Source organism: Arabidopsis thaliana, chromosome 3, assembly GCF_000001735.4.
Source record: "Arabidopsis thaliana chromosome 3, partial sequence".
Lineage (NCBI taxonomy): Eukaryota > Viridiplantae > Streptophyta > Magnoliopsida > Brassicales > Brassicaceae > Arabidopsis > Arabidopsis thaliana.
Window position 1 is genome coordinate 11,886,520 of NC_003074.8, and position 255,464 is coordinate 12,141,983.

Below are 255,464 nucleotides of genomic sequence, written 5' to 3' on the forward strand. Positions count from 1 at the left end.
GGGTATCTAAATACTAAAATTACAAATATTTATCATGATATTAGAAAAATTGTTAAGAATGCCCTTTTAACACTACTCCTTTATAATTATACCCTTTCGTGTTGGCCTTTTTCATTTACACTCTTTTAATTTTTAATGACCATTTTATCCTTATTATGATAATATTTTAGGTTAACAAAATAAAATATTGTTTTTTCTCGCCTAAAATATTTCGAAAATAGATTTCTCGCCAAAATTTTCCTGCCAAATATTATACAGTATCTCAACTTAAAATTATTTTGACAAAAGCACAATTATTTATTTTGCAGTCATCATTTATTTATCCAAAATAAAATTGTATGGAAAAAGATTTGTGTTTTGAATTTTGTTACATTAATTGTTAAATTTTTGACCCATCATATAAGACTTAATTTAAGGAGCATTGGAGCATTGGAGCAAGCAAGAAGTCAAGAACATCAAAAAAGATCTACAACCAAACTGGGAAACAATATGAATATATATATATATATATATATATATTATAAAAAAAGAAGTTTATATATATATAAGAGAAGAAGTTAGATATCTATGGAAAATGAAAAGCGAGAAATCTGCAGATGCTTATGGAACATAATTTCTTCTGATATCAACCATTTTCTTGCTTTTCATTGCACGTAAGTCATTATTTGGTTCATAAATTTCAAATACAAAAACCAATTTTTGTGATGGTGGGTGATCTTTGAATGTATTGGTTGTGTTTTTTGAATGTATTGGTTGTGTTTTTTGTCTTATATATTTGGTTCACAGGACAAGCAAGTTTGTATCAAATGCTCATATGTTTAGATTTAAATATATCATGTGCCGACTGCAAAAAAACAGTGCGACGAGACAAGTTATGGAGGAATGTGTTTAAATGGAGGCAGAACTTGTTGTTGCAAAAAAAGTCCTCCGCCATCATATTATAATTTTAGGCCCCCTTCTTCATAATCATATTGAATGTGTTCCTATTTGGCAATATCATTTTGGATTTGCTCAAACATATCAAATTTATACTTTGAAAAGAAAAGAATCAGCAAAATAAAGTTATTTCATATTTTTTTCTTTATTTACCAATCTCACAATCATAACGTCAATTATATAGAAATTTTCTTAACATGAGTCAAACTAAGACTAACGCTAAATTTTACAGTCTAATTATAATTTTTAGTAATGTTTTCTAAGCCAAATAATATGTATTAAGTTTACTAATAGTTTAACATAATAACATTTAATCAGCATATATGAGTAGCTTATCGATTAGAATGTGATTTCTAACAAAGTCACGTATAACCAAGATACACTTAAACGGATAGTGTATGATTAACAAAACTAATGTAATCACAAACGATAGTGCATAATTAAATTTCATGAGAGCCACATATTAGCCAAGATATAAAGACAATATACCATGGGTAAGCCACGAAGGCACGAAAACACACTTTAAGTGTGTTATTAATTTAATCAAAGAAAATATAATGTTAGTGATAATATTTATATGACCAAAGATTTCTACATCTTGTCACGGCTCCCCATTTCTTGTCATATGTTTGATAAGTAAAACCAAATCGAATTGTTGGTATAATTAATGGTTCCATGTTGGCAAAGGAAAAACTAAAATCACATAAAACAAAATCGATCAAAAATAATAGTGTTTTTCATATAATGAAATTAGTTATAGTTTTTTTAACCAGAATATGGTGAAACAGCTCCAATTCCAGTGGAACATCTCTTCCATATTTCATTAGTTTTGGAAAACCTTTTAGAAGTAAAACGTTTGAGTTGATAGATTTGAAAAATTAATTTCATATATTCCATGTGACATTCCTTTCCAGCTTTCACTATCCCCAAACAACAATCCCTTGAAGCACTTTTGTTCTGAATAATTTCAGCCAACACTTCTTCTATACATTTGTCTGGGTCTGGGATGTCCATCTTTATACTACAATTCAGTAGATATTCTTTTTGTTTCTTTGAATATTTACGACCAACATTTTCGTTATAATCTTCCGCTGTCGGTGACCTTGCAATCATCGCATCAAACTCGTCGTCTAAAATGAGGACTTGCTTGTCATTATCGCCTTCTTTGGCCAAAGTTGGATGAGAAAACGATAGCAAAATCATGATCGAAGAAAATATCATGAACATGGTTTTATTCTCCATCTTAAAATATTTTGAGCTTTTATTCTTAATTATTATTTTTTGTTTCTATTATACCAGTGAAGATTTCTGCATGTATTTATAGTATCAAATCTTTATTAACGTTATTATTTAGTAATTTTATATTAGTAAAAATAACTTTTCTTTATTTAACTCTCACAAACAATATCTTATTAGTTATCAACATAATTGACATCTTTTGACGTTTTACACCGTTTCTAAATATTGTATATTTAATGCATTTTAGTTTATGACAATATGAATTAAGTTGAATGAAAAATCCTAAGCGTTTCATAGATAGAAAACTGGGTTTTAAGTCCTTGTATGTGTGCATTTTAAGTTTCATTGTAGTAAATTTACTGTTTGTAGTCGAATGAAATTAGCAAAGAAATTGAAAAAAAAAGTATAAACATAACGAAATAAGTTATTTCAAACAAAACCTGCACCTTAGTTAACTATTTGTTTATATGAAAATATATGGGTGTATTAACTATTTAATACTAACTAAAACAAGGGGTTAATTTGGCCCAAAAAAAAATAAAACAAAAACATCTGAAGTGTACCAAACTGATACACTAATACTAAAATAAGATTTACTTATAGAGCAAATTTATACTTTTATGAATTAAAAAATCAAAAATCGAAACTGAACCGAACTGTACCAATTTTAGTGTATCTAAAGTCTAACCTAAACAAACCAAAAGTTAATAAAATATTCTAACTTTAGTTTTTATATACTGTATTTATACAATAAATATATTCATGTTGTATAAATGTAATATAAACTATGAAATAACGTTACAAGGGTTTTTAAAAGATTTTTAAGGGCTTTACAAGAGTTTTAACGGATTTACAAGGGTTTTTAAAAGCTTTTTGAAGGATTTACAAGGGTTTTAAAACCCTTTTAAAACTCTTGTAAATCTTTTTAAATTCTTTTGTAAAGGTTCATAAGTTTTTTAAAATGGTTTGAAAGTTATTAAATGGTTTACAAGGGTTTCAAAGGATTTATAAGGGTTTTTAAAAGATTGAAAAGGGTTTTAAAACCCTTTAAAAACTCTTGGAAATCTTTTTAAAACCTTCTGTATGGGTTCACAAGAGTTTCAAAATTGTTCAAAATTTATTAAAAGGTTTACATGAGTTTTAAAGAAATTTACAAGGGTATTTAAAAGATTTATAAAGGTTTTATAAGGGTTTTAAAAACCTTTAAAAACTCTTGAAATCTTTTTAAAACCTTTGTACGGTTCACAAGAGTTTTAAAATGGTTCAAAAAGAGTTACAAATTTTTTAAAATATTCGCAAATTGTAAATCATTTTAAAACCTTTTATGGTGGTTATAAAAGATTTATAAAAGTTTTTAAAGGGGTTTTAAAGTATTTACATATGTATTTAAAGACTTTATAAAGATTTTAATAGGTTTTAAAATGATTTACAAGACTTTTTAACATCTTTACAAAGCTTTTAAGAAACTTTACAAGGTTTTTAAAGAGTTTTTAAAGGGTTCTTAAAAACTTTACAAGGATTTTTAATTGCATTATTTTGGCAGGAAAAAAAAAATTTGGTGAGGGAAAAACATTTTTGGCGGGAAAAAAAATGTTTTGGCAGAAAATTTTTTTTGGCGGAAAAATTTCAGTTTCTAATTACATGTTCTCATTATCAAAAGGTAATTTGATCTTTTTGTTCAAGAGAAGAGGTATGTTTAAAAATGGACAAAAGAAAAGGGTATTGGTGCAAAAAGATAGTAGAAAAAGATATTTTTGCAAATCACCCATGATATTATTAATTTAGCAACGAAAAATATTTATCAACGACATTACCGATCTATAAAAGTTTATGATATTAATAGTGTAGATAAACTCTATAAAATATATACATATATAAAAATATATATATATTTATATTATGAGAACCATTTGAATGTAAACTTTAAAATTGACTCAAATTATATGTCTTTCTAACTCATGGATGACCTTTAACATAAACAGTTGGAAGACAAGAAGGAACTCCGTCGGTTAAAGAATGAGACTGGTTGAACTTGGCAATTCGTCCGGAGAGATTGCTAACCTTCTAACTGATTTTAACCATTCGCATTGTGAGAAGGAAGGACTCAGGCCCCCAGGGATACGCCTCAAAAGTCTCCAAATCCTTGACAATTTCAACAACTTGCATGGAAGCTTTAACGGGTTGGGAACTGCGGATCAATATCCCTTCCACGATGACGATAACAGCGAGACAAAGCCTTCTCCAGTTTTCCTTCTTCTCTTCTTTTGGGTTCATCTTTTCTTTCTTCAACCATTCAATAATGTCTTTGATGAGAACGATAGGGTGATCCTTACCGATAAGCATATTCCAGTAAAGATGTCTTCGTTTGATGGGTTGCTCCGACTTTAATATATTTGCCGGTGGGGGTATGGCCGACAATTCAAACCAGTCAGAATAGTTAACTCTCTTAATGAAAATCGGAATGGCTGATCGGCAAAAATAAACCAAAGTTTGTATTTTTTTCCTGTGTAGAGCCCTCTACACAACATCTGATGGACTAATTTACCAGAAAAAGAACATTTGCGGACAGAAAGCTGAAACAGCGGACCAAAGCATGAGACGCTGAGATAATTTAACTCTCTTGTCCCATCTAGGATTTTGACGAGATCAAGAAGATACTCAGGCTTTGAGTAGGCATTAATACGACCACATGGCGGATAGCAATCAATGGCGTAGAGCCTTTTGGGAAGTCTATCCATGTTTACTTCAAGGATAACCAGTCTTCCTAGAGGTCAAAGAGCGTCTCGGCGGATGATCTGGCGGAGACGAAAGTATCGTCATCATCTTCGAACGATACCGTCCGCCTGAAACTGCCAAGAGGGGACTTTTGTTTTGATTTACTCGTGGAGGACCTCATCTGTAGCGGGGAGAAACAAAGAAGAAACCGAATTTGTTAATCCAACAAATCAAAAGAATCACACAGAACGACAAAAAACCTAATAATAATTAGGGATGAAACGATTAAATCAGGACAGATGAGCACTACTAATTAATTATGTTCTACAAACTGACTTTGGATGAACAAAATTGGGGGATAGAATCGATAGAGCGTTATGTGCAGAGAATCAAAAAATGTTTACAAGTTATAAAATCCGATGAAAGGAGATAACGAAGAAAGAGAAAGAGAAAGTGAGAGAGAGAGACGAAAATCTATGAGGGGAGATAACGATGTGTTCTTTACCCGCACGATTCCTAGGGAAGAGAGATAAAAAGAAAATGAAATAGTTCAGGTAGGCGCAAAAACTGCTACAAACCGTGAGGGTAATATGGAAAATTCAAGTAGGCAATGTGGTATGGGTTGGAAGGAGTTTTGAAATGTTGTAGATTTTAAAAGAAATTGGGGAAATGTGGTAGATTTTGTAGTTTTCTCAAAAAAATATTAATACAAACTTTTATCAAAACCAAATGAATATGATAATACTTACAACTAGCATAATGTGCGGTTCACAACATAACTATTGTGTCATAAATAACAATATACACATTGGTATGTAGATTATAATTTATACTCTACAATATCTTTCATTAAAAGTTTATTCCAATACATTTTTTAAAATATAAAACCCTGCACGTATGTGCGGGTCATAATCTAGTATTATATGCTAAATTTGTTACCGTGTTTTACTACTCTCCTTAATATATAATCAAAATTCCAAATACGTAACACCAATCCATATGGAATGTGAAATCATCTTAACTCTTCCCCAAATGTACGTGTAACAAAAATAAAAAAAATTAACTCTCAATAATTATAGGGTTTAAAAACAATACAAGACCATAAAATTCATAATGATTGAATAACGGATCGGATTAATGTGATCTTTGCCAATTAAAAACTCTATTTTAATGTGATTAAAGTCATATTTCCCAAAACTGTCAATTTCGAATTCTATCAATTCCCTCAGTCTCGCCTCTTCCTTTAAACTCGCGTGTATCAATTTTAATGTGCTCGAATCCTATTATAAACCAATTGTGTTGTCTACAATCCAAATCATTTCCTTCTCTTAAAAACCCTAGAGTAGGTAATGTCCCCAAATACTTTGAAAACAAACGAGAATCCCCTCTCATATTCCACACTTGATGTTGTAGATGGCAAAATTGACTCTCAAACTTTTGTTGTTCGCTTAACCCAATCGTGGAAAGTACGTGATTTCAAACGTAATAATCTTCTTCTCAGCGTTGATTTTCTTCTAATAGATGAAAATGTGTAGTAAACTAAAACCCTACCACAATTATATTTTCATTTTCTGTTTACATCTAAATTTATTATTTCCTTAATATCTATTAATATAGGCTAATGTTATACAAGAATCTATCCAACCATGTCTTCTTCATAATTTTAAGCCTAAACTTATAGAGGTTAACATTTTCTCAATCCATGATTACGATGTGAAAAAACAACTTAACTCCTACCGTCTAACTAACCACGACTACAAGATATTTGATATAGGTCAAATTGCCTTAAGATCACTCTCTCAAATAAGAGATCGATTGTAGCACTTAAGGGTCGAATTCCACAAAGCTCTCTGGATCACACAATAGACCAAGATTTTGAATTAAGCTAAGTAAGATAATAATGAAAATAAAAAGAAACAAAAGGAAGCAATAGCAAATTTGAGGTGGTAAGATAAGAAAGTAAAAACGTCAGGCTTGCGGTATTCTCAGGAAACTATTGGTTAGTAGATCTAATAATAGCTAGGTTGTTATCGAACCATTCTTAAACTCAAACTCTAATTATGGAATAACCGGTGGTGTTCCGCGAAACTCCCTATGCCTATAGCTAAGAATAACCGGAGAAGCCGAGAGATCTTTAACCTAAACATGAATTCTAAACGAGTTCAATTGTTCACCTTAGTAGAAAGGCCAATTCTTATTACACACCTATAAACCAGGCTCATCAAATAATAGATCCAACTACAGATACCTATGGTGGGTATATCTATTGTCTGGATTCAAGTTCTAGGTGATCAATCTAGATCTAGCATTAAGAACAATTAAAGATGAAGAATTTTACAGATAACCTAGCAAAGGGGCGATCTACTAAACCATATGAATCCCTAATGAGAAACCCTAAACCTAACAAGTTGATTATTCAGACATGATCAAAGAAACACAAATCATAATCTAAACAAGAAATGAATAACAGCAAGAGAAAGAGTAAAGAAGATCTTCTCCAACGGGAGTCTCCACATGGTTTTGCTCCCAAAGTACAAAAGAGATGAGGAGATTAGCCTCTCCAAGCTTAGGTCTAAACAATGAGCTTTAAAACTATATATATGACCTAAAAACGTGATGGACCTTCTTTAGAAATAAGAGAAAGTTTTGGACCGAATTTGGAAACTTCAAAACATCAATAAGTTGCGTCTTCGATTTGTCGTCAGGTATTGGTGTCGCTCGAAAAGACTCTAGAAATAACAAAAGGACTCTAAAACCTATACCTAAATCATAGCTAAAAGCAATAAAAATAGGGTTATATCAATATTTTTCAGTGATCATACTTCAATGAATCATGTTGACAATATCCACTACGAAATACCACATGAATATTTTTGATAGTTTCTCCGATTGTTTTATATTTTTGGTTTCTTTTTGCAAGATATCATGTATTCGCAGTTCCGATAAGTTGGATGTGTCCACAATTCCTCCTAAGACTACAAACAATGTTATTCTTACGTGCATTTTTGAAAGGTGATTTATTCTTTTGTTTTGCAAATTTTGTGACTGCTTTAGTTAGTCTAGATGGTGAAGACTCATAATTTACATTAATAACTACGTATATTTTTTTGTTCCGTTAGTGGTGAGACAACTTACATATCTGTATGGGACAAACTTGCATGTAAATTTTGTAATGATCTCGATCAACTACAAGGTGAGCCTCTTATCGTTATTCTCACTGGTGTTAATCCAAAAACCGTTTGTGGTCATTTCTAAACAAATAAATTATAGTTGTAACATTCTCTTTGGTTAAACCATTATGTATTATGCTCATTGATTTTTCTGTTTAAGTTTGGATTTTGTGTTTTAAATTTACCTTCTCAATTGAAGGCGAACTATATCTCAATACTACTGCATCCACACGGTTTTTCTGGAACATGGAAAATGATGTCACCAAAGATTTTTCCGTAAAATGCAATAAGATCAACGTATTAGTCTCCAAATGTAATTTGTTATCATTTATTAGAATAATTGTAATTAACCAATCTGAAATTTAATTGTAGCACCAATTTCCAGAAACTTTTGGTGCCTTCATGTTAAGACCAAATCACTGAGTTAGTTTCCACTAACATTCATACTATCGCCCAAATACTAGCTTATGTCAATGATCAAAGTGGGAAGGTAGTTTGTTAACAATGTTTTCTACTCTTTGCATATTTTGTTGAATATATATATGTAATTCATATCTTGAAAGGAAAAAAAACTATGGGCAAAAATCATAGACGTAATATTACGTAGAGATATTTACCCTTTACCACACTTTTTCAAGTTCTGTTTCATTCACACATGCTTAAGTTTTCACATCTTTTTTTTATGTGTGTTAAGTCATTTATACCCTCTAAAACCAATCTTCCTCTTTTTTCTTTCCTACCATAGCAAAATAAATGAGATATCTCTCTCTCCCTCTCTCTCTCTCCCTCTCTTTCTCTCCCTCCCTCCCTCCCTCCCTCTCTCTCTCTCTCTCTCTCTCTCTCTCTCTCTCTCTCTCTCTCTCTCTCTCTCTCTCTCTCTCCTTCCATGATTTGTACCAACCTTCCTCTCTCCATCTCTCCATCTCTCCATAGCTTATTGGATCAACAAACTGATGGGAGAAGCTTCTTAAACCATTCGATCTAGATTCTCTCAAGAATTCATTTTATAAGATCACTCATTTTCAGATGTGTAAGCTATTTCAATGGAGCTGTTCTCATAAAATCTTGATTCTCTCATCTCTAACCAAAGTCTCGTTTAAAACACAACTCTAATTGAAACAAAGCGTGTGGCTTTGCATACTATGGATTTGCATAGGAACATGTCGCACAAATTATGTTCACTAATAATCATACCATCCATGGATTCGAACAAATGGATGACTTAAAGAACCACCAGCTTGAAAAAAACATAAATAAAAGTAGGTTTTGGGTAATTGTATGTGCTTGGTGAAGATCATATGTATTATCGGCTAATTGAAAATCATCAAGACTTATTGCAGGCTTACGGAACCATCACAATCGGCTGCACCATAATAGAATTAAGGTTCTCTAAACCCTTTCAGATCATCCACTTAGATTTGGCCATAAACAGTTGTCCATTTTACCAAAAGCACTTGTTCATCATAGTACTTACGAAAGTTACCAAAACACATGAAAAAATTATGTCTAGAAACAACAAGATCATGCTACGTGTAACACCCGTCCCGCCATATAGACTAAGACGGCATGTTATTCATCTGATCTTGCCAAAACGTTTTCTTTAAACTTCACACACGAACAAAATATTGCACATAACTCCTCACGCTTACTAACCTGAGGAAAAAAAAGGAAAAAAAAAGGGTGAGTAAAGAAAACTCAGTGAGGGGAATCAACTCTGCCCACTGAAACATAGAACACTTTCTAAAGCTATACAACCATCTTCATAACATATAAACTTAGACACACGCAATCAACCTAACATGCTTTAACTTCTAATACCACATTTATAATAATCATCTTATATATATATATATATTATATAAACATACACATCGTTAGGTCCAGTCATCCCCGTAGAACCTCATAAGTGGAGGCTGGCCCTCGTGGCTTAAACACTCCCATGCATTCCGGGCTCGTTAGCCGTTCTTGACCAGTTGTTAATCCGTCGGTCCATCACTGTCCACATCACTAGGGAGACCACGGCCCATAGCTCGATTCTCCCCAGTCTTTCATACAAACATACATAATCATCATATATACATACTTATACTTAACATTCTCATACATAATATATCATAGTCAGACATCATCACCATAAATATCAATCAATAATCATCAAATCATATCATCACATAATCTTATCCTACGCAATCAGATCTAAGCCTACATATCATGCGTCAAGAAGCATAACAAAAGACAATGATAATATGTTTCGCAAATCCCACCCTCACCTTAGTCTAGTTGAAGATGAAGAACATCTCTATTCTCCTTTCTCTCCTTTTAGACCAACTTAGTATAAGAGCTTTAACTGCATACTCTTGAGCTCCACCTTGCTTCTCCATCAACCAAAACCTTACTCCATGAGTCCTAAAGGCTTCTGCAAAGCTTCAGCTCCAACCGAACCCGTTTCCCATTCAAACAATAAAAACTTGTCATGGTTTACTCCATACAAAACTGTCTCAGTAACATACTCATAAGTCGAGAAATAACCGTTAGAAACGTAATCCCACCGTTAAATATGTAGCCAATAGTATCATGAATAAGTACACGAAGTTTCATCCCGATCGGACCTCACATGAATCTCCCACGTTCTTCTGAAGATGCTGCATCAGAACTGATATCTAAATTTCTGCAACTTGAGATGATTCTGGGCAAACTTCTAAGGTCAATTCCGGATGGAGCTCCGATGGACAATATGTCAGCTACTATGAGTTCCTTGAATCAAGATCTTTCCATAGAAATCTTAATCGTGATCTAATTCCTTCTGGTCCACCGGGAAAACGCATCATAAAACCAGTAGTCACACATTGTTCTTGATTTATACTTAAAATAGATTTGGACAACTTCTGCAGTTACTTGCCCAGAAAGAAATACTCATATCTTCTCGAATATAATACCGATTGAAACTCTGTCAGTTGGTATGGCTTCATGGCAACGTGATATGTTTAGAGATGTCTTATTTAACAACTGATTCTCTATGGTGCAACGGGAATGATCCTTACAAAACCCTATCTTGGAACTGTTCTTCCTCCTTCCTCTTTTCCTTCTTCTTTGATGCTATTGCTCTGTGCAAAGCTCCAATCTGCTCATATCATCCTCCTCTAAGCTTTACTCACAATCATAATCCAACTTGTGCTCTCCTAACACTTGACCGTGATGATCTCTTCTCCTCCGTGACGACTCCTTGGCCTCCATCTCCGTGATCTTCTTCTTCCTCTTACCTCCTCTTTCTTTATCACTCTCGCTCTTTTTCCATGATTACGATATGATCTTCTCCTCTCTTGTGGCTGTGCCCAACTCATCTTCTCCTTTACAGATGATCGATCACCATAACGTCAAACAACATGTCATCTCACCAACTCTGCAACGATGGCTCACAAACTCGTCACCAATGACCGACAAAGCTTTTGTTATGTTATTGTTGCTGCTTTTAGGGTTTCAGTTCAGGCTTCACTTTGACGGCTCTTCCAAGAAGGAGATATATACATATGTATATATATGCTCACAACATAAAAACACAACAACCCTTAACATTTTATTCTTGGGTTCAATTAGGCTTTAATGGGCTTTATCATTATTTCGAAAACAATTAGGCCCTATAATGTGGGAGTGGGGTGTTACATTACGCGTGGGTTTATTTGATATATTTTGGTGAAAATTATATTTGAGTGATTGTTATTAAATATTATCTTATCTTACTTTTTTAATTTCTATTAAAGAATTTTTTCTTTTCAAATACGCAATTTTAAAATTATAAAAATAATAGTGCTTGAGAATCAAATTTGATTAAAAGAATCACGAATCAATCTTGTTATTAATCTTATCGAGAACCAATTTTTCTTTATACTAGTTTTTGTCATCTAACTCATTATGTCTGTAGGAACGAAGTGAAAAATTCAGGAAACTGAGGAAGGGTCAAATTCCTCACACAACAAGTCGAAAAGGAATGACTCGATTAGCTGATGAGATGATATGTATTTATATATTGATTTGTATTAATTTTGATAGTTGTATTTATATATTGATTTGTAAAGTGTTGAGGTACTTTCTTATGATTAATCATCAGTTTTACATGAGTATTTATACATCCACCATTACTTTAGAAACTAGAAACTTTTATATTTTTTATTTTACCGATTTGTAGAATTTCTCTTTCTTGTTGTAGAAAGTTTCTTGACTTTAGTTTTATTTTTCCTCATCTTTTAATAGGTTTTTCCTTATCGTTTAAACTAAAGCTAAGATTAACATATTTTCAGGTTTTTGAATTTTTCTATAAAACATCTTTGAATGATTTCAATATATGATTTGACATTTAATTGTTTTAGGAACTTAACATATATTCGATTGTTTAAAATAAGAAACCTGGTTTTTATTTTCCTTTTTTTTTAATTTTAAAATATAAAGTAATTACTATTTTCAAAAATGTTAATTAATTAGATGTTAATTATGTTAATTATTGATGTGCCAGCTCTCGATTGGTCGCTCTAAATCCCACGTGGACGCCTTTAGAAGTAAATAGCTTCAACTTTTATATAGTATAGATTTAGATAGAATAAGCAAATTAAACAATCATTACCTTATCTTTTATAACTCTCAACCTAATTCCCACCCCTAATTTCAATGAATAAGATTTCACTAAGAACACAAAAAAAGAGCGAGCGCACGGAAAAGGCAAATACCCCTAATCATCTAAATTTTACATTGTTTCCAAGTGATTTTTAACTTGATAAAAATAAAATCACCAAGAACATGTCACAAGATATGCAATTCAATGTATAAAATTCATTAAAGATTAAAATGAACTCAAACATAAACGCATGGTCAAAGGATATTACTTGCATCAAGTTCACTAAACACACTTAGTAACAATGAGATAGTCAACATACTTCTCATCATCCATATATAAAATCTTTGACGGACACCTTACGTATCATGTTCTTCTCTTTTATTTGAATCAAATCAGATCAGAATTCTTGAATTAACACATCTGCATTTTTGGTTTTTCAAGCTTTGCATTCACCTTCTCTCACCTTGTTCTTCTTCTTCTTACCCTAATTTCAAAATCCATAAATATCCACCAAAATTGGCGGATGTAAAGTCTCCCGAAAAACTTTATCTTTTATTCATTCATGTGGTTAGAGTTTAGCGGATATGTTTGGATGATCAGTAGTTATAAATATTGGAATAGTATTTTTGTTCAAGTACCTTTTAATATCCATTTATTGATAAACAAATGTTAAATCACAAATGAATAATATGTAATATAATTATTTACTTCAAATATATCAACAATGGATATTAAAATGTAAAAAAAATTATCTTAATTTATTACATACAAATATAGACAATAAATGTTATTTTAAGTAGCGGAAAAAAATGAGAATGAGAGAAAGAAAAATGAGGTGGAAAGAGAAAAAAAAATGAAAAAAAAGATGTGAATTTGTTTGTCAACGTTTTCCTTTAAACATAATGATATGTCTATAATTTGCATGTTTTGTGTGTTCATTCATCATCGTTTTGAGTCTAGTTTCATATCTTTCATCACTATTTTATATCATTTCTCATCATTCTTGCATACTTTGCATGATTAGGATAGCTTTGCATACATATTGTATTTTTGAGTTGTTTTCAGGTGATTTGGGCTGTTGGCGAGGAAATTGGAAGAAGCGAGCCAGAACCAGAAGACATACTCGACCCCCAGGTCGAGTACATCCAACACCATACTCGACCCCCTGGTCGAGTGACATTGGAGCCATTCTTCCAATCTACTCGACCCCGTGGTCGAGTAACCATAGCTCAGGCCACTCGATGACACCACTCGACCCCATGGTCGAGTATCACTACACCACACCACTTGACCATCACTCGGCCATTCACTCTACCACATCACTCAACCCCCTGGTCGAGTATCATCACTCAACACCAACACCATCACTCGACCAAACACTCGATCACATCTTCAAAGTCTACTCAAATTCGCACTTAACAAGACAAGCTGAGCACAAGGACGAGAAGAGGAGAAGAAGAAGTGTTTGGAAGCGGTCTGGAGCTTCATCCGATCACGAAGCCCATCTCGGCCCATTATCACTCTATGGGCCGGTCGATTAGGTTCCCGGCCCATCAACTATCATTTTATTTTGTTTTGTATAAATAGGTGTCTGAGGGTTTTGTCCTAAGACATCCAGTCGACATTGAGTTTTTGCTTCAGTTTTATTTTCTGATTTACTCTGGCTGCGCCGCTTTGCTTCTGTAACCTGTAATTCGATATTTTTCCAAGTTATTCAGATTCAGCATTTGATTTCATCTGTCATCTTGTTTCTCTACTCTTTATCTCTTTACTTATGCAATATTATCATTTACCTGCGTTTATGTCTTTGAGCATGTTGTTTGAGTAGTGACATAGAGTTCTTAAGGATGGGATAGAATGGTTGTGGAATCCTTAGTCTGTAGAATGGTTAAGTTTTAGAATTGATTGAAATCCCTTCAGGACTAGTTGTGTTTACTGCTTATTTCTTTCTGATCAACTGGAATTCGATCCAAAGCATTCCCGCACCCAGAAGGTATTCGATGGAATGCTTGATCCACTAGTTCTTGAGATATGCATCTCTATCCCAAGGGATTGGCCGTTTAGAGCGTGTATTGACTTTATTAGTCGGTTCTTATTGCCTGTATAGTTAGATTCCGTTAATGGGAATTAGTCTAGGCTTGCTTTGCTTGAAGATTTCTATCACGGGAGTGAATAGATCTGTTGTTGAACCTTTTGTCTAGAGATAGCTTGATTGCGCTTGTTAACCATCCGAATAGGCTAGGATACCACTCCATTTGATTACCCCATCCTTAGGAATTTCTCGTCTAACTGATTTCTCAGTTTTATCGCTATCGCTTAATCGTTCTCATTGCATGTTTTTTAGTTTTTGCAATTACTCGACCAACTTACTCGACCACACCTAGTGTCTGGCAACAGACTGTGCAGTCGAGTACAGTTGTCTCATTTCCTGTCTGTTACTCGACTAGCATACTCGACCACACCGAAGGGCTGGCAACAGACTGTGCAGTCGAGTATAGCTGTTTCATTTCCTACCTGTTACTCGATCACATCCTGCTTCTGTCATCAACCAGTTGTGGTCGAGTGATTTTAGTAATTCTGTTAAAATTTTTGTTTTCTGCATGTTTGCTTATGACTGTTAGAAACCTCAAAACCGTTATTGCTTGGCTTGACTTAGTGACTTCTGATCACATCTCATCTGTTTGCATCACACCTTATTGGATTGACACCTAAAATACTACAACGACAAGATAGTGTTTTAGGATAATTGACTAAAAACATACTATCACAAAATATCTTGTTGAAGGATATTTTGTTATTGATTTGAATTGAACCGTTAAAAAAAATTATAAAAAAAAATATAAAATGTGTCTCTTTTGATATGAAACTAGAAAAAAGTGTGCCATTATGTATCTCACCCTATAAATAGAGGCAAGTTCTTTATATCTTTTGCTTCCTGCTTTAGAAAAATGAAAAAGCTGCTTAAACAATACCTTGTGGAACTTGTGGATCTGTATCTATTGGGCGTCTACGGTATTTACCTTATTACCTAATTCCAGTTTTAGGTGTCTCTATCTTGATGTTTCTCTTAACGCTTTGTATTTATCTTCTACTACCCATAATATTTTACAGATATCTTATTGAAGTTATCGTCGATGATGGTTGCCAACTTTTCATATTTATTATTTTTGATGAAGCACGAAAAATATTGTTGAAAGCCACTGCATCTAACTTGGCTTCTAGAAATGTAAGACTATTAAATTACCATAACTATATCTTATTTTTCATACTCCAACCTTTTGTTTTTAAATAGAATGTAGGTGAAAACGACCCCTATGGAGAGATTGTACCCTAGGAGATCCACAATATAATTAGAAGAGATTTCATTTTCTACATCAAAGTATCATGCACTGCTAAACACCAAAGTTTCTCCGTCTCTAAAATGGTGACACATTCCCCCTGGTCACCAAAAGGGTATGTCACAATCCCTATATTCATATATATTTATCTACTTCTGAACTTTATTTTCTACCACTTACAGTCATAATATTTTTGTAAATACCAAATTGTTACCGATCAATTACCAGTTTTCCATGTGTACTAACGACCCAACAATTCCGTTCAGCCGTTTGGCCGGAATTTGGTCGGAAAGTCACCAAAAAATATTATGTCAAAAAAGTTCCAACAATCTTAACTGTTTTCAAGTATATTATCACCAATTGTGGTTTCAAAGCTCTCTCCCTAGGTTAATTGAACAAAAAAAAACGTAGAACAACGCAAAACAAAACTTATATACGTCACAAGTATGTTATCAGATGAAACACTTTCCACGAATAGATCTTCTTCACTTAAGGACACGAAATAGATGGGTATTTTAGGTTTCATTCCAAAAATGTTGAAGAAGTATCGGATAGTGCAATTACAAGATACAAGGACTTCTGTAAAGAAAAGTCTGCGTGGCAACCAAATGAAATAAGCAAGGATACCAAGGGAGGACCAACCGGACAGAATAATTTACACTGATCTCAAGAAGAGCTCGATCTCCTCCTACCAATATTTTAGAATATTCATGGGATATTACCGACTCGATCGATGCCGATTCATCTCTATCTCATTTAAGCCGACCTAAAGATTCTAATATAATGACTTAATGAGAGCCTCGCCCAGGCCAGAAGTTCAACACACCTCTTGCATCTCCCTTTTCTTCTTATAAAAGTTAATCTCACATACGAGAGAGCAATAAGCCTTTAGAATTGCACTAGGTACTTTTTATGCTTTTTCATTTGGTTCTTCTATACACTCTTCTTAATCATGTTAACTCAATTATTCATTCACTTATTCAATTCTTATTCATCACTATGACCCATGGTTCGAAGGAGTTCTAATGAACTGAATTATGATTACTATGATTTTCTATATTTTTTTCTCTCTTTTTTTAAAGATTACTAGGATTTGGCTTTTCAATAAGCAAATTACTGCATGAACTAAACTGATCACTTGGTACATCAAAATTGGTAACAGGTTTCCTAAGTACAACGTATCCCAGTAGGGCTCATTACACAAAAAACATGTACTTCCCCTTTCACGTATTGGGCAGCAAGCTCCATTAGGTTTAGGCTTAAAAACTAGAGCTTTGGGGGAATTTTAACATGTGGGCTTAAGCCTAATGAGATAGGGTTTGGGTTCGGTCGTCTCAAGATGGAATAATATTGTCTTGTCTCACTTGTTGTTTTAGTGGAAAACTTGGTGTTGTCATACTATAAAGAAGAAAAAGACATCCAAGCAGATTGAAACTCCAATGACACTCACTACCCTTAGATCAATAATTAATGATTTTTATTAGATGAAGTGCTTCTATGCCATTTATCAATACGAACGAATAAACTAAACATAATCTGCTAAAGGTTCTATCCAAGAAACTAAGTATCGACCCACAATTGGTATGCACTTGCATTGATTTTTTTCTGCCAGGAATTTTCACTTTGAATGATGGTTGTTTTCCATTAATATTTACTCTTGAGACCATTTATATTTAAAAGTCTATAATACCAAAACAGGGATGCCAAATATGGTATATATATAATACTTTTTCTTGCTACACAAATAAGGTTTTCCAAAACTTCGAAAATAATCAAGGGTTTCAACACTGGGAAAACTCTAGTGTTCCAAAACTGTAAATTCTGCGTTAAATTTTTGAAACAATCATAGATTTTAATAAGAAGAATATATAAGATTGGTTTCTTAACTTATACCCGTAGTCGTTATTCGATCCAGAGGTTGATGCATTGGTTTATGTTTTATATAAACCACTGTTAGTTTGCCAATGGTTTCAATAGTTTCTTTTTGTTGTCGTCCTACCCCACTTAGATATAATAACCAAAAGAGGATGCAATTTATAATTATTGTGATGGATGCTCAAAAGGAAAAAAAGTTGAAAAAGGGTTGATGGTGCAAATTGGAGCATGCAAGAATGGTGCCCAATTATATGCATAGCATCTTCCCTAATCCTCAACTATGTATTTTTCAATTGAGTATACGAATATTTTATGCTTTAATGTTTTAATTAATATTATATTGTTTTTTTTAAAAAATATATGTTATTAAAGAAGTTCTCAAATCACATTTGTTTGGGAAGTCTGTCAGTTGGGCTTTTGCCTAATTGGTTTACCTGATAGTCAGAAATGCAGGCGGCCTGACTACCCCCTGGCATTAGTCGGAAAGCATTTCAAACTCCGGACAGACAGTGTGGTGGTCCTTCAGGGAGAAGTCCACTCTAAAGTACTTCGGTGCGTTTCTACCGAAACTGACCGGATCAGTCGATAATGTTTATCAAAAGAAAAAAAAAAAAAAGAAGTTTTGCTTTTGTATGAAAAAATGGAAAAAAAAAAAAGGAAAAAAGAAGTTCTGTTTCTTTGAACTTTTTTTTATCCAATGATCTTAAAATACAATAGTTAACCCATAATAAATTATGCAAATAGCTAGCTCGAGTATATATTTTCGCACATATTTGGCTAGGGTTTACACAAGTTAATCTATATATATATATATATATATATATTTATATACATACTGATAATTGTTGCTATTGGCCAACATTAATAGAGACGGCAGTGCTAATTATTACTTCAAATATATTTGTTGGATCCTTATATCTAAATCGAACCCTTAATTATATCACAAATATTGAGAATAGTAGTAAACATTACATATTTTGTGGTGTGGACGGTTCCTTACCCTTAGAAATAAACAACTTGTATGTATATGTATAGAAATTAGAGAGCGTTGGGAATTAAAAAAAAAAAGGCATGTCCCTAAATCTCATCAAAGGGTCAAGTGCAAACACACAAACTTGTCCTAGGAATTGCGACATCGTGTAAGAGTTCCCCTTTGGCCTACATTTGTGGTACCACATCTACTTGATTCTTCAAATATATATATCTATACCCACTAGATGTTCCCAAGGAGCAAGTCATCCATCATCCTAGTAACCCATGTCTTATAATCCCATTAATGAAAAAAGTGTATATCGTAATTTTCTGATAGATCTTTTTTTACTTTTCTTTGTCTGGCTAAAATTATATTATCTTTTAAATTTTTTCATACAAAAATCTATTATCTTTTTTAATATTTTATAATCGCGACCGCGAAATCGGATGGTCCCCAACCTTTGAAAGCTCAGCGTGAGATTTGAATATTAGGGTTTAGTACAATTTGGAAGCCTAATTTAAGCATAATGGTCCCCATAATCTTCATTATATAAGTTGGTAATAGTACACTAAATATATGAATTTAAAATAAAAACAAAGTGACTAACTATTAATATATGTTAGTGCAGCGGACCACATTTGAATGTGAACCCATGAAAGGTCTATAGCGATCATGTTTTTATTACTAATCTAGTACTAAATCGCATTAACCCAAATTAAGTTACTTTTTAATTTGCATTGGACCACCACTTTAGGAACGTATATACATACAACTAAATGTACATTTTGCATAATACATGTAAACGTATATATATAATCTCATGCATTAGTATACATTATATATACGCCTCTAAATGTACATTTTGCTATCTCAGTTACCAATTCACCACCCTATAGTTTGACCTTCTATGCGAAACTCAATCCTCGTAGATGTCTTATGCCCAAATTTATTTTAACAATGTTAAATAGCGTCTAGATTTATGAAGAAAAAAAAAACTTTTTAATCAACCAAATATCTTTTATCAAACGTAGACAAAAACTCATTTAGAGTAGAGGATGTTGACTCTTTGTTCCTAAGCTCATTTTCTTATGGAAATATATAGTTTTGTCTTTAAAAATTTTATCAAACGTTATTCACGATCAAGAAAAAAATATAGGGTGAAGACAGTAAACATTTTTGTCGTAAATCTCTATATATATATCCTCAGTTTATATATATGATCAAGAATAGCATGTGTTTATTTATACTCATGTTCATTTTTGCCTCAACAATAATTTGTTCTTTCTAAATAAAACTGAAATTAAAGATCAAATTTGTTTGTTTGATTTTTGTTCTTTTTGTTTTGTTGCTAGAGTTAGAGGTAGACCCCTAGCTCATTTTGAATTCTCATGAAGATGCAAATCCATCGGTACCAATCTCGAATCATATTCATAAAATTAGGTCTTCATAAATTATGAAGTTCAAATCAGAAACTCAAGATATCAAATGACATTGGCTGGTTTTCTAACTTATGGATGCTAATTTTTGGCTCTGCAAAACCTCATATGATGCAATGGACGGTCAAGTTTTAAGAAACTAATATGAAATTGGGATTTTGTTTTCTTTTATGAATTAAGGTTCAATTTGAGATATATATGATTGTTATAGTTTGAAGAAGTTGAAAGTTTTTTAATCTGTTTTAAAGAATATCACTTGGAGAGTGGAAGATATTCTTAAACTAACACTAACGTAAGATATAATTTGTTCAATAGAAAAAAGTGGTTATCCAAGCTACACAAACTTTTTAGACTTATTTCTCTCATTCTTCTAGAGATTTTTAATGAAATTTGTATATACTTGAAATGCATATAAAATAAATAAGAAAACAATATCTACTTAATGTCCTGTTCAAGAATTATTAAGAAATTTCACTACGTTGTTAAGTCCATTTTACTCCACCTTCTCCACTGGAGTTAGACTCTACTAAGTCGCGTTATCCTGCAGAGTAAAGATTGACTATGCATTGGACCTTGTCGATGTGAAAATGTTAAAAAGATAATTATTATGAAATCTCTACTATAACATATTTGGTTTCCTCAATTTTAAAATACCTATTTTTTTCTCAGTTTACCATTAACCAATCTATTCCGTGATATTTAATGTTTAAACCCTTCTTCAATTCTATTTAACCTACATTCTAAACAAGGTGTCCTCATTTTCAAAATCCTAAACTCATCTTCATCTATATTTCTATTTTCTGCCAAAATCATACCACAAAAAACATATACGAAAAATGACCACGGAAATTGTCTTTTATTGTTTATTTCCAAAGTCAACCAAGTTGACTGTTCTTTATATAATGATTTTTTTTTAAAAAATTATATATTGAGCTAAGAAAATATTAAGTGTAATTTTCAAAAAGAGAAAATATATTTATTATAAAAATCTATAGTGGTGGATCAAAATTCTGGTTTAAATTATTGTATCAATTTTGAGGTTCAAATTTTAGGATGGAAGAGAAACGTAGAATGCACTTAAAGTTCTGTCGATTTTTGTTAGTACATAATCCCTCATATAACCATACATATACTTATTGCAATAACCATACGTTAAGAATAGGGACCAACTTCATCGGTGCTTCTGTTAGACATTTCAAGAATGATATATCACATTCATGTATCTCCGTATATGTATTAAGACCAATGACTAAACTCAGCCATTGTAGATATAGTTCAGGTAAAACTGTCAATTGTGGATCAGTATGTTGAAAATTGTTAACTATGGTTCGCTTGTAACAGAATATAAATATAATAATAATATATAATACTAATAGTAATATATATAATAATAATAAAAAGCAAGCACTAATTATTTTATAGAAACACTTTAAAAAGTATTAAAATCTCATTTAAAACAACTCTCCAAGTTGGTAGTCCATTGATCTACAAGACAGCTCCACCTGAACCACATCCACAATGTAAAATTTAACCGTACACATAAACCATGATCATAAGATGCAACATGGTAAAATCTCTGGTGAAGTTTTCGTAATCGATGATGAATATATATATATATATATATATATATATATATATATATATATATATATATATATATATATATATACAATATATTTTTATTTTCAATCTATTTAGTAAGTACATATTTGTTATGAAAGTACAAAAATAACATTGTAATAGGTCAAGCTCTTTGTGGTGGTTTACATTGTAATAGGTCAAGCTCTTTATTATTATTTTACTATATGTATCTTCTTATCCATTCTTATATTTTATATCATATATGGTCAAAAGAACCAATCGTATCACAGCAGCATTTGTTAATAGAACTTTGATCTTGGTAATTACAGGTTCTATATTGAAATCGCAGGAGCCAAACCAGCAACTTGGGTTAATTATTAACTTCATTCACCAATAATAATAATTGATCGTCAAGACTATTTCGGACACAAAGACATAAATACTTGTTTTCTGCTCTCCCTTTCCCTAAATGTATCATTTGATACTTTCTCTTTTTCCCTCCATATGCCTTTTGTGTGTATAAATATATGTATATGAATAAGTTCACAAAAATAGAAAATTAAATCAAATCTTCGCGTAATTTCTCATCAAACTCCACTTTTCTTCTTTTTAAGAGAATCTAGGGTTTCTTCTACTACTTCTTCTTTCTTCTTTAGGTGGTCAAATTTCCAAGTTCTTCTTTTAGCTCTCTCTTTTGTTTCCAAGAAACCTGAGAAGAATTTTTGTAGATATGGGAAGAGGAAGGGTTCAGCTACGGCGGATCGAGAATAAGATAAGGAGACAAGTGACATTTTCAAAGCGAAGGACCGGTTTGGTAAAGAAAGCTCAAGAGATCTCAGTGTTATGTGATGCTGAAGTTGCTTTGATTGTTTTCTCCCCCAAAGGCAAACTCTTTGAGTACTCTGCTGGTTCCAGGTTTGAATCTTTCCTAAGCTAATTAATTTACCAACTTATTTTAAGATCGCATATTTATCTACATAAATATTAGCCTATATTTCATGTTTGACATATTGGGAAAAGTGGTATATATAGGTTTCACATAGAGGAGATTGATTTGAAATTGGCTGAGATTGTTTAATTAATTAAATCAGTTTATAGCCAATTTTGTTTAGTTCTTCCATCTCTAACTTAGAGAAGATCATAAAAAATGAATGATTGTACAATACTATATATTAAATCAAAAGAAGTGATTAATAGAGATGATCGCATCAAAAAATAATTGTGAGACATAACAGTTCCACAGATTATATATTATCCAAAAAATATGATGGAAGAATGTGCTAATTGGGCAAACATGATTACGAAATAATATACGTATTAATATAATTTGATTCTTGAGGACATATGTATATATGTTGAACATATCATGAATAAAGAGAGATCTTTCATTTCATTGTTGTGTAAGTTTGTTCTTCAACGTTCTGGAGATAATTAAAACATGATCTACATAAGTTTAAAGAGATATTTAATACAAAGTGTACAAAAAAACTTTAGAATTAACACCTGCAGGCTTAGGATCAAACAAGTAGATCTAATGCTCAAAGTTAGCTTACTTTGGCACTCATAGGAGACTTCATTTTATTTATTTCAAGGAAAAATATAATAAATTCAAGGAAAACGAATTTTAAAAAGGGTTCTTGAATCAAAATAATTTTAATGTTCTTCTTTTGGAATAAATCTGCTATTTACATTTTACTTAAAAATAAAATTGAATGTTGACTAAAATAAAAATAAAATGTTGACTATAATACAAAATAATTTTGGTGGTTTTAACTAACTGAACATATTCTGGTAATAACAAAACATTATTTATCAGAGAATTTAATATAAAAGAAATGAACTGTAAATAATAGCAATTTAATTTTTGAAAAATAAATCCAATTTTAAGATGACGATTTTTTTTTTTTTAGTAATTGTCAAAACAGAACAGTAAAATACTAGGAGACATAATTTGTGATGACACCGTCTAAATTATCTCCAAGGTTCATGTAATATCTAATGCGGTATCATTGGATCAAAATGAACGACACACCAAAAGAAAAACAATTATCTCAATATACACAAACATACTAAAGAGGGACAAGAAATCTACTATAAATAGAAGAGTCAGCTTTCGATCATGATTGTAGTAACTAATAATAGTAAACATGAAACTTTGATTTGATTATGTTAAAATAAAAATTTAAGATATACAGCTAAAATCTTGTTGGAAATTGGAAGCATGACAAGCCTTTGTATAGAGCTTTGTGCATTGCTTTGTCTTTTGGTTGGCGGAACCTAGGACTAACCTCGATCGTCACATGAAAATATACAAACCCATGAAGCTACTTTTCTAGCTTGTAGGCTTAACTAGAATGTTCAAAAATGAATTTGCTTGCAAACATATTTTAACAAAATTTGAGTAGACTTGGTGTATCGATTGCTATAGTCTAATCAATACATTCAATTAATGTATCAAATTGTTTGCAAATGTAGATTAAAGTTCTCGATATAGAGCTTAAATTAATTTAGAAATGTTTCAACTAAAGTACAAAAATGATTATTCAATATCTTCAATGTATTTGTTGAGTGATGATAGTATATACATCGAGTGTTGATTGTTGTTTGATATACTATTTTTTTAGCATGGAGAGAATTCTTGATCGATATGAGAGGTCTGCCTACGCCGGTCAAGATATTCCTACACCAAATTTGGATTCACAGGTTCTTAAGCACATTTAAGACATATGAGTATATATATATGAATCATTGTTTATGGTATGTTTATGGTAAACTTAACTATCGTGTATCGATCTTTTTATCATTTGTAGGGAGAGTGCTCAACAGAATGTTCAAAGCTCTTGAGGATGATTGATGTCCTGCAAAGAAGCCTGAGGTAAGGACTTATTACTTACGTATCATCCAAACATAAAATACATACCTAAGATATCTAAATATGTACAAGATAAGAAATTGCATCTTTATCAAATTATAAGGCACTTAAGAGGAGAAGAGGTGGATGGTCTAAGTATCAGAGACCTTCAAGGTGTGGAGATGCAACTTGATACTGCCCTCAAGAAAACTCGCTCTAGAAAGGTTATTTATATGTATACAAAAACATTGTAGTATATTTTCTATACATGCATGGATCATTTGTATATACAAATGTGTATATCTAATAATGTGCAGTTTGTGTATGCATAAATATACACAGATATATAGATAAACTACACCTAATCATGTAGTAATTATTGTTTTGGTTTGGGAGCACAGAACCAGCTCATGGTAGAGTCCATAGCACAGCTTCAGAAAAAGGTAATACACTAATTAAGAGACTATCGTTGTTATGGTTGTGCCTAGGCCTGGACGTTTGAGTTTACGGGTCCGGTTTTAGTTTGGTTCTATTTTTTGGTTTTTGAGTTTAGGATCCATTCAAGTAATTGTTTTGGATATTGTTTCCACCTAACTTTTGGTATTTCGAGTATTTTTGGTTATTCGGTCTAAAAATAACTAATTATTTTAGGTGTATAAAATGTATTTCGATTCGCTGAATATTTCAGTCTGGTTCCCGTTCTTTCAGTTATGAAGTTATAATCCATTCGGATATTTACGAATTTTGGTTCGTTTTTCTATTAAGTTCCTCTCGGTTTGGTTAGAGTTTGGTTATTTTGCCTAGGACTACTTTTGCCATGCAAACTCATGTATCTGCCTGTCTTTTTTTTCTTTTCGGGTTTGTACAAAACATTATACTTATAGTAGATCTTCACAATTAGTAGTCTTTGATTTTGAGAAATAAACACAAATACATATACTAGATCTTGAATACTTGACTCGATATGAGTTAAACTAATAAATATGTGTCTTTTCTTTTGATGGCATAGGAGAAGGAACTAAAAGAACTGAAGAAACAGCTAACAAAGAAGGTGAAAGTGATGTTAGAATCTTTGACTATATATATAACCAGTTTCTTATAAAATGTAGAATTCACTTAACTTTTAAGAGAGATTAGTCTAGGCGCTAGTTTGAACTCTCTCAATCAAGTGTCGATTTTAAATTTATATTTGAATGTTAAGCAATCGGTGACTGGTAAATAGTAACTATAACAAGTATTGAATTTGGCAGGCTGGTGAAAGGGAAGACTTTCAAACGCAAAACCTCAGCCATGACTTAGCCTCCTTGGCAACACCGCCATTTGAATCACCCCATGAGCTTCGCCGGACAATATCTCCTCCTCCTCCTCCTTTATCTTCGGGGTACTTTAAAGTTTGATTTCACATAGCTACAAAGATAGTAAAAATATAAATGATAATTTGTTAGTGTTGATCAATGATAGTAAGGTAACATATTATAGTTTGTATCAATATTTATTTATCGTGTATATGAGATGAATTAATAAACTGCTTATAGGGATACATCACAAAGGGATGGAGTTGGAGAAGTAGCTGCCGGAACCCTAATTCGAAGGACGAATGCAACGTTGCCTCATTGGATGCCCCAGCTCACCGGAGAATAGAGGTCCGAAACAATCTTGGTTTTTTAATTTTCTGTACTTAATATATAGTACCGGAATAACTTCTTGAGTTAAGTAGAACCAATCCGAATAAAAGAAAATATCTTCTGGCTTGGCATTCTAGGAACAGGCTTAAGAGGCCCTCAAGTTTCAAACTTTGAACGAATTTAGAAACATTGTATGTCTAATGTGATTTTGTATATTGTATCTACGATTTTCACTTTACTGTTTGTGAAAAATGTAATTTCAGTGTAATGAAAAAGAAGAAAAGAACTATAAACTATATTTTTTATGACATATTAATTTCTATAGAAGGTAGGAGAAAACGTTTAATCTATTTTAGAAGCGTTTTGTAAACAGATTTTGCTAAAACAAAATACTTGACAATGTTTGGTAATTTTCTAAAAGTAATTACGATATTTTTTTCAAATAGTCTTGACTATTAAATATGCCATTCAAGAGTCGTCCTCACACTAAGCCGTGTGAACCAATTTACGACTCTGCCTCGCCACGCGATTCCTCCACGCCTTAGCATCGCCGGAGAAAGAAATATTGATTCTCTGCATTGAATTTCATTTTTTCCGGGAGATAGAAACATTTGTCATATGAAAAAGTGTGACTTAAAAACTATAGATTAAAGTATTTCATATACATAAGACGATGTCTTGGTTTAATTTAGACCTTTATGTTGCCATTTGTCCATTGTTATCTTTTATTTATCGATATATTATAGTTTGTCTTGAATAAATCAAACTTCGATATATTTCATTTTGTGTTTTTCCATTTGTCTAATTTATTTTTCTTTTATATATAAAAACTTTTCTTTTGGCCATGTAGCAAATATTGTTTTTTTGTTTATAGTGAATCTCATCACAATAAATAGCCATTTGTGAAAAGAAATCATATCTTCGTCTATGGTTTAAAATTTAAATGATAAACTTCAACAAATGGCCTTGATGTTGTAACTTTTGATACAATGTAATCTAATCAAAATAAATAGGCATTATGAAAAGAAGTCACCTTGTTTTGTCTTTGCTTCGCAATTTGAATACTGTAGATTATTTCTTGGTGATTCAATTAATTATTAATGATTCATCAATCTTCTTATTACAATATGGACTTTACTTCAAAGAAGATCATGACACGCGTTAACTTTTAAACAAGCATTATGTTGAATTTCGGTTGATATATATTAGGTTTTGATTTAATATATTGTTCAAACTACATACGAATATTTAACAAAAGAAAATGTCAAAAGAGTAACACACTATGTATATTCTCTAAATCTACTAAAGAAAAAGGCTTTTTCCCAAAAACAAAATAGAAAGAAAGTAAAAGACTCTTTCCCAAAAGCAAGTGATGATGATTTGGCCGTAGTAAAATTTACCTCTATAAAAGGATTACTTCTCAATGTATTAGAGAGAACCTAATATTTAAAACAACAACAACATTACAACACATTAGTAAAAAAAAAAGAAAAAAAAATCGATGGAGACAATGAAGGTAGAAACAATTGCTAAGGAAATCATAAAACCATCTTCCACAACTCCAAATGATCTCCAAACTCTCCAACTCTCTATTTATGATCACATCCTCCCTCCTGTTTACACAGTCGCCTTTCTCTTCTACACAAAAGATGATTTGATCTCTCCTGAACAAAGTTCTCACAAACTCAAGACTTCTCTTGCCGAAACCTTGACAAAATTCTACCCTCTTGCAGGCAGAATCAAAGGCGTCACCATCGATTGTAACGACGAAGGAGCTGTTTTTGTTGACGCTCGTGTCAATAACTATCCTCTCTCTGATTTCCTGAGATCTCCGGATTTTAAAACCCTCCAACAGTTACTTCCTCTGGACGTCATCGATGATCCTTACGAGGCAGCTACTACATGGCCTTTGCTACTCGTGAAGGCGACTTACTTTCCATGTGGTGGCATGGCCATAGGATTATGCATCACTCACAAAATCGCGGACGCAACCTCCATCTCAACTTTCATTCAGTCTTGGGCTGCTATGGCTCGAGGAGAGGCTGGCGACATAGTGGCTGATCCCGTGTTTGCGGCAGCAAATTTCTACCCACCAGCAAATGAGTTATTTAAGTTTCCGGTTGACGAAAATGCCAACAAGATAAGCCAAATAACGAAGAGATTCGTGTTCAGTGCGTCTAAGTTGGAAGAGCTCAGGACCAAAGCAGCTAGTGAAGACTTTGTAGGCCGGCCTAAGCGGGTGGAAAGTGTCACTGCGCTTCTTTGGAAAGCCTTTGTTGCAGCTGCATCCTCAAATACAAATGCTTGTGATATGAAGGTATTGATCCAGCCCTCTAACTTGCGCCCCAAGATACCTTCTCTTTTGGCAGAAAGCCTGATCGGAAACATAATGTTCTCTTCTGTGGTCTTGGGTATTAGTCAACAAGAGGAAATTAAAATTGAAAAGGCAGTTCGAGACTTACGAAAACAGGGAGATGACTTGCAAAATGTAATCAAAGAAGAGGGTGGGTCGTCTTCTGCGATGATTGGTTCTAAACTAGCAAACCTAATGCTCACTAATTATTCGAAGTTGAGCTATGAGACTCATGAACCCTACACCGTGAGTAGCTGGTGCAAACTACCCCTTTATGAGGCCAGTTTCGGATGGGGATCACCGGTTTGGATTGCCGGTAATGTTGCTCCCATGTTAGAAAACGTAACTATGTTGATTGATTCCAAGGATGGACAAGGAATTGAAGCGTTTGTCACATTGCCCGAAGAGAACATGTTGTCTTTAGAGCAGAACACAGAACTCCTAGCCTTTGCTTCCGTGAATCCTAGTGTCTTGGTCTAATTAGGTTCTTATTTTATGTTAGTAATGATCAGGAACAAATCTAGAAAATTTGTTCACTGAGGGCTAAAATATAACAAAAAAAAATATCAAACATCAAATATCAAATAAGACATACACATTTCATATGAAAACCCTAAAACTTCTTATAAATACCGTATGCTCGATAATTATTTTAAACCTTTTTATTACTACTTCATTTGTAATAGATTAAACAACTATTTTATAATATAGCAAACAAGACAATCACTTATAAATTGATCTCCAATTCGATTGCGTGCAACTGTCTTCACCAGTTTCTAAGCCGCGAAACATCTCTAAAGTTTTTTTTTATGTTGTAGCAAATGGTAAAATTAACACTAACTTTAACAGCCTGTAAACCAAAAGGAAATGCAAGATGGTTTTGAGTTTGACCATCAAATGGGAAAGATCTCCAAGATTTCAGATTCTTAAATCGTTCATCTCTGCGGACATTATTAATGTATATTAAGTTGTTGCTCAAGCGACAAATCTCCCCATAGCTGAAGTTATCTACACAAAACTTAACCAACTTCACCAATTTCTCATTGTCAACCTTTTGGAATGAATCAAGAGGACTTAAATAAGCAATACGTTTAAGTAGATCTGTGGTTACCTTAATAAATCTATCATTGAAGTCTTGAACCATAGAATAGTGCAAAAAATAGTTGACTTTATACTGATGCATGTTGGTTATATTGGCTATATTTCTTTGTTTATTTGGATAAACAAAGACATCTTCCATGACAAGCATTTCAATATTATGTTTCTAGCAAAAATATGAAGTTTTATTCGTAAGTGAATCTCATCCATCATCCCTAAGCTCCTTTAGTAGATTATATCAATGACGTGACATTCAAAATGTCTTGATCTTTCGAGTGTATAGAAATCAACAAATTCTCAGTTAATCCCAAAATAAGTAGCACCAAATACATATAGAAAACATAATAAAAAATGTTTGAGGGTACTTGAGAAGACTATAATACGCTTGACGTGTTTTTGAGTCTTCATTGTCTTCGTTTTGGATATATTTAAGCTCTTCAGTGATAGAAGAAAATAAATTTTGACTATAATACAGTGAACAATTGGTTTTGATCTTTGTCTGGAAAGGAGCTTCGGTTCACCCTAGTTGGAAGTGGCGAAACGAGAGCTCTATATATCATAACTAAGAATTTTCACCAATTAGATTTTTTTTTTTGGAAATTCAGCTTAAGGAAATATCATTTGCAATAAATTGATGTCATGTTGTGACCATGGTTTTTCACTGTACTTATGAAGGTGATGATCATTTTACTCACTCGTCTGGAAATGACTAAAACATATTCATCATTATTTGGATAGACTTCGGTTAAATTATTTATTCAACAGAAACATATATTGGAACTCAACATATATAGAGTATAATTTTTGTATAGTATTCATAATTTCATACAAAGTTCTTTTCTCACTTTATTTATTCAATAAAAAAGACAACCATATTACCACTGCTTCTTACAACTTTAAATATAACCACTCTATTACCCATCCGAATCATGTTCTTGGGTGTCTTTTGAGATTTGAACGTCACATCCACGAGGAAACATGAGCATATAGCTTCGAGTTACTGTGACCTCTGCTTTCATTGACCACCTACAAATAATATATATAGAAGTAACGACTTAGACTATATAGTAACAAATAAATTGAATCATGAGTCATTAGGTGATAAAAAACAAACCTATATCTACACAAATGGTGGATAAAAATGGCCATCAACAACTTAGCAAAGTAAGCCCCAACACAAAGTCTAGGACCAGCCCCAAAGGGAATGTAATTCGTGGAGACGATCGCGTCCAAGTCGTTTCCCTGTTAATAAATTTAGATATATATTAGAACTTTCAGAATTTGATTAGTGATATAGGGAGATAATAACTTAAGGATGAGTATAAAATTTTAAATCACCTTCCAACGCCATGGATTAAATTCTAAAGGATCCTCATACTTTGTTGGATCAAAATGGGCACTAGGATAGCCCATGAAGTTCCAACCCGCTGGAATTGTATAATCACCGACTTTAGTGTCATGATCAGGTTTTCTAAGAATTACAGGCACTGTGGTTGAGATCCTAAGAGACTCATTGATCACCTGAAATAAAATACCGTATTTGTGTGAGCTACTACACTATATGTGACAAGGTTTCTTGTGATTTTAACTAAAACCACTTGAAAATAGAAAATGTTAGATATTCTAATATCCAATATATATACTAGATTTTTGTAGTACAGTAATACGGTACTTCAAATTAATACTCAATAAATTAATAATTTCTATAAATTAATAAATTCTTCTAGTCCCGAGTTGGGATTAGTGTAAAAAATAACACAAATCGATAAATTAATAAGATAATTACTTTTTTGAAAATTCAATGTAAACATATATTCCATTAATATTATAAATTAATAATTATTTAAATTTATCAATATATATATATATATATATATTATATGTAAATATGTTTAATGCCTTGTGACTTTAGTATTGTTTTTTCTCTTAAATTTGTATTAATTCTTAGTAGAGTTAATTTCTAATATTTTTACTACATCAAAGTTTTTTTAATTTTGTGTTATTTTCTTAACTTAATAATTCGTTTTCTATTTGTACTTAGTTTTAGAAATATAATGATTATAAAGAAAAACTGCTTTTTAGTTAAAACTTTTTAAAATTTTTACAAAATTTGTCTAAACTCTCTATAAATTAATAATTATAAATTATAAAACTTCTATAAATTCATATAATTTATCAATCCCGACGTTATTAATTTATAGAGATTTTACTGTATCATGTTAATACATAATTTTGGCACATACTTACCATATTGGTGAACGTCATGGATTTATAGTCTTCCCATGTTAAGCCGGCCTCCTCAGACTTATTTTCAAATATCATTGCATGCTCTCTCTGAAGCTCTTGCATGACTTTAGGATTTTCACTTATGAACTTCACGGTAGCCGCAAGAATCCTTGGTGTTGTTTCATTAGCAATCACAAAGAAGGTATATATGTACTCAATCACATTCTTCATGCTCATTGTTTCCTTTTCTCCTTCTTTTTCTCCAAATATAATCTTAGAGAACTCTCCAAACTCCTCTCCGGCTTCTCTCTTCTTCAACACTTCCTCCTTTAGCAACGTCTTCATCCTTTTTCTCGCCTACCACGAAAACATCACCATCACGACATCCATTCGTTTGCATGAAAGCTTGTTCATATATAGTGCTAGTATAGTAAGATTACTGAAGACTTACCTTCATCATATTATAGACACCTATCCCAGGTAAGTTGAAAGGTAACCGAAACCAGCCACTCGGAAAATATCTCCAACAAAGTGCGAGTTTTTTCGCCGCCTCTGGTTCCATCTCGCCCATAACTTTCTTTGCAAGGCATTCAATTAGAATCTGCAACGTTTAATGATACAAATACTTTTGAGATGATATAAGATACCTTAAATTAGAGATAGTTTAGACAACGTGACATATTTTACTTTGCTTGTTGTTTCCTTGACGTCAAGGGAGCCATCCCTAGCTCCTTCCTCCATGTGTGTGCGAGTCAAGAGATCAATGTTTTCCATTATCCTCAACTTCAAACTTTGTGAACCCAACATCTGGACAGTCAAGTTCCGGACATGTTTATGTGACTCTGTGCTCTGTAAAAACAAGTTGTTGTCTTCTCCAAATAGCCGTGCTATGCTCTTTGTGATACCAGGAGTACGATTTGTCTTTGCCATCTCCATATTCAATTCATTATCCATTGAGATTATAACTTTGCCTCCGAATAAGCTTGTCCGAAAAAACCGGTCCATGTCTATATTTATTTACCAACCAATAAAAAAGACAACTTAACCTAAGTAAGTAGTGATTAAGATATATATCTCTAAACATGCATAAAAAAAAAAAAAAAAAAATGAGGACTCTCTTCTTGATGAATGTTGAAAACTGAAGAGCGTCATGAGGCTTCATGAACTCAATAGTTTCTCCAATGATCGGATAACCCATTGACCCTGGAGGAAGTTTTCCATTACACTTTGGATTGCTCCATTGATAAATCAAATGAAATAGCTTCACCACTATCAATGAAACTATCACTATCCATAGCTTATAAACATCTACCATATTAATTTCTCTCTTTCAACTATTTTGTATGTGTTTGTTTTATGGTTTATCGTTGCATGATTATATGAGGGAGGAACTCTCTTTTTATACTTGCAGCTGTAATATAATGTACCTTTTTCTGAAACGTGACAATGAACTTTTGTTATATAGTCCTCATTTACAAATTCACGATTTTCTTCATAAAGAAAAGTGACAATATTCAACATTCTTAGTAGCACCACTTTTATTTACATTTATTGTTTTTAGATTTTTTTTAAAGATGTCTTCCCTCGGCTAACCAATCTTGAATGTTGAATCAAATCGTGGAAACATAATTTTTTTTGCTCTTTTTCTGAAACGTGACAATGAACTTTTGTTATCTAATCCTCATTTACAGATTCAAGATTTTCTTCATAAAGAAAAGTTAAAGCAAGTTCTTCGCCGGCCATAACTAGTGTGCTCTTCTTGGTTTACATTAAAATATGCATGCTGCCAATGGGTTTTGAATCTTAGGTAAGATTGACGAGTGGATTCTCCATAATGCGAATTAGTTTGCTCACAAACGGTTCAGGGTCAGCTCTATTGAACAACTGTTGATCTCGATGGTTTGCCATCAAATAAGCATAAAGTAGGCATGTTGTTGATGAATCTCGAAGCCAACATGAAATTGACAAGTGGATTGTGATAAGGATTGTTACAATTCTCCTTTTACACCGTTTATAAAGAGATTGAGCCACCGGCACATCACCAATTCATAACTCTCTCTCTCACTCTAGTGACACGTCACCGACCATTAGTTTCTTCACGCCTAACCAATGAGAAACTATTATTTTACACGAGTCATTATTCACACAATGCATAAAGCCTAATCAAATGAGAAACTATTATTATACACGAGTCATTATTCACACGTGCCAACATTAGCTTCTTCAAGCTTCTTCTTTCACACCTGTGGCTTCCTCTGCTCTATTCTTTCTTGTATACACATATAGTGGCTTATCAGATTGACTGGTGGTTCCATTACCTTGTTCTTGGTACATTATGAATGAGTCTTCACGTTCGTTTGGTAGATTATATTCCATTGAATTTTTTTACATTGGATGGTTTGGGGTTTTGATTATCTCATTCATTGCTGCTCCTCCGCTAGATATTGATGGTATTCATAAACCAGTTTCTTGATCTCTTCTTTAAGGAAGCAAATTATCTACAAATATAAGCTTGATACTAATTTGTTACTCAAATAACATGAAGAGTATTCGGCTGAGCTAAGACATTCATCTACTCTTATTACCTCTACTACAATTTACTAAGCATTAGTAGAAAAAAAAAAAGTTGAGTCATCCAATTGGCCACTGAGATCATGTTACAAAAATATATAGTACCATAGAATTATGTTCTTAAAAATCACTAAACTGTTGTAAAATTGATCATCAAAAAAAAAAAGACATATTCTAATACACAACCTAATAAGTAATAACCAGGCTATAAACTATTTTTGAGAAAAGGTTAGATCTATCTGCGACTTGCTCATTGTTGCATCTTCAACCACAAGCCTTATCTTTCGCTGCCTTCAAGTTCTTCTTGATCTTCAAGCTGACCTTCTTCCTTATTGTTAGCTTCGGAATTTACAGTCTCATTGTTACCATTATTATTCCCTCCACTTTCCTTGTGACCAAAGAACAATCCTGAAGAAGACAAGTCCTCTTCATCAAGATCCTCTTCTTTCTCTGCGTTCTTATACTCCTTTAATCTTTCGCTTACAGCACCATCCACCCATTGCGGACAACGGTGTGTCACCCCAAGATTTGTGGCATTTGAAACCGGATGGGTTCGCGTAATGCAAGAACATTCGGGTACAGGATGGGAAAGAAAACTAAATGCTTTTGATCTTTTGGAAGATTCCATTAGACCCTCGAGTATGCTTCTCTTTAGTAGCTTCCTAACTGATGTTATCCAAGTGTGATTCGCCTCGTACATATGGTCTCGAATCTCTTCCAAAAGCATTGCAATTTGTTTCCTACAAGTATGAGAAATTTCAAGATTACATAATCTGTTAATATCTTCTAAATAGAATGATGCATTCATTATATTACCTGTCTGGTCTAAATGTTTTAGCAGAAGCAGACTGATAAAGCCGGTGTCCCATGACCAAACTAGCGAAACTCGGATGTCCTTTCCCATCGCGATCAAAACCCGAGATAAACACATCTGCTTCCACGCTAACAACGTAATCTATCGCTTCCCACAACAACTTATGGGCATTAGTTCTCAACTCAATAACCGTGCTTTCGGGCTCGTTGTCACTCTCGGCTACCCAACCCCACCAACCTTCGATGTTGTAGTACTTTGGTCTAGCTGGTGGAGGTGGAAGCGGTTGAGGTCTTTGTCTTGTGCTTTTCAATGAATCATGTTTCGTTTCTACCTCGATCGAAGGAGGTGTCATTTTCTTGATATCATTATGCTTTGCCTCACGCCCATACATTTTAGCAAGCTCCCAGCTAGTACTTAGAGAAGTACGGTCAACGACATTCTCAAACATACCATGTAAAGGAATTAACGTTCTCTGCCCACCAAAAACCTCTCCCCCAGCGACATATATGATTGTATCCCATGAGTATCCATAAGCTCGTAAAAGAATACCAACCTGAGAGACAACCAAGGCATTTAATGCGGGTTTTCGTTACTTTACCGAGCGAAAACCCGTAAATATTTATACTATTTCTTACTTCTTCTGGCATAAGAGGACATAACCCCGCGAGGCGTTGCTCGGCTGAGTCTACAGAGAGCTTCCCTTTGACAATACCACGTTTTATCATCCAAGCTCGTTTATGTTGAATCAGCTCGGTATGAACATCCTTTGAGTAGCTCCAAAATGCAATAAACAAGTAAATCGTAATACACTAAGAAATCATTTCTTTCCAAAACTAGACAATACTATAAACTTTAAAGTACCTGGAACAGTTCAGCACAACCATGATAGGCCAAAGCTTCTCTTGTCATCCCTGGATCATAAGCTATGAAAGGTCGTCCTAACGGTCTCAGCCTGTACCATAAACACATGAAGAGTCACAAGACCGTAAAGAAAGAAAACAAACGATAAACACGGGCGGGTCTTAAAGAAACTAGCCTTTGTAATACTTTAGTGGAAAGTTCTTGAACCTCTTTCCTAAATTGTAAACCGTGGAAAGCAACTCTACACCGTAACCTCTGATATTCTTCAAGATCACTAGGAAGTATAGCCTACATGAAGAAAATCAATCAGTATATACTAAAGAGAAACGAATGTTACGAATACACGAAATTTATCGTTTACTTGTAAGCATCCACCGTGCGGGACAACTAGTTCAACGACCGAGTGTTTAATAAGAACAGGTAGAACATGATGTAAGTAGTAATAAGGTGAAGATCCGTAAGAGACTTTAAAAGAAGGAATCTGTTTCTTTCTTCTAGCCCATTTGAGATTCTTGGGAAGAGTTTTAACAACTCTAACATCATTTGCAATTGTAGCCATGAAGTGTTCTTCATTGTACAAATACGCAAAGCTCTTGAACTGTGAACTGTAAGTAAACAACAACATCAGGAATCTAATCTAACATAGAGACTATAAAAGTTTCAGTGTTAAGTCCAAACCTAATCCCTTTGCTACTAGTTGTTGATTGTATCTCAGGAATCACCAAAGTGGCGTTAAGAAGCCGAGACACAGCTACAACATCAGGAATCTAAACAAATGACCATAGTTAAAACTTATAACAAGAGTCACACAACATTCAATATACGATGTAATTTTTCGTTCTTACCGAGTTTCTAATCTCATGGAAACCACCTTGTATTCTAACAAAAACAAAACCATTTGTCCTTGCAGGAGGATCTGTTACACAATTCAAAAACAGAACATCAATCTAAATTCAACTTAAGACAATACAATCTAAAAGATTCAGTAACAGATCCGACAATGTAGGAAAAAAAACATGAACTGTCCTAACCTGAATGAAAACCTCTAGGATTAGCATCAGGAAGTAATGTCTCTACATGTCTTGTTGGTCCCCAAAGTCTTCTATACAATGGTGTCTGTAACATAAACCAATTGATAAACTTTTTAGAGTCATCATAAGTAAAACTTTTTGTTTAAGGAAAGAAGAAACGATTCTATATTGGCCCACTTGATGAAATAAAATAAAATTTCAAGATCCACTAAACAAAAGAGAAAGGTGAGATTTTTACATGACGGGCAAATCTGGGATTGTCGAAGATAGGTCTCCAAGAGAAGATAGTGACAGGGATAGAGTAATCGGAGATTGAGTCATCTGTGAATCCAGCGAGAAGAAAATGGACAAGAAGAGAGAAAGCAGAGAGAACAAGACCAAGAAGACCAATCCATTTCATACGCGACTTCAAGAAGACTTTACCTTCTCCCTTCATCTCTACTTCAAGATGTGAAAGTGAAGTGAAGTGAAGTGGTTCTTTTGCTAATGGAGGACATAACAGAGACTAAAGTGAGAGTAGAAGAAAAGTTGAATCGGAAGAGAGAGAGAGAGAGAAGAGACACGTGTGAGAACATGTCTGGAGAAGTAGATCGGTGTTGATCGGACAATGGGTTGTTTGGTCCCTCTCTCTGAAAATCTGCTTTCATTGAATTTACTTTTTTTTTTTTTTTTCTATGTTTCTCTGACGCGCTTATTCTACGAGTGATTTACAGTTGTTACCTCTAGGATAACTTTTTTTTTTGTTTCCCATTGTAATAATATTGAGAAAAATAAAATATATGTCTGTTTCAAATTTGAGAAAGGACCTATAATGACTTTTAAAAGATCAAAAATAACTCAAATTGTAATTTTATTATATAATTTTTTAAACTACAATAATTCAAAAGCGATGCAAAAAAGTTTATATGATTGAGTTTTTTCATTTATTTATAGTAGTATTATCTTCGATTTTAAAAAAAAAAAGACGAAATAAAAACTCTCTAAATCCAATTCGAAACCAATAAATCAAACTCTTTCTCGTTTCATGTTCTTTTTTTCGGTAGTAATTTCCGACAGCAAGAGAAAAACAAAATCTTCAAATGGGCCGATTTCCGGTGAAGAAGTGTTTCTAGTAAGGTAGTTAATCTAATTTATTGTCTATTTTTCTTAAATCTAAATGGTCTTATTAAGTTTGTGAAGCAAAAGAGATCCTAAGGATGTCTCACAGGAAGGTTGGTCCAAATTCAAGGCGGAGCAAAGATTCGATGGAGGACAAAGAGTTAGCAGCACGAAACGACAACTTTTGTGTGGAGGTAAGAGTTTGAAACAATTTCACAAATATGTTAATGTCGAATTTAAAATGAAGTGTTTTGCTTTTTCCTAATTGTTTTTTTTTCAATTTCCGATCGATATGAAGTGTAATCGTTGGATTGTGAAGGCATTTCTGGAAGGAAAGAGAAGTTAGAAGTTAGAAAAATTTTAATTTTAATTTGGCGTGGTTGGTTTGTTTAGATACGGTTATCAATTCATAGAAGGTTTTAAGACAAAATTTTTGAAGTTTTAGTAGACTTATATGGGAATTTAATTGTATGTAAACATAGTTTAGGCATCATTAGGTGTTGAATAGAGAGATATATGTGAATATTTATCCGAGAAATGAAAAAAAAAAGCTCATGTCTGTGATATAGTTTTAGAGCCGTTAGAGAAGTTGAGACAAAATGTCTTGACATAAACAATTGATAGAGTAAAATTTATATAGGAATGATTTAACTATATAGGAATGAGTTGTAGCTTTTTAAGAATGATATATAGGAATAAGTTGTAGCTTAGCATTAGCAGAGTGATTTAACTAACATAATGTGTTTATTTGATTCATGTGCAAACATGTGATTAGGTAGTGAAAAGAGGAGGTACCCTCCTACACTCTATTTGGAAGGAAAATCACCTTTAGAGAGGAGGAGCATGCACCATAACTACACTCTTCATAATTTTGGAACTTTGAAAGATAATAATGGAGATGATATCTACAATGATATCTGTGATAATTCACAAGTTGGAATGATATAAAAGTTAGATGACAGTGGATATGTTTGGCGTGGGCTATAAGGTTGTGCATCATCTATTAAATCACTTAACCATTATAATCAGGTTTGATAATGCATGATTATACGTATAGCAGTCATGGCCAGTCCTAAAGCATTTTTTACGTCTTTCCAAAATATACTAAAAGTAAATGTATAATATTAGTTAATCTACAAAACATGAAAGGAAAAAAAACACTATAACAATTATCTGAACGTGAAACAAAACAAACACTATAAAACATGAAAGGAAAAAAAATTGTTAAGAAAAAAGGCAATTTGCAGCAAAAAGAAGAAGGAAAGGGGTAAACTGTAGTTGCGGTCGTTTGAACACAGGACCAAGGAATTTTCAAAAGTCAACAAAACCATCTTAGCTACCAAAATCTATTAAACATAGTACTCATATATTCGTAATATAAGCGGTGGCCTAAAGCACATGCTTTAGATGCTTATGGACTGGCCGGGTTGCAAGGTTCTTATCAAGTATAATCATACATTATCAAATCTGATTATAATGCTTGTCTAGTCTAGGGATTTACAATGAGAGGTGGGATCAATACTATTAGGCATAGTTAGTTGATGTGACGAAAGTTAAATGATTATATTATTGTGATTTAAGTTATAGAACGGTTCACTTATAATCTTAATTAACTGTCAGAACTATTATTAATATATTTTTTGAGACCTTCCCTAAACCTGACGCTTTAATCCATCTGTTTTACAACTGATTTTACTTGCTTTGCTGTTATTTAATTTTCTTGATATTCTGTTAATCTTAATTCGAAATTGTTAGTCTATTGTGAGATCTGAGAAATTTGTGTAATTCGATTTTAAAGTGTTACAACGATCTCTTATTTGAGAAAGTGGTCTTTAGGTTAATATGACCCATATCAATATACTAATTGATAAAATTTTAAATCAAATAAATAATAATAATTACTTGTTATCAATCTACAACAATTAGAATGAGTTTTTTTAATAATGTGGATGGTGTATGCTCTATTATTAGAGATCCATTTATTCTAAAAAATATAAACGTTTCATATTTTGTCTACAATTTACGTAATAAAATATCGATTTTGGGAAGATATATGTGGCTATGGTATTGATCATGTTGATGCCAACCTTTACAAGTTAGTCATTTGCATTTTACTCAGTAAAACTTTCAATGGCATAAGAGTTGTGTAACACCCCGAATTTGAACAAAATGAAGAATCAAATTTGGGTTGACTTGATCAAAATAAACTGTTTAATTTCAGGGTTTTTATGATCATTTCAAAAGCTTGACGCATAATCTGTAAATAGAGAAAAGTTCATGGACTAAAGTACAAAACCATAGAAATATGGTGCTGCTCGATTTCATCCTTTCCTATTTCGTAGGGATTATTTTTGTCATAACTTATATATATATATGTGTTTCGATGCCCCGGAGATTTAGGAGCCGATGCTCTCAACAAATTGAAGTTCTTAGTGAGTTTTCGAGACCTTTCTTCATCATCTCAGATTGTAGTATTTTTGAGCAATTTGTGACCGAATTTTGTTGTGACTTAGGTTGATCGTGCTTCTCCATACTACTGTTTTAGTTCTGGGTAGTGTTCAGCTTTGGTAGAAGAGTTTGGTAAGACTCATCTTCTTCCTTCTTCAATTTTTCTTCATGGAAGTGAGTTTCAAACTCTTTAATGGTGGATTTCTTTTCAGAAAGAATTAGAGCTTGATTCATACCTTGTTAGAAATCTCTATTCAATAAAATCTAACGTCGCTGAGATCTCATCAACTGGAAGTTAGAATTGAACGAAATCTAATTGGTAGATATTTCAATTTTGTTGATTCATAGTCAAATCGGGATTTAACTACATCGGTTCGTAGAGTTATGAAACCGGTTTTGGAATGGCCATTCTATGTATAATACCCATTACAAATAGAATTTTTAATTGGTTGAGTTTTGATTTTAAATCGATAGTAATTCGACCAGTTCAGTTAGACCGGTTTTGTAATTTCTGATACATTAATATGATTGCAATTGAATTTATATTTCGTATGGTATATAGTACATATCCACATATACATTTTTGGTAAAGGTTTTGTCTAAAAATCTCTATACTAAATACTATTAACATTCACGCCCCTACAGATTTTATCTCAACCAAATATTCTATTTCTAAGAATTTACAAATAATTAATTTGCATTAAATACTTGAATTAACTTTTTTCGCTATTACGAATACAGTAACATTCAATATTGAGTCTTTCCTCTATTACATACTCTATTCGTTACACAAACATTACAATATTGAGTCTTTCCTCTATTACACACTCTATTCATTACAATTATAGACCAATTACACCTGGATATCTTTTATATATTTTTTTTAGAAACTAATCATAAATTATTTTGACTCGCATTGCTAAATCATAGTCTAATATACCAGTTAGAAGATTCAAGTCTCCTTTTATGCGTTTCTTCTTCTCATCGTTATCCATTTTTGATAATGCAATTAAAGACAATTTTCATAATCAATGATCTGCATTCATGTCAATTAAATTTCTCAATTCAACAATATGGTAAATATCAATCTACATATACTACTTTCCCTTTACGAAAGACTTGTAATAATGCAAAATCACATTTATAATAGCCAAGATATTTTTCTCTTAAAGTTATGATCCATTGAATCTTTTTTTCGTGTGTAGCTCACGAAATTTTTACCTATTATCTCTATAACTACTATTTTCACTACCAGCATTTCTCATCATCACATACTGTTATCCATCACATATTGTTATCTTTTACTAATTCATTACAAAAAAACTCAGTTCAGAAGAATGGCTTCCACTTTCGCATATCGTAAAGATGTGAGACCCTACAAGACTTCCTGGAGAGTCCAAGTGAAGATCATTCACGTGTGGAAACAGTACACCGTGAGTATTCGTGAAACATTGGAGTTGGTCATCTTTGATGAGCAAATAAGAAAAAAGTAAACTTACCATTTTAATTCTTTGCAATCGTAAATTATTATGTCTTGCTAATGCGTCAAATCATTTTTAAAAATGTTGGTAGGAGAAGAAAATACACGCATCTATGTAAAAAGAGTTGGTGTCTAAGTTTGTCAACCAACTTATTGTTGATGAATGGATCTTCATTGAGACGTTTGTTCTCAATTATGAAGGTGGCCAGTTTCGTGCAACCAACCATCTGTATAAGAAGAGTTTCCAAACTGGAACTCAGGTTATGGGTTGTGAATCTAAATCTGATTCTAATTTCTTGACATTGGCAAGCTACAAAAGAATTCATAGTGGAGAGTTGAATCCTCACATCTTCGTTGGTAAGGGCTATATCTCTGTTTCGTAGCTTTTAATTGTCATGTTATTCCAAATGATTGACTATCACTTGCTCTTTTGTGTAACAAATGTTATAAATCAGATTGTTATGATTGGTGACATGGAAGATCTCGAGGCTAATAATAAGCCAACCAAGAAGATTGAATTTGAAATATGAGATGAAATGTAAGTTTCGTATTCTATGTTTTTTTGTTGTGTTTGTATTGGTACTCATTTCTTTTTCATTTACTATAAACAGGGATGAGAGATTGATTGTTACTTTGTCGGGTTTGTTCGTTAAACAAGTTTTTAGGTCTTCTCAGAAATCTGATGGCAAGATTGTGGTCTGCCTCTTACGGTTTGCCAAAAAAGGCTTTTAATGGTACGGAGATGTCCAAATTTGTTGTAAAAATGTATGTAAATTCATGCCTAGTTTTTAGTGTTTTTCAAATATCAGGTGTTCGAAGTTTATCTAATTTTTTTGACGCTTAATTCATATCTACTACACATGCTAAACAAATGATGCTTTTTTATATAAACATTTTTGGAATTATTTTCCAACCAATATGCTATTTCGATTTCTTATTTTTTTCTAATGAAACCAAATATAACAAATTCAATTTAATTTCCACATAAATAACAAGTACCCTATTTTTTTTACTATCCAAAATCATAACAACTATAATATATATTACACAATACACATTCATTAGATAATACAAGTTTTAAATCTTTACTACCTCTACAAAAAAACTCAAAGCACAAACAAAAAAATACCAAATTTTAATAATAAACTTACATACAACAAATATCAGAATATAAAACATAAACTACCCAAGCTTTAATAGATAAAAATTATGTGTCATGAATATATTATTCATATTTATCCAAAAATAAAATAAAATATATTATTCATATACAAATAATAATTCTTATAAAAAACTATCTAGAACTCCTCAATCAACATATCCACCCGCGGTATACCGCATGTCAAAATCTAGTTTTTATGATCTACGGTTGAATTTATGTGAATTAATTGGTAATTTGGAGCGTGTGTAAAATTGCCCTTAATTACTCATTCTTTTTTTCAGGTGAATTTTAGTTCCCTTGTTAGTTATTATACATTTGTATAATATTTTAAGAGTATGATAAAAAAGAAAGAATTATTTGTATATTCTGAAAATTGATTTGTTTGATTTCTTAATTAATTTGGTTATGATTATGATAATAAGATATATTATTTTGTTAAGACCGATGTACATTTGTATAATATATAGGAATCAAATAAAGAGAAAAATTGAATTATTTGAATATGTGAATTCCGAAAATTGATTATTTGTTTTAATGTGATTATTCTGAATATGATTCTGATGATGAAATATATTATTCTGTCAAGACCGGTATCATCATACGATTCTGATTTAGCTAGCTCTATTGAGCAATCTGTGACGGCCGGCATAGCCAACATATATATTATGTATTCTGTTAGTGATATTGAGGTTGGTTAATGTCGTGGACCGTACTTCCTTATCACCTCGTTAGGGACAAGCATCCCTATCTGGTCTATTATGTATATATTCTGTTAGTAAATGGTTTGGGTCAACCAATGTTGGGGTTGTACCATTTTGACGTTGCATTGCTGGATACCTGGTCGATCTTTCTATTCTGATATTATTATTCTATTAAGCTAATATTTTTCTATTCTGATGATTTGATCATATATTTCAATAGTATAAGTTCTGATGTGTTTTATTTTATCTATAATTAATTGAACTGAAATTTATGTCTAGTAAAACCAACACGTGAACATTATTCTATGTGGGATCAGACCGTGTTGGTACTAGTTGTAGTTGGAGTTGTAGTCTCACTTGGCAATTTTTCGCTCACATAAGTTGTGATTCTGTTTGACGAGGAGAAAGGTGCAGTTGAGGTTTAGAGTTTGTTTTTCGGTTGTAGAGAGAGACTTGGTAGATTTTCTAAATTTTAATTTATTTTGTTTTTTAAATTTTGGAGTTTATATGAGATTTCAAGTTCATACATTATAAAAGTTCTAGTATTTTTATTATATTAGTTTTAGTAATGATTCAAAGATGCTTTTGAAATTTTGGGGCGTTACAGGAATTGTAACACCCTGCTTTCAAGAATATGGTGGTGCATGCGGAGAGGTTTCAAAGAATGATTTGGACACTTATGTTATCAAAGTGCACTTATCATTTTGGTCAAACATCTTGGGATGGGTGACCTTCCGAGAAGTGATTGTTGGAACCATGTAAGTGAGGACAAAACATGAAAAAAGAACATGTGGTGATTTGTAGGGTCGGTTAAAAGTCTTTAAAGCCTCCTCGACATGGTGTACCGACCGTCGGACAGGGGTGGGCCCATGGGCCCAGAAAAGAAGTTGGGGCCCACTGATAGGGGCGACCGATGCGTTACAAGTGGTTTAGAGTCGAACCTAGATGAGTGTGGAGTCAAGAAAGATCACACCATCGGTGGTGATGGTCTTGGTGCGCAACGAGGACGTTACGAGCAGTTAGTGGGGGTGAATTGTAACACCATGGTTTCAAGAATATGGTGATGCATGTAGAGAGATTTAAAATAATTGATTTGGACACCTATGTCACCTAAGTGCACTTATCTTTTTGGTCAAATGTCCTGAGAGAACTACACAGTTAAGCGTGCTTGAGCTCAAAATGTCTCAGGATGTGTGACCTTCCGGAAAGTGATTGTCGGACCATGTGATTGAGGACAAAACATGGAGAAAGATAATGTGGTGATTTGTAGGATCGGTAACAAGTCTTTAAAATCTCCCTGACGTAGCGTACTGACCGTCGGACAGGTGGGCCCATAGGCCCGAGAGAGGACATGGAGTCGACTAATGGGGGCGGTCGGAGTGTTACAAGTTTTATGTATTTATATATTTTAGTTCTATCTGTTAGGACTCATATCAGATTTATCGGGGCTTTGTGGGCCTTGTCTTAGGGTTATTGTTAAGCCCATTTTTCTTTCTATTTCCTTGTATTTAAGTTGCTTGTTTCTCTGTAAACAATCAATCGAAAGATCAATTAAAAATCAACAATCATCTTCTTCCTCAATTTCTTCTGATTCCTCATCTCTTTCTTCTACTTGTCATCTCTTTTCTGTTAGTTCTTCGATAAGTCCATTTCGTGCTTATCAAATTGGTGCTTTCGTTGAGAGGTATGGCAAACACACCGAAGCAATCTGAACTCGAGGCGAGGGTTGGGGCCGACACGCCGTTGGCGCATGAGACGGCGGGGCAGACGGAGGCTCGCCGTGAGCAGGAGATAACGGCTCTAAGAGAGAACATACTAAGCATGAACGCCATGGTGCAGCAGATGTATAGTTGCATGTTCGGAGATTGTAGTGTGACTCCACCCATGTGTTTCTCTAGTTCGGTAGCTGTGGCGAACCAACAAATGACGGGAAGGCCTCAGCGAGCTCAGATCCGACGAGAACGGACCGGGTTCTCACCTTTGCAAACCCTAAACCGATAGAGTTTTTACTACCTCCTCCACCACTAGCTGAAGAAAAGACGCTAGAGCTTCAACAAACACAAGAATCAAACGTCGATGTTCTTTTGCCGAAGGAAAACTCAAAAATATCTCTCAGGAATTTCGTCGAACAAGTGGTGGGTGCTCGGTCTCAAAGACTTTCACGTGAATATGGGATTTATAAAGGCTTGAGTGCAACTCAAAAACTCAGACTAAGACGGAGTCATGTTAGCGAAGTTACCACAAGGCTTGAAAAAAGAAAAATGAAGAAAAACCATCGTTCTCAATCTTTACATCTAGCCTTTCGAGTGCGTTCTCCGAGAAATCAATTGTATCTTGGTGAGGATAGATTCAATTCGATGGCAGTAAATCTGGCGAAGGAAAAGCAACACACAGGGAGTCGCAGAGCTCGTTTCAAGCAACATTTTCACCAATTTTAGAAACGAAGAGAGAAGGATAGGTATCGAGTGGTGATAGCCTCATTCAGATCGAAGCATAACAAATGGGTGGTTTCAAAGAAAGTGGAGAAAACAGCTCTCATTCGTTCACGTTCCCACCTCTAAATCAATTGTCAGTGAGTGCTGATAGTGTGCTGTCTCACGCTGATACAAAATTCACCGTTGATGAAGAATCCTTTGAGTGTTCTCTGGCCAAGCAAGTGTGGAAGCCTGGTGAAGTAATTGGTGAATAGGAACATGAAAACGGTTTAGAAAAGTGTTACAAGCTTGTTAACGTTTCGGTAATTACACAGAGGGTTGGTGAAATGAGTTTACAACAAGGTGCAGGATATTTTATTACTTCGATTAAGACACAAAACACCAGGTTGTTTAGGAGTTGATAGAATGTATATGACTGGAAAACGACCCTTTGTTGTTTCTCTCTTTACGCGAGTGTGGGATCCTGGAGAAATCTTATGTGAATCAGTTCAACTTTGGTGGTTAAATCATTACTTTGGTGAAAATAAGAAGCAGAACAAGAAATTATGAAATAGAAATAGCTAAGGTAGTTGGATTTTTATCCCTAGAGCGTCTATGTCATGGTGAAAAAGTTCAGGCTCTAGCATTCCAAGATGGAACTCTACACTTCAGCTTTGGACTTGTTAATCACGTTTGGGAACCTGGGGAAAATTTAGATGTTGTCCTGAGGAATCCGATAAATTGTTGTGAAGATTATCTCTTTGAAAAATATGTCACAGGAGTGTTGCAGACTGTTTATCAAGGCAAAAGGAGACCAATAGGAAGCTGGATTACGGAGCTTGGTGTGATGAGGCTGCTGCAAAGGGTTCCTCTCATGCGTTTTCAGGAAATAATTAGTATGTTCAAAGAGTTTGGTTTTCCAGTTCAGGGTCAACTTCGTTATTTTGTTAAGGGTCTAACTCTGGCACTGCAAACTGGTGTCGATGTGAAATTTGTGTTAGATTCTGTTAACTGTAATCATGTGTGGAAGCCTGTAGGGATCTTGGTAAATGGTACTTATATGAGTCATAAATTGCGGGTTGTTGATGAATTTCTGGAGAGACAAATCCTTTCAAGTGTCATGGACTTACTTGTTGGATCAGAATTATGTGTATATGCTTATTTGGTAAAGGCTAGTTCGGAGGGAAGCAACATGAATCTTAGAACAACAAAGATGAATCGACAGCTAGAATTATCCACACATGGTCCTGCTGTGGAAGGTGTTAGAAGGTTTAAAGCTTTATTGTTGAGAATTTTGGTTAAACGACCTCGTGGCGTGAGGCCCAAACAAGATTGGTGGAGATTTTTGCAGAAGTTAATCATACTGAACCATGTACCAGATGATGAGGCTAGGACTCGAAAACAAGAATACAAAGTTTCGGCATTTCCACACCAGATTGAACGTTTTCTACCAATTCACCTTGAGGACAAGGTGTATTTTTCAAGGGCGAGTAGTAATAGGTGTGGATGGTTGGTCTTTGATCGAGGAAAGAAAAATAGAATCTTAGGATATGTTATGAGTATAGTTATATGAGACATGAATAAAACCCAGACCCATAAAAAGTCTCACACCCAGGTGTAACCCTTAAAAATATAAAAACTCAGACACGAGAGTACGAGGAACAAATATGAATGTAATTGTGAGAAAAATAAGAATGTACGTTGAAGTTTCCTTCTTATACAACTCGTCTTCCGCATAAGAGATCCCCCTCTTTAATTAATACCAAATAACTTTTGATTCCCACCGGCCATGATGCTCACACCAAATTGTGACATAACGAGTCACATCCTTAATCTGAAGATCCCTTAAACAACTCTGTAATATCCATTTACCAGATCTCCACCCCCACATAATCGAGATTGCGTACATAAATCAGGGGATCCGAGATATCCTTAACCAAGCACCACAAACAATCCGGAAATCAAATCACTTTGATTCCCCAAATATATCCATCCAATAGACCCGACACAATAAAACCGCTGGAGAACAGATCTTCCTCCCTATTAAACAAATCTGATTCGGTTCCCCCCAAAAGGTATCCACATCTAGACCATAGAGAAAACCCTTTAACAAATCCTCAAATAGTAGATCCGCAATGATCCACATAAAGAGAATCAGGAGATCATACCGAATCGAGAAATATAATGAGTCATCTATCCAGATCCACCATAACTTACCAAATCGATATATCTGTGGAACCTTTACTTCAAACCAAAGAAATTAAAATTCAAACTTCCTGATTACTGTACCATTGCAAATCCCATAGGGAGATCCACCGCTTGATCCCTCTCACTACACAAAGAAACAACCAGAAGAAGCCGATAGCAAGACCATGTTCGATCGAATCTCCTCGTCTCATGACCCGATTTCAAAACCCTACTGTCGCCATTCGAGTCGCCTTCATCTTTTGGTATAAATATTGAAGATGTTTATCTTATTTTTTTGGCAAAATTCAATACAAGAAAACGGGTCTTTTGTTAGGGAACTGCGACGAAAGCCACTTCCTCGCAAAACGCGCGTCGCAAATTGAAATCGGTAGTTATTCCCTCGCAACTTTTGCGACGGAAATAATGTCTCGCAAAACACTTGCAATTTGCGAGGGACAATAAACGTTGCAAAGATGTTGCAAATTAGTTGTCTCGCTAATTCCTTGCAAAAGTTGCGATGGATTTGCGATTCATTTATCTGTAGCAATTTGCGATGGACTTGCGAGTCTACGTTTAGGTTCTAGCAAATCCATAACAAACTTTACGATGGATTTGCTATTTAGTTGCGACACTCTTAGTAATTTTATAAACGTGATTACTGTAGTATTTAGCTTAATGAATCAAATCTTAATGATTTTTTTAATTTAATCTAATCCTAATTTTATATTTGAAAACAGATAAGAAAACGTAATTGAAAGCTTAAACTCATAATTTAGATTGAAAGTAGGAAGATTCAGAAACAGAAACTTAGAAACAAAAAAAATAAACTTAGAAATTTAAAAACAGAAACTCATAATTTGGAATTGTCTATATTTGTGATGAGTGAACTAACAACAGAAACCTAGAAAGTGTTAGATGGAGTGGATCAAGTGTTTGCCTCAGCTCCAACTTCTTCAACTCCGATAGCCACATGTGCGATCCCAGAAGATGTAGCAATTGTGGCATTTGGCACCTCAGATCTCTGATTGGCGCTGACCGGTTAGTCCTAGAGGGTCCGACTCAAAAGAGGACAGCGAAGTCTAGATCTTTCTCGGCAAGGTAGTCGAAGTACACATCAAAGCTAGTGATCTTCTCCGCTTGGTTTGCAATAAGAACTTCAGCGGCAGCCAGCTTTTGAGATAGTACAACCGGATCTTCTCTAGGTAGAGCTGGACTAGTGTGAGCTGATGAGGCTTCTAGCTGCAATGAACCAGCCCCATATATCCTCCCTTTCTTCTTTGGAGCCACCTATAATAAACTCAAAACCAGAAACAAATGCCAAGTCACTATTACTTAATGGAAACACAACATACACAAACAAGCTTGAATCACTATTACATAATGCAACCATGATAAGCGATCTGTCACAATGCCACAATGCCAAGTCAAATGCAACGACAACAGACAAAGTCAGACAAAACATCGAACACAATGCAAAGTCACAATGCCACAATGCCAAGTCACTATTACTTATGTAATCACAACACACAATATCAAATCAAGACAAAACATTTAACACAATGTCAAGTCACTATTACTTATTGGAACCACAACACAGAAAAACAAATCAAGACAAAACACGATGCCACAATGCCAAGTCACTATTACTTAATGGAACCACAACAAACAAAAACAATCGATCCAAAACACTTAACACAATGCCAAGTCACTATTACTACCTGGAACCACAACACACGAAAACAATCGATCCAAAACACTCAACACAATGCCAAGTCACAATTGGGAAACTATATAGAAGAGAGAGAGAGAGAGAGAGAGAGAGAGAGAGAGAGAGAGAGAGAGAGAGAATTTACTGCATCATAAATCTTGTTCTTCGCCTTAACAGATAAACCCATGAAGCTGTGCTCTCTGTCGTGTCCCTTCATGACAGCTGAGACTCCTACTCTTGAATCCTAGGTGATAGTTCCTTGTAGATCTTATAATACTCGTCTCTCTTAACCTTGAGACGGCGTACTTTCATCTTTTCCATTCATTTATTCAACTTTTTCAAATCAAGTCTTGAAATAATATATCATAATTTCGGGAAACTTTCTTTTATTAAGAATCAAAAAAAAATTGTCTTAAAATAGTAGCATAAATAAACTAAAATCGGTGGATAAAAATGTATAAAGAAATCGTGTTTAGAAATATAAGAAATAACGATAAATCAAATAAAACCCCAAAGTCCCCGAAATAACAACAAGACAGCTACTCAATGATAACACTGTATTTTACTCATTTTAGGTGTATGTTTATCATCATTTAGCTGTGCATTTGCTCATTGTATCAGATCATTTTGCACCATTTTAGCTTATTTTGCATACTTAGGCATCTAGGATCATCTTGCATTCGCATTTCATGTTTTGGTGTGTTTTCAGGTGCAGAAGGATCTAAAAAGGACTCTACTCGACCTCTTTACTCGATCCAGGATGCTCAGAGGAGGCTGCAGTTTACTCGACCCTTTTATTCGATCAAGGCAACCTTAGATGAAGCAGAAGATTGATCTACTCGCCCCTCCTACTCGATCCTCTACTCGACCCATTTACTCGACCAAGGGTGACCAACTCTACAAGACTTGTTGAGCTATCAAAGCGTCTTGGGATCCTCCTCATTCCCTACTCAACCAGACATCTGAGCATACAGATAGCAGAGGAAGAAGCATCTACTCGACCAATTGATCACTCGGAGCATAAACACAAAGGCGCAGACTTTGCAGCACCCTCTTTACTCGATCCCCAAGATCAAGTATTCGCCGAAACCGCCTCAAGTCTCTTGTCTTCTAGTGAATCTAGGGTTTCAACATTTTACTATAAATAGATAACTTTGGGGTTTGTCCAAAGGATCTAGTTTTTATCCTTTAGTTTTTCTTTGTGTTTATGAATCTTAAAACCTTAATTACTCTTAATCTATTTCGTTTTTGCATTTGATTGTTTAAATAAAGTTGTTTAGCTTGTTCAGATCTACATTTTGGTATGATTTCAGTAATTTTTGGGTTTGTGTTCTTGAGAATGTTGCTTGAGTAGTGATTAGGGTTCTTGAGGATGGACTAGATTAGGGTAATCTCTAAGTTAGTTAGGTGGTTAGTGTTTAGGTTTGAACCTTTCTGGATTCGCTTGGCCCCTATGCGATTTTCGCTGGCTAATGTGGAGATTCGATCATAGACGTCCGGCGTCCAAAAGACGTTCAAATGGATGTCTGATCTACGAATTCCAGAGATTTGTAGACTCGACCAAGACATTGGCTTGACTGCTTATTGGCTTTTGTAAATTGTTTCTTAAAACCTGCTCTGCTATGTTTCATCAACGACAATTGAGATTAGGAAGTTGTAGAGTTATGGGGGTCTCTGTCACGACAATGGATTGACCCGGTTTTTGAATCTATCGTCAAGGGTACCTACCTTTCACCTATTAGCCATCTGATGAACCCTAGAGTTTCCCTTATCAATGAATCCATCCTTAGGACTTCTATTAGACCTATTTGTATCCCTTGTTGATTGCACTTTTATTTACCTGTTATTTGTATCCCCTATTGATTGCATTTTAGTTCTGCTTGTTGGTTCTACTCGACCCAATGATCGAGTAGGGCTTTTAAGTTCTCATTTTTACTTGTTTGAATCCTGTCCTAGGATTGTTACTAGAAACCCACCATCATTATAATCTGGCTTGACTTAGTTGCTTCTGTACACGTCTTGATTGCTAGCAATAACAGTGGACTAGATTGACACCCCCTATAGCTGCATCGACATGTTAGTGTTTGTAGGAGAACTGAACTGAATCACACATTCAACATAAGTAGGCTTAAAAAACATGCTTATCACTCAACATTCTCTTCCTCACCTGAGGGAAAAGAAAAGGGGGTGAGTAATTAATTACTAAGTGAAGACAGTTAAAACTGTCCACCGAATCACAATTACACGATTATACTTTCACACAATATCCATTTCATAAGCATAGACTCAAACAACAAGCATATAGCTTAAACTTTCGTAGTAAGCAATAACAGACAAGCTTCCGTCTTGCTCACCGCAAGATCTTTTACTTTTTTCTGAGTTTTTAACATATGTTAACTTATGGCTCCTCAAGCCAATTTATGGAAAACCAAGGCCCGTAGCTCGATCCTTCCTCTCATTGCTCGTCAGCGATTAATGACCTGTAATGAACACGTCGGTTCCATTACATTCCAACCTCTTCAATCTTATCCTTTCTTTTCATATTATTATTATTTTTTATTTACTTTTTTCTATTTTTATTTTAAAATACGTCCTTAAAGACGTCAAGCAAATCAATACGCATATCACGCTAACAACCTAACGCATAATATCACACAACACATATTATAATATTTTATCAATTAATTTCTAACATTTAACAATCAGCACCCAATTTCTAATCCTATACAAATGAACTTCAAAAGTACAAAAGTAGAAAAGTGATACTATGTTTCCACATATCCCGCTCACACCTTAGCAACTCGGTTGGATAACACGGTTTAGGACTAGCAACAACGGAACCGGCTCAATAACGATCTCAATCTTCCTCAATAAGCTTTCTCGTCGGCTTCACGTGACGGGATGAACAGCGAAGTGGAGGATTCGGTAACACAGATCTCTCCGGTGAAGACGATTCACACGACGACACAAGATGGACACGAACACTATCACCAGTGGCTTGAGGGTGGTAGAATTGAGGTCTAGGGTTTCTGTTGAAAGTCTCGGAACTTGCTCCTGCTTCTTATAATCACATGGGAACATTAGGTTTTTACTTGGGTTTGAATAGTTAGTGGGCTGGACTTGGGCTTCATGGTCTAATTGTAAAATAGGGGTGTTACAGATCTCCTTGGATTTTCCATCAATGAAACCACCATCATGTTTTCTATGTGTCTAATCTAAGAGCACAAGAAAATGTGGAGTAGTTTCTCCGGTCATCTCACACTACAACAGAAACAAATCAGGTTAGTTGTTTGTGTAACAAAGTTGACTAAGTAAGCGTGTAAAATAACTTACACGTTTTTAGGCACGGGCTTTGTAAGAGGTCTGGCAAGACCTGTGTTTATGAATCCCAAGGCCATCCGGATCATGATATCTTGAATTCCTACTGTTGATACTCTTCAGTTTTGACTTAGGATCTCGCCAAAAACTAACAAGACCGGCCCACACTTCAGGATCCAACCATCGAGGCATCGCCAAATCACCCTTTTCTCTCCACTTTCCCTTCCACCGAGAAACTTGATCAGACATCCTCTCCTTCAGCTTTGCATCAAACTCAATCCTAACTCTCTTGTTTATTGCTTTGTCCCAATTATACACTTGCTACAAAACAGACACAAGTGATAACAAAAATTAGTTGGACTAACAGCAACTAAAAAGCTTCACACAACAAAACACAATTTGAAGGATTTACATCAAAGGTTTCAAACCAGCGATCAACCACTGGTTCAGGTGTCATTGACCAATTAGCATGAGGCTCCTTGAAATCTCTTTCAAAGATGCTCCGGACAGTGGATACAACTGAAGTGTCCTCGTCAAATCGAGAACAAGCCTGAGAAGAAGAAAGCGGCGGAGAGGTAGAACGGCGATGGAGAAGAAGAACGGTACCAGAGACGAAAATGAAATCGAGTGAGAATTAGGGTTTGTTTGGGAGGCGGCTGGGTTTGAGCTTCGCTCAAACTCGATCGCGATGTATATGTAGAAATAAAACGCCTCGCAAATCCCTCACAAATTTGCTTGGGCTTTGCGAGGAACCGACAAACCAACCAATCAAATCGCTCTAGCTTTGCAAGGGACTTGCGAGGGATCCGTAGCAAGTCCCTCGCAATATTTTAGGGTTACACGGTGTCTCGATTAAGGTTTTCAGCTTACACTGCGAGGGAGTTGCGAGGTCGCAGTGTAGTAAATCCCTCGCAAAATGTTAGGGATTTGCGTGGAACTGGTTTAAAAATAAAAACAAATTAGAAAAATTATGATAATAATAACTGAAAAATACAAAATTATAGTTATGAACCTTAAAATTAGATAATTATAACTTTAAAATTATTAAAATCATTTTCTGAATTTATTCGTTTATTATATTATATTTCGTAAAAACATCGAAAGTAGACAACATATAGTAACATTTATTCTGATTCATTTTCTGAATCATTACAATCATTTTTGGACTCAACGTCTTCATCGGATTCGCCGAATTCGTGTGATTGTTCTTCTTCTTTGGAACAGTTATGAGTGATGTCTTCGAATTCTCTGTTATGTAGGTCAATGTGGATAATATCTTCTTTTGTTATGTCTGGTATGGAAATATCTCTGACACTTTTTTGTTGCATCACAACATCATCAACTAGGCCAACTATACGACTTCTGGGATTAACTTTAATAACCGATAACCAAACTTCACGCCTAGGCCTCACACGCGGGTAAGATAGAAAGCTTACTTGCCCTGCTTGTGATGCTAGCATAAATGGTTCAAACTTTGAATAAGTCTTGTTTGAATTGACATCAACCATGCTTAAGTTATTTACCCGTACCCCTCGACCAATCACAGGATTAAACCAATCACACTTGAAAAGAACGCATTTCAAATTCAAAAGTCCCGAATATTCGACTTTTAGAATTTGTTGCCGAATCCCATAAAACTCAGTTTCACCTTCGACATGGATTCCATAATTTGCAGTTGCTCTTCGACTTCCATATGGATACGTATGAAAGGTATAGCCGCGAGTGAAGTACATAGGTGCGGTTGTGATCTTAGATCTTGGTTATTGAACGATCTCATGCAACCAAAGTGGTAAAGGTTTATTTCTACATCCGTTAGTAACCTACATAAATTAAATGTTAATTAAGTTTATCATTTCATCTTGTAGTAATTAAGATATCAAATTTTCCAAATATTATTTACATAGTATTTTAACCATCCAGCAAAATCACGATCTTTGTAAGTTTTATACTTTTTTCTTATAATCCAGGACATGCTTAACGGATTTGTGAATCAAATAACCTACAAATTAAAACGTTGATGCTTAGCTTCTTTAATTAGTATCACACTAATTATTAAATATTAAAAATTATGAATAAAATTTGTGTGGCTTTATACCTTTCAAATTTTTTAATGTAATCAACATTTCGGAGTATATAATTGTGAGCTAGTCGAGAAAGCGCATGGTCGTCCCACCAAACTTCTTTCAACTTTTCTGCGAGTCTACCTATTTGGGCAAAGGTATCTAGAATATTAAGAAAGTTATATGTAGGTGCAATGCCTCCATCATCATATCGTCGAGGACGAGTCTTTTTGGTTCTAACGCTTGGACTAAAGTAATACGATGTGAAGTGGGATGTTTCCTCGGTTAAACTTCCTGCGACTATCGACCCCTCAACTCTAGCAAGATTTTTTGCCTTTCCTTTAAGAGATTTCATGAATCGCTCAAAATGATACATCCATCAGAAATGCACTGGCCCACCAAGAGCAGCTTCATGTGGAAGATGAATCGGCAAATGTTCCATCACGTCAAAAAGGCAGGAGGGAATCATTTCTCCAAGTTACAGAGCAACACTGGGATATTCTTGTCTAATTGTTCTATGACATCAGTTGTCAATGTTCTTGTACATAGGTCCCTGAAAAATACTCCAATGTCTATCATGTATCGAATTAATGTAAGTTAATAGTCGTCGATTAATGATTGATTTAAAGAATATAGATAATTATTACCTGCAATTGCTTCATGAATATTTGCCGGTAGCAACTCTAGTAACACAAATGGCAGTAATCGTTGCATGAATACATGACAATCATGACTCTTCATACCAGAAAACTTTTGGGCTTACTCTACGCATCTTGAAAATTTTGACATATATCCATCTGGGAACTTCACTTCAGCAACAACCCACTCGGACAACACCTTCTTTTCATTAGGAGACAAGCGAAATTTCGAAACCGGTAATTTTCCATCTCGTGTAACATGCAACTCAGGTCTGCTGCATATTTCAGCCAAGTCCTACCTTGATTTCAAACTATCTTTTGTTTTGCCCAGCACATTCAAAAGCGTATTCATGAAATTATCGAAAACGTTTTTCTTGATGTGCATCACGTCAAGGTTATGCCACAAGAGGAGATCCTTCCAGTATGGGAGTTGCCAAAAGATACTTTGTTTGTACCAATTGTGAGTGCTTCCATATTCATCAGGCATATTCACCAGGGTGTGTCAGTTACCCCCACGTTTACTGGTTTTCTGAGCATCATAATAATCGATTTGTTCAAACAAATCATTTATAGAAACAATTTATGGCGGAAGAAGACGGACTACTTTACTCTTCCTAAAATATTTCTTGTTCCTCTGATACGGATGATGTAGGGGAAGAAACCGACGATGACAATCAAACCAACATGGTTTTCTACCTTTTTTAGCTGAAACGCATCGGTACGACCCATACAGTAGGGACAAGATAATCTTTCATGCGTTGTCCATGCCAATAACATTCCATATGCCGGGAAGTCACTAATCGACCACATTAGCACTGCCCGCATATTGAAATTTTGTTTGCTCGAGTAATCAAATGTATGAACATCTTCATACCACAACTTCTTGAGTTCATGAATCAGCGGCAAGAAGACATCAAGCGCTCGTTTCGGATGCTTTGGCCCAGGCACTAAAATACTTAAGAACAAAATTTTGCTTTGCATACACATATCTGGAGGAAGATTGTATGGCGTCAAGATAACAGGCCAAAGAGAATATTGTCGTCTAGACAAACCAAATGGACTAAATCCATCTGTGCATAAGCCAAGATACACATTTCTACACTAGTTAGCAAAGTCAGAATATACCGTTTGGAAGTGTTTCCATGCCTTTGCATATGATGGGTGCGTTATTTCTCAGTCTGCAGTTGTATGTTGAGCATGCCATCTCATTTTCGCCGCAGTTCTTTCCGATTGATATAAGCGTTTCAATCTATCAATTATTGGCAAGTACCACATCTGTTTATATGGCACTCGCGTCCTTCTACTAGTAGTCTAATATTTCGGCTTCCCGCAAAACGGACATTCCTGCAGATTTTCATCATCTCCCCATAGAATCATGCAATAGTCATCAATTATTTATGATGGTAATCCAAGACTCGAAACCAACTTCTGTATTTCATAATAACTCTCTACCGATATATTATCTGGTGGCAAATATTCCTTAATTAATTCAGCCCATGAATCCATGCAATTTTCACTTAAGTTATTATCAACTTTAATAGTCATCATCCTAGATGCCAAAGATAACTTAAAATGCCCTTGTCTACATCCCTCGTAGATTGGTTGATTTGCAGCATCTAACATATCGTAAAAGTGTTGTGCATCTACGTTGAGTTCTTCACTAATATTTTCAGGAAATGCAGCAATAGTTTTATGAAATGCATTCGTAACCATATCATGAAATCTATTTTCCTGGTTATGCCCATAAACAATTTTATCAGGTACTTGCTGACCATAATTCGCATCATTATTAAAATTACTAGGTTGCTCGACATCATAATTTGTATTACTAGTTCCTGTGCTATCTCTACAATCCTCTTCATGACGTAACCATACATAGTAGTTTTGCATAAATCCTCTATTATAAAGATGCTTCTTCACTACATTAAATTCCAAATATTTCCCATTGAGACACTTACGACATGGACAGAATATTGTACCGTTCTCACGAGCAAATTTTTTTTGTTTGTAAGTAAATGTTGTGATTTGACTTATGATTCTTACATATTACGTTGGTTATTTATAGATGCCAAAAAAAAACTATTGCAAGGGAATTGCAAGGCAGCTTGCGAGGGATTTGCTAGAAACTGATCTTTATTTGCGAGGGAAGCCCACCTACCAACCAGATCAGTAAGATTATTTAAAACGTGCTCACCTAACCCGTATAGACTCGCAATTCTGTCGCAAATATTGTTACAGAATAACAATGCGTCGCAAGTGCATCGCAATATGCGAGGAATTTGCATTACCTGCAACTCCCTCGCAAATTTGCGACGCTTTTGCGAGGAATCCTGCTTTCCATGCAATTTCTTCGCAATATTCTCGCAACTTTGTGAGGGAGTTTTCCGTTGCAAAATTTGTGACAGAGTAGCGAGGTTGTCCTCTTCCCTCGCAAACTTCTCGCAAGTCTGTAGCAATGTGCGAGGGAAATTTTCGCAAATCGCCTGTTTTCTTGTAGTGTTAGGTCTGTTTTCTTGTAATGCTTAATTAAGCATTGGTATTAGGTCAAAACACATGTTTTACAAAGATTAAGATTTAAATAAATTTAGAGCTTACAAACTCAAATATAAAGGCATCTAGAGATGCAAAAAAGTTAAAGATAGGATGAACCGACAATGGATCCATGAAATTTCGGAGACAAGAGTTGGAACACAAGTTGCCACAAGCGAAGAAATGGTAAGTCGGGATCATATCCACGTACTCTTCGAGGATTGAGGAATTAGTAACATTCAAAAGAACTGGTGACGTTGAAAATACTTCCAAAACCTTCGGATTTGAACATTGAATTTGGTTGCAATCAATGAAGTGGTAATCAAATATTCCTTGAACGGATATCAACACAAGCCTAGAAAGGAGGCCAATCTTTGTGTGGTATAGACTCAGTAAAAGAAAAGAAATATACAGATTAATATTTGGCCTATTTGATGAAAAGTATGGGCCGTCACTTTTGAAGTTGGGCCAAGAAATGAACCAAAATGGATCTAAATTGGAAAGGCACAATAGCACAAACCCTAGTTTCTCTTTGTTGGCTCGGAAAATGATGTTTAGGCTGTGGCGGCTGGGTGGCGGTGATCTAATGATCAAAATTGATTGGGGTATCATTAGAGGTTGTGGCATCATAGCAATCAAGCTCGACGAGATGCGGTTCCTCTTGGGAAGAGTGACTAAGGGATTAGTGATAGAGGATGCATGATGGATTATGTTAATCCTTTCGTTGTCATTTTAACCACTAATTCAAGCAAAGCTGAATTTTGGTGAGGTCGTTGGTTCGAAGCAACTAGCCTTCATGGATCTAGGTGCATGTGAGAGATTAAACTCAGATTGAAGTGTTAAACCGGGTTTGGAGTTGAGTGATTTTGCCAATCTTAAGGTGGAGCAAGATTCATCGGTATCCAGTTGAAAGGGGGACCGACTGAGAAGAGACTATAAAAAGTTTCAAGAGTATATCTCTAACCACCATTATTAAAAGAAGATTATAAACAGTAAAACAAAGACGAGAGAGTGAAAGAAGATTTGCTAATGTCTCCGACGGTATCGGAAAAAATATTGTGGAGTCTTTTTTGATATTGATGTCCAATTTTTTATTTTATTTTTTATATATATTGTGAATTAGATTTTACATTATACGTGTGAAAATATTGCAGATGTTTATTGTAATTACCTTTCCTCTGAATATGAAAAAAATAAATTGAGATCAAAGTCGAGTTACTTATATATTAATTAAGGTGTAATATAAATTATTATTAAATCACGATAATATATTTTGTGAATGAAGGTTAACAAAAGAAAATTAGAAAATCGAATGTTTAATATTAGATCAAGGTATGAACTATCTCAACATCCCTTCAAAATGGACTTTAGAAAGAAAAAAATATTAAATTAATATTGAATCGATTAAAGGTCATAAATTTAGTGCATGTAGATCGCAATAAACCCATATGAATATTTTTATATGGCAAGGTTAAATGTATGGATACAGTCACAAATAGATGACGATTACTAGGTGTCATGTGTACAGTGGTAAGCCCAAAGAATAACCTAGATTATGACATTTTGATTGTAAATAATAAATAATGTCTAGAGATTAACTAAATAATTGATGTATCGTTGATTTCTTTTTGGGAAATTTTAAATATCTCCATTCGATTTGGTTACCGTGAAAGTTTAGCACAATTGTTTTATTAATTTTAGTTGTGTTGAACATATCTAGTGTCTCTCCCAACCTTAATTCAATTTCGATACTAAATGGGAAAAATAATTCGGAATGGAGAGACATCTTGATCATAGCACTCCCTTTGATGGCCATGATGTTGTGTTCATGGAAGATTGTTTTACAATAACAGATTTGAGTATTGCCCTTGATCACAGTAAACTCAAATGATGGGATGCCTGAAATCGTACATACTTTATGTTGATGTAACATTGTCTTTAGGGTTTTTATGTCCGGTGAGGTGGTTATGAAAAAAAAAAATCAATATTTTGTAGAAGAGTTTTGCCAAGAATGAAAAACTTAAAACAATGGCACATGAGTATTTGAAAATATCTAATGTTGAATCTAGGTTAAAGATACTATGACTTCCTAGGTCTAGTAATGTATTAGTGTGTCTTGTTCTCATATCACTTTTTGGACTATTTCCTCAATTTAAAGTAAGCAATAATTATCATAAGGAGAAATTAGAGTATAAATGAGTTGATAGGGAAACACACTAGATATCACCAACCACAAGAAGGACCATATAAAAATGCATGTGCCAATTATCACACTTGCCATACCGGTAAAGGTATGACTCTAATTTTGGTTTGTTTTAAGGAAAATTTAGTTTTTGTACTATAGGACATTTGGTGAGTTGATTCGCGTACAACAGCTCATATTATTGTGGCAATTCAAGACTACCTCCATTACCAAAAACCTTATGACGTTGAAATACTTATTTATGTAGGAGATGGTCATGGGGTTAGAGTGTAAGCAAACAAAATATTTATAATTTTGGTAAAGATCGCAAATTTTATAGATTTGAAAGGTGTTTATGTTGTTTTGTGTATTGGACGTAACTTAATATCGGTATCCATGTTTGATAAGCTTAGATACTTTTGTTCCTTTAGAAACAATAAGGTTACCATTTCAGTTCGTTAGATAATTGGCAGGGGACATTTGGCTTGTCCATATAATCTGTATTTGTAGACTTTGTTGCTTTCTACCATAAAATAATACATATTAATACACTTGAAATAAAATGAAAGTTTACCAATGAGACTTATATTGTGTTATTATATAGACGTTTGTATCGTGTCTCTCAAAAGAGAACTAATAGTCACATTAGCGAGTCACTCTAATTATTCTATAAAATTGAATCCACAATCTACATCAAAACCACTATTCAAATAGATCGGCAATACAAATCTTGACAACTATTTTCATCATCAAAATAATGAGCTTGTTGAATTTTACTGGTGCCATAAACAATAAATTGTATCATCGTCAAAACTCATACAGTTCAACCATTTTTTCAAATTGTATTGGTTGAAATCAACTTTTATCAAAATGGTTTTTATTTTGTTGACTGATTTTAATTTGAGCTCAAAAGAGTTCTTCTTGGAAAATGTTATTTACATATGTGATATGATGTGGTTTGGCACAAACTTTTCGTGAAAAACTATCTGTTTTACTGTTTACACTACGAGAGATTAAAAGTAAAGAAAAACTTGTGAATTCTTGCCACTCTATAATTCCTCCAAATACACTAAGAAAGCCGGTCATTCGGTTGGAGAAGATACCATATTAACCATGTCTGAACAATCTGTTAAGAAAACTACATCTTGGTTGTCAGCACCAATCATACACTTCATCGCCCAAAGAAGAGTTTCCACTTTTGCATCTTCAAAATGGATTTAGATTTGCTGAAATTTTATGAAGTTAGTTAATAGTTTTATTATTGGTATTATGCTACGAGTAAAATTTACTAATTATAGTTATACTCTTAATATTCACCGCAAGTGTACAGGATAACACAGTACGTTTTAGGGATCGAATTCATAAAGACCAAAGAAACACTCAAAATATATACTTGCAACTACTGAAACTAAGCTATGACAGAAGGGTTACAAGAATTCAAGTAATTTTATAGAAATAAAATAAATAATATAATAATGGTCAATAGGTGATTTGGCCTAATTCATATAGGGTTTAAAAAAAATTAATGACGGAGAATAGTTAGAGATCATAACAAAGAAATACACTTAGATTTAGCATAGAATCGATCTCTTTGGGGATTCCAACTGTTCGATAGAAGTACAGATCGATCAGTGGAGTGCAATACTGATCGGTAAAACTTTATGAAGATACTACTTACACATGACGTAGGTGATGTGCTATTTATTTTGCCTCAAGGTTTTACCTTAGAGACCATACATTAACTGCAAATGCACATTAATTACTAGTCGTATTTAAGGATCTATCCCACAAAGAGACATAGCTATATATATTGAATTTCAAAGAAGAAGATTTAGCTAAGACAAAACTAAACTTGGGGGTTTTGGTTTTGGTTTTGGGTTTCCTAATGACTAAGCAATGAAATAAGTAATGCAAGAATCTAAACGTCATTTGTAAGCTATCGATTAAAGGCGTTGCAAGTTCTAGAGTTTCTCAGGGTATCATAGTTCTTGACTAACTAATGTTAGGATCTCTTATCTAATGTTTTTGATCTAGTTCCTAGCTATGAATCACAAATAAACGATTAACCCTAGGGTATAGACTTAATCGGAAATATCCATATATTGTGTTACTTAACTTAATGTAAGCAACAACACATAGATTAAAGCATTAGGATCGGGTTCGCTAAGTTCTCTAAGCTCCAAAACTTAAGTTGCGCATGTTACGACATTAAGATTCGGTAACACTAGGTCTGAGGTTAAGTTTACCCAGTTAGAGCTCCTACCCTCTTGGATCAGTGTTTGGTTATCAGTCCAAACAACTTGTACTAAGTAAACGATGTCTCACAAGAATTTAAGTATGAGGAAAATTAAGATCTTACAATCTAACAAGAATTGAACAATGAATACCCTTAAATCAGCCCATAAACCCCAACAAAGAGAACTACTCTCTTATTATGCAAGTAAACGACATAGATATCATAAAGTATATCATCATAAACAAAACAACAACAATAAAAAAAGGTTCAAAGGAAACTTCTCTAGATGTCACAAAAGATAACTTTTCTCCCCAAAAGCGGTACAAGAAAGAATATAAGAGAAGAGAAAAGAAAGCAATGAAGAACAAGAGAGATCTATAAAAGACGACTTCTATAAGATTGGAGGTGGAAGACGAAGAGCTTGAAGGCTATAGGCGTCAAGCTTGCTGTGAAGAGAGGCGAGAAAAGAAGCTCTAAGAGGTTGTAGGGTTTTCATCTTAAGTTCCAGTATTTATAGGTACATGTGATCATTGTAGAAGAAGGATCAAAAGTTTTCAAGGAAATCTACCAAAGGTTTTGAAATATTAAAGCATAAACAATAAAGAAAGAATATGAAGAAGGGAAGCACACCTTAAAGCTATAAAATCGTAAAGGTAAAGTGTGCCTTGCGGCTAAAGAATCAAACATGTATCTATCAGGATTAGGACGAAACCCTAGAAATAAGAAAAGACGGTTTAACAAAGGTCCAATCGATCTGTGGCCGGCATCTTTCTTAACCGGTCGGTTCAGTGTTTTCACCAATCGAGCCTCCTAATCGGTTATTTCTTCTTTTGACTTTTTTGACTATTTCTTCCTTCAAAAGTCCACTTACGGTCCAAAGGCTCAAAATTTTAAAAAACACTTGAATACATCGAAACAACTTGTTTCCAAATAAAAGACTCGATAAAACATACAAACAAAACCTATAAAATGAGTTATCACTTAACATATTATGAGATGCATATGTTACCATTTCATAAATTATATTCGCAATTGTTTAATTTTCAAAATTGGAAACTAAATACTTTTAAATATCAAAAACTTGTAATATTTCTTTTTGTAAATAATATATTTTCCCATGAAATTTTTTTATCTTATCACATATTATATTTTTCTAACTATGTACAAATAATTATTTATTTATAGATTTTATTTGTTTTTATGAAGTTTTTGTAGTCGGGGAGCCGACATGCCAACTGATGGAAAATTTTGCATTCCGACAAAGCTTATTAGTTAGCCTGCTTATAAACGGTGGTATTGATATTTTATGTCCACACATAACCCATGGTGGACAAGGTAGAGCTCGACCCGCGGGGTTTGGTCCGTTTTGAGACATATTTTAAACAAATAACATATAATTTATGTTAATCAAAATAAAGAACATCTATTTCAGTTTTCATACTATAAATACATTTTTTATTTACTTTATTTTCATCGTATTTTAAAAATATAAAATTTAATTCCAATCGTCGGCCAATTATCATGATGGACCTAACGGGGTAGGTCCGATCAAAAGTGTTTTTCCCATGGTTCTCTCAAGCCAGCCTATTGTGATTCAGAAAAATAATGTTCATCGTGGACCAATCCAAATATATGTGGACCGGCTTAGATAGACGCGGACCAGCTTAGATGGATGCGGGCCGGTTCATTTGTTATTTAGGATTTTGTCATTCTACCTTGTAGTTAGGTATAGTGCATTTTGTTTTTCAGTTAAAAGTTATTTAGTGCACATGTTGTATTTTTGATATGATGATATCAATGAATAGTACAAAATATGAGTAAGTTTCATTTCAACTTGATCTAGAGTGTCAATGGCGGCTTTGAGATTTTAGTTATTTCTCGATTCTATTTTTCCCAAAAAACAATATTTAGATTTATCTTAAATAATTTATTCATCTTTTTTATTTTGTGAAACTTTTTTTTGTAGTGGATATTTGGTCAAAAAAGGATTTATGAAACGATGGTTATATATCACATTTTAAAATTCGTACAAAAAAAGAAAGAACTTAAGAATATGAATATGAAAACATTTAAAAGATTAAAAAATGGATATTTTTACGTGGACACAAATCCAACCCCTAAAAGTGCAAAAAAAGTGTATATACTCTTCTTAGTTCTTAACTATTAAACTAAAACAAACATTTTCACATGTTTTAAATATGTGATACTATATAAGGGGAAAGCTGATGACTAACCTGTTTTCACCAATCAATATGCTTCACTTTCTCAGATGTTATAGTGAAAGCTTGGATAATGGGATATGGAAAGGTGGCTGTTCGGACCCTCCATTGCATCTTGATTGGAAAGTAAACGAATTTGCTCTGATATAAGGGTTTGGCTCAGAAGATTTGAAGCCGTCGATTTTGGGTGGGTTCTATAAGATACGCCAATGAAGTCATTGAAACAATATATGATTTTTGATTCTTTGTTTATACCAGTTTGCTTAAATGAGTGTGTCCATTATGACTTTCTACTTTCATCTAATTAATAAAGACAATTTCAAGTTAAAAAAAAATAAAAGGTTATATAACAAAAGCACCGTTTCATATTTGTAGAACCGATTCGCCTTTACCGAGAAATAATGCATACATTGACTTGAATAGTAATCATGTTTTGGTGAAATACTATCGTTAGTATTCAACTAGGTGTCATAACCGGTAGACTTAACGCTTGAAAAAATATTGTTTTTTTTTCCAACATTCATCTTCGGATTGCGACTAGACTAGCCATCGGAAAGGAACTACTTTAGAATACTTTTTGGCGCCGAAAACTCCTTTCACTGAACGTGACAACAACAGTTCGGGATGATGATGTTGGGACTATGTTTGATTAAGGTAACATTGATAAAAACAAGAGATGCATGAAGACAAATATAAAATTTTATGCGTCTCAAAAGTATATATTTTCTAGAAAATTCAAACAATCTGTAAAATACTTGGGTTAAGGAATGTGGTGTAGAGGGTGACATAAGCATTTGGTAAGGGTTCCGGAAATAGATTACATTACGAAATTATAAAAACTTAAAACTATATTTTGCGGGAATTGGTTAACTAGAATGTTTTGAAAGACTAGAAAGATTTCTAGAGAGGAGCGGAAAAATTTAACTTATATTCGTCATCGTTTGATAAATTTCTATTAATTTATAGAACTATTCTATTAAACTAAAAATAATGGATTTTGTGCAAAAAAAACCTCTTAAGTCGTTTATTTTTGCAAGTTTATGTTTCACGTCCAAAAAATACAAATTAGTTCTATTAAGAGGTCCACTAAACTAATAAACTAGTCTTCATTATTGAACCTCTTAATTTATTAAACTAAATATATATACATATGTATAATTTTTATTTTTTTTATTATATTTTTTTTTTTGCTTTTGGGTCCGATTGGATTAGTTTGGAAAGATCGTATCTTGATTTTAAGGCGGATGGTACCGGATTCCGATGTGTAACACACTAGAACCGCGTAAAAAAAATTGTTATGATGTTTTCCACATATGACATATGTGAGTTTTGGTGAATGTTACCAAGCAAATACAAGATAGGTTGTGTATTGATACATTAAAATAGTTTGATTGACCATGACCATGGGTTACTTAAAACTAAACCCTGAAATATATTGGCTAACAAAGGGGAAAACACACAAATTTCGACCTAAATATATATAATCCAACGATGGTGAGAATGAGAAAGTATGCTTACGACGGTTTAAAGAACCAAATAACCCGTTATTTACGCTACTTCTCTATTTTTAAGAGGAGATAACAAAACTCAATTACAAAAAAAAAAATAACAAGAAAAACTTGAGAAGTATAACTAGTTGTTTATATCCATCGGACATAACCGCAAAGGATGCGACCAGTTGTGAGGAGAAAAGTGCTTTACTCCCTGCCATCGGACGTCTCACTCAAGACCATTTACGTCAACTTGCCCAAAAGACAATTACTTTCCAATACCACTCAGCAAAAAATTCACAAGCAAATTTTTCTGATAAGAAAAGTCTTTGTTTGGTTTAGTTTATTTATAAACAAAGAGTAACCGTTGACGTTGAGTATTTATCACCCAATTAATCTTTCTATATTGAACTAGTCGTGGAGTAGTTCACTCACCTAATTTTTTCTTTTATCATCCACTTTTAGTTAAAAAGTAAAAAAGCCATTAATGTGAAACATTGTTTATACATAACTGATGTGATACAGTTTAAAATGAATTTTTGTATCAAATTATCTGTTTTTACATTTGCGTATCGAAAAATTTAAAATAAAGAGAAATTTGTGAACTCATCCTTATCGCTCTGAAATTTTTCCAAATATTTTGAAAATGCTTGTCATTTAGTTGAAAAACACATAATCTTCACCACATATGAAAAATCTGTAAAAATAATTACTAATCATACATTTCACTCACCTAATTTTTTAATAAAAATATAATAAAATACAATTTTGACTAGCAAAATAAAAATGGTTTGATAATAACACGTTCGCAAAATTTGATCCATGACCTAAAAAAGAGTTTGTTGTTATAGTTTCCACAAAAAAATTGGGATACTATTCATTTTACATGGCAAGAAACGTAAAGGAACCGAATCATAATAAACAAATGAAAGATACTTAGAGCTAAGCATTAAGCATCCCATTTTGCGACAGGATTTGACGCATTATGCTTACCTCCATTTTAAAATTTGATATCTCTTGTCAAATCTTTATTTATATATATTATACATGATATGTATAAATATTTCACGAAGAAACAAAGTATAGATGCTTCTTATTGTCTGATCAGATCTCTACTTTTTATTGAGAATCTTGTATCAAATATGGTTCTTTTTGAGCCAAACACGCCAACTTTCAATAATCTTCACTTTGCTGACTACTACTTCATGTTGATTAACATACTTATTCCAAATTACGGCTCTAAAGAAAGTGAAACTAATTAAAACGTGCGTGTTGATACTTGATAGTATATATACTTCTTACGCATCGCCTGATTAGATATTTGTTTTTATTAGGATTCCATGAGAGCTATATTGCATGGTTAATTGGATAAATGGTCAGAGAGACGATTAGGATTAAAGTAAATGACAAGGACATTTTTGATTATTTCTCGATTATCATGGTGGGTGTAATTTAACATGCTGTTTAATTGAACGAAGATACTGTACTAATATTTTACACGCCCTAAGTAAGACTCACTTTATCCCATTTTATATAGATTTTTTTAAGAAATAATAAACATTTTATCATGATAAAAATTCAACCAATAGAAAAAATACGGCAGAATTCAAATAGTCATAAAATATCAAATTAATAGTTATGCATAGAAACTATAAAAAAAAAAAACCTTATAACAAACCATCAATATATTGCGACAAAGGCAGTTATAAGTAATCTCAAGGTAATATAACATGCTTATACATCCATATTACAAAACTCATGGATAAATTATAATGGGTTTTCTGCAAAAGAACCTTTCAAGTCAATCTCGTTTGCAAGTTTACCCTCCAAATCCGAGTTATGCAAGTCAACCCCATCATCTCTAAAGTCATCCGCAATACAGCCTTCATGTATATCGATAACGTGGCACTCAATAACTCTGTTTAAAAACATAAGGGTTTTATGGAAAAAAAACTCTCAATATAAATTTGTTTTGCAAAATAAACCTTCATGTCAAATAAATACAGATCAAACTACAATCTAAAAATCTCATGAAATATACCCCTTTTGTGTATCGATGACATGACAGTCGATACCCATTCAGAGCATGTGCAATAGGTATAGATTTTATGAGTCGTTTATTTAAGATTTTCTGCTATCACAATTCCATTAATAATAATTTTATATTTTTATCTATTCACTATTCTCGATCCTGGTTTATCTAAACATAGTAAATAATTTTTCTTATTTTTTATTCATGATAAATCAATTACTTATTTAATTTAACGTTCTATAATTTATATTTCTTTTAATAATTTATTCAATTAATACTTAAATAATAAAGGGTGTGCTGGTAAATTTCAATATAAAAAGAGTAAGCATAGTTTTTTCAAATTTGCATAAATCATTTGAACTCGTTATTTTCTTAATTATATAAATGGTATGTCTTTCACTTTGTACGGAGTATCCCAATGTGGGGTACATAAATATTAAGAGAAAAAAAGAGATCAAGCTTACTAGTTTAAGCGTTAATAATTATACTGACTGACCAATCTACTTGTTCATGTAGCTCTAATGTTATTAATTAATATATAGTCTTAGATTGATCTAATTAATGTCTGTGTATGATGTCACTTTGTGATGATGGAAGTCATGAGAGCTTCCATTACTTAACTCTCTCTCTCTCTCTCTATCTATTTTTACGGTCATGTATAGTGTAATCAACAATAACAAGAAAAAGCCAAGTTCAAAGCACTATACTATTAGTTAAAGACAAATGCGATAATGATACGATTCTGAGCATTACTTGAGTCACAATATATAGTCACACCCTCATCAAATTCTTTCTATCTTACCAACTTCTGAAAAAAAAGAAAAAAACCAAAAGACAAGTAAATACATATATAAATATACACTCACACACACACACATATATTGATATACTTATAATCATAAATCATGGTAAAGTTTGATACAAAACTATGGAAGGCTGTGCTTATGATGTCCATGATCAACATTGGTTTAAGTGTTGTAAACGTTATGTTCAAGAAGATGATTGATGAAGGACTTAACCGTATGGTCGCGACCACTTACCGACTTGCTGTAGGAACTCTGTTCTTGATACCATTCGCGATTTTCTTGGAAAGGTTTGTGTTTGTTTTTGCTAAACTGCAAATATCATATAGATGAAAAGGTTTGTGTTTGTATATGTATATCTAGTTACTTGTCTTCTTCGTTTTGAAAGTTTAAGTTATACTTGAATTTTTGGTTTAAATTATAAGTGGATGTCTTGTTTATACAAGTTTCTAGTTGAATGTTGTTTTCAAACTCTTTTCTCCTGTGAATATGTTATTATATATTCGTATTCCATATGAAAGATTTTGTAAGGAAAATAATTTGTTCTTTTTTTGTTTCTCTCTTTTTGTAGACATAACAGGCCAAAACTCACGGGTAGGATCTTGTGTTCACTCTTCTTTAGCGCTCTTCTGGGGTATGTTCATTTTATTAGACTGTTCACTTATAATAAATGTTTACAAATAAGTTTTGAGTTGTTTATTTTGATCTTGATCGTTCATATATTTGCAGGACAAGTTTGGTGCAATACTTCTTTCTTATTGGACTAGAGTATACATCTTCAACTTTTTCCTTAGCGTTTAGCAACATGGTTCCTTCGGTTACATTTGCCTTGGCTCTCGTCTTTAGGTATTGAAAAATCGATCAAACACATTTGGATTCTTCATATATATGCTCTAGTATTATCAAAATTATTTATAAACTATACGATTAGGCAAGAGACGCTGAACATCAAGAGCAACGTAGGAAGAGCCAAACTGCTAGGCACAATGATATGTATTTGTGGAGCTTTAGTGCTTACGCTTTATAAAGGAACCGCTTTAAGTCGAGAACACAGTACTCATATGGAAACACATACAAGAACTGATTCCACCGGTGCAATGACACAAAAGTGGGCAATGGGTTCGATCATGCTGGTTATATCGATCATAATATGGTCATCTTGGTTCATTGTTCAAGCTAAAATAAGCCGAGTTTATCCGTGCCAATACACGAGTACCACGATCCTCTCTTTCTTTGGCGTGATTCAATCTGCTTTGTTGAGTTTGATCTCGGAGAGGAGCACATCTATGTGGGTCGTTAAAGACAAGTTCCAAGTTTTAGCTTTACTTTATTCGGTGAGTAATCCAATATACTATTTAATCAACCTACAAGATCTATATGTCAACATATATAAAATTTTATTTTAGTTGTAATTTGTAAACAAAGAAAAAAAGAAACAAAAAACTATTTATGTTTGCATTTGACATGGATATTTTCTTTCTTGTCCCCCAATGACTTGAGTTCAACTTTTTTCATGTCCCATATCTATCTTTTTTGCTATCTTTTCTTCTTCGATAAATTTAGTTTCCGAATCCACCACTGGTGTAGGGTATCGTTGGATCGGGATTGTGCTACGTGGGAATGTCGTGGTGTCTCCGCCAAAGAGGTGCGGTGTTCACGTCGAGCTTCATACCTTTGATTCAAGTCTTTGCTGCCATTTTCAGCTTCTCTTTCCTTCATGAGCAAATATACTGTGGAAGGTAACCTAATGTTTCTTTCTACTTATTTATATCATTTACTATGTTTAAAATATCTAACAACTTCAACTAAAACAAATAAATAAACAATTGATGAACAACGTATTACAAACAAACAATTTTAAATTAGATCAAACTCATCATAATACAATAATATTGCACAATACATATTCAAATATCTATTGACTAGTAAGTACAAGAGAGTAGAGAATATGCCTATATTAAAGACCCTTTCATCTGCATTCAAATGTGTAATTGGAATTTTACGCTTTACACCAAATTGATGCATGCATTGCAATAGACAATTTTAAAAATTGTTAGCTTTATAGAATATCATTGAGACCCATAATAGACCTTTAATCTGTGTGTTATATAACTGAATTTGAACCGGATTAAATATGGGATTAGAAATGATTACATAGGAGAAAGCTAATTAGTAGATGGGTTTCTTTCACGTAAAGCTAATTAAATGGTTCTTTTTGACTTTTATTGCTAATAATATCTAACAAATGAACTATATATGTGGCATGACAAAAAGTGTGATAGGATCAATGGTCATTATCGTGGGACTTTATATACTTTTATGGGGAAAAAGCAAGGATAAGTCTGCATCAGTGACCAAACAAGAACCATTAGATCTTGATATTGAAGGTTGTGGGACAGCACCAAAGGAACTCAATAGTACTGCCCATCAAGTGTCTGCAAAATAATAACTTCAAGATATATCTAACTGTTTCCCATATCGTCAATGAATGATTTCTAACTTGAACTTAATAAAAGTTCATAATAAAGCATATGTTACACTAAATATGGTATTCAGAAATAAAATTATGAAGTCAAGATTTGTAGTTCCTGAAAAGGAAACTATAGTTAGGTTTAATAAGAACGACCAAAGATTACTATAACTGCCCGTCTAGCTCAGTTGGTAGAGCGCAAGGCTCTTAACCTTGTGGTCGTGGGTTCGAGCCCCACGGTGGGCGCTTGTTTACTTTTTGTTTATGTTGTTTCTCCTTAAAAATCAGTGTTAGGCACAATCAAAAGTATTTGTATCCTTAAATTTTCTTTTATTCCAATTCTTTTCTTGCAATGACTTGAATGATCAATTAGTGAAAATCCTTGTGTATTTCTTCTCTCCTTTAAAATTAGATGAATTCCCACGCTACGCATGAGTTTGTTTTGAAAATTGTTTAGATAAAAATATGTTAATTGTTTTTGTCGCTAATTTCTGTTTATTTTTTGTTTGTTATTTTATAATTAGTAAAATTAGACTCATCTTATGTACTTGCATTTTTTATTGTTAGGTTCATTTTTGACTCTAAATATCAATTTCTATATGTTTTCATGTATAATCTGATTATTTTTATATCCAAGATTCTAAAATTTGTTTATTATCATGAATATACACAACAAGAATATAAGATGTTTTTATTTCAAGAGTTTTCATATGAAAAAAAAAAAGCAAAAATTAAAGAGTTATTTTAGTAACACTTTTTAGATATAAGACAAATGAATTTGTTTTGAATTTCGTGGTATGTTTAACGTCTCAAAAGTCTATTACGTACTTGAAAATGTTGAATGTCAATGTTACAAACTTACCATAAAATACAAAAATAAAATGACAGAATTTCATATGATAAGATATGAACTATAACGTAATAATAATAAAAAATCAAGGTAAAATAATTAAACTAATATTAGGTAGCAAACAACTAAACTACAACACAAATAACTATTTAGTCATTATAGAGTGATGACCATTGACCATTAATTTTTTTTAAAAAGTATGAAATAATAAAGTAAAATAAAAGTAGTAATTGATTTATTTAAATAAATAATTTTATAAATTTTTTATTTTGAATAAAATCATTTAAGAAATGAATTAATGGAAGATTTAACACAATATGAGACTTTTGATTTTCTCTCAATTAATTTTGCTGATTTTTAATTTAATCAATGTTAAATGACACATGTCATTTTCTTGTGTGATGATGTGTCACTCATATGGAGAAAGTTGGCCAACTTTCATATATATGATTCTCCCTATAAGAACTTCGATATCAAAAAGCCTAAATTAAAGAACAAAACTAACTTCAAAACATTGTCACGACTAAGGATGTTACAAACCCAAGAAACTAAAGAGAGCTCTCATCAATACTAGCTAGAAGCTACTATTACTCTATTAGACAACACAAGAATATACATAGAAACAAAACTGGGACCAACATAATTCATTACCTAACTATCAAAATTTATCATCATGCTCAAAATCTTGTTTCACCAATCCGCGACAATTTAAAACTTGTCTGGAGCTCGATTATTGACCGGAGGCTTGCGTCGAGGCTTACTATAGATCGGATAATCATCACGCAACAACCGAGCCAGTTTCTCCATATCATTGGTTGAAGTAGATGGTTCAAGTGTCGGTAGGCTGGTAAGGTCATTGACGATGATCATCATCTTCTTACAAAATGTATTCTGTATATAAATTTTTATATATAAGAAACTTTTTGAACTAGATATATAGATAAGATAACAAAGAGACTAAGAGACTAAATCTATATAAGTCTTGAAGAAGGATTACAAGACAAACCTTAGTGGTGTCATGATCTGCCAATATATTGGTCTGCTTATGCTCTCCTGCAGTAAAGCCAAAACATATCTAGAATGAAGACATGTTCACTACTTTTACCAAACATTTTAGAATCTAAAATAAAGTTCTTTTTTTATAAAGGAGAAAGAAAGTGTTCTTTGTACAAACAACTAAAGATGATTACCGAAGCTTAAGCATAAAACTAATCAGACGAACTAAAAATAATATTCTACAAAATATTACAAATTATATATTGTTGTTGTCGTGATTATAAATTATGTCTAGGAGGATGACGTGCTGGTCCACGATAATCATCATAGAAAGCTACAAATGGACCAGATGATTTTTTCTTCTTGGGTTTCCTTTTAAATGAAGAACTCTTACTTCTTTTATGAAACCCTAATTTACGTTCCACTATCAAATGTTTTGATGCACCTGAAATCTTGAAGCTCCAACTATCATTGTTCATCGCGGTAACTTGTTCCTTCTCGGCTCTCGTTGTTCTCCCAAACCTTACTTTCCTCGGTGCATCGAATAGTTCCTGTCATGGTGTAAAAATTTATAAAATGTATTGGTTTCAGTAAAAAGATATCAAAGTTTGAGAAGGATCTATTGAAAATAAATGTATTACTTTTGGATGCAGCGTCGATGAATCTTGATCTCCTTGATAGTCAAGACTCTTGTGACCAGCCTCTCCACCTATGAATTCAACATCAATAAAATTAGTAGTAAACTTTGTTATTAAGCTAATCTTCAGAGAAAAGAAAGAAAAAATAAAGTAAGGTATGGAAGTAAAGGAAAAATTAGGGATCTTTATGTAAAGGCACCTTCATGAGCATAGACTAGGATATGTTCCTCTTCTAGGGATTGAATAATCAAAAGGAAAGCTATGACTATGATTGTGAATCGCATCATGATTATCACAGACAGATTCTTCCAAGTTTTCTTTCTCTCTCTCTCTCTTTAATTTTGAAGAAGATTTACATACATATGAGGGTAAAGAAGCTCAATAAAATATGTTCGTTACAATTTTATATTTCTTTCTGTGGTCTCATCGATAGGTTAAGAGTAAAGACCCGAGTCAAAAGGGCACGGCTTCTGTCGTCTAGTAATAACAAAAAGAATATTATTACTTCTAGGTGCATCTTTATTATCAATGCATGTAATAATATAATATTGGCTGGCCCCTTGATTATATAAAGGAAAATAAAATGGCCTCCACACACAACAAAGTAATTATCTGATCTTTTCACATTTTTCTTGAGGGATTTTTTGTTTTGTTTAATATTTAAAATTTTAAGTTCAGAAGTTTTATATCTTTTAAAGTTGGGATTTATACCAAGTTAAATTTATACCAAGTTAAATTCATCTTCCATAAATTAAATTCATCTCCCACAAAATTTGTAGATAGCTAGATAAAAAGAAATGTGTAGTTGGAGGAGCATAACACAAACATTTTTACCTTCGACGTAAGGCAATAGAGAGCAAAATATGAGATTCATTACCTCATAAGTGATTTGTTAAACTATAGTTTATTGTGAAAGTCTTTTATCCAAGTGGTAAAAAGTTTAAAGATTTTTACACTAGGTTTGGACTTTCTTTAAAATAACGCATTTATATACAGATTATTGGTGTAATACTAATCATACGTTTTAGAATATTGCACGCAGAACCGTTCGTCTTGGTCACGAATAGTTTTTTTTTCTTTTTTTTATGAATACAGGAGATTTTGGGTCGAAGCTGGGTCGAAACCCGTAATTATTTCAGACCTGAAACCATAACATATAATATTAGTTTCGTCCCAAGCGTCATTTAAACCGGCGATCTCTAAAATTCACCTAGAATATTTATCAATTGAGCTAACGACACTTGCTCGTCTTGAATGTTACATATACGAGTGTCTATCCTTAATTATTATGGCACCACACAATTTTCAAAAAGGAGATCCAAGTGTTATGAAAATAGCTAGGTGCCTATCATGAAATTCTTTTGTAGAGTCGTTCATTATAATCACATACTAGGTCAGTACCTGTGCTACACACGGTATCTTTAATTTAATCAATTATCAAATCTTAGTTCTGTGTATTCCACAGAAACTCTATTATATTTTCATTATCTTTAAACATGTAGTTGTTTATCATGTATTATTGGTACCAACTAAATATATTTACTCTGGTCAAACCATATTTTGTTTAGTATATATAGTTTCCTCGGTTTGTAGCATGGAAAATATATGTCTATAGTTGGTATGTACGTTTGGGTACGTAATTGTATATTTTGTATATGTAGTTGTACACATAGAAAATTTGTATATTTTCGTGTATGTCATTAACATGTAAGTGAATTATAAAATTTGACAAATAATAATTGGAAAATGTCTTTTTTCGTACTTAAAACTAATAACTAAAAAAAAAAAAAAAAAAAAAGAATAGATTACATAATTCTCCATTGGTATTAAAAAAGCTTGCATTAAGTAAATGGGAAAATGAAATGCTTTTAATATATTCAATTTCTTCAAAAAAATTTTAACTAAGAATCACTTAACGTAGTCATGCTTTAATTAGTTTATCAGTTTCACTTCTGTATATATTACGAATTTAATATATTCGGTTTATCTATAAATAATTATTTGTATAATTTATAAATTTTAAAAGTTTCTCAATTTATTATTGGTATCATTTAAACATGGATACTATTGAATTTATTACAGAATTGATGTATCCCTTTGAATACATAATTGTATATTTAGTATATGTAGTTGTATACATGGTGTGTCGGGGTTTAGTGTATTTTATTAATATATATATTAATTATCAAATTTGATAAATTAATAAGACAAAAATAAATTTTATCAAAATCAGAATTATAGAAGAAAAAATTAAAAGAATTATTAATAAAAACTTATATTAAAATTCAATTAATTTAATTAACAATACCAATATATTAAAATCTAAACTACAGTCAAAAATATTTACACAATCTCAATATATTAGTGAAAGAGAATCTATCGATCAGATTTAAGAAAAAATATTGTATACCTTATAATTTTGTTGTTCATTGGAAGATAGTAGTCAAATTATAAATCATCATCGTGTTTATGCAAATTAACAGGAAAAAGACCGTAATCCCTATCAAAAAATTCAATCAGAATTACTCATCTTATAAATATATAGAGAGGTAAAAAAAGCTTAACTTATTACTTCGCATAAAAGATAAATAATTAGAAAGCAAGACATACTTTAACAAAATCATGTGAGCGTCTACATTTTAATCTTCCACATTACCTGCATAAATATTTTTAAAAAAATATATGAGAAAAACCTATTTCCCCACGGGAACTATCGATATCACGCCAGATAGAGCCCGTTCTTTCATCTCGGTCTATTTATCCATAATATGGAAGTTAAATGCCTATATCCCCACCAAGTCGAAGTTCTACAGCTTAATGTCCCCGAGACTGGGTTTTGTCGGTTTGGTGAGTTAACCCTATACCAAACCAATTATTGGTCGTAAGTAAACCGAAAATATATCCAATTCCTTTTAAAGACCCGACCCAATATTCATCCCCAAATAATCAAAAGCCATTCTCAATCGATAATTCCCACTCTAAGAACCCTAAAACATCGAAATCTTAATTCCCTTAGTTCGATTTGAAAACCCAAATTCAATTTCGATGAGCAATCTATCTACTAGTTCGACGGGATCTACAGGTCCTCGTGGAAGAGGAAGAGTCGTCGGAGTGCCTAAAAGATGTTGGTGCGGAGAAGGAATCGTGGCTTTAACTTCCAAATCCGATTCGAATCCTTACCGGAGATACTTGCGTTGTGGTTTTGCTGCAGCAAACAAGGTAATTTCATATATATTCATCAATGCTTAAGCTGAATTAGAATTTTGGATTTATGATTTTTCTTGTTCATTGATAGCTAAGGAATGATGAACACACATTCAAGTGGGTTGATGATGCTTTGATCAATGATTTAGACAAGTTGAATGCAAAGATTGAGGAAGTTGAACAACAAGTGAAAGAGCTTAGAACACAGAGTTTGGAGTTTTAGAAAATGGTGATTGAGAAAGTCCAAATGAAGATTGAGAATGAGTTATTTGAGAAAGTGGACGATGCTTTGGCTGAATCAAAAGAAGGCAATAAGAAGATGATGATAGTCGTAGTGATAGGATGTATGATCATGATTGGATTGAGCAAATTAGTCGGATGAACAAATTAGTTTGGAGTTTTATGTCTCTGCTTTGTGTTTGTACTACGTTTGTGTCCACTACGTTTATGAACAAAGTAGTGTTGGATTGTGTTCTTGTTTGTTGTATTTGGTTATGATTAAGAATCGTTTATGAACAAAGTAGTGTTGGATTGTGGAATACAGCTATGCTTATTTATCATCTCAAACATCTCACACTCGCCATTTGGAATACAACTATGCTTATTTATAAACTTCCTAATCCTCCACATTGAATCTGAAGGCAGAATCGCAGCATATACTTGCCAAAAACACTTTACTCCATCTTCCTTACCATCACAACCCACACATTTGAATCCAATTTTATCAGAATCGTACCTATACTGCTTCAGATTGCACCCAGTTCGGAGAGCGTAATCGACGACGGCTTCTTTGAAAGCAACACCACTGAAAAATGTTTGCTTCTCGTACAAATGGCCATCGCCACGCTGGAGATGTGTTTGAAATCTTGCTTCGTCTTCGTCGTTTTCTTCACGGTCGCTCTCCGGATAAACATCATGGTGGATTTGAGGTTCGTCGGTCCATTCATTCAGCATTTCTTCCATGTGAAATTCATCTCTATCTTCGGCTTCAGGATCGACATCACCAACATTCGTAGGGTCATGCATCATCATCGCCATCTCCACGACCTTGAGCAGCAGATCGAAAAGCTTCTGGGTTTCTCACTTTTCTAGGGTTCGTCGGGATTTTAGATTTTTAGGGTTTTTGATTTGGGGGTAAAGGGTTAATGAATTGTTTTCGGATACTTAATTGGGTTGTATTCGGTTTAGTCTGGGTAAAATTAGGTTTGCTTAGGTTTAAACGGTTACTTTATTGGTTAAGTATACAGTAAACCGATTAATACCAGCGTCGTGGGGTTATTGATTTCGAACTTTTGATCTCGGGGACATTAAGCTGTAGAACTTCGATTTGGTGGGGATATAGGCATTTAACTTCCATATTATGGATAAATAGACCGAGGTGAAAGAACAGGCTCTATCTGGCGTGATATCGATAGTTCCCGTGGGGAAATAGACCGTTTTTCCAGAAAAACATGAAAAGAATAGAGAAAAACAGAGAGTGTAAGAGGACACCTCGATATATTGCTTTCTCCATGGTCTCATCGATCCACAACCTCAGTTTTCTTCTGGTAGAATAAAAAAAAAAGCGGAAGAGTAAAAGAAAATAGGAACTGATGAGTGAGTTCTTGAAATGAGACGTACAGTATTTATAAGGTATAAATTTTTAGGTAAAAAATATGCATAAAATATTAAATCGTGAAAGTCAAGTTTAATGATTATGATGAATCCCATAATTATAGGAGAATGTTTAGCAATTATCTTATAAGTTGTTATTTAATTAGGAAAATTGTTCGGAAACTTTATGTTAATTCAAAAATGAATATCCAACTAAATATTTGATTACCTATAATTATGGAGAAGTGATATTCAAATTTAAGAAAGGAATATACGCATTGAATATTTTAAATTAATATGATTCAGTTGCTGAAAAAGGAATTCACTTAATATAACTAACAAAAATTAATATAAACCAAAAATGTAATTAATCTTATTTTTAAATGTTTAAACATATTTTTTCTATTTTAAATATCAAACATAAAAAATAATTTAGTTAAAATTATTTTTCCAGTTATTTAAATAAATTTAGAATATTTAACACAATTTCGAATTCAAACATATTAATTCGATATTTATAATGTTATATCTATAAATAAAGCAGATTTGATTAGAAAATGTTTTTAAAAAATTAATTGGATTAGTAATATATGGGTATAATTAGTTTTCCAATTTTAAACCCACATAATTATGAATAGTATTGAATAAGAGAATATATTAATTGGAAATAAATAAAAATTATCTCTCCAAAAATTTTGCTGTAGGATTTATTGAAAAAAAATCAATGGCTACAATTAATTCAATCGAATGGCCAAGATTATAACGTATGACCCAAAAGTTTAAATCCGGGTCAAAAGGATCCGCGTATTTTTTAAGTGAAGGCAAGAGATCGAACGGACACAAACAATTCAATCGAATGACAAAAATTATAACGTAAATTAAATGATTCTCAGTAAAAGGTAATTTTTTCCATGACATTAACATTTTAAACATATGATTTTAAAATAAAAAAAATTTTAACTGAGAATCAGTTAACGTATATCTCAAATAATAGTATAGATATTGCATGTAGATATATATGATAGATTGATCATCATGCATAATAGGATTTAAAAAATTATATCCTAAATATCCATGATGATAACGTAGCAACGACCAAAACAAAAATAATATTTTTATTAGAAATAAGTTAATGTAAGAAAAAAAGTTAAAGTGAACTGTATAAGACAACACATATTTCAAGGCGGAACTTGATTTAAGTTAAATAAATAACGAGATACAAGCTAAATATTTAACGTTTGATCAATAATATGGACAAAATGATATGAAATTATTATTTTGAAACATTAGCAAAAATTTATGAATACTGTAATTAGAAAAATTATTATTTTCCAAAATTATGATATTATTTATGAAATTTTGTTGATAGAACATATGCATCTTACTATATTATTTCGGAAGTACATTTTAAATATAACTTTAATTTTTGTAATTAATTACATGGTAATGCCATTAGAAAAAATTAATCAAAAACAAAATTCTTTGATAACGTCATTAAGGTTAACAAAATCATTTAACGACAATATTCATCTCTTAATTATAAGGCTTATTGGACCTATAGACGGGTCATAAAAGATTTCCTAAACTGAAGCAAAATATACTGAATATTCAAATATCTATCTGTTACCAAATTATAAACAAATAAGTTCGTAAAATAATTTAATATTTTACATACAAAATCAATTAAATCTTAATCACATAAAAATTAGCACAAAAAAATATTCAACAATTAAAAAATTATCAAATCTCGGTGTTATATAAATTTTGATACTATATTCGAATAAAGTGTAATATACCTTTTCAATTTGTATTCTTTAACTAATTTATGCTAACTAATATATTTGCTAATCGTATACCTATCAAAACCGACTATCGTTTCTTATCTCTATAGTATTTTTGCAAGACTTTTTTGGTGGATTTGGGTAAAAGTGCATTCGGGTCATATGGTACATTCTCCTATTAAATAAATATGGTGCACTCCTATGTTATTAGCTAAAATGTTTAGATTATCATTTAGAGTCATGTCATAAATAAAATTAATATTAATAAAATAAATGGTAAAACAATTACAGAACGGGTTTTATTTTGGAATTGGGTTATATGGTGGATGTATTTGAATCAATATCTATAAAATTTTAAAATATTATTAATATGTTGTTTTAATAGGGGTTAAAACTTCAGTCTTTTAACAATTGTCTCATGGATTCGTGGTATAGCGTTACTTAATAATAATTATAAACTGTGAAATATAAATATTTTATAAAAATAAAATTTGCAAGTTTAAATATATATTACTTTTAGAAAATAAATCGTCCTGCGGTATATCGCGGGTTAAAATCTAGTTAGTTTTATGTTTTATTACTAGATGATGATGACAAAAAGAAAATGTGAAAAAGGCACAAGAAGTGCATCAAATGAAGTGCATGGGTTGGGAACATGAACATGTAAATTTGTCTTTGCATGGATTTACGAAAAAGTTACGAAGACTTTACTAAACAAATCAAATCATTAGTTAACTAAAATAAACTTAGGATTCCTAAATATATTTATCGTTGGAAACTTGAACTAACCGCGTGTTGCCCGAGCTGGTCCCTCTCTGCCTAACCTATTACTAATATATTTCTTTTAACCGAGTCACCAGAACCAATCCCTAAAATATTTGATGCCACATATCAGATAGAACATGAGAGTGATTTTTTTCAAGAATAATATCGATTAAGTTTGAAACTTTGTGTTCACTCTTCACCACAAGCATATGGTGGTCATCGTGTACTTGAGTATTTGTTGGATATGGGCTGCCGATAATGACAAAGCCTGGCCTAAATTGTTTTGTTTAGCAAAGGGAAAATGGGTCCAGCTAGCCCATCTGCTCGGCTAGGCCCAATTAGACTTCCAACTGAAGAAAGATACAAAACAAAATCTGTAATCTGCAACCGTTAGGTCTTGTTTCCGACTACTAAAAACAGATTCAAAACTTACGAGTGTGGTAACAAAATTCTGGTGGAGGTGGAGTACAAATGGTCAATCGAGAGAAATGCATTTGTTGGCTTGAACTATTTTTATAATCTGAATCAAGACATAACAAAAGGTTAACTTATTTTATTCAATGGCAGATTATGATTTACACCCTCTTTTTGTAATTTATGATAATCTGCTACCTAATAAATCTTATAATAATTTATTATTGATGATAAAATTTCTATATCGGTTTGAGTTTTAAAAAAAATTAAGATTTAATACAATGTTATAATTATAAACCAAATTATATATCGATTTGTGTTTATAAAAAAAGAATAGGGCTCCGTTTGTTTCTCCATCCAGATGGATCATCTAGATGCAGATGAAAAATGATGTTTGTTTTTGACAAATTAATAGATCATTTGGATGTTCCATCTGAATGACTTTGTAAATTTAAGCTAATTTGTGAAACTCATTTGGATGGACTTGGTAGAACCATTCGGATGGAGATGATCTAGTCCAAAAAACAAATGACAAATATACCTTCTTTTAATAATGTTAATTTTCAATAGATTTCTTATTTAATATTTTTTTTAAATTACCTATTGTACCAAAAACTCTAAAAATTGTGAAATCACTGACTATTATTTTACGTCATTCGTTTTTCCCGCCAAAACCGCAAAATCATATTTTCTCGCCAACACCGCAAAATCATATTTTCCTGTCAAAACGTTAAAATTATATTTTCCTACAAAACCGCAAAATCATAATTTACCGCCAAAACCGTAAAATCATATTTTCCCGCCAAAACCGTAAAATTGTATTTTCCCATCAAAACCGTAAAATTATATTTTCCCACAAAACCGCAAAATCATATTTTCTCGTCAAAACCGTAAAATTGTATTTTCCCGCCAAAACTGCAAAATCATATTTTCCCGCCAAAACCCTAAAATCGTATTTTCCCGCCAAAACCGTAAAATCATGTTTTCCCGCCAAAACGTTAAAATCATATTTTCTTACCAAAACCGTATTATCATATTTTCCCGCCAAAACCCTAAAATCGTATTTTCCCGCCAAAACCGTAAAATCGTATTTTCCCGCCAAAACCACAAAATCATGTTTTCCAGCCAAAACGTTAAAATCATATTTTCCTACCAAAACCGTATTATCATATTTTCCCGCCAAAACCGTAAAATCATATTTTCCCGCAAAAACCACAAAATCATATTTTCTCGCCAAAACCGTAAAATCATATTTTCCACCAAAACTGCAAAATCACATTTCCCGCCAAAACTGTAAAATCATTTGTTCATTAAAATTATATTTGGTAATGATGTTAAATAATTGTCATTCGTTAAAATTATAGCATGGGTATTTTAGTCATTTTTATTAGAATGAGAATGTTGATGAATTACAAAATGATCAAACAAAGAAATATTTATTTAAATACATCATTTATGTAAAATACTAAATAATCAAACAAACATCATTCAAATGCATCATCCAAATAGATCATGTAAATGGATTATTTGGATGAAAATGCCAAATGATCAAACAAACAGGGCCTAGATAAAAAAATATTTGGACAACTTGAGAGACATGGTTTAAATTTTACAATTAAACAACTCTCAATGCTCATCCTTGGACATCCTAATAACCAACCTAAAACCAAATCATTTGTGTCTATTAATAACTTTATCATAAACAATATGCAACGAGGAACAATGAAAACAACTAGAACAATCTTCATATTTAGAGATGAACCGACTTATTCAAACAATTGTAATTAACTTAATCTATACTTAAAATTTTGAAACAATCTGAGAGGATCATCTAAAATACTTGAGATGAACCGACTTATTCATCACTCACTAAGCCTGAATTTAATTTTTAAACTTTTTTTGGTGTGAAGCATGAATTTAATTATGGACCAAAGTAGTTGTTTAACCAAAACAAGACAACATTATGAAATCAACAAGATGTCAAGATCCAAGACAAGAAGTCACACAATACACAATTATAAACAAATCAATAAAACCAACCATTCATACTAATTATTTTACCACATATATAAATTGATATACAGAAAATGGATCATCTCGGCCCATGTGCAAGCCTAGGGCCATTATGGCTAAGTTTATAGTCTAAATAGTGTATTGGACGGTTTCAAGCAATTATTTTTAATGACAGGTGTAAGCACTTATTTTTAATAAAATGGTTTTAATTGATTTTTATATTTAAATAAAGGGTTCAATTAATAAATTAAAGAGGAAATACATTTTTTTAAAACTATTAATCTAACTACATTTTTAACCACTCTTAAAAATCATTTTCAGATCATTATTGGTTATATATTAAGTTTCGTTGGGACGAACACAAAAAGACAATTAATAAAAGAAGACATAAACATTATCTAAAGATGTGTCTTATCATTTCTGTTAGTTGAACAAATAAAAAATAACAAAGACCAAAGAGATTTTTATTTTTGAATTTGTTGGTATTCTCCTTCTTGCAAAGATCTAAAATAGCACAGCTCCTCGAGTAACACGTGTCATAATTTCACGACTTCATCGTATCTATTCTCATCTAAATTTATGGAAACATCACTTTCACACTTCCACAACAAGCCACACATTCCAAATAACCAAACCAAGCTACTAATTATTCTTCCAATAAGAAAATATTTACATCTAAATCCTTAATTTATAAGAGCATTTAACCTAAATAAACTATTTTGTAACTATTAATATATATGCACCCTACCAAAAAAATCTAATATCTATGCATATTTCTATTTATAGAACAGTTAAATAAAAAAATGTTTAGGGCTTGTTCTATGCAAACTGAAAGTCTTTTTTTATGTTATGATAAGTTCCCGTTTCTTCTTTCTTTTTTGGGTAATATTAGAAAGTAACCATAGAATTGAAAAGAATGTAGTAACTAACCATTGTCAGTTTATATGTGAGTAAATAACCTTATGACGGCATAAGAAAATACAAAAATATCCTTGCAAGTTGAACCAAAAGCAAGAGTATGAAAATAGCATGATATTTATAAAAAAGGTGACATTTTATAATGTGTTATAAGAATAAATAATATGTTATATGAAAAAGTAGCATGTTGACAGAGAAAGATTTCCAGTTATAACGTGTAATTCGAAAAAGTAGCATGGTACAAAAGAAAATAACATACAATTTAAAAAGAAAACATAACGACGATGATTCCAAGAAAGAATCAAAATCGAACAAAATAAATAGCACGATATTTATCAAAAAAGTGACATTTTATAATGTGCTATTAGAATAAATAATTTGTTATATGGAAAAATAGCATGTTGTTTGAGAGAGATTTTCAATTATAACGTGTAATTCGAGAAAGTAGCATGGTAAAAAAGAAAATAACATACAATTTAAAAAGAAAACATAACGACGGAGATTCCAAGAAAGAATCAAAATCGAACAAAATAAAATGAGAAATCTTCTGCAAATTGAGGGAAAGATGATCCGTCAATATAAATAACGTTTAGCAGCCTAAATTTATCGAAAAAGAGACTTGGTGGTTGTGATGGTGGAAGATGTGGTGGTTGTGGTGGTGGAAGAAAGAGAGATGAGTGGTGGTTTGTTCGGATTCATCAAAAGTTTTTCGCCATATAATCATCTAAGTGTTCTGTGTGATTTTGTAAAATAGCATGTAATACATATAAAATTCGACAATGGGTATAAAAGTAATTGCAAATGATGAAAGAGAGTGTATTCTGACACCATAGTTACTTTGTTAATTCTTTTACAATTCATAGTCATTTTGTGCATATTCTCTTCTTTTTTTTAGGTAAGAATATGACTTTCTATTTCAATTCAAAAGTTCTTGTTATCCAACAAAATAGTTACCATGGATTTGTATTTATACTATACTCTAATGTTATTGAAATAAGATTTAGAACATCTTTAAATCGTAATACAGTGACAATGATTATGTCATTTAAATTAACAAAATTTGATCTATACCAAAAAGTTTGATAACACAAGATAACTTGATTGTTTAGATTCAAACTCAAGCATCAAATGTCCTTAAAGTAGAACTTAGGAAAAATGATTAGCAACTGCATAAAAAGACTCCATCATATAATCAAACTTTAAAAATATCTTATTAGCTATACACAATATTGTCATTATATAAGCACATCTCTAAACAAACATAAATCATATTGTAAACACCATAACCATTATACTTACCATTTTTTTTGTGTCAAAATCCATTATACTTACTATGTATCTACAGAAAAAGACGCCATCACATATGGAAACTTGAAAAATATCTTATTAGCTATACAAAATATTGTCATCGTATATGCACATTTCTAAACAAATATAAGTTATGTTACAAAACACCATAATCATTATATTTACTTCTTTTTTTTTTCTCGAAACCTATTAAACTTACTATTTATGTGTAATGGTTGCCAAAATTCAGAATTAACCGAGATTGACTAGTGCTGATAAAAAACTATATTATTTATTTTTAAACACATAATTAAATACATTTCTCCAACACAAATATTTTATATACTATTGAAAATGTTTTAACCAAATAAAAATAATATTTACTCTCTTTTAAATATTCAAAACTCTAGCTATTTTAACATATCATTTTGTAAGAAAATTATATGAAACTCAAAAATCACAATAACTCAGTGAATAAAATTAAATTAAAAGAGCTACTCACTTATGACTATGAAGAGTCATGCTCATGAACAAAAGAATTAAAAAAAGAAAACACGTGCTAATGCTTCTCCTCCTCCTCCTCCACATCGCCGGGTTTTCCTCTTCCTCCCCCGTGAAAACTGCATTTATATCAATTCTTCAGATTCCCCAAACCCTAAATTCTCTCTCTCTCCCAATTTTTCTCCGTCGTTTTCCCCCAAATTTCCTCTCTTTTTTATGTCTTCAAACTTCAAATCCAATCTTCTTCTCTCTCCAGCTCATTGACTCAACCAAATCTAGATCAAAGTTTGAATTTTTAAAACCTTTCTTTTTTTTGTTGCTTCCTTCCAAAAAAAAAAACGTTTCTTTTTTTTTTCTTCTTCTTCTTCCTTCTGCATCTGAAAGTTTGTATTTTTCCTGGGTTTTTACCTTTCTTGGTTTGAATAGACAAAAGGGTTTTCAAAATTCTGTAGATTTCATTGTTACAAAAAATGGGAGCGGTGACGTCATCAATGGCGGCGAAGTTTGCGTTTTTCCCGCCAAATCCGCCGTCGTACGGCGTAGAAGTGGTGGAAGGAAAGCTGAGGCTGATTGGTGTAGAGAACGTGAAGGAGAATGTTGAAGTATTGAAGCTGAAGACGAAGAGAGGTAATCAGGTGGTTGCGGCGTATATTAAGAATCCTACAGCTTCACTTACGCTTCTTTATTCTCATGGTAACGCCGCGGATCTTGGTCAGATGTTCGAGCTTTTCTCCGAGCTTAGCCTCCATCTTCGTGTTAACTTAATTGGGTAATTAGTTTGTTAACTCTTCTTGCTTGGAGTTTGATTGATTTTAAGACAAGATTTGAAAGTTGTTTTTCATGGATTAGGACAAGTTGGTTTTGTTTTGTCGGAAATGTTCTAAAAAGTAGAAAGTAAAACATTTGATTGTCTAGAATCAAACTGTTGGATCTGTTGTGGTTTTGGTGAACTTGTAGAGCTTAAAGAACCAAATATTGGAGCTGAATTGCCTCAAAAACCGACACTTCTAGGAATCGAGATTCTATATATTTTGTCTTTGGTGCATAGCGTTGGATTGATATAAGTGAGATCCATTGGATTGATCTCAGCAAGATTTGGTAGATAATGGATCTGTTGTGGTTTTTTTGAATTTTGATGAACTTGTGGAGCTTAAAGAACCGATATTGGAGCTGAATCGCCTCGAAAACCGACACAAATATGAATTGACATATTCGATATGTATCGCCTTTAGTCAGTAGCATAGGATTGATATAAAGTGAGATCCATTGGATTGATTTCTGCAATTTTTGGTAGATAAAATTTCGAGCAATCTTGAAGCTGTTCTCATTAGGGCAAGTTTTTGTTTTATCGGTTAGTGTCGGCTCATCTTGAGGTTGTAGATAGTTAGAAACAAAGGAGAATCATGTGAATGGATCTTGGTTTTTAGATCAGACATAAGTGAGATCCATTGTATGAATATTGATTTGTTTATGTGACTGTGTTGTGTAATGATTCAGGTATGATTATTCGGGTTATGGGAGATCTTCAGGGAAGGTATGATCCATTGTTTTTGATTTTTAGTCAATCAAATTTCTCAAGAATGATGTTTTTTTTTCCAACAGCCTAGTGAGCAGAACACGTATAGCGATATAGAAGCAGTGTATAGATGCTTGGAAGAGAAGTATGGTGTGAAGGAACAAGATGTTATCTTATATGGACAATCTGTAGGAAGCGGCCCGACTTTAGAATTGGCTTCTCGGTTACCTAACCTACGAGCCGTGGTTCTTCATAGCGCTATTGCTTCCGGACTTAGAGTCATGTACCCTGTTAAACGAACTTACTGGTTCGACATTTACAAGGTTCTTGTACAAACTTTTCTTTTTTCCACATTCCCTACTTTACTTATGTGCTAAATTTTAATTGTTGTGATTGCAGAATGTCGAGAAGATATCGTTTGTCAAATGTCCGGTTTTAGTAATACACGTGAGTATTATCTCACGTTTATTCGGTTTTTAATGTCGTTTAGTTATTGATCCGAGGATATCGAATGTTTGTGCAGGGAACATCAGATGATGTTGTTAATTGGTCTCATGGGAAGCAATTATTTGAGCTATGTAAAGAAAAATATGAACCGCTTTGGATCAAAGGAGGGAACCATTGTGATTTAGAGTTATATCCGCAATACATAAAGCATCTAAGAAAATTTGTATCGGCGATTGAAAAGTCGCCGATACTTAGAAATGGACCGGTGCCACTAACAGAGAAGGCAAGGAGTAGTACGGATATTAGAGAACCTGCAAGACCAAGCACAGATCAGAGAGATAAATCAAGAACAAGCACGGATCAAAGAGAGATGCCGAAGCTGAGTACAGATATAGCGAGAGCAAGCGTTGATAAGAGGGAGAGAACGAGAAGAAGCGTTGATGGGACTGAGAAACCGAGTAATTCCGCGGAACAGCAACTAGTACAACCAGAGAAAGGAAGGAATAGCATTGACAGGTACATTTCTCAGAGTTTCTATGATGTGTTGATGATCATGTTGTTGATGATCATGTATGATAACAGGTTTGGGGAGATGATAAGATCAGTAGGATTTTGCAACATAGATTGTTTCAAGCCTACAGCAACAGCTAAGTGAGGTAAAAGAGAAGAAACATAAACACACTCACAGACAATACACATGGATCCAAGACATCTAACTTTAGTTGTTTGATTTTGGTTTGTTATCTCTTTCTCCACTTACTTCCTCTTATGCTATGGAATTTAACAAGTCACACATCAATGTTTGATTCAAAAGCTTGGTTTGGTTATTTTAAACTATGAATGATACAACAGATTAGAATATGTTTACGCCTAGTACATCGATCTTTCTATTGCTTAAGGTGGCTTTGTGCCTAGGCATGCTCTTAAAACCAAATATGTATATAGATATGAAGCAATAGCTAAGAGTCATGAAAAGGCAAAATATGTATCTGCATTACAATTTTTATACAGAGTTTTTTTACAAACAACACTCATGGTGGTATATAACACCGAAGCAAAAGTCCGCTTAGAACACTCAACGACAAAAGTACAAACATATAAGAGAAGAGAAGTCTTGTCTTCTTCATTATTTGATTTCACATAGAAGAAAAAGCAAAAGCTAAACACCAAACTGCACATTTTCTCATACCGGGATTTACTCACGAGGAGCGTTCTTCTTGAATAGCGCATAAGCATCGCTGTAAATGGCGATTGCATTGGACAATACCGCAAGAACAATCATGAAAATAGCTAAGGTTGTGTCCCTGTTTGTTGCTTTGTCATGACGATCCCTGCGAGAACATACAAAAATCGAAATAAATTTACCAAATCTGCCAAGGATTGTGTGGAGGTTTATATAAACAATCTACTTACTTTAGTATGATAGAAGCTGGGAAGATGAAGCCGAGACAAACAGCGGCGGTTGCTCCAGTGAATTGGAAAGCATCCCAAATGCTTGGGATGAAGTTTGCACCCAAGAAGATTACAGAGATGAGACCGGCAGTGAGGCAACCGAACCTCACATTTGAGGTAGATAATGATCGAGCGGAAGGGAACAAGAGCCCGTCAATGTTAATCCGAAGAGGGTAGAAAACAATCGGGAACACGAGCATCAAATGAAGCGCGTAGCTAACTCGAACCGCATCATTAAGGATAGAACCAAAAGGGATTCCAAGATCAGTGTCAAAGTTTGCAAGGACATCATCAAGAGTATCATCACCAAACAAGAGGAACCCGAAAATACTTGTCATTATGTAAACAGATGAGCAGAGCATAAGTGCTGATCGAACAACAGGTCTTATCTGAGAGGGGTCTTCGAGCTCGTTCTGTATACTGTGAACTGCAACAAGTCAAACAAAACCAAGAACCATGAGATTATTTTCCATTTTTTAAAGCTATGCTTCCAAATTAAGAACTAAGCACATACATACCATTGTAATGGCAAATGAATGCTGTGACAAGAACAGGTACGACTGTGAAGAGATTCCAGAAAGATGTTAAGTCAGTAACATCTGGTAACAATCTTGGCATCGCCACACCGCCACTGATCAACTTCATAATTGAAATTCCCGCAGTAATAATGAGAAACACAACCGCCAGAGCCACGGATAAGGCCGATGTAAATTTCAAAGAATCTGCAAAGAACAGCATAATCATATATTCAGTACCAAACATAGAAATATCTACGACAAGGAACGAATCAGACACTAACCGATTCGCTTGAAGCAAGCCAATGGAGCAAACACACCAAGAGTAGTAATCAGAAGAATAGCAGCTCTTCCATTCCACCAATGGTGACCAAACCATCCTTCGAGAACACCGAAATGATGGATACCATCTTCCGTCTTTCCAGCCAACACATCACCTTCAAACACAAACACAAGATTCAACAACACAGTGGCAACATAATATCGAAAAACTCGAAAGACGAGGATAACATAACAATACCTATAATGATCATGTATACAATCAAAACACCGATGTTATTAACTAAAACCGCGACTTGAAGCAAAATCCTTCCAGGATTACCAAAAGAACCACCCATTAAACCACCGTAAGATCGATTCTTCCCAGCTTTACTAAACCTAAGCAAGAACTCAATCGACGCATCAGTCAAGAAAGCCATAACAACAATCATCGTGATTCCAAGTCCAAGTCCAAGAATCTTCATTGTAGCAGGCAAAGCCATGATACCAGCACCAATTATAGTCGTGGCGAGGTTAAAAACCGCGCCACTAAAAGAAGCTCCATTGAATTCATCATGAGCAACTTCATCTCCATGACACTCTGGTAATAACGGAGCAGCGATATCATTAGAGCAAGTAGAACTGTTCCTCCTTGGAATTGGAGCAACATCTCCAACAACTGTCATCTTTGAAATTGCAAGCTGTCAAAATTCATTTAGAGAACAAAAATAACATAAGACATCGTACAAAAATAAATCTTTATACGTATTATTGAAGCAACGAACCTTAAAAGAGACGAACTTTGATTCAACTGATTAGACAAGTAGGAATCGAAAAACCTAAAATTGATTCAAGCCCAGTTGATTTTGATCGAAAGTTGACCCAGAAATTGGATTCTGATGAAATTGATTAAAAAACGAAATTTTACTGTTTGAAAAAAAGACTTTGAACTTTGATTCAAAAATTACAAGATTATACACAAGTAGGAATCAAAAAGCTCTAAAATTGATCCAAACCCAATTGATTTTATTACAAAAACCAATTTTATTACAACCTTAAAAAGAGACAAAACTTGGATTCAAGTGATTAAGACAAGTAGGAATCAAAAGATCTAAAATTGATTCAAAACCAATTGATTTTGATCGAAATTGGTTTGACCCAGAAAATGGATTCTGATTGAAGAAATGAAATTTGACTGTTTTGATTCAGAACTTACACGATTAGACAAGTAGGAATCAAAAGACCTAAAATTGATCGAAACCCAGATTTTGGTAGGAGAAAATGGTTTGGTGCTAGAATCAGACACCAAGGTAGAAGAATTAGGAAAATATTTATGAAAGAGTGGAGAGATTAGAGAGAAGATTTTTAATCTTCTAAAGAAGAAATTTGAGGAGAAATGATTTTGGAGATGAAGGGAAATTATAGGCCTCACGATTTTGGTTTTGCTGACGATGGAAATTGTGATTGTGTACGACACTATAATCTTTTAAAAATGGATTTTGTTTGTTTATTGGATAATGAGGTACGTGTGTATCCAGGAAAGGTGAATTAAATGAGATTAGATTAAATTAAATTGTCAAATTTACTGTATTATGTTGACTATTTATTTGATCTTAGGTGGTGCTGATTGGATTTTGGAGAAAATCGACGCAGTGTTTAGGATTTTCTGAATTGTATATAATATGCTTGAAAGTTTATAAAATAGAAGAGAATTATGGTCTCAAAAAGATACTATATATAAAGGTAAAAACATTATGTAATTGGTTTAACTAAACATATGATATTTTATTTTATTTTGTATGTTATGTAGTATTGGTAAATTTACTTATGTTGCATGATTAACAGTTTTCTAATTCTGGTTTCTTAAAAAACGTAAATTGTAAAAGGAAAAAATATAGTTTGATACGCGAACTTATAAAAACTGGTTATTTAGTACGTGAATTTCGTATATTGTAATTTAATATAAGTATAATTCATTGACCACTCATTTATATTACGTAAAAATCGTTGACCAAGTTAAAATTTATACGATGTTATTTGGTGTTAACAGACATGATAACAACCGTTAACTAGTTTTTGTTAGTTTTCAATACAATGTTGTTTCACCACAATCGAAATGGGAAAAAATGTCGTTTGATTGTTCAACTTTTAAATTGTAGATATTTTATACATCAAATTCACATGTGATCATTTTATACATGAACTAAACGTTGATCAGCCATTTTAAATATAAGAATATGTGACCAGACTAAAAAGACATATCACTGTCTAGGCCTAGATATTCAGATTTCGGTTTGGATTTTGTTCGGATTTAATCGGATTCAGATAATTCATGTAGGAGAGTGTATTATCCATTTGGATTTTATAACTATTCAGTTTTGATAGGTGTTAGATTTGGATCCAAAACTGATATGAATCTAACATCTATCTGAAGTGAATAGTTATAAAATCCTAACATATAATAAACTCTCCTATCTGAATTAACTGAATTAGAATAAATCCAAACCGAATCTGACCCAAATCTTAATGTTTAGGCTTAGATAGTGGTATATCTTTTTGGCATGGTCAACACATTCTCATGTCTTAAACGGCTTGTCAACATTTAGTTCATGTATAAAATTGTCACATGTGAAGTTAGTGTATAAAACTGCCATGTTTTAAAAGTTAGTGTATTAAATGACGTTTTTCCCGTTTCGATTATGGTAAAACGACGTCAGTATTGGGTACTAACGGAGATTAGTTAACGACTGTTATCAGAATTTGTTAATGTTAGATAACGTCGTGTAGATTTTGGTCTGGTCAATGATTTTTATATGTATTAAATGGCCGGTCAACAATTTTTACATGTATTAAATGGCCGGTCAACAATTTTTACATGTATTAAATGGGCATATTTGAAGTTAACGTATTAAATGACCACCTTTTAAAAGTTTGCGTATTAAACAACATCTTCCCCAATTGTAAAAGTGAAAAGATAACTTTTTATCATTTAAAATTCCGCCAAAAGCAAGATCCAATCTGTTGAGCGGTCATAGAGTACCTAGCAAATCCAATTTTAATGCACTGAACTATGCATTGTTGCCTACGAAAGTTGAGTAACAGATTATAGGGAGATTTGTCGGTGAGACCTATATCCTAGGCTAATTTGTTTATTTGCCTTTCGTAGTTATGAACTAGAACGAAAATATAGAAACTTAAATAGATCTAAACCTTAGTTAGTCGAGAACCATGATACCCGGAGAAACCCTAAAACACCCAACGCCTTAGTCTCATACTTTACAACTGATATCCATTCTGCTTTCATACCTTTACTTTGGTTTCATTCATAGTTTTCATTTTCTTTCATTGCATTAGTTATAGGAAACACAAAACCAAAACCTCCAAGTTTAGTTTTGTGTTAGATAGATCTTCTTCTCTGAATTCAATACTCTGTAGCTACACTCTATGTGGGATCAATCCTAAAATACTATTACTGATTACTGTGCACTTGCAGTTAAGGTGTGGTTTTTAGGTAAAATTTTTGAAGTAAAAACCATGACGCATCACTACACTTAACTCTATATGGGATTTCTGGTTTTAAAATTGAAATAATTTGAAAATCATGTTCATCGCCATCTTCGTCTTTAGCTTTTGAAGCAGTCTTCTCAAGCAAACCTTTTCTTTTATCACCTGATTTATAGGCAATTCAAGTAAGGCGAATCATAGGTTCTTTTTGTTGAATAGTTATGCCATGGAACATAGCACACTCTGATTGTTTCTTTTTCTATATTGATTACTTGTTTTGGGATTGTTGCGTCTATCGCAAGTTCCTCATCAAATGCAAAATCATGTCATTCAGTTTTGTGTTATCCTCAAAAGAGACTCTAACATAGTAACATTGTTTGTTGAAACAAAGTGCAACCAATGCTTCTCTCTCCTCTGCGGTTGAATCTCACGTGCTGTTATTTTCTTAATCACATTGACGCAGAAGTTCACCTCTTCGATGAAAATTTATACGTCGTGATTAGAGATGTTAATGATGGGTTAAAATCCACTGGGTACCCAAAACCCATATAAAATTTTAAGCCCATAGATCTACTTTTTCTGAAAAAAAAATACATGTTTAAAATGGGCTGGGTGTCCAAATAAATAAAACTCATATGGGTTTATCTCATTGGGTTATGGGTACCCATGGGTTTTATTAAGTCCTTTTTCAAGTGAATCAACATTTCTCGTAAAAAACAAATTCACATTTTTTCGCCAAAACCGCGATTTAACAGTTTACCGCAAAAAAGACATTCAACATTTTCCCGCCAAAAAAGACATTCAACATTTTCCGCCAAAAACGACAATCAACATTTTTCCGCCAAAACGCAATTCAACATTTTCCCGCCAAAAACGACATTCAACATTTTCCCGCCAAAACGCAATTTAACATCTTCCCGTCAAATAACGCGATTCAAAATTTTCCGTCAACAAATGATTTCACATTTTTCCGCCAAAAACGACATTCAACATTTTCTCGCCAAAAAGGATTTCACATTTTCCGGTCAAAAATGCAATTTAACATTTTCCCGCCAAAAATGATATTCAATATTTTTTCGCCAAAAACGCAATTTAACATTTTCCCATCAAATATATATGTAATACATAAAATAAATACAATTTAAAATATATTTATGAGGGATTTTTCTGCCAAACACGACTTGTGATCTTCACAAATAGTAGATTGGATCCATCTATGAGGGATTTTTATTGGACATCTCTAAAACAACGTCTTCGGCTCGTACTCCAAGCTTCTCTTTAACTTTACTTGCAAACTCTTTGTACATCATTGAATCTCGCAGGCAAACTAATCGATTTTCCTCCATAGTTTCAGATTCTAAATTCCAAACCAACGGATCGACCTTCACCCATTCTCTTATAACGAGCATAACATGCTCTTAAGCAGTCATTTATGCAGCGTTTACGGTTGGTAGGAGGAGAATCAATCAAGTCCTGATTTTTTGGTTATTTCAATAATAAACACTAGGCCTGGGCAAAATACCCGAATCCAAAGAACTGAACTGAACCCGACCCGAAAAGCCCGATCCGAACCCGAACCCAAAATTTTAAAATATCCGAACGAATCCTAAACTTTAAAACCCAAAAACCCGAACCCAAATCTGATTGAACTTGAACCTGATCAAGTACCCGAACATATCTAAAATATATATACATAGAAATAATTTAATAGTAACAATCATATTTACAACAACTTAATTGCCTAAATGTTTTTGGATTTTAACCTATTTTGTATATTTTTGGGTAATTTAATTATTTTTGATTGATTCGGATAAAAAATACTCAAATTCTTTTAGAAGTTGTGTATTTTCAAGTAATTTGAATATATTTTGATACAAAATTTTGAGTTTTGGATACTCCGGGTAAACCCGAATCCGAACCCAAAAAACTCGATCCCAACCAGACCCATACCTAAAGTCTTAAAATACCCGAACAGCTCTTAAATTTTTTCTAGTCATGATAGTTGTATCTTTAACATAAATCTTATAGCAAAACTATACTTTTTTTTTTTTTTTTTTTTTTTTTGATAAACCCTATCGGCTAATCCGGTCAACCCCGGTAGAAACGCACCGAAGTACTTCAGAGTGGACTTTTTCCCGAAGGACCACCACACTGTCTGTCCCGAGTTTGGATGCTTTCCGACTAATGCCAGGGGGTAGTCAGGCCGCCTGCATTTCTGACTACCAGGTAAATCAATTGGGCCAAAGCCCAACTGACAGACTTCCCAAACAAATGTGATTTTTGTTTCCAGGAGCATCGAACCCAGGTCTGAAAGTTTCACCCTTCCCCAAATCTTCTCCTACCACTGGACCACAGATGCTTGGACAGCAAAACTATACTTGATATTCTAAATTTATCAATTTGCTCTTGTGAACCTCATATTAGCCTAGAGAAACTTTGAAATTCTTTCAAGAAGTTCTATGTAGAATACAGTTTTAGTAACATTTATTAGCCATTTCGATTAAGATTATTGTTAGCAAAAAGTTTTTTTTTTTATATATATAAGAAAAACTATGTTTTAGATACAATGTGAGTTAGGCTTCTTAAATTTTAAAAGTTAAATACATTTATACTTAAAAATAGTTAGAAATTCAAATTTATACATAAATATGTCAATTTGAACCTTATACCCATTAAATATTTGGTGTTAGATATCAAAATAAAAGAAAATTAACCATTTGTTACTTATATTGAATTGGATATTGTTACATGTATTTATGTTTTTTTTTGTTTAATTTTGAAACGTTGATAAAAACCATTAAATTTAAGTTTTGTACTATATTTATTTGTCGAAAATATAATTGTCATTAAATATAACGTTAACTTTATTTTTAAAATACGTTGTTATTTTTATTTCGTATATAGAGGTAAGGTAACTTCATTTTTTAAATAACAAATACAAATCATTCTTTATTACGATTTGTTTAGTTAAACAAAAATATTTCTTGTATATTTCAATCATAAGTAGATATGTCTAAATTTAACTCTCAGATTACTATGCTATTCATTGTTTTAGCTTTGGTGTGTGCGTTTGTTCCGGCTTTCTCAATCGAAGAAGCGGAAGCAAATTTATTATGGAAAACTTGTCTTGTTAAAATTACTCCTAAGTGTGCGTTGGATATAATCGCTGCTGTCTTTGAAAATGGAACAATGCATGATCCTTGTTACAACGATCTCGTCAAAGAAGGAAAAGTGTGTCACGATACGCTTATTAAATATATTGCTGATAAACCCATGTTAATTGCCCACGAAACTGAATACTTGAAGAAAAGTGATGACTTATGGAAACATTGTGTCTCAATATCCAAAAGTGCTTGAAATATGTAATATTTTTTACTGTTTTGATCAATAAATTGGTATTTTCTGTTATTGAAGTTTTCTTCACTCAAACATTTATATTTTCACTTTACTACAATTTCAATCAAAGCGAATTTCGTTCTAAAAAAATGTAACATAAATTTATGATTTTCTATTATCACTTAAAACAAAGTTTCTTATGAATAGCGAAATAATAATAATTCAATATTTAATTATTAAGAGGCGCTCTAAACATTATTTTTAGAGAATTGTTTTTTTGTATTTTCTTTTTAATGAGATTAATATCTTTTTCATAATTTAACGAAGTTTAACTTTTTTCAAAGCATTTGGAGAACTTATTTCTTTAAATTCCGGAAAAAAAGAATTTAAAATCTTTATCATTATTCTATAATTCAGTGACCTTAGCCAAAAACCTCAAACAAATAAGCAAATCATTTTCAAGCAGATTTACAAATTTTAAATTTGAATTTCAATGCACAAAACGAAAAACTTGATGGATGAGACAAGTTTGAATATAATATCTATTAAACACTATAATTTTATAAATTTAGCAAAAATTATATTTCCTAATGGATCTGTTAGTTCATACGTATCTTAATTAGTGTCAAATCATATCTAATGATTAGTGATCAAACTAGTTTGATATCTTTAAGTGTCTTTTACCTTTTATTAATTGAATTTAACTTGAATCCTTCTTCTTTTTTTTTATATACAAACAACTTTAATCCTTCGTTAAAGTATAAATTTAAAATATTTTGCTTTGATTCTAGTTATCGGTTTATATTTACTAAGTTTTAGTTCATGTGCAATTTCAAATGATATGCTTTTAAATTTTTTCTAGTCATGATAGTTATATGTTTAACATAAATCTTATAGCAAAACTATATTTGATATTCTAAATTTATCAATTTGCTCTTGTGAACCTCATATTAGCCTAGAGAAACTTTAAAATCCTTTCAAGAAGTTCTATGTCGAATACAATTTTACTAACATTTATTAGCCATTTCGATTAAGATTATTGTTACCAAAAAGTTTTGTTTTTTTTAATAAAAAAACTATGTTTTAGATACAATGTGAGTTAGGCTTCTTAAATTTTAAAAGTTAAATACATTTATACTTCAAAATAGTTGGAAATTCAAATTTATACATAAATATGTCAATTTGAACCTTATACCCATTAAATATTTGGTGTTAGATATCAAAATAAAAGAAAATTAACCATTTGTTACTTATATTAAATTGGATATTGTTACATGTATTTATGTTTTTTTTGGTTTAATTTTGAAACGTTGATAGAAACCATTAAATTTAAGTTTTGTAATATATTTATTTGTCAAAAATATAATTGTCATTAAATATAACGTTAACTTTATTTTTAAAATACGTTGTTATTTTTATTTCCTTTATAAAGGTAAGGTAACTTCATTTTTTAAATAACAAATATAAATCATTCTTTACTACGATTTGTTTAGTAAAACAAGAATATTTCTTGTATATTTCAATCATAAGTAGATATGTCTAAATTTAACTCTCAGATTACTATGCTATTCATTGTTTTAGCTTTGGTGTGTGCGTTTGTTCCGGCTTTCTCAGTCGAAGAAGCAGAAGCAAATTTTTATTATGGAAAACTTGTCTTGTTAAAATTACTCCTAAATGTGCGTTGGATATAATCGCTGCTGTCTTTGAAAATGGAACAATGCCTGATCCTTGTTGCAACGATCTCGTCAACGAAGGAAAAGTGTGTCACGATACGCTTATTAAATATATTGCTGATAAACCCATGTTAATTGCCCACGAAACTGAATACTTGAAGAAGAGTGATAACTTGTGGAAACATTGTGTCTCAATATCCGAAAGTGCTTGAAATATGTAATATTTTTTAATGTTTTGATCAATAAATTGGTATTTTCTGTTATTGAAGTTTTCTTCACTCAAACATTTATATTTTCACTTTACTACAATTTCAATCAAAGCGAATTTCGTTCTAAAAAAATATAACATAAATTTATGATTTTCTATTTTCACTTAAAACAAAGTTTCTTATGAATAGCGAAATAATAATAATTCAATATTTAATTATTAAGAGGCGCTCTAAACATTATTTTTAGAGAATTGTTTTTTTGTATTTTCTTGTTAATGAGATTAATATGTTTTTCATAATTCAACGAAGTTTAACTTTTTTCAAAGCATTTGGAGAACTTATTTCTTTAAATTCCGGAAAAAAAGAATTTAAAATCTTTATCATTATTCTATAATTTAGTAACCTTAGCCAAAAACCTCAAACAAATAAGCAAATCATTTTCAAGCAGATTTACAAATTTTAAATTTGAATTTCAATGCACAAAACGAAAAACTTGATGGATGAGAGAAGTTTGAATATAATATCTATTAAATACTATAATTTTATAAATTTAGCAAAAATTATATTTTCTAATGGATCTGTTAATTCATACGTATCTTAATTAGTGTCAAATCATATCTAATGATTAGTGATCAAACTAGTTTGATATCTATAAGTGTCATTTACCATTTATTAATTGAATTTAACTTGAATCCTTCTTTTTTTTTTATATACAAACAACTTTAATCCTTCGTTAAAGTATAAATTTAAAATATTTTGCTTTGATTCTAGTTATCGGTTTATATTTACTAAGTTTTAGTTCATGTGCAATTTTAAATGATATGCTTTTAAATTTTTTCTAGTCATGATAGTTATATCTTTAACATAAATCTTATAGCAAAACTATACTTGATATTCTAAATTTATCAATTTGCTCTTGTGAACCTCATATTAGCCTAGAGAAACTTTAAAATCCTTTCAAGAAGTTCTATGTCGAATACAGTTTTACTAACATTTATTAGCCATTTCGATTAAGATTATTGTTACCAAAAAGTTTTTTTTTTTCTTAATAAAAAAACTATGTTTTAGATACAATGTGAGTTAGTCTTCTTAAATTTTAAAAGTTAAATACATTTATACTTAAAAATAGTTGAAAATTCAAATTTATACATAAATATGTCAATTTGAACCTTATACCCATTAAATATTTGGTGTTAGATATCAAAATAAAAGAAAATTAACCATTTGTTACTTATATTAAATTGGATATTGTTACATGTATTTATCTTTTTTTTTGTTTAATTTTGAAACGTTGATAGAAACCATTAAATTTAAGTTTTGTGCTATATTTATTTGTCGAAAATATAATTGTCATTAAATATAACGTTAACTTTATTCTTAAAATACGTTGTTATTTTTATTTCCTTTATAAAGGTAAGGTAACTTCATTTTTTAAATAACAAACTACAAATCATTCTTTATTACGATTTGTTTAGTAAAACAAGAATATTTCTTGTATATTTCAATCATAAGTAGATATGTCTAAATTTAACTCTCAGATTACTATGCTATTCATTGTTTTAGCTTTGGTGTGTGCGTTTGTTCCGGCTTTCTCAGCCGAAGAAGCGGAAGCAAATTTATTATGGAAAACTTGTCTTGTTAAAATTACTCCTAAGTGTGCGTTAGATATAATCGCTGCTGTCTTTGAAAATGGAACAATGCCTGATCCTTGTTGCAACGATCTCGTCAAAGAAGGAAAAGTGTGTCACGATACGCTTATTAAATATATTGCTGATAAACCCATGTTAATTGCCCACGAAACTGAATACTTGAAGAAGAGTGATGACTTGTGGAAACATTGTTTCTCAATATCCGAAAGTGCTTGAAATATGTAATATTTTTTAATGTTTTGATCAATAAATTGGTATTTTCTGTTATTGAAGTTTTCTTCACTCAAACATTTATATTTTCACTTTACTACAATTTCAATCAAAGCGAATTTTGTTCTAAAAAAATATAACATAAATTTATGATTTTCTATTTTCACTTAAAACAAAGTTTCTTATGAATAGTGAAATAATAATAATTCAATATTTAATTATTAAGAGGCGCTCTAAACATTATTTTTAGAGAATTGTTTTTTTGTATTTTCTTTTTAATGAGATTAATATGTTTTTCATAATTCAACGAAGTTTAACTTTTTTCAAAGCATTTGGAGAACTTATTTCTTAAAATTCCGGAAAAAAAGAATTTAAAGTCTTTCTCATTATTATATAATTCAGTGACCTTAGCCAAAAACCTCAAACAAATAAGCAAATCATTTTTAAGCAGATTTACAAATTTTAAATTTGAATTTCAATGCACAAAACGAAAAACTTGATGGATGAGAGAAGTTTGAATATAATATCTATTAAATACTATAATTTTATAAATTTAGCAAAAATTATATTTTTTTAATGGATCTGTTAGTTCATACGTATCTTAATTAGTGTCAAATCATATCAAATGATTAGTGATCAAACTAGTTTGATATCTATAAGTGTCTTTTATCATTTATTAATTGAATTTAACTTGAATCCTTCTTTTTTTTTTATATACAAACAACTTTAATCCTTCGTTAAAGTATAAATTTAAAATAGTTTGCTTTGATTCTAGTTATCGGTTTATATTTACTAAGTTTTGGTTCATGTGCAATTTCAAATGATATGCTTTTAAATTTTTTCTAGTCATGATAGTTATATCTTTAACATAAATCTTATAGCAAAACTATACTTGATATTCTAAATTTATCAATTTGCTCTTGTGAACCTCATATTAGCCTAGAGAAACTTTGAAATCCTTTCAAGAAGTTCTATGTCGAATACTGTTTTACTAACATTTATTAGCCACTTCGATTAAGATTATTGTTAGCAAAAAGTTTTTTTTTTTTTTATAGAAAAAACTATGTTTTAGATACAATGTGAGTTAGGCTCCTTAAATTTTAAAAGTTAAATACATTTATACTTAAAAATAGTTGGAAATTCAAATTTATACATAAATATGTCAATTTGAACCTTATACCCATTAAATATTTGGTGTTAGATATCAAAATAAAAGAAAATTAACCATTTGTTACTTATATTGAATTGGATATTGTTACATGTATTTATGTTTTTTTTTTTAATTTTGAAACTTTGATAGAAACCATTAAATTTAAGTTTTGTACTATATTTATTTGTCGAAAATATAATTGTCATTAAATATAACATTAACTTTATTCTTAAGTTACGTTGTTATTTTGATTTCCTATATAAAGGTAAGGTAACTTCATTTTTTAAATAACAAATACAAATCATTCTTTATTACGATTTGTTTAGTAAAACAAGAATATTTCTTGTATATTTCAATCATAAGTAGATATGTCTAAATTTAACTCTCAGATTACTATGCTATTCATTGTTTTAGCTTTGGTGTGTGCGTTTGTTCCGGCTTTCTAAGTCGAAGAAGCGGAAGCAAATTTACTATGGAAAACTTGTCTTGTTAAAATTACTCCTAAGTGTGCGTTGGATATAATCGCTGCTGTCTTTGAAAATGAAACAATGCCTGATCCTTGTTGCAACGATCTCGTCAAAGAAGGAAAAGTGTGTCACGATACGCTTATTAAATATATTGCAAATAAACCCATGTTAATTGCCCAGGAAACTGAATACTTGAAGAAGAGTGATGACTTGTGGACACATTGTATCTCAATATCCAAAAGTGCTTGAAATATGTAATGTTTTTTTACTGTTTTGATCAATAAATTGTTATTTTCTGTTATTGAAGTTTTCTTCACTCAAACATTTATATTTTCACTTTACTACAATTTCAACCAAAGCGAATTTAGTTCTCAAAAAATATAACATAAATTTATGATTTTCTATTTTCACTTAAAACAAAGTTTCTTATGAATAGCGAAATAATAATAATTCAATATTTAATTATTAAGAGGCGCTCTAAACATTATTTTTAGAGAATTATTTTTTTGTATTTTCTTTTTTAATTAGATTAATATGTTTTTCAAAATTCAACGAAGTTTAACTTTTTTTCAAAGCATTTAGAGAAATTAAATGTTGGAAATTTTTTATTTAAAATCTGATTTATTTATCATTATTCTATAATTCAATGACCTTAGACCAAAACCTGACACAAATAAGCAAAACATTTTCAAGCAGATTTACAAATTTTGAATTTGAATTTCAATGCAAAAAACGAAAAGCTTGATGGATGAGACAAATTTGAATATAATATCTATTAAATCCTCTAATTTTATAAATTTAGCAAAAATTATATTTTCTAATGGATCTGTTAATTCATACGTATCTTAATTAGTGTCAAATCATATCTAATGATTAGTGATCAAACTAGTTTGATATCTATAAGTGTCATTTACCATTTATTAATTGAATTTAACTTGAATCCTTCTTTTTTTTTTATATACAAACAACTTTAATCCTTCGTTAAAGTATAAATTTAAAATATTTTGCTTTGATTCTAGTTATCGGTTTATATTTACTAAGTTTTAGTTCATGTGCAATTTTAAATGATATGCTTTTAAATTTTTTCTAGTCATGATAGTTATATCTTTAACATAAATCTTATAGCAAAACTATACTTGATATTCTAAATTTATCAATTTGCTCTTGTGAACCTCATATTAGCCTAGAGAAACTTTAAAATCCTTTCAAGAAGTTCTATGTCGAATACAGTTTTACTAACATTTATTAGCCATTTCGATTAAGATTATTGTTACCAAAAAGTTTTTTTTTTTCTTAATAAAAAAACTATGTTTTAGATACAATGTGAGTTAGTCTTCTTAAATTTTAAAAGTTAAATACATTTATACTTAAAAATAGTTGAAAATTCAAATTTATACATAAATATGTCAATTTGAACCTTATACCCATTAAATATTTGGTGTTAGATATCAAAATAAAAGAAAATTAACCATTTGTTACTTATATTAAATTGGATATTGTTACATGTATTTATCTTTTTTTTTGTTTAATTTTGAAACGTTGATAGAAACCATTAAATTTAAGTTTTGTGCTATATTTATTTGTCGAAAATATAATTGTCATTAAATATAACGTTAACTTTATTCTTAAAATACGTTGTTATTTTTATTTCCTTTATAAAGGTAAGGTAACTTCATTTTTTAAATAACAAACTACAAATCATTCTTTATTACGATTTGTTTAGTAAAACAAGAATATTTCTTGTATATTTCAATCATAAGTAGATATGTCTAAATTTAACTCTCAGATTACTATGCTATTCATTGTTTTAGCTTTGGTGTGTGCGTTTGTTCCGGCTTTCTCAGCCGAAGAAGCGGAAGCAAATTTATTATGGAAAACTTGTCTTGTTAAAATTACTCCTAAGTGTGCGTTAGATATAATCGCTGCTGTCTTTGAAAATGGAACAATGCCTGATCCTTGTTGCAACGATCTCGTCAAAGAAGGAAAAGTGTGTCACGATACGCTTATTAAATATATTGCTGATAAACCCATGTTAATTGCCCACGAAACTGAATACTTGAAGAAGAGTGATGACTTGTGGAAACATTGTTTCTCAATATCCGAAAGTGCTTGAAATATGTAATATTTTTTAATGTTTTGATCAATAAATTGGTATTTTCTGTTATTGAAGTTTTCTTCACTCAAACATTTATATTTTCACTTTACTACAATTTCAATCAAAGCGAATTTTGTTCTAAAAAAATATAACATAAATTTATGATTTTCTATTTTCACTTAAAACAAAGTTTCTTATGAATAGTGAAATAATAATAATTCAATATTTAATTATTAAGAGGCGCTCTAAACATTATTTTTAGAGAATTGTTTTTTTGTATTTTCTTTTTAATGAGATTAATATGTTTTTCATAATTCAACGAAGTTTAACTTTTTTCAAAGCATTTGGAGAACTTATTTCTTAAAATTCCGGAAAAAAAGAATTTAAAGTCTTTCTCATTATTATATAATTCAGTGACCTTAGCCAAAAACCTCAAACAAATAAGCAAATCATTTTTAAGCAGATTTACAAATTTTAAATTTGAATTTCAATGCACAAAACGAAAAACTTGATGGATGAGAGAAGTTTGAATATAATATCTATTAAATACTATAATTTTATAAATTTAGCAAAAATTATATTTTTTTAATGGATCTGTTAGTTCATACGTATCTTAATTAGTGTCAAATCATATCAAATGATTAGTGATCAAACTAGTTTGATATCTATAAGTGTCTTTTATCATTTATTAATTGAATTTAACTTGAATCCTTCTTTTTTTTTTATATACAAACAACTTTAATCCTTCGTTAAAGTATAAATTTAAAATAGTTTGCTTTGATTCTAGTTATCGGTTTATATTTACTAAGTTTTGGTTCATGTGCAATTTCAAATGATATGCTTTTAAATTTTTTCTAGTCATGATAGTTATATCTTTAACATAAATCTTATAGCAAAACTATACTTGATATTCTAAATTTATCAATTTGCTCTTGTGAACCTCATATTAGCCTAGAGAAACTTTGAAATCCTTTCAAGAAGTTCTATGTCGAATACTGTTTTACTAACATTTATTAGCCACTTCGATTAAGATTATTGTTAGCAAAAAGTTTTTTTTTTTTTATAGAAAAAACTATGTTTTAGATACAATGTGAGTTAGGCTCCTTAAATTTTAAAAGTTAAATACATTTATACTTAAAAATAGTTGGAAATTCAAATTTATACATAAATATGTCAATTTGAACCTTATACCCATTAAATATTTGGTGTTAGATATCAAAATAAAAGAAAATTAACCATTTGTTACTTATATTGAATTGGATATTGTTACATGTATTTATGTTTTTTTTTTTAATTTTGAAACTTTGATAGAAACCATTAAATTTAAGTTTTGTACTATATTTATTTGTCGAAAATATAATTGTCATTAAATATAACATTAACTTTATTCTTAAGTTACGTTGTTATTTTGATTTCCTATATAAAGGTAAGGTAACTTCATTTTTTAAATAACAAATACAAATCATTCTTTATTACGATTTGTTTAGTAAAACAAGAATATTTCTTGTATATTTCAATCATAAGTAGATATGTCTAAATTTAACTCTCAGATTACTATGCTATTCATTGTTTTAGCTTTGGTGTGTGCGTTTGTTCCGGCTTTCTAAGTCGAAGAAGCGGAAGCAAATTTACTATGGAAAACTTGTCTTGTTAAAATTACTCCTAAGTGTGCGTTGGATATAATCGCTGCTGTCTTTGAAAATGAAACAATGCCTGATCCTTGTTGCAACGATCTCGTCAAAGAAGGAAAAGTGTGTCACGATACGCTTATTAAATATATTGCAAATAAACCCATGTTAATTGCCCAGGAAACTGAATACTTGAAGAAGAGTGATGACTTGTGGACACATTGTATCTCAATATCCAAAAGTGCTTGAAATATGTAATGTTTTTTTACTGTTTTGATCAATAAATTGTTATTTTCTGTTATTGAAGTTTTCTTCACTCAAACATTTATATTTTCACTTTACTACAATTTCAACCAAAGCGAATTTAGTTCTCAAAAAATATAACATAAATTTATGATTTTCTATTTTCACTTAAAACAAAGTTTCTTATGAATAGCGAAATAATAATAATTCAATATTTAATTATTAAGAGGCGCTCTAAACATTATTTTTAGAGAATTATTTTTTTGTATTTTCTTTTTTAATTAGATTAATATGTTTTTCAAAATTCAACGAAGTTTAACTTTTTTTCAAAGCATTTAGAGAAATTAAATGTTGGAAATTTTTTATTTAAAATCTGATTTATTTATCATTATTCTATAATTCAATGACCTTAGACCAAAACCTGACACAAATAAGCAAAACATTTTCAAGCAGATTTACAAATTTTGAATTTGAATTTCAATGCAAAAAACGAAAAGCTTGATGGATGAGACAAATTTGAATATAATATCTATTAAATCCTCTAATTTTATAAATTTAGCAAAAATTATATTTTCTAATGGATCTGTTAGTTCACACGTATCTTGATTAGTATCAAATCATATCTAATGATTAGTGAGAATACTAGTTGGATATCTATATGTGTCTTTACAATTTAATAGGCATGGGCAAAATACCTGAACCCGAAGAACCGAACTGAACCCAACTAGAAAACCCAATCCGAACCCGAATCCAAAATTTTAAAATACCCGAACGGATTCTTAACTTCAAATGCCGAAAACCCGAACCCGAACCGGATCCCAACCAAAATTCGATCAAGTACCTGAACATATCTGAAATATATATACATAGAAATAATTTAATAGTAACAATCCTATTTACAATTTTTTTTTTTTGAACAAAGGCTCATATTTACAACTTAAGTGCCTAAATGTTTTAGATTTTAAGATATTTAGTATATTTTTGGGTACTTTACTTATTTTTCAATAGATTCAGATAGATAATAATCAGATTTTTAGAAGTTTTTGTGTATTTTCAATAATTTGAATATATTTTGATACAAAATTTTGAGTTTTGGATACTCCGGGTAAACCTGAATCCAAACCCAAAAAAAAACTCGATCCCAACCTGACCCGTAGTTTAAAAGTACCGAACGGATCTTAGATTTCTAAATCCAAAAAGCGAAACCCGAAAAACCAATCCGAACCCGATCCGAATATCCAAACATCCAGGCCTAATAAACACGAATAATTTCGTCAAATTCCACACTAAACCACATACAACTATCATCATTGAGATCTTAAATTTCCCTTGTTTAGTTTTATGCTTGTAATCTTTCCTAACCTTTGATATTTAATTGAACATACATGAATATCTCTTAAAAGTAATATTCATATATAAATAAATTGAACTATCATCTTGTTTATGTAGTATTTTAATTTATGATCAATCAAGAAATATATATATAATTAGTTGCAGAACATTAGAAGTAATCAAAAGACAACTTAATTTATTATTTTATTTCAAAATAATATGTGGACATGAAAGCTGATAAGAACGAACTCCTAAGTAATTATGGCCACGCACCTCTGATTATAAATATAGTAATAAGGCTGGATGATAATTAATCATCTACTATATCACTATATAATTACCAAGTTTTGGCTCTAAGTGGGAATCAAAGCGTCAAATCTTAATCAATATTTTATTAAATTATGTAAAGTACTAATTCGATTAATCATCACGAGTCACCCTCATGGCCGTAATTTAATCGTATATCCAGTCAGATATATATTGACAGTAAGGCAAATCAGAGCCATGTATTAATATATTAAAAAAGTATTAATGTGTAGGTCTTGAGTTGCATTGCATCATGTATTAACATTTCAGAGCAACATATTTACTTGAACGGGTTTCCACATCCACAATTTTAAATGTAAATTCGACTATTCAAAAGTATTATTAACAAATAATTTAAAAATGGTTGTGTTTTTCTTTATTTCCATGAAAGTTTTTTTTTTTATTATCATTATTAACAAATAATTTGTACTTATTATAAGATCTAAAACCAAATACAAGAGCAAATGGAAATTCATGCCATCTATGTAAACATGTAATAACAAGAAACAAATTTGAGTGATTTTAGTAAAGAACGTAACATATTTTTTTCAGGTCGAAGACATGTGAAGTATTCTGAAGCCAAAAGAAAAATTCACAAGTAAAATAATGTGGTTATTATCTTGGTCATTTTGTTTTCACATTTTTTTTGTTCTCCTCGTCATTAAAGTCGAAGACACACCTTTATTTTGGGCAATTCTTACTAGTATTCACACTTTTCATTGCACATTTGCACTACAATTTACTTTTTAACAAAAATAAAATGTTTTGATAAGATTAAAATATGGCACTTTACTTTTTCTTTAATTTTTTTGGGACAACAAGTGAAAAAAAAAGAAGAGGGAGATGAAATCTTGATATTTCAGTTTTAAACTAATATTATTTATTAAAAAGTTAATTATATGTAACTGAAATTCCGAATTTTTCAAACACATTGTCTTTCATCGTATCATTAAGCACATACTTCATACCCTCATAATCAGAGAAAAATACAAACATATTATATCACCAAAATGGATTTTAGTGCATGTATTTGAGTATATATAGCCTAGTCAAGTTTATACGCTTAGCCTAGTCAAGTTTACACGCTTAATTATTAAATCCGACTGATTGGATTGTTTCTTCTTCTCCTTCCTTGTTCATGTTATATAACAGTAGACTCAAAGGGTGATCCGAAAGCTGAGAAGGTAAAGAGATAGGTAAATTAATTATAAGCACTCTTTTGACTATTTGCTTTAAAATGACATATATATAACCATTTTCATCCTCCCTCTCTTATATTTCAGACTCAAATACAAAAGTTCGTTGCAGAAATTCTGAAAATAAGGGGATCCAAAACCTACCCCTCATAGTTTTTTTTGTTTGTTTGAACTATACGTCTCTCAACTATAATAATATAATAATAATACTTTGTTGTTTGAGTTGAAAAACTCTCTTCAACAGAGACTATATCGTCATATCTTTTTGTTTGTAAACCATCAAACCTTAAATCTTATGATTGTTCGAGTAATTGCTCGATACACTTAACCAAAAGGTAATATAGCAAGGTTGATCCATAAGGACCAAAGATACTTTAAGGATTTCTGAAAGTCGTTCTTAGCTAAAGTAGAAAGGTTGTTTGTTTGGTTTTTTCGATTGTAAATTAAAATACAAGAAAATAAACGATTAAAGTTATATAATAAAAAGCATTGAGCCATACGGTATTTCAGAGATCAATGATTAATGGAAATATTAGACAAGGAATTCAGCACAAAGAACCGTTCTCGAACATGAACACACGTTTAGACTAATTCTCTCTCAAGACATTAATCACTAAATTTGACTACTTGACTACTAAACTTTCATTTGTAATTTCCTAGTCAAATTCGCATTAGAATTAGGTTCATTAGGTTCACAATGCATTCTAACATGCACTAATTTGGCTAGAAATACATTGCTCAATTCACATTGGTTCATCCATCCTATCAAACACTTTTAATGCGTAAAAAAACCTAGAATCTAAAACAGGGTGATCAATCCTATTCCAGCATTAAGAACATGTGAATCAAAGAATTAAAAGATAAAAAACTCCAAACAACAATCAAACCATGATCAATTCATTGAATCCCCTACTTAGAACCCTAAAACCCAATTAAGAGACTGTTGACTTATAATAAAATAAACAACACAAAGAGTTGAAGAAGACATAAAAGATTAATTAAATATAAAGAATAGGGATTAGAAATCTTCTCCAAAGTGTCAAAGAGGATGGATCCTTCTCCCAAAGTTACTTACAAAGAAAAGCTCTAAAAAAGTTGCCGAAAAAGAAGCTTCGAGAATGAAATTAGGTTTCTGGGGGTTTTATACCCAGGTATAGAAAATAGAAAATAAATCCGGTTAATGAAAACCAAAACCGGCGGTCGAGCAACAAATGGAGGTAAACCAATGGTAGTAGACCTCCATAATCTTTGGTAACACTACAAGAAAACAGGTAAACGACGACTACAATCAGCGACAGTAAACGTAGTCGTAAAGTTAAACGACGTTTTGGCGATGGATTTACGACTAGCGTGCTACAACTCGAAAAATTGTAGTTACATAGTCGTTGTTTTACGACTATTTTATGGAGTCGGCAGATAGTCGGCAAGTAACGACTATTTGACGCTTATATTATTGAAGGGATAATGTTGTCGTTACTTAGTCGCTAATTAACGACTATTCTACCGTCTATTTTATTTAGTCGCTAATTTGGCGACTACAGGACGACTAGTTGTCTTAGTCGTCCTGTAGTCGTAGAAACGTCGCACAAGAGTCGTATAAAGTAGTTGGAAAACGTGTTTCGCATTGGTAAGTAGGTACACCTAATTATTTAGTTGTAGTCGTAAATTAGTCACAAAAACTGGCCTATATAATAAACGTTCACGAAACTCTTCTTTCACCAACAAATCAAAACAACAACAACATCAAAGAAAAAAAAAATATTAGTTAGTTTATTGTATAATGGCGAGAAACTACAATTATGGTGGTACTGGCGGTTTCTATCGAGATTGGATGTACAAGAGATTTGATGAAGTGACGGGGAATTTGTCAGCCGAATACGTCGCAGGAGTTGAGCAATTCATGACATTCGCTAATAGTCAGCCAATAGTACAGAGTAGTCGAGGTAAATTTCATTGTCCTTGTAGTGTATGCAAGAATGAAAAACACATCATCTCGGGTAGAAGAGTTAGTAGTCATTTGTTTAGTTAAGGATTTATGTCTGATTATTATGTTTGGTATAAGCATGGAGAAGAAATGAATATGGATATAGGAACGAGTTACACCGATAGGACGTATTTTAGTGAGAATCATGAAGAAGTGGGTAATGTTGTAGAAGATCCATATGTGGATATGGTGAACGATGCATTTAATTTTAACGTGGGGTATGATGATAACTATCATCATGATGATAGTTAGCCCTGTAACGGAGCCGGATATCCGGCTTTTTCAGCGTATCCGGATCCGTATCCGGCTCCGTTGGATCCGTAATTTTGTTATCCGTATCCGTATCCGTCAATACCGGATATTCGGATTTCGAATATCCGTAAAAAAAATAGAATATCCGTGGATATCCGGATCCGGATCCGGATTCATATTAAAAGTTGAATTGTCCTATAATTCGTGTTAAAAGTTTGATAAAGTAACAAAACGTTGATCAAACATCACAAGTATTACAAAACATAAAAAAACAAGCAAAAAGTTTAATAAAAGTAGCAAAAGACTCAAATGATGCATCTTCTTATCTTCTTCTCCACTTCCTTCATTCCTCTTCATATTCTCCATATAATCTGGAGAAAAAAAACTTTTGAAATAGGAATTTTAAATCAAATGAAATTAAACAAACAAATCAATAAGCAATACCTAGTTCAAAGCTGAATACTTAGAGTTTGTCACACATGTTCGTGGGCTTAATTGTTTTAAAACCAACATGGGCTTAATTGTTTTAAAACATGGCTGTGGGCTAATTGTTTGGTCGTGGGGTAATTGTTTTGACTTTGAGACAAGCTGATTTAGAGTATGACACATGTTCGTGGGCTTTATTATAAGTCACGTAAACTTTGGACTTTATATTTTTTTGGAAGTAACATATTTTGTCCTAACAAATATCAAAGCCCAACAAATATCAAAGCCTAATAAAGATCTATATACGGATCCGGATATCCGTTACTGTTTTTTTATTATTATCCGCATCCGGATCCGGATCCGTCGGATCCGTAATTTCGTTATCCGTATCTGGATCCGGAAATCTCGGATAATCGTTTTTTCGGATCGGTTCCGGATACGGATAACGGATTTTAATTACAGGGCTAATGATAGTTATCAGAATATGGAAGAACCGGTCTGTAACCATTCAAATAAGTTCTACGATTTGTTAGAAGGTGCAAATAATCCTTTGTACGATGGTTGTCGTGAAGGGCAGTCGCAATTATCCTTAGCATCTTGATTCATGCACAACAAAGCGAAGTATAATATGAGTGAAAAGTTGGTGGACTCCGTTTGCGAAATGTTTACAGATTTTTTACCAGAAGGAAACCAGGCTACCACTTCACATTACCAGACCGAGAAGTTAATGCGCAATTTAGTGACTTCCATATCATACGATTGATGTTTGTCAGAACAATTGTATGCTATTTTGGAAAGAAGACGAAAAAGAAGATCAATGTCGATTTTGTGGCGCGAAAAGATGGAAGCCTGAGGACGACCGTCGAAGAACCAAAGTACCATATAGTCGTATGTGGTATCTACCTATTGGGGACCGGTTGAAGAGAATGTTTCAGAGCCATAAGACAGCTGCGGCAATGCGATTGGCATGCTGAGCACCAATCAAAGGAGGGAGAAATGAATCATCCTTCAGATGCAGCAGAGTGGAGATATTTCCAAGAGTTACATCCCCAGTTTTCCGAAGAACCCCGTAACGTTTATCTCGGGTTGTGTACTGATGGGTTCAATCCATTTGGCATGTCTCGTAATCATTCGTTGTGGCCTGTGATCCTAACTCCTTATAATTTACCCCCTGGTATGTGCATGAATACAGAGTACTTATTTCTTACCATTCTGAATTCTAGTCCAAATCATTCTCGAGCTAGTCTTGATGTCTTCCTCCAACCTCTTATTGAGGAGTTAAAAGAGTTGTGGTCTACTGGAGTCGATCCGTACGATGTTTCATTGAGTCAGAATTTTAATCTAAAAGCAGTACTACTGTGGACGATTAGCGACTTTCCGGCGTATAGCATGTTATCAGGATGGACTACTCATGGTAAATTGTCTTGTCCTGTTTGCATGGAAAGTACAAAGTCTTTTTATCTACTCAATGGACGGAAGACATGCTGGTTTGATTGTCACCGTAGATTTCTTCCTCATGGTCATCCATCCCATAGGAACAGAAAAGACTTTCTGAAAGGAAGAGATGCTTCTAGCGAGTATCCACCTGAGTCTTTGACAGGGAAGCAAGTTTATTACGAGAGGTTGGCTAGTGTAAATCCACCAAAAACGAAGGATGTTGGTGGGAACGGTCATGAAAAGAAGATGCGAGGCTATGGGAAGGAACATAATTGGCACAAGGAAAGCATCTTGTGGGAGTTGTCTTACTGGAAAGACCTCAATCTTCGACATAATATTGATATGATGCATACAAAGAAGAATTTTCTTGACAACATCATGAACACTCTCATGAGTGTTAAGGGTAAATCAAAAGATAATATCATGTCAAGATTGGATATTGAGAAATTTTGTTCACGCCCAGGCTTACATATTGATAGTAATGGCAAAGCTCCATTTCCAGCGTATACATTGACAGAAGAAGCTAAACAGAGTTTATTACAATGTGTGAAACATGATATTAGATTTCCAGATGGTTATTCTTCAGATTTGGCTAGTTGTGTAGATCTGGATAATGGAAAGTTTTCAGGCATGAAAAGTCATAATTGTCATGTATTTATGGAGCGATTACTTCCATTTATCTTTGCTGAACTCCTTGACCGGAATGTCCACCTTGCACTATCAGGTACAATATATACTTACTATTTTTTATTCCAACATTTTTTTAATCTAATCATTTAACTTGCACATATATTTTAGGAATTGGAGCATTTTTCCGAGATCTATGTTCGAAATTTTACAGACAAGTCGCGTCCAAATTCTCAAACAGAACATAGTTTTAATCATCTGTAACTTGGAAAAGATCTTTCCACCATCATTTTTTGATGTTATGGAACACTTACCTATCCATCTCCCATACGAAGCTGAATTGGGTGGCCCAGTCCAATATAGGTGGATGTACCCATTCGAGAGGTTTTTCAAAAAGTTGAAAGGAAAAGCAAAGAACAAAAGATATGCTGCAGGTTCAATTGTTGAGTCATATATCAATTACGAGATTGCTTATTTTTCAGACCACTACTTTGCCGATCATATTCAAACAAAATCAAGGTAAATATATTTAATTATTTAACGATTAGATATTCTTCGATATTAATTCACTTACATGGATCAGGTTAACAAGATTCAATGAAGGTGAAGTTCCTGTATATCATGTCCCTGGAGTACCTTATATATTTATGCACGTCGGCCGTCTAAGTGGTGAAATGCATGTAGATTGGCTTTCAGAGAAAGACTACCAAAGCGCACATGCATATGTTTTAAGAAATTGTGACTATTTTAAACCATTTGAGAGGTATTTTTAATCACTCGTTGTTTGTAAATTTTCACTAAGATCACTTTGATAAATTTTTCTTCGTTTGTAAATGTAGTATGTTCGAAGATTATCTTTCTGCCAAATATCCATGCTTGCGCGAAAAAGAACTCTACGCGAGAAGAGCGGAAGAATATCATCTATGGGTTAAAGAATATGTAAGTCTACCTCAATTTTGGTTCATTCGAAAGGTGATCATTTAATATATACTAATTGATATTGTTTATCTATTATGTAGGTAACATACTGGAACACTACTTCTCCATTTCCTACTTGGGTTCAAGAGATTGTGCAAGGACCTTTGAACAAGGTTAAAACTTGGCCAATGTATTTCACAAGAGGATATTTGTTTCATACGCAAAATCACGGCGCTGGACGAAAGACATGTAACTATGGGGTCTGTGTTAAAGGTGAAAATTACGCTGATTCATCTGATGAACCGGATTTCTAAGGTACCTTAACTGATATTATAGAACTCGAGTATGAGGGTATCGTCAATTTGAGGATCACACTTTTTAAGTGTAAGTGGTATGACCCAAAGATCGGGAGAGGCACTCGACGAAGCCATGGTGGCGTTGTAGACGTTCTATCTACGAGGAAATACAATAAATACGAGCCATTTATTCTTGGTACGTAATTATTCTGAAGTCCAAAATACGTTTCTTTGTTAATTATTAATAATTTGTCTTTGAGATATGTGTACAGGATCTCAAGCAGATCAAGTTTGTTATATTCTGTATCCATATACGAAGAAACCAAAGAACATTTGGCTCAATGTTCTAAAAGTCAATCCGAGGGGAAACATTTCTGGAGAATATGAAAACAATGATCCAACTCTTTTGCAAACAGAAAATGATGATGATGTTTTGCTCACTACAATTGAAGATCTTGTACTTGAAACTCCGGTAGCCAACTTAAACCCAATAATCCTTGATTACGATGTCGGGGATGCTGAACCAGAAGACGAATTCCGATGTAATTTATCGTCCTCGGACGAAGATGAAGTAGAAGATGAAGATGTATAACTGTGTGAATATATGTATAATTATTTGAATAAATATTAGAATGAATTTTGTTTCATAATATCATTGCACTTTTTTATGATATACAAATATTTCATAAAAATTTGGGGCTTTTAAATTTCGAGGCCCAAACCCATTAGTATAGGCGTCTATACTGCGACTAAATACCGAGACAAGTTTGTTTTGTGGGCTTCTAAATTTCGGGGCCCAAACCCATTATTATCGGCGACAATATTGCGACTATTGGCCGACAAATGTTTGGTATTTTGGGCTTCTAAATGTTGAAGCCTAAACCCAGTAATAATTTATGACCAAGATGCGACTATGTTCCGACTAGTTTTGATTTGTTGGGCTTTGAAATTTTGAAGCCCAAACCCAGTATAATTGGCGACAAAATTGCGACTATTCAACGATACTTATTTGATTAGTTGGGCTTCAAAATTTCGAGGCCCAAACCCAAATGAATATGCGACAATTATGCGACTATTATGCGACTTCTATTGTGTTGAAAACCCTAAATCGAGTCATTTCTCTTCGAGCCAAACACTTAGCCATTTCTTCGATCCAACTTCCTCTTCTTCTTCTTCTTCGTCTCGAAAACCCTAATACCCAATTCTCTTTGTTCTTCATCTCTCAAACCCTAATCCCTAGTTCTTATTCTCGCTCTTCTTCATTCCTCAAAACCCTAATCCCAATTCTCGATCTGCTTCCTCTCTCAAACCCTAATCCCAATTCTCTTTGTTCTTCATCTCTCAAACCCTAATCCCCAAAATCTCGATCCTTTCTCCTTCTAAGATCGATCTTCTTCTTCTTCTGCTAAGATCGATCGATCTTCTTCGATCTCTCACCTTCAACCTCTTCGATCTGCTTCGTCGTCTTCTTCTTCTTCTCTTCAATCTTTTCATTTGGCTCACTATCATGCCTATCGCCGGTCGAGGTGGCTCCCGAAAGCGTAAGACGACGCCGAACGTCACTCAGAGAGCCGGCACCGTCGGATCAAGACCTGCAAATCTTCCTCCCCAATACAACTTCACTCCGGCGCCGGCGGTTCAAGTTCCTGCGACGGAGCCGGCTCAACCACAGCATCAAGCTCCTCCGCCTCTATCTGAAGAGGTCCACTACACTCCGCCGCCAACAGCGCCACCTCAGCAAACTCCTCCTCAGTCGAGAGATTCAGACGCTCCAGCAAACAGCCACCCTTCGTCTCAAGGGAACAACTTCCAAGAGGAAGTTCCTGGGACATTGCCGGAGCTACAAGAAGACTCGGCGGTGGCTCTGCAAGCGACACTCTCCGTGCCAAACAGGGAGCAGTGGTGTTGTGTCTTGTCTCCGATTCCCAAACCTAAAACCGAGTGGTATGTTCTCTTCCTCTATTTTATTCTAGTGTTCTTAGCCTGTGTAGTGTAACTCGTGTTATGGTCTGTAGAATGGCTTGTTGTGGAACATAGTTGTGAATGATGGTTGTTGGAATTGGATGTTTGTTAGGGTTTGTGTAACATAGTAGAATCTGCCTTTGTTCTAAACTCGTGTGTGATCTTGTTAAGTTCTTTACTGTGTCTATAATCTTGTTAAGTTATTTATTGTGTTCTGTTGTGAATCATGAACATAATTGTGGAACATTTGTTGATTGTTGAACTTAGCATGTTTTCGGCTTTGAGATTAAGGATCTGTCTTTGTTCTATACTTGTCTATAATCTTGTTAAGTTATTTATTGTGTTCTGTTGTGAATCATGAACATAATTGTGGAACATTTGTTGATTGTTGAACTTAGCATGTTTTCGGCTTTGACATTGAGGATCTGTCTTTGTTCTATACTTGTCTATAATCTTGTTAAGTTATTTATTGTGTTCTATTGTGAATCATGAACATAATTGTGGAACATTTGTTGATTGTTGAACTTAGCATGTTTTCGGCTTTGATATTGAGGATCTGTCTTTGTTCTATACTTGTCTAGAATCGTGTTAAGTTATTTACTGTGTGTGATCTTGTTATGTTGACTATTGTGTTCTCTGTGTGATCTTGTCGGCTTATACTTGTCTAGAATCTTGTAGAATCTGCCTTTGTTCAATTATATAGTCTGCTGTAGTTGTAGTGTTTTGGATTTTAAACATGTTTACTTTCTGTCTGTGTTGCATGTGTTTGGAGGTTTACTCGCGACAGAGGATCTAAATTGGTTAGAAAGATCACACGGATTTTTACTCAAAAGTTCAATGCTCCCTACTATAATTGGTCCTGTGTGCCATTGGATAAAAGAGAAAGATTGTTTTTAGAGTTTGCGGTAAGCTTCTTGTATTTCTCCAACTTTCATTAGACTGTACTATTTAATCTGTCATTTGTTCACTAACTTCACACTTTTTTTTGTAGAAAACTCACCACTGGGATCCCTTAATAACAGGGACAGTCCAATACTACTTCAATGAGATCGTTAAGAGGCGCTTGAAGGACATGGTTAGCACCGCAAGGAGAACTCGAGAGCAGCCTCCATGGATTGGAGAAACTCTGTGGAGAACCATGTGCGACTACTGGGACACAGAAGAGGCACAGAAAAGGAGTAAGACCTATTCCAAAGCTCGTCTCTCTGACCGTAACGGTCTCGGTCCTCACGTCCACTACTCTGGGCCAAAATCTTTCCAAAAAATCCAAGATGAATTGGTAAGTGTTTCTGCAATCTTCCCATGTGTTTTAGTGATGTTCGTTTAACTGTGTGTGATGTTTAGTCTGTTGATAGTAATGAAGCTTGTGATCTGTGTTTGCAGGAAGAAAAAATGGGAAGACCTGTCCCTCTTGGTGAGGTGTTCATCTAGACACACACTAAGTCGGATGGGACTTATGTTGATCAGAAGGCAGAGAAGATTGCTCTGGTGTATGAGCAGAATGTGAGAGAGAAGCTGTCTGAACTAGAGGCGGCTGCTTTTGCTGTGTCTGATGGCTCTTCACGTCCTCGGGATCTCACACTAGATGAGTATACAACCATATTTCTTGAGGTAAGATGTTCTTTGTCTTTTTTAGAGTGTTAGAGACATTTAGGATCTGTCACTAATTATCTTCCTCTTTATTTCTTGTAGTCCACAGAAAGGCTGTCTTAAAGAAACTCTAGGCAGTGCCAACCGCCAACTCCCCGGAGACTCAACCTTTAAAGCCTTAGAAGAACGGCTGCAGGAAGCTCAGCGGCAAATTGAAGAACAGGCTGCATATAACGAGAAGCGAGATGCTGAGATTGCTGCCCGAGAAGCCGAGACAGCCCGAGTCACAGCTGAGGAAAAGGACAAGCTCGATCACTTGTCCTTAGTCGAGAAGTATCTTCGCCAAACCGATCCGCAGTTCTTGGACTTCATTGCCACACACTCTTCCACATCCACAGAGCGTATCCCAATTACTCCCCCATCTAATGATCCATAGAATTTAGGTTTCCAAACACTAGTTGTATCTTTCAATAAGTTGTATGTTTGAACAAGATAATTTTATGTTTTGAACTTGATTTTCAATATATGAGCAGTGTTTTTTCATATTTTATAGCATATCAATAACAAACAAGAACAATCGATGAACAAACAAGAACAACAAGAAACCCAACAATTGATGACCAAATCTTTATTCGGACCAAACTATTAGTCGCAAAAAAGTAGTAAATAAGTAGCAATATAGTCGCAGAATAGTCGTTAATTAGTCACATAACTTTACGACAATCATAAGACTAAACAAATTAGTCATAAAAGAATCGTAAAACAGACGTCCAATAGTCGTATATACTTATACGACTATGTTATGACAAAAAGTTTCAAATCCTTGGTAAAGTACTTTTAATCGTCAAAGAGTCGCCGAATCGTCGTAAACATATTTACGACTATTTTACGACAACTGAAAACATACCCAGGGTTTAGAATATTTAATCGCAACATAATCGTAATGTCGTCGTACACTATTAACGACTACTAAACGACTCCATGTTCTCACACGCTCTGTACAGTACAAATAATCGTAGGATGGTCGTCAATTAGTCGCCGACATAGTACGACTACGTAACGACGATCTTTCACTGTTTAGTCAGTTGTCGTATTATTGTCGTTGACCAACGACTAATTAACGACTACTGTTCTTAGCGACTATGGATTAATGACTACAGTCATTAGTCGCAAATTAGTCGTATTATCTTTAGTTACGACTACTAAACGACTGACTTGTAGGTCGTCAATCACCTGTTTTCTTGTAGTGTAAGACTGGCAACAAATGGAGGTAGATCGATGGAAGTAGACTGCTAGAATCTTCGGTAAAACTAGCAGTCAAGCACATATGAAGGTGGACCGCTGGAAGTAGACTGCCAAATCTTCGGTAAAATTGGCAGTCAAGCACATATGGAGGTGGACCGCTGGAAGTTGACCGCCAGAATCGCAACATTAACTTCTCTCGCCCGTTTTGACACGAGCAAGCCCAAAACTATCCAATCCCGTCACAAGTACCTAAAACCTGCAAAAGACTCAAGACACAACCAAAAGACTCAAAAAACGGACTACGACACGATAAATGACTCAAAACAAAGGGACCTAAGACACCAAAAACACAACATATCAACTCCCCCCAACTTAGATCTTTGCTTGTCCTCAAGGAAAACAAAAAATCTTTATAAGGAAAAGAGGTTTGAAAACACGAGAATTCATATTTTCTTTGGATCATGCTCTTATCAATTGCTTGCAAACCACCATCACAAAATTCATCAAACCGTTCTAGACTGTACTTTGCCAAAGCCGTAGTGACAAAATTAAGTCCCAAGATCTAAAAGAACTTTCAGAATCATATAACTTAACCTGTTAACATTCATTAGCAGAGGCGTGTACTCTCACAATGGGGGTATCGAACCTGTTATGGGCTTGGTAGGAAGGCCATTATTTGGTGGCTCAAGTGTTTCGGGTTCTCAAACAGTGTAAAGTGGATGCATGTCATTATGCAAAATCACAGTGAGACACAGACCAATTAGGAGGTACATAGCTTCCCTTAAGTTCGAATCAAACCAACCAACACATTATCCCAATCAAATCAATGAGTTCCTATGATGCTTATTTATATGAATAATAACAACTCGACATTTTCGGTTCCTTCATTCTCCTTTCCCGTTTTTTTTTCTTTCTAACGTTTTTTTTTTTTGAAAGACGGAGGAGTGGAACCGATGTCTAACAAAATGTGCATCATGCAGAACTCAAACAGCATAACATCTCATACCCATGAATAAATATAACATCTAAACTATAATGGTCAAATCTCATCCCATATGAACAACCAGCAAACTACAACTCACTATCGTAGCAAGAAAGCTATGTTGGTCCGTATACTCCGTAGTTTTCGCACATGGATGCATATCATAATGAATTTATAAGAGTGCATGAGGTTTCAAACAATGGGTGGGGGAACAAGTGTGGTACTAGACTAAAAATGAGTCTAGTCATTCAGAATTAGCAAAGAGTGATAAAAATGATGCAAACAAGACTCTGAATGTATGATCCATTACATGATTCTCAAGCCTCTAAGTGAGATAAATTAAGTCCAGATTAAGGTCAAGTATATAAGATAAAACTCAATTCATCCAAATTTCAAAGAGATAAGGACTACTATAAAGCGATCTAGTGATGGATTTTCCTGACCTTTCAAGTTATCGAATAATGCTAAATGGTCTCAAGGCAATGAAATCAAGCATGATGCAATTCCCTAAGAAAAGATCACAGTTCTCATAACATTTTGACTCAATAAAAAGACACGGTTTTGACTCGATAAAAAAAAAGGACTAACTCGAACAAAAGCAACAAAACAAACAACCAAAGCAAACTCGATTAGTAGACAAATGACATCCTCCCCCCCCCCTCCCCCCTCCCCCAACTTGCTTCACACCGTCTCGATGTGAAAACAATTCGAAAAGAAGTTGCTAGACATACTCAAAAGGAAACAAGAAAGAACAAAGATGAAGGTATGTAAAGAGAATACATGGTGGGTTGCCTCCCACTAAGCGCTTGTTTTATGTCACTAGCTTGACCGGATTCTTGTGAATCAATGGGCACGAGTGCGGAACTTGCTCCACAACAAGGTCCCCAATCATTCAGCTTCGACTTTAGAACTTTACCAACCACACTTCACAACTTTTCTACCTTTCTATTTTCACTCCGAATTGAGAATGCTCCTAGCTTTGGTGAAAGGTTTCGAGGTTCCCTTACACTGCACCTTATACTCGATGGTGTCTCCTACACACTACAGTGGTATCAAGGTCACATGAGGGTCTTTTGTGTCTCCATCCAGGACTTCCTCAACATCATTCAACTCAATGCAATCCTTTACACATTCAGCACCAGGCTCATCATTTGTGTCTATAAAGAATGCATGACCTTCAATTGTGAGATTTTTCCTTGTCTTTCTCATGTCAAACTCCAAAGCATAGTCCCCAATTTGCAGGTTGATCGTGCTTATTCTCACATCAATTATAACTCCTGCAATGTTTAAGAATGGCCTACCAAGAATGAGAGGATCATGTGGTTCCTTATCAAGTTCCAAGATAACAAAATCAGTTGGAATGTAGAAATTTCCAACTCTAACATGCACATTCTCCGCCAATCCCACTGGATATCCCACAGAAAGAGGCATCAAATTAATTGATGTGATGCCTAGGCGCTTTGACATAGAAAGAGGCATCAAATTAACTCCAGCTCATAAATCAGAAAGAAATCTCTCAAACATAGACTTTCCAATCCGGCAAGGTAAAACAAAACTTCCTGGATCACCGAGTTCCTCGGGAATAGTAGCTGGAGGGATGGCACTACATGTACTGACCATCTCTTTCCCAGCTAACACCTCTACTGCATCAGTGAGCTAAGATTCCTTCTGTTGTCTCTCAGACTCCTCCAGCTAAGCATACTCTTCTCCTTTGGACATCAACTTAACCCCTTCCTCATTGCTCCTCTTGTTGGACAAGATATCTTTCAAGTAATTTCTGTAGGTTGGAACATGGAGAACCAATTGTAAGAAAGGGAGTCTGACATACAACTGTTTCATGATCTGTCTTCCTCAAAGCGTGCATACTCTTTCTTCTTTTAAATCTGTCTTGCACGGCCTGGAAATGGCAACTTAGGGGGATATAGGGTGGCGGCTCCACAAATAAAAGTTCATCATCCTCTGCAATCATTTCCTCCACAATTGTCTCAACAACGACAACATTAGTTTCCACCTGTTTGGCGAAATCAATCTCTCTAGGCTCTTCCTGGATCATAATAGCATAGCATTGCTCTTTACCCATGGGTTCTACTTTTCCAGAATGAGAACCAGCTGGTCGTAGAGAGGCAGAAACAATCAGAGAGACCTGACTCTCAAGAGTCTTGACATGTGAGGTACTTTATACTTGGCAGAATCTCGTATAATTGCTTGAACTAACTCACGAATATTGTGCTATAACCGTTGCTAACCGCCGAGTTATAGGGGCTTATGGACTAGAATCAAACTTGAACTTAATGCTTTGATCAATATGTCGTTACCATGTTCGGGCTCCTAGCCGTGAGGCAACTAGGTAGCGAGGTACAGGGAGATTAGCTGGCTTCCACCTACTAGCCGTTAGGGTTAACCGAACTTGAATGAGTTTCGTATGTCTGAGAATTTGGAAGTAAACAAACCTAACCATGTTATCACCTGAATTGGAATCTAAACCTTTATTTGAACCATGTTGCCCGGAGAAAACCATGATGACCTAGCGCTTTCGTTTACTTGTTCTCAATTAGCTCTATAGCCTCATTTTCAGTCTTGGTCATGAAGTCCCCAATGCTAGCATTGTCTCTTGCCATCTTGTAGGCCTTGTCAACTCCCCTATATAAAGTGCTAATTAATTTATCTCGTGGAAACCCATGATGAGGACACTCCCTATAGTAGTCCTTAAACCTCTCCCAAGCTTCATGGAATGACTCCTTGTTGGAAGCTATTGATCTTATTCCTTAGGACATGTGTCCTAAACTGCGTGAAGTACTGTCCCAAAAATGGAGCTTTGTAGTCTTCCCAATTTCTTAGATTTGTAGAGTCCAGTGACTTCAACTAGAGGTGGGCTTTGTCTGCCAAAGAGAATATAAATAGTCTACATTTGATAAGATCATCTGACACTCAATTTATTCTCGTTGTCCCACATATATCTTCAAAATTATCTAAATGATAGACCGGATTCTCACAGGAAAGACCATAAAACTGATTATGCTTCACAAGAGTCAACAACCCGATCTTGATCTCAAAATCATTCCTGTTGATAGTGAGGTGTTGGTTCCTGTCTCGGAAAAATTCAAGATTGGGAGCATCGTGATCTCCTAGAGTTTGTCGAACAGGCGCAAGCCTAGCATTTAACGCGGCTAAATGAGCAGCATTAGCAGCAGCTACACGGACAACTCTTTCCACTAGCAGTAGGAGGATTAATGGCTTCAGGAGGTGGTGGATCCTGAAACTCTCCATGATGTTCTCCTTCAAATTGGAGTCCATCCTCATTCAGGAGATTCTTAGCAGCGGCACGGTCAACCATTTCAGCTTCTCTCTGCACTGATAACTGCTTCTTTTTCTTATTCTCTCTTTCAAACTTTCCGATATCCTCGTGGTAGTGTACTAGGTGTGATGAGCCTTGGCTATGGGTCATACACCTGAAAACACCAAAGAAAACATGGAAATGATAATCATTAACAGTAAATAAAAATGCTTTAGACTAAAAACTAATCCTAAATCTTTAGGTAACGCAATTTGTCCCCGACAACGGCGCCAACTTGGTTACTCGAGTAAATGCTCGATACACTTAACTGAAAGGTAGTATATGCAAGGTCAATCCACAAGGACCAAAGATACTCTAAAGATTTCCGAGACTCGTTCTTAGCTAAAGCGAAAAGGTTGTTTGTTTGGTTTTCTCGATTATAAATTAAAATGTAAGAAAATAAACGATTAAAGTTATATAATAAAAAGCATTGAGCCATACGGTATTTCAGAGATCAATGATTAATGGAAATATTAGACAAGGAATTCAGCACAAAGAACCGTTCTCGAACATGAACACACGTTTAGACTAATTCTCTCTCAAGACATTAATCACTAAATTTGACTACTTGACTACTAAACTTTCATTTGTAATTTTCTACTCAAATTCGCATTAGAATTAGGTTCATTATTGTTGGCTAGAAATCCATTGCTCAATTCACATTGGTTCAGGCATTCTATCGAACACTTTTGATGCATAGAAAAGCCTAGAATCTAAAACAGGGTAATCAATCCTATTCTAGCATTAAGAACATGGGAATCAAAGAACTAAAAGATAAAGAACTCCAAACAACAATCAGACCATCAATTTATTGAATCCCCTACTTAGAACCCTAAAACCCAATTAAGAGACTACTGGTTCATAGTAAAATAAACAACACAAAGAGTTGAAGAAGACATAAAAGATTAATTAAATATAAAGAATAGGGATTAGAAATCTTCTCCAAAGTGTCAAAGAGGATGGATCCTTCTCCCAAAGTTGCTTACAAAGAAAAGCTCTAGAAAAGTTGTAGAAAAAGAAGCCTTGACAATGAAATTAGGTTTCTGGGGTTTTATACCCAAATATAGAAAATAGAAAATAAATTCGGTTAAAGAAAACCGAAACCGGCGGTCGAGCAACAAATGGAGGTAGACCGATGGAAGTAGACCGCCAGAATCTTCGGTAAGATTGGCAGTTGAGCAACAAATGAAGGTAGACCGATGGAAGTAGATTGCTAGAATCTTCGGTAAAACTGGCAGTCAAGCACATATGGAGGTGGACCGCTGGAAGTAGACCGCCAGAATCGTAAAAATTAACTCCTCTTGCCCGTTTTGACACGAGGAAGCCCAAAACTATCCAATCCCGTCACAAGTACTTAAAATCGCAAAAGACTTAATACACAACCAAAAACGTGTATATAAAATAAAATTTATTAATTTATCAATTAATTAATGAAAAATTCTTTTAATGCCCTTTTCATGATGCCCCTTTTCAACTCTACCATTTTTTTTAACCATTTTCATTTTTATCCTCTTTAAATTTTTAATGATCATTTTACCCCTATTTGGAAATTGTTTTAGGTTAACAAAATGAAATATTAATATTTTTCGTCTAAAATATTTCAAAATAAATTTCCCGCAAAAAAATTTTGAAAAAAAAATTCCCGCCAAATGTTTTCGAAAAAACAATTTCCCGCCACATTTTGTTCCCGCAAAAAAAAATTTTTGGCTGGAAATTGAATAACAAGAGATTTTAAAAGGGATTTAAGAGGGTTTTAAAATATTTACAAAGGATTTTAAAAGGGTTTTAAATGATTTACAAGGGATTTTAAAAGGGTTTAAAAGATTTAGAAAGGATTTAAAGGGCTTTTAAAGATTTACAAAGGTTTTTTAAAGATTTATAAAGGTTTTTTAAAGATTTTGAAAGGGTTTAAAATTGTCTTAAAAGAGTTTTAAATTATTTACAAGGGATTTTAAAAGGTTGTAAAAGATTTGCAAGAGATTTTTAAAGGGTTTTAAAATATTTACAAGAGATTTTAAAGGGGTTTAAAAGATTTACAATGGTTTTTTTAAAACTTTTTAAAGGATTTAATAGTGTTTTAAAATACTTATAAGAGATTTTAAAATGGTTTTAAAAGATTTACAAGAGATTTTGAAAGGGGTTAAAAGGGTTTTAAAAGATGTACAATGGTTTTTAAAAGATTTTTAAAGAATTTACAAGAAGACACCTTTTAAAATTCGTGTAAATATTTTTAAAACCATTTAAAATATTTTTTTTAAATCCATTGTAAATATTTTAAAACCTTTTTCAAATTCCTTGTAAATCGTTTAAACCCTTTTAAAATCTCTTGTAAATCTTTTAAAATCCTTTGTAAATATTTTAAAACCATTTTAAAATTCCTTGTAAATCTTTTAAAACCCTTTTAAAATCCCTTGTAAATCTATTTCCCGCAAAAAAATTTTACAAGGATTTTTAAAAGAATTTGTTTGGCTGAGAAAAAATTTGTTACGAATAAAAAATTTGGCGGGATATGTTTTTTTGGCGGGAAAAAAGTTTGGCGGAAATTTTTGTTTGGCGGGAAAATTTCAGTTTCCAATTACATATTCCTATTAGATGAGGGTAATTTGGTCATTGTGTTCAGGGAAAGGGATATTTTTAAAAATGGAAAAGATAAAAGGGTATTGTTGCAAGGGAAATTTGCAAGAATAACTAACAAAAACTTATAAATTAAGAAAGTAACACAAGACAAAAAAACTGCTATACTCTCTATATTATATATAATAATAACATATTTATCCTTTTCTCTCCACCTCATTCTAAATCTCTCCTTCTCTCCTCTCTCTCTCATCTCTTTTTCTTTCTTCTCTCAATCTCTTCTCTTTTTCTTTTTTTCTGTATCACATAACAAACAAATGAAAAGGACGAAGTAGATTTTTCAGATACCACTTATGTTATCTGGTTGCTTGGGTTGCCAAGGTTGTATCTTAGGGTATAGTTTTTCTATACATCCAAAATAGTATAGTACAACATTTTATTTCTATCCAAAATAGTACATGTTTTTACTTACAAACACTATTTACTATTTTATAAATTCAAATCCGATTTTAAAAATTCAAACTATTTTGTATGTAGAATTTTTTCTAATAAATTTTATAACTGGAATCTATTTTTTAGAAAAAATACTAGCAAAAAAAAACAAATAGGTAAAAACTAAACTAAGTGTTACTAAATCATCTCACCTCCAATTCAACACTAAAATTGTCTTTTCCTTATCCTTACATGCTATTTTCTTAATTTCTATACATATAGTGCTATATTCTTAATTTGTTTATCAAATATGGTTATTCAGCTAAATCACCCTTGTTGCAAAAAGGTAGTAAAAAAAGGGTAGTTTTGCAAATTTCCCATAATTAATACTTCTATAAATTAAAAGAATTTTACGGTCCCAATTTTGTTAATTCTTATAATATTTAGTTTATTTTTTTAATTTCAAAACTAAATTAAGAGAAGAAACATTTTTTAAGATATGAAATATTCATAATATTAATAGTTTGGTTTTTAAGAAGTTAATTTTATTATTTGCTAAATATTTTAAATCAATACTTAGTATTAACTTTTTATTTGATTAAATATTTACTAAAATTTTGATTTTGAATTTAAAAATTACCGTGCAAAATTTAGACTAAAAAGTTATATACTCAATTGTTTTTCATATTACTTTCTTATGAAACTCATATAGTCATGTGTATTGAGTTCTTAATTGTAATGATTTTAGAAATTCTTTCTAATACCTTTTTCACACTACCCCTTTTCAATTCTACCATTTTCTATTTACCATTTTCATTTATACGCTCTTTAAATTTTTAATGACCATTTTACCCCTATTTGTAAATTAATTTAGGTTAACAAAATAAATATTAATATTTTTCGCCTAAAATATTCCAAAATAAAATTTCTCGCCAAAAAATTTCGGAAAAAATTTCCCGCCAAAATTTTCAAAAAACAATTTCCCGCCAAAAATTTTCAAAAAAAAAAATTCCCGCTAAATAAAAATTTTGAAAACATTTTTCCCGTAAATTTTTTTTTTTTTGCGGGAAATAGATTTACAAGGGATTTTTAAAGGGTTTTAAAATTTTTTAAAAGATTTACAAGAGATTTTAAAAGGGTTTAAAAGATTTACAAGAGATTTTAAAAGGGTTTAAAAGATTTACAAGAGATTTTAAAAGAGTTTTACAAGATTTACAAGGGATTTTAAAGGGGTTTAAAAGACTTACAAGAGTTTTTTAAAGATTTTTAAAGGGTTTAAAAGTGTTTTAAAATATTTATAAGATTTATAAGGGATTTTTAAAGGGTTTTAAAAGATGTACAAGAGTTCTTAAAAGATTTTAAAAGAATTTATAAGAAAACCCTTTAAAAACTTTGGTAAATCTTTTTAAAACCTTTTGTAAAGGTTCACAAGAGTTTTAAAATGGTTCAAATAAAGTTGTAAATGTTTTAAATACTTACAATTCTCTTTCTAAGAGTTAAAAAATGCTTGTAAAAACTTTATAAGAGTTTTAAAAGCATTTACAAAGGTTTAAAATCCTTGTAAATCATTTTAAAACACTTTAAAAACTCTTGTAAATCATGTTTTACCTTTTTATAAGCTTTTAAAATCCTTGTAATCATTCTATACCACTTACTTATCCTTTAAAAACGATTGTAAACCATGCAAACCCTTTTTAAAATCCCTTGTAAATCATTCTTTGATACTTACTTATGCTTTGAAAACGATTGTAAATCATGTTAACCCCTTTTTAAATCCCTTGTAAATTATTCAATGCCACTTACTTATGCTTTAAAACGATTGTAAACCATACAAACACTTTTAAAATCCCTTGTAAATTATTCTATGTCACTTACTTATGCTTTAAAAACGATTGTAAATCATGTTTTACCCTTTTATAAGCTTTTAAAATCCCTTGTAAATCATTCCAATGCCACTTACTTATGCTTAAAAAACATTGTAAACCATGCTAACCCTTTTTAAAAATCCTTGTAAATCATTCTATGCCACTTACCTATGCTTTAAAAACGATTGTAAATCATGTTTTACCCTTTTATAAGCTTTTAAAATCTCTTGTAAATCATTCAATGCCACTTACTTATGCTTAAAAAACGATTGTAAACCATGCTAACCCTTTTTAAATCCCTTGTAAATCATTCTATGCCACTTACTTATGCTTTAAAACGATTGTAAATCATGTTTCACCATTTTATAAGCTTTTAAAATCCATTGTAATCATTCAATGCCACTTACTTATGCTTAAAAAACAATTGTAAATCTTATAAAACTATTATAAAAAGTTTTAAAATGATTTACAAAGGTTTAAAAAGGGGTTTTAAAGTATATACTTATGTTTTTAAAGACTTTATAAAGATTTTAAGAGGTTTTAAAATGATTTACAAGGGTTTTTAGCAACTACCAAATCTTTTAAAAAACTTTACAAGTTTTTTAAAAGAGTTTTTAAAAAATTTACAAGGATTTTTAAAAGCATTTTTTTTGGCTGGGAAAAAAATTTAACGAGAAAAAATTTTGGCGGGTTTTTTTTTTTTTGGCGGGAAAAAAAGTTTGGCGGAATTTTTTTTTTGGCGGGAGAAATAAATTTTGGGGCCAAAAATTTAGCGGAAAACTTTCAGTTTCCAATTACATGTTCTTATTAGATGAGGGTAATTTGGTCATTCTGTTCAAGGGAAGAGATATTTTTAAAAATGAACAATATAAAAGGGTATTGTTGCAAAAGGGTAGTAAAAAAAGGGTAGTTTTGCAAATCTCCCTATTTTCTAATGAAAAGAAGAAGTTAATATTTTTTAATTGATAATACAAAAAAAAAGAAGATTTTTCTGGTTTTAGTTTAAAATTTTATATCTTAAAACTTTTTAATCATTTTGTACATTCTTAGTTTAGTTTAGAAATTGAAAAAGCTAACTATTATAAAAATCAATATATTAAATATATATGCAAAATATATTATAGTAGATATAGAGTTTGTTTTTTATTTTACAACACCAAATAAAACTACATTTTTAATACTAAAAATAAATTAAAAATATAATTTTTGTAAGTCAACGCCGATCGACGTAAGAGTTAATTGACCGGTTAACCTGAAAAGTATGTTTATGATGTTGACTACATGACTCTATATATTTCGTATATGTGACCATGCAATCCATATACATCAGGTAGCTTATTGTCCTTTAGTTTAGTTGGCATGTGTGGCCATGTGTTCAGCTATACTTTAGATAGCTAATAATATTTTTTTTCAAAAAGTAACCAAAAATCCTACAAATTAAAAATGTCTCCAACATACATACATGTGCATATTTGCAAAAGCACACACAAGTTCCTCACTTAAATTCCGACAAAACTCTGTTCGCCGCCACATGTTCTCCGCATTACAAAACTCTTCTGATCGCACCCTTGACTCTCCCAACGTCTCCTCTCCACTTTTCTAGTGTCTTTTCTGCTTGGAATCATAAATTTCCGGCTTCTTGTTCCGTGGTGAGTTTGTAATCTATGTTTTGCTCTGTAGACTTTAAAGCCTGTTTCTTTTCTATCTATGAGTTCGTTTTCGAGTTGCGTTTAATTTTGACTTATTTTTTTCGGAATCTGATGTTGTACTCTTGTTGACATTTCTAAAGCAATGATATCTATGCTCAAATAAGCTTATTAAGAGAAATATAAAACTGAAATTAGATAGCTCATTAAGAGCTTTATTATTCAAAGAAACTAAAAGAGGAAAGATTACTTTGTTGTCACCAAGAGCACAATGATTCAATTGATACTTTTATAAAGATGAGAAGAAGAGTTGTTTTGAGACAATTCTCAAACTTACCATCAAAGTTCTCCTTACATAACTAAATATATGAGTCACTATCTTGCTAACCCTTGTTACATGGCCCATTTCATGGGCTTTTGGGTTACTCATGAGACACTATATTGGGCTTCATATGGATCCTCTAACATCTATTAGACTTAAGGGCCCAGACCATAGTTAGGGTTTTCAATGGAAGGAGTAAATTTTGTCAAAATTGAATCTGGGTTTGGTCCTACTTGTTGCTCTTTTGGTGTTCTTAGTTCCTCCTTGATGAATCCTTCTCTTTTACCAATCACATAGTTTCTGAGTATACTTTATGTTGATGACTGTTCTATATGATGATACTAATGATTTGAATCATGTGCAAGTGTGTGTGTGTGTGTGTGTGTGTTGTTGAATGGCTCTTGTTCGGCAGATTCCTATTTTCTCATCCAGTATTAGGAATTGGCAACAAGCTAGGACCAATTTGAGTCCTATTTGTTGTTTACATTACAATACTGCATCTTCTTCTTCACCCTTTGCAGAGAAAGACTCTTTTGAGAGATACTAGAGGGATCAAAGGCGGTTGAACCTTGATGCATAACCCCACACGTGCGGTTGTCACGTGGGAAATCAAGTAAAATAAAGAAGGAATCAGGAGTTGACACGTGGCGTGTGAGGCTGGCCGATTCAAGTTTGCCGTTAGAGCAGCTATATGAGCTGACTCTACTTTTCTCTTTCATTATCAAAAAACCATTAGTAAACATTGAATCTTAAAATCTTTGTAAGCTAGGTTTATCTCATCTTGGGAGCTAGCGATTGTGATTGGGGTGTTTCATGAACATCGATTTGACTGTTTGGTGACAGAATTTGTTAATTAGAAGTATTTTTCAATTAAGCGGAGGAATCCATAGTTTCTCTGTATTAAAGGTATCGGAGCTGTGTCGTTTCTCGGAGAAGATGGTTGTTACGAGGTCGCGGGAAGAGGATCTGAAGGGAAAAGGAGTAGAAATGGAGAATCCGATCGAATCACGCATGACGAGGTTGGAGGAAATGGTCGCTAAGCAACATAAAGCGATGATGATATGTTTGGTGCGTTGAGTAGATCGACGAGAAAGAAGGTAGCGGATGAACAAGAGAGATTAGATAGGAGTTCGTCGTACTCATCAACTTCAACAGAGGCTCGATCGGGTTTCTCTGATCATCCAAGGGAACATCGTAACGATACGGTAAGATTTGAGATTAACCACCATTATGGGAGTCTTACTAGGTTGGGGAAGATCGATTTTCCTAGATTTGATTGAAGTAGAATCAATGAATGGCTGTTTAAGGTGGAAAAATTTTTTGGTAGTGAATTTACTCCAGAGGAGATGAAAGTTAAGATGGCTGCAATACACTTTGATAGTCATGCATCGACATGGCATCATTTGTTTATTCAGTCTTGTACTGGGTTGGATGTGTTGTATAACTGGCCTGAATATGTCAAATTACTAAAGGATCGTTTTGAGGATGCTTGTGATGATCCAATGGCAGAATTAAAGAAACTTCATGAGACTGATGGTATTGTTGAGTATCATCAGCAGTTTGAGCTGATTAAAGTAAGGCTTAACTTGTCTGAGGAGTATTTGGTGAGTGTGTATTTTGGCGGGGTTGAGAACAGATACACAAATGCATGTTAAAATGTTTGAACCAAAGACGGTGAGAGATTGTTTGCGTTTGGGCATGTATTATGAGAAGGCTCATCCTAAGATTACCTTGGTCACATAAGAGTAATAGTTCAGGAGGCACTTATAGAACCGTTAAAGATGTAAAGCATAAGAGATCACTTTGGTAATAAAAGTTCTTATAAACCGGTTAGCCAACAACCTAAAAAGATGTTACAGTAGGAGATGAATGACAGAAGGGCTAAGGGACTCTATTACTCCTGAGGATTATTTGGTGCATAAGAAGACACAGTTGTTTCAAATGGATGTAGATAAGGAGTTTGAAGATAATGTGGAAGTTTTGAGTGATGAAGAGCACGAACAAAGACCAATGCCTCAAATCTCTGTCAATGCGGTTTCTGGCATTTCTGGATACAAACTATGAGGGTGAAGGGAACATATGATAAGCGTGTCATTTTTATTCTCATTGATTCAGGGTCTACTCATAATTTCATATATTCAAGAGTGGCTGCTAAATTGTGATGTCAAGTGGAGTTAGCAGGATTGACCAAAGTAGCAGTTGTAGATGGGAGGAAATTGAATGTGGATGGACAAGTCAAGAAGTCTACATGGAAGCTGCAGTCTACTACCTTTCAATCAGACATTCTTTTAATTCCTTTGCAAGGGGTTGATATGGTGTTAGGTGTGCAGTGGCTTGAGACGTTAGGCTGTATTTCTTGGGAGTTTAAGAAGCTGGAAATGCGGTTTACTTATGAGAACGAGAGGGTGTGGTTACATGGTATTAACCAAGATCTGTGCGTGATCTTAAAGCTCATAAGCTTCACAAAATGCAGACAGATCAAGTTCAATTAGCGATGGTTTGCGTTAGAGAAGTTGTGAGTGAAGAGGAGAAGGAAATTTGCTCTATTAATGCCTTGACCAATGAAGTAGAAGAAGAATCAATGGTTCATAACATAGTAGAGGAGTTTCCCGATGTGTTTAAGGAGCCTATAGAATTACCACCCTTTTGAGCTAAACATGATCATAAAATCAAACTGTTGGAGGGTGCTAATCCGGTGAACCAAAGGCCTTATCGGTATGCGGTTCATCAGAAGAAGAAGATTGATAAGATTGTAGAAGACATGCTCAGCAATGGTACTATTTAAGTGAGCTCAAGTCCGTACGCTTCTCCAGTGGTGTTAGTGAAAAAGAAAGATGGTACTTGGCGGTTATGTGTGGATTATAGGGAACTGAATGGCATGACGGTGAAGGACAGATTCCCTATACCACTAATTGAAGATCTGATGGATGAGTTAGGTGGTGCTATGGCGTTTTCTAAAATTTACTTACGGGCTGGTTATCATCAAGTGTGTATGGATACTGAAGATAAACATAAGACAGCTTTCAAGACTCATAGCGGACATTATGAATATTTGGTAATGCCATTTGGTCTTACCAATGCTCCTGCAACTTTTCAGAGTCCCATGAATTCAGCCTTTAAAGATTTCTTAAGGAAGTTTGTGCTAGTTTTTTTTGATGACATATTTGTGTATAGCTCGTCTGTCGAGGAACATAAGAAGCGTTTGCGTATGGTTTTTGAAGTGATGAGGAAGCAGAAGCTGTATGCAAAGATGAGTAACTGTGCGTTTGCAGTGCCTTAGGTGGAGTACTTGGGTCACTTCATCAGTGGGAACGGTATAGAAACAAGTCCGGCTAAGATAAAAGCGGTGCAAGAATGACCTGTAATAGTGAATGTTAAACAATTCAGTGGGTTCCTTGGCTTAGCTGGGTATTACAGAAGATTTGTTAAGGGTTTTGGTGTAATAGCAAGACCTTCGCATGCAATAACCAAAACAAATTCTTTTGTTTGGTCACAGGAATGACAAGAAGCTTTTGTGTTGCTTAAGAAAGCTTTGTGTAATGCTCCGGTGTTAGCATTACCCTTGTTTGACAAACCGTTTGTAGTGGAGACAGACGCTTGTGGGCAAGGAATTGGAGCGGTGTTGATGTAAGAGGGTCATCCATTGGCCTATCTTAGGAGGCAGCTGAAGGGTAAGCAGTTACATTTATCAATAAATGAGAAGGAGTTGTTGGCTGTAATTTTTGCTGTTAACAAGTGGAGACATTAATGTTACCAAATCACTTTGTGATTAAAACGGATCAGAGAAGCTTGAAGTACTTGTTGGAGCAAAGATTGAACACACCAATATAGCAACAATGGTTACCAAAACTTTTGGAGTTCGATTATGAGATTCAGTATAGGCAGGGCAAAGAAAACTTAGTAGCAGATGCCTTGTCTAGGGTGGAGGGTAAACAGTAGTGGAATGTGACTTGCTTAAAGATATTCAAAAGGGTTATGATAAAGATGTGGTGTTGAAGGACATTATCGAAGCACTAAAGAAGAATCCTGAAGCTAAGAAGCATTATTCCTAGTGCCAGAATGTGTTAAGAAGAAAGAGTAAGATCGTTGTACCATCGGATGTGGCTATTAAAAATACCTTGCTGTACTGGCTACATTGTTCAGGAGTAGGTGGTCACTCTAGTAGGGATGTTACTCATCAACGAGTAAAAAGACTTTTTTATAGGAAGGGAATGGTAAAGGATATTCAAGCTTATATTCAGAGTTACAGTACTTGTCAGCAGTGCAAGAGTGATAATGCGGCTTCTCTAGGTTTGTTACAACCTCTACTAGTTCATGATAAACTTTGGAGTGATGTGTCCATAGACTTTATAGATGGCCTACCTTTATCTGTTGGGAAATCTGTGATCATGGTGGTAGTAGATTGTCTTAGTAAGTCAGTCCATTTTATTGCCTTGGCTCACCCCTATAGTGCTTTATCTGTTGCACAAGCGTATTTGGACAATGTTTTCAAACTCCATGGGTCTCCTAATTCGATTGTGAGCGATAGAGATAATGTGTTTACAAGTGAGTTTTGGAAGGAGTTTTTGACACTTCAGGGAGTTGAGTTGAAGATGACCAGTGCTTATCATCCTCATGGAGACGGTCAAACTGAAGTTGTTAATCGCTGCCTCGAAACTTATTTATGTTGTATGTGTCATGCAAGGCCAACATTGTGGAGTAAGTGGTTGCCCTTGGCTGAATATTGGTACAATACCAATTATCATACCTCTAGCCGCATGACACCATTTGAGGTTGTATATGGACAAGCACATCCAATTCATTTGCCTTACTTGCTGGGGGAATCAAAAGTTGCAGTGGTGGCTCGTTCTTTACAAGAAAGGGAGGATATGTTGTCGTTTCTTTAAAGTTTCATCTGATGCAATCTCAACATCAAATGAAACAATTTGCAGATCAACACAGGACACAGCATGAGTTTGATATTGGTGAATATGTCTATGTGAAGCTGCAGCTTTATAAGCAGCAGTCTGTGGTGATGCGGGTAAATCAGAAGTTGGCTCCAAAGTATTTTGGTCCATATAAGATTATCGAGAAGTTTGGTGAAGTGGCGTATAAGCTTCAGTTACCTTCATCGTCTCAGGTGCATCCTGTTTTTCATGTTTCTCAGCTGAAGGTTCTAGTGGGCAATGTACCTACAACTACTCACTTCTTCTTCAGTGATCCAAGATGTGTTTGTGAAGGCACCTAACATGATTTCGGAGAGGAAGATGGTAAACAGACAAGGTCGAGCTGTAACTAAGGTTCTGGTGAAATGGATTAATAAACCCTTGGAAGAGGCGACTTGGGAATTTCTTTTTGATCTTCAGACAAAGTTTTCAGACTTTGTTGCTTGAAACCTTGTGGTCAAGGTTCTGCTAAAGGAGGGAGATGTGATGAAGAACCCCACACGTGTGGTTGTCACGTGGAAATCAAGTGGAATAAAGATGGGATCAGAAGTCGACACGTGGCGTGTGAAGGCTGGCCGATTCAAGTTTGCCGTTTGACCAACTATATGAGCCGACTCTGCTTTTCTCTTTCATTATCGAAAAATCATTTGTAAAACATTGAATCTTAAAATCTTTGCAAGCTAGGTTTCTCTCATCTTGAGAGCTAGGGATTGTCATTTGGGTGTTTCATGAACATTGATTTGACTGACTGGTGACGGAGTTTGTTAATTGGAAGTATTTTTCAGTTAATCGGAGGAATCCATAGTTTCTCTGTATTATCCACACGGCCATCAAATCCATCTCCATCACCGTTTGAAGATGAAGTCTTTGTTAGAGAAAATGACATTGCATCGCGGCTACCTGAGCTGAAGAAGCTCTTGGTTGTGTTGAGAGAGAAGAGAGTTAAAGGCTGCAAAGGCGGTGATTGTGGACCCGGAGATGTGTATCTTCTGGGGACAGGACAAGGAGATCCTGAGCTTTTGACTTTTAAAACTGTAAGAGTTATTCAAAGTGTCGATCTTTTTCTTTAGGACAGGCTTGTCTCCAATGACGTCTTGGAGTTGGTTGTGACGTAAAAGAATCCTAAGTACTTTGACTAGAACAAGACCACAACTCCAATAAACACACTTTATTAGAACAATCTTCACACTAATCAATCACAGATAAGTTTGGACAGAGTTACGCAACATCAACTACCTGATTTGCTCCTGTCAGATCCTAAAGCTACCCAGTTCACAAACACAACAACAGCCGTGTACTCTCTTTGTTCACTCACCAATGAAACCCACAAGACAAGTTCTTCTTAATTTTTCTAATCTTCCACTTTTCACAAGTAAAGTGACTAACCCTAATAAGAGACCAACGCTTCACTTATATCTTGTCGTGGAAAAGGAGGATGCTTCACTTTATCCAACAGGTACAAGAATAGCTCCTCATCATTTTCTAGATACTAGGCCCACGTCCTATACCTAACGACTTCGTCTCCTTTGTCTAAAGTGATACGTCTTTTCTTCACTCCAACCAACACGTCACGCTGGCAAAAGCAACTACTACTTCCCTCTTCCTCTGTTCTGCTCTATGTTGCTTCAGACATGCCTATTGAACTTCAGACACTCTGTTTCTTCAATCTCCCCCTTTTTATCAGAGTGTGACACCTCAAGTAACCTACAAAAGAGTAGAGACAACCACATACAAGCCAAGCAATATTCCATACCAACATAAAATCCAGAAACTCGATTTTAAACAACTACTGCCAAGGGCATAACCATTAAAATCCGAAACACAACTGAGTTCTTGGTTCCATACATTAGTCCAACATTAAACACACATAAAATCCGATAAAGAAGCCGATAAAGAAAAAGAGCAAGGAGTTTTCACAAACACAAAAACAATCAGGGACAAACTCCCCCTATCAGAATGCACATCTAAAGACCGACCAGGACTAAGCAACTAAGCATTGTCATCTAACTCACCACATCGTCCTCTTCCTCCACATTCTCATCTCCCACATCATCCGGAACAGAGTACGAAACATCAGAATACTCTGCCCCTGCTTGAGTGCACACTCACATAAAAAACCATTCTCAACAAATAACAGAGTGTAAGGAGTGAAAAAGGTTTACCTGCAAGACATAACCGCATCGTTGTGAGAGACACAATGAGGTTCTCAAGACCTGCATCCAAGGTGGGGCTGTCTGTCTGCAGCACAAGTATAGGTTTCACTTCCATGGTAAACTTCAACGGTGCAGACGACGTGGTATCTCCTTCACCAGAGCGGACAATGCGCTGAAAGCGCAACATTTGATCAATCAGGTTCGGAAGCACCAGATGGAGAGTGGAGGAGGGGTTCGCAACTGCATTCGAACACGCCTAGATCTCATCAAAAATGAGTTTGTCAAAGTTGAAAGGTAGAGCTTTGGCCATCATGTAAAGTAGAGTGACCCTCTCTGGTTTCAGAACAGATCGGTTCACTGTGGGCATCCAATTGTGACAATAGATCTTGTTGAGCAGAGCGATCTCAGGAGATAACAACTGAGATGTGAGCATCTTCCAAGAGTTGGCTTTGCTGTTTGAGCGAGCAACATCAACTTCATCCATGGACTCAGGAACTTTAATCTTAGACATGTTCAGCGGATATGGAGGATTAGGAAGCTGAAAAATTTGATTGATGATAGCCGGGGAGAATTCGTACATGTTGCCTCTAACGAACACGAAGTAGGCCAGTTGATCACCTTCTTCACCATCGGGAAGGTTTGCATAAAACTCCATGACAACCTCTTGCACATAAGAGTCGATCTCTGTGACAGTAAGGAGCAGACCAGCAGTAGAGAGGAGTTGCAGAGTACTAGCGGTGTTGTTTCCATCAAGAGAAAGAAAACGCATATCGTTGAAGTATCGACCCCCGATGAGCTTGTAGCGCCCAAGTCCTTCCGCAGTAAGAAAGCAGTTATTGTAAGAAGTCTCTGAGGAAACTTGAGCTCAGGGTACTTACGGTCACGAGCAGAGAGAAGCCGACGGTTCTCTTGATACCCGGACAGAAAGAGAGGCGGAGCAATCTGGGTAACATCACCATCTTGCAGATCTGAAGACTCAAAGACATGTTCTTCAGTCTGTCCAGCAGCAGATGCAGATCGGGTGGACTTCTTGCTAGACAACCGTCGGAGAGCAGGCGCTTTAGATCTTGTCTTTGAAGTAGCAGCAGTACACTGTCTCTTGCTCTGAGACGGTGCAGAGACCTTGGACTTGGTTTTCTTGGACATGTAGATGCCTGGTTCAGTCTTGGGAATGAACATCGGAACAGACGAAGGCGGTGGAGGGTCAGAAGGAGTCGCAGCGGAAGGCTGACCAGCACCAGAGACTCCTGTCAACGAGGTCGCTTCGTGATTCATGATGAATTTGAGTTTAGAGATAAGGCGACCCTTTAAATTCTGAGGGTTGAGTAGCCGAAAAGGTGAATGAAACTTTTGTGGGAGCTGCTTTGGTTAAATAGCACGAGCACTTTAAGCAAAACCCTAAAAACAACACGAAAACCAAGACAGGCTGCAAAACACTAAAGCATATCCGTTAAACACTCATAAGGCCTAAAACCAGGCCCAAAACCAACAAAACAAAATCCAGACACAAAACAAACACCCAACTATACAAACGGATGTGCAACATTAATCTAAGTCTGACCATATAGAACCACAAATTCACCCAAATCAACACTTGAATATTAACAACCACTGTCGTTCAAGAGCTGTGATTCAAACTGAATGTGAGATCTCTTCAAGTCATCCTCTAAAACAGAAACACAAAATACCAAATACTATATATATATATATATGTATATATATACCTATATATATAATTCAAAAGCATTTGAAGGTACTTCTAAAGAAGTCAAGGAACCCACCTGTTCATATCATTAAAGCGAGAAGGACAAATTCCAAAGTACAGAGGTTCATAGCTTACTTTGAATATGGAGAAAATAACATCTTCCTGGCCCAGTGAGATGTGCCATACACACTGAACATAGCAGGTTAGTCTACACTCGTCATACTCTCCATCGAAGTAGCCTCATGATGTGTGTGGTCAAAACGACGAGGGGGATTGGTAGAGCCTGTAATGAAGAAGGATGATTTGAGGGGGTACTCATAGATACACATATACTCCAAAGATAAGAAAGAATATCAATCCCTTTCTTGCCAACACACATGTTCCCCTTTTTTTTTTTTCTTTTGAACTTTCATTTGTTCATTCTTTTGGGCTTTTCTTTTTGCCTTTTTTTTTTAAAATTATTACACACCACACTCATCCTTTTTGGAAATTTTATTGAGGAAGAGCATGAAGAGCAGCTATTTTCCTGAAATGAAGTGCCAGAAAGACAGACACAATATATATATATACATATGAAAATACAAAGCTGCTGCAACTCTGGACAACGGAACGTGTTGCAATAGCTTTAACACCAAGACACATTAGTATTCACTCAGACTAATAGATTTTTTCAGATTCAAGAAACTGTTTAAATCCAATGGTTTAGTAAATATATCAGCTAATTGTTTTTCAGAGGAAACATGAGAGATCTCAACAATCTTGTTTTCAATAAGCTCACGAATGAAATGGTGTCTAATGTCAATGTGCTTCATACGAGAGTGTTGAACATGATTCTTAGATATGTTAATTGCACTCATATTATCACAGTACACAAGCAGGGTGGTAGATGTCATACCGTAGTCAAGCAGCATCTGTTTCATCGATAGCAACTGAGTGCAACAGCTCCCTAGAACAATATACTCAACTTCTGCAGTGGACGAAGATACACAGCTTTGTTTCTTGCTATGCCATGAGACTAAGTTGTTTCCCAAAAAGAAACACCCTCCTGTTGTACTTCTTCGATCATCCAGATTTCCTGCCCAATCAACATCACAGAATCCAACAAGATTTTGATTAGTTTGTTTAGAATAAAACAATCCAACCTCGATTGTACCTTTCACATATTTGAGAATCCGTTTCACAGCATTCAGATGTGACTTCTTTGGATTAGCCTGATATCTGGCACACCCCCCCCCCCCCACTGAAACACAGATCAGGCCTACTTGTTGTCAAGTACAGAAGACTGCCAATCATCCCACGATACAATTCTCATCAACACTCAGACCAGCTTCATCTGTAGACAGTTTGGCAGTAACACTCATGGGAGTTTTCGAGGTCTTAGCTGTCTGCATTCCAAATCTCTGAATCAACCCCTTGGCATAAGTAGACTGAGAGATATGAACTCCTTCATCAGTCTGTTTGATCTGTAGACCAAGAAAGTAGTTCATCTCTCCAACCATACTCATCTCAAACTTTTTGGTCATGGATTCCACAAAGTCCGTGACAAGCTTCTATTTTGTGCTTCCAAACACAATATCATCCACATAAATTTGCACAATGAGGATGTCTTTTTCATCTATAAAGATGAACAAAGTTTTGTCCACACTTCCACGTTTGAAACCCTTTTCTATTAAGAACAGAGTGAGACGCTCATACCAAGCCCTTGGTGCTTGCTTCGAACCATAAAGAGCCTTTTTAAGCTTGTAAACATGATCCGGAAAAGCAGAATCTTCAAATCCTTTAGGTTGAGACACAAACACTTCTTCCTGAATAACTCCATTCAGAAACGCACTCTTGACATCCATATGAAACAGTTTACTTTTCAACAAGCACGAGATTCCAAGAAGAAGACGGATAGATTCCAGACGTGCTACAGGGGCGAATGTCTCATCAAAATCAATTCCTTCAACCTGAGAGTATCCTTGAGCAACAAGTCTTGTTCTGTTACGTGTCACATTGCCTTCTTCATCAGTTTTATTCTTAAAGATCCATTTAGTACCAACCACATTGACGTGAACAGGTCTTGGAACTAAATCCCAAACTTCATGACGACAGAACTGATTTAGTTCTTCATGGCAAACATGGTACCAGAATTCATCCTCTAAGGCAATTTCAATGTTGGTAGGCTCAATGCTTGACACAAAACAAGTAAACAGAATCATATCTCTGTAGTTCATCTTTATCCCCCTGGTAGTTCTGTCTCCATCCAACTTTCCAATAACATCAGTCTCTGAATGACTTTTTGGAACAGTAAGGCGAGAAGATGATGTATGAGGTTCTGTAGTCATCATTGTCTGTTCAGATCCTTTTGAGGTCCTGATTCAACTTCAGGCGTTGACTGTCTTGTTTCTTCTACATGCTTATCATCATCTTGTTCCACAGGGAATAGTCTAGTAGGGCGTTTGTCATCAAACACAACATTGACTAATTCTTCAACTCTCTTCAACCTCTTATTGTAAACTTTGTACGCTATACTGTTTGTGGCATACCCCAGAAATATCCCTTCATCACTTCTTGCATCAAACTTTCCAAGATGATCCTTATCGTTCAGAACATAACACACACATCCAAAAGTATGAAAGTAGCACAAATTTGGAGATCTTCCCTTCCATATCTCATAAGGTGTGGTGCTTGTCCCCGGTCTAACATACACCCTATTCACAATGTAGCATGCGGTGTTTACAGCTTCAGCCCAGAATCTTGGTGACACATTGTTTCCATGAATCATTGCTCTAGCCATCTCTTGTAAAGTTCTGTTCTTTCTCTCAACAACACCATTATGTTGTGGCGTTCTAGGTGTAGAGAACTGATGTCTGATTCCTTGAATCCTGCAGAACTTTTCAAATTCTTCATTTTGGAATTCCCGTCCATGATCACTTCTAATTGAACAAAGTTCCCTTTTTCTGTCTCAAGTTGTAGAGCAAGAATTTTGAAGCTTTCAACTGCCTCAGATTTTTATCTTAGAAATCTCATCCATGTGAATCGAGAGTAGTCATCAACAAGAACCATAATATACCTCTTTCCACTTAGGCTTTCTGTCTGAACTGGCCCCATAAGATCCATGTGAACTAGTTCAAGAAGACTTGTAGTTCCAATATGCCCAACCTTCTTATGTTGAACCTTAACTTGTTTGTCTTGGCTGCAAGCCTTGCAGAGAGCACCTGTACTCCCTTCAAGTTTTGGAATTCCTCTGACAACTTCATCATTCACAATCTTGACTAAGCTTTGAGTATTCATGTGTCCAAGACGTTGGTGCCACAGATCTAGCTTAGACGTGAATGCAGACAGACAAACTTCAGACTCTTTCCACATATAGCAGTTGTTGCCTAACCAAACTCTAGATATAACATTGTTTCCAGCAATATCAAGAGCAACACATCCAGTCTTTGTAAACATAACAGTTAAGTCATCATCACATAGTTGACTGATGCTTATCAGATTAGCAGTTAGTCTCTCAACAAAGTACACATTTGACAGGTGCGGTTGATCATCTATCTTGATCTTCCCTTTCCCTTTAATGCTTCCTTTTCCACCATCTCCAAAGGTGACCTTCCCATTGGTGATGACAGTAAAGTCATTTAGAACGGCTTGTTCACCAGTTATGTGACGAGAACACCCACTGTCGAAGTACCATGCTCTGTTGTCTTGAGAAACAGCTGAAGTGTAAGCCACCTTAGCTTGTGGAGTGCAGTCATCCACCTCAGCAATTCCAGTTGCAACACAGATTTGCCTCGCCTTGCATTTTTTTTGTTAACATAGTTGCAGCAACTAGAGTAATGTTTTTCCTCCTCTTCGTACATCCTTTCTAACTTGTGATTGTATCTTTCAGCTTCCATATCACCATACAGATCTTTCTTCTTAATCCACATAGTACAAGATCTTGATGGCTCAATGTAGCACTTTGCTAAATTCCACATCGTTCTGACTTTCTCTTTGAATTTGTGACACTGTTCTCTCATATGGTATCTCTTACCACAGTGATCACAGCAAATCACACCCAACATCTTGGTTCTCACAACAGATTATCCTTTGTTCTCAACATTCTGTCTCACTTGTTTCTTTGGTTTAGTACAACTTTGTCTCACCACGGGTTCACTTGTTGTACCACCACTGACAAAGTTTATGATTCTTCCTTCTTCCTTGTTGATCTTTCCTGTATAACCTTGATAACCTAAACCCCTCTGTTGCGACTCAGTTCTACCCATAGCCAAGATCTTGTCTAGACTTTCTAACCCTTTGTTTAGCATTCTCATCTGTTTGTGTTTGTCGTTCAACTCTCTTTCCAGAAGTTTAGCTCTATCTCTTTCCCTGTGACACTCTTCCCGAAGACGCTCAAGATTCTTTTGATAGTAGTCCGGTGAAGTTCCAACAGTAGTAGTCTCACTCAGTTTCTGCTTATCCTCTATGCTCACATTAGCAAGTTTTGCTTCTAGAGTTAGCTTTTCCTTTACCAATTGTAGTTTGTCCTTACTTAGTTGCACCCAGCTGTCATACAACACTCTATATTCATCCTTGGGATTCAGCTCCTCATCGCAGTCAGAATCCGTGTCACTCATAAACTTACTGGAGTCAGAACTCGCCATGAATGCCACAAAGTTTAACAGCTCTTCACCTTCATCATCAGATTCTGAATCACTAAAGCTTATAAGTGATTTCTCTTTCAGTTTGCTCTTGTTGGGACATTCAAACTTAGTGTGACCCACACCTTTGCATTCAAGACATTTCATTTCTTTTCTCTTGGTGACTGGACACTCCGGTTTAATGTGACCAAAACCACCACACTCATAGCATTGAATTTCCTTCTTCTTTCCTGAGTCATCATTCTTTGATTTGGAGAATCTTCCACGTGATCTCTCTCCATCTTTAATACTCCAGGATGTACTGTCACGATTCTGACCTCTTTCCACACGTTTCTGTGCTTTCCCAATATTCCTTGCTAGCAGTGCCATTCCATCTTTAATCTCATGAAACTGCTCAGAGCCTTGATCTACATTAAATGCAATATTCTTCGAAGGATTGATTTTGTCTTGATCAACTTCCATTTCTTCAGACTTGAGCATTTCCACAAGATCAACAAATGATATTTTATTAGTGTTTCCTGCAACCCTCATAACTGTTTTGTGGGGAGCCAACTTTGGTGGCAGACAACGTAAAAGCTTCTTAACCAATTTTTGATCTTTATAGGTCTTTCCCATGACCTCAGCCTCATTAGCAAGATCACTTATCTTTGAACTGAACTTCACTATTGTTTCATCTCGTTCCATCTTGAGATACTCAAACTGAGTAGCAATGTGATCCAGTCTTGTTCTCTTTACACTCGAAGTTCTCTCATGAGATTTTTGTAGAGTATCCCACGCTTGTTTCGCTGACTTGCACCCTTGAATGAGTTTAAACTCATCTTCATCAACACCATTGAAGATAGCGCTCATAGCCCTTGCATTAAACTTTCACAGATTCTTCTCTTCTCTAGTCCAATTCGCCTTTGGTTTGGTGATTTTGAACCCATCTTCAGTAAGATCAAATGGAGGTTCCCATCCTTCCTCTACTACAGTCCATGCATCTTCACCTTGACCTCTAATGAGTTGTGTCATACGAACTTTCCACTATCCATACCGCTTAGTATCCAGTAAGAATACTTTGCCTGTACCAGTACTAACATCCGTTGGTTCCATAACTAGGATCTAACCTGTTTAAATATACTAATCTCATATTGGTTACCCGCTCTGATACCAATTGAAGTAAAAGAGCCCTAAGTACTTTGACTAGAACAAGACCAAAACTCCAATAAACACACTTTATTAGAACAATCTTCAAACTAATCAATCACATATAAGTTTTGAAAGGCCCCGATCAGTCGTTCCTTTCAAGGAATCCCGACTCATCTATAACGCATCCTAGAATCCTTAGACTCGAGGTCTAGGATTCCCTCACCTTCCTTCACGTTGTTCGGTCGATCCGACGCTTCTTCTTCCTTGTCGGCCACAGTCCGGCTACCGAACCTCCGACTATTTATTCTCCCGAGAGGGCGAGAGTTTATTGGTGAGTTTCCGGTGTTTTTCTGTGTGTTGTGGTATCCTAAATGATCTTGGGCGCCCTTCCTTAAATAGGGGACGAATAGATGCTTTTCGAATCAACACATTTGTTCCTTGCACCTTTCCGAAGAGTTGCACCTTTCCGAAGAGTTGCATCTTTTCGCCCGTAACTGCTCGCCCTTATCCTTTGGACAAGCAACCGTTCGACCATAACCGCCTAAATAACCGTCCGGATAACCGCCCAGTTGGTCGGACAGTCGACCAGCTACCTCGAGCTCAATCGTCACTCGTCCAGCTGCCTCGAGCTCAACTGTCAGTCGTCCAGCTGCCCAAGCTAGAATGTCACTCGACCTGAGTAACCGTCACTCCTTCAGCTGAGCTTGAGCTTCGGGCGAGCTGACCCAACTGATTTCCTTATGATTCTAGCTTAGCCCGCATGATTTCCCCTTTGTCCGAGCTTGTGGCCAGCTACTTCTCACTTGTCTGAGACTCCACCTTCTTCTCTCGGACCAAGTCCTAGCCAACGATCTTATTGAGGATCACGGGCATTACAAGTCTCCCCCCTTGAATTGGATTCGTCTCCGAATCCGCATCAAGTTGATCTTTACCCATCTCCTTGAACCACTCCGGAAAATTGGCCTTCATCTTATTCTCGGTTTCCCAAGTGTATTCTTCACGGCCTCGACAATTCCACAAGACTTTTAACAAATCCCATGATTTTCCCCGAGTCCCTTTCTTGATTCGATCCATGATCCGTACCAGCCGTGCTTCCACCGTCATGTTTTCTTTAATCCCGGGAGGTACATCTTCCATGCTTTTTTCTTGATCACTTAAACACTTCCGTAGTTGTGATACATGGAAGACGTTGTGAAACGCGTTTAGTTTTGGAGGAAGGTCAAGTTTGTATGCCACCGCCCCTACTCGTTCGATCACCTTGTACGGGCCAACATACCTTGGGCTTAACTTTTTCCTTGAGGTGAATTGCCCTGCCCCTTTGTAGGTCATCGCCTTTAAGTACACAAAATCTCCTACTTGGAATTCCAATTCCTTTCGACGCTTGTTGGCGTAGCTTTTCTGTCGATCTTGGGCTTCCTTTAACTTAATTTTTAAGAACTTCATTCTCTCCGTGGTTTCATATACGATCGTAGGTCCGAACAATCAACGTTCGCCCACTGGCGTCCAACATAACGGTGTTCTACAAGCTCGGCCATACAACGCCTCATAGGGAGACATACCAATACTAGCTTGAAAATTGTTATTGTATGCAAACTCTACTAACCTTAGATATTTCTCCCAGTTTCCTCCCCAATCCAAGATGCATGCCCTCAACATTCCTCGAGGGTTTGAATCGTTCGTTCGGATTGTCCGTCCGTCTGTGGGTGTTAGGCCGTACTTAGGTTCTTTCGAGTTCCTAAGGCCTTTTGAAAAGCCTTCCAAAACTTTGACGTGAACCTTGTGTCTCGGTCCGACACTATACTAACCGGAATCCCATGTAACATCCACCTTCTTTGCCTTAGATTCAACTCCGACTTGGTGAATATGTACTTTAAGCTTTTGTGGTCAGTATAGATTTGAACTTTAGCACCATACAACTATGATCGCCAAATCTTCAAGGCAAATACTACCGCGGCCATTTCCAAATCATGCGTAAGGTAATTCTTCTCATATTTCCGCAATTGCCTTGACGCGTATGCGATAACACTCCCCTTTTGCATTAGTACACATCCTAGTCCCACTATGGATGCGTCCGTATAAACCGTATAGGGCTCACCTTCCTCCGGTAAGACCAACACCGGTGCATTAGTCAATATGGCCTTTAACTCCAGGAAGCTTTTTTCGTAATCCTCCGACCAGTTGAATAAGGTGTCTTTTCCGGTCAGTCGAGTCATAGGTTGAGCCATGCTCACAAAACTCATTACGAACCTTCGGTAATACCCTGCTAGTCCGAGAAAACTCCAAATCTCGGTGGCATTCCTTGGTCGTGGCCACTCCTTTATTGACCGTATCTTCTCCGGATCAACCGATACTCCTTGGTCCGAGATAATATGGCCGAGAAAACCAACGCTCCTTTGCCAAAACGAGCATTTACTTAACTTCGCAAATAGCTCATGTTCCCTTAGCCGTTCCAGCACCACCCTTAGATGTTCTTGGTAAGCTTCCTAAGATTTCGTGTAAACAAGGATGTTGTCAATGAAGATGATAACAAACTCGTCTAAGAAATCTCGGAACACCCCATTCATCATTTTCATGAAGGCTGCTAGTGCATTGGTCAATCCGAATGGCATGACCACAAACTCAAAGTGGTCGTACCTTGTCCGGAAAGCCGTTTTCCTCACGTCCGTTGGTCTATGCGAATTTAGTGATATCCCGAGGCCAAGTCGATTTTTGAAAACCACTGTGCGCCTCCAAGTTGATCCATCAACTCATCTATCCGGGGTAAGGGATATTTGTTTTTCACTGTAACTTTATTCAATCCTCGATAGTCGATGCATAGCCTAAAGCTACCATCCTTCTTTTTCACAAACAGAACAGGTGCACCCCATGGTGAGCTACTCGGCCTGATGAATCCTTTATCCAACAACTCCTCCAACTGTTTCTTTAGCTCCGCCAATTCCGCCGGTGCCATCCGGTACGGAGCTTTAGATATGGGGGTTGTCCCGGGTTTGAGTTCTATCGTGAACGGGTCTGACCGGTCCGGTGGTACACCACTAACGGCCGCAAACACGTCCGAGAACTCGTTGACGATCGGAATGTCTTTCAACTTCGCACTCGCCCCAACTTCCTTGGTTGTGATCGTGGCTAAATATGCCTCACATCCTTTCCCGATCATCCTTTCAGCCTGGATTGCCGAGATTACCAAGCTTCACGAGGTTGTTCTTATTCCTTGAAATTTTAACATACCTTCGTCCCTCTTGAATTGTATCCGTCCTCGGTGACAATCTATGTGAGCCTTGTACTTCCCCAACCAGTCCATCTCTAAGATAACATCGTGTTTCTTTAGTGGAACAATGATTAGGTTCACTACAACCGAGATGCCCCGAACAAGTCCGGTAGGATACATTGCCTTTCTGCCGGCCGCTCGTACCATTCCATAATCCGTGTTTGGTTCTTTCCTGAACCCAGCTGATTGAACCAATTCCAGACTAACAAAACAATGTGTAGCCCCATAATCAAATAGAGTGTGCGTTTCTACGTCACCTACTCTCAAGGTCCCTACACATTCCCTTAGAATGTTGAGTACCTCCCCTTTCCCATATGCATGATGCAATGCAAATGCAGTTATAGAAATAATGAATAGGGAGTTGCGAGAACGTACCAGTGATCGCCCTGAAGTTTCCAGCATCATTAGCTTCCTCCGACAACTCATAAACTCGCGGTGCCACGGCTTGCCGCTTTGGGGGAGGCGGCAGTACGTTTCCCCCACGATTGTCCCTTTGTCCGCCTTGCTTCTCCGCAGTCAGCTTAGGGCACTCCCGCTTTAGATGTCCAACCTTCCCGCAATAGAAACAAGTCCTTGTCTCTTCACCGAGAACCTTGGACTGTCCTGGTTCCATTCTCGGGAAGCTCTGGATCGCATGGTCCTTGCTTCCACACTGGCCACATGCACCTATGGCCTTCCAGCAAGTTCCGCTGTGGCTCTTACCACAGGTCACACATTCCCCGGTCTTAGCATCGGACTTGGTGTTATCCACCTTGTCGAATTTCCTTTTCTTATCCGCGGGTTGGGTGGGTTGATTGTTCTGGATCGGAGCTTTCTCCCGATTCAAGTACCTTTCTTCCTCAATTCCTTCCTCAATCATCACTGCCCTTTCAACTAATTCGAAAACCGAGTTGAATGTCCGGACCAAACAATGGTTGCGGATCTCTATCCTTAGTCTGCGGATAAATCGGCGCACTTGGGCTTGTTCCTCCTCAAGTTCACGGCCCACATAACGCCTAAGGCGGTTAAACTCCTCATCATATTCACGCACCGTGCGATTCCCTTGAACTAGGTCAAGGTACACACATTCAAGCCTGTCCCAAGCCTCCGGTGGAAAGTACTTCTTGTTAAACTCGTTTTCGAAATCCGTAAAGGACCGGACCTCGTCCCCTCTGCGTTTCTTGACGGTTAACCACCAGTTATAGGCGTCTCCTTCAAGGAAGTGGACCGCAATGTCCCTTTGGGAATCCTCAGGGCAGCGAGTAGACTTGAAGTTCCTTTTGAGTCTACTCCTCCACTCATCGGCCACAATCGGGTCCGTACTGCCCATGAAGTGTCTCGTGCCCAGCCTTGAGACATGTTCGAGAAGGCTCAGATAGTCTCCCCTTTTCCGCCCATGATTCGGTTGCAGATTCACTTCCACAACTTCCGAGTCATCGTCATTTTGGTTATCCACTCTTTGGACCACTGGATCCGCTACAACGGCCTTGGTTAATGTGGCTAGTTGCGCCATCAATCCCTTCATCAAATCCCACTCTTCTTGGGTCGTTGGAGTATTGTTCCGGTTATATGTGCTGTCCCTTGCACCGCTACTCTCCGATGCTTCCTCATTTATGGACTTCTTCCCGGTCTCAGGTTCAGCTGAGTCTGTCCCATCGAGCATCGTCCCGATTCTAGTTTTCTCGTTGATCATTGTTTCCTCCTCAACCAAAGTCTCCTCGACAATGCCCTTGTCCTTCTTACTCTTTCCCGTTTTGCTGCTCTTACCCATCTGCGAAACCTCCAAAGTTAATCCACATAACTCATAGTAAAATCGCAAAAGAGTAAAGAACAACTACCGCGAGATTCTCAAGCCGACGAGTGGTGATACCCCTTAACCCAATACCTAGTCCTAGAACCAAGCACGCGCATCAGTCCGGCCGATTCTCGGCAGGTTAGTTAAGACCCGCCGGTCCTCCGCTGAGCCGCGTCCCCGCCTCAGCCGATCCCTTGCCTGGACCGAGTCTTGTGTAGGATGCACATGACCTGATTCTACCCAACCCACTAGTCGTTCCTTTCAAGGAATCCCGACTCATCTATAACGCATCCTAGAATCCTTAGACTCGAGGTCTAGGATTCCCTAACCTTCCTTCACGTTGTTCGGTCGATCTGATTCGGTAGTCCAGCTACCGAATCCTCCGACTATTTATTCTCCCGAGAGGGCCAGAGTTTAATGGTGAGTTTCCGGTGTTTTTCTGTGTCTTGTGGTGTCCCAAATGGTCATGGGAGTCGTTCCTTATATAGGGGACAAATAGATGCTTTCCGAATCAACACATCCGTTCCTTGCACCTTTCCGAAGAGTTGCACCTTTCCGAAGAGTTGTATCTCTTCGCCCTTAACTGCTCGCCCTTCTCCACCCTTTGGGCAAGCAGCCATTCGACCATAACCGCCCAAGTAACCGTCCGGATAACCGCCCAGCTGGTCGGACAGTCGACCAGTTACCTTGAGCTCAACCGTCACTCGTCCAGGTGCCTCGAGCTTAACTGTCACTCGTCCAGCTGCCCGAGCTAGACTGTCACTCGACCTGAGTAACCGTCACTCCTTCCAGCTGAGCTTGAGCTTCGGGTGAGCTGACCCAGCTGATTCCCTTATGATCCTAGCTTAGCCTGCATGATTTCCCCTTTGTCCGAGCTTATGGCCAGCTCCTTCTCACTTGTCTGAGACTCCACCTTCTTCTCTCGGACCAAGTCCTAGCCAACGATCCTATTGAAGATCGCGGGCGATACAAGTTTGGACAGAGGTACGCAACATCAACAACCTGATTTGCTCCTGTCAGATCCTAAAGCTACCTAGCTCACAAACACAGCAACAACAGTGTACTCTCTTTGTTCACTCACCAATGAAACCCACAAGACAAGTTCTTCTTTAGTTTTCTAATCTTCCACTTTTCACAAGTAAAGTGGCTAACCCTAATAAGAGACCAACACTTCTCTTATATCTTGTCTTGGAAAAGGAGGATGCTTCACTTTATCCAACAGGTCCAAGAGTAACTCCTCATCATTTTCTAGATACTAGGCCCACGTCCTATACCTGACGACTTCGTCTCCTTTGTCTAAAGTGATACATCTTTTCTTCACTCCAACCAACACGCCACGCTGGCAAAAGCAACTGCTACTTCCCCGCTTCCTCTGTTCTGCTCTGTGTTGCTTCAGACATGCCTGTTGAACTTTAGACACTCTGTTTCTTCAGGTTGCTCCTGATGCTACACATCTTTATGTCAGGAAAACTGCTGGTTATCATAGTAGAACTCAGGTAATGCCTAAGTCCTTGTTTTGATTGCTTAGCCGGATCATATTGTCCATGATAAGATCATTGGTTTTGAATTGGTTGCTTAGCCGGAGTAATAAGCCTTTTGATCATTCTACTCCAGTTTATGCATATGATTATGGCCTCTTGTGATTTTGTGCTGCTGAAACTTTACCTTATCAAAGTTTGCGATTTTGATTGCAGGAATAACTGCGGCGTCGAGGATAGCAGCGGAGTTGGGGATTCCACTAACACATCGAGGTGTTGCAACTAGTGTAAGGCTTCTCATTGGTCATTCAAGGAAGGGAGGGACATACCCTCTGTTTGTTGTAGAGAATGCAGCTGACCCGGATACAACACTTGTCGTTTATATGGGTTTCAAAACTTTACCTTCTCTTCCACAAAAACTAATGGACCATGGTCTCCCTTTTGATACACCAGCTGCTGCGGTTGAACGTGGAACCACTCCTCTACTCAACTACAATGTACAATAAGCAACCAAACCATACTTTCTTGATAGGAACCAACGATCAAGAGATGGTATGTTACTTGAGTTCTTAAGGCTTTTGGGATATTTTACAGGTTTTTGCTGAGCTTAAAGATTTTGCAACTGAGATTCAGTCAGCTGGATTGGTGTCACCAACACCCATTATCATAGGGAAAGTCGTCGAGCTCTCGCCTTTATGGCCACATTGTATGAAAGAATCCTCCTGCCTTGTAGAGACCCAATAGATATTTCACTCTTATTTTACGGGCGACTGGCTTCCATCGACATGACGGTGAACTTTTAGGAGGTATGGAGCTATAATGGTTGAGAGATGTAATTAACAAAAAAGAAAGCTGATATTTTTTTTATGTCCCGTGTCCTTCAATTGTTTTGGGACAATGGCAATGGCAATGTTAATGTAATAAACAAGTTTCAGTCAGTGCCATTGCGACTAAATTTGCCACCACAAGACCAAGTGTCGTTGGCTCAATTGGTAAAAGACCCTAGACAAAGCTTAGAGGCCACCGGTTCGAGTGACACTTGAGACGAAACTAATGTTACATACTGCGGTTTTGGGCCTAAGGGATTACTGGTTTCGGCCCAGAACCTCCTAGTATTCAGAAGAAAAAAAAAATCCACCACAAGATGATGGCTTTAAAATCTTAATAGTCAAAAATTCAAATTGAAGTTTCTATCCTTGTATAAATAAGTCAGAGATTATTGGTCTTTTTGTCACGTGTCAAGAAAGATTAACAAAACATTCTTCTTCTATCAAGTAACAATGTTATATAGCATAAGAGAGAAAAATGGGCATGAATCGAAGAAGAGCTAATACATAATGTTGTAAAGATGGCACAAGAAGAAACGATGCTTCGTCTGGCTATGATTAATGTTTAACGATTGACGACTACATCAATAGTGATAACCACGTGGTCAACATGATTACTCGGGCCTTGAATTGATTTCGTCACGGTGCTTTTCTTATTGTTAGTGATTACCACTTGATCAGCGTATTTACTCTGACCATGAATTTGATTTGGTCATGGTGCTTTCTTCTTTTTGGTGGTGATGACCACTTTATCCGTAGCTTTGTCAAGCAACGGTTGCCTTCTTTAGAGCTGGTGGGAAAAACTAAGTCAAAGTATAGAAACAGAACCACAACTAAACATCACTAAGCAAGTAAGATAATCTCTCTAGGACAATCAATAATCATCTCTTTTCGAGTTCGTGGGTTAAAAATGACACAGTTTTTGAATCAAAAGCATAGACCAGGCAAACAACAATATATTCAAGTTGGCATTAGACCACACATCACATAATCAGCTAAAACACGTAATAACCAAACATATTCAACTATGTAAAGATTACACAACAAACCAACAGTCAGGAGTTTCAAAGCATAGACCACACAAGCAGCTAATATATTTAAGTTAGTATTAGACTACACAGTACACAGATTCAAGTAAGTGAAATATATTGAACAACTAACAAATTCAAGCCAAAGCTTCAAAAGCATAGATTAGATACAAAGAATAGGTCATGCAACTACGAAAAGATTTCAAGTCATGGGTTCGAATTACACAACGCACCAATGAAAGAATATACACAAACCAACCGAATCAAGTAATAGCTTCAAAGCATAGACCACACAAGCAACCAATAAATTCAAGTTACCATTAAACCACACAGTTGACAACTTGACATTACACATGTTCAAGTAGCTGAAAACCATGTAATTCCAATAATAAATTCAATCCAAAGCTTCAAATACAAAGAGCTTTGGACACCCTTTCAACCAACTGCATGAGCAAATTTATACATGTATTATATATATGCCTTTTTACTTGTGATTTTACTCAATCACTCACATGTCTCTCCTATAAGTTCATAGATCAAATTAGTAAGCCGTGGGTTTTACTTATAGACACAATGTGGTTGTGTTTTAGTCAAAGAGCTCCCAAAAATCATACGAGTAAGGGAGTTATTCAAACCGAAAGAGGGACTAAGCCTTGGGTTTTTTACAGACACAATGTGACTATGTTCTACTCAGAGAGCTTACAAAAATCAGACGAGTGAGGAAGTTTTTTGAACTGACAATGGGACTAAGCCGTGGGTACTGTCTTCCCGTTTCAGGACAAACATTAACATAAGTTAGAGATATTAGCTGAAGAGATTATGTAGTCCTCAAAGCCTTCTCTTCTTGGATCATCGACAAACTTGTTGAGAAGAATGCTTTCTATGGTTCCTTATACAAACTACAATATTGTTAAGCAAAGATAAGTCCTTCGATGCCAATTTCAATTTCAGTTATTTTTGATCTTTTATATCAGCAAAGAGATTGTGAAACTGAAAACCACAAATTCGAGATTCTACCTGAAGATATTATGCGAATTGGTGTGGAAAAATCCTCGAGAAACTCTCTGTGAAGAAGCATGCGAAAGAAAGAAAACCCAGAAATCTCTGATTAATCAATTGCACACATAAATCATGTAAATTAAAACAGAGACAAGAAACGATTATATAAATTTTGAAACCCTAACAAGTTCATTCGAAGCAACAAACATAAATCTTCCATTGATTTTTGTGAAACGAGTTAATCAAAAACAGAAACGAGAGAAAGAAGTTTAAAGAAAATCGATTTTTGGAGATTCTGAAACCCTAGTTAGTTAATTCGATGAAATCTACCAAAGAGAAAAAACGTAAATTTTGATTAATCGAAGAACTTGAACACGATTATTAAACTTTAGAACCCAAAAACAGAAGAAAAATATAATAAAATCACCAATAAACGAAATCAGAATGCGGATTTGAAGCCCTAATCATCGATTTCACAAACATAAAAGAAAGACTAAACAATCGATTAACCATATGAAATTGAAATTGTCAATATCGTCTTCGTTGCAGAGAATAATGGAAAGTTGGGAACTTTAGTGCTTTTGATAAAACAAGTGCTAACGTTAACAAAAACACCAATAACGGCTACTAACACGTGCCATTTTAGAAAGAAATAGAAGGTTATGATTTGTGTCTCTTGTGTGTCCGTGAATGTGGCGGTGTAATAAAATATACCGAAAAAACCACAAAAAAAATTCCAATTATAGACAAAATCAAACCTTTTTTTTTTCTTTAATTCAATTCCAAAATGGGCTTTGTTGGCTAATGGGCCAAGAGAATTACATAGATACAAAATAAAAGACACCCAAATCTAAACCCTAGAAAAACAAGATTTGAAGAAGGCAATAAGGACTGTTCCTTTGCAGACAAGATATTGACAACAAACCTTTGATTGGAGCTAGCAAATCCTGCTGCAAACCAATCCGAGAAACAAGTCAAACCCAAAACATTCTTTTCGGGAAAGAGAGCACCGCCACAACCGTCTCACACGATTCGCGACGATATGATAGATACCTTCAGCAATCGAGAAATTGACACTGGCATACCTCAAGTGCCCGACGCACTCGGCTTACCTCGCTAAACCCAGCAGCAATCTGACCCGAGCAGGATCCCTCGCGCCGAATCTTGTTCACACCAGACAAAGGAGTAGAAACGGATCATGTTCAGGTTGCATGACCTCCTGCCGCGCCTACCGCCCTCGCAGTAGCTACAATTGACGAAGCAACCGTCGCATCAGAAGCAGCTAAAGGTGCTGCACAAAGACATACCACAACAACAGATCGAGGCACCCACTTAGACGACCTCATTCAAACCATCCTTGATCTGCTCAACGGCCAAGAATCACGAACAACCGAAGGGATTGATGCCCTTTTCATAGAACAAGTCCCTTCCCAGAGTAAGATCGAGCGACTTCAACGCCGAAAACGCACCTCCAAACCTTATGACGATCAAGATGGACAACAGTCTCTGCGAATTACAGTCGCAGAACGCTCAAAGACCCAGTGTCGCGGACCAGCGTCTGTTATTGTAGGATTCATCGACGAGCATTCTTGTAGTAGCCCACAAAATGACCACAACCTTCAGAACGACCTCAACCTGCAGAGTGGCCATAACCTGTAGAACAACCACAACTTGCAGAGTGGCCACAACCTGCTGAGCTGCCACAACCTAGAGCGGCCACAACCTGCAGAGCGGCAATAACCTCTAGAACGGCCACATCTTGTAGAACGGCCACAACTTGCAGAGCGGCCACAACCTGTAGAGCGGCCACAACCTAGAGCGGCCACAACCTGCGGAGCGGCCATAACCTGCAGACCGGCCACAACCTGGAGAGCGGCCACAACCTGCAGATCGGCCACAACTTGCAAAACGGCCACAATTTGTAGAGCGGCCACAACTTGCAGAGCAGCCTCAACTTGCCAAGCGCGAACTATCCGCAGAGCGGTCATAATTCGAACGATCACTATCTCTTGACAGGTCAAGATCTGCCAAAGGACCAAAATTTTCCAAATAACCGAACTCTAGAGGGCAGACAGATCTTTTCAGATCGACCTGTTGAAGATAAAAACCGATCCCGCAATCTGGAGCTTGCACAACTAAACGTCGTAATAAGGGACATGTCTTCCTAAATGCATCGGCCACCACCGCGGCGCCCGAACTAGAAAGGGTGTTGGAAGAAACACAACGCTTGCCCTTCACGGCGCGTCTCTCCGCAGTCCGCGTTCGTCACTTTAACAAAGTCAAGTTAATACCATACAACAGTTTTACCGACTCCAAAATCTTCCTTAAATCGATGTGCATTGCCATCAATGGTGCACATTTTTTTGCTAAAAAGAGTGATGCTGGAAGTTGCCAAATGTTTGTAAAAAACATTTTTCTCACGAATCAAACCTAATTCAATCCATAGCTACCGAGAGCTTACGTCTTTATTCCTGCAGCACCACTAGGCTTTCATGATTAAGGAGGCCACAAACGATGACTTATGGACCATGTCTAAGCGAACCGCTCAGAACCTTTATTGAAAGATTCAAGAAGGTCGTCTCAAACATAGCCATACCTGACGATGCGGCTATCGGTGATCTACAAAACGCGTTGAGTTTCAGATCACGGTTTCGAAAAGACCTTATCACCGCTCGGCCATCAACTTTGGACGAAGCCTTGCACAGCGCCAACCGATAAATCAAAATTGAAGAAGAAAAGGCTGCAATGGTGGAACGCCAACCAAAGACATCTACGCCAAAAGAGAAAGCTAGCGACGAACACTATGAACCGCGTTAGCACTATGATCGTGACTACGCCAGAAACGATAAAGGAAAGAAAGGTTCGACATTCGCCATCAACAATCGAGACAAACAACAACATCACAAACCTTGGAACAAGTACTACCGCGATTCCGACACAAAACGTTCTTATTGTGAATTTCACAAATTCGTTGCTCATTCCACCGACGACTGCCGACAACTTCAGCTTCTATTACTTTCTAAGTTTAAGAACGGAAATATTGAGGTCTAACACGATCGACACCACCTAAATTCTCATAGACACAACGTTGAAAGAGTTTGTCGGGGTAAACCCCTTGGTTGCAGCTTCATTGGGATTGAAAAGTCGGTCTTGGCAGCCTTGGGAGGAAAACATCAGCTGTAGGTGAGCAACTGGGTCGGCTTGAGGGGTGTGCTTGATTCCCTACTCTTTAAATGTTTCCATTGAGGTGCTCGGCTGTCTTTTCGGTGGGATCGGTGGTTTTGTCGAAACCTTTTGTTTTGCAATGTTGGTTTTATCCTCCTCAATTTTGACGACCTCTTTGAATTTCCAGATGAAACTTCGAAGTGATTCTTTCACAGTTTGGGACACTTTCCACATGTCAGCGTTAGAGGCACCTTTCTCTATGAATACTCCATAGTTTTTCTAGAAAACTAGTGGTGAGTTTGTAGAAGCTGTCGATCGAATTGGCTTCGAGTCGAGAGTACCAAGTGAGAGCTACACCACTTTGATATTCTACAAAAAGTTGGCAGCTTCCAGCATCTCGCTCCTCGTTGGAGAAGTGTGCGAGGCCGATCGCGATGCGTACAAATGTCAGAAATGGCTTTAGGTCAACGAGTCCTTCATAGTTAGCTAACTTAATTTTGCTGATGTGGCGAATAGGAACGTCGGAGATGCGTGAAGTGAAAGAAGAACCTTACGTGTCATCGAACAACTTATCTAATTCTGGTGCCAAGCTGACGGCGCGATGCATCTTGGATGACATATCCTACAACTTGGTTCGTCGTTGTCGGAGATCCTGATCGCGTGCACTGATATCATTGTCTTCTGTTCAGCGTGTTCAAGTATTGACGTTTGGCATGTTGTCACGGTTCAACATGTTTTTGCGGGTGTGCTCGTCGATGGACCCAACGACGATGGAAGTCGGCATGTTGCTTCGATTCACTAGTCTTTCCATGATTGGAGTTCGTTGGAATAGAATTGCTTCGTTATCACTGAGCTATCAAATGGCTCGAACTGCGAAGTACTGGAGTTGCTCGATCTAATTATGCGAGGCCTTCTAGGCAGCGACGATTGCGTTGATACGTTTGGCAGTTCTTGCATCATGTAGGTCGAGTCGGTCGTGGAAGGATCGAATGACTTCGTTGAGATTGGTTCCTTGTGGTGTTGTTTTTTTGAGTTCAGTGGGAATACGAGAGGAGCTGCGACTAGAGGTGGTGTCGTTGGCCGAGCTGGCGGTGCGGCATGAGGCGCGCTAGACTAGACTCCTTGTTCATTCGAGGTTTTCGTCAGCTCGTCGTAGCTTTCCGAGATTACTCGCAACATTGTATCTGATCGTCAATAGAAAAAGAAAGCTTTGCCTAGGCCCACGGTGGACGCTAATTGTTTGTACTGAGGTTGTAACAATAAATAACTAAGGGGTTTTGGGGAGAACAGAGCAGCTTCTTTATTAATGATGAACGAGAATAGTAATTAACAGAACAGAAAACCAAAAGTACAGAACGGAGAACCAGAAAATATAGAACAGAAAACCAGAAAATACAAAGCCGACAACCAAAAGTACAGAACGGATAACCAAAAGTACAGAACGGAGAACCAAACGTACAGAATGGAAAACCAGAAAATAAGATATAAAGAGTTAGACAGCAATTCTCTCTTAAATTCTCTGAGTAGTGTCTTAGGGTCTGGACCTATAGGCAAGGAGCTGATCTAGGGTTCTCTTTGTCTCTCTTACGATTTCTCCTTTCTGCCCTTCTAAATTTAACGGGCTAGGCCGAGCTGTGATGGCCCGAGATGACATGTCGTTGGGCCGAGCAGTCTTTATTTGGGACGAGCCGTCAGTCTGATGGGTTGTTGTTCTGATGGGTCGCTCTTTCTTGTTTGGAGCTGATAATAGGTTTTTTAGTCAATTATCCTAAAACACCAATCATATCGTTGTAGTATTTTAGGTTGTCAATCCAAATGGGTGTGATGCTAATAATCAAGATGTGATCAGAAGTCACTAAGTCAAACCAAGCAATAACAGGTTTTGGTGTGTTCTAGCAGTTCTAAGTGAACATGAAGAAAACAGAAATTCAAGCAGAAACAATAAAACACTCGACCAACACAGCTCTTTGCAGAGCACTGGGTGGGATCGAGTGACAGGTCGAGTAACAGACATAAAGTATAACAGGGATACTCGACTGCACAGTCTGTTGCCCGACAACTGGGTGGTCGAGTATCAGGTCGAGTAACAGTAAAGAATTGCAGAAACTAAGGAACAGATGACAAGATGCAGTAAACAACAGTAGAGTAAACAAAGAATTCAATCAGATAAAGAATTCCCGAGGATGGGGTAATTGAGTAGTTTCGTTTCCTCAGTTTACAGGTGATTGACATGCTCAATAAATTTACCCTAGACAACAAGTTCATTAACCATATCTAAGTGCCACCGCAACAGAGACTCTCAAGTTAACCTAGTCCCAGACTCAATCACCATTGACGAGAGCTAACCTAACAGGCATTACGAATCAACAAGTTAAAGCCAAAACGCTCCCTGCAACCAATACCTTGGTACAGGGTCACGAATCTCTGGAATTAGTGGTTCAAACATTTCATCGAACACCTTTTGGGCGCGGAAATGTCTTGGCTCAAATTCCAGTTGATCAGAAAGCAATAGGCATTAAGAACAACTAATCCAGAAGGGATCTATCAACCAATACTCAATCACCTAGCATACTGAGAATTCTACACTACTCTAACCCATCCTCAGAAATCTATTCACTACTCAGACATCATAACAGAAAGCATAAACGTTGAACAGGTTGAAGACATGATAACAACAGTGTAATAGCAGGATGATAACATAATGAACAACAGCAAACGAAAATCAAGAACAAAAACTGAATACTGAATACTGAATATATAAAGAGAAATCCGGATTACAAATGGTCTAGAACACAAGGTCTGCGGAAATAAAACTAGATAAAAACTTCTTGTCTGCGAAAATGTGAAGTACATGCTACTTATAGCCAAATATTCTGAAACCCTAATACTTAAAACGACGAAGTATTGGGACGGATTAAGAACTGTACTCGACCCATGTGGTCGAGTGAGAGGTCGAGTGAATAGTTGGAGTCTTCTTTTCTTCCCTGTGCTCGAGTGTCTGGTTGAGTGCGGAATGAAGAAGGCTCTGAAGCTTGTCATCGAGTATGCAGTCGAGTGGTGTGATGGTGATACTCGACTTCCGGGTAGAGTGATGAGGTCGAGTAGTGGTCTGGCAATGGGATGAAGATCGAGTGGTGTGATGGTGATACTCGACGTGATCGAGTGGTGGTCAGAAGATGGAGATGAAGGCACTCGACCTGGGGGTCGAGTGATGTGATCGAGTGGTGGTCAGAAGATGGAGATGAAGTCACTCGACCTGGGGGTCGAGTGATGTGATTGAGTGGTGGTGTCTTCTACTCGGCCTAGGGGTCGAGTGGTCTCTTGAGATCTTGAAGCTCCTACTCGACCTCTAGGTCGAGTGGTTTGTCATGATCAGGTCTGCTTCTTCCAGTTAGCTCGTTAACAGCTCCAAATCACCTGAAATCAACATAAATATGCAGAATGCATGCAACCCTATCCTAAACATGTAAAGTGATGAGAAATGGTATAAAACAGTGATGATATGGTGCTAAAGTGATGACAAATGGATGCTCAAAACATGCATATCAACTCCCCCAAACTTAGTCTTTGCTTGCCCTCAAGCAAACAAAAGAACAAGCTGGAGGTGAGATTTGAAAGCGGGGATCAGAGCCAAAGCACCAGATAAACCAGATGAAATCAATGTCCAAGTTGAAAGTTCTAAGCTGCAAGATCGAATTCTACTTAAAAACGTTAGCCATGCCTCATTATCAATCAATCTGACTCATATGCTCGACCTACACATGTTTTCAAATCTACCAATCCCTTTAACATTCATTAGTTCTGGAACGTGAATCAAGCAATGCATCATCAAAGAACTCATTTGGCTAAGGTAAAAGGTCAAGAGACAAAGATGGTCCCTTACAGAATAGGCTTCGGTAACAGGGGATCTCTCAAAAAATGATTAAGCTTTAGTAGAATGCTAAAGGTAAGTCCCAAGCTATGCATACAGAGATAAGATCCCATCTACCCAGAGTATATCAAATGAAGCTCTAATGGTAATCCCATCTCCAATCCCAATATAAGAAGTTAACTCTACCATTTGCATTCATGAATCTTTTAAGCCCTTTTTCTAATCATTCTTTTCTTTTCTCTTAACTCTGGGAGAAGCTTTTTCAACACTTTGTTACATCTAGCGGATTTGGATTTCTTTAACAACTAAGGTTCCTGTTTTTAACATTTTAAAACCAAGGGCTTTTGCCCATCTCCAATAGCTAACAAGAACTCTTTCTTTTCTTTACAAATCCCAAAACCTTTACTAGACTTTTTTTGCTTCTTTAGCTTACTTCACCTAGAGTCCTTTACCTTTTCTCATCAATGAATCAACCGCTTTTTTTCTTTTAAACACATCCCAGCCCAAAGTATAAGCGCCCACCTAGTCCTATCTAGTCCGAAAAATGCGAACTAGAACTACATGAGACACTATCTCTGTCGTTACGAACCTAACATTTTCTACCAAGCTTAATCGGAATAAGACCTCACAAACACTCACAAGTGATATAGGGCTTGAAAGAAAGTCTAGGTTTGGATTTGGGTTAACTGCTCTAATAAGGAGAGTTAGCTACTTGGATTAACAAGAGTGATCAAAATGAATAAGAAAATCCAAGTATTTTAGGGTATCCATGAGTTCAAATTTGATTCAGACATGATAATTAAAGATCAGATTCAGGTTCAAATTGATAGGGAATGGTATCAGATCATGACAGTGTGGTCGAGTAGAGCAATCTAGGCATGGTTCAGTTTTATTTCAAATTCATTGATTACGCAACAAACAACTAGCAACGAGGGCACTGAGATTATCCGGTGAATCAAAATGCTTACAAGGCTATCTCATCATCATCCCCTATGCATATGCAACAATCCTAAATGAAACACTCTAGACTCGATCCTAAATGTGATGCAACTACATGAACACTCTTTTTTTGTGAAATCATTTTCTGAAATTTTTCAAATTTTTTTGGTTTTTCTATGCCTTAGATGAATGCAGACTCAAAAATATACACAATGCAACACACACTTCCTGAGCCCTCCCCCAAACTTAAATCACACAGTCCACTGTGCGAATAAACTTGGAAGAGAGTACTCAGGACAAATCCAATCACAGAAACAAAAAAAAATGAAGAAACAAATCACAACAGATGATATAATACAATGGTGAAGTGAGGCGCTTACCTCAGTCGAAGAATGAACGTAGTTGCTCGTCAATGGCTGCCTGTGATTGCTCTCAGGCCATAGACGAACCACCTTGTTCTGTATCAGCTCCAGCAGGTGGTTACTCGACCTCATCAGCTCTATGGCGGCCAACACCACCATGAGTATACTCGACCTCCATTCTTCTGCTGCGGCCAGCACCGCAGTCGAGTGATCTCCTGCCATGGATAAGCCAAAACATGGTCGAGTATCCTTCATTGCTCTGTGGTCGAGTATTGTGTTGTACTCTCAGAGCCAGAATCCACTTCACTCAGCTCTTTATACTTATCTCCTGAAAACACTAACCAAATGCATCAAAAACAACAAGGAAAAATAAAGATATGTACAAAGATAGACAAGGGATTTGCTCCCATGTGAGCTTGTTTTAAGTCTCTAAGCTTGACTTCTCATACTCATTAGGCTTAGGGTGGGTTGTAGAGAGGAAATGAGGTCTCCTCTCCTTCTTTAGTAGAGTGATCATCATACTCATTAGGGTTTCTTGACAGGTCTGCAATTGGGTACTCATTGGCCATGTCCTCACAGTAAGCTTCTTTTTTATCAAGATAGTCTTCTCCTCTAGACCATTCCGACGTGAATTCACATCCTTCTTTGCTGACAAGTATAATGGCTCCATCGTCAGGGGCGTTCTTGATGTTGAGTAGTACTTGGTTTGCTTTTCCATTGAGCTCCTAGATTTGATCCTTTAGCTCTTTCACAATATGTGTTAGCTCTTGTATGGCTTTGTCTTGCCATTTTGATCTCTCCTTGAGTTCTAACCAATCATTTGACATCTGAGTGCTTGCCTTGAGTTGTTTGGTCGAGCATGAGCTTTCAGGACAAGTTGGAGGCTTCTTCGAGTTGTTGGTGGAATTAGTTGGTCGAGCATGTGTTGAACTTACTTCATTAGCTTTCATAACCTTTGTGCCAGACCCCATCAAGCCCTTGTAAACCTCTGAGCCAACTGCTGCCTTGTGTGAGTCTAATGACTTCTCAGAACTCAAAGTTTCACTAGGGAGATACCCACCTTACCACTCTTGGTCTAAACAGTTTTTGAATTATTTGCTTCTTCAAGTTCCACTAGCAGTTCACCAGCTAACTGTTCCACTTCCTTAACTAAGAAGGTTTGTTCTTCTATTGTCGGCTTTTTCATAGCATCATTGATATCAAACTTCATTTCCAAATTCTTCCCCAGATTAAGATCAATCTTTCCTTGCTTAACATCTATGATTGCTCCAGCTGTAGCCAAAAAAGGTCTTCCTAGTATCAAGGGATCTTTTGGTTCTTCATCCATGTTTAGCACTACGAAGTGTGTAGGCACCTCCACATTTCCAATCTTGATAGGCAAATCTTCTAATAACCCATGAGGTAGTCTAACAGACCTATCAGCCAAGATCAAGGAGATATTGTAGTATTTATACTTGTTGAAACCCAACCTCTTAGCTACTGAGAGTGGCATGAGATTTACTGATGCTCCTAGGTCACAAAGGCATTTATTGAAAGTCAATGAACTTAGGGAACATGGTAGAGTGAATGAACCAGGGTCTCCTAGCTTTTCTGGGACATCGTTCTCCTGTATGATGGCACTGCACTCATGGCTCAGAACTGTTGTTTTTTGAACCTCTTGAATTCTCTCCATGATCAAGTCTTTGAGGAACTTTTGGGAATCCGGGATACGCGTTAGAGCATCAGCAAGAGGTATCCTTAATTCGACTTCCTTGATGTTCTTGGCAAACATAGCTCTGTACTTATCTTCTAACTCTTTCTTATATCGACCAGGAAATGGAACTGGGGGCTTGTAAGGATGAGGAATGAAGACATTTTTTTTGTTTTTGATAGCAACTGGTTTCAGAGCAGTTTGTGATATTGCTTGGAAGGTCGGTCGAGTAAAGTGGTCGAGTGGCAGCTCGAGTGACTGGTCGAGTGGCTGCTCGAGTGACTGGTCGAGTGGCTACTCGAGTGACTGGTCGAGTGGCTGCTCGGGCTGCTCAAGTGACTGGTCGAGTGGCTGGTCGAGTGGCTGGTCGAGTGGCTGGTCGAGTGGCTGCTCGAGTGACTGGTCAGCTTGATCTTTATTGAGACTGAAATCCTCCCCATCTTGGTATGCACTGTCCTCAGTGACTGACTTGGGTCTCTCTCTAGTGGATAACTCACTTCCACTCCTTATGTTGATAGCCTGAACATTAGCATACTCCTTGGGATTCTGAATTGACTTCCCTGGAAGTCCCGTAACTTTGGGAGCAGAGGTAGATGCGGATTGTCCTTCTAAGTATCTGACTTTGGAATTCAACACCTCCACTATGGCATTCAGGTCATTGTAGCTGCAGTCCATCTTCTGGTGCAATTCAGATAACTTCTTAGCAATTTCCATGGAGCTAGATGCTTGTCCCTGTAGCAGCTGTTGTACCATCTGTTTCATTTCAGCATCAGGAACAACAGGACCTTGGTTTTGCTGAGGTGCAAACCCAGGTGGTGGTTGCTGCTGGTAGTTCCCTTGAAATTGCTCCTTGGGAACAAAACCTTGATTGTATGGAACAAAAGGTTTATTCTGACTTTGTTGTTGTGGTGGAGGATACAGTTGATCCTCAGGATTAGCAACGTTGGTGCTGCGGTAAGAGAGGTTGGGGTTGTTCATCTTGAAGTTGTTGTACCCTTTGTAGCCACCTTGATTGTTGATGTACCTAACTTCTTCTAACTGGTTAACCTCCCCATCTTGGACTTGGTACTGCTTGTCATCAACAAGGAAGTGCACATGCTTCTACTGGCTAAGAAGAATCCTGTCCAGCTTGTCATTCAGCGCTTTGATCTCCTTCCTGTGTTTGTCATCAGAGTCAGTTGTGCCTCTGATAGTTCTGTCGCAGTCCTCGTTGTAATTACCATCTGATTGAGCAAGGTTCTCAACCAATTCCCAACCTTCTTCAACATCTTTGTTCTGGAAATTCCCATTGCTGGCGGTATCCAGAAGCATTCTGATCCGTGGTAGAACTCTTCTGTATAGAGTGCTGAGCAGAGAAGCTTTCTTGAAGCCATGATGAGGGCATTGGTTGGTGTAACCCTTGAAACGCTCCCATGCTTCACAGAAGCTTTCACCAGTCTTCTGTGAAAAGCCAGAAATCTCATTTCTAGGTCTTGCAGTTCTGGCATTGGAGAAGAACTTTGCTAGAAAAGCCTTCTTGCAATCATCCTAGGTGGTGATTGAGTCATGGGGCAGATTCTTTTCCCAGATGTTAACATAGAAATTTATTTATGTTAGATATTTCATAATAAAATTTCGATATATCATAACTCATTCCATTATTTTAGTAGATTATATTTAACCAGCCTTCTACTGTAAGTATTATATATATATATCAGTTTTAGGAAATCCAATTAGAGTATTTACAATTTATAATTTTGTTTTATTGTTTTAAAAGACAAGAAGTTTTTAATTGAGAGAGATAGTGAGAGACAAATTATTATTCTTGTCAACCTTCTTCTCTATATTGTCGGGTAACAAAATTTAACCTTGTTTTTTTATCTATTATGTATTTATATTTTATTTGAAATATCAACTAAAACTATTTTTAAATGTTCCAAATTAAAATATATAATTTTTTTTGGTTATATACAAAATTATACATTCCAAATAATAAATGTATGAAATTGAATTTAGATATTCAAGTTCTAACCCGTTACTCAATGAGAGTTTTTGTTAAATTTATTCTTGTTTAAAAGAAATATATTACTCAAATCTGTATTTTGACTGTTATAATTTTTTCTTCTTAGATTGAAACATTTAAATTTGATTTTAAAAATTTAAATCATGGCATGTGCAGACAAAAATCTAATTTTCATTATTATATTGATGATATGATGATTTATTTGTTTAATAAAAATAGAATCAAATAAAGATGAATGGTGAAGTATAATGATGAAAAACAAAATCATATATCATCAAACAAATAGGCCAATTGATTAGTCTAATTTCTAATCATAATGAACAACAAGTTTCATTAATTGAGGAAATACGATTCATAATATCTTTTTTAAAAAAAACTGAAGTCGAAAACGTAAGTTATGTGTATGATTCAAAATTGATAATTTATTAAATTTGGGAAAATTCCCCAAAAAACCAGAACTATTTAAAAATCTGCAAGAAAACCACCTGAATTTTTTTCTTTATCAAAAAGCACACAAACAAATTTGGGTTGGAAATAAAATACACGATCTATTATTTTTCCGATTACCTCCCTTCGCCGTAACGGACTGTTAACGACGTTAACCAAATAATCAAACGGTGTTAGTTTTATTTAGTATTTGCCAAAAAAAATACATGAACTTTTTTCTTCTCATAAAAATACACAAACTAACTTAATTGGAAATATAAAACAGGGTCTATTTTTATTTTTTCGATTTCCGTAATCAAATTGTCAAATGTGGTTAATTTTATTTACAAAATATTCTTAAAAAACTTGACTATTAAAGCAATCCTTTAAAACCTTAATTTTTTGAGTAATATCAACTAAAATCATGTTATTGATGGGTATGTTTTATCCTAAATTACTAATATATTTTTCAAATTCTATCAGATATTTAGATTCGATGTAAGCAACATTAAATTAAAAAAAATTACCCCCTTTATTCCCAAAGGTTCTTTTTATTAATTTCTTCAATTTATTGTGGTTAAATTCTGAAATGGATATATGTGTTATGTTAAAACTAGGATTCAAAATAGGTTCAATATTGATAATGGGCTTTGCCCACTCTCCGACACTCTCTCTTATTCCTGAATCCAAAATCGTCCTTAACTTTCTTTTCTTTAGATTTTGCTCCAAAATGTCTCCTTATCTCCATTGTTGTCCCACTACATAGAGTACCTGAAAAGACACTAAGAAGACTCGATAAATAACATAAAAACTCAAAATCGTATACCTAAAACATAGATAAAAATCAGTGAAAGTAAGGATATATCAACTCCCCCAGACTTAGCTTTTGCTTGCCTCCAACAAAACACAAAAGCCAAACCCGTGGAAGAGGTTTTGAAAACAAAGGAACTCCCAACATTCTCTAGCCTATTGCCATGATCATCCAAACTAAGTCCATATGCCTTACAAGTCTAATCAAATCCTAACCAACATGTACTTCTCTGCAAGCTTACACAACATTCTAGATTCCATACCTAAATTCCACAACTATATCTACCAGGCTTTTATCGCTGGGTCTCATCAAACAAGCTAACATTCAAGATCCTTTTAGACTCATTCATGTACTACACCATAATAAATCGACCATTCTTTATATAAATTTTTTCTTTGGTGTTCTTTTTCTCACCAAGACTTATTCTTTTTAGAGAGTAAACAAAGGAGAACTCGCATACTGGATCGACACCCTCAGCATTTTTCCAACCTTTGTAATTGATCATTCCAAATCATATATATAATAGCAGAGTTTTCTCTCCTCTAAAAGTGTCCACGTCACTACATCTTTTTAATGTGGAGCCCACATGTTTTTACTCTGCCTTCACATTTTTTTCTATGCGTGAAATAGATTTAGTGATGTTTATGGGGCCACGATTTGGTCAAAAAGCCCATGAGCCAAAGAACCAAATAGACTTAGTGATGTGTATCGGGCCAAGATTTAGTCAAAAAACCTATGAACCGAAAGGACCTAAGAAAACCCAGTTAAAATTGCAAACCCTCGATTTCATTTTCTCCAATTCGATCGACGCAATTCAGAGGACCACGAAAGAGAAAAAGAGTGTTTCAGTCACTGCCCCATGGAGCTTTCCGTATTTTTCTTCCCCAGAAGCTCAAACATCAACAGTTATTCACTAAAAGGTACTTAAATACATGGCTTAATTCCTACAAAATTCCACTACTTGCAATTTAATTCATACTTTTAATATCTCAAATCGAAACTGTAACTGGAGAAAAGCATGTAGCTTTTGATGCTTTACGTCTTGGTCGCTCTACTCAACAGGTTGTTGGTCGCCTACTTCGTTTTTGGGATGCTCGCAACATCAAGAAAGATGGCCAATTCATGGGCATAGTCCTCCTGTTACTTGATGAAAAAGTAAATCATCTTAGATGTTTAATGTTTTTTTGTTTCATATGTAATTGATGGCCAACTAACACTTAATTTGTTTCATTAATAGTGCTCCGAAATCCATGCTTTTATCCCAGCAGCTCTTGCTTCACATTTCCGCCAAGTTTTGCGTGAAGGCATAATCTTCAATGTTAGTGGGTTTGAAGTGGGACGTTGCACGAAACTCTACAAGATCACTGACCATCCTTTTCTCCTCCGTTTTCTCCCTGCCACAACGATTATTGAAGTTTCAGATGTTGGCCCTACAATTGAGAGGGAAAAGTTTATGCTACGTAACTTTGACAACCTTCAAGCTCTTGCTAACACCAACATTGAACTTCCAGGTAATATTTTTCATGATTCTTACATTTTTTAAACATGAACTATGATTATATCACCTTTGAAATGATCTAGATGTTGTAGGCCAAATCACTTTCGTCCAAGGGTCAAACTTGAATGATCCAACTTCTACTCAACGTTTGGTTTTGCGATACCGGATTGATTCGTAAGCTAGCACTTTCAAACCTAAAATAATTATGAACTAAACTTTAAAATTGAACTGATACTTCCGTCTTTTTATTTTAAGGTCTGTTATTGTCTACTTATCACTATTGGATGATGTCGCCGCAACCTTTCGTGCCCATCTTAGCTCTGGTGATACAATTTACTCGGTCATGCTGATAACTACCGTCAACCCAAAGATGTTTGGAGGTTAGATAAAATTGATTTATTTGCAATTTTTACTCTCAAATTTTAAGATAAAAGATAACATATGGTCATTCTTACTGTTTAAGGTAACCTTTATCTCAACTCCACACCCGCAACAAGTTTTTTTTTTTTACAGCAGCATTCAACCAATCCAAGAGTTTATCAAAAGGTTAGGTTCTTATCAATAAATCTCTCATAACTCACTTCTATAAACACATACGCTTAAAACAGTAAGAATGACCATATGTTATCTTTTATCTTAAAATTTGAGAGTAAAAATTGCAAATAAATCAATTTTATCTAACCTCCAAACATCTTTGGGTTGACGATAGTTATCAGCATGACCGAGTAAATTGTATCACCAGAGCTAAGATGGGCACGAAAGGTTGCGGCGACATCATCCCATAGTGCAAGTGCCAACAATGTTTGTATTGGATAGTACAAATAAAATGTACACTCGAAGAAAGCAGAGAGAAAACATTGGAAGGATTGTAAACATACTCCCAACGGCAGGGGATTTGTATTATCTTAGAATCTTGCTTAATAAAGTGAAGGGTGCAACAAGTTTCGATTATTTGAAAACTGTAGGAGGTGTGGTACATGAAAGTTTTAAAGCAGCATGTCACGCAAGAGGGTTGCTAGATGGAGACAAAGAATGGCATGATGCAATGGATGAAGCAGCACAATGGTCAACATCATACTTACTTAGAAGCTTATTTGTCTTGATCTTGATATACTGTGAGGTCTCTGAACCACTAAAACTGTGGAGTCACTGTTGGGAGAGCATGGCAGATGATGTCCTCCGTAAGCAGCAAAGAGTTCTGAATTTCCCTCAATTAGAACTGAAAGCAAAAGAACTAGAGAAATACACATTGATCGAGATTGAAACACTCTTACGCCAGCATGAAAAGTCATTGTCAGATTATCCAGAAATGCCTCAGCCAGAAAAGTCAATATTGGAAGAAGTAAACAACTCCTTACTTCGGCAAGAGTTTCAGATCAACATTGACAAGGAAAGAGAAACACATGCAAATTTATTCAGCAAGCTTAACGAGCAGCAACGGATAATTTACGATGATGTTCTCAAATCAGTGACAAATAAAGAAGGCAAGTTATTCTTTCTATATGGAGATGGAGGCACAGGCAAAACATTTTTGTACAAGACTATTATTTCTGCTCTGAGATCAAATGGAAAAAATGTCATGCCTGTCGCATCATCGGCTATTGCAGCTCTACTCCTACCAGGTGGCAGAACTGCACATTCATGGTTTAAGATACCAATCAATGTGCATGAGGATTTCATTTGTGATATTAAAATAGGTTCAATGCTAGCCAATGTACTTAGTAAAGTGGATCTTATTATTTGGGATGAGGCACCAATGGCACACCGCCATACCTTCGAAGCAGTAGATCGAACATTGAGAGATATTCTGTCAGTGGGTGACGAAAAGGCACTAACCAAAACTTTAGGTGGAAAAACAGTTCTTTTAGGTGGTGATTTTAGACAAATCTTACCAGTGATACCACAGAGAACCAGACAAGAAACTGTTAGCGCAGCAATAAATCGGTCATATTTATGGGAGTCGTGTCATAAATACTTGCTTTCACAAAATATGAGAGTGCAACCTGAGGAAATAAAATTTGCAGAATGGATTTTGCAAATAGGGGATGGAGAAGCACCCAGAAAAACCCATGGTATAGATGATGATCAAGAAGAAGATAACATCATAATTGACAAAAATCTCCTGCTACCAGAGACAGAAAACCCACTAGAGGTGTTATGCCAATCAGTTTCTCCGGATTTTACCAACACATTTCAAGACTTGGAGAACCTTAAAGGTACAGCTGTTTTAACTCCACGAAATGAAACCGTTGATGAAATCAACGATTATTTGCTCTCTAAAGTGCCTGGTTTAGCAAAAGAATATTTCAGCGCTGACAGTATCGATCAGGATGAAGCACTAACAGAAGAAGGATTTGAGATGTCATACCCCATGGAATATCTAAATTCATTAGAGTTTCCAGGATTACCAGCGCATAGACTATGCTTAAAGGTTGGAGTACCAATTATGCTACTTAGAAATCTCAACCAAAAAGAAGGGTTATGCAATGGAACAAGGCTTACTGTAACTCATTTGGGAGACAAAGTACTTAAAGCTGAGATTCTTTCAGATACAACAAAAAAAAGGAAAAAAGTGTTAATCCCAAGGATTATACTATCACCACAAGATTCCAAGCATCCATTCACTCTAAGAAGGCGTCAATTTCCAGTACGTATGTGCTACGCTATGACGGTAAATAAAAGCCAAGGACAAACCTTGAATAGAGTGGCATTGTATCTGCCAAAACCAGTCTTCAGCCACGGCCAACTATACGTTGCTTTGTCACGCGTCACATCCCCAAAAGGACTAACAGTTCTAGACACATCCAAAAAAAAAGAAGGCAAGTATGTTACTAACATAGTCTACAGAGAAGTTTTTAATGGTCTACCAGCAATTACAGGTAAAAAATCCTAACAATGACCGTCCATATATGATTTATAACACCAAAAAAACAATTTTTTTTTTACTAATTACGATAAGAGCAGGAATTAGTTAAAATTGCTTATTGTCTTCAAAGATAGAAACTGACAACTATTTACATACTCTTATGTAGGTCAACAGAATGGTGAACACCACAAAAAGCCAGATATTTTGGAAACCTGAATTAGAAGCAGACACTTATGCAAGTAAATAACCCAACCATTTCTTACTCAAGTCAACAATATGGTTTTTTCACCACAATTTATCTAACATTAAACCTAATACAAGTTTCCAAACATTAAAATTCCATTAGGTGAAAATGAAGAATTCGAAGAAAAGAAGTGCAAAATGCGAAACAAAGAAGCACCTCAGACAAATATATTTCAAATGCTTTAAAATTTTCTCCACTATTTCTTAATGGATTCGTTACAAGTTTTACAGCACACTTTGTATTGTTACGCAGGTAACAACATTATCCACCCATCTCCAATTTATTTATTACTGATTCTTGATCAATAGATATCATCAATAAAAACATGAAACGCTAAAATTTGATATATACTTACCACGGTCACATAGGTACTTTATGCAATTTACACTGACGGACAGATTAAACAAAATAAGACGAAGCTCTACTTAATGATAAGGATAAATTCACTCCTCCACCAATTATATTAAGCGAAAACAACATCCACCAAATCAAATTAGCTCAACCATCTGCAAAAAGAAAAAAAACATATTCAAATAATGAGGAAACGAGAATCAGAAAACAATGAAATTCAATAACTGGATCTCTTATTCATTCAAATTTCACTCATCTGAAGTCTTACTTACATCTAATAGATTTGTAGGAAAAATAGCAAAAACGATGGATAGATTTCAACAGAATCAACTCCCTCTCAAATTGGATTTGGAGACAGTCAATTACATAAATTACAAACAGCCACGCCTGAAACTTTTAAAGGCCCAAGGACGTCCAAGCTATTGAGCCTCTGTTTTGGTTTTGGCCAACGACAGTACCACAAATAAAATTGGTCAGAATAAGTCTAATCAAAGAGAGCTAATCAACAAAATACTTTTCTATTTTACCCTAACCAAAAAGAAACACTCATAAATTGATCGATCCTAAACACACTCTCTTTGACAAACCAAAGAATTACAAACATATCACCATATCTTATGAATTCAAAACTATAAACATACAATTTCAAACAGAGACATAACCAGCCAAAAAGATAAAAACCATAAATAGCATACTACAAATCCAAAAAGAACACAAATCCAAAGCAAAGTATAAAACTGATACCATTAACAAGTGTTTATCAAAGCAAATGCATTGAACGTTTAACACAATCTCATAAAATCATATATATGAAAGTTGGCCAACTCTCTCCTTATGAGTGACACATCATTACACAAGAAAATGACATGTGTCATTCTATATTAATTAAATAAAAAATTAATACAATTAATTGAGGAAGAATCAAAAGTCTTTTGTTGTGTTAAATTCTCTATAATCTCTCTTTTAAATAAATTTTCTTAAAATATTCAAAAAATAAAAAATTATAATAATATATCAAGTACTACTTTCATTTTATTTTACTTATTTTTTAAAATATTTTTATCAATAGTTATCAATTTATAATAGCTAAAATTTACTTTGTGTTGTAGTTTAAATGTTTGCTACCTAACCTCATATTATTTAGTAATTTTAGTTGGATATTTTCTTATTATTACGTTATATGAATATGATTTATCATATGACCTTCTTTCTGTTTATATTTGTGCGTTCTGATAACTTGGTAACATTGATATACATTTTTCAAGTAATGGTCATCCGAGACATTAGACATACCCACACAAAAAACACGAGACTCTATATGGCTATATGCAAGGGAAGAGAATTAAAGTGTTGACTTGAATTACTAGCACATCATGATATGATTAGTGTACTAGATAACAAGAGAATATATGGAATAAAGAATTGTTTGTTACAATTAAGTTAGGCAAGTTTCAAAATACATAAGTAATATAACTACATATTAATATATCATATAGTTTTGTTGTATGTGTTTATGATAGTGAAATATTTGAATAATAGGTCTATAAATATTCATATTATAGTAAAATTGATATTTCGAATTATAGATAAATTTAATTATAAAAAATTATAACTCTATAAAATAGATATGACTTTATTACTTACACATTAACACACACACACAAATGAACATCAAAATCAACAAAAAACCATAATCATATATTCCGACAATTTTAAAAACAAAAACTCATGCGTAGCATGAGTTTCATCTAGAATAACAAATTAACTAATAATAACAAATATGTAGGTACGTAATTTTATAAATATTGTATATATAAAGATCATAAGTTTATATACTATCTATATGTGGTGTAATCATATATATAAAAATTGGCAAACTCTCTTCATATGAATGACACATCATCACTTAGCTTTTAATTTGCCACATATCCACTTAATAATTAATGTAAGTTAATGGTTTATAGTGATTTATTATTTAATTATATATATTATAAAATTTTAAATAATTAATTGTATAAATAATAATTTTCTTTTATTTTGTATGTCTTTTTTTTAAATTAAATTATTTAATTGATTTTTTCATACTTTTAGATATTTTTCCCTAATTTTTATAATTTTAAGTTAAAATATGATTAAATAATTGTATAATGGATTAGCTAATAGTTTTCGTAGGTTGTTCTTTTTTCTATATAATATATTAAAAATGGTGAGAAGTACTTGAGAACTCTAGCATCAAATTTTTGGACTCAAATCCTCTAGCATTTTGTCTTATTTTTTTGGTTTAAGGTTAACACAAATGAAAAAAAATTATGAGCATAATGTTTACTGAGAAAATATTTTGTTAGAAATCTAAATGCAAAATGCAAAAACAAATTGTTGATATATGGAGCTTAGTATCAAATAGCAATTTTGTCTTCTTCCCTATTAAAAAACTAACCTAAATTTTACATTTAAATACTTTTAAATTACGAAATATAAATTGAAAGCCCGCACGTAGTACGGGTACTCATGTAGTTTGGAATAATACTCACAAAGCAAATACATTGAACCACAAAGCTCCGGGAGAAAAATACTTCACAGAATCATCAAAGCATAATATAAAACTCTAGAAAAGTCAAATCAAAGAGACCTAATCAACAAAAGACTTTTCTATTTACCCTAATCAAAAAGAAGCACTAATAAATTCATCGATCGATGGAGAAAAAGGAAGACATCGTTCCCTAAATACACTCTCTTTGACAAACCAAAGAATTACAAACATATCACTTAAGAATTCAAAACTATAAACATATAACTTCAAATAGAGACATATCCAACCAAAAAGATAGAATGTGCAGCTTATGAATTCTAACACATCATATACAACAAGAGGAAAGATAAAAAAAAAAACAAATAAAAACGGAAGCAACAAAGCCCAAATTCTCAAGCAATTCACATACAAAACATGTCTGAACTACTAATAGAAACTCAACAAGTACCTATTGGTATCGACTATCAAGAATATATTAATCGACCCACAATTTTAAATCAAATATGAATCGACCCACAAGTTCATAGCTACACAAGATTAAATTTTTCCAGACAAACCTTTAGAGAATCACCTTTAGAGAACACACAAACACGAAGACACTTTAACGCAGATTTCTTTGAGCTAAAATTATTTAACCCAAAACATATGAATCAGATTCCAAAAAATAGAGAATCTATAAAACTGTAAAAATATAGAGAGACATCAAACCTTTTCTCACAATCGAAGAAGAGATGAAAAAGAAAGAGATCGAAGAAGAAAGATCGAAGAAGAAAGATCGAAGAAGAAGAAAGAAGTTTTAGATCGAAGATAAAATTTTTAAACAGAAACAATTAAGAAAAGAAAAACGTTTTAGGGCCAGCAAGCTTAAAACCTTTTCAACGAAACCCTAAATAAGCCAAAAATTCTCTTCTTTGATTTAATTAGGATTAGGGTTTTAAATTTTTTTAACGAACGCGGGCCGGCCCTAGATGTTAATTAAGCCCGGAAATGTGTTTAAAAACGAAATAACAAGTATTTATGCCATTTATCAAGTGATATTAATTGGTTAAACCTCAAAGAAATTAATAACCACGTTGAGGAGTGGTGAGAAGTGGAAAGATCCAAAAACATTAAAGCCACAAACACCAATAAATTAAAATCTTAAACGAAATAATTGGTACGTTACGAAGTGGAAAAGATCCACCTCACTAATCTATATAAACAAATGCAAACAAACAAAATTATCACAGATTTGAAACTTATTAATATTTCAAAAAAACAAAAAATGGATCCCAACAAAGCTGAAATTAGTCGTCTTGAGGTACTTCCTCAAGATCTACTCGGAGAAATAGTTGCCAAAATAGGGGCAAAATACGCTGAAGATTATCACAATTGCATCCTTTCATGCAAAGAACTAGGTGCATCAGCAAACGATGAACGCGTGCTCAAAACCCTTAATCTTGCTCCGTTGGTGAAGAAACCGTTATCATGCCGCAAACACCTTCTTATTATGAAGAAATGTCTTGCCAACAACAACCCGGATGCTCACTACATAAAAGGTATAATATGGTACTTTAACCTTGATCATTGTGACGTTGGTCTCCACCATATTGGCATAGCAGCTAACTGAGGCCAGAAAGAAGCAATCTACATGTATGCCATGCTATTATTATGTAGAAGAAGGACTGAAGAGGGAAAAACCTATATGAGCCAACTTGAATGGGCTAAAGACACCACCATGGCTGAAACGTGTTGGAAACAAATCAAAACTTCACTAAATGAGATTAGAGTGGCGAGAAAAAGATGCTACATGATATCACTTCGCAACATGAAACCCCCCGACGTGTGCCATCCAAGAGATTTGGACAACACATGTGAGAAATGTTTTTTCTACAAACAAATGTTTAAGTTTATTTTTATGGTATAACTTAAACAAAACATCTAGAGAGTTGGAAACTGTTTTTAAAAAATTCCGTATAATGTTTGAGGCAGTGAACTATCACAAAGACTCAAAACAATGTTATTACTCTTATTTCTTTTGCTTTAATGTGTGTCTTTCCTTGCTGTTGTAAGGAAATTTATATTTTCAATAAAATCCAACTTTTAATTAATTATCTAAGCATATCGTACTTTCAATGTTAATATTGTTATAATCCAACTCTTTTTGGCTAATTCGCGAAGAAATGTTGAAAAGTGAAATCTTCCCAAAACCAAAGAGTAGTTTCTAAGATTTTAACAGAGACACAAAGAGAAAAAACAAATGGGCGGGTTCATATTGGGCCAAAATTAACAATGGCAACGATATGTAAAATAACTTCGTCGTTAGTCTCTGTTCTTCGCGATCCTTTGCAGCAACCGCTTAGTGCGAGAGAGAGAGAAAGAGATTTCCATTGTATTTTTAATTTAAAATAAAATATATAAAAACAAGACCAATGTAACAAATGCATTGCTTAGATATATATAACTCTAAAAAATATTCTTACAAGATAGTAAGTTTGGTTTATTGTCCTATAAATTCTAGCATATAACTGGTAACAACATGAAAAAAATATAAAACTATACATAGATTACAAAAATGTAGAAATCAAAAGATAAGATTAGCAAATAACAAAGATATTCCCCTTTTAATCAAAGATCAGTAAAAAAATTCGAAGTTATAATTACATACTAACAAAACCAAAAACAAACCACCCCGCGCAACGCGCGGGTCTCCTCCCTAGTAATGTATAATAATGGGGTCATAGGAAACATTCCTACCCCTATACACTATCTGAAAATCTTCTCAATCTCTCATTATATTTTTCGTTTTATAAGGGGAGAGGAGCACATTCTTTTTATCATATTGGTCTCAATATCAGGTATGAACAAGGAGTCAAGATCTATGAATACTAACCGTTTGAAGAGGTAAAAAGAAGAGTAGTGAGATTAGCTCCAGCCTAGGATATCCTTAAGTCTGTTGGTTTGCCATCTAGATTTTCCAATAGTTGGATTGACTCAAACCTGCAGCACTCATCAATCAGGCAATAATCAAGAGAAATATAGATCATGATTTCTAACTAAACTAAAGAAAACGTTTTTTTTTTTTTTTTTTTTTTTTTAAGAAGGAAAATGACTCAATAAACTCAAAAACGAAAAATGATAAGAACCAAAAATCAAAGCATAATTAGTAAGAACCTCCTCCAGACTTAAACGACACTGTCCCCAGTGGCAATCAAATCTAGAGAAAACGAGAAAAATAAATCAAAAATAAAAGAAAATAAAAGAGAGGGAAAATAAAAATCAAACCTGTGGGTTGCCTCCCACTAAGCGCTTGTTTTGAGTCAATAGCTTGACTTGGCGGAGTTCAGGGTGTGGGTGGAGTGATGGAGGATTGATGCTGCCTCCTCGCCTTCGAAGGCGGTGTGTAAACGGATCTGGTTAGAGCAGCTGTAGGTGTTGATCGACACTTAGTGGTGTGTCGATCAACACTCGTCTCGTCACCTGCAAGAACAAGAGGAGAAACAAGCTTTCGAAGAACTCTATGCTTGTTATCCAGTGAAGCAGACTTCAAAGAATCCAAAGAATTAATCGAAGGTATGGCAGGAGAAGAGATAGAAGAGAACTTATCACAGAGGTCCTCAAGTGGTGTGGGCTGAACAGAATGTGCAGAATCATCTGTCTGTGAAACCCGAGGGTGTCGATCGACAGGAGTAGTGGTGTTGATCGACACCGTTGCTCTGCAACTCTCATTGGTGAGCTGAGTGGATGGGAGCGTTGTGTGTAGCTCTGTTTTGGGATCCCGAGTAGTCTAAAGAGGGGTGTTTGTGCTGGAGGCAATGTTGCTGATGGGCTTAGTAAGCTCTGAACCATCCATGCCAAACTCCATCTCCAAATCACAAACCTTTAGAGAGATCCTACCTCTCTTCACATCAAACCTAGCACCAGCTGTAGCTAGGAACGCTCTTCTAAGGATAAGAGGATCCTTGGGTTCCTTCTCATAGTCCCGTACCACGAAACCAGCAGGGATTATGCAGTTATCAACCTTAACAGGAACATCTTTAAGGATTCTTTGAGGGATACGTCTAGAACGATCTGCAAAGAGGAGAGTGATGCGAGTCGGCCTATAGTGAGTCATGCCTAGTCTCTCAGCAACAGACTTGGGCATGAGGTTGATAGTTGATCCCAAATCACACAAAGAGCGGTTGAACCTGCTTGTGGAGATAGAGCAATCAAGAACAAAGCTACCTGGATCTGGAAGCTTCTCAGTGGTCTGATCTGGAGTGATTGTGCGGATGTACTCAACAATGTCCACTCTCTGTGCCTTCTCTTTCTTGACCTTAGGCAGCATGATTGCACTGATGTCCCTGGTCAATAGCTTAGCTTCATCTGAGCGAATACCATTGTTAACAAGTCGCTTGATATACCTGTTGAGTGGAGTAGAAGATGTCTCAGATGCATCTTTAGGAAGAAAATGGAGGATCTTCTCCATTATGGTTGTGCACTAAGCAGCATGAATCTCCTGCTTAGAATGACGCTTCCTCGGATAAGTGACAGGAGGAGTGTAAATAGACTCGGGCTGCATTGGGATTTGCACCTAACAAGGTGCAGTCCGGATCCAGTGTCGATCGACACTAGATGGGTATCGATCGGCACCTTTGTATTGGCTTGTCTCAGAGAAGAGCGTCCCGTAGGGTGTCGATCGACACCTCCTCTACAACTACGAGCTCCAGCTGGTCTTCAGGGTCCAATTCTTCCCACACATCATCTCCTTCTCTTATCAAGATGGCATTGCAGCTCTTCCTTGGGTTAGCATCACGATTACCAGGAAGAAAGCCATCTTGTCTCTTGATTAATTGTGTAGTTTGAGCTACCTGTACATCCAGCTTCTTCAAGTGAAAGCTCAGACAGCATCAAACTTGTCATTAAACTACACAACGAGCTTTGTTTGGCTCTCTAGAATCTGCTCAAGCATAGATTCCATTCTTGTCTTTGATGAGGGTGGAGGGGGGAGGGCTTGGTAAGCTGAATTGCCATAGGTCCTCTGAAAGTTGCTCTGAGGAAAAGTTTTCTGGAAAGCCGGCTTGGGAGTGTAGTTGGGGGAACTCTGGTTCCCTGTAAACCTGTTGCCATTGAAGTTGCCTTGTGGCTGCCCAAACTTCTTGTAGCCCTGACCATCGATGTAGAAAACTCCTTCTTCTGACTCAGGCTCAGGCTCAATAGTCGCTTTCTCAGCTGCAAAGTGGACATGCTTCTTTCCTGTAAGCAAGTTGTGAACCGAATCCAGCTTAGCATTCACCTCTGCCATTTGATTGCCTGAAATAGTTCCAACAATCTTCTTCCTCTCAAAGTCAGCATTCTTGGTACTGTTGCTACTAGCGAGGTTCTCTATCAGAGCTGTAGCATCAGCTGGGTAACGTGTATTGAAGTTACCATCGCTCGCTCCATCAAGAGCCATCTGGTATCTCCAATCAACTCCTCTGAAAAAGGTACCTAGAAGTTGTATTTCACTGAAACCATGATGTGGACAGTCCCGTTGATACTCCTTGAAACGAACCAAAGCAGCCTTGAAAGCTGCAGTTGGACTTTGTGTGAAGGTAGACAACTTGTTTTTCAACTCCTCAGATTTAGCATCATCATAGAAATTGTTCAAGAAGGCTATCTCGATGCTTCTCCAAGTCTTGAGGGAACCTGCTTTAAGTTGTTTCAACCAAGAAGCGGCTTCCCCAGCAAGTGAATAAGGGAAGAGGTTGCACAGTAGGTAGTCCTCTGAGACTCCATTAGCTTTGATGCTCAGAACAAGGTCCTTAAAGCGCTCGATATGGTCCATTGGCTGCTCATGAGATAAGCCATGGCAAGGATGCTGGCTAACTAAAGCGAAGTAGCCAGGCTTCAGCTCATAATCGTTCCTCTGGAAGGGTGGGGGTACGATCGCTGATCGATTAGCATAGAACAGGTTAGGCCTGTTGAAATCCCCGAGAGTACGACGTGATTCAGCAATTGGAGGAATAGCTGTAGAAATCTAGGGTTGGTGTCGATCGATACCTCTGTTGTGTCGTTCGACACTAATCATGTCTTCATTCTGCTCTCGAAGGTGTCGATCGACACCCCTGTTGTATCGATCGACAGCGAGCCCTGCTGCGTATCTGGCAGCTAATTGCGCATTGAGACGCGCTTGATCCTCATTGGCGTCCTCGGGTAGGATGAGTCTATGATCATCCAATCTTTGACCAGCCTCATTGTAGGCTTGCCCATCCTCATCTCTTAAAACTCCTTCTGCATCAGCTTTGATGACTCTGTCAGCCATTGTTAATCTCTGAGTATTTCGGTTGGTGTGTTCGAGTTTTCCCAAGTCTCAAACAGACAAGTTGATAAGCTCCTTCTATTGTGTGCTCCTTGTTTGCCTAGGCCAACACCTGAAACACATAAAAGAAGAAAACAAGAAACGCGTGAATAACAAAATAAAAGTAAAAGCTAGACGAAATCTCTAAACTAAACTCAATGATGATTCCCAAGAACTTTTGCAACGGCGCCAAATTTGATAAGGTTCAAATTACCCTAGATCTACTCTCTCAAATAAGAGATCAATTGCAGTATTTAAGGATGGAATTTACAAAGTTCTTTTGTTCAAACAATGAGTTGAATGTCGAGATTAAGCTAGCGGGTGATGATTGAAATAGTAAGAAAACAAAGTAAGAAAACAGCAGGTTGATTGTGTTGTAAACGATTAGAAAAAGAGTTAGGAACAAGGTATTCTCAGGAGACTATTGGTTAGTAGATCTAATGAAAGTTGGGTTGTTATCGAAGCATTCTTAAACTCAAACCCTAATTATGGAATAACTGGTGGCATTCCGCGAAACTCCCTATATCTATAGCTAAGAATAACTGGAGAAGCCGAGAAATTATTAACCTAAATATGCATTCTTAACGAGTTCGATTGTTCACCTTAGTAGATAGGCCGATTCTTATTACATATCTATAAACCAGGCTCATCAAATAATATATCACACTACAGATACCTATGGTGGGCATATCTATTGTCTGGATTCAAGATCTAGTTAATTACTATAGATCTAGCATTAAACATAATTAAAGATAAAGAATTCTATAGATAACCTAGCAAGGGGGCAATCTACTAAACCATATGAATCCCTAATGAGAAACCCTATTCCTAACAAGCAGATTACTCAGACATATTGATTGAAGCAAACAACATATTTGATATAAAAGCATAAACACGGTAAATAGAATAAGGGAAAAAATAGATCTTTTCACTGTATTAAGAACTGGAATGAGTCCCTGAAGAACAGGGGATGAATAGCTTATCTCTCTCACAATATGGTTTTGCAAAAAGCTTGATAAGAACTTGATAATCGAAACTAGGGTCTAAAATAATGTTAATAAACCCTATATAACATCCAAGGACTAATAATGCAAATAGGGAAATCTTCTGGGGCAAATTTCTTCTTCTGTAAATTTCCTTTTCTTTAGCTTTTGCTCCAAAATGTCTCATTATCTCCACTGTTGTCCCACTACATAGAGTACCTGAAAAGACATTAAAAAGACCTCGAGAAATAACATAAAGACTCAAAATTCTATACCTAAAACATAAATAAAATCATTAAAAATAGGGATATATCAAGGATGATGGAGCAGTTGCAGAGAATTGGCACCAGGTATTTTTCTGGTGGTACTAGTCCTGAGGAGGCCGACAGTTGGCGGTCGCGGGTTGAGCGGAACTTCGGTTCGAGCAGATGCCCGGTGGAGTATCGTGTGGATTTGGCAATGCATTTTCTAGAGGGGGATGCACATTTGTGGTGGGGGAGTGTCATTACCATGAGGAGGCAGACGGAAATGTCTTGGGCAGATTTTGTGGCTGAGTTTAATGCCACGTACTTTCAGCAGGAGGCGCTCGACTGTATGGAGGCGCGTTTTCTTGAGTTGACACAGGTTGAGCAGTCGGTACGGAAGTATGAACGAGAGTTTAACCAAACTCTTGGTGTATGCGGGTCGGGGCTTGGAGGATGACCATGCCCAGTTGAGGAGGTTCATGAGGGGACTTCGACCGGATCTGAGGGTGCAGTGTAAAGTGTTGTAGTAAGCCATGAAGGCGACACTGGTGGAGACGGCTGCTGAGATAGAGGAGGACCTTCAGAGGCAAGTGGTGGCAGTGAGTCCAGCGGTACAGCCGAAGAAGACTCAGCATGTGGCACCTAGCAAGGGCGGCAAGCGTGTGCAGGGGCAGAAGAGGAGGTGGGATCATCCTTCCAGAGCTGAACAGGGTAGTCGTACGAGATGTTTTTCTTGTGGGAGCCTTGCCCACAAAGTAGCGGATTGCACGCAGCGAGCTGAGACGAGGGAGTGCTACCATTGCAGGGAGAGGGGACATCTCTGGCTGCATTGTCCTAAGCTATAGCGGATGGCAGTGGCAGTAGTACAGCCGGCGGTCCAGCAGGGAGCGCAGGTGGAGCAGTTACCACATATTGCAGCGGCACCGCAGGACTACACTACACGTGAGACAAGAGGTACCAGCAACAAAGCGATCACTGGTATGATTTCTGAGACTCAGACTTTGTGAATTATTTCTATTGTTTTGGATATCATTGTTTTGTGATGAATGTTAGGTTTCTTAGCACATGAGGGAGTGAGACCTACCTCAGGGAGTCTCGTCATCTCACTAGTGCAGGCAGAAAAGATGATCAAGAAGGCCTGCGAGGGTTACCTGGTGACAATAAATATGTCGGAGTCTGTGGGGCAGGTAGCAGTGAGCGACATTCAAGTTGTTTAGGAGTTCGAGGATGTGTTTCAATCATTGCAGGGATTACCACCATCACGATCTGATCCTTTCACGAATGAGTTGGAACCAGGGACATCGCCCTTGTCTAAGGCACCCTACTGGATGGCTCTAGCAGAGATGGCAGAGCTGAAGAAGCAGCTAGAGGATTTGTTGAGTAAGGGATTCATTCGTCCTAGTACTTCTATTCGGGGATCACCGGTGTTACTTGTGAAAAAATAGGACGAGAGTTTCCGCTTATGTATTAACTACCGGGGGTTGAACCGGGTCACTTTGAAGAACAAGTACCCATTGCCAAGGATCGATGAGTTGTTGGATCAGTTGAAGGGTGCTACTTGTTTCTTAAAAATTGATTTGACGTCGGGTTATCACCACATCCTGATAGCGGAGGCAGATGTTTGCAAGACTGCTTTCAGGACGAGATATGGACATTTTGAGTTTGTGGTGATGCCTTTCGGTTGAGTAATGAACCTACAGCGTTCATGAGTTTGATGAACAACATGTTCGAGGAGTTTCTGGATGAGTTTATGATCATCTTTATTGATGACATCCTAAGTTAGAGATCATCTTTATTGATGACATCCTTGTGTATTCTTAGAGTCCTGAGGAGCACGAGTAATAAGTGTGCATTTTACATGTTTTGAGCATCCATTTGTCATCCCTTTAGCATCATATCATCACTGTTTTATATCATTTCTCATCATTAGTCATCACTTTGCATGTTTAAGATAGTTTTGCATGCATGTTGCATATTTGTGTTGTTTTCAGGTGATTTGGACCTCTTGGCGAGCCAATTGGAAGAAGCGGACCTGATCACAGCAGAACACTCGACCCACTGGTCGAGTAGATGGCTCCACTCCTTCAACAACCACTCGACCCCCTGGTCGAGTAGAAGGCCTCATCACTCCACATCACCACTCGACCACATGGTCGAGTACCACCAAGACAACCACTCAATCTCATCACCGTGGTCGAGTATCATCACCTCCACCACATCACCATCACTCGATCACTCTACCACCAAGCCGAGTACCACAATCCTCATCACTCGACTCATACTCGATTGCTAGCTTAAGAGTCTTTTCCATTCCGCACTCAACTAGAGACTCGAGCACAAGGAAGAAAAGAAGACTCCATGTAACACCCGCCCCGCCATTTAGACTAAGACAACATGTTATTCATCTGATCTTGTCAAAAACTTTTTTTTTAAACTTCACACACGAACAAAATATTGTACACAACTCCTCACGCTTACTAATCAGAGACAAAAGGGGAAAAGGGGGTAAATAAAGAATACTCAGTGAGGGGAATCAACTCTGCCCACTAAAACATAGAACAATTTCTAAAGCTATACAACCATCTTCATAACATATAAACTTAGACACAAGCAATCAACCTTACATGCTTTAACTTCTAATAACAAATTCATAACGATCATTTTATTCATAATAGCACATATATACGTATATATATATCTTTAGGTCCATTCATCCTCGTGACAACTAGAACCTCATGAGTGGAGGTTGGCCCTCGTGGCTCAGACACTCCCATGCATATCGGGCTCGTCAGCCTTTCTTGACCAGCATGTAACCCGTCGGCCCATCATTGTCCACATTACTAGGGAGACCACGGCCCATAGCTCGTTTCTCCCTAGTCTTTTATACAAACATACATAATCATCATATTTACATACTTATACTTAACATTCTCATACATAATATATCATAGTCAAACATCATTATCATACATATCCATCAATAATCATCACGTCATATTATCACGTAATCTTATCCTATGCAATCAGATCTAAGGCTACATATCATGCGTCAAGAAGCATAACAAAAGAAAATGATAACATGCTTCGCAAATACCACCCTCACCTTAGCCTAATGAAGATGAAGAACATCTCTATTCTCCTTTCTCTCCTTTTAGGCCAACTTAGTATAAGAGCTTTAACTGCATACTCTTGAGCTCCACCTTGGTTCTCCATCAACCAAAACCTTACTCCATAAGGCTCCTGCAAATTCACAGCTCAAACCGAACCCGATTCCCATTCAAACAATAAAAACTTGTCATGGTTTACTCCATACAAAACTGTCTCAGAAACATATGCATAAGTCAGTAACGAACCGTTAGAAACGTGATCCACCGTTGAATATGTAGATAGTAGTACCATGAACGTCTGCACAAAGTTGCATCCAGATCAGAATAGTTTCGGACCTCCAAACGTTGCCGTCAACGAGCTCCCTCGGGTTGTCTTTTAGGGTTTTCTGGGTTTGACATACTTTGCAATTACTTGACCAGAAAGAAACGTGCATAACTTCTTGCGTTTAAATCTGATTGCAGATCTGTCAGTTGATGTGGATTCTTGGGAGCGTGTTCTTTCCATAGACACCTTATTCCTGATCTGAGTCCCTCTGGTCTGTCGGGAATTCACCCTACAATAAACCTTCTTGAAATTGTTCTTCCTCTTTCCTCTTTTCTCTTCTTCTTCTTTCTTTGCTTTGCCCACTCTCCGATTTTACTAAGATCTGCTTCATCTCACTTCTCCTTAATGACATGAACCAGATCTCTTTTTCTCCATGTTCCTCCATTGCGGTGGTAACGATCTGTTCTCATCCGAAGCGTCTCGCCTTCTTCACTAATCCGTTTACTTCTCTTTGATCATCTTTCTCTTTCTCCTCAAGGCAATTCAGTCCCTCTTAAATCAAATTCTCTTTCTTTGATGGTGTTTAATCTCTCTCTCTCTCATCTCTCGACGAAGACGACACGTTGACATGACACAACGGTGTCACAATTAGCCTCGACTTTCTCCACCACCACCCATGAGCTCTTTCCCTTCTCTTTGATCCAATAAATAAAACTCACCATGACCTCGTCTGTTTGGTAACTCGGAGACGGTTGCTCCGATCCCACTATTATGCCTTAGGGTTTCTCAATGTTGTCTTTATTTTTCCTTCTTGATAACAAATCAAAGACGACGATATGCGTATATTTATAAATGGATGCTTTTGGACTTTAAATGGGCTTCCTCATATTTCCAAAACAAATAGCGCATTAAATGTGGGAGTGGGGTGTTACAATCTTCCCCATTTAAATGAAATTCGTCCTCGAATTTTTGGCGGTGATTTATTTCCATATAAACCTCTTACTTGTAGCTCTAGTAACGCCACATCCACATTTGCGGTATACAAGCAGACGACCCTTCATTAAAACTTCCAGTTTACCGTTTTTAAAAATCGACACTTGCTTTCTAACGTTGTTAACTCTTTTGATGCGCAACTCTTGTAGCTTAGAAAACTTTGAACTTTTCAAACACTGAACTCTAGTGCACAAATAAACATCTGCTCTAGCACCATATTAACAAAAGATGAAAATCTCTTTTACCTTGACATGGCTTCTCATATTCCTAAATATGCTTATTGAAATGGAGTTCCATCCCATTCTTTTTTTTTCCACGGTTTCTAGGGCTCCTTCCCCGTCCTCGTTAATTTAACATCTTTACATATCCATGACTTAGACGGTTTCCATCCGTCTTACCATAAATGTCTCTGCACTCTAATTCTCTCATAATACTTTGTTCCATTTCCTTTCTCGAGAAACTTATCCTTTAGCATTTCATTGCTATACTGGTACATTGATCCTTACTTGACACTTCTTAACGCCATACTAAAGCAAAGAAAACATGAGAATCCAAATTATATTTCCAGTATCACAAGAAATGTAATTAAGTCTTCCAAAAAAGAAACTAAGCAAATATGGAAATTCACTTAATCAAATAAACATTTTAATTCAATCAAAGCAATCAGTCATAGATCAAGCAAAACATTTAATCAATTATTCAATTTTTTTTTTTTTGATAAAATCTTTTTCATAAAATGGTTTTAAGAAATCTGACCCTCCTGGTCGGAACCGGAGTGGCCTTTACCAGCTTTGATACCAAATGTAACACCCGCCCCGCCATGTAGACTAAGACGGCATGTTATTCATCTGATCTTGCCAAAAACGTTTTCTTTAAACTTCACACACGAACAAAATATTGCACACAACTCCTCACGCTTACTAACTTGAGAAAAAAGGGGAAAAAGGGGGTGAGTAAAGAATACTCAGTGAGAGGAATCAACTCTGCCCACTGAAACATAGAACAATTTCTAAAGCTATACAACCATCTTCATAACATATAAACTTAGACACAAGCAATCAACCTAACATGCTTTAACTTCTAATAACTCATTCATAACAATCATCTTATCCATAATAGCACATACATACGTATATATATATCTTTAGGTCTAGTCATCCTCGTGACAACTAGAACCTCATGAGTGGAGGTTGACCCTCGTAGCTCAGACACTCCCATGCATATCGGGCTCGTCAGCCTTTCTTGACCAGCATGTAACCCGTTGGCCCATCACTGTCCACATTACTAGGGAGACCACGGCCCATAGCTCGATTCTCCCTAGTCTTTTATACAAACATACATAATCATCATATTTACATACTTATACTTAACATTCTCATACATAATATATCATAGTCAAACATCATTATCATACATATCCATCAATAATCATCACGTCATATTATCACGTAATCTTATCCTATGCAATCAGATCTAAGGCTACATATCATGCGTCAAGAAGCATAACAAAAGAAAATGATACCATGCTTCGCAAATACTGTTGATACCGGATCCCGCAAACTGGATCTCTTGAGTATTTCGAAGGCCCATCAGTTTTCAAGCCCAAGAAGGACCATATTGCACAAAGGAGGTGGTCAAATCTTGACATTAATTTGTAGTTTAATTCATGAATTAATGACTATGGTCAAAGGAATAAAATTGTCATTCAAGTTTAGAATTGATTGTGGAAGTTATTTTGTGAATTAATTTTATAATTAATAGCCAAATAATGGCACATTGGAAGAAGGAAAGAGACTATAAAAGAGAGGTGAAGACTCCAAGAAAAGGGGGCTAGAGATTCTATATTTTCACCACAAATCTTAATATTAAAGGGAGATTTGCAAAACTGCCCTTATTCTAATAACCTTTTGTAAAAGTGCCCTTTCCTGAAGGCCATTTTAAAAACTACCCCTTCTAATATGTCAAATGACTGTCTTACCCTCTGGATGATTAGGTTTCACGTTCGTTTCACAAACTTCTTCGTTTTGGCACAAACTTCTTCGTTTTCCTCTCCGATTTTCCTCTCCGATTTCACTCAAAATCGCCGGCGAATTTCCTCTCCGATTTCACTCAAAATCGCCGACGAATTTTCTTTCTGAGAAACCCCAAAATCGCCGACGAATTTCCTCTCCGATAAACCTGTTCTTCGCTGAAGGATTCAGATCATTTCTCTACGACGCAAACAATCCCCAGAGATATCGATAGATCCGACGGTAATCGTTTTTATAATCGATTTTATAGTCGATTTTATAGTCAATTTTATAGTAGATCTGACGCTATTTCATAACATGTTTTGCAGATGGATTCAGAGAGTGAAATCCTTACATTGCCTGAACAAATCTACAGAGAAGGTGAGGAATCTATTGCACTGGGAACCGTTCAACAATACTCGGATTGGAATTTAGTTAGTAAAGTAGAGGAAGATTTAGGCGAGTGTTTATTTCAGAAGATTAGAAGTTCGTTTCTTGGTCCTCTAGTTGAATTGGGACCAAAAATGAAGGCTAAGAAGGGAATCAGATTTTCTGGAAAAATCTTTCACTATCTCATGCAGTAGAGAGTGAAAACAAAAGGATCAACTCTTTGGTTTAGAGTTGATTCTCAACCTATCCGTTTCTCCTTGAGAGAGTTCTATCTCACAACAGGTAATAAAGTTTTACAATCGTTTTTAAAGCTTAATTAACTGTCGTAGAATGATTTACAAGGCATTTGCATAACTGTTTGTGTAGTTTACAATCGTTTTTAAAACATAAGTAAGTGTCATAGATAATTTACAAGGGATTTTAAAAGCTTTTAAAAGGGGTTTACTTCATTAACAATCGTTTAAGAAGCATAAGTTAGTGGCAGATAATGATTTACAAGGGATTTTAAAAAGGGTATGCATGGTTTACAACCGTTTTTAGGCATAAGTAACTAGCATAGAATAATTTACAAGGGATTTTAAAAGCTTAAAGAAGTGTTAAACACGTTTACAAGGGATTTTAAAAGCATAAGTAAGTGTCTTAAAACGATTTACAAGGGATTTTAGAAGTGTTTGCATAGTTTACAATCGATTTTAAAACATAAGTAAGTGACATAGAATATTTACAAGGGATTTTAAAACCTTTTCTAAGGGTTAAACATGATTAGCAATCGTTTTTTAAGCATAAGTAAGTTGAATAGAATGATTTACAAGAGATTTTAAAAGCTTTTAGAAGGGTTAAACATGATTTACAATCGTTTTTAAAGCATAAGTAAGTGTCATATAATGATTTACAAGGGATTTTAAAAGTGTCTGCATGGTTTACAATCGTTTTTAAACCATAAGTTAGTGGCATTGAATGATTTATAAGGGATTTTAAAAGCTTTTAAAAGTGTTAAACATGATTTACAATCGTTTTTAAAGTATTTACTATAAAACCTGTAATAATAGTCTCTACACTGTCTTTTGTTCATACAGGAATTCAATGTGAACCTGTTCATAGGGAACTTCGACGAAAGGGGAAAGATCCTGTAAAAGAACCATACTTTTGGGCTAGTAAAGGATCCTATACTCTTGGTGATCTCGAAGATCGATTGTTTTTAAAACCTAAGGAAGGTGAACCTGCTGTTGAAGATGAAGAAAAGTTGTGTCTTGCTGCAGTAGTGTTGACTGAAGGAATTCTTTTGACACCATATGGAAAAGAGAAGATACCTTTGCCAAGATTGCAGCATGCTTCTGATTTTGAGACGTACACAGCCCAACCGTGGGGTAAAGAAGCATTCAGTGTTCTATCAAATTCAATTCTGAGAATGGACGAGAAAACTTGGGCAAAAGAGAAATATGATTTGAGAGGATTTGGACTAGCGCTAACAATGTACTCTTTTTTTTCGCAGGCTGAAGAAGAAGGAGGACTAGAAAGAAAAGCAGAGGTAATTGAAAATCTTTACAAGCTATTTTAAAGGTCTACTAACTATATTAATGATTGACTTATTGTTTTTATTTTGTTACAGAATGACAATGAATCATTTGAAGATTCAATCCGAGAGCCAAACACACAATATGGGAGCTATCCGGGTGATGATGAAAACACCCAACGTGATGTTGGTGATGAATTAGTTGAAGAATCATCAAAAGTACAGTAATTTATATCTCTAAAAGTCTTACAAAAATGATTAGTATCCTTTAAATAATTTTACATTCTGTTATCTTTTCAAGGATAAGTCTCCTACTCCACGATCCTCTACACCAAATTTCAATATTTTGTCTGAAGAAAGTCTGGATGTTCAAAAGGATAAGAAGAGAGTTAGCAGAGGAAGAAATGAGGTTAGCATTTAAAAAAATTTGTATTATCTAACCAAGGGTTTATAATATTTTTTTCAAATCTTTAAAAGTTTATCTTTTATGCAACTTCAGAACAAGAGAGTTAAACCAAGTGTTCATGCTGAGGATAATCTTAAAACAAGAAAACAGGTTAATATTTGCAACAGTGCTGTTTTTAAAAATTGTCAATTGTCTTGTTATGATATTTACAAGGGATTTTAAAAATACTTTTAATTGGTGTTTTTTACTACTCTAGGTGCCGACAAAGAGGCAGAAACAAGTTGATAGTGCTGATGTTGATGTTCCAACAAGGAAAGAGGTTAGTATCTAATTTATTATGATTTTGAAAATTTTGTTTACAAGGTATTTTAAACATCTATTTTTTTTATTATTTTTGATAGGCACAGAGTAAGAAAAGGAAAATTATTGGCAATGATGGTGATAACGCTGATAATGATGGCGACAATGATGATTTTCAGCCCGCTCCGCAAAGAAAGAGTAAGCGGGGTACGGTTCCTTCCATTCATACCCAAGCACCTTTCACAGCTGAGAAGAAGAAGCATCCAATTTTGCATCCATTTGCGAAAGTTGATGCCACAAGACTTGAGAAATTGGCTGAATGGAAGAAGTCAAGGAAAAACAAGTGAGTTTTGTTAGTAAGATAGTGAGTTTTTTTTAATAATGGAAGAAGCATCATTGTTGACTGTTTTGTTGTTGTAGGCCACTATCAATCGCGGGAAATATTGTAGATACAAAGTGGTTTACAACCCTAGAGACGCCAGGAAAAGCAATCACAGCAACGGTATGCCTAAAAATCCTTGTAAAATTGGTAACCCATGAATTACATATAGTTTTTAAAGCATCATTAAGTTATTTACAAAAGAGATTTTAAAAAGGGTTACGTGGTTTATAAACAATTTTAAAAGATTAGAAAGTGGTAAAGAATGATTTACAAGGTATTTTAAAAAGGATTTACATGACTTGCAATCGTTTTTAACGGATTAGAAAGTGGTAAGGATTGATTTACAAGGGATTTTAAAAGCTATTAAAAAGGGTTTAATTGATTAACAATCGTTTTAGAAGCAGAACTTAGTGGCATAGAATGATTTACAAGGGATTTTAAAAGCTTTTAAAAGTGTTTAACTTGATTTACAATCGTTAAAAAGCATAAGTATGTGGCGTAGAATGATTTACAAGGTATTTTAAAAAGGGTTTGCATTTTTTACAATCGTTTTTAAAGGGGTTTTCTAATATGATAATTTTTATTTTTGTTGTGTTTAGCATGTTGATGCAGCTTTGGAGTTGATGAAAACGAGGAAGGAAAGCAATCCAGAATTATTCAAAAACAAATCAGTTGTATTTGTTGGATCGTCTTTCTTAAATGTGATTGATGAGTCATACATGGAGTTTTTGGATAACAAAGAGGGATTTCAGTTTCAGTCTGAAGAAATCATTAAGCTGATAATAGAGGAAGAAACCAAGTGCATATTGGCTCCTTTCTGTATCAAAGGAAAATGCTGGGTTGCCTTGCTCATCCACTTGAACAGAAGACAGTTTGTATATGGGAATGTGCAGCTTCTTATTTAACAGAAGAAGTCAAGAAAAAATATGTTGCTGCCTACTCTATAGCTATGCCATACATTGTTCGGAACATCCTCAAAAAAAAAGACATGGATGGCTCTCCATTTAGCATCAAAGTCCTGACCACTTTTCCTCAGGTAACTTCTTTAAATATATCATAGTCTTAGAAATGAATATTCCGTAAGTCCTGACTTCTATAACTTCTTTGCTTAAGTAATTCTTTTGGTTTTTGGTTGTAGGCTCCTAGAAATGAAGAGTCTGGTATCTATATGCTGAAGTTTATGGAATGCTACTCAATGTATACCAGCCATTCAAACCTTGAAGGGAACATAATTCAAAACGTTAGGAATAAATTGGCTGCTGACATCTTCACCGAATTAGGGTCAGTCACTTTGTAGAAGTAGCAGACTTCTAATCAAAAAGTAGTGGAGTATAAGATAGATTTATCAGCTTTTGTTTCTTATTTCATAAAACTTTGTCATTTGAATATTTTATGAACATCTGTATGGAACAAGATTTATGAAGTTTATTTAGTTCAACTCCTGTTTTACAAAATTATTGTATAATGGTTGTTTGGGTTAACAGGTGCTTTGATTTGAATGGAAAAGGACTTTAAACATGCTTTTAAACAGGGTTTTTAAACGATTTACAAGCTGCTTTATAAGGATTTTAAAAGTGTTGAAAAAGCTGCAATAGCGGTTATTATGAAAAAAATTTACAATCGTTTTTAAAATGATTTACAACCGTTTTTAAAAGAGATTTACAAACGATTTATAAGCTGTTTTAAAAGCGTTTTAAAAGTGTTGAAAAAGCTGCAGTAACTGTTATTATGAAAAGATTTACAACCGTTTTTAAAATGATTTACAACCGTTTTTAAATGAGAATTTCAACCGTTGAAAAAGTTATAGTAATGTTAAATACTGTATCTGTTACTAATTGGGCCTAGGCCTGTTATTTAGAAAAACAAACTGTTTTAGTTTAAAAAAAACTAAAAGCCCAAAAAACATTAAAGCCCAAAAATTCACTATAACCTAAAAACAAATTAAACAGGGATTGGCTGCTGACATCTTCACCGAATTAGGGTCAGTCACTTTGAAAAGATTTACAACCGTTTTTGAAATGATTTACAACCGTTTTTAAAAGAGAATATCAACCGTTGAAAAAGTTACAGTAATGTTAAACACTGTATCTGTTACTAATTGGGTCTAGGCCTATTATTTAGAAAAACAAACTGTTTTAGTAAAAAAACACTAAAAGCCCAAAAAACACTAAAGTCCAAAAATTCACTATAACCCAAAAACAAACATGGAAGGGAACCGTGAAAAGACAACAAAAAAGTAACAAAAAAAAAGAAAAAAAGAATACAAACTGTCGTCTTCGTCTTCTTCCTTTCAACAATCTGAAGAAAATCTGATCATCCAGCAAAAAGGAAGCAATTGAAGGTAACTAATTTACGAAACTGAAGTTTAACATTTGGGTTTGTTCGATTTTTGCCGAATCTCTTTTTTGATCTAGCATTTCTAGGTTTTTCGGTTGAAAACGAAACAAGTAAAATAGATTGATACTTGGGATTTTGAAGGAGTGTTGAAAATTGTTATATAATTTTGATAGATTTATGTTTTAAATTTTGATATTTGGGTTTCAAAAACCTTCAAAGAAGATTTCAAATGCCGATTAACTTCTCTGTTGTAGCAATTTCAAAGTTTTTTCGTTTTGAAACTTTAAAAGTAAATAGATTGTTGTTTGGGTTTGTGTTTTAATTTATAGATCCTCACTTAATTTATGGGTTACCAGTTGATTGGAGTTGGTTTGGAAAAGGGTTTTTTGTTTCTATTTTCAGCGGTTGTGTTCTTTGAAAAGGATTAAAATTTTGTTTTTGGAATGGTTTCAAAACGGTCTTTAAAAAGGATTATGGAGTAATGACTATGTTTTACAAGGGTTTTTAAAGTCTTAAAACGACTTGTAATGACTTTGAAAAATGGTTTTACAAGGGTTTTTAAAGTTCTTTAAACGACTTGTAATGACTATGTTTATGTTTCGAAAACTACAAATGCATAATAGATTTACAAAAATGGTTTTTAAAACCATTTCAAAAAACTGTGTTAATTTAATGACTGTGTTAATGTATTTAATCAGGTTTTGAGAAATATGAGTACAAAGAAACTGTTCTTCCCTAAAAGACTGTTCCAACCAGGCAGCGAAGTAGATAATATTACAAGGGTATCAAAGCATTCATCCTTCAAAATTGTCTCGACTGTCAGGAAAGCTTTAGAGCCGATAGAGTTCAACACATTAATGGACACATTCTTGGGTCCTATAGTGGAATTCGCTGAAATGGACTTAGCATTTTCAAGCCATATCGTTCATCATTTACTCCAGAGAAGAATACTAACCAACAATGACGAATTGTGGTTTGTATTTGCTGATCAGCCTATGCGATTCTCCCTGAGAGAGTTTATCATAACAACAGGACTTCCAATGGATGATGCATCAGGAAGCAGTCCAAATGTGAAGAGAAAGAAGAAAGAAAAGTGGTGGATAAAAGATAATCAGACTTTGAAGGGAAAGCAGAAAAAAGATGTGTGGATTAACAAGGAAATGACTTTTTTAGATCTTACATATGTTTTGGAAAAGCGTTCCAAAAAAATGCAGCCAGAGGAGAGACTGAGATTGGTGGGTTCGTTACTAGTGGAGGGCATATTGCTAGCTCGAAATCCGACTACCATGCTGCCAATTGAGAATCTGAAGAGAGCTACTGATTTCGAAAAGTTCTGTAAGTATCCATGGGCGCAGATTGTGTACTCATATTTGGTAACTGAAGTGAAGAGAATCGGTAATGACTATTTGTTAAGGAAACAATATGGTCTATTTGGATTTGTTCAATCAATTCAGATATGGGCATTATCATCGGTTCAGAAGTTGGGAGAAAAGTTTGGCACTAGAGATGAATCATCTAGTGGAAATATTCCATTAATTCTCCAATGGAGATCAACATCGTCTCCAAGTGCAAAAGCTATAACAATGATAGCAGATGGTGACAAGGTACATTTTCTTAGCTGTGGCTTTTTTTATGTTTTAAACACTTTTTATAAATAAAGAGTATGTTTTACAATAGTTTTTACAATCAAGTTTTAAAGATTTACAAAGGGTTAAAAGCAATTTAAACTATTTACAACGGATTTTAAAAGGTTAATTAAGGATCTGTTGGATGTTTTTGATCTTGTGATCAAAGGATATAGAATGAGCAAGAAGGATTGGTGTCAGGGATGGATTCAAGTGGAACAAGGACATCAAGGAAGAATTGATCATGTCTTGAAACCTGCAATTGAAACAGTTGTGCATCAAAGCAGAAAAAGGAAATCAATGTCCTTTGGTGAGAAGGTAAAACTGGTATATGAAAATTGTGAGGTTCTTAAGAAGAAAGTTGGAAGGCTGGAGGGCTATTTAGGCATCGAAAGAGTTCCTGCCAGTTATACTAGAGAAGAACAAAAAGAAGAGGACGAAAAAAGGAGCAAGAAGAAGAAAAGCAAGAGGAAGAAGGAAAAGAAGAGGAATTAGAAAAGGTATGTGTTTTTACAAGAGATTTTAAAAGCTTATAAATCGTGTTTTAAAGATTTTTAGCCGTTTTTAAAAGATAGGCAGTGTTAGATATGTTTTTACAAGGGATTTTAAAGACATCTTAATGGGGTTTTAAAGATTTAAATTCGTTTTAAAGGATAGGCAGTGTTCGATAAGTATTTACAACGGATTTTAAAAGCTTTTTAAAAAGTGATTTACATGAGTAACTTGTAGTTATAAAACTTGTAATTTTATATACAGGTTGAATACAGAGGCGACGAAGGGACAGAAAAACAAGAAATCCCCAAACAAGGCGATGAAGAAATGGAAGGGGAAGAAGAAAAGCAAGAGGAAGAAGGAAAAGAAGAGGAAGAAGAAAAGGTATGTTTTTTTACAAGGGATTTTAAAGACTTCTTAATGGGGTTTTAAAAGATTGAAATTCGTTTTTAAAGGATAGGCAGTGTTCGATAAGATTTTACAACGGATTTTAAAAGCTTTTTAAAAGTGATTTACATGAGTAACTTGTAGTTATAAAACTTGTAATTTTATATACAGGTTGAATACAGAGGCGACGAAGGGACAGAAAAACAAGAAATCCCCAAACAAGGCAATGAAGAAATGGAAGTGGAAGAAGAAAAGCAAGAGGAAGAAGGAAAAGAAGAGGAACAAGAAAAGGTATGTGTTTTTACAAGGGATTTTAAAAGCTTATAAATCGTGTTTTAAAGATTTTTAGCCGTTTTAAAAAGATAAGCAGTGTTAGATATGTATTTACAAGGGATTTGAAAGACTTCTTAATGGGGTTTTAAAAGATTGAAATTCATTTTTAAAGGGTAGGCAGTGTTCGATAAGATTTTACAACGGATTTTAAAAGCTTTTTTAAAGTGATTTACATGACTAATAACTGTGTCCTGGCTTGTATTTGGGAACTTGTAATTATTTATACAGGTTGAATACAGAGATCATCATTCTACTTGCAATGTTGAAGAAACAGAAAAACAAGAGAATCCCAAACAAGGCGATGAAGAAATGGAAAGAGAAGAAGGAAAAGAAGAAAAAGTAGAAAAACATGATGAATATAATGATGCTGCAGATCAAGAAGCGTATATAAATTTGTCAGATGATGAAGATAATGATACTGCACCCACAGAGAAAGAATCACAACAAAAAAAAGAAGAAACAAATGTCTGCTTTCCTTAACTTTTTAAAAAGACATGATAAAATTGTCAAAAAATAAAAATTTTGTTTTGATGTTTTGGTTTACAGGTTTTAAAAGAAGAAAACGTAGAAGAACATGATGAACATGATGAGACTGAAGATCAAGAAGCATATGTAATTTTGTCAGATGATGAAGATAATGGGACTGCACCCACAGAGAAAGAATCACAACCTCAAAAAGAAGAAACAACAGAGGTCTGCATTCCTTAATTGTTTAAAAAGACATGATAAAATTGTCAAAAAATAAAAATTTGTTTTGATGTTTCGGTTTACAGGTTCCAAAAGAAGAAAACGTAGAAGAACATGATGAACATGATGAGACTGAAGATCAAGAAGCATATGTAATTTTGTCAGATGATGAAGATAATGGGACTGCACCCACAGAGAAAGAATCACAACCTCAAAAAGAAGAAACAACAGAGGTCTGCATTCCTTAATTGTTTAAAAAGACATGATAAAATTGTTAAAAAATAAAAATTTGTTTTGATGTTTTTGTTTACAGGTTCCAAGAGAGACCAAGAAAGATGATGAAGATGTTAATCAAACACCACTCTTTATGCAAGAAGAAGAAATCACCCAAGGACAGAGCAGTCGTAAGTTCCTTTTACATTCACAGATGATTTGCCTTGATAAACAACTTCTAAATATTTTTGTTTTTGTTTTTGTATCAGTTCAAACTCCTTTGACGCCGGTCATGTTGAGTCAGGAAGTAATGGAAGAAATTGACCTAAGAGTTAAAAAATGGGCGAAAAACAAATTAATAAGAGATCTATTATCGTCACTTGAAGAAGTAAGTTAAATTACATCATTGTTTTGCTGCAAAAGATTTTAATTCTAATCATTTTGGAATTTATACATTTCAGATTCTTTGGCCCGACAGTAAATGGCAAAAAGTCGAAATTTGGGATATGTGGGACGAGAAGAAATACAAATTAGCATTAAAGAAAGCAACGTTACTCATTCATCCTGACAAACTGCTTCGAGCTCATCCAGAAGTGAAATACCTAGTTGAACAAATCTGCAAGATAATAATGGTTAGTGTTAAACTCTTCTTTTGTATAACGATATATCTTTAAAAACTTGAATATTATTGTTATGCAAAAAATAACTTACAGGTTGAATTTTATTTGCAGGTAGAGAAAGACAGAGCTACTAAGGCAAAAATGGATTTAGTTCTTTAGACTGACTTATTTTAAACATGTTTATTTTACTTTTGTTATTTGGAATCTATGATTGTACTTGTATTTTAATTATGACTGTCAAATCTAATCAAAATGCTTTACTATTGTCAACTGTTTATGGTTTTATAAGAATTGTCATGATTTACAAGTGATTTTAAAGGCATAAACAGCTTACATGGTTTGCTATCGGTTTTTAAGGATAATAAAGTGGTAAAGCATGATTTACAAGGGATTTTAAAAGCTTTTAAAAGGGGTTTACTTGATTAACATTCGTTTAAGAAGAAAAAGTTAATGTCAGAAAATGATTTATAAGGGATTTTAAAAGCTTGTAAAAGTGTTTAACTTGATTCACAATTGTTAAAAGTATATGTAAGTGGCATAACGAAATATTTACAAGGTATTTTAAAAGGATTTTCAAAGACGTTTTAAACACGCTTTTACAAAATATGTTAAAAAGGTAAATTATTGGAATTACTATTAAAATTACTTGTAAAGTTTGATAGTAATTTTAGAAAACGACTTAGAAGACATTTTAAAAGATTCAAGTTAAAAGCTTGTAAAAGTGTTTAACTTGATTTACAATCGTTTAAAGTATATGTAAGTGGCATAACGAAAGATTTACAAGGTATTTTAAAAGGATTTAAACAGACGTTTTAAACAGGATTTTACAAGAGATTTTAAAAGGTAAAATATTGGAATAACCTTCAAAATTACTTGTAAAAGTTTGATAGTAATTTTAACAAACGAGAGTAATGACACGACACAATGAAGAAAATATTAAAAACCCAACAATATTCAATTCTTTGGAGATAAAGATATATCTAAATTGCAGCAACACAAGTTGATTTGTTGTGACCCGACTGACCACACCTACTGCATTTGTGTAATTTTGGTTTTGGCTGAGACCGTCCATGCTCCCAAACAGAAGGAATCCTCTTTTTCTTCCGTCTGCCACTAGGTACACGAGTAGAAGGTGGGAGACAAATAACTTCACTAATAGTTTCTGGAATCTCCCAATATTCCATATCACCATTTGGGTGAATGCTCTCTAAATATGCTTGACGCCACCTGTAAATTACAGCGATGTAAACTGAGATTAAAACCACATAAACACAGATAAAACCATAAAAAGAGATATTAAAACATTGAAAAACGCCTGTAAAGTTGTGAAGAATAGAGATAAAACCTGTAAGTAGAATGAAACTCATCAACAAACATGTTTTCGTTCAGATTGATATGTTTAGCAGAAGCAATTCCATGTGTGCAAGGAAATTTATCAATATCAAACATACAGCATGTGCAAGTCCTTTTGTCCAGATTAACCAAATGCGTTTTGGTATCTCCTTTTACCTCAAACTCTTTTTGATTAACTTGACAAACCTCAAGCCATCGTGTTGAAGTATCATATGACGCTTTCATTTTCTTCCCTACATTTATAGTAACAGCAGACGGATGTTGACTACTCTCTTCACGTCGCTCATTAAACCATCTTGTCATAATAGATCTGATTGACTCAAATAGGCAAACAATCGGATACTCGCGGTTCTGTTTCAACAAGGCATTAACAGATTCAGCTAGATTAGATGTCATGATGTTGTACCGATTTGAAGGAGAATAAGCTCGAGACCATTTCCTAACATCTACCTCCCAAAGATATTGTGCTAACTTTTTATCACTATTAGTGATTTCCGAGAACAAAGAATCAAATTCTGTCTTCGTGTAAACTCTAGAAGCCGCATAGTAAACTGGAATAAGTGAAGAACCTCTATAATGGGTTTCCAAGTTTTTTTGCAAATGAAAAGTGCAAAGTCCATGATGAGCAAGTGGATAATTCCCTGAAAGTCCGCTTGCAATAGAAGCAGCTCGGTCAGACACAAAAACTAAATCATTCTCATCAGGGATTATATTCAGCAAACACTTCAAAAACCAGTCCCATGACGCGTCATTTTCAGAGTCAACTATTGCAAAAGCAATAGGATACAAATTAAAATTCCCATCATGAGCTGAGGCACCAAGCAAAGTCCCTTTAAACTTTGATGTCAGATGGGCACCATCAATAGATATGACTTTTCTCATCAACTTATAACCTCTAATTGATGCACCAAAAGCCAGAAACGCATACTTAAACTTATTAGCAGAATCTTTTTTGAAAAAAGTGATAGAACCTGGATTCGTCACTTGTACCCTATGGAACCACCTCGGTAAAACCTCAAAACTATCATCAGGTAAACCCCTCGCAAGTTCTGCTGCATGTTCTTGAACTCTCCAAGCCTTCGAATAATTGATTCCAACTCCATGATCTTTTCTAAATATTTCTATCAGCTGTTTAGGTCTGAGGGGAAGCTTTCCTCCTTCAAAATGGTTACTTATCAATCTTCCTAATGTCCTTGCAGATGCTTGACGATGACTAACATTCCTTAATGAAGAGTCACAACTGTGATGACTAACATACTTCCGAATAACATAACTCTCGGATCCACCAGCCCTAGTTGCACGTAGTCTCCAACTACAGTTTTCATCAATACAATGAAGAACATACCTCGTGAGATCTGATTTCACTATATGAAACTCAAAGCTGTGCTTCACTAAACATCCGCAACGTGAATACAATTTCATCTTTGTCTTTGAAAAAATTTCCAATAAACAAAGAATCAGCATCACTTAGACCAGTTGAAAACGCAGAACTAGAATACTGTTGATCAAGAATACTAGATGTTTCAGATACACACGCCTCATTAATCCTAGAGGTTAACCTCGGCTGCCAAAATAAAAAGCTTACCTCAAACATCAATCTATCTTAAATAATGATTTTACAAGGATTTTTAAAAGGGGTTTAAAAACGTTAATAATGATTTTACAAGATTTTTTAAAAGGATTATTACCTGAGTAGTAGATGCAGAATGAGAAACAAAAGGATTTGAAGTCGTCTCAGCCTGTAATAAACTCAATCACTGACTTAATAATGATTTTACAAGGATTTTTAAAAGGGGTTTAAAAACGTTAATAATGATTTTACAAGGATTTTTAAAGGGGTTTAAAAACGTTAATAATGATTTTACAAGGATTTTTAAAACGATTAGTACCTGAGCATTAGGGACAGAATGAGAAACAAAAGGATTTGAACTAGTCTCAGCCTGTAATAAGCACAATCACTGACTTAATAATGATTTTACAAGGATTTTTTAAATTATAACACAAGAAGGTTATTGAAAAACCTGCTCAACTGTCACAGAAATTTGCTCTATAGTCAAACATAACTGAAGCAATCCTCCACTCTGTGAGAATTTGTGCATAAAAGTTGCAAGCTGTCTATCGTTCCTAATATAAAGAGGATGAGATTGTATGGTTGTAGACGTGGAGACTAACTTGTAACTAAGCTTCAAAGAATTGGTTGAACTATCTATTTGAAAATCCTCTACAAGAATATCAACCAACGCGTGATAGGTAATGTGCTCATCAATGAGCACTAAAGAAGCTCCCAATTCAATGTCTAATTCAAATTCCCAAGTCATATTGTTTGTCAACTTCCACAAGCCACAAACAGAATACAATTCTAGCATTATAACCTGATAAGATAAATAACAACAAAATCAACACCCACAAAAACACTGTCACTACAGAGAGAAGCAAGGTTTACAAATCGTTTTAAAGCGTAAGTAAGTAGCATAGAATAATTTACAAGGGATTTTAAAAGCTTTGAAAAGTGGTTTACATGGTTTACAAATCATTTTAAAGCGTAAGTAAGTAGCATATATTAATTTACAAAAGATTTTAAAAGCTTTGAAAAGTGGTTAACATGGTTTACAAATCGTTTTAAAGCGTAAGTAAGTAGCATAGAATAATTTACAAGGGATTTTAAAAGCTTTGAAAATTGGTTAACATGGTTTACAAATCGTTTTAAAGCGTAAGTAGCATAGAATAATTTACAAGGGATTTTAAAAGCTTTGAAAAGTGGTTAACATGGTTTACAAATCGTTTTAAAGCGTAAGTGGCATAGATCTATCACGAAAGCATATGCAAAAGAGGTAAACACTAAATCAGAACCAAAATCTATTACGAAATAGTATAACGAATTCACATAAGCAAATCTATCACGAAACAGTATAACGAATTTAAAAGGATTTTAGAACAGTATAACGAATGTACAAGGATTTTAGAAACAAATTCAATCATCAAATCTCAAACAAAATTCAAATTTGAAGCTGAAGCAAATGTCAAACTGTCGATTGTATCAGGATTCAAATAACGAGTTCACATAATCAACAACAAAAATCGAATAAACCAATTCGAAAACGAAGATTTAAGCTAACATTATAAAATCAAACCTGGGAAACGCAAGAGATTCGACGGCGACACACAGCTCTACTTACGACGGCGAAAATGGGTTTTCACGGCGAGTAAACTCATTATTTCCGACGGCATGGGATTCAACGGCATTCACAATTTCCGATGGAGGAAGAAGAGAGAGAGTGAAGAAATGAATTAGGTCTGTGGGTAGCTCATTAAGGGTAATTTGGGGAGAAAAGTATTAGAAAGGGTAGAAATGAAAATGGGAAAAAAGGGTAGAGTTGCAAAAGGGCATTGAGAAAAGGGCATTAGAGTGAATTATAATAGAATAATTGCTGAGAATGCCCTTTGCCTACTACCCTTTTTCAATTCTACCCTTTTCTATTTGCCCTTTTTATTTCTACCCTTTTTAATTTTTAATGACCATTTTACCCCTATTTGGAAATTGTTTTAGGTTAACAAAATGAAATATTAATACTGTTTGCATAAAATAATCCAAAATAAATTTCCCGCCAAACTTTTACCGCCAAAAATTTTCGAAAAAAAAGTTCCCGTCAAAAATTTCCAAAAAAAAATATTTCCCGCAAAAACTTTTTTTTCAGAAATATTTGTCCCGCAAAAAAAAAAATTTTTGGCGGGAAATAGATTTACAAAGGATTTTAAAAGGGTTTTAAAAGATTTACAAGCGATTTTAAAAATGTTTTAAAATATTTACAAGGAATTTTAAAGGGATTTTAAAAGATTTACAAGGGATTTTAAAAGGGTTTTAAAATATTTACAAGGAATTTTAAAGGGATTTTAAAAGATTTATAAGGGACTTTAAAAGGGTTTTATAATATTTACAAGTGATTTTAAAAGGGTTTTAAAACATTTATAAGGGATTTTAAAAGGTTTTAAAATATTTACAAAGGATTTTAAAGGGCTTTTAAAGATTTACAAAGGTTTTTAAAAGATTTTTAAATGGTTTAAAAGTATTTGAAAAGATTTACAAAGGATTTTAAAGAATTTACAAGGGATTCAAACACTTTTAAAAACTCTTGTAAATTTTATTAAAACCTTTTAAAATCTCTTATAAATCTTGTAAACCACTTTTAAAATCCCTTGTAAATATTTTAAAACACTTTTAAAATCTCTTGTAAATATTTTAAAACACTTTTAAACCCTTTAAAAACCTTTATAAATCTTTTAAAGCCCTTTAAAATCCCCTCTAAATATTTTTAAACCCTTTTAAAATCCCTTGTAAATCTTATAAAACACTTTTAAAATCCGTTGTAAATCTATTTCCCGCCAAAAAAAATTACAAGGATTTTTAAAAGCATTTTTTTGGCTGAGAAAATATTTTTGGCGGGAATACCTTGTCACTTCTCTTTTTCACTTCTCTTTTTCATTAGTCATAAAGAACATGAGAAATACCTTACCAAAAAAACAAAAACTTGGGAGATAAAGATCCTCTTATACCTTGTAACGTCTAAAGAAAAATTGTATAAAATTAAATACAAATATTCAAAAATAATTATAACGATCATAACTCATTCATCATATAATACATTATATTTAACCGGCCCCATATTATAAATATTTTGAATATATCCGTTTATTTTTAAAAAAAATAGTATATTTATAATTTTTAACTTTTTGATCTATTAAATATTGATGATGTTCTTTAAAAATAACAAATAAACATAATTTTAAATGCTCCAAACTAAAATATTTTAAAAGATTATTGAAGTATATAAAAATATACATTTAAAAAATATATAAATATTCAAATTCTGATTCATTACTTAGTCGGACTTTTGGTTAAACTAATTTATATTTAAAAGAAATATACTACTCTTTTTCTTTTTTTTTGGGACGAAAGCATGATTTCATTCAAATAAAAAAAAAACAAGTACAAGGATAGAAGGACACTAAGATCCCAAAGTTTAAAATACAACAAAGCTAGGTATTCCCCAATGCCACAAAGAGATAAGCAACCAAATAGATAGAGTACATCAACAATGGTTCCATGAGAGATTTAAGCCAAACACTTGAAAGTAATTTGGTACAGGTGAAATCAAAGATTGTTGACAATTCTTCCACAAACAACACAGCGGATGAAAGGATGGTCCCTGTCAGAAGACCTAATGACGTTGAGAGGTAGCCAAAAGCATGGATCTCGCTGGCACGAGAAGAACTACACGAAGTAATGTTTTAGCAAGGATTCGAGCAAAATTTTGGGAAATGAGGGTGGAGTGTCGAGGTTTAAAGCTGAGTGCTATAGTCACCAAGAAGTAGTGTTGGATCGTAGGTACACCCAGATCGCAATCAAAACTTTGACAATTTGGAGATGAAGAACAAACGCCATAAAACTTCAAGCTTGGTGGTTCGAGTAACATGAACATAAGGGTAACTAAAGCCAGGATTCTTAGAAGTTTAAAGCAAAGCCAAGGTAAAGATTGTGAATTGCTCCTCCGATGGAGTCCACGACCATTGAGTATGTAATTACACAACCATCGACAAGGTTTTGACAGAAAATAAGTTAGGTCATACATGGGCTAATTAAAACGATGAAAGAGCACACACCTTATGGATTTGGGCAACAAAAGCCTTAATAGGCCAAATTTGGATTTAGGGCCCACTCAGGGAAACCCTAATCTTGCATTGGGGACCAGCGGTTTGAGCTCATGGCGGCTGGTCGGGAAATTGATGGTTTTACGCAGGGATCGACCTCATTGGAGATTGTAGATGCAGTGGGAGCACAAGAATAGCATGGTCTGATGTATAGTCGAGCAAACAAGAAGTCTTATTAGCACCAGGGAAAATAGAAAATACCCTAAGAAGAGAGTCGTCTTGCGCCGACGACGTCTCCCCTTGGCGCATCTGCCGATCCAAGAGGGATTACTCCTGCCAGCAACGAAGCTCAGGGTGAGAGATCTTCATGGGGAATAAGAGATTTGGCTCGAGAAGGTTTTGGTTCAGTGAATTCTAGAACTAATTTTTGTAAATCACTAGTTTTTGGGTGCTTCTGTTTGGATGTTGCGGAACTAGTCTGAGGGAGGAGGTTCACCGGAGTCTCCTTCCACTCTTTGAAGGTCACTGAAGCATAGTCGCTGAGGAGGGTTGAGATCGATAAGATTTTAAAGGATTGCAACAACGGAGAAAAAAACTGAAAAAAACTTAAGTAATAGGAAAGAAAAGGTTGAGAACAGAAGTAGAGCAAGCTCTTGGTGGTGGGATCCCAACGCGGGCGACCAAGAGCCCCGCCACCGGCGTCGAAAAACTTGAAAGACAGAAACTCCTCGATAGTCGTGCATGGGAGAGTTTGTTTCACGCTTTTTAGTCAACTAGAAATATACTACTCAAATCTGATTTTTTGACCCGTATTACATAGTAGATAGAATGTTTTTTTTCAAAACAAAACTAGTAATATTTTACAAAAGGCAAGGTTACCTTTTATTATGTACTTCCTAAATAATAGTATATGATGCAATTTGGTGATGCAATTAGTTAGTTGTTAATTGAGCATCCATGTGGGATGCAACTTCAACTATGAATTTTGGCATTGTCTTTCTCACATGTAGACATGGTAATGTAACTATGTAAGTTCTCGTTCATTGGTATGATAAATAGACTTTGTTTGGACAGTTATAGTTCCTTGAACCAGTCCTGACCTAATATATTTTTGGGCTAAGAAGTTTTAAATTACTCGAACAAGTTTTAAATTGCATAACCCAAAAATCAGAATATAAACTCAGATTTTGTAGATATTTTGGGTATTTTTGAGTAATCTGCATAGATTTAAATACACATTTTTGATATTTCGATACTTCGGGTATCTTAAATCTGAATCCGAATCCAAAATATCCAACCTGAATTTGACTTGAACTCAAGTTTTAAAATACCAGAATTGATTATAGATTTGTAAATCCGAAATATATGAACCTGAAAAATTCTACCCAAATATTTGAACGTCCACACGTAGACAAATTTAATAATTGGTCATGAACCTATGTACCGTCATAGATCTGTCTTATATGTTTGGGCTGGACCTGCCTTGCAACTAATGGGCAATGTTTCGTAGGCATAACTCTTAACTGTTGGTAAGTAAGGATTGAATTTTTTTGTTGCTTGTATCTACTATCTACAGTATAAACTATATAGAATAAAAGAACCTCCTTTTTCATTTATAATTCTCAGCAGATACGTGAAAAATATTGAAACTTCAAAATCCGACAGTCTCATGGCATGAGCAGTTTGGTACAAATGAGCAGTTCTAAAACATGATTTGTCGAATTTTATATGAAAAATACATAAATGTTTTTCATTATATATTTTATAAGTTTTTATTTCTTTGTATTTCTAAATGAACAATAACCATATTTATTTTTAGTAAAAGTTAAAATTTTTACTTTTTTCGAATTTTTTTGACAAAAATTATAGAGAAAACAAGAAGAATGAGAAACTGAAAACTACAAAAAGACCAAAATAACAATTCACAAGCAGAAAACATGAAGCAAATACTAGCAAACAAAAGCAGAAACCCATGAAGACACACCGATTCTAAACAGAAAAGGTCAGACAGTTGCGTGGTTTCCTCAACTCGAAGGACGTAGAATCCTCATCTTTGTTGCCATGAGCAACCCAAACTCAAAGCCGTCCTCAAACCTCCAGTAGGAGCACCTACAACTTTTCCGAAGACTAACGCAAAAACAAAGCGGCTATAGAAAACTAATACCCTTACCCGGCGACATGAGAGCATCTACGAGCAGCTAGATAAGCTGCCTCCAGCCACCAATCTTTTTGCGAATCAACAAGAAACATCTCCCATAGATAGTGAAGCCACCTAGACCAAACCACCACCTCTATTCCCCATAGAGAACCCCACCAGGGCAACACGCAAAGAGATCTTCGCTGCAAACCACCGTAGGCTGAAACTACAACAACAAATACCAGCAACACACAAGTAGTAATCAAAGCAAGTCACGAAAGAGCCACAACGGAAAAACGGAGCCGCAAAACCACCCAGCCATCAACCACTACCACAACCGTAATGAACGACTAAAAAAAACCTCACCGAGAACTCCGACGAGGCAGTTATCACCACAAAGGGCCCAAAGAGAGAAGCAAAACCGATCTAAATCCAAAACCTGGCTGAGAGACCACATCGAAGGCAAGAAAGAGTTAGATTCAAAGCCGTCCTCAAATTCCATCACCTCCTCTGCCATCAAGCTCTCCCCATGTAGAATAATCCGAGCTGAATTTCTTACACGCGAGCTCTTACACAATGCCGCAAAAAGACGCAAACCACCAAACCAAGCTCACATATCTTATCTAGACAACTCACCTAAGCTATGACCAGAACCTGAGAGAATAATCACCGCTCAAAGAGAAGACGTTAGCCAAAGTTGTGACACTCCTTGCCACCACGCCGCATCAAACCTCAGAACAACCACCTTCTAGAGCTGCAGATCAAGACAAAGAACCATAACAAACTCAAAGCCTACCAAAGGGGGAGGAAAAGACAGCTGAGAAGTAAAAAAAAGGAGCCCTCTCCGGCACCGGAAACAGCATACCGGAGAGGCAATACAACGTTTTCCGTATATCTACTTTGCTTCTTTGAAACTAAAGAGAGAAAAGAGAGGAGTGCGTGGCTTCACGCCAAGGTTTTTTTTTTCTTCCGTTCTAATAATAATAACCATATCTTTTAGGGAGAGTTACTCGGATGTTATAGAAATTAGGTGTATTTACAAGAACCATACAAAACATTTTTTATTACTATCATATTTTGGCCCTATTTTATATACCCATCGTGTCTCTACTAAACGTTACAGGAAAAAACGTAATTACAAGGAATGTCATTGCCATGTCAGCAAAAACCGCGTCGTCAAGTCAGTAATCGCTGACGTGTATTAATAAATGATATATCCCTATTTTTACTGTTTTAGCTATGATTTAGGTATAGGTTTTAGAGTCTATTTATTATTTGTAGAGTCTTTTCTAGTCATTTTTAGGTTTTTCAATGTTTGGGATTCATTTGGAGATAATTGAGCATTCTGGAGGAAAACAGAGAACTTATGCTGCAAAAGAAATCTAGAGACTAAAAATCGCGTAGGTGTCGATTGAGACTACCCTTGGTGTCGAGCCACACCAATACTTGACGACAATTCAAAGACACAACTTATTTAAGTTTTGAAGATTTCCAAATTCGGCCGAAAACTTTTCCTTATTTCTAAAGAAGGCCCATCACGTTTTAGGTTATATATATAGATTGTAAGGTCATTGTTTAGACCTAAGCTTGGAGAGGCTAATCTTCTTTTCTCTTTTGTACATTGGGAGCAAAACCCTGTGGAGACTCCGTTAAAGAAGATCCTTCTAAACATTAATCTCTTCTTGTTTTGTTCATTGATTTCTTATTCAATCATGTTATTTGCTACAATCTCCATGTTTGATTAGTCTTCTAGTTAGGTTTAGGATTTCTCATTAGGGTTATAGATGATTTAGTAGATTGCCCCTTTGTTAGGTTATTTGTAGAATTCTTCATCTTTAGTTGTTCTTAATGCTAGTTCTAGTGTAACTAACTAGAACTTGATTCCGGATAATAGATATACCTGCTATAACACCCCCAAACCGCTCTAGGCCAAGAACAAATCCGAATGCATCACGGTTGACTCCCGCAGCCGGCAAACCCAGGTTCACTGAATACGACCGCTCGCCCGAAGTTGTCCAACCGCGAGAAATACGTTTACCTTTCTATCATGGCCTAAGGCTTTGCAACCCGTACCGCGATACGCGAGTTATGATAGTCGGCGACAGGACTAATTATATCATGGGAGACACGAGATTTACTAAAATAAGAGCTTTATTACTATCAATGAAAATATCGAGTTATACCACCTATACGCAAAACCTATATCTTTACAAAGACAATGCAAACTACACCTGTTGGCCTAACATCCTTCGCTCCCACTAAAGGTTACCTGTAAAACAAAAGTAGAATCTTGAGTAATCTAGCATTACTCAGTAAGGCCGGGATTCTAATAGTATCACCCAACCCAACCCCCAATCACAACGATTAAATTACATAAGATTCACAAGCAATAAATTGAACAACCACTATCAATCCCAATTTAGACATGCTAAACAGGCCTCTACGAATTCATGATATCCCCCCCAAGGCGAGGTCTCCACACTCCTAGACACGACAGTCTAAAAGAGATTATACCCCTCAATACTACAACGTCATGTACCGCTTGCCCGGGCATGACCTGGTCCAAACCTTTGTAAGCCATAATATTACGGAGTTTCACGTAACGTACAACAGACGGATGGACTATCATGGTTCGCCTAACAATAGTTAACCCCCTATTGCTATACATCATTACATATAACCATAATCATATGCTGTCCGACAGCATAACGGTTACTCTAACAAACGGGCAGCATAACGATTACACAATCCTTAAGCCAAACTTCATAACCAATCAATCAACCAAGTATAAATGATTATGAAATAATACCAAGTATAAACTAGAAACCTCATGCATAATTTAAAAATAATAACTAAAACCCAATCCGTGTGTTACTTCACACGGCTCGGTTACTCACCCCCTAAACACACGCTTTGGATCTTATCTTAGATCGGAGACTCTATCGGAAACTAACTTTATCTTTGATGCCAAACTAAGCTACTCGGCAGAGCCTCGACATTATCTGAAAGCTCTTTCGGGACGATTTGCTCGCTCCCGACGCTCAGATTCTCACTCACGGACTAACTAACATTTTCTCGGATTTTCTCTTGGTTTTGGTCTGAAGGAAGTAATGCGCGGAAGGGGCCTATTTATAGGGTTTGGTGGTCCGTGGAACATGTGGTGGAGAATGGACCACGGAGGCCAGAAAAGTGGGTGGCTACGGGTGCGACACAGCGGCGATTGATGCAAAACTGTCGCACCAACATGTGTTCGTCAGGACACCAAGCCATCTTCGTTCGGCGACATGTGGTGGAGAGGTGTGAGCTAGTTCCGGTGGCGCATCTCCAGCCACACATTCGGCTAAGCAAGTGACAAAGCTGCTTCCTCCACAAGCACCTCAACGACACGACCAGTTCTAATCCATACGTCCGAAACTGTTCGATGATGCAACAGCTTGGGTCCTAAGCTGCTCAACAACGTTGCCGTTTCTTGACCACAAATCTGACAAGTAGCTTACCCTCCTGCTTGATCGGAAGCTGATCAGTGACGTGCCCAATCGTCGATCACACACCTATCGCGGATCAATCATGCATTGCCCAGGGTCGTCCATCGCTCACCACGGGCCGATCCTGCATCGTCCCTGATCGTCTGAATATCTATGTCATCGCCCCAAACTCGATTTCTCTCGCCCAACTTCCATTTTCATTGTTCATCTTGCAATTTCCCTCGATCAAAACTCTTGAAAGTATCCTAAAATACTTCGGCTCATCGCCAACAATTATTCTCTTTGATATTGGCTGATGGTTCTTTGATAGCCTTCCCTCGGTCAATTTGGAGTCATGGTGAGGGGTATTCCCCTTAATAAAATTCGTCCTCAAATTTTCAGGGGAAATGTTACCTAGAACTTCTCCAAAATGTTGACAACATAACCTATGCCAACTTCTTTAGACTCCTTGTCTTCTTGAACTTCTCTCCTTGAATCTGGGTCTTGCATGCTTCAAATTATGGCTCACCGTTCTTCTCGTCCTGGTACTCATCCCCTTTGACTAATCTTCAAGGGCTTCGTCTTCGTTTTGTGATTCTCCTCATACCCTTGTATTGACTTAATGACTTGTGTATTCGGCTCCTCCCCTTAGACTTAATTTTACATTATGTAAAGTATGTCTTTTATTTTTCACACTCTCTTACTTTAGCTATTTTCTTCTTCAGCTATAACCTTCTTGGTTCATCGTCTTCATCATTTTCATCATTTGTTTACTTCTCTTCCCTTCTTCACTTCATCACTCTCCACTTTTCTTAGAACTCTTCAACTCCATTTCTGTATATGTGATTTCCTTTCACATATCATGTGTGTTGCTCAAAAGCTTAACACACAATCTTGCCTTCATCCACACCACACGCCTCAAGTTATCACAGGTTTTATAGGTTAAGGATGGTCGGCCTAAACAACTACGGTTTACTTAACCTCTAGGTTTTTAAGGTTGAAGTCTTCAGGGTTACATAAAGACTAATCCTAACACTCAACTCACTCTGACAACAAAAATTTAAAACCAACCTATCGATCTAACAACGCATGGATGGGGTTACCCTTCCCCAAATATTGTTACACTAAACAAAACTAAACGATTACTTGAATTTAAACAAATAAACAACACATATAACACCATAAAAGAAGTGAGATAAAACCCATACTTACCTGGCCCAAGACTTGCATGGTCATAATGCTTAAGGTAATCTATTCCTAAAGTTTATCTTCTCAATCCGCCTCTACCTAATGTCTTGCCAGTTTCCTTTTTGAATGAACCAATGGGGAAAGAAAACTATTTAAAAATAAATTCCTCCTCAAGGTTGTCATCTCCATCTTTTGGTAAAAAACCTGCTTCGAACATCCAAGGGTAAATCCTATCCCATCTAGCTAAATGCTAAGGACATAACCGGTTTTCTAATTGTCTTTGTGACTCCTTTGACTCGATAAAATATTGAAAACACGTGTCTCTTACGAGCATCAATTAACCATGCTCTGATACCATACTTATAACACCCCTGAACCGCTCTAGGCCAAGAACAAATTTGGAAGTATCACAGTTGACTCTCGCAGGCGGCTAACCCAAATTCATGGAACACGACCGCTCGCCCAAAGTCGTCCAACCGCGAGAAATCGGTTTACCTTGCTATCATGGCCTAAGGCTTTGCAACCCGTACTGCGATACGCGAGTTATGATAGTCCGGACATGACTAATTATATCATGGGAGACATGGGTTTACTAAAATCATAGCTTTATTACTATCAATGAAAATATCAAGTTATACATACTATACGCAAAACCTATATCTTTACAAAGATAATGCAAACTACACCGGTTGGCCTAACATCCTTCGCTCCCAAAGGTTACCTCTTAAACAAATTTAGAATCTTGAGTAATCTAGCATTAGTCAGTAAATCCGGGATTCTAATAGTATAACCCAACCCAACCCCCAATCTCAAAGAATCAATAACACAAGATTCACAAGCAATAAATTGAACAACCACGACAGTCTAAAAGAGATTACATCCCTCAATACTATATCGTCATGTAGCGCTTGCCCGGGCATGACCTGCTCCAAACCTTCGTAAGCCATAACGTTACGGAGTTTCACGCAACGCACAACAGACGGATGGACTATCATGGTTCGCCTAATAATAGTTAACCCCCTCGATCAAAACTCTTGAAAGTATCCTAGAATACTTCGGCTCATCGCCAACAATCATTCTCTTCTATATTGGCTGATGGTTCTTCGATAGCCATCCCTCGGTCAATTTGTAGTCTTAGTGAGGGGTATTACACCCGCCATAGGTATCTATTATCAAAACTATTATTTGATGAGCCTGGTTAATAGGTGTGTAATAAGAATCGGTCTATCTACTAAGGTGAACTTATCGAACTCGTTTAGCATGCATGTTTAGGAATAGGGTTTCACTGCACGCCACCGGGAATCTTAGCTCCAAGCATAGTTAATTTCACGGAACACCACCGGTTATTCTGATACTATAGTTTGAGTTTAAGAATGGTTCGATAACAACCTAGCTATCAGTAGATCTACTAATCTCTATTTCCTGAGAATACCCTAAACCTGACTTTTTTCCCATCTGACTTACATCTTGATATTTATTGCTTTTCTATGTTTCTTATTTTGTAATCTATTAGTTTAGTTTAATTTAATAAACAATAGTCTATTGCGTGATCCGAGAACTTTTTGGAATTCGACCCGTAAGTACTACAATCTCTTATTTAATGAGTGATCTTAAGGAAATTTGACCTACATCAATGAACTTAGCCGTAAAGCGCTACAACGGCAGTGATGGCTGAGCTACGGTATGGTGCGACTGATTTAAGAAAAAATGGTTGAGTTATGAGAAAACGGCTGACTTATAGTACAACTCTCTCTCGAGTCATGGCTGACTTAATGAAATTTTTCTGAGTTATGAAATAATTCAGCTTACGTTATGACTGACTTAATGAGATTTGCTGAGTTATGAGAATTTGAGCATAACCCAACCTAAGTTACGGCAGAGTTTTTACCCTATGGTTGATTGGTCAAAATTTTGGCTAAGTTATTCCCTCGACACAGCTGAGTCAACTTTTTATGGCTGGCTGAGTTATCAAAGACGATTTAGATGTGGGATATCGTTACGGCTAATTTATGTTCGAGTGTCATAAATCAGCCGTTATGAGCTGAATTAACGGATAACTCAGCCTAGTTACGACTGACTTAATAGTGAAAGATTAATTATTATAATATCATGCAATTACGGCCGACATATAAAACGAAACGACTGAGTTAAAAAATTTCTGTTGAGTTACGACATTAAACGGCTAAATTAACTTGCCGTGTTTTTGTTTTTTTAATTACTGTAGCTTTGACATTAAACGACATGTTGCGACTGACTTATAGCTTTGTTTGATGGCTGATTTATTTATGCAAGTTCGTTTGGTGGCTTACTTGCCACTTCATCAATTAAAAAATAACGTCGGATGCAACATTTTATGTCATCATCATCAAAGAAAATACGAAACGCCTTTTTTAATTCGTCTTCTTAACTTGAGTTTTTCACATTACCGGAACTTCTAATTCGTCATCGTCTTCCTCATTCTTCTTCATTTTCTTTCATCTTTCTCCTAATATGATTGATTCGATTACGGTAATTGTTGGTAATGAAGTAAAGAATTTGTATTTAACACTAACAATAAAGAGTGTAGAGTTATGCAAATAGATGCGAAAACAACGCACAACAAGCTTGTGAAGTTGGTACTCGATGACTATAGATTGAATGAGTTGAGCCATCAGTTAAAGTTGAGCTAGATGTTCTTGAACAAGGCTATGAACAATATGTCTAATCGTAACAGCTAAGTCGTAATAAGTAGATTTACTCGATCTTTCGTTTTCCGTGAACCATTATAACTCAGCCGTGGCATGTAAATTTGTTGCAAAACAATAATAGAGAGGAAAACCAAAAAGTTCTTCTTAATAACGTTAATGACGTGGCTTTTTTTTTTAATGACATAGATTAATATAATTTCCTTAATTATTTTTAATTAAAAAAATAATAAAAAAATCTTAATTAAAAAAAATCTAACTAAAAGTATTAATTATAATTACACAATAACACAAAACATATAAGTAATTGTAAAAAATATATAATATTCTAACAATATTCCAATATTTTTACAAGAGAGATTTTTATCTTTTATCATTCTCTTTTACTTTTTTTCTAAAATATAATTTTCTAATTATGTACCGTTCTTATTACCGTTGTCTAAAATTTTGATTTTTTTAATTCCGGTTTTTAAAATTGTGAATTTTTTTTTGTTTTATTGATATGTCGGTGCTATAATAGTTCTATGACGTGGCCACAAAAGAGACACACTCGTAAGACATGTGTTCAAATCTTGTCCTCATGCAAGGATCATATGAGCCGAAATATTCTCTTATACTCGAAAACCCAATCTTCACATTCTCGTACAATCATCATCTACACCCAAAAAGAAAAAGGAAAAAAAAATCAATGGCTGAGGAGTTTCATCTTCCTCTAAACCTCACCGAACCAGACCAAACTCCGACCGAAGAAGATTTCGAAGCAGACACTACATTAATTGACGACGAATACCTCCGTTACCTCCACTACTTGGATTCACGGAGCAATCATGGAGTCAACACGTTTGGATCTTACGATGAAATCTTTGGTCTAGTTCTCGGTAATTCATCCTCTTGTACGCGGTGGCTTAACGCAGGGGAGGAACTTCCGGTGGTGGAGTTTACGGCTGAGGAAATGATGGAGAGAGGTTTAGTGGTTTGTGCTATATGTAGAGAGGAGCTTGCTGCTAATGAGAGGCTCTCAGAGCTTCCTTGTCGGCATTATTACCATAAAGAGTGTATCTCGAATTGGTTGAGTAATCGGAACACTTGTCCGCTTTGTCGTCATAACGTGGAATTACCCAACCACGGTTGAGATTGTGCATGTAGTATTTTCTTATTGTTCCGACCAAACTGTATCCGGAGCCTAAGAGTTTTATTTTTGGTAAATATTATTGTTAATTAGTAACTACTGTATCTAGGTTTTGTTTTCTTGAATATGTGTATAGGTTCCTTGTCAATTATAGTCTATCTTTTGCATAGGTTTCTTCAATCTATATGTCACCACTATTAGATTACTCAATTCTTATATTGTCTTAATTAAGTCAGACTATTATTGCTTTTCCTTATGTCTTATGTTTCTTTGTTCAACAAAGAGTCGCAACTCGCAACTAATTCCCAACTCAACCAATCACAATAACTTGGATAGGGCTGGAGTTTTTCTGTACAGCTGAAAGAGATTAATGGTGTTGGGCTTTGTACTTGATGTCCGTCCGGCTCGGATAATGCCCATTATCGATTTCAGAGGAAAGGTCATCAAGCCCAATGCCCAATTTTATTTAACAAATTTGAATCCTTCTCAACTTGTTCTTGTTATTTCTCATCTTGAGTTTGTTATCAATTCAACCTTTAGTACAACAACGTTAATAAATAGAAGAAGGAAATTTCCGATCTTTTTCCCGTTGGATTTAGTTTCTATAAAGAAGTTTTGGGCAATTTATAAAAGAAATAATTCCTAAGATTGAAAACATTTGTATGTTTATTCCTAGAATAGAACACATCTTTTTTTTATTATTTAGATGTTTTCAGTAATTGTGTAATTATAATTAATACCCCTAATTAGTTTTAATTAATTATTATTATTTAATTCGTTTTTAACTAAAAATTAAATGAAAAAACAGTGATTATACATGTCATTACCATAATCCACGTCATTAATCATCTCCAAACCGCATAACGTTCGGGTTTCTTTTTCTTGGCGTTACTGTTCATCATCTCCCAAAAAAAAAAAAACTGTCGCTTTCTTCCTCTTTCTCTCTCGACGGAACGAAATCGTTCTCTTTCGCCGTTTTGCTATTTTCTCGTCTGTTCCGGCCGAAATTCAGACGCCGGAGTCGCATTTCCGTAAGTGCGAAGGCACATCCGACATCTAAGTTCCGGTGAGTATGTTTCTATTAAGTAAGACTCAGACATCTAAGTTCAATCGCAAGTGATTCCCGTCACTAAAATCGTTTTCCGATGCGTAACGATGGTTTTTAAAGCTGGGTTTTAACGTCGTCGTTGATTGACATATGGTGGCTGATTTCTTAGATCTATTTGATTTGACGGCTGAGTTACTGTTTGTTTTCCGACTGATTTATGATTTATCAATTCATCCGTGTCTGAGTTTGTTTTATGTTGTGACTGAGTTATGGTTTAACCTTACATCGATGACTGAGTTTCTTTTATATGACGGCTGAGTTTGTTTATGTTATGGCTGAGTTTCTGTTTTGATATAGCTGAGTCTGGTTTATGTTTTAACTGAGTTGTTGTTATGTTATGGTTTGACTGAGTTTCTGTTAAGATATGGCTGAGTTAGATTTATCTTATGGCTGAGTTATGTTATGTGTGGCTGAGATTGGTTTATGTTATGACACAGTTATGTTATCTATGCCTGAGTTAGATTTATGTTTTGCCTGAGTTATGGTATCTGTGGATGAGTTTGTTTTATGTTATGGCTGAGTTATGGAATGCTTACGGCTGATTTATGGTTATATAAATGTCTGAAGACCAAGCAAGGGAGTACCCTCCAAGACTTTACCAAGAGGAGGATTCTAATCTGGAGGGTAAAGGCATTAATCACAACATAAAGCTGGGAGAGTTCCCTGCAATTAGAGAATCAATAGGAAAAGATATATGGGCAGAACTGAAAGAGACAGAGCCTGGATTAATTGCTAAGCTTGTTGATAGTCATTTTCTATGGTCTGGTAAGACCGTACATTATCTACTATGCAGACAGCTGAGAATACTGAAGAAGGAGCTTTGGTGTATCCTGGCTGGTAAACCCATCCGGTTTGGATTGAACGAATTTCATCATATCATGGGTTTAAATATAGATCAACTGCCTACAGAAAAGTTTGGGCCTGAAGCTGACTACAAAGTGTTCTTCAGGGAATTGCGTGTGCCAACCGGTGAAGGTCCTAATCTAGATGAACTTAGGCAGGGCTTAGTAATGTGCAGAGCTTGGCCTCATGAAAAGCGTAGATGGTTTGGCTTATTGACTCTTCTATCCATTGGACTTTTTGGCTTGCATACTAACTCTAGGATACCATTTGAGAGTGCCAAAAGAGTTTTCGATGACGAAGCCATGAAGACTTATCCATGGGGTCGGGAAGCATTTGAAGCCCTTGTCGTTTCTATAAAGTTGTTGAGGCATATTGGCAAGACGTACACCATCAGTGGTCTGGTTTTCGTGTTGCAGGCTTGGGCGTATGATTCAATCATCACCATCGCCGAGCGTTTTGGGAACGTTGTTAAAGCGGATGAGATTCCGTTGCTTAGATGGGGTGGCAGCCGTACCCGTGCAACTATAGAATCGGCCATTGCTGAAGATATCAAAGCGAATGATGGTGAGGTACGGTTTCGGCTCTGTTATGTTCTGTTTTTTATCAAATATTTATGTTACGGCTGAGTTAATGTTTTGTTTTTTTGTCAAGTATGTTATGTGAAGGCTGAGTTATTTTCTGTGAAGGCTGAGTTATGTTCTCTTTTTTTTTTGGCAAATATGTTATGTGATGACCGAGTTATGTTCTATAATGGTTGAGTTATATTAAGTGACGACTGAGATATGTTCTGTAATGGCTGAGTTAGCTTAAGTGACGACTGAGTTATCTTAAGTGATGGCTGAGTTAAACATACTGATGGGTTTTATTATCTCTTGTGTTGTAGCTGCGTGTTCGTACAATGGTTGAAAAGGCTGAGTTAAGCGAGCTGTTTCATTCTTGGCCAGACTAATTAGAAGACCCAGCACTGGATAACTTGATCCAAGACTTACACGAGCTTAAGCTTGTTAAAGGTTATTGGGATGTGAAGACGAGTGAGAAGAAGAAGAAACTCGTAAAAGATAAAGAAGAGGAGGTGTCTGAAACTCCCGCAAAGAAGCAGAAGGTCTCTCACAGTGAGGATGTTCATTCTCGTGAGAAAGATGCAGAAAAGAAGAAGAAGAAGAAGAAGAAGGAAGTAGCTGTCGAATCTGATGAGGACGAGGATGTTCATTCTCGTGAGCAGGATGGTCAGGGAGAACAGCAGTCGCTCGTGGATGTGGTGTCCAACTTGATCTCTCCCTTAAACTCAAGGTTTGACACCGTTGATACTAGCATAAAAGAAATGTTCTCCCGTCTGGATGTGATTGGAGGTCAAATCGAATCGAGGGTTGAAGCAAAGTTTGAAGGAAGGTTTGGATCGATTGAGAACGATGTCAAACAGATTAAAGAGTAGCTGAAGGCCATATCTGACTCAAAATCAAGCATATATATTAGAGATATGTTTTTAGCCAAAACACAGCCCCAAACGCAGCAAGACAATCCTAAGGCCCAAACTCAACAGACACCAGATGTTCCAAAGAAACCTACAAATAACCAATCTGCTACTCCTAGTCCTCCTCCGGTAAACTTTTAGTTAGTTATGACCGAGTTATCTGAATATTATTCGGCTGCGTTATAACTTTTAGTTAGTTATGGCTGAGTTATCTGAATTATACGGCTGAGTTATCTGAATATTTTACGGCTGACTTATCTAAATATTTTACGGCTGAGTTATAAACGTTTGTTAGTTATGGCTGAGTTGTTTTCATGTTATAAATTTAGTTAGTTATGGCTGAGTTATATGAATATTACACGGCTGAGTTATAAATTTAATTAGTCATGGCTGAGTTATATGAATATGATACGGCTGAGTTTAGTTAGTTATGGCTGAGGTATATGATTATGATACGGCTGAGTTTAGTTAGTTATGACTGAGTTATATTTATACATAGGTATGAGTTTTCATTATTTAACGCCTGAGTTTTCGTTACGTTTATGTAGTCGAAACAAGCTGATGTTGGGGTAAGTAGGAATCTTGAAGGAGAATTTGATAAGGTCTCCATTGTGTCTGATTTTGATTTCGTTGAGACTGTTTCTCCTCTCAACCGCCGTTTACGCTCTAGGAAGCCACAATCCCCAAATGTGCCAAAGCAAAAAAAGGAGAAAACATTAAATGAGCTAATCCAGAAACCGCCAGGGAGAAGAGGAAGAAAGCCTTCGCAGCAGCCTAAAAAGGTGCCTCCTACTGTGCCAAAGATTACAATAAAGAAACCAAAACCATCTATTGAAGCTAAGGAAAAAGCTGAGGAAGATTCGGATGTCACGGATAAGGTTGTATCCGAGTATAATGAAATGCTTCTTGAATCTGATGAAGATGAGGAGGAAACCGAGAGGCTAAAGAGTTTAAAAGAAATTCGGCTCAAAACTGTTAAGCTGGTCCCGGATGGGAGCTCATTGATTAACCCCGAAGCTATGCCCACTCACACTTTTCCAGTTATTGGAGACAACAGGCTGAGCTGAATGAGAAAGGGTTGTCTGCCTTCACGAGCAATCTATGATCCTCTTGCACCGTTAATCCGGCCAAACTGTAGAAGCTTAAGGCTTATTTGACAAGTCCCGAATGGTATGGCCTTTTATACATTACTAAGTTGATAAATACGACATGCTTACACTATTTGTTTATATTAACTTTCTTTACTATTTGTTAGCAAACAACCTTTGGAATATGGGATGGACAAGGTGCTGTTCTACTCTGTTATCATGGCCGAAAGAAAGGACTGGCCAGACCCGAAACATGGATGGCTGGGTGATGATGTAAGTTATTGTTAAATTCTGTCTGAGCTTGGCTAATGTTATGGCTGAGTTATCGTGTCGTTCTGTCTGAGTTAAAGTAGATAATGGCTGACTTACGATGTAAGTTATTGTTATATTCTGTCTGAGTTTGTCTAAGGTTATGGCTGAGTTATCGTGTCGTTCTGTCTGAGTTAATTTAGCTAATGGCAGATTTATTTAGGTGTTAAGGCTGAGTTTTACTTGGTTACGGCTAAGTTAATGTTGTGTTTTGTCTTGGTTTTATTTTTGTCCAGCACATTGCTGCGTATGTGAAAATCCTCACCATGAGGCTCCTGCGAGATCCCACCCCATACTACAGCGAACGCATCATGATTCTAGACCCGTGGTTCACGTCAATGTGGACTAGGGATTACACACAGTAGACGATGAAGCCGAAGAGGGTTTCTTTCAAAGGTACCGCGTATGAAGGTTGGATCAACGGTACGGCTGGAGAAGACCCGACAAACAAGAAGTGGATAACAGATGTGGATCACTTGTATACTATCCTCCAAACCGGAGGTAATCATTGGGTGACTCTTCACGTGGACTTGCCTAGGTGTCACGTGGACTGCTATGATTGCATCATCGGATGTCATACAAAGAAAAGCGATGGAAAAATCCTGGAACATTGTAGACCGTTCACGAGGATGATTCCACAGATCATGAGCTAACTTATCCCTCCCGAAGTCCGTGTCCCGCAATACGACCAATTTTCATTCCGGCGGAGGAACATTACAAGGGTCCCGCAGAATACTATCACTGGGGACTGCGGCGTTTACACGTTAAAGATTCTTGAATGTTTATTGCTTGGTGTTTCTTTTGATGGCCTTACTGATTCAAATATCCAGGGGCTACGGGTTAGGATGGCAACAGAGATCTACGATGAACTACCTCACAGAATGCTCATTCGGTTTTTTGAGACATGATTTGCTTTTTCGAACATGTCTGTGTCTTTTGGGATTTTTAGCATGTGATTGTACTAAATATTGACACTTTAGGATTTATAACCAGAATTATGTCTGTATGAATCTATTATTATGTTAATTATAACAAAAACCAATGTAATGGCTGACTTATCATCGCTCGATTCGTTTTACGGCTGATATATGCTAACGTGAAGGCTGACTTATCATCGCTCAAATCGTGCTACACGGCTGAGTTATTGTTGTTTAATTCGATGTTTAGCTGAGTTATTATAACGCGGTGGCTGACTTGTCATCACACAAATCGTTTGATGGCTGAGTTTGTATAACGTGGTGGTTGACTTGTCAAACCCAAACTTCCCTCCCATCAAATAAACCAGACGTTACTTTAGGACTATACATACACCGGTTTACGACACCTGAATAGTCAAGAACCCAAACGTCATTAGAGGACCAAACGTCGTTACGTTAGAGGACCAAACGTCGTTAGAGGACTATATATATATACACTGGTTTCCTCTTGTCTTTTCACTTGTCGATTCTTAGCAACTACAACTCTTCATTCTTCTCTTGTCCTTTCTCTGAGAAACAAAACCATTCCGAGATCATGGATGCATCAGGTTCAGGTTCAAACAAGCGGCGGTGTGTGGATGACGGTCCCAACAAGTGGCCGTCTGTGGATGACACCCCCACCCTAAAGCTGTATGAACAGGAGAAGCGTTTCAAATCCGTCATCTCTTACATCAGGAGCAACATAAGGGAGACGGCGGAAGCACACTTGCTCGATCTCAAACTGCATGAGAAGAAAGCAAAACTTAAGGTCTTAAGGAGAGTGCAGAGGATGGGGGACGGATTTAACGTGGGGGAGGAGATCGAGAAAGTGCTGGAGCAGGTTGGCAAGGCCTACACAGAGCAGCGTGAACGCCCGGTGAGTAGTATTGATTGGGAGAAACTGGGGTATGGATCCACCGGACGTCCAATTTCGGAGTCCGATGAAGAATGAAGATGGCGATTGATGTGATTGTATCTTCATTTTTTATTTTCAATTATATTATATGTATGTTATTGGATTCCAGTACTCCTTATCCTATGTTATCATAAACTCTGTCTTTTCAATTTTCAAACTTCACTTTTTATTTTATACTCGCGTGTGTGATTCACAAAACTCTGTCTTTCAGATTTATCGTAGATTAACTTGATGTTTGGCTGAGTTAAACATGTGACTCAATCATTGTTATTCTAACGTTAAGGCGGACTTATCGTACATTAACTTGATGTATGGTTGAGTGAATCTAACGTTACGGCTGAGTTATTATATTTTAATTCAACGTTGGTTGAGATAGTATTGAGTTGTGGATGAGTTAGTCTAACGTAACAGCCGAGTTATTATAAATTTAATTCGATTGTACGTTGTGGCTGAGTTATAATCGCACAATTCGCTGACTTAATGATAATTGACAGTACAAAGAAGTTCAAATTGAGAAAAACAGATTAAGCTAAGATCATAGATACTTGTTCAAGCTCTCATACTTCTTCTCTAGCGTTTCAAACTTCTTTTCCATAAGAAAGATCTTTTCCGCCTGAGACTCGACGCGCTTATTGGCTGCTTCCAGATCCTTCTTCATCTCACTCGTCTCCTCTTTTATCATGTCAAACTCGTCACACAATGCAACAGTCCACCATCTCTTGAAACCACATCCTTGACCGGGACCCTTATAAAAAAAAACAGGAGGTTGATTCATAGGGATACAAAATGAAAGAAATAAAATAAAGAACATTAACTCAAGAAAAGATGCTTACATCTGATATTTCGTACGGACAACTGAAAAAAAGTTTTTCGGTTGTAACAGGATCAAGAGAAGTGGCAACGACAACCTTAGCATTGCAATCACACTCGATCGGAACGCCCTTATCGCGCCTCCTGTTTTCGCCGTACCTCGTTCGCATCCTTATTTCCATACGGTCGAGCTCCTACATTAACACAAACATGATATACTCGACGTTAGATGGGTAACGATTTGTACTATTCAAATGTGGAGATAAATACCTCATCATCACTAGATTCGCCTTGGAAAAGAGATCTCTGAGCCATCATCTTCACTGCAATTAGTATGGTACTAAAGCACTGGTTCTATATAGTCGTGTCTGCCACAAAATTTACTAATCAAACGACGGCGTCTTTGTATTGGCAGAATAAATTTAGAAGTGGCTGACTTGTCATAGCATTGCGGCTGGGTTTTCACTGATTTGTGGCTGAGTTATGTCGTCATACAGTATGTTACTACTTAGCGTGCTGCTTTAGGTTGGATGTATCGAGATTATTTATTATATCATTATCGAGATAACAAACAGCAACTTTATGGGGAACCGCCAGTAATGATTTGGTCCACATGCACAGGTATACACGCCCGTAATTAATATTCAAAATAATTCAAACGAGGTCAAAATTATTCCTTAACTAAACCCTCCAATAATCAAATAACGTTACGGCTGAGTTATAAAATAAGATTTCGTGTTTTGGCCGAGTTATGAGATACCATATGTTATTATGATATATCAAACCAGCCACCAAATTGTTGGTTATATTAGTAGCGTCAAGATGTGCAATTTGAAAACAGAAAATAACTTTTATTTTCAGCAAGTGTCGATTGACAAAACATGGTCTTTCAAAACCTCTAGGAAGTATGTTGTTGGATATAGTATGATGTTGGACAAAGTAGGATGTTGGATAAAGTTTATAGTATATGAACTAGTTTCACGGTTCCACTAGTTGGAATTTGGTTATGATGTGTTAATTACTTAATTTTCACAATTGTTGGCTCAAGAAAAGCACTTTCAGGGTTTGGCCGAGTTGTAACAAAGTGATGGCTGAGTTATGCATGTGATGTGGCTGAGTTATGTTCGAAGATTTCGATTGTTCGAACTACATACAAGAAAACCAAATGTTATTATGAGATTTGAATACAAGCATTATTGTTGGTTCGATTGATGTCCTCAAATCAGTCAGAATATTGATGTGTTTTGCTTTTGCTGAGTTTATCGAGAAACAATTATTATGTTATTCTCGAGATTAAAAAAAAAGTCTTAATAGGGAACCGCGAATAATGATTGGTTTCATAGATGCACGAACACATCAACAGATGATAATTCAAACGAGTTCGAAATTATTCCTTAACTAAACCCTCCAATAATCAAATTTTCTGTTTCGACGTGGAATATTATAACGTTACGGCCGAGTTATGCAATAAGATTTCGTATTTTGGCCGAGTTATGAGATACCATATGTTATTATGATATATCAAACCAGCCACCAAATTGTTGGTTATATTAGTAGCGTCAAGATGTGCAATTTGAAAACAGAAAATAACTTTTATTTTCAGCAAGTGTCGATTGACAAAACATGGTCTGTCAAAACCTCTAGGAAGTATGTTGTTGGATATAGTATGATGTTGGACAAAGTAGGATGTTGGATAAAGTTTATAGGATATGCGCTAGTTTCACGGTTCCACTAGTTGGAATGTGGTTATGATATGTTAATTACTTGATTTTCACAACTGTTGGCTCAAGAAAAGCACTTTCAGGGTTTTGCCGAGTTATAACAAAGTGATGGCTGAGTTATTCCTATATTGTGGCTGAGTTATGTTAGAATGCAGAGAAAAATATTCTCCGCTATTGACCAGATACGACGTCGGTTTGTTACAGAGTCTCCGTTATTGACCAGATACGTCGTCGTAGTGACACACTTATAAATCCCCAAAACGAAACCCTAATTTATAAAATTCCAATTTCTGATTTCAGATCCGGAGCTTCTTCTTGCTTTTCGTTTCCGAATTTCCCAGCTAAAAATTAAAGAAATGAGTAGCAATTCCGAGAACTCGATTGCGAGTACGCAATCCGTCAGCCGTTGGGGACGTGGGTTACCATCGAAGTGTCATTGCGGATTAGACGTGGTCATCTATACATCGACGTACGCAAAGAACCCTGGAAGACCATACTTCCGTTGTCCTACGCGTAAAGATGTAAGTATATAATTGATTTGAGGGTTTTATTGGTTTCGATGTTAATTGCGGATGTGATTGAATATGCAGGACCATTTGTTTAAATGGGTCGAAGATGGTACATACGAAGTGGTTGTAGACAGTTGGCCGAAATTGTCCGTCATGGACAGTGAGTTAAGCGCGGCCAAGTCCGAGGTTGCTGTCGAGCTAGAAGCGTTACAGGCGATGGTGAAAGAACTGAAGGAAAAAGTAATGAGGAGCGAAAGGGAAAACCAGATATGGAAATTGATGATCAAACTTTGCTGCTTTTGTCTTGCCTTTACTATCATTGTCATTGTTTTTGGTATCTTAATGTTCCCAAAAATCAACGAACAGAGGCTTTTTCTTGGCTACTAGTTTGTTTTATGTTTGTATGAATTGCTAGCTACTGGAATCCATTATGTGTTTGATGTTTTTCTCAGCGTATAGGGTTAATTCGTTTTTTTGGTTCAAAGTAGTAGCTTGCAATGAAATGGAACTTTGTGTTCGGCCAAGCTAATCCAATATCGTTGACTGAGTTATACTGGTAATGTTGTGGCTGAGTTAATCATACGCTGTGGCTGAGTTAATATATGTTGTGTCTTCGGAAATATAGGTTACGGCTGAGTTATTATAATGTTGTGGATGAGTTAATTATACGTTATGACTGAGTTAATCATACGCTATGACTGAGTTATGATAAAATTTAACAAGTAACCTCAAGCGATAACAACTGACTTTACTGAGAAGGCGATCGTAGATAACATACTGAGTTCATAGGAATGAGATAAAGGGACGATAAGTAAGAGACACAAAAGCATTCAAGACATGAAACCAACATCATCTGGGCCAAATTCAGTAAACATGTCCACCAAATCATTCCAAACTGTTGTCGTCATCCACCTCGGCTTATCTAAACCACGCGCCCATCTCGTTTCAGCGCCCGCATATTGTCCCGGTACAACGTTCTAGCCACCAAATTAAACTGCGTCCACACCGTCAGCGTGTGCCTTGAATCCCAGGTGTGCATACGCTAAAAAGAGAGCAAATAGTAAGAATTTGGTCTACGGTTTACAGAAAGTGCTTTATATAAAAACTCGATGCTTATCGTGAGGAGGAAAAACCATCTTGCCTTGAAAACAACGGGAATCATCTGGTACGTCGGCCACGCATGGTGAAAGTTGCGCTGGAGTATATCACCAATCGCGACAGCTAGTTGGTGATTGAATTTGAACCACGTAACAGTGGTTTTGTCGACCCATGTACCCAATCCAAGGTTTAGAACTGGGAGATCTGCACGATCAGGAGCAGTGAGCACGACTTCGACATCTCTTAGAAACTGTCCGTCGATGTGAGGCACCATGTCGTTAAGATGTGAGGATGAGACGTCTAAATGATGAGTTCAAGTAACTGATATATAGAAAAGAAAAGACAGGTAGAGGAATGCGAAAAGTTCCGTGTCTGTTCGTTTGGCGGGAAAAATTTCCGTACTACGGCTGAGTTTGGCGGCAAAATATATTGTTACGGTTGAGTTATACCCAAGACATGTAACTATTATACGGCTGAGTTGTCAAGAATTATTAAAAAGGACAGGTAAAGGAATGCGAAAGGTTCCGTGTTTGGCGGGAAAATATTCCGTGCTACGGCTGTGTTTGGCAGCAAAATATATTCGTTACGGCTGAGTTACACTCAAGACATGTAACTATTATACGGCTAAGTTGTCAAGAATTATTAAAAAGGACAAGTAAAGGAATGCGAAAGGTTCCGTGTTTGGCGGGAAAATATTCCGTGCTACGACTGTGTTTGGCGGCAAAATATATTCGTTACGGCTGAGTTACACTCAAGACATGTAACAATGTTACGGCTGAGTTGTCAAGAATTATTAAAAAAGACAAGTCAAGGAATATGAAAGGTTGCGTGTTACGGCTGAGTTTGGCGATAAATCGTCCTTGTTATGGCTGATTTAAACAACATTACGGCTGAGTTGTCAATAAAAACATGAAGTTCAATTCGATTTACTGACTAACCGAGGTACGGTTATCTCCGGCCCAATTACCAGCGGTTTAATACGCCTATAAAATCGGCTTCTCCCATAAACACCAGAAGGCTAAACTCTCACAAACAGAAGCTAACGAGTTCAAAATATTTCTTTAATTTTCAACGACTCAGAATTTCACCATGGGTTACGACGGCCTCCGCGACTTGAATCCTTGCATAACTTGCTGGACGATTTGTGTTATGGTTTTTAGGATGTACATCTCGTTTTTCACAGATAACTCATTCGAACTATGGGTCGTCTTTGTCGATGAGTGGGTAATGGAATCTTCACTTGTGATACGAGTCATACTTAACCTTGTGCTTGTCTTATTCCCTATATAACTCACCCTCCAATGTTGTTTTCATAGGGTATCCAAATTGAAGCTATAATCGAAAGTCGGTTTTTTCAACGTTACTACGACATGCTTGAAGAGAATCAGTGGAAAGAAATCAGAACCTTTGGTGTCATCGAAAACTGTGGTTTTGTCCGATCAACAACCCACAAATACATGATTGAGCTCATGAATGCAACTGAGGTAACTCATTCCGACCCAAGGGAAACTGTATTATTTAACAGATTCACACCTTTTGACTACATTATTGAAGACACCGCTCATACTGAAAATTTGGTCGGTAAGTAATATGTATCTAATGCAAATTTCATACTTTCACATGCCAGTTTTTAATCTTTATTTCATACTCCCTGATTTGGTTGGTGCACTCGTCGATGTCGGATGTCTGAGAAATATTACAGAAGATGGTTGGGAGATGGACGGATTCAGACTTACCTTCGAGATTATGGACAAATAGTATAATTTCTTTTGTTTCTTTACTTCTAAATTTCTTTCTTTTCATCATGTATTTTTCTTGAGAGGGGTATAATTGTAACACTGTTTTATATGTTTCAGTAAGGAGAGGTTGAAATGTGAGGCTTTTGGCGAATTGGCGGTTGACTTGCATAGGAAATTTCGATCTTTTCGCAATGACAGTATTGTTATTGACAATATATTTGTTGCACTCACATGGTGGAAGATCTTTAGGTATCATACTGGCCTCAAACACGTGAAGTTCCAAAATTATGCCGGGATATCAGATGTGACTGTCGACCCCAATATCGAAGAAGTGCAAGAGTTAAAAATGGTCCTCGAGTAATGCAAGATGGAAGGAATCGAGTTATTACCATTGTTTACTTTTCATTTCCTCCAATGTATCCTTCAAACAACTATTTCTGGGAACTTCATTTTGTCTTTGCCTTCAAAATTCAGTTTGATAACTCAGCCGTATTTAATTAAATAACTCAGCCACTAAATAACATAATACGAATATAACTCAGTCGTAAGTTAACATAGTTTATCTATAACTCAGCCGTAACAGGTAAAATAAACTCAACTCGGCCATAACATGTAAAATGACCGAACCTTTCCACTTCCCTAATTATATAACTCGGCCATAACATGTAAAATGACCGAACCTTTCGACTTCCCTAATTATATAACTCGGCCATAACATGTAAAATGACCGAACCTTTCGACCTCCCTATTTAAATAACTCAGACGTAACATGTAAAACGGCCAGAATATTTTGGCAAATAACTTAGTCGGAATGTTAAATAAATAGCAATATTACGGTACTTAGAGTCTACAATGTCATGAAATACATACCACGGTTGCCAAACAAGGGAAAGAAGACACATACAGAGTACAAACAGTACTATGCACGGCAAGTTTTAACATTGCGCGCTGTTTCTTCACATCAAGAACATGCGTGTTCCTTCCTAGGGCGTTTAGTCTCAACGGCAACTTCTAGTGCTGATTTCATCCTTAGTTTCTTGGGCCTGCCTGGCTGGTTCGCAACAATCGGAGGCAAACACGGTTGGTCAATTACAATTTGAGGAACAGGGACTTCTGTATCTGAAGGCATGATTGCACCAGCGTACGCATTGACCAAATGACTGCTCTTATAATAAGGACTACACAGGGATATACGAGACACACCCATATGCTCTGCAGCTGCGATTGCATGGATGCATGGTAATTTCTCTTTGTCGAAAAGACGGCATGTGCATTTCTTTTCATCCACATTTACAACATGCAAAGATGCTCCATAAGCTACTTGAACGCGGGAAGCATCAATCGTTTGTACATCCAGAAGTCTTGACGAGGTGACGCGGGTCTATTAGAGAGAAGAGACAAGAAACAAAACAAATACGTTATGGCTGAGTTATTCCCTTTATGGCTGAGTTATTCTCGTTATGACTGGGTTATCATTATTCGACGACTGAGTTATGCACTAGTTACAGCTGAGTTACCTGTAAGAGTTTCTCAACACCACGTGTGAGCTGAGTATGCTGTTTGCTCGCATCATCTCTCTGTTCAGCAAACCATCTTGTCATCATATGTCTTATCGCTTCTAACAATCGAACTATGGGAAGATTTCTGGCTTGTGACAGTGCTCTGTTCATTGATTCCGCTATATTCGTAGTTATTAAATTGTATCTATCACCGGGGAAATGAGGACGCGCCCACATTTCAACACCCGCTCTTTGGAGGTATGCATGTAGTAGAGGATCACGCTCTTCAATCTCGTTGAACGCGTTAGTAAAATCATTCAGCCTATAACACCTTGCCGCTTTTTTTACCAGAGGGAACAAATCTTTTCCTTTGAATTTTACCAAAATGTTCTTATACAGATGATAAGTACAAATCCCACGAGCAGCCAACGGATACAGTTCACCTATTGACTTATGTCTGTCCGAGATTATCGCCAAGTCCATTGCATCAGGAATAACAACTTTGAGTTGCGTAAAAAACCAACGCCAAGAATCATCATTTTCAGTGTCAACTACACCGAAAGCTAACGGAACAATCTGAAAATTACCATCCTGAGCAAGGGCTGTCAAGAGCGTCCCTTTGTAACTACCATGGAGAAAGGTACCGTCGACAACAACAACTCTGCGCATGTAATGAAACCCAGCGATACTGGCACCAAATGCAATGAACATATAGTTGAATCTTCCACTCTCATCAATTTGAAGACACACGACTGTACCCAGATTTGCCCGTCTTATTATGTATAGGTAAGAAGGCAGTTCTTCAAAACTACTATCAGGGGTTCCCAGAGTGAGCTCCGTTGCAAACCTGAGCGTCTTGTATGACTTCAAATAACTCATCTGTTAACACAAACATATTAATAGATAAGTCAACCATAATATATTTACAACGCAGTCAAACTATACCACAACTCAGCCACCAAGTGATCTTAAGTCAGCCTTTAAAGTCATAACTCAACCGGAATGTAATTATATGTCAGCCATACTATATCAATAAGTCAACCATAAAATATCTATAAGTCAGCCAACAGATAAATAGTAAGTCAGCTGAAACATTGTAATTACCTTTACTCAAAAATGCTTAGTGATGATTATTCCGACTGATTTTGGTTTAACATCCGGACCAACGTCACCAAGATAGTCCCTGTAAAGAACTTCCAGAACATCAGGTGTTGCTTGTCGGGATCGACCAGAACATTCCGTTACAAAACATGTGTGTTCCGAATCGTATATATAAACATGAAAATTAGGATCATTTCCTTGTCTAGATGCACGAACCCTCCAAAGACATATATCCACCAAGCACTCGTAAGATACTGTAGTCTTAATAGAAGTTGGTACATCAAAATCAAATCCATCCCTTATCGCAAGAAGTTTGAGTCGATACTCCAACTTGAATTTGCTACGGTATTGTTGGCCTACCGCGAGTGTTAGCGTAGACCACCATCTTCAAAAGACTATCGTAAACTGCTCTTTCCGCTTATAGCTGCACAACTCTACACCCTCTTTCGTCGGGGTTAAATACGAATCTCTGTTTCTTTACCCACGAACCGGAAACAACTATGACCGTAACGGGACCAGCCATATCAAGAGAAAGATGAAAGAAATTGAAGATGTATGAGAAGATGAATGAAGAAAAGAAAGTTCCGGTGATGTTGTAACGTTCAGGCGGTGAACATAGTCTGGGAAAACGAGTTAAAGAAGCAAGGGACGTTTCGTATTTCCGTCGAGGATGCTGACATGGAATGATGACATGGATTATTACAGCCGACGTCGTTTTGAAGTGATGACGTGGCAAGTCAGCCACCAAACGAACAGTTCATAACACAGCCATGAAGCAAATCTTTAAGTCAGCCGCAACATGAATACTATTACAGTAATTAAAACAGGAAAAAAAACAAAGTTAATTCAGCCGTGGTATGTCGTAACTCAACTAACTCAACCGTAACGTTCAACAACTCGGCCATAACTGCATGATATTATAGTAATTAATCTTTTGAAAATAAGTCAGCCATAACATGGCTGAGTTATATCGTAATCCAACTATTAGCGGCTGATTTATAACACTCGACCATAACTCAGCCGTCATATCGTTCCATAACTAAGCTGTTCAAAACTATAACTCGGCCGTCTCGAGGAAATAAGTCAGCCTTTTTCTCATAACTCAGCCATAGTGTTGGTTGGGTTATCGTATAACTTCTTATAACTCGGCCGACCATCCTTAACTCAACCATACCGTTGCCTGAGTTATACTATAACTCAGACAATATTTTACAACTCAGCCGTAACGTCTGGCTGAGTTATACTCATACTTCGCCGTTTTGTTATGACTCATATATTTTTGTCGTAAGTCAGCCGCAACATACCGTAACTCAGCCGTAACTGTCGTTGTATCGCGTTACGGCTGAGTTCATTTAATCAACGTCAGCAAATTCTGACGTGGCAGTGGAATTCCTTGAAATTACGTTTTTTCCGGTAACGTTTAGTAGGGGCACGCTGGGTAATAAAAAAAATCGAAAATACAACAGTAATTAAAAAAAGTTCTGTCGTGTTCTCTTAATAACACCTAATTTCTTACCTATCACAGTTAATCTCCCTTTAGAAAAAAAAAAATTGTTCTTAAAAAAGAAAAAAGTATAAAACCAAATCTAAACACAAAACCTACCTAGTGAGAGTTCTAACATCCACGATTATCGAGTTAATACTAGTTGTCAAGTGTAATATATGGACATTGGCATCAAGTGTCAAACTACGAAGGATTCGATTCGAGATAGAAGGTATTCCCTTACTATACAGTATTAATGGATTGGCGACATTCGACTTCGAAGATTGGGATTGTTGAAGTGACTCTTCATCCTCTATGCTATGATGGGGCTTCATTGTTACAATTTGCTACAAAGGGCAAACTTAGATCTCAGTTATTTAAATAAATACAACAAGCAAATGGCTTGTTCTACGTGTTACTATATATTTTTGGTTGCAAAGGATATAACTAACGTGGGTTATTGTCAAAACAAAAACTTTTTTGGCAAAAATTTTGAATTTAGGTATTTTCGGTTTGGGCTTTGAAAAATAGAACTTTGGACCCTATAAATTGATAAATTTGCGCTTGTCTTCTATTCCTCTTCTTCTTCTCCATCGAGCCTCTTCCTTCTTCATTTTTCAGTCCACATCAATTTCTTGTTTCTTTTTCAAGAAAACTTATAATTATTTTTGAATTACAGAATACTAAACCTTAAGATACTATATACGGAACCCAAGCAACAAATTTAATAGATTTTATGAGAGAATTTTAGTTCTGGTTTTGTATATATATGCATGTATACATGTGTATTTGTGTAGTTATGCCATTGGAAAGCAACCCAAAAATCATCGGATCATAAATCAACTCAAGAACATCATCCTCATCGCCCATATCTTCCTCCCTGATAATAAACATTATTTTTTTTTGTTTCTAGATCTGATGAAACAAGGATAGAACCGTCATTTCAAATTAGTAAAAGTATTTAATTTTGTAAGTCATTGTGAAAATCTTAAAAAATTTAAACTTTTTGAGGCATTCGAGACAATTAACTCTATAACTAACCGTTCATTGTTCATTGATCCTATAACTAATACTTAGCAAGTGCAAAAGCCACAATTATCATCCTAATTTGATGGTAAATCAATTCATTGATCCAATAACAAATACTTGGCATATAGAATTGTTGAATGTCCCTATTGATCCATAGAAATTCAAATTATCCAGAGTATACAATCATTATTGTTTTCAAGAAAATCACACTTAGATTTACAAAAGCTGGAAAATATAAGTTATGCCCCTTTTATTTAATACTTTGTGTTGTCATCAAATGAAATGACATAATATACTTATAAAAACCACTTACAAAACTTAGAAAGATTTTTTTTTTAAATGACATGTCGTATAAAAACTCAAAAACCTACTTATTTACGATTTTACAATCCTTTGATTTCTCAAACCAATGATATGTTCATTTACCATTTACTGGAACTACTACAAATGTATGAGAAAATTAAATTATTAGAAATAAATAAATAAAGTATGAGATCATGGGTTATATTTATATATGACTTTGCATGTGTTGCCCTTTGTATGAGATCAAAGTTTCTGACCCTAAAATAATATCAAAATTTCTATTAAAAACAACAAAAACAAAAATTCTCTGACCGCAAAACCCTCATGTTTTACTCGCTGGAACTAAAAACCTTGTGAGATTGATGCTGAAACATTATTACTTTTCAATTTCAAACAGTTACCAAAGTCATATTCATACCAATTGTGTTAGCTTTCTTTAGTTTTGGTGTAGGGTTGTGGAGGTGCCTCCCTAGCCACCCACCCTATATACTTTGGCCTTATCCGCCCAAAATCATACTTTTAATGATTCTGCCCCCTTCACATCTTGTATATAATACAATTCATCATTATTAATTTTGGTTCTTAATGTATGAGACTCTAGAATCTATTTGCTACAAATATTTTTTTACTCAAATATTTCATTTTAATCTTTAATTTAAGCATACTGTATATATTAATCTTTTCTAAGAGTTTCAGTTAAATTTTGGTTAATTTTCTATTCTTGTTATTAAGATTATATTGCGGAAGCTGTATAGAGAAAGAACGTGGGATAAAATGAAAAAGATGCATTGACTAAGGGAAATAAATGGTAGAAAGTGACAAGGTGTTAAGAGTGTGTCTATTCTTGAGGGTACAAGATCTAAGAGCATATATTATCTTTAATTATAAGATTGTTTTATGTCATATAGACTCAAGATTACGATGGTACTTTCACATACATTTCAATCCAATCCAAGCTTTTTGTGTTTTGGATCTTTAGAACTTCAAATCTTTGGACTAGAAAATACGTTAGTTTCCTCTCTTGTAGCTATTGGTTTCTATCAATCATGATATGTTTATCAGCTTTTATTGGTACGTTAATAAAATGAAAAAACATGTTTCTAGCTAGACATATGATTTTTTACGGTTTTTACCAATAAACTCAAATGTACCCTTTATGCCTCGAGGATATTACTTTAGGGATATGAACATACTTTACGGTTTTTACGGTTATATTTCCTTTAAGGAAGGTACATATGTTCATTAAATTTGTCGAAGCGATTGCTTAAGTGAAAAAATTACCTTGGTTTTAAACTTTAAACATGCTAAAGAAGTGAGGACCTAGAGGAGGAAAAACTTTTGGGAAGCAAAGTTGGACTTTAAGAAAACTTACTGATTGGGACTTACTAGTCCCGCTAGATGTTATAGTGACAAATTATAGTTTAGGCAAATATGTTTTAACAGATTTTAGTATTATATCTGTTTTGGAATGTTATATTTTGTAAGATGATCAAGCCATCATTGAAGTATCGAAGGAACATGAAATGTGTTTGTGTATATACTTTTTAATGGTCATGTGGTTTCAGCAATTATAGTTCTAGAAAAATGATTTCGTATAAGGGTAACAACATTGTACGTTAAAAATGATTAAGGATGTGTTGCTAGTATCTGTTGGGCCAGTGACAAGAAGTCGTGCTAAAATGATCAAGAAGGCATCTAATAAACTAGTTGCAAAAAGGGGTATACAAGGAAAACATTCATAAATTCATAAAATCTAGACGATCTACAGATGAATAAATGATTCACTCACATATGCATTGACAGTAAAATAAGTTCTTAAAATTTTAAATCTCCAATCTCAAATCTCCAATATAAGTATCTTTAATTAAAAGGAACGTTTATTACCATGCACAAGTGACAATAAACATATAGTATACTTTTTTTTTTTTTTTTTTGTCAAACAAACATATAGTATACATGTAATAAATTAAGTGAACGAATCTCAATATGAAAAGATATAAAATAAACCAATAGTAATCCAACACCAGCAAGGTATGACAAACGTAAAGACAAGTGTTCTCAATACACGTGTTGAAATTTGATTAAGCTTTTGATACTTATGCATATGTTGATTTAGTTTGGACCCATTGTATAATCACTTGATTCCATAATTAGGCAAGAAAAATTGAGTTCATTACTTCTCAATCTTTCCAAAGTGAGAATCTCAACTAGTTTTCAACACCCACTTAATGTTGAGTTCAAATTTGTATACTTAGTTTAAGTTCTATTTAGAAATTAAATACAATATAAAATCGTATCTACAATAAGGTTTCAATCAAATTTTAGTTTTATATAAATAATAAAGATACTTTCTCACTTTTAATTATTAGTTATTATTTATTTATTTGCCTACGGGACAAGTACAAAACTTTTGAAGTGCACATATAATTATTAATTATTATTTTCATATCTTTATTTTGGGGTTTTATGAGTTTTATTTCAAAATTTTCCAATGATTTTAATTTTATTGATAAGCATTTCTATTTTTCATGTCTAAATTTTTTATATATATATTTAATCCAATATTTCAAATTAGATGTTTTATATATTACACACACATTTAAACTTGTTATACTTAATATGTCCTAGTTTTATCATTATTTATTATATATTTCATATTTTTTAATTCTAAACAATATAGACTAGTTTTTTTTTTGTCGTAAACAATATAGACTAGTTTAAACAATGAAAAAATTCGTAGAAAATAATAATAATTTTGATTTTTTTTTTAAAGTCTAAATTGTTATATATAGAGTATATCTTATCAAGTACATATTTTAGGTTCAGTGCTACTAATCATTTCTTATTTTACCCATAATATTAACAATAATTTATTTAAAAATTAGAAAAAATCTGAAAGATTATTATTATGTTTTCTATTAAAGATTCCTTGGGGCTGGTTTCTTAGTGCTACATTTTTTATTGGAAGACAAGTTAAATCGAAGTACTCTTTCCGTGCAAAAACCAGAGCCGTCATTTTAGGGGTGTGTTCTTTGTCGTCACGTTAATGTTCCCAAATTGTCCTCACCTTTTGTCTATGGAGTTATGGTGTTTTGGAAAAAACTGTTTTGACATTCAAGGGCATTATTGGAGTATTTGATTGTAAATATTTAAAAGACAAGAATAATGTTTACGATTCAACTAATCATGATTTTGATTTTTGCTGCCACCCAACTAAATAAAAGATACCATAGGTAATTACATGTTCCAAAAATGATTGGTAATATAAGTTTTTCAATTGTACACATTTAGTTAGCATAGAAATGTGTACTTCTTATTTTCAGCCATCACAAGATCTATTTATTTTGCTGGTTTATTTTGAAATCACTCCTTTGTGTTTTTCCCAATTTTGAAACCTTGTTTTTATTTTTATTTTGCCGAGGTTTCAAAGGCCAAAGACCTCTTTTCTGTAAATACCAAACTTTTTCATTTTAACTAATGATATTAACATTGTGCCAAGAAAAAACAATATTAATATTCTTAGCAAAAAAAAAAAAAAAAAAATCTAAGGTGGACTTCAATTCGGCTTCGAAGTGATTCTAGTATTCCATTGACTCAAAGAGAGGCAATTGGAAAAATTTGTCTTTTTTACAAACAACGTTGATTTGGGATGCAGACTCAATGTGTAAGTGTAATTGAAAAGATCATATATAGGTCAAAGGGCTATGATACAAGGTGATATTTGGAATTAACCTAGGGTATTAGAATGCCCTATATACGTTTGGATTAAGATCTTTAGGTAATATATAAAAAATATAGCAATCTTTAATTCTTGAACTAGTTTTTAGGTTAAGTTAGACTATTTTCCTAATATAGTATTAGAGCTTATAGTTGGCCCAATAGATAAATTCCCACAAAAATTGTTTCTTACTTATGTGGCCCATACAAATGACATGTCTTGTTGTATTTACGAGATGTTGGGCTTGATCTGTTTCACGTTGGACCGTTTTTCACCTATATCTCGAAGAAGCCTATTAAAATATCTCACATCGATTAGAATTAAAATTCTTGGACAATATAAAAGGATAAGTTCTTAACTCTTAAGTTATCTTTTGGGTTAAGTTAAGTCACAATTTTAATATAGGGTTTTGTTCATATTGCGTCTCGGGTAAAAACATAAGCTATTGCTTCTTTGACGAAGTTTGATATTTTCTGTTACTAAATTATGGGGAAAAAGATATTGTAAATGTATTTCAATTAAAACAAGAAATGAAGTAGGGTCAGAGCTTGTGTATGCACATGCATGCATTTATATAGATCTAACAAAAGAAGATTAAGACAAAAATCCCCATTACTAGGTATTCAACTGTTCATGGTTCCCTACACACTTGTGCATTTATGTGTAAACACTCTTATATACAATAATTCGTCATATCATCTTCATAAATTTTATTTCTAATATTATTTTTAAAGAAATAAGAGTCTTGCCTTGTCTCATGAAATCTTTGACAATTTAGTCCACCACTCAAAACATAGAGAGAAAGCGAGAAAGATTCATTTGGCTCATCTATAAATTAAATCTAACTAAAACGTAAACATTTCGAAGTCAAGACCCTGAAAATTTTAAATTGTTCTTAATCATTTGTAATGATTTGATTTTGTGATTAGCTTTTATACGGTGCTTATAATGCGTTTAAAAGTTCATGTACATAAAAATTTATCTTTATCCACTATGGTAGAAAGTACAACACGTAATTTATTTATGAATGGAATGATTAAGTAATCTTGTTTTACAGCCACAATTATATATTATCGTCACGTCTTAATCTACCTTTTTTTATTCGGCCATAGTCTTAAATATAGCTTTTAAATTTAACATATGGAAACATGTGTACATTCATTAATGGGTACACGACTCTAAAATATTTAACGACCACATTTAATTAGGAAATATTTAACGACCACATTTTTGATCTCAAGGAATAACTGATACCAGTCGGGTTAGTCGAGTACCTTGGTTGGATAGAGACGTAGAGTGACCGTGGACTGAACGTGGATGCCTTTCCTACCTGATGACTAGTCGATCTAGGGAAGACTTGCATCCCAAAAGAGGGTTCTGGTGGTCTCATCTTATCTCGTTCTCGGGGTTGGAGCATTTTTGTTGATATTGATGTATGTGTCTATGGGTATCAAGAGATTTCCGAAAAATACGAAACTCACGTGTGTTGGGTTTTATACTCAATAAGCACATCTAGACTAGATGATCTAGTGATAAGCTACGCTACAAATTTGAGGATTGATCCTACAAATTTATCAGAGAAAAATAAAGTTACAGCATGAATCTAGTTAAATAAGTATGGTCTTCCTAAAATCTCTATACCTTGCTACATCTAGTGAGTTTAGCATACTTTTGCTAAGCCTGCTAAATAAATATATGCATAGTCTAAAATCGTCTAAACAAGTATATATATATATATATATGATGATTTTTAAAAAAAATTTGAAAAAGAAGAAGAAGATTTTTTAAAAGATAGAAAGATGATTATAGAAAAAATGATTTCTAAAACCTATGACAAAATAAGAATCTATAAAGAAAAAAAGATGCAGTGATTTTCTTATGGGTTGGCTAATTTTATAGCCATAAACTAATTGCATTTTCAGTTTTTCCCCCTATACTTTTTGCTCCTGAAATTTCTACCATAAACTTTGATAATTCTTTAAATTACAACATGTACTTTCAGATTCATCCTTAAAAATACATTTCAAATTGAACCGATCATTAAACCGGGATTAACCACAAATCCGCGTTTACTGTACCGCGATTGCGATATACCAGATTAATCACCTATATCCGTTAAGAAAAGGGTTGACTGATTTTATAGCTATAAACTAATTGCATTTTCAGCTTTCCCCCCAACACTTTTTACTCCTAAAATTTCCACCATAAACTTTGTTAATTCTTAAAATTGAAACATGTACTTTCAGATTCATCCTTAAAAATATGTTTCCAATTGAACAGGTCATTAAACCGAGATTAACCACAAAATCCGCGTTTATTGTACCGCTATTGTGATTTACCCGACTAATCCCACACCCGTTAAGAAAACGACGTCGTTTTGTCTTTGTTATGTAATGTGAATCTATCTATATATGTTATGTGTTGTGTTAATTGGTAAGGAAAATGACAAATCGAAATAGATAAAACTCCTAATCATAAGGATAGATAAGACTCCAAATCAATCAGTCAACCTAAACAATAACATCCTAAAGAGAATCAACTTCCGAAAATACATCATCCAAAATAGACAAAAGAGGTTGAAGATTGTTCCAATGACAATCTAAATCAATAAAGAACTAGAACTACTCTCATTGATCACATAGACTGCTTCTCTGTGTGAGTGTGACTGTATCGGCTCCATGTGGTGTTTCTTGAAGCTCCATTGTAGGCTTACAAAACAACGCTGTTTTCTTAACGGTGTGGGTGATTAGTTGGGTAAATCACAATCGCGGTACAGTAAACGCGGATTTGTGGTTAATCTTGGTTTAATGACTGGTTCAACTGGAAACATATTTTTAAGGATGAATCTGAAAGTACATGTTGCAATTTTAAGAATTATCGAAGTTTATGGTGGAAATTTCAGGAGCAAAAAGTGTGTGGAGAAAACCTGAGAATGCAATTAGTTTATGGCTATAAAATCAGCTAACCCTTTTCTTAACGGATATAGGTGATTAATCGAGTAAATCGCAATCGCGGTACAGTAAACGCGGATTTGTGGTTAATCCCGGTTTAATGACCGGTTCAATTGGAAATGTATTTTTAAGGATGAATCCGAAAGTACATGTTGTAATTTAAAGAATTATCAAAGTTTATGGTGAAAATTTCAGGAGCAAAAAGTATAGGGGGAAAAGCTGAGAATGCAATTAGTTTATGGCTATAAAATCAGAGTAGAGAGAATTCACGTACACAACACAAAAATTCATTCTCTCTCATCATACTCTTTTTTTTCTTTCTACTTTGATATTAAAGAAAGTTGCCAACCCCCATTAAAAGTAATTATTTGTGTATAATTTTGTTTATAGAGTATTTTAACCACACAACACTATCAACTTAGAACAAGATTAAATTTTAATGAAATGGATATCGAATTCATATTTTGGTTTATGTGAAAGCATGATTAATCCATTGAACCCTTTTACTTTTTGTAATATACGTGTATGTTGCATAGTAATTAGCTTAGTTTGTAACTAGCTTAGTTTGTCAACTAACTTAGTAATTAGCCCATATACACGTGTATGTTACATACGTGTTTAATATACATGTGTAACTAGCTTAGTTTGTCAAATAAAACTACTGATCTATATCGTATTTTATATAAAAGTGTTGTTGTAATATGTATAAAGTTATTAAAAAAAAATTTATAGATGCAAGACTAAAAATACGAGACTTACGTATATAATAATTTATTTTCTAACTTAGAAATTGCTGGATTTTATTGAATGTAGAATGGAGTCCAATCGTCGACGGAACACAAACCCTTCCAGAGGAACAGTTTCAACTCATCCCACTGAAATTTTAACTCCTCCTACAGAAACAACAATACGGGTAAATTTAGTATTATATATATATATATATATATATATATTAAAATTATACTTAAATTTGATAGAATAAATAACATTGTATTCACGAAATTTGTAGAACAAAGACAAGTAGAAATGGACGTACATACAAGAAAAAACATTAATTCAATTGTTCGACGAAGCAATTGCCATGAATAATTATACTCTCAAGAATCCTACTTCTATTGGTAGAGAGTATATGGTTGAAAAGTTTAATATAGCATTCAACATGAATATAACTTATGTTTTTTTTCAAAAACAAGCTTGATGAATTCAGAAAAAGTTACAAGAAGTGGAAAGCTCTTACGCACAAAACAGGCATCACGGTTGATCCTGATACATCTTTCATAAATGCATCTGATGCATGGTGGACAGAACAAGAGTTTGTAAGTACATCAAATCTTTGTATTAATCAATTATAATTCAAAATTTTGGTATCACGTATCTAAATTATTTCAAAATTACAGGGATGCAAATTAACAAAAAACTTGAACCGAAAACCGCCTGTATTTTGGGACGTGATGCAACGATGTCTCGTATTACATGATGTTCAATCACAATCTCAACATTTTGCTTGTCAAAGAAGAGAACAATTGATCCACGAGCATGGAGTTGATGAAGAAGGTGAAGATTACTCAGATAGTGACAGTGGTAACATGCCACAAACCGAGGTTCCTGAAACGCAAGAAGAAGAAGAAGTGTATCGTGTTACCATTGATGATGATGAAATATTCCAAAATTCTGCTGCTAGAAGGCAACAACGAGGTAGGCCAAATTTTCAGTCAACCGCTAGACGTGGAAGTAGTGCACAAAGATCTGGAGGAACCTCACGAGTTTCTATTGGAAGTGGTTCAGGAGGAAGTCGGAGACGACAATCCTTTGAAACAACAATACAAGACAGCATCACTAGCTTCGGAGAATTCCAACGACAAAGTTTTCAACAACTTCGTCCTCGTGCTTTTGACCAAGATGATTACGATGAATTTAAAAAGGCGGAAGCGATATTTACCGCCCTAGATCTTCCCAAGCACACTAGATTTCATTGGGCATGCATTAATGCACTTAAGGAGCTAGTATTTTGGCCTAAGTATTTCATTGATATAGCTGCAAGCCCTGACAAGGATAAGGTACAACTGTTAGAAGCTATGACTGGTGTTTCACGCAACAACCAAAATGTGCCAAAATAGTTAGGTTCATGCCATTCATTTGGGAGTCCACATTCAGGAGGTATATCATCTGGAAGTCCATCCTTAGTGAGTAATAATTTGGGAGGGCAAAATTCACCCGGGTTTTGGGGTCCCATTTATCCATAGTGGAGAACACCACCAAACGTTGCACAGTGGGGAACACCACCAAACGTTGCACAGTGCAGAACACCACCAAATGCTCCACATTGGGGAACACCACCAAATGCACAGTAGGGCACGCCACCAGATGTTCCACAATGGGGAATATCACCAAATGCTCCACAATTGCGGCAAACAGAAAATTTTCAACAAGGTGGTTCAAGCGGAACGACTCCAACAAATGTTCAATATGGATTTTCAGTTGGATGTCAAGAAGATGGTGCAACAACTGAAACTCCACCAATCATTCAACAAACATCATCATCTGGTCTCGGTTTCACAAATTATTTTGAAACTGGACAAATGCCACAAACACCTAGACCGCAAGGATCCAATGCAAGTCATCACAGTGATGTAGGAGATGAATATTAGTTTGTGTTATTTGTGGTTTATCAATCTCATTTATGTTTTGAAATGATTTATGTTTTTTTTTAGTTTAATGTTGAATTTATATTTGTAAAATAATCTATGTATAATGTAAGAAATCGTTTGTATTGAATTTCAGGCATTTTGTATATGTCAGTTGCGATCATAAGACCTTAACAATCTAAGTTACGAAGAAAGAATTGAATTGTGGAATTTGGAAAATGAACAAATTGAAGAGTTAGTAATTCAACCAGCTTTGAATTATTATGACGATATTTTCAAAGAGCACGGTCCAAACTGATAGAGGTTTGGGATGGAGAAATATATGGCGTCGACTACAGCAAGATGATGCTGCTTGTCTTCAATTATTATGGATGTCATTTCCATGTTTCACGATATTGTGTAATATGTTGCATACAAATTATGGTCTTCAGCCAACATTGAATATAAGTATTGAAGAAAGTGTTGCGATGTTACTACGGATATATGGGCACAATGAAGTTCAAAGAGATGTTGGTATAAGATTTGTACAAAATCAAGAAACTGCGCAAAAAAATTTAGAGAAGTTCTTACGGCAACTGAATTATTAGCATGTGATTATATTAGAACTCCGACAAGGCAAGAACTTTATCGAATTCCTGAAAGACTTTAAGTCGACCGAAGATATTGGCCATATTTTAGTGGATTCGTTGGAGCTATGGATGGGAAACATGTGTGCGTAAAAGTAAAGCCTGAGTTACAGGGAATGTATTGGAATCGACACGATAATGCATCCTTGAACATCATGGCAATATGTGATTTGAATATGTTATTCACATATATCTGGAATGGAGCACCAGATTCTTGCCACGATACAGTTGTTCTGCAAATAGCACAACAAAGTGATTCCGAGTTTCATTTGCCTCCGTCAGAGAAGTATTATCTGGTTGATTCTGGCTACCCAAACAAACAAGGATTTCTAGCTCTTTATAGGTCGTCACAAAATCGAGTTGTGAGATATCATATGTCTCAATTCTATTTTGGTCCTCCTCCTAGAAACAAACATGAACTGTTTAACCAGTGTCACGCATCTTTACGTTCTGTTATCGAGAGAACTTTTGGAGTTTGGAAAAAAAAATGGAGGATTCTTTCGGATTTTCCAAGATATAATGTTCATGTTCAAAAAAGAGTGGTAATGGCTACAGTGGGATTATATAATATCATCAGAATCTCAAACTTCTCAAATGTAGATTTTGTAGATGTAATGACAGAGGCAATTATAAACAACAGAGATTTTAATCATGATTTAGATGACATAGAAGCAACAGATATACCAGATGGAGAACATATGACGCAAATAAAAGACAATATTGCAAATATGTTATGGGAAAATAAAGTAATAGATAATATTTTTTTTAATATTTTTTATGATGAAATTAGTCGACGCAAGTAACAATATGTATGTTACAAAATTAAATTTCTATTTTGATCAATTTTTGTATTATTGGTTTATAAATATCTGTTATTGTTTATTTATTAACATAAAAAATTAATTAATTATTAATATATATATAATCTATAATCCGCACTGCAAGTATTTTTTCACCAATCAAACATTATTCTATACCGCTTATTTTGTTTAAACCGCACTTCTCCCGCAAATATATTTCTCCCGCACGTACCGCTGTTGAACCGTACCGCACTGTAATAATGCTTTTCCCGCACAACAAAAAACGCGGTTACCATTCGGACCCTTAAATGCAGTGTAAAGTGAAGTGCATTTTTTTGTTTGCTGAGTAATAAAGGTGTCTTGAAAAATGTGAGCAGTTTTTATGAAAAGTATAAATTTATATAACTAAGGCTGTGATTGGTGAAGAGAAAAATGCGGATTTCAAGCTGCATTTTTCAAAAACGCACCTTAGCAACCAATCAACCAAATTTTGTATATTTGCGTCTTTCTAAAAAAAAAGTCACGCATCCACACTAATATTTGTTTTTTTTTTAATTCTGATTCATTTAATAATTTTAAACCAAATAATATACATAAATCACATATACTATACAAGTATACATACATCCACATATTAAGGCTCTGTTCTTTTTTCACACGCTGCGATCAGATCCAGCGACCAAAAAAACAGTTGCTTAACACATAATTACTTTGAAATCTGTAGAGAGTTATGTGGAGAGGAGTCGCTCGATTTTAAAAACAGCGACCTATAAGGCATATACACATGTCGCCAAAATTAACAGCGGCTCAACATCTTCGCTAGGGACGTCGCCGGCGTCCATATTGAGCGACTGTTTTTGTATCTCCGTTATCATTTTTATCTTATCGAAGTCGCTGTCGCTGTCGCAACGATTAATAAACGAACAGGCCCTAAATAAACTACTTTATTAATATTATTTAACAATTATATATTAAATAATAATAACTATATATTTTATTTCAAATTTTAAAATAACAAATTCATTTTAATATAATAACAAATAGATTTTATAAAATTAAAGTATTTGATAATAGTTTTTTATTATGTTATACTTTGTTTTAATGATTAAATTCTATAATTGAATTACTTTTTTATGATGAAACTATTTAACAGATTTAACAATATGTATGTTAAAAAATTAAATTTATATTTAAATCAATTTGTGTATTAATGGTTTATAAATATTTGTTATTGTTTATTTATTACACAAAAAGTAATTAATTATTAATATATATATATTCCATAATCCGCACCGCAACTAGTTTTTTTCACCAATCAAACATTATTTTGTACCGCTTATTTGATATAAACCGCATTTATCCCGCAAATATTTTTCTCCCGCACGTACCACAGTTGAACCGTACCGCACTGTAATAACGCTTTCTCCGCACGGTATGACAATGCGGTACGGTTCAACTGCAGTACGGTTCAACTGCGGTACGTGCTGAAAAGCGGTATGATAGTGTGGTACGGTTCAACTGCGGTATGTGCGGAAGAAATAAGCGGTACAAAATAATGTTTGATTGGTGAAAAAACTATTTGCGGTGCAGATTATAGATTATATATATATATATATATATTAATAATTAATTAATTTTTGTGTTAATATATAAATAATAACATATATTTATAAATCATTAATACACAAATAAATCAAAATATACATTTTTAAACTTTAACATACATATTATTAAATCCGTTGAATAGTTTCATCATAAAAGATTGAAAAAAATCATAAATTTTTACAAGTAAATTGATTATAGATCGTATATAAGCTTATAGTGGATAATAATTGTCAAAATTTCTAGAAGTATTGTGATGTTTCTATTTCCTGTAATTGCATTTGCATAGTTTTTAATTAAATAAAAGGGATAAAACTATACTTATTGCATAAATAGAGATATATATACATATATAAAATTTTAATAGTGCAAAGAAATGAAGAAAATTGATATATAACAATTCTCTGGACATCAAGGAGTAATAACAAGGTTGTTGACCTTCGCACAAAAAAATTTAACACGTGAATTCAACCTTCACAAAAAAATAACAATATAAGCAGCTATTAAAAAAAAATTGATTTCTTTCTTAGAATACGGTTTTGCTTAAAACCGCTAGGTAAATGATTATTCTTCTTTGGGAGATTTGCAAAACTACCATTTTTTACTACCCTTTTATGTTGTCCATTTTTAAAAATACCCCTTCTCTTGAACAAAATGACCAAATTACCCTCATCTAATAGAAACATGTAACTGGAAACTGAACTTTTCCCGCCAATTTTTTGGCGCCAAAATTTTTTTTTCCCACAAAAAAATAAGTTTTCGTCAAAAAAATTTCCCGTCAAAAAAAAAAAAATTTCCCGCCAAAAAAAATAAATTCCCGCCAAATTGTTTTTTCGTAACAAATTTTTCCTAACCCAAAATAAATATTTTAAAAATCCTTGTAAATATTTTTTGGCGGCAAATAGGAATTTTAAAAGGGTTTTAAAAGATTTACAAGAGATTTTAAAAAGGTTTTAAAAGATTTACAAGAGATTTTAAAAGAGTAAAAAATTTACAAGGGATTTTTAAAGGGTTTTAAGAAATTTACAAGTAATTTTTAAAGGTTTTAAAACCCCTTGTAAATCTTTCAAAATACTTTTAAACCCTTTAAAAATCTTTATAAATCCTTTGTAAATTTTTTAAATCCCTTTAAAATCCCTTGTAAATATTGTAAAACCCTTTTACAATCCCTTGTAAATATTTTAAAATCCTTTTAAAACAATTTTAAACCCTTTAAAAACAATTTTAAACCCTTTAAAAATCTTTAAAAGACCTTTGTAAATCTTTTAAATCCCTTTAAAAACTCTTGTAAATCTTTTAAAACCCTTTTAAAATCTCTTGTAAATCTTTTAAAAACCTTTTAAAATTCCATGTAAGTCACCCATTTAAAATCCTTTGTAAATATTATAAAACCCCTTTAAAATCCCTTGTAAATCTTTTAAAACTCTTTTAAAATCCCTTGTAAATCTGTTTCCCGCCAAAGAAAAAAATTGGCAGGAAAAATATTTTTGAAAACAAAATTTGGCGGGAAACTTTTTGGCGCGAATTTTTTTTCGAAAATTTTTGGCAGGAAAATTTTGGCGGGAATTTTTTGTCGAAATTTTTTGGAAGGAAAATTTTGGCGGAAAATTTATTTTGGAATATTTTAGGCAAAAAAATATTAATATTTCATTTTGTTAACCTAAAATAATTTCCAAATAAGGGTAAAATGGTCATTAAAAATTTAAAGAGGGTAGAAATAAAAATGGATAAAGCAAAAGGGTAGAGTTGAAAAGGGGCATCATGAAAAGGGCATTAGAAAAAAAAATTCTTCTTCTTTTGAAAAGCGTTCCAGTGTATTATCCACTAGACAAAACCGCAAACTTTTTTTTTTTCGAAAACCGCAAATTTGTTAAAAATATTATGATTGGTATCTGTATTGTGGTTTTAATAAAAAAAATAAGAAAACGCCTTTTATAAGTTTTCCAATCACAGTCTAAGTATGATTGGTGATAATAAAGCGTTTTTCAAATAAATATTGAAATCCGTCCTACAATCATGTTTCCATTTAAGACCTTAGCATGTCTCTATAGATAAACGAAAGAATCAGTTACAAAAAGTCCATTTTTAATAGTATTTATAAATTTTTCATTTTGCCTAAACTATTTTAGAATTACTGTTTTTTATATCTAAAACACACAATTTATAAATTATGTTTGGGGTATAAGATTTTTTATTAAATATGTATTTTATAAAAACTATTCCCAAATATTTAGTTTTTAAGTGGCAAGAAAATGGCACATCTAAAATATTTAAAACAGAATGACAAAATCCAAAAGATTTGGGTGAGAAAATGTCTAAGTCAACAATAATCTCTAGGAAATAAAGATTTTAATTTTTTATTTATTTTGTGTTCTGCTCAATATTGTGTAAATACTTTTGAGGTTTTTCATCATCAAAAACAAAGCCATTACGCCGCTAAATCCGTAGAGTTTACCCATATTATAGTTTGTTATAATTAAAGATTAGCTCCAATGTAAATAAATAAATATTTGCTTTGTCTTTTGGAATTATTACTGATTTTGATATTTTTTTGAGTGATATTTATGATTTTGCTATTTTCTTTAAAATCTTATGGATTTGATATTTTTTCTTAAAAAGAAAATTTTACTTTGTTTTTTCTTGGGTTAAAATACATAATTTGTCATAACTATTAAGTCCTAAAAATAAATGAAACAGACTAAATCCAAAAATAACAAGTAAAACACATTTTAAATTATATTTTTATTATGTCTAAAATATTGTATTTCTTATATCCTAAAAAAGAACAACATTTTAACAAAAATTACAAATCCACAAATGTCACTCTGAAAAATTACAAATTCATAATTGATTCTTGTCTTTTATAAAAGATAAAAGATATATCTGGTTTTAATTTCTTTATTGACTGAAAGAAAGACAATTGGTTTTAAGTTTTCTCACTGCAGAGAAAAGACAAGTTTCTTTATTGACGCAAAAAGGCAAATTGGATTTGAAAGACATAAATGACTCCTCACATCAGCACCACTCGGTGCTGTGATATTTAATTTTTTTTCTTTGGTATATACGTTTAAGACAAAATGTAAATTACAAAAATAATGCAAAACCTTACTACTCGATGATGTAATGAGAAAAAGCAATTCAATAAGAAAGAAAAAAAAATGATTATCCACTACTACTTCTCCCATACACCAGCTTATACATATATATCTATCTAGATAAAAAAACATTAATGGAGAAGATTGATGATACTAATTATATCATACATAAAACATGTCCTTGATAGGCCAAAGAATGCGGTTGAGATGCCTCAGATACCTTTTTTTTTGCGCAATGTAAGTAAATAAGATTGCAAGAACAAATAAGATTATTTTTTTTAGAAAATAATGAGAACTAAGATTTAAAAGAAAATAACTTTGTTACAACTAATGCATCGTTTGGTTTATAATGAACAAATAAGATTTTTTAGAGGATATGGAAGGTTTATCGCTCAAGAATAGTGTAAAAAATTAGGGTTTTAGTATTAAGTTGCGGATGTTTTATAGTAGAGAACAAACCCTTCAATTTATACAATTTTAAAACGGTTTAAAGATAAATTAAACTTCTAATTCTTTAGAATTTGAATCTTCTGTTTTTCCATTCTTTTAAAAATAATGTTAAAATTCTAGAATAAACTAATAGTATCAACAAATAGAATGTATTATTTGTTAATAAATTTGGTTTGGTAAAAAACAAAATTAAAAAACATTATGAAAACTTGAAATGCCCTTTCTACTTCGCCCAGGTCCCTCCTCATGTGTGGAGGTTTTTCTTGACTCAAAAGAAAAAACAGTTTGGTCAATAATATTCATTAACTTTTAACTTTCTATAGACACCATTTGATTACACTATTAATAAGAAACAATATAATTATCCAACCTTTACCTCGTAGACCCCGGCCTGATCGATTTTGTCAAATATTTTAGTCAGTTGGTTGAGAAAGGTTATCAATGTATGATATGTTTTACCTTAATCAAGACAATTACGGATATAAGAAATAAATACATGTATATACATATATATTAATATGACATGCTCTATGTGCATAATTACTAAATTCTCATGTTAGAAACTTTGTTATTGCTTCACCCAATTGCAGAAAGTGGGCTCCATTCCCCAACCTCTGCTCTCACTCTCTATAAAATCCATCTTCTCTCTTCACACACCAAAAACTCCATCAGAACTTACAAAACTTTTTTTTTTAATATCTTGACCTACATTTGTTTTCATCAAGTAATAAAAAAAAAACCTAACTTTCTTCCCAAGTAAACTTCAAAATGCAGCCGCAAACAGACGTTTTCAGCCTCCATAACTACCTAAACTCATCGATACTGCAGTCTCCGTATCCTTCTAATTTCCCGATATCTACGCCATTTCCAACCAACGGTCAAAACCCGTACCTCCTCTACGGATTCCAAAGCCCTACAAACAATCCACAATCCATGAGCCTAAGCAGCAACAACTCAACATCAGATGAAGCAGAAGAGCAGCAGACGAACAACAATATAATCAACGAGCGGAAGCAGAGAAGGATGATTTCAAACCGAGAATCCGCAAGGAGATCGCGTATGAGGAAGCAAAGACACCTTGACGAGCTTTGGTCACAAGTGATGTGGTTAAGGATCGAGAATCATCAGTTGCTTGATAAGCTTAACAATCTCTCTGAGTCTCACGACAAGGTTCTTCAAGAGAATGCTCAGCTTAAAGAAGAAACATTTGAGCTTAAGCAAGTGATCAGCGATATGCAAATTCAAAGCCCTTTCTCTTGCTTTAGAGACGATATAATCCCCATTGAATAAAGCATTTTTCCCCGATTCATATTTATGAAAATTTTCTTCAAGAGTATGTTTCTTTGTATGTATATGTGGAGATGTATTTCAGGGTTTTGATAATATGACCCTTTACGACGACGTTTTTAGATTGTAGTAAATTTATAAACTAAAGAAGATTAGTGTTAATGAAGAACAAATATAAGTGGAGTTGGTCAACTCATGAGTCATGTTAGTGATGGGGACAGAGTAAGGTGGTGTGTTTTGTTTCTTATTACAACAAATTTCTAAATTTCCAACTACAAACCAACACATACATACACTTATATGTTAACGTAAATATGTATGGTGACATCACTTATAAATGTTATCATCTTTTGTGGTTTGTGGATTCATGATGATTTCATATTTGAAACTTTCTAAATCTGATTATTTTAGGCAAAGACCAATGACAACCTTATCTGTAACTGTTAGTCTCTAGACCCACCAAGAACAGTATCTAATCTATGGTTGTGCATTAACTTTATGAAAAGATTTTTGTCGTTCAGATCTTTATTTTCTGGCTAATTATAATCAAATTGTGACGATCCCATATATTCTGGATGAGACAACATAACTTAAAATATCAGAAATATTTTATGAAAATCATTTTTTTAGAAAAAGCTAAAACGTTAACATGGAAATTAGTTACGAGTACCAAATATTTAAATGCTGGTACCATTGTGTCTTTGAATGTTCTCTAATAAATAGGTACAAAACTGTTTCTCTTTTTAAACTCGGATTAGTAGTGTAGTGGCCCAATTCTATGTAGATCGGGAGAAGTCCATTCCGTAACATTTCGATGCGTTTCTACCGAAACTAACCGGATTAGCCGATATGATATATTAAAAAAAAAATTCTATAATAGACAAGTATAAAACTGTTTCTTTTTTTAGATTGGTCAAGAACTCGAAGTGATTTTTGTATATTAAAAAGTAAACCTAAACCTATCATCCCCTCTCCATGCTCTGATGCTCATGATCTTTCGTTGACACAGACATATAGACAAAGAAACAATCTTACGTACGAGATCCTCTTTCGAAATGTGGTCAACAAAAGAAACGAACTTTCTTTTTTCTTTCTTTTTTTTTTCGTGCCATGAGATTCCTTACCAAAAACTTACTACCCAAGAAACCTTTCCAATCGCATAATTTGTGTCTAAAATTCTTTTAAATAATATAATCAATCTCCCACTTCTTTTTCTTTGTGGGATCGAGTACGAAGAACGTAATGTAAGTGGAAGACTAAAAGTGACAACAAAGAAAGATATATATCTAAACATCTTTAAGTTCTTCTTTTTCTTTGTTGTCATTCATGAAGACGTATATATCTTACGTTCTTGTTCAATGTAACAAAATTGTAACCAATCTTTGGTAATGCCAAAATTGTTAAACCAAGTAGATCCGAGGCCAAGAACACAGACATTTCGAAGACCAAGTAGCTAGAGAGGAACAACTTTTTGAAAAGGAATTCATGTAACAAAATAAAGAAAATACACGTAGAGCTTAGTCTCAACACTCACGACAACACAGTCGTCGCTTACTGAATCTGAGCACAAAACATTACACTTTAGTTTATCTTTTATTTTTTGGGGAGGTAAGTCACTATAATAGAATCTGTGGTCCTAGAAAATATTTAAGAATCTTTGGTTCTTTTTCATCTTCCAACAACAGTGGAGTTTCTTTTGCGCTTTTAGTTTGTTTTTTTCTTTCACTTTGCGTATTATATCAAGAATCATCTCAATCTTTTGTCTGTATCTTTCTATAAATGTGTGTGTACGAAGTACGAGTGTATCTGAGACCAGAGGATAGTTTTTCTCCTTTCTTTCTTTTTCGTTTCGTACGACAATTGGTTTTTCTTTCTTCGGAAAGTGTTTATTATTAAAAAATAAAGTTTTTCTTTTTTGTTTATCCTTTATAACATGTGAATGTTAGATAATAT

The 255,464-nt window shown here is 34.8% G+C and overlaps 20 protein-coding genes, 2 long non-coding RNA genes, 2 other non-coding genes and 33 pseudogenes across 67 annotated transcripts; 35 read left to right on the forward strand and 22 right to left on the reverse strand.

Moving 5' to 3' along the window:
• The first annotated feature begins 574 nt into the window (after window positions 1-574).
• Window positions 575-966, forward strand: AT3G30245 (annotated as a pseudogene). Its single transcript has 2 exons — window positions 575-653; window positions 797-966.
• Window positions 967-1,656: 690 nt separating this feature from the next.
• AT3G30247 (ECA1 gametogenesis family protein (DUF784)) lies at window positions 1,657-2,207 on the reverse strand. The gene has a single exon (NM_001084757.2). It carries the CDS (start codon window positions 2,176-2,178, stop codon window positions 1,702-1,704), a length of 477 nt encoding a protein of 158 aa, NP_001078226.1. The 5' UTR covers window positions 2,179-2,207; the 3' UTR covers window positions 1,657-1,701.
• Window positions 2,208-4,239: 2,032 nt separating this feature from the next.
• AT3G30250 lies at window positions 4,240-4,913 on the reverse strand (annotated as a pseudogene; the record flags this gene model as incomplete). Its single annotated transcript has 2 exons — window positions 4,240-4,640; window positions 4,733-4,913.
• Window positions 4,914-11,181: 6,268 nt separating this feature from the next.
• Window positions 11,182-11,575, reverse strand: AT3G06025. Its single transcript, NR_141221.1, has one exon. It is a non-coding gene; the product is annotated as an other RNA (long non-coding RNA).
• Window positions 11,576-22,350: 10,775 nt separating this feature from the next.
• Window positions 22,351-26,647, forward strand: AGL79 (AGAMOUS-like 79). The gene is made up of 8 exons (NM_113925.3): window positions 22,351-22,784; window positions 24,494-24,572; window positions 24,680-24,744; window positions 24,845-24,944; window positions 25,122-25,163; window positions 25,730-25,771; window positions 25,971-26,101; window positions 26,256-26,647. The coding sequence occupies exons 1-8, from the start codon at window positions 22,600-22,602 to the stop codon at window positions 26,359-26,361; spliced, it is 750 nt and encodes a 249-aa protein (NP_189645.2). The 5' UTR covers window positions 22,351-22,599; the 3' UTR covers window positions 26,362-26,647.
• A 1,199-nt stretch (window positions 26,648-27,846) lies between these two features.
• Window positions 27,847-29,178, forward strand: AT3G30280 (HXXXD-type acyl-transferase family protein; the record flags this gene model as incomplete). The annotated part of the gene is made up of 1 exon (NM_113927.1): window positions 27,847-29,178. One exon carries the CDS (start codon window positions 27,847-27,849, stop codon window positions 29,176-29,178), a length of 1,332 nt encoding a protein of 443 aa, NP_189647.1.
• A 165-nt stretch (window positions 29,179-29,343) lies between these two features.
• AT3G30281 lies at window positions 29,344-30,262 on the reverse strand (annotated as a pseudogene). The gene has a single exon.
• Window positions 30,263-30,710: 448 nt separating this feature from the next.
• Window positions 30,711-33,027, reverse strand: CYP702A8 (cytochrome P450, family 702, subfamily A, polypeptide 8; the record flags this gene model as incomplete). Its single annotated transcript, NM_113928.1, has 6 exons — window positions 30,711-30,822; window positions 30,911-31,038; window positions 31,135-31,317; window positions 32,044-32,379; window positions 32,474-32,623; window positions 32,710-33,027. The coding sequence occupies 6 exons, from the start codon at window positions 33,025-33,027 to the stop codon at window positions 30,711-30,713; spliced, it is 1,227 nt and encodes a 408-aa protein (NP_189648.1).
• A 1,549-nt stretch (window positions 33,028-34,576) lies between these two features.
• On the reverse strand, window positions 34,577-38,098 carry AT3G30300 (O-fucosyltransferase family protein). 2 transcript variants are annotated; one of them, NM_113929.5, is made up of 11 exons: window positions 38,032-38,055; window positions 37,538-37,971; window positions 37,300-37,384; window positions 37,114-37,184; window positions 36,947-37,035; window positions 36,630-36,873; window positions 36,444-36,556; window positions 36,269-36,359; window positions 36,043-36,171; window positions 35,410-35,960; window positions 34,577-35,333 (listed from the first exon to the last, which is right to left on the reverse strand). In NM_113929.5, exons 2-11 carry the CDS (start codon window positions 37,733-37,735, stop codon window positions 34,871-34,873), a joined length of 2,034 nt encoding a protein of 677 aa, NP_189649.2. In that variant the 5' UTR covers window positions 37,736-37,971; window positions 38,032-38,055; the 3' UTR covers window positions 34,577-34,870. The 2 variants fall into 2 exon arrangements, with proteins under 2 accessions (NP_189649.2, NP_001326180.1); NM_001339044.1 differs by having other exon boundaries at window positions 34,636-35,333; window positions 37,538-38,098.
• Window positions 38,099-38,224: 126 nt separating this feature from the next.
• AT3G30305 (uncharacterized protein) lies at window positions 38,225-39,620 on the forward strand (the record flags this gene model as incomplete). 4 transcript variants are annotated; one of them, NM_001339045.1, is made up of 3 exons in its annotated part: window positions 38,225-38,415; window positions 38,485-38,591; window positions 39,173-39,620. In NM_001339045.1, the coding sequence occupies exons 1-3, from the start codon at window positions 38,324-38,326 to the stop codon at window positions 39,343-39,345; spliced, it is 372 nt and encodes a 123-aa protein (NP_001326178.1). In that variant the 5' UTR covers window positions 38,225-38,323. The 4 variants fall into 4 exon arrangements, with proteins under 4 accessions (NP_001326178.1, NP_001326176.1, NP_001326179.1 ...); NM_001339047.1 differs by having other exon boundaries at window positions 38,226-38,415; window positions 38,507-38,591; window positions 39,173-39,449; NM_001339048.1 differs by having other exon boundaries at window positions 38,226-38,415; window positions 38,507-38,591; window positions 39,173-39,194.
• On the reverse strand, window positions 38,416-38,731 carry AT3G06045. Its single transcript, NR_141222.1, has one exon. It is a non-coding gene; the product is annotated as an other RNA (long non-coding RNA).
• A 2,562-nt stretch (window positions 39,621-42,182) lies between the features above and the next one.
• Window positions 42,183-42,708, forward strand: AT3G30310 (annotated as a pseudogene; the record flags this gene model as incomplete). The annotated part of the gene is made up of 2 exons: window positions 42,183-42,278; window positions 42,463-42,708.
• A 2,059-nt stretch (window positions 42,709-44,767) lies between these two features.
• Window positions 44,768-48,175, forward strand: AT3G30320 (uncharacterized protein; the record flags this gene model as incomplete). The annotated part of the gene is made up of 6 exons (NM_113931.1): window positions 44,768-44,946; window positions 45,093-45,206; window positions 45,871-46,044; window positions 46,095-46,597; window positions 46,705-46,857; window positions 47,211-48,175. The coding sequence occupies 6 exons, from the start codon at window positions 44,768-44,770 to the stop codon at window positions 48,173-48,175; spliced, it is 2,088 nt and encodes a 695-aa protein (NP_189651.1).
• Window positions 48,176-49,717: 1,542 nt separating this feature from the next.
• AT3G30330 lies at window positions 49,718-54,754 on the reverse strand (annotated as a pseudogene; the record flags this gene model as incomplete). The annotated part of the gene is made up of 1 exon: window positions 49,718-54,754.
• Window positions 54,755-54,953: 199 nt separating this feature from the next.
• Window positions 54,954-58,568, reverse strand: AT3G30335 (annotated as a pseudogene; the record flags this gene model as incomplete). Its single annotated transcript has 1 exon — window positions 54,954-58,568.
• An 11,370-nt stretch (window positions 58,569-69,938) lies between these two features.
• UMAMIT32 (nodulin MtN21 /EamA-like transporter family protein) lies at window positions 69,939-72,579 on the forward strand. Of its 2 annotated transcripts, NM_113933.3 has the most exons (6): window positions 70,014-70,294; window positions 70,576-70,638; window positions 70,734-70,850; window positions 70,936-71,338; window positions 71,592-71,743; window positions 72,279-72,579. In NM_113933.3, exons 1-6 carry the CDS (start codon window positions 70,107-70,109, stop codon window positions 72,448-72,450), a joined length of 1,095 nt encoding a protein of 364 aa, NP_189653.2. In that variant the 5' UTR covers window positions 70,014-70,106; the 3' UTR covers window positions 72,451-72,579. The 2 variants fall into 2 exon arrangements, with proteins under 2 accessions (NP_001326004.1, NP_189653.2); NM_001339049.1 differs by lacking the exons at window positions 71,592-71,743; window positions 72,279-72,579 and having other exon boundaries at window positions 69,939-70,294; window positions 70,936-71,448.
• A 68-nt stretch (window positions 72,580-72,647) lies between these two features.
• AT3G30345 lies at window positions 72,648-72,720 on the forward strand. The gene has a single exon. It is a non-coding gene; the product is annotated as a tRNA-Lys (tRNA).
• Window positions 72,721-73,778: 1,058 nt separating this feature from the next.
• RGF4 (root meristem growth factor-like protein) lies at window positions 73,779-75,398 on the reverse strand. Of its 2 annotated transcripts, none has more exons than NM_113934.3 (5): window positions 75,158-75,398; window positions 74,962-75,029; window positions 74,766-74,871; window positions 74,331-74,377; window positions 73,779-74,215 (listed from the first exon to the last, which is right to left on the reverse strand). In NM_113934.3, exons 1-5 carry the CDS (start codon window positions 75,243-75,245, stop codon window positions 74,033-74,035), a joined length of 492 nt encoding a protein of 163 aa, NP_566853.1. In that variant the 5' UTR covers window positions 75,246-75,398; the 3' UTR covers window positions 73,779-74,032. The 2 variants fall into 2 exon arrangements, with proteins under 2 accessions (NP_566853.1, NP_001319668.1); NM_001339050.1 differs by having other exon boundaries at window positions 74,715-74,871.
• Window positions 75,399-78,003: 2,605 nt separating this feature from the next.
• AT3G30360 lies at window positions 78,004-78,544 on the forward strand (annotated as a pseudogene; the record flags this gene model as incomplete). The annotated part of the gene is made up of 3 exons: window positions 78,004-78,177; window positions 78,254-78,349; window positions 78,437-78,544.
• A 116-nt stretch (window positions 78,545-78,660) lies between these two features.
• On the reverse strand, window positions 78,661-79,200 carry AT3G30370 (MuDR family transposase; the record flags this gene model as incomplete). Its single annotated transcript, NM_113936.1, has 1 exon — window positions 78,661-79,200. The coding sequence occupies one exon, from the start codon at window positions 79,198-79,200 to the stop codon at window positions 78,661-78,663; it is 540 nt and encodes a 179-aa protein (NP_189656.1).
• Window positions 79,201-87,451: 8,251 nt separating this feature from the next.
• Window positions 87,452-90,390, forward strand: AT3G30380 (alpha/beta-Hydrolases superfamily protein; the record flags this gene model as incomplete). Of its 2 annotated transcripts, NM_001161183.2 has the most annotated exons (6): window positions 87,452-88,203; window positions 88,932-88,968; window positions 89,037-89,273; window positions 89,350-89,397; window positions 89,474-89,913; window positions 89,980-90,390. In NM_001161183.2, the coding sequence occupies exons 1-6, from the start codon at window positions 87,905-87,907 to the stop codon at window positions 90,050-90,052; spliced, it is 1,134 nt and encodes a 377-aa protein (NP_001154655.1). In that variant the 5' UTR covers window positions 87,452-87,904. The 2 variants fall into 2 exon arrangements, with proteins under 2 accessions (NP_001154655.1, NP_189657.1); NM_113937.3 differs by having other exon boundaries at window positions 87,490-88,203; window positions 89,474-90,052.
• On the reverse strand, window positions 90,318-93,127 carry AT3G30390 (Transmembrane amino acid transporter family protein). 3 transcript variants are annotated; one of them, NM_001035718.1, is made up of 7 exons: window positions 92,839-93,102; window positions 92,408-92,518; window positions 91,885-92,323; window positions 91,649-91,801; window positions 91,368-91,571; window positions 90,811-91,276; window positions 90,318-90,728 (listed from the first exon to the last, which is right to left on the reverse strand). In NM_001035718.1, exons 3-7 carry the CDS (start codon window positions 92,306-92,308, stop codon window positions 90,593-90,595), a joined length of 1,383 nt encoding a protein of 460 aa, NP_001030795.1. In that variant the 5' UTR covers window positions 92,309-92,323; window positions 92,408-92,518; window positions 92,839-93,102; the 3' UTR covers window positions 90,318-90,592. The 3 variants fall into 3 exon arrangements, with proteins under 3 accessions (NP_001030795.1, NP_566854.1, NP_001319669.1); NM_113938.3 differs by lacking the exon at window positions 92,408-92,518 and having other exon boundaries at window positions 92,839-93,127; NM_001339051.1 differs by having other exon boundaries at window positions 92,408-93,127.
• Window positions 93,128-97,184: 4,057 nt separating this feature from the next.
• On the forward strand, window positions 97,185-97,492 carry AT3G00610. Its single transcript, NR_143839.1, has one exon. It is a non-coding gene; the product is annotated as an uncharacterized misc_RNA (transcript).
• A 582-nt stretch (window positions 97,493-98,074) lies between these two features.
• Window positions 98,075-98,483, forward strand: AT3G30383 (inhibitor/lipid-transfer protein/seed storage 2S albumin superfamily protein (DUF784); the record flags this gene model as incomplete). The annotated part of the gene is made up of 1 exon (NM_001084758.2): window positions 98,075-98,483. The coding sequence occupies exon 1, from the start codon at window positions 98,136-98,138 to the stop codon at window positions 98,481-98,483; it is 348 nt and encodes a 115-aa protein (NP_001078227.1). The 5' UTR covers window positions 98,075-98,135.
• Window positions 98,484-99,997: 1,514 nt separating this feature from the next.
• Window positions 99,998-100,347, forward strand: AT3G30384 (annotated as a pseudogene). The gene has a single exon.
• Window positions 100,348-101,799: 1,452 nt separating this feature from the next.
• On the forward strand, window positions 101,800-102,248 carry AT3G30385 (inhibitor/lipid-transfer protein/seed storage 2S albumin superfamily protein (DUF784)). The gene has a single exon (NM_001084759.2). The coding sequence runs from the start codon at window positions 101,862-101,864 to the stop codon at window positions 102,207-102,209; it is 348 nt and encodes a 115-aa protein (NP_001078228.1). The 5' UTR covers window positions 101,800-101,861; the 3' UTR covers window positions 102,210-102,248.
• A 1,473-nt stretch (window positions 102,249-103,721) lies between these two features.
• On the forward strand, window positions 103,722-104,069 carry AT3G30386 (annotated as a pseudogene). The gene has a single exon.
• A 1,454-nt stretch (window positions 104,070-105,523) lies between these two features.
• Window positions 105,524-105,972, forward strand: AT3G30387 (inhibitor/lipid-transfer protein/seed storage 2S albumin superfamily protein (DUF784)). The gene has a single exon (NM_001084760.2). It carries the CDS (start codon window positions 105,586-105,588, stop codon window positions 105,931-105,933), a length of 348 nt encoding a protein of 115 aa, NP_001078229.1. The 5' UTR covers window positions 105,524-105,585; the 3' UTR covers window positions 105,934-105,972.
• Window positions 105,973-107,444: 1,472 nt separating this feature from the next.
• Window positions 107,445-107,789, forward strand: AT3G30388 (annotated as a pseudogene). Its single transcript has one exon.
• A 4,611-nt stretch (window positions 107,790-112,400) lies between these two features.
• AT3G30393 lies at window positions 112,401-117,152 on the forward strand (annotated as a pseudogene; the record flags this gene model as incomplete). Its single annotated transcript has 1 exon — window positions 112,401-117,152.
• Window positions 117,153-118,067: 915 nt separating this feature from the next.
• AT3G30396 lies at window positions 118,068-120,548 on the forward strand (annotated as a pseudogene; the record flags this gene model as incomplete). Its single annotated transcript has 1 exon — window positions 118,068-120,548.
• Window positions 120,549-123,070: 2,522 nt separating this feature from the next.
• AT3G30400 lies at window positions 123,071-125,633 on the reverse strand (annotated as a pseudogene; the record flags this gene model as incomplete). Its single annotated transcript has 1 exon — window positions 123,071-125,633.
• Window positions 125,634-132,906: 7,273 nt separating this feature from the next.
• AT3G30405 lies at window positions 132,907-138,507 on the forward strand (annotated as a pseudogene; the record flags this gene model as incomplete). Its single annotated transcript has 1 exon — window positions 132,907-138,507.
• A 625-nt stretch (window positions 138,508-139,132) lies between these two features.
• On the reverse strand, window positions 139,133-140,865 carry AT3G30410 (annotated as a pseudogene; the record flags this gene model as incomplete). The annotated part of the gene is made up of 1 exon: window positions 139,133-140,865.
• Window positions 140,866-141,933: 1,068 nt separating this feature from the next.
• Window positions 141,934-147,006, reverse strand: AT3G30411 (annotated as a pseudogene; the record flags this gene model as incomplete). The annotated part of the gene is made up of 1 exon: window positions 141,934-147,006.
• Window positions 147,007-147,200: 194 nt separating this feature from the next.
• AT3G30413 lies at window positions 147,201-152,169 on the reverse strand (annotated as a pseudogene; the record flags this gene model as incomplete). Its single annotated transcript has 1 exon — window positions 147,201-152,169.
• Window positions 152,170-152,541: 372 nt separating this feature from the next.
• Window positions 152,542-154,523, forward strand: AT3G30415 (annotated as a pseudogene). The gene has a single exon.
• A 2,664-nt stretch (window positions 154,524-157,187) lies between these two features.
• Window positions 157,188-162,702, forward strand: AT3G30416 (annotated as a pseudogene; the record flags this gene model as incomplete). The annotated part of the gene is made up of 1 exon: window positions 157,188-162,702.
• Window positions 162,703-164,182: 1,480 nt separating this feature from the next.
• Window positions 164,183-169,616, reverse strand: AT3G30418 (annotated as a pseudogene; the record flags this gene model as incomplete). Its single annotated transcript has 1 exon — window positions 164,183-169,616.
• A 922-nt stretch (window positions 169,617-170,538) lies between these two features.
• Window positions 170,539-174,070, forward strand: AT3G30420 (annotated as a pseudogene; the record flags this gene model as incomplete). The annotated part of the gene is made up of 6 exons: window positions 170,539-170,550; window positions 170,742-170,834; window positions 170,917-171,190; window positions 171,270-171,351; window positions 171,433-171,557; window positions 172,143-174,070.
• A 4,362-nt stretch (window positions 174,071-178,432) lies between these two features.
• On the forward strand, window positions 178,433-178,777 carry AT3G30430 (F-box family protein; the record flags this gene model as incomplete). The annotated part of the gene is made up of 1 exon (NM_113943.1): window positions 178,433-178,777. One exon carries the CDS (start codon window positions 178,433-178,435, stop codon window positions 178,775-178,777), a length of 345 nt encoding a protein of 114 aa, NP_189663.1.
• Window positions 178,778-180,390: 1,613 nt separating this feature from the next.
• Window positions 180,391-183,430, reverse strand: AT3G30433 (annotated as a pseudogene; the record flags this gene model as incomplete). Its single annotated transcript has 1 exon — window positions 180,391-183,430.
• A 1,323-nt stretch (window positions 183,431-184,753) lies between these two features.
• AT3G30436 lies at window positions 184,754-186,549 on the forward strand (annotated as a pseudogene; the record flags this gene model as incomplete). The annotated part of the gene is made up of 1 exon: window positions 184,754-186,549.
• A 4,848-nt stretch (window positions 186,550-191,397) lies between these two features.
• On the forward strand, window positions 191,398-195,356 carry AT3G30440 (annotated as a pseudogene; the record flags this gene model as incomplete). Its single annotated transcript has 11 exons — window positions 191,398-191,554; window positions 192,535-192,986; window positions 193,068-193,190; window positions 193,273-193,380; window positions 193,471-193,527; window positions 193,634-193,696; window positions 193,779-194,020; window positions 194,098-194,179; window positions 194,659-194,878; window positions 194,953-195,095; window positions 195,198-195,356.
• Window positions 195,357-197,106: 1,750 nt separating this feature from the next.
• Window positions 197,107-200,912, forward strand: AT3G30450 (annotated as a pseudogene; the record flags this gene model as incomplete). The annotated part of the gene is made up of 12 exons: window positions 197,107-198,000; window positions 198,115-198,339; window positions 198,438-198,521; window positions 198,778-198,897; window positions 199,072-199,191; window positions 199,462-199,698; window positions 199,780-199,926; window positions 200,007-200,153; window positions 200,234-200,324; window positions 200,403-200,521; window positions 200,595-200,765; window positions 200,865-200,912.
• An 821-nt stretch (window positions 200,913-201,733) lies between these two features.
• Window positions 201,734-203,634, reverse strand: AT3G30455 (annotated as a pseudogene; the record flags this gene model as incomplete). The annotated part of the gene is made up of 1 exon: window positions 201,734-203,634.
• A 14,158-nt stretch (window positions 203,635-217,792) lies between these two features.
• On the forward strand, window positions 217,793-218,592 carry AT3G30460 (RING/U-box superfamily protein). Of its 2 annotated transcripts, none has more exons than NM_113947.3 (1): window positions 217,793-218,528. In NM_113947.3, the coding sequence occupies exon 1, from the start codon at window positions 217,806-217,808 to the stop codon at window positions 218,355-218,357; it is 552 nt and encodes a 183-aa protein (NP_189667.2). In that variant the 5' UTR covers window positions 217,793-217,805; the 3' UTR covers window positions 218,358-218,528. The 2 variants fall into 2 exon arrangements, with proteins under 2 accessions (NP_189667.2, NP_001319670.1); NM_001339052.1 differs by having other exon boundaries at window positions 217,821-218,592.
• Window positions 218,593-220,019: 1,427 nt separating this feature from the next.
• AT3G30465 lies at window positions 220,020-225,078 on the forward strand (annotated as a pseudogene; the record flags this gene model as incomplete). Its single annotated transcript has 1 exon — window positions 220,020-225,078.
• Window positions 225,079-225,580: 502 nt separating this feature from the next.
• AT3G30470 lies at window positions 225,581-226,170 on the reverse strand (annotated as a pseudogene; the record flags this gene model as incomplete). The annotated part of the gene is made up of 3 exons: window positions 225,581-225,790; window positions 225,879-226,049; window positions 226,126-226,170.
• A 1,762-nt stretch (window positions 226,171-227,932) lies between these two features.
• Window positions 227,933-228,472, forward strand: AT3G30480 (annotated as a pseudogene; the record flags this gene model as incomplete). Its single annotated transcript has 2 exons — window positions 227,933-228,097; window positions 228,167-228,472.
• Window positions 228,473-228,915: 443 nt separating this feature from the next.
• Window positions 228,916-229,457, reverse strand: AT3G30490 (annotated as a pseudogene; the record flags this gene model as incomplete). Its single annotated transcript has 2 exons — window positions 228,916-229,062; window positions 229,170-229,457.
• An 815-nt stretch (window positions 229,458-230,272) lies between these two features.
• AT3G30500 lies at window positions 230,273-231,283 on the forward strand (annotated as a pseudogene; the record flags this gene model as incomplete). Its single annotated transcript has 4 exons — window positions 230,273-230,407; window positions 230,500-230,764; window positions 230,811-230,940; window positions 231,040-231,283.
• Window positions 231,284-231,883: 600 nt separating this feature from the next.
• AT3G30505 lies at window positions 231,884-233,900 on the reverse strand (annotated as a pseudogene; the record flags this gene model as incomplete). Its single annotated transcript has 1 exon — window positions 231,884-233,900.
• Window positions 233,901-234,057: 157 nt separating this feature from the next.
• Window positions 234,058-234,209, forward strand: AT3G30510 (annotated as a pseudogene; the record flags this gene model as incomplete). Its single annotated transcript has 2 exons — window positions 234,058-234,075; window positions 234,129-234,209.
• Window positions 234,210-243,820: 9,611 nt separating this feature from the next.
• Window positions 243,821-245,654, forward strand: AT3G30520 (heat shock protein; the record flags this gene model as incomplete). The annotated part of the gene is made up of 5 exons (NM_113953.2): window positions 243,821-243,919; window positions 244,200-244,322; window positions 244,404-245,063; window positions 245,250-245,353; window positions 245,447-245,654. The coding sequence occupies 5 exons, from the start codon at window positions 243,821-243,823 to the stop codon at window positions 245,652-245,654; spliced, it is 1,194 nt and encodes a 397-aa protein (NP_189673.2).
• Window positions 245,655-246,345: 691 nt separating this feature from the next.
• AT3G30525 (nuclease) lies at window positions 246,346-246,979 on the forward strand (the record flags this gene model as incomplete). The annotated part of the gene is made up of 2 exons (NM_001339053.1): window positions 246,346-246,819; window positions 246,947-246,979. The coding sequence occupies 2 exons, from the start codon at window positions 246,346-246,348 to the stop codon at window positions 246,977-246,979; spliced, it is 507 nt and encodes a 168-aa protein (NP_001326573.1).
• Window positions 246,980-252,918: 5,939 nt separating this feature from the next.
• Window positions 252,919-253,774, forward strand: bZIP42 (basic leucine-zipper 42). The gene has a single exon (NM_113954.2). The coding sequence runs from the start codon at window positions 252,993-252,995 to the stop codon at window positions 253,512-253,514; it is 522 nt and encodes a 173-aa protein (NP_189674.1). The 5' UTR covers window positions 252,919-252,992; the 3' UTR covers window positions 253,515-253,774.
• The last annotated feature ends 1,690 nt before the right edge of the window (window positions 253,775-255,464 follow it).

Bases quoted from the DNA above. Each gene is read 5' to 3' on its own strand.
- AT3G30247 (NM_001084757.2), bottom strand. From the start codon at position 2,178: ATGGAGAATAAAACCATGTTCATGATATTTTCTTCGATCATGATTTTG.
- UMAMIT32 (NM_113933.3), top strand. From the start codon at position 70,107: ATGGTAAAGTTTGATACAAAACTATGGAAGGCTGTGCTTATGATGTCC. The intron at 70,851-70,935 runs GTATTGAAAAAT...CTATACGATTAG, and splicing joins GCCTTGGCTCTCGTCTTTAG to GCAAGAGACGCTGAACATCA. The intron at 71,744-72,278 runs GTAACCTAATGT...CATGACAAAAAG, and splicing joins GAGCAAATATACTGTGGAAG to TGTGATAGGATCAATGGTCA.
- AT3G30390 (NM_113938.3), bottom strand. From the start codon at position 92,308: ATGACAGTTGTTGGAGATGTTGCTCCAATTCCAAGGAGGAACAGTTCT. The intron at 91,572-91,648 runs GTTAGTGTCTGA...TGTTCTTTGCAG, and splicing joins GGCTTGCTTCAAGCGAATCG to ATTCTTTGAAATTTACATCG. The intron at 91,277-91,367 runs GTATGTATGTGC...GACTTGTTGCAG, and splicing joins ATTCATTTGCCATTACAATG to TTCACAGTATACAGAACGAG.
- RGF4 (NM_001339050.1), bottom strand. From the start codon at position 75,245: ATGATGCGATTCACAATCATAGTCATAGCTTTCCTTTTGATTATTCAA. The intron at 74,872-74,961 runs GTAATACATTTA...ACACCATGACAG, and splicing joins CATCGACGCTGCATCCAAAA to GAACTATTCGATGCACCGAG. The intron at 74,216-74,330 runs GTTTGTCTTGTA...ATTTATATACAG, and splicing joins CAGATCATGACACCACTAAG to AATACATTTTGTAAGAAGAT.
- AT3G30387 (NM_001084760.2), top strand. From the start codon at position 105,586: ATGTCTAAATTTAACTCTCAGATTACTATGCTATTCATTGTTTTAGCT.
- AT3G30385 (NM_001084759.2), top strand. From the start codon at position 101,862: ATGTCTAAATTTAACTCTCAGATTACTATGCTATTCATTGTTTTAGCT.
- AGL79 (NM_113925.3), top strand. From the start codon at position 22,600: ATGGGAAGAGGAAGGGTTCAGCTACGGCGGATCGAGAATAAGATAAGG. The intron at 24,573-24,679 runs GTTCTTAAGCAC...TATCATTTGTAG, and splicing joins CACCAAATTTGGATTCACAG to GGAGAGTGCTCAACAGAATG. The intron at 24,745-24,844 runs GTAAGGACTTAT...TCAAATTATAAG, and splicing joins GTCCTGCAAAGAAGCCTGAG to GCACTTAAGAGGAGAAGAGG.
- AT3G30460 (NM_113947.3), top strand. From the start codon at position 217,806: ATGCAAGGATCATATGAGCCGAAATATTCTCTTATACTCGAAAACCCA.
- AT3G30300 (NM_113929.5), bottom strand. From the start codon at position 37,735: ATGAAGGGAGAAGGTAAAGTCTTCTTGAAGTCGCGTATGAAATGGATT. The intron at 37,385-37,537 runs GTAAAAATCTCA...TTTATGTTACAG, and splicing joins ATCCCAGATTTGCCCGTCAT to ACACCATTGTATAGAAGACT. The intron at 35,334-35,409 runs GTAATATAATGA...TCATACTTGTAG, and splicing joins AAAACATTTAGACCAGACAG to GAAACAAATTGCAATGCTTT.
- bZIP42 (NM_113954.2), top strand. From the start codon at position 252,993: ATGCAGCCGCAAACAGACGTTTTCAGCCTCCATAACTACCTAAACTCA.